Source organism: Acanthochromis polyacanthus, chromosome 17, assembly GCF_021347895.1.
Source record: "Acanthochromis polyacanthus isolate Apoly-LR-REF ecotype Palm Island chromosome 17, KAUST_Apoly_ChrSc, whole genome shotgun sequence".
Lineage (NCBI taxonomy): Eukaryota > Metazoa > Chordata > Actinopteri > Pomacentridae > Acanthochromis > Acanthochromis polyacanthus.
Genome location: NC_067129.1, coordinates 29073529 through 29361886, shown reverse-complemented (window position 1 = coordinate 29361886; position 288358 = coordinate 29073529). Strand labels below are relative to the sequence as shown.

At 38.9% G+C, this 288358-nt stretch overlaps 2 protein-coding genes and 2 long non-coding RNA genes across 5 annotated transcripts; all 4 read left to right on the top strand.

Moving 5' to 3' along the window:
- Positions 1-50005: 50005 nt before the first annotated feature.
- LOC127530652 (uncharacterized) lies at positions 50006-55360 on the top strand. The gene is made up of 3 exons (XM_051937933.1): positions 50006-50617; positions 50717-54100; positions 55321-55360. The coding sequence occupies exons 2-3, from the start codon at positions 51189-51191 to the stop codon at positions 55358-55360; spliced, it is 2952 nt and encodes a 983-aa protein (XP_051793893.1). The 5' UTR covers positions 50006-50617; positions 50717-51188.
- An 83446-nt stretch (positions 55361-138806) lies between these two features.
- LOC110958231 (polypeptide N-acetylgalactosaminyltransferase 10-like) lies at positions 138807-279266 on the top strand. 2 transcript variants are annotated; one of them, XM_051937988.1, is made up of 12 exons: positions 138807-139221; positions 187405-187507; positions 189254-189392; positions 204648-204814; positions 232798-232983; positions 234515-234698; positions 250099-250216; positions 257601-257708; positions 265041-265262; positions 266619-266735; positions 272950-273099; positions 273205-279266. In XM_051937988.1, the coding sequence occupies exons 1-12, from the start codon at positions 139063-139065 to the stop codon at positions 273367-273369; spliced, it is 1818 nt and encodes a 605-aa protein (XP_051793948.1). In that variant the 5' UTR covers positions 138807-139062; the 3' UTR covers positions 273370-279266. The 2 variants fall into 2 exon arrangements, with proteins under 2 accessions (XP_051793948.1, XP_051793947.1); XM_051937987.1 differs by having other exon boundaries at positions 272950-279266.
- LOC127530700 (uncharacterized) lies at positions 196075-202652 on the top strand. The gene is made up of 3 exons (XR_007937383.1): positions 196075-202146; positions 202210-202515; positions 202585-202652. It is a non-coding gene; the product is annotated as an uncharacterized LOC127530700 (long non-coding RNA).
- A 4002-nt stretch (positions 279267-283268) lies between the features above and the next one.
- On the top strand, positions 283269-286876 carry LOC127530698 (uncharacterized). The gene is made up of 2 exons (XR_007937381.1): positions 283269-283444; positions 283900-286876. It is a non-coding gene; the product is annotated as an uncharacterized LOC127530698 (long non-coding RNA).
- The last annotated feature ends 1482 nt before the right edge of the window (positions 286877-288358 follow it).

Here is a 288358-nt window from a genome sequence, read left to right as displayed (position 1 = left end):
GACTTTGTGGAACTTTCTCCTATCTCCCGACTGCATCTCTGGAGCTCAGCCACAGTGATCTTTGGCTTCTTCTTTACCTCTCTCACCAAGGCTCTTCTCCCACCATTGCTCAGTTTGGCTGGACGGCCAGGTCGAGGAAGAGTTGTGGTCGTCCCAAACTTCTTCCATTTGAGGATTATGGAGGCCACTGTGCTCTGAGGAACCTTGAGTGCTGCAGAAATTCTTTTGTAACCTTGTCCAGATCTGTGCCTTGCCACAATTCTGTCTCTGAGCTCCTTGGGCAGTTCCTTCCACCTCATGATTCTCATTTGCTCTGACATGCACTGTGAACTGTAAGGTCTTATATAGACAGGTGTGTGCCTTTCCTAATCAAGTCCAATCAGTTTAATTAAACACAGCTGGACTCCAATAAAGAAGCAGAACCATCTGGAGGAGGATCAGAAGAAATGGACAGCATGTGAGTTAAATATGAATGTCTGAGCACAGGGTCTGAATACTTCTGACCATGTGATATTTCAGTTTTTCTTTTTAATAAATTTGCAAAAATTTCTACATTTCTGTTTTTTTCTGTCAAGATGGGGTGCTGAGTGTATATTAATGACTAATAAAATGAACTTTTTTGATTTTGGCAAATGGCTGCAATGACACAGAGAGAGAAACATTTCAAGGGGTCTGAATACTTTCCGTACCTACTGTATATGGATCCTGTCTGTCTGAAGCTGCAGGTTTTTTTTTTTTTATTAAACTCAAAGGAAAGACTCCTACACAACTGGAAGCAACAAACTGAACTTCAGCTTCTTTTTGTTAAAACCTGGAATTACGTGAAATATTGATGAGTCTCATTGATCTGAGGTGTTTCAAACTTCATCACAGTCAAGTTCTCCACAAAATGATCTTACTATTCAACTAAACAGCAAGTCAAATTTAAAAAGAACCTGATCTAGCCCTGAAATAAACATAACGAGTTGTTGTGGCGAGGTTGGAATGGCAAGTTTGAAAAAAGACCTAAGTCTGCCTGAGGAATGAGTGGTGGACGCTGGTATAAACCATCGACTGGACTTTCACCCAGAAGACCAGAGTTCATGTCCTCTGATGGCGTCTCAGTTTGCTTTCAGTTTTTGACAGCTTTCTGGTTTAGACACAAAACTTATGTGCTTAGATTTAATAAAATATCACGCAATGTTAGAAACTTGGTTAGGCACCAAAATTACTTGTTAAGACTTGGGAAAAAGGGGTAAATATGACAGTTTTACTTTCTTTCCCGTCAACTGGTTGCCTGAAAAAGGAGCGATAATAAAGCAGTTAAATTGCAAAGATGAGTGAATTAGAAAATTATTTGAGATGTTACAAACAAATATAATCCAGCTGACCATATCTTTCCCTCAAAACATAAATGAGAATGAAGTTTAGTTGTGTTGAAACGCCATTTTATGGAGACTAGGTTGGGTTTAACGTATGTAGACATTTCAGTTGCTGAGTAAATAAGGTGATTTAGGCAGATTTTGAGTTTTTGGACCAATACTGGTGCTGAAATGTGGAAAAAACCTCCTTACATCTCTTGTGAGATTGCCATGGTGGCTTTTACATAAAAGTCCTTCAGACATCAAACTAACAGGAAGGACTGCATGTTTGTAAGGTGTTTACTCTCAGCAAGAGCAAGACACCAAAAAATGCTGCTCACTGTAGTTCACTTGTCCCTAAAAGACCAAAGAAAGTGTCCAGGAAGGTGTTTGCATTGCAAGAAAGTAGATAATGATGCCTATCTGAAGAATAAATTCTGATTTCTCCAGTATTTCCTTCATCTCAGTCCGTTCCTGTCATCATTAATCTCTGTAGTCCTTTACAAAGTTTCCATTTTCCCCTTCGGTCTTCCCTGTGGAGAACCAAAGAGCAAAATCTCAGACGATCATCGACATTGTCCTCGCTGTCCTGATCTGCTCGGTTTGTGTCGTTCAGAAGCTCCCACAGCTCTGCACCATTATCTAGTGTGGTTCTCGTCACAGCAGTCCGTGATGCAGGAGGGTTAATTGGTTCTCTACAAAGAACCTTCAGCTTCGAGGACAGAAAAAAAAGACAGAAAACCCTGAATGCAGCAAGATTCTGTCTCTTATTGTCCCCGTTATCAGATTTTATTCATGTAGAACTTTTCATACAGATGAAAAGTGACACAAAGTGAATAGAAAATGTGAGAAAACACAAACAACCCACAACATCATGTTATAAATGAAAGACTCCAAAACTCAGGGATTTAGGAAACAGCAGATGAGGGAATACGAAGTTAAATAAGACAGATTAAATAAGATTAAAACAGAATTACAATAAAATGAATAACAAAAATACAATACAATGAAATTAAATGATGAGGTAAAATAAACTGATATTTTACAAAAAAAAGTATGCATTATTTAAAAAAAATAAATAGATGGGCAAGAAAATAAAATGAGAATACAAAAAAATGAAAATGAAGTAAAAAAACATTATATAAATGGGTTCTAAGAAGAGCAATAAATAAATAATATTAAATCGAATTAATTAAACCAATGTGTTAATATAAAAATCGATAAATGAGGTAATTTCTAACAAGAGTAATGAACAGGGAAAAAAAATAAATCTAATCAATTTGTAAATAGAGAAATCAATCAATAAAATTAGATGTAAGAAGAATAAAAACTAAAAATACAATTATTAAATCAATAAATGTTTCGATAAAAAAATCAATTAATGACACTATTTCTTTGGAGACATAAATAAATAAAATTAATAAAATCATTAAATGTGTAAAGAAACCAACTAAACTAGATGTGAGAAGACGAATAAATGAGTAAAATTAAATTGAATTAATTTATTTCATCAATGTGTAGAGAAATCAAAAAATAAAATCATTTCTAAGAAGAGTAATAAATGAATGAAATGAAATAAATTTAATTAAGTCAATCAACAGTCTGACTAAAAAGATCTGGAGTTTGCTTTTGAAAAATTAAAAAAGTAAATTATTGTAAATATATTCAATCCATTTTCTCTCATCAGTCCGTCCACTAATTTAAATTTGAAGATTAGATCAGAGCAGGTAGAAAGTCAGAGCAGCGCCTCACATCCTGTTAATGAACTTGTTAAAAAGACGGAGAATCGATCGCCTTCATTTCCTCCAGACTGGACGTTCATGAGAAGACGCTTCTTCACATCTAACGAGCTCGATTTAAAGTCTAGATGGCAGAAAGACTGAAGCTCAGGAAGTAAAATGATTGATCTGCTGTAACTCTGCAGTGTGTGTGAATTAATTATTTATTTTACGTTTTAAGAATCTTTCATCATCTTTTCTTTAAGACAAACGAGAAGGTCAATCAGCTCTGACTGGCTGTTTAAACAACAAATTTCTCATTCAGTTGCGAAACCACTCTGGAGGCCGGCAGCGGCGGACGAGACGAGGACCCTGTGGCGGCCGGGCTGGAGGCCGGCAGTGGCGGGGCCTCCTTGTATACTCCGGAACAGGGGGAAGCCACTGGAGGATCGTCAGCAAGGCCAAGCTGGTTATAGGCGAAGGCGGCGTCCACCCGCTCTGGAACGTAGGCTGAAGCGGCAGCGAACACACTTTGAAAGCTGTCTGGGGCGGCGAACACACTCGGAGCTGCTGCTGCGGAGTCGTCCTCGACCCACTCTGGAGCGTAGGCATCGAAGGCGGTGTCGACCCGCTCTGGAGCGAAGGCTGAGGTGGCGGCGTCGACCCGCTCTAAGGCGAACCGAGTCTGAAACTGAAGGAATCCAAGACGATGAGCCAGCAACAACTGAGTGAAACGGCAGGGCTTAAATACAGAGGGGAGGACCAGGTGAAATGAGTCTGAGCTTGATTGCATCAGGTGACAACAATCAGAGGCCAGGTGCAGAGTAGGCAGGGAGCAGCAGACAGAGGGAGCCAAAGGGACAAAACAACAAAAGGGGAGGCTGGGGCAGAATCCTGACATTCATAAAACGTTTTCACAATGTTCCATGATGACAGAGGAAGGACGTTCTCAATGCAGTCTCTCACGTTATAAAGAAGCGTTTTTAGAACTTCTTTAGAGCATTATCGTGCCTTTGAGAAGAACATTCTAGGAATGTGAATAAACCTTCCCACTGAAAACTTTACGAAATCTCTGCAGAATGTTCTCAGAATGATTAAAGAATGTTTCTAAAAATATTCCAGTGAGGTTGAAAGTGAACTAAGACAGAACGTTTTAACATTCAGAGGACGTTTGGAGGACGCTGTCAGATTGCGTTTCATGATGACAGAGGAAGAACGTTCTCAAAGCAACACTGAAGGTGATTTTCTTCATAAAATGTTCTTGTAACATGAAACATTGACTGAGCTGGAACATTTGCCCTGTTGTGTTTTTAGAATGTTGAAATGAAATATGACGTTCTTCAATACAATGTTCCTCCAGTGTTCCAAGACACCACTGGTAGGATATTTGCAATTATTGGAACTTTCCAAGAATGTTCCTGTGAGATCAGCAGGAAATTAAAGAACATCTTAACATTGAAATGAGGTTTGAAGGATGCTGTTCCACGATGAACAGAGGAAGAACGTTCTCAAAGCTGCATTCAGAACATGTTTTCTGGACTCCATCGAGGACTTGGATGACAGAACCTTCATTTTAAAACATCCCGGTAAGATGGAACATTTGCCTGCAGTTTTTCCATAATGAACATTTGGAAAACATTTCAACAATAGTATGGCATAACAACTCAATAATGTCATCTTTAAGGAACGTTCTCCTGCTTTAAAGAGGAATGTTCTGGGATAAATAAGAAATGACCTCCAGTTCAACTTTGGCCCAAATCTGACTCTGCATTCCGGCCGTTAGAATGAATTTGTTGTAAAAGGAAATCGCTGCTCTGTTCGTACAGATAAAGTCTGGTGGAACAATTGATTGAAAGCAGGGTTTAACTGTGGCTCTTTGTGTGAGGAAGGATATACGATGCAGAAAGAACAGCACAGCATGTTGTCTCCATTCATGTTAAAAAAATCCATTCCACAAATGCAAAGAAACCATAGCAGGATCGCAGCAGGAAGCTAATGGGCCGACGTTAAAGATTCACTGAGTAAATGAAGCCTGATGGACACTCCTACAAAAATGCAAAATGTGGTGTTAGTTGAGGAAACGTCACAGCAACCAGCCACTGCCAACCACATTTTCTTTCTAAAAGGCGAATAGGTCAGAATAAGTGATGAGGAATCCACCAAAACAGATCGATATGAAAATAATAGCATATGAACTTTACTTTAATACTATAAATATTAGTGAGATGTTCATCACTGTTGCCCCTTTTCTTCAGATAGGAAAAAGTTTGTTTTCTAACGTACCTTCTAAGTTGTATATTTTGCCCAGAACCATAACCCTAAAGCTCTACAGTGAGTGGAAATGAGAAGGAACAACCGAATCTCAACCCTGAGCCACTGTACATACTGAATAACACATGGTGGTTTATAATAAATCCGAGAGATGCTGCACTTTCATCCAACTACACCATATTCTAGTATATGAGGCATCAATAACTCTGCATTTATTTATTGGCAGCAGAAATCTGGTTCACTTTAAAAATGCTTTCCTACATATGTCTTGGGTGTCCAATGACTAATAGAACTCTACATTTTCAATAATGGATTCATTGAAACTCTTTCTATATTTAACGAGTAATTTGATTCTTTCACGTAATAATTAAAGGTCTTCTAGAAACATGACAGAATCTGCTGTGTAAAAAGTGTACATACAAATGTTTTACCTCAACTAGGTTCTTTTGGTTTCCGTCTTCTGGTTTATTTATCTTTGACTCCTCTGGACAGAATAGGTTCAGTTCGACTAAAGTTGTTTTACTTGTTTCTTCATCAGTCCTCAGGTTCTTGATGGGGTTTAAGTCAGGACTTTGAGGAGACCGGTCTAGAACCTTTATTCCATCCTGATGGAACCATTTCTTTACCACGTCTGATGTGTGTTTGGCCTCATTGTCTGTTTAAAACATCCAACTGTGTCCAAGATCAACCTTCTGCTGATGGTTTTAGGTTTTCCTGAAGAATGTGGAGGTAATCCTCCTTCTTCATTATTCCATTTACTTTGTGTGAAGCTCCAGTGCCACAGAGCATGATACTGCCACCGCCATGCTGGATGGTAGTTGTGGTGTTCTTGGGGTTGAAAAACCCCCCGCCAAAGACGATCTGAAATTAGTCCTTAAGAGGTCTAAAACCAGGACCAAAATCAAACCTAAACCAGTCCAAAAAAGTTTCAAAACCAATCAGAACACAGTCTGAATCCAGTCCTAAAAAAGCCAAAAATCAGTACAACATCAGGACCAAAACCAAACTTCAACTACTTCTAAAAAAATGTCCAAGACCCACAGTCTGAAACCAGTCCTCATCCAGGACCAGATCCAGAATAAAATAAATCCTAAACCAACTGTAGCCCTTTATACTGCAGTCAATTCCGCCTGAAATTTCTACTGAAGTTCGCTAATATCCATTCATCCATTCTCTATACACCGCTTTATCCTCACTAGGGTTGCGGGGGGTGCTGTAGCCTATCCCAAATATGGGACGCGCAGCGCGAGGTGCACGTTCACGAAAATTAGCTATTTGTGGATTGTCTACTGATTTCAAGACATGTTTTGGACAAAATATTTTACTGGCTTGTTTTGTCTGGATGTCCAAGGTTGGATTATGGCCATTTTTGTGGAATATTTTCATCTGTGACTAGTTATGAGCCTTCAAAGGTGAGTTGTGCTGTTTACGTTATTTGTTGTTTGTTGGAGAAATGTGTTTATATTACCCGCTGTGGTAATCACATCTGAAAGTGGTTTATACCGGCGGATTCATGAGAAACTAAGCTTTCCACGGATGTATAGTGTTTGTATAATCGCGTTTGCAGCTTCAGGCATTTAAGGAAATGCTTATGCAGATCTCAAAGCGGGTTAAATCACATCCAAAACCAGGAGAACCAAGACTGGAACCAGACATAAACCTTCTTCCATCTAAGAACTTTCCTCCAGAAGGTCTTTTCTTTGTCCATGTGATCAGTGGAGCTTTAACCCTTTACGCTTCAGTGCGTCGTAGGTGTACCGCCGGCGGTACACCTACTAATTTGCATAGGAATTTCAAGAATGTCCGACGGCTGCAAACCCGATTATACAAACACTATACGCCGATGGAAAGCTTAGATTCTCATGAATCCGCCGGTATAAACCACTTTCAGATGTGATTACCACAGCGGGTGATAAAAACACATTTGTCCGACAAAAACGAATATTCATCCATCCGTTCAACGCACACAGCGCGACTCACATTTCCGGATTCATTATTACACACAGAAAAAAATATTCCACAAAAAAACGGCCATAATCCAACCTTTTACATCCAGATGACACAAGCCAGTAAACTATTTTGTCCAAAACATGTCCTGAAGTCGGTATAAAATCCACGAATCGGTCGTTTTCAAGGAAATGCACCTCGCGATGTGCGTCCAATACTCCCTGTATTTTTCGTCATTTTTTTAAATTTAAAAATAGAATATTAGCGATTTTTTGTACTGAAAACGGCTGGAATTGACTGAAGCTTAAAGGGTTAAGGTTCAGCTTCTAGAGGAAGAACTTCCTTCTTCATGGATCCTCTAGAACCCTGTGGACACTGACAGCTGTGTTCCAGCAGCTTCTCATTCATTCAGACCTGCTTTCTGATGATTCTTGGTTGACTCTTGACCATCCTGACCAATGGTCTCTCAGCAGCAGGTGATAGTTTGTGTTTTCTTCCTGATGGTGGCAGTAACACAACTGGACCATGAACTTTATTCTGACAAACAGATGATTTAGGATCTGAAGCTGCTTTGAAATGGCTGCAAGTGACTTTCTGACTTGTTCAAGTCAATGATTTGCTTTTTCAGGTCTTTGCTGAGCTCCTCAGAGTTTGTGTTTGAGTCCAATGAGTGGATCTAATGGGTTCTATTGAACTGGATCAGAGGAGTCAGCAGCTGTAGTCAACTGTAATCACTCAGGAGAAGCTATGAGGTTCTGAAAGTAAGAACATTTGATAAACACAGCTTTCTACATCTCCAAAACTGATCATTCAAATTGCTGTGTGTGTATTTTTGATCGATCAAATTTCCACAGAGCATGATACTGCCACCACCATGCTTGACAGTAGGTTTGTTGTTTTTGGGTTAAGGATGCAGGATAAAAGTGACTTTCTGATTTGTTAAACTCAGTGATTTGGGTTTTCAGATCTTTGCTGAGCTCCTCAGACTTTGTGTTTGAGTCTAATGAGTGGATCTATTGGGTTCTATTTAAACTGGATCAAAGGAGTCAGCAGCTGTAGTCAAACGTAAATACTCACAGGAAGTTAGGAGGCCATGAAACTCAGGAAATGTGATCAGCACAACTTTCTACGTCTCCAAAACTGATCATTAAGGTTGCTGTGTGTATATTTTTGATCAATCAAACTTCCACAGAGCATAATACTGCCACCAACATGCTTGACGGTAGGTTTGTTGTTGAGGATGTAGGATATAAATTACTTTCTGACTTGTTAAACTCAGTGATTTGCTTTTTCAGTGGTTTCTCAGCAGCAGGTGATAGTTTGTGTTGTTCCACAGAAGAACGTTCTCGATGCAACATTGGGTTTGAAGAACGTTAGGGCGTAACAGTCCGACAATATTAACATTAAACATTTACCTGTCTCTAAGAGGAACATTCTGGGAACTAAAAACAAGCAAACGTCCAGTTTAAAGCATTACTGTAACTATCTCAGAATGAAACTGTATTTCGGTACCCTCACACACACAGTTTACTGGCTGAGCTTTTACAGCATTTACGCAAATTTATGCAAATGGCTCATAAACGTAAGGGAACCCGGAGCTGCTTTTTTCAGTCGCAAGCATTTCAACAAAGACATCAACAAGCGTTGTCCTGTCACGCTTTGATTTCCTGACCCTTGGCTGAACCGCTGGCCCTTTATCGAGCGTGTTTCTGTACGTTAGCGACACTCCGGGATTGTTCCTCGCTGAGTGTTTGTGTTCGTGCCTCACACCTGTCTCTGCCAATACTGCGCCTCAAGTTGTAATGTATATTTCATGCTTTGTTGGCCCTCGCTGCACGTCGAGCTTCAGCAGCCATCAAACATTCATACTGCAGGAGCACATTTACATATCAAGGGACCCTGCTCGGCTAAATCTAGCTGGAGCAAGTACCTCTCCTTCTCCGTCCCGTTATCGCTCTCGCCGTATGTTTCATGTCTTAGTCGGTCTTTTCAGCTCCTCCGCCCTCCTCATGCGTGTTTTTTCCCCCCACTCTAAGCCTCTTTTGTTAAAAGCCTCTTTGTCTTTCCTTTCCGTGCTCATTATTCATTCCTTTTCTGATTGCTGTAAAACTTGGGGAGGAGCAAAAAAAAAAAGAACCTGGCAGAAATCTGCTTAATGTGAGAAGAATCTGCAGAAGCTGAGGAGTACTCGTAAAAAGGTGAAAACATTGCTACCACCAATGCGTTAGAGCAGCGTTTACAGGGTTTAGCTTTTGTTTGAGCAACAATAACTGGCTGTTGGATTGTGTGGATGCAGCGTTTTTCTTTCTTATCTTTCCTCTGCTGTGTTTCTCCATCTCTATATATATATATATATATATTCCACTCCACACTTTTCTGTCTCCCTTCGTGTCTCACTATTTTCCAGTTTCCTGCCTTTTTACACCTTGTCAGCACCTCGTACGCTCAGACTGCAGGTATGAAGACGCCAATGACACACCGCTCTGAGCACAGCGTTGCAGCAAACCTCTCCGGTGTCTCCCAGGTGTGGATGTCTTGTGGTTGGATGGAGGACATCACTTGCTTCGGGGTAGGAGGCATCGACAAGGAATGTGTTTTCTACAAGCTCCCCTGTGGCGTCCGGCTGTGGAGGACATTTCACTTTCACTGTACTGTTAAAAAAAGCATGAATCCTCGGTGTAGTAGCAGCAAAAACATCCAGCAGCTTCTCTGCGATGCTCGTATTTTGCCTCAATATTTCTGGACTAGTTTGTCTTTCTCTAAATAAATAAACATTTGGTTTGTCTGTCTGTCTGTCTGTCTGTTAGCAACATTAGTCAAAAACAGAGAAACCGATTTGGACTAAATTTTCAGTGAAGGTCAGAAATGACACAATGATCAAGTGATTAGATTTTGGCAGTGATGCGGCTTATAGTCTGGATCCATAGATTTGTTAAAAATGTCTGTATCATTGGGAGATAGCAGCACAGCGTCTGTAACCATGACAAGTGAACACTACATCAGCTGCCTGCTGACGATCATGATTGTGATCCTACTACAAATCCACTAATCACGACTTATCTGTCAGAAATGTTACAAGGAACAAGTGTCCCACCGCCCGCTACATATTTAGGTCACGCGATCCCGTGTCCGTACATAACGTGCACATGTAAAACACACGCCAGTGCTCAGCTCAAGGTCATTGTGTTTGTGGGTACATCCTTATTAAATGGTCACATTCTATGCTGCTGTGATTTCTGACAGTGCCATATGGGAGAATGAACAGGCTTGGTGAAGTACTGCTCTCTGAGTGCTTTTCTTGTTTTCATCAGATATCCTCTTGACAATGAGAGCTGGCAGCAGTGCAGGAGGTCGATGAGTTCCTCACAGCGCTGCTGTCTCTCTTTACTTCATGCATTAACATGTTGGTGCAAAGGTTTCTACTGGGCATGTTGATTTCCTATACATCACTTGTGACATGCAACCCATAATGACACGATAGAATCTTTGAAAGAAACTGCCTGATGACCTGAAAACACTCAATATTCTCAGGTCTTTGTCTGGTTTATCTGTGAAGTGGATGTGAGTGTGTCATGGTCACTAATATAAGTCTGTCATTTCCTGCCATGCACTTCAATAAACAACAGCCTCCAAGCAGCGACTGAAAACAGCAAGGTTTTGTGGGAGATTTGGTTCCTAGAATGAGGTCACCCTGGTCGTGTTTTTGGCTCGGTTTAGACATTTTAAATGTCACCATCCTGCATGAAACTGCCACCGAAACATTTCAAGTGTTTCTGTTTTGCAGGGGAACCATCACTACATCCTGGGCTCAGCACTGGACAAAGATTACTGCTTTCCAAAAAATGTTCTGGGAAAGTTCTGGAAAATTCTGCTAATATTTTCAGTGGAAAGTTTTCTTCAGGTTGCCAGAAGTTCTTCTTAAAGGTACGGTGACCAAGAACTAAAAAGTATTGTTACAAGCTATGCTCTAACATTCTCAAACATTTTAGAGAAACTAAAATGATTTTGGGGATGTTGTTCCCTCAATAACATCCTCAGAACATTGCAACAGAACAGACAATGTGCTGTCAAGAACATTCCGTCATCTGCGGCCTCAATAATGTCTTGATAATAAAATCAAAATCCTGCATTGAGAACATCGTACCTTTACTGTTCAGAAACATCTTAAAGAATAATGTTCTATTATGTGTTCCCTCAACAAAAAGGCCAAATGTTCCAAGTTTAATATATCACATTACAAGAACATTATAAGTCGTTCCGCATTCAAAAAAATATATTTGGCCATCTCAAATCTTGATAATGTCTGGAAAAAAGTTCATGACAAGATTCTTTCTTTTGTTATAGAACGTTCTGTAATGTATTTTCTCAGGAACATTTTATAAAGAACTTTATGTCATCTGACGTATCAATAGTATCTTAAAAACTTCCCAAATGTTGATCTGAGAAAGTTCACATTATGAGAATCTTTTTGAAAAACGTTCTTTGATGTGTTCCCTCAAGAAAAAGGCAAAATGTTCCATCCTGAATGCATCTCATTACAGTATAGTAGGTCATAAAATGTTACACCGAGTACATCCTTCTTTTTTATAACTGTGAAAACATTTTACAGCAGAACGTTCTGTAATGTTCTTCTATAATCATCAAAACATGCAGGTACAGTCCCACCTTTGTTAATACAGAGACACAAAACCGCAAAGAATAGACACAAAAACACAAAAATGAGACACAAAACCACAAAATGAGACACAAAACCACAAAAATAGACACAAAGCCACAAAAATGAGACACCAAAATGACAAAAATCGAGATAGAAAACGACAAAAATAAGACAAAACGACAAAAATGAGACATCAAACGACAAAAACAAAAAGTAAAACCACAGAAAAGCGATGCAAGATTACAAAAGAGAAACATAAAAAGACAAAACCAAGACACAAAACAACAAAAATGAGACGCAACATGACAAAAATCAGACATAAAGCCACAAAAATTAGACATAAAACAACAAAACGGGACACAAAACTGAGACACTAAAATGTCACTCATTTTTTTCTTTTTGGTCACGTTTTTAGAAAAAATTCTTTACATTGTAAATCTATTATCAGATATATGTACACACCCGCCCGTTGAAGGTTTTAAATATACGGATACAAGGAAACATACAAGCACTGGGATGACATTAAGCAGATAATTCTTAGGGAAATGTTTCTGTCCGTCAATCTTTGTCAGAAATCGAAGCCAGAAATCGTAATCTGGGCAAAGTGGTGGAGCTGAGGTGGAAGAACAGCAGCAATGAATTTAACTTCCTGGAGGGAAAATACAGCTAAAGATGACAGAAATCACATCATCTACATGCCACTAATTATGAAGTAGAACTGTAGTGTTTCCTGTTTCACAAAGACAGACGTGTATCATCTTTTTTTTATCTTTCACTGTAGCTATAATTTCATGATGTGGGATTTAAATCCTGCTTTCATTATGGATGCAGTGCACCGTGCTGAAATCAGATTTTTGCCTTCAGTGTCGGTACTTTTTCACTTCCGAGAGCCATTCCAGAGAATCAATTTTAAATTCTAAAGCAGATCTCGTAGCTTCCCAGCAGAGTGGTGCTTGTGAGGCTGAAGTTTGGTAGAAAAAGACGTCTACGTGGAATATTTAAATGTGAAGGTGGGACGGAGTGCTGGGTTTGAGAGTTTGTGTAAGAAAGTATACTGTGGAATGAGCTGAAGCTGTCAGACAGCGGGGAATAGCCTTATTTTAGCAACCTTAAAGCTGCTTAGAGGGGAAGTAAAAAGGCGTTATTTTTGTTCAACATTCGCAGCCTTTTCCTGAGTGGTTTCTTTCACCTGAGGGACCACCGTTAGCCACTTTGCGCCGTCTCGTTTTTCACAGTCAGGCTGTGTCGAGTGAATAGAGGCCGAGGGAGCTGGAGGAAATGCCCCAGGCTGAGCGATTTGCCCCCCTGAAGGCTGAACAATACTTAAAGGTAAGCGAGAGCGTGAAGGTAAAGCTGTTAAAGGCAGAAAAAACGCTCGAGAGCCACTTCGGCACATATATCTGATCCCACCGGTTGTAATACGCCTTCTGTGAGTGGCTCTGCGGGTTTAAAGGTGTCCGACGCAACCTTTAGTCAGCGGCGAACACGACAGCGAGCAGGAGGCTGAAAACAGGCGTATCTATCTATGGAGGGCTGGACCAGCAGCAGCTGAATTACCAACAGGGAGAGCGACATGCAGGGCAGCGGCTCAGCGGTGAGGAGCTGCAGGGCAACAGCCGGCGCCTGTCAAGGCCAAACGGAGGTGAAAAGAGAATTATTCAGTGTCGCCGTCTGAGCAGCTCATGGTGTGGCGACGACTGAAAGGAAACAGAGTAAAAAGCTTTACCGGCTGCAGGTGCACAGAAATTCAAGGTTAGAGGTAGTTTTTTAGTGGTGGGATTAAAAATTAATCTAATTAATTACAGGTTCTGTAATTAATCACTTTTATGCCAAATATCAGTTTTTGACACAAGAAGCAAAGTTTTCGATTCAAATAAATTGTGGTTGAATCGATGAACAGACATTTATGTGAACTCAAACAACAAAATGTTTTAGTTATATTTATCTGCATTTTTCATCTGTCTACTGCATTTACAGATTAATGCAAACATCCATCCATAATCTGTACACTGCTTAATCCTCATCAGAGTCATGGGAGTCTGTCCCCACTGACCCTACACACCAAGGGCGTAGGTTTGGTCTCAACATTGGTAGGGACGATATAACAGCATAACCTGCATGTACACTTTTTGCTGGGGACGGGACATTAATAAGACCAAACAGATTGGGTGAACGGGGGTCAGGGCTACATTTCTCACAAATATGAACCTAATTAATTGATAAGCTAAATGATCAATGCAAAATAAATCTGTATTGACTTATACTAACTTTCATGTGTATTGGTTCAGGTGATAGTAATTAAATACATTTTAATTAATAAATAAATGCACTAATAGATATTTGATTTCAAAAGTGTAAAGTCACAACATGCTCTAGCCTTCTTTCCTTCTAAACCAGGCCGTTTACAAGAAGAAAAGCAGCAGCATGTGTTTTTTTTTGACTGTCAACACTTTCCTGTGGAACACAGACTGGGACCTCTCTCTCTAAGCAGCTTCTTGCTCACGTTTTTCTGGTTCTATATTTTCCAGCAGAGTTCACTACATTTCTCACAGTTTAATTAACGTTAACAGTAGAAAACACATACAGGAGGACAATTCTCTCTAAGCAGCTTCCTACTCGAGTTTTGCAGGTTAGCAAGTTCACACAGTTTAATGTTACGCTAACTCTGATGCAGGTCGGACTTTCAGTAGCAGCATTAGTGGTGTGTTCCCCACGTCCACAACATTGATGTCTTTTTACATTACTTACAGTGTTGTCTGCTGCTGCTGGCCGAAAAAAAACTTCTAATATCCCTCCTCTTCGAAGGGGGCGGAGAAGGCGGCATGTTTATTTCTTCTGTATTTCTGTCGGGGCTGTGTGAATGTGCGTGTGAGTGGCGGGGGTGGGGGGGTCAAGTCATCAGCCAATCAAACGCACGTTTGATTGGACCGGCACATTCAGCAAATGAAAAGGGGTAAATGTAAGTCTGAACCTGGTCTGAACATAATGAAAATAATTCACTTAATAATGGTAGGGTCAATTCTATCCTTATAACATATGGGGAGACAATCAAAATTACCTATATAACTGAACTCATTATATAATGCAAATAAGGTTGCTTAAAAGTTGGTGGGGACAATCTGACCCTCTTGAAAAGTTGGTAGTGTTATGTCCCTACCGTCCCTATGCAAACCTACGCCCTTGCTGCACACTGTGTGATTTTAACAGTCTTGTAAGTTCCCAGCTTGCTACGCTGTACGACATAAATCTGAGAATCTTTGGCCATGATGCGATGTTTGCTCTGTGCAGATTGAACGATGAAAACGCAGCTGAATCTCAACCTACAATGTACACCCCCTGTCAAAATTTTTATGATGCTTTCTCATTCAAATGAATGAGAACGCGTCCTAAAACTTTTGACAGGGGGTGTACATGAGTGAATGAGCAGGTGTAAAACGTCATGAGCGTGTGTCGTCCATCCATGAAAAATAAACAACCAAAGCATAAATGGAGCTTATTTCAATATAAGGAATACAATACTCTAACTTATTTTGAATTTTATTTGAACACAGTTTGTTTAATAACATAAATTTAGTGCTGTGGTCACTATTTACAGCTGTGTTTGTGTGTTTGCTAGTCGCTAATGTTAGCTTGCTAACCTGGCAGCTCCAGTTCTGCCACTACACCCTTCCATGCTTCGTCATGTTTTGTCCGGTTGTGGTACGAGCTTGAGGACACGTCAAAAAGGCTTCTGCTTCCACAAAACTCTCTGTTTTCTTCATTTAAATCACTGCAGACTTGTTTTGATGTGTTTTGTCACCACAAATCATCTATGTGGGTTTATCTGCAGTGTGGCGCTGATCAGTACCTCATTCCATCCTGCGTTTCTATTGGTTAGTTGTCGTAGGTTGCAGCTGCAGTGACACTGTGAGACGATCACCCCAAATTTATGACAGTCGGATTTTAATCACAGCTTGTCTTTGGTCACCATGACAACGGCCGTCCTTGAACCTGTCTCACAGTGCGACGTAGGACCACCGATTTAGAGCCACGACCAAAGACATCGCCACGATTCTCTCACGAGTGTTATCTTTCATCTGGGATGGCCGAAAATCGCGCAGTGTGTAGAGGCCTGTAGGGTGAAGGCAGGGGACACCTGGACAGGTAACAGTCTGTCACAGGGCTGCATATAGAGACAGTCATACTCACATTTAGCATGTAGCATTGAGGGGATGCCATCAGCTTGAAGTGCTGCAGTGATCAGAAAACTCTTTGTTGCACAGTTTGCAAACAACCAGGCTTTTATCCACGCTGCCATGAGGAGGATTCTTAAAAGAAAACTTTCCGCCGAAAAGCTCAATGCGGTTTCATCTTTCTTCGCTGTTCAATAAACTTTCTTGCCACCAGCATCACTCACTGTGTCCTGTGCGTCTTCTTCACGGCTGGAGAACAGACTTTAGTCACCTGCTGGGCTGGAGTGTTCATCAGAGTTACTGGTGTGCCACAAATTAGGGAACTGACAAAGGTGCGTAAACGCGCTATTTTTTTAACCGTTATTTTTTCTGTTATAAATTCATTGAAGCTAAGGTGTTGAATTCCCAACCCCATTTTTTTCAAAACCTGTCCCATAATATTGATGCTCAGAGTGGGTTATAGAAAAACATTAACAGAACAGCAGATTTAGTGTTTAGATTGTGACACCTGGATGGACGTAAAACTGTCATTTTGCATCTCGTTTTTGATATTTTTTTGTCTCCATTCTGTGATTTTAGCTCAGTTTTGTGTTGTTCTGTTTGTCTTTGGGACAGTTTTTCTCACTCTGGTCATTTTACTTACATTTTGTGACTTGTTCTTCTGGTTTTATGTCACATTTTGATCATTTTAGGTGTCTTTTAGGACAGCTTTGTCTGATGGTGACATGAAACTAAGATGCATCTCTTAATATTGATGCTTGGTTATTGAAAAAACTTACAAAAAACATTATTTTGTCTTTACTTTGTGACACCTGGATGGATGTCAAACTGATCTGGTGTCAGTTTAACCAAAGCACAGATGTGTTTTTCTCCTAAAATTCTGCACTGAAGTTCCACAGAAATGATGGAAAAAGTCGCATGAATTGAACACTTCAGGACCTGCAACTCTGGAAATATTCACAGTATGAAGGTAGAACTTTGCATGACTTCTTTAAATATACCAAAGTTGTGCATAAAACATCAGCTGGTTCAGGTGGGAGGCACTGACTGATTTTCCATGAAATGACCCTCTTTGTGGCTCCTGCCCGGGTTGCTTCAGTCAGTAGGAGGATTGCAGTCGTGCACAATGCAAGAATCACCACCTCCACATGTGGGTGATCTGATCTTTTATGTGCATTTATTCCAATGAGTTCACATATCCTTTGCTGTACAGAATGCACAGATAAAGAGATGTTTAATCAACACAATCCACAGAGCCTAGTGCAAGGAATAGCTGCTGTACCCTTGAACTACGCTGCAAAGTTTCTTTAAGTTCAGGCAACTTGGGCTTGTGAAATATTTAGCAGATGGGTTATTCCCTCCAGTGTCTGTCACAGAAAACCTTGTCTAAACCTGTCTCATTTCTGCTCAGTTCTCCAGCTGCTCCATGGCTGCCTTTCTGCTGCACACTCCCTCCATCCACGCACTAATCCCCCCCATGAACACTTAAGGCGGCGCGTATGTGTGGCGCTGTGTCAGAATCAATACTCTTCCCACCGGGTTCTCGCTGAGGAGGATCTGAAGTGAGTGCTGAGTGTGTTCTTTAGCTGCCGTGGGAGCAAAGAGAACATCTTCACTCGGTGGGCAGGTTAAGCCTCAAGAACGAGGAAATCACAAATACGTACTCAAGTCTGAATGCCTTCCTACAGACAATGAAACTGGAAAAATATAGTGTTTTATAGTAGGACGTTCTTTAAGGGGTTCCCACAACAAAAAGGCCAAATGTTCTACCTTTAATTTATCACATTACAGGAACGTTTGGACCGTTCATTTAAAACAACATTTTGTCATCTCAGGCCTCGATCACATCTGGAAAACATTTTGTTAATGTTGGTATAAGGTCTTTTAAAGAACATTCTGAGGTCTCGTTCTATCACTTGTTCTCTCAACAGAAAGGCAGAATGTTCCACCTTTAAATATCTCACATACAGGAATGCATTATGAACTATTCTTTTAAAAAACTAAAACATTTTGTCATCTAGGACCTCAACAGCATCTGGAAAACACTGTTTAAAAGTTATTTTCACAACATTTGCTACAGAAGAACGTTCTTTAATGTGTTCCCTCAACAAAAAAAATGCAAAATAGTCCACCTTTAATTTATCGCATGACAGGAACATTATGAACCATTATTTATCCTAAAAAAAACATTTTGTCATCTCAGGCCTCGATAACATCTGGAGAACTTTTATTTATTGTTGGTATAACGTGTCCCTTCAGTGATGTCTTTTAAAGGACAATCTGCAATCTGAGGTCTACGTAACATCCTGAAGAACGTTCAATAACTTGTTCCACAAAACAAAAAGGCAAAATGTTCCGTCTTTAATATATCACATTACGAGAATGTTCTAAATTCTTCCTACAGAAGACTGTTCTATACTGTGTTCCCTCAACAAAAAAAATACAAAATGTTCCACCTTTAAATATCTCACATATGGAAATGAAAAGAACAAACATATTTAGTTCTCTGAGGCTTCAATAACATCCGCAGAACATTTTTTGACAGTTGGTTTCACAACAATTATTTTCAAAGAACGTTCTATAATATGTTTCCTCAACAACATTTTTCTTCTTGTTGCATTGAGAACATCTTCTCTTTGTTTTCATTGTGGAACCATCCAAGAGTAGAACGTTCTACTTCAGAAAAAAATGCAGAATGTTCCATCTTTGTTGTATCATATTACAGGAACATCTTTTAAAAGACACATTTAGCCGTCTGAGGCCTCAATAAGATCTGGAGAACATGTTAGTTTTCTCTTTGTTGTAGAAGAATGTTCTAGAATGCATCTGTTAAAGAATGCCTTCTGAGATCTCTCTTTTGTTTTAAATTGTGTATCGTGAACATCCTTCCTGTCATTGTGGAAATGTTCTATAGAAGAATTCTCCATGTGTTCCCTGAAAAGGCAAAATGTTCCACCTTTGATATTTCACATTACAAGAATGCTAGAAACCACTCTTTAAAAAACATTTGGTAATCTGAAGCCTTGAGAACATCTGGAGAACATTTATCAATGTTGGCTTTACGTTCGTTATAGAAGGGCCGTTCCTCAACATCGTCTTTAGCATATTTTGCACCTGATGCTTGTGAATGTTTTACCTTTTATTATCATGGAACACTGTAATAATGTTTCATAGAAGAAGGTTCTATGTGTCCCCTCAGCAAAACAACAAAATGTTCCACCTAGAATTTATCAGACTACAGGACAATGACAAACATCTGGAGAACCCTTTTTAAATGTTGGTTTTACAACATTTGTTTTAGAACGTTCTGTTTCTTCAAGAACATCTTATTTAGAAGGTTCTGTCATCTGAGCTCTCAAACACATCTTTAAAAAATGCTGTTTTAATGTTTTGAGAAGTCCTTCCTTTGTTCTCATTGCAGAAATGTCCAACAGAAGAACGTTCTATAATGTGTTCTCAACATCCCCAAAATGTCCTCAGAACATTGTAGGGAGAACGTTCCACTGCACAGGAATGTTTTCTGAGAACAATCTGAGGCCTCAATGACATCTGGAAAACATTTTTTTATTGTTTTTAGTTTGAGAACGTTCCTCAGTTGTTATCATGGAACATAATCTGTGTTTCTGAGAACATCTTCTGAAATATTACATTAACTTTACAGGAACATAACTGGAAATGTTTTCTTCAACTGGCAGCACTCAATGAATAGAAGAGACAGAATATATTGATCCACATGGAGTGCAGCTTCTATTTTTGGTTTAGGACTATTTTCATTCAGTCTGCAGACATCAGCAGCGGTGGATTTCTCCCAGTGAGGCTCTGAACTGCAGCCAGCTTCACTTCCTGCTTGTTCTCAGTTATTTTTTGTGTTCAGCAACATGAGTTGATTTCACTTACAAACATTACAGGCAGAAATGTTCTGCTGTCAGGAAGCAGAAGTCTGTCAGAGCTCCAGCAGGCTGTCTCAAGGTTGCATTCAAGGACTTCTTCTCTTTATAAATTTGCATTATTTCTCAAACCTGCCCACGCTTTCTGAAGATTATATTATGCTCTGACATAATTTAGAGTTCTAAACCACAGCAAACCAAGCTCTGGTAGAATATCCAGAATGTTTTAAAGGTGAATAAACAGTATTATTCAAAAGCTTGTAAGGAAGATCTGTTCAGTCAAAGTAATATAACATGTAAAATGCAGTTTTGAGGTGATTTTATCCAATTAAACCCAAATGCACAGGGTTAGAGTGTAGAGCTGATTATTTTTGTATTTGAACAACTTTGTTAGGATCAAACTTGCGCTTAACTATACCTTCACCTTTTATTCCTTCACCACAGTGAAGTATTAAGGGTAAGAAAGTCTTCATTTACAAACAATAATTTAACAAGACAAACTTATTTGTGTGCAAAATGCATAAAAGAAACCTAACGTTCCTTGGCACCATAAACAAAGGCATTCTGATGTAGAGGTGACTCTTTCTATATGAATAAATCAGCTCTGTTTAGCATTAATGCCCTGCATAGTTCAGCTAAAACTGTGTAATTGTCCTCATGGGCATGAGTTCCATTTGAATACTGGAGGACATGTTAAGCAAGGGTCTTCAGGAAAAAACATTTCTGGCATTCTGGTGAACTTTAAGCACCAGTTTGTGCCCTTTATAAATCAATTATTGATGGATCTGTCTTTGTTCATGTAAAGAAAAACAACAACTATTCAAAAGATAATTCAGATATGATGGACAGCAGTGTTCACAGGCATTCTGTACTGCTTTCAAGTACAGCCAGAGTGTTCACCCCCATTTGGAGGTTTTCTCTTTAATTGCTTTTCAGTACTGAATTATAGTGTTGTACAGAGTGGCTGCTATGTTTGGTGGACAAGAAACACTGTACATCATCACAAAGACATCATCCCCACTATGATGCATGGTGGTGGCATTATTATAACATGAAGCATGGTGGTGGCAGTATCATGGTGTGAAGCATGGTGGTGGCAGTATCATGATGTGAAGCACGGTGGTGGCAGCATCATGGTGTCACAGCTGCAGATTAATGCTGTATTTTTCCATATAAACTTTATAAGATGTTATCAGAGAACTTCACCTGCTTGTGATTAATGTTGTTATAATGTGAGCATCTTTCTTAGCGACAGCTTGTTTTCTTGCCTTTTGTCTTCTGTCGTTCACATTCTTGTCATAATTTTCAAAAATAAACTCTAATTTAAGGCTCACATTAATGCGTACCCATGTTCTGCCGCTGTTTGTACCACACTCTGCACCCTTTAATTTATCTATCTGTTGCTTTACTGGAGCTTATCTCTCCGTGCAGTCATCCTAAAGGACGTAACTAATACAGCTTTGACAAATCACTTTGTTTCCGCAGATGAAATACTGCAGGTCTGAGCGCCGACACTTCAGCTGCTGCAACATAAAGCAGTCCCATAGCTTAATCTCGCGGTTGTAATTTGCATTCACAGCTGGGAAAACTACTTCACTACAGATACAGCTCTTAGTTGTTGGCGTCAAAGAGCTTTTGATTTAAGAGCAAAGGAGATTTCGACTGCTCCTTTGCTTCCAAGAGCTCAGTAAAAAGCTCTTGGAGGGCCCTGGTGCTAACTGATATGTATTGTATCAAGCCCAGGCCTGTAATTTAAAATAACCTCAACTGTGTTGTGCTGCAGAAATGAATAAGTCAGTCAGTTTTTTTTCCACCTTATATTCCCATTCGTATCATTTTACAATGCTGTAGGTTTTCCCAGCTTCATTATTTCACCTCTGTGTGGAGTTAATCATGTTTTTTCCATCAGTTAGAATGCAGAAAATAGAATGATAAGAAGAATGAAGTCACGTACCACACTTTTTCTTCACCCAGAATTTTAAAATTTGCCAGGTTTTACCTCAACAATTGGATGTTTCTGATCAAAATGCATCTTGGGAGTCCACATAATACACAAACTTGTTTCTTTGATATTATCTGACATAGTCAACCTGGGGATTCCAAGGGGGCAATTATTCCATTCAGTGTTTGCTGCTACAAAGCCAACACTCCCCAAAATGCCAACTAAGGAAGCACAATATAACAGTTGTCTCCAATAATGTTCAAAATGAACTGCTCTTTAAAAAACAAACCATTTTATTAAAAAAATGTAAATCAAACCTTAATTACAATATAGTTTAGAAGAGAATTAAAAACATGCATTTGGTTATTTCAGATCAGTATATCTTTGCCACGTATTTATTGCTATGTTGTCGCTGGTTCTCCAGAAAATTCAAACGCATAGTAAAGTGGATGTAATTTAACCCAATCTGTGATATTTTCCCCAAACCTAAACAAGTAGTTTTGATATGAAAACTGAACCAAGCTTCAAACACTTAGTTTTTATAGCAGTAATGTCACAGAAAGCTGGATATTTTCCTAAAATTGACCACACAGTTCTTGTGCCTAAACTCAACAGAAAGTAAAAGCTGAAAGTGAAAATGAAACTTAAGAATAAGCTGCTGAGTAAGATCTATGCAGCCATCCCTTCAACCTTCCTCCTGAGGCAAAATGGAAGTCTTAGTGGTGGCAGCATCATGATGTGAGGCATGGTGGTGGCAGCATCATGACATGAATGACATGACATGACATTTCATGGAGTTCCTCAGGATTCTGTCTTAGGACCGATACTTTTCACATTATACATGCTTCCTTTAGGCAATATTATTAGAAAGCATTGTATTAGCTTCCATTGTTATGCAGATGACACACAATTGTATTTACCTATGAAGCCAGATGAAACTGAACAGCTAGCTAGACTGCAAGATTGTCTTAAGGACATTAAAACCTGGATGACTTTTAACTTCCTACTGCTAAATTCAGACAAAACTGAAGTTATTGTATTTGGCCCCCAAACATCTTAGAAACTCGCTTTCAAAGCAAATAGTTACTCTGGATGGCATCACGTTGGCCTCCAGTACCACTGTCCGGTTGACGGCGGGGGAAAAGAATAAGGCTGCTCCGTCGGGTCCGTCTTTCAGAGTGTCTCACCGTATGGAGACCAAGGAGAGAAATGATCCAGCGCTCCACAGCAAGCAGCGCTGGCCTGTATGGCAGAGGAGACGAGGCGCGGAGACTGTTCACATTGGTCAGTCCCTTAGCCAATCAGGATGCAGAACACAAAGCACTAAAAAAATCCGTGAAACAGCGAAGCCGTGAAAGGTGAACCGCGTTATAGCGAGGGTTCACTGTATACCATTATTGCAGTACATTCACTCTGTTTCCCCCTGTGCTATTTCTCCGAGTGTCCCTGGTCCCAGAGCTGGATGCTTCAGATCTGTGGTTGATGTTCCACCAACTGGTCTAGTCTCCACCATGTCCACTGTGGGATGCTGCTGCTGACCTTCCTCCAGCCCTCCGCTTCCAGCTCCCCTTTTCCACCAGTCAACTCTGCATCGCCTTCACTATACTTGTTATGCTAACTCACATACTGTTTGAATTTTACTGCTAGCTATATATGGAGTATGTTTAATGTCAGAGCCGTACATCATCAGAGTAAACTATGAGTCAGTTTTCAATGTTAGCTTATACTTTGTCTGTGTCACATATCTTGTCATACATGTATCCAAATGTGTGTTGTGTTTTCCTTGCTTTCCCACCCCTCCCTCTTCTCCCATCCCTCCCCCTTGCCCTCCTCTGTCCTTCTCAACCCGCCCGGCCAGCAGGCAGATGGGTCCCCCCTATATAGAGCCGGGTTCTGCTCGAGGTTTCTTCCCTGTTAAAAGGGTGTTTTCCTTGCCACTGTCGCCTTTGGGCTTGCTCTGAGGATCAGGCATATGGGTTCTGTAAAGCGTCTTGAGACAATTTGACTGTAATTGACGCTATATATATATATATATATATATATATATATATATATATATATATATATATATATATAAAATTGAATTGAATTGAATTGAATGAAGCACGGTGGTGGCAACATCATGATGTGAGGCATGGTGGTGGCAGTATCATGATGGCAAAGAGGCAATCACTCCTGGTCACTCTGACTCACAAAAGTCAGAATGAGGAAATAAAACCTGCATATGTTTTCATTTGTTCACTAAAAGTCAGGTCTGAACCAGGAGGATTTAAGTTAATGCAGAAGCTTAATAAACTTTAATTTTCCTCCTGGTAGAGCGGTTTGGGAGGATCTAATTAAACCACACTGACTGCTTTGGCTGCTGGTGAGACATAATGAAAACACATCTTCGTATTTCTTCCATTTCTTATATGTTGCATATCCCCTGGTGCACTGGACAAGTCTAGCATGGTGCTCTGCAAAATTCAGCTGTAAATAAATTATAAAGCAGCATGAAATGAAAACAGAATTGTCTTGTATTTTAATTAGAATATCCTCCCTCAGGTGCTTCGCCTCCAGCTATCCCCTACCGGTTACCAGCTCTGTTCTGCGGGAAACCACCAAAAATAAGGCAAGGTTTCTTCTAAGGCTTCCACAACACCCTCGGAGGGACGTTGTATTGAATTTGACTGATTCTTCATCAAAAACAAAAGAGAGTCAAACTTAATCTGAGCAGGGAGATGTTATTACATAACGACACAATCAAATTAACCTAAACATCAAATAGGAAACCTTTGTTTTACTTCTTAAAACTCCGCTCCAGCGTGGACACATTTGAACGTCTTGATAAAATCTTATTAGTAGTTGTTCTTTCTTTTTTCATTATATGCAACACAAGTAGCAGAAGTTAACAAGCTGTAAAGCGTAGGAGGGAGATGGGGGGAGACTGAACGCAATTAGCTGCTAAATGAAGGAAAAGAAACAAGAAATGTTCCACGCTGGTGAGGAACATGGTTGGATATGGGTTCTTCCCGAGTTTCTAAGTTTAAAGCATGACAGTTTTCCATATAACATAAGAAAAACTGAGTCCTACTGTGCAGAGATGAATAATTCCTATAGATGACGAAGGAAAACTGACCTATAAGGACCTGAGTCATCACACACACATTCAGACCTACTGCACCAAGCGTGGACCGCAGTTATACACCGACCAACAGTGGACCAGTCACCAAAAATGAAGTAAAATAAATGATTTGAAGTTTATTGTTCCCACAATATAACTACAATTATGCTCAATCAATCAATCAATCAATCAATCAATCAATTAATCAACAAAGCAGCACAAAAATATGGTTTTCAAGAGGTCCAGAGTGGAGGAGGGGCTTTGACACAGGTATGTCACTGATTATTTAAAATTTGTTTATTTACATTATTTATTTTCTATTTTGTTCATAAATATGTTCATATATAACTGTGGAAGTGGGGTACTGAGTGACGGACAGGTTAGGAGTAAATAAATACTCCTTTTCAGACAGGTTGGGGTATTATTTTTTGCTTTGTTTTGTTTTGTTTGTTTGTTTTGTGTTTTATTTTATGTCGTTGTTTTGAAGATTCTGATTTGTGTTTTTTTTTACTTTTTGTCACACATACGAAATAACCACATTGATTCATTGATTAATTGATAAATTGCTTAATTCATTCATTCACTTAATCAAAGAGTGGACCATCACAATAAACCAACCAAATAAAAATAAAGTAAAGAATTTTTTAAGCTTGTTTTTTTACATATGGAAATTATATAACTGCACATATGCTGAATATATAAATCCTTAAAAATAGATAAACACATCCATGAACATAACATTTCCCAATTTAGGTCTTTTTAAAAAAATATAATGTAGCTGCCAGTTTACTTAGGAAAAGCAAAAAACTAAACGATTCAAATCCCAGACTCGTGTTTCAGGTCATTTTGAAGAAACAAAAAGGAAGTCGAGAATTTTTTTAAAGATTTTTTTTGTAATATAACTGCAATGTAATGTACAACTACTGTAATAAACAATATGCAATGATTTTTTTTTTAAAAGGCAGATTCTGAATCAATGACAGGATGAGGAATCATGACGAATACATCATTTATATAACATAAATGCATGAAATAAGAGAATATATAGAAAATACTATGACTAGATAATATCATATTATTGACAGGGAAATCCTAAAGTGACCATTTGTATGTGCTAACTGTACTTTTCTTTATAAGAAATTTGTTATGTGGGCTTTAGAATTAAGACACAGTTTGAATTCTATTTATTTTAACTGTGAACTCACCATTTTATTTTTAAAAAAGCCACTGAATCTGCACACAGGAAGCACAGCAGAACCGAGGTGACCTGCATCACTCTCCTGTTGCTCAAACTCGTTTATCGCATTAACCTCCCTCACCTCGCTTTAATGACTCAGGCTGGTGGGGAAATGTTCTTTTAGGTGTTTTTGTGCAGGTCGATACAGACTCGGGAACAATGTCAACAGTGATTTTAGAATAACAACAATGTTCTGCTGGCAAAATCAACTAGAAACTGTTTTCAGACAAATTCATACAGTTAATAACGATGTTTCTGTTCACAGATGTTACTTCTTCTCTAAATTAATAATGAGTTATGGAAGACAACGTTAGAGAATACTTGGTAATGTGAATACACTGACAATGTTGTCATTCCCTGTTTGGGGTTTTTTGGTTCCAAAAACATTCTGAGAATGTTCTGCAAAGTTCTACTAAGAATAACGTTTTCCTTATCAAGCATTCGTTAGAACACTGCAGTCAGAATGTTCCACCTTTGCAAATACACCACAGTACAAGAACGTCTTATAAGGAACGTTGTGTCAGCTAAAGTCTCAGTGACATCAGATGACAGAATGTTTTTATATAAAACATTTTAGAACGTTCCTGTAATGAGATTATATTGAAGATGGAACATTTTTCCTTTTGGTTGAGAGAATGCATTAAAGAACGTTCTATAAGACGAAGAATGTTCTCAATGCAACATTTAAAAAATATTTTCAGGAAGTTATCAAGACCTCAGATAGGAAAACGTTGTTGAAAAAAACATTCCTGTATTGTGATAAAGGTGGAGCATTCTGGCTTAAATGTTCTAAGGATGTTGTTGAAGGAACAATATATAGATTCTACAGTATTTTCCTACAGTGTTCCACAATGTTAAATGATCACAAAGAAAGAAGGTTCTTCGTTTTGAGAACGATGACGTGTTCCCTCAACAACATCCTGACAATTATTAAAAACATCCTGGGAACTTTAATTAAATATTCTCTTAAGAACATCCTTCCTTTGTAATCACTGTGAAACATTATTCCTTCAACAGGAGGAAAAATGTTCTACCTTTAATGAATTACATTACAGGAATGTCACAGAACGTTTTGTCATCTGAGGCACTGGAAACATCTGGAAAATAATTTCTGAATGTTGAGTTGAGAATGTTGTTGCTTTGTTATCATGGATCACTGTGGGAATGTTTCATATATTTTACAATGTGTTCCCTCAACAACATCCAGAAAATCCTTTGTTATCCCAGAACATCATCCGTGTTCCTGAAAACATCCTCTGTATTAACTTCTTCAGAACATTTTCTTACCCTGTTTAGTGCCACCTTGTTCTGCCACGCTTTGACAGAACGAGGGAGAACGTTGATTATGAAGGCAAATCAATGCTAATTTGATTGTAAATAAAAATATGTATGAAAAGCACCAACAAACAGCAGGTTGATGGCGTAATCAGCGTTGATTATGTCGCATGTGGGAGGCTCCGTGTGGAGTGTGAACACAAAAGAACACCTGTAAATGAAAACAGAGGGGGCTGGAGAGGCAGCGGGGAAATGGTACGTTTGTTTTCATCTTAATCATCTCCTTGGATCATCAGTTTGTGTCTTTGAAGGATTTTCTTTGACATTTTCTCGCTGGCATTCAGATTATTGAAGATTTGAGATTGTTCCATCTTAGATGAAGTTTCCAGATTCGATGGTTTTACTTCATTCAAACACCACAATCACATCAATGCAATCAGGCCAGCGTGGACCTATGTTCTATTTTGGTTCTTTGAGGAGAACATCAGGTAAAAGAAGCTGTCAAGAGGTTTGTATCATGAAGCAGGAAATAATTTTGGGTATTTGACTTTGAGGATTTGTCTTGTATCTTCTGCGCACATCTGATCTGCTCTGGATGCACATAAAAACAAGATTTTTGTTCTAGAAACATTCAGAGAAAGTTCTGCAAAGTTTTTGTTGTATTTTCAGTTGGAAGTTTTCCCTTAGTTCCCACAATGTTCTTCTTGAAGGCAGGATGACTAAAGACGTTCCGTAAATGTTTGGTGACAACATTGCTGCACTGCTAAACTCTGATGTTTGTAAAACCGAGATCATCTGTGATCATGGAACTTGGTCAGGATGGTTTATAGAACGTCTTATAATGTATTTCCCCAGAACATCCTCAGAACACTGGAGGCTAAACGTTCCAACTTTGCTAATAGATCACAGTACAGGAACGTTTCACAGAGAATCATTTGAGGACTCATTAACATCTCAACCACATTTTTTGACAGTTGCTTGGAAAATGTTCCTCTTTTTTTAAATCATGGAACATCATCTGACAGCATCCTCCAAAAATGTTTGTTGGTAACATTGTTAGACTGTTCTGCCCCAGTGTTCTCAAAATTGAATGTTCTTACTTTATTATCCTGTAACATTGTGGAACGTCACGGGAAAGTTTTATATATTTTACAACGTTCTCTCAAAGGCATCCAGAAAACATTCCCTGAACTTTACAGCCAGAATGTTTCACCAGTGTTGATATTTAACAGTAGAGGAACATCTTATAAAAACGTTCTGTCATCTGAGGTCTCAACAGCACCTTGGAAACTTGTATTAAATGTTCTATTTAGAACATCCTTCCTTTAGAATCACCGTGAAACATCTTAGAGAAGAACATTCTGTAACACGTTCCTTCAATAAAAGGCAAAATGTTCTACCTTTAATATGTCACATTGCAGGAGCGTTCTACAACGTTCTGCAGCATTCTGAGGCATCGATAAAACTGGAGTAACAGTTTTTCTATTGTATGTGTTCCCTCAGTGACATCCAGAACACATCTTCAGAGCACTGCAGACAGAATGTTCCACCTTTGTTAATATATTGCAGTAGAGGAACATCTTATAAAGGACGTTCTGTCATCTGAGGTGTCAATAACATCCTGGAAACTTTTTTTGATTATTTGATTAAGAACATCGTTCATTTGTAGTCATTGTGAAACATCTCAGAGAAGAACATTCTGTGATGTTCTACATTTAAAATATGACATTACAGGAATATTATAAAAGGTTCTATACATAAAACATTCTGCTATCTGAGGCATCGATAACATCTGGAAATTACTGTTATAATTGACCATTGTGAGAATGTTTTATAGGAGAACGTTCTGTAATGTTCTCCCTCAACAAAAAGGCAAAATGCTCTACATTTAAAATGTGACATTACAGGAACAGCATGAGACATTCTTTAAATAAAAAAAATCGTAGGTCTCGATAACATCTGGAAAACAGTTTTTGAATGTTGCCTTGAGAACGCTGTTCCTTTGTTATCAGGGAACATTGTAGGAATGTTTTACATGTTCTATAACTGTTCCCCCAAGAACATCACCGTAACATTCCAGGCAGAATTTTCCACCTTTGTTGTTATATCGCAGTACAGGAACATCAACAACATCTGGAGAACATTTTTTAGAAGTTGTTCTGAGAATGTTCTTCCTTTGTTATCACAGAACAGAACCTGTGTTCCTGTATCATTCTCTAAACACATTAGAACACTATATTAACTTTATAGAAACATTATTGCAAATTTAAAAATCCTTTAAACATTTGATGAAAGGACTTTTTAAAAAGTTATTAGAACTTATCTGTAATGTTGTCCAATGTTGTGGGAATGTTCTTGGACAGTTGGGCTTTGGTTTACTTTATATATACTTATACTTTATATATACTTTATACTTTATACTTTTTCTCTGGAGCTGCTGTAACGGTGAACTTTCCCCACTGTGGGATCAATAAAGTTTATCCTTATCCTTTACAGGAAAAAAAGCAGATTTAAATTTACTTTAATGTTCACTTTTAGACTTTCTAATCCAGTGAATGTCATTTACACACAATCATCACTTCATTATATTAAACTGGAATCTTTTTAATCACTTCCTGTAACCAGCTGTTCAGAAAAATCATCTCTTGAAGACGTCCAGGTTCTCTCCAGAAGTGGTCTCCGCTGTCAGCAGTGGAACAAACCGCCTGTCACATCCCATAATGATGTGTCTGGACGCCAGTGGGAGTCTGCAGCAGGTCATCGGGGGAGCCTGACTTGTTGTGGCAGCTCTGCAGACTCTCTTTACTGTGCTGTCATTCAAAAGTGTCACTGCCACGGATCTCATGTGGAAATGAGACGTTCCTGACAGATGTGGACGGCCTCGACAGCAGCAGGAGCCACAGATGGAACCACGTCTAGGAAATTAACCCCTGAACCGTCACCGATCGATCCCCGATTACCACAAACTGCTGCTGCGCAAAAAACACAAAAATATGTGAAGAAGCTGTTGAATATTGTAATGTTTAAAAACTGTGAAAAGTGTGTGAGCAGCAAAAAAATATTTGTGAAAATACAAATATGTGTTTCTTTATTGTGTTTCATCATGATGTAGTTTAAGATTCTTTATGTTGCTTTACTGGATATGATTTTGTAATTTAAAAAAAGTCACTATAAATAATGTCACATTTCAGTAAAACAACTTATTTTTTCCAGAATTTACTAGATTAAGTACAGTATAAAAAAGGCAAAAAAGTGTAGCTTTCCATTTAGATATTGTAAATGAAAAAATGAGCATTCATAAAAATTTAAAAATAAATATTTTTGATGTGGACATTATTTACAGTTTTGGATTCTGTCTCTTTTAGTTTTTTGTCAAAATCAACATGTAAATTAATATTTTTCATGTCATTTCACTGGATATTATCTGTGTGAATTCAACAATAATTTGTAATTCAACTGTAATCTATAAAATCTATTTCGTTTTTCTGATTTAAATACAGTTAAAAATTGTGTAACTTTAGGTTGTGAAAGAACCAATTGCTATCCTTTAAAAATGTGTATTTAATATATTTGATTATGATATTATTTCTAGGTTTATTGTGTTATTTTCTGTGTGAAACATAAATTAATTCATTTTTCTCTAACACCTGTGGATACTTTGTTTCAAGTGGATTTCATCTGATGATGTTTTTATTTATCACAGTCATATCTGCTGTCTATAAAACCAGCTTAGTTTATTTACATTTTACTTTTTATCTGAAACCTACAAGGTGTTTGCCTCAGTTGTGAGCAATAATCTTCATTTCTGAATGAGAAAAAGTCAATAAATGAATAAAATGAAGCCTGAAACTGAAAGGATTTATGCGACATAAACAGGAACAAAAGGCTAGACGGTTCTTGTGAGAACTTCAAAAGAACAGAAGCAGTGAAAGGCAAAAGCAGTGTGAGTAGTTTTACAATTATAAGAGCCGTGTTCTGTTGATGGTCTGCATCGACTTCACCTGTTAAATCCATTTCATCCCTGAGAGGTTAATGAAGCCGAGACGAGAGAAAACGCCTGAAGGAAAGAAAGGAAAAGGTCTCTGGACACGGGTTGTTAATAAAAGATTTATTTTACGCTCAAGTGTGTGGAAATAAAAGCAAAACCAGGCTGGTCCTCTGATAAGATGCTGCCTGTCGCCGTGACTAATCTCCATGGCGACCAACTGCGGCTCCTGATTGGTCGGTTCAGGGTTCCAGGAGAGGTGTGACGGGTCGGTTCTGCCAGAAACTATCAGCTGAATAACTACCGCTAACGTTCCTCCCCACAGGGCCTCGTCTGGCACTAATGGAGAACCTCGGCCTCGGCGGCATCGGATCGGGTCACCGGGGAACCAGACGAACGGATTCAGGTCAGATATCGTCTGGAGAACCAGAGTGAGGCCCTCAGGTAAAGAACCAGGAACAGACGGAGAGCTGGTTCTGTTTATGCAGCCAAGTCTGCACAAAATCACTGTGTTCTACGTTTCTGACACCTCTCCTGTTTATTTTAACTGATCTTATATTAGACAGAACTTCAGAGAACGTTCCCACAACATTGGATAACGTTACCTGCAAGTCCTTATGATTTTTACTAAAGGAGGAACGTTCTCAAAACAACATGTAATAAATGTTCTCCAGATGTTATCAAGCCCTCAGATGGTTTTTATAAAAAGTTCCTGTAACATAAAGGTGGAACATTGTACCTGCAGAGCTCTGAGAATGTGGAACGTTCTTCTATAAAATGTTCTCACAAGTATAACAAGAATGTTCTCAAACCAACATTAAAAAATGTTTACTGTAGATCTTATTAAGGCCTCAGATGACAGAATGTTTTTATAGAGAACATTATAGAACGTTCCTGTAATGTGAAATGTTAAAAGTAGAACGTTTTTCCTTTTTGTTGAGGGAACACATTATAGGATGTTCTTCTATAAAACATTCTCACAATGTTCCATGATAGCAAATAAGGAACGTTCTCAAAGAAACAATTTTAAAAAATGTTTATCTGGTGGAGCATTCTTCCTGCAATGTTCTAAGGATGTTTTGCAGATGTTGTCAAGGGAACACGTTGTACAGTGTTCTTCTATAAAACAGTCTCACGATGTTCCATGATAAGGAACGTTCTCAAAGGAAGATTTCATAAATGTTTTCCAGATGTAATCGTAGCCTCAGATGGTTTTCATTCAATGTTCCTCCTTTGTGATAAATGAAAAACGTGGAACATTCTTGTTACAGTGTTCTGTGGATGTTTTGGGGATGTTGCTGAGAGAACACATGATGGAACATTCTGATGTTCGATGTTTCCACAATGATGAGAAAGGAGGATGTTCTCTGCAAAATGTTCTAAAGATGTCATTCAGATGAGAGAAGGTTTAATAATGTTCAACATTTGGCGTTTTTGTTGAGGGAACACATCGTAGAACGTTCTCCTGTGAAACATTCTCACAGTGTTCCATGATAACAAAGGAAGAACCTTCTTAAACCAACTTTCAAACAATGTTTTCCAGATGTTATCAAGGCCTCAGATGACAGAATGTTTTTATACAGAACATTTTACGACATTTCTGTTCTCAATACATCGTAAAAAATAAACGTTTTCAAGATTCTATCAAGACATTCGATGACAGAATGTTCTTTATAAAATGCTCCAGCGCTGTGATCCATCAACAAAGGTGGAACACTCTTACTGAAATGTTCTGTAGAACCTATCATTTGTTCCTTCAACGGTATCAACAAAACATCATCAGAACATTACAGCCAGAATGTTCCAACTTTGTTAGTATATCACAGCAGAGGAACGTCCCACAAAGACCATTCTATCATTTGAGGTCTTGATGACATCCTGAAAACATTTTTGGAACCTTGCATTGAGAACATCCTTCCTTTGTGAGCATTTTAAAAGCATCTTATAGTAGAACGTTCTCTGTGTTCCCTCTACAAAAAGGAAAAATGTTCCATCTTTAATTCATCATATTGGAGGAATGTTGTAAGATGTTCTATACAAGAAACATTCTGTCATCTGCAGACAAACATTTCTATATGTTGGTTTGAGAACATTCTTTGTTATAATGGTGAGAATGTTTTATAGAAGAACGTTCCACATTCTCAGAACATTGCAGGCAGAATGTTCCACCTTTACATCACGTCACAGGAACATCTCATAGCAATCATCTGATTCCTCGACAACATCTGGAAACCATTTTTCTCACGTTGGTTTGAGAACGTTCCTCGTTTGTTATCATGGAACATAATCTGTGTTCCTGACAACAACGCCTGAATGTTGACATCAAAACACTGTAGGAACTTTATGGGAACTTTTCCGGAGATCGACGTACTCTTTGAACATTTGATTAAAACATCTGGTTAATGACGTCATTAGAACCTGTGGGTGATGTTGTCCAGTGTCGTGGGAACGTTCTCTGCTGTGAGGAGGTTTGTTGACAGTTTTTTGTTCTGCATTTTGTAGATTTTTACATAAACTAGAGAGTGAGACGTACTAATTCGATGTCTTTAAAAGTGTTTTAAATACAGCCATAGCCATAAGTTTGGACACAAGTACCATGACGCTTGTGAATCTTAGAAAATACCACAAAATTGTCACTTACAATACAGTACACAACTCCTGAGAACTATATTAAGTTTCATATTTTAAAAAAAACATCAAAAGAGTTTGGTGTCATTTTGTTATTCTTACCAAATTTGGTTGTGAAAGTACTGCATTTTTTTGTTCTTCTAATATTATGTTTTGGGAACAAAGTTGTTCCAATTGTTGGAATTTATTGATAATATTATATCCCTTGTTGATTTGTTGACTAATTAAACTGGTGCTGTCAAAAAATATTAGTTATGTTCTGTAATAGACATCAAAACAGACATAGGAAGTCATGCTGTGTCCAAACTTATGGCCATGGCTGTATGTTCCTGAAAGCTCTAAAAGTGTTTTACCCTTCTATAGTGTTCATTTTAAGCCTTCACAGTATGGTCAAGATTCCCTCATAGTTCGTGTTTATTCCAACTTTTAAACTTCAGATCTGCTTAGAATGTCTAAATAGCTGATAGTCGACATTAATAGATGTATGATTAATCTTTAGTAAATGTTTCAGAGAGAAAGAAGACAGTCTGACTGATGTGTGACTAAGGTTTACTGATATCGAGCCTGTCCTCAAACCAAAAACGACCACATAGGTCGTCTGTACACGCCCGTATTACGACCCAGTGTTACGTTTTGACTATGCGACCTCTGGCGGTTGAGTAAATATCGACACTCTGGAGTCGCAGGTGAAACGTCATCATGAACAAACTTTTATCTAACACTATCCCTGTCCCTATCCCTAACCCTAACCTTAACCATAAGCCTAAAAACATGTTGGGAAAGTGAGAAAAAAGCCGTTTTGCGACGGAAAAGCCGTTTCGCGAATTAAATCCCGTAATGCGTTCGTTTTCCCCGTAGGGGCGCTAACGTTCATACGACCGCATAGGTCGTATTCCGGTGCATGGTGCAAACGACCGATGCGGTCGTATGAATTGGAGGACTTGTTGCTGATATCAGGAGAAGTGACTCCGACAGAGCAGCAGTTCATGCAGCAACACTAACTTTTCAGGTAGAGGAAGTACAACATGTGTCCTCCTGTTTTAAAGGTGTAGAACCTCATTTTGATGGACATGAACATCAATGTAATTCTGAGATATGATAAAGCAATCTCCTCTTCCAGAAAGGGTGTACTTCCACAACAGCTAGCATAATCATGTGTAGTTAGAAGCATGAATTCCTTTTGAAATAAATGTGGTTTCCTCTTCAATGGTCGGTAACTGTGAAACTATTCACAGTATGAAGGTAAAACTTTGTTTAATATACTAAAGTTACTGCAGACTAAAGAAAATAACTGATTCTGAGGAGGCTGGAAGTGAACTTTTTCAGTTTTTGTTGGTTTTATAATGAATTAACAACACGTAAATGGCTGATTTGCAGGAGAATGATGTTTGGAACACGTACGAATCTAAAAAAAACGATGAGAGATGATTGATTTTGTGACGTGGGACAAACAAATGAGGATCAGCATCGTTTGAGAGACTGATCAGTCAAAGAGTCTTCATTTTGTGTTTAGTTTTTGTCTCTCCAACCTTCTTAATGTCGAGTAAATTTGGTTTTTATGGTGCCAGAAACTCTTTTAATGTAGATCCAGTCGGCTGCTTCTCTAAAAACATCCAATTTGTACCAACTGAGTGACTTGGTAGCAGAAAATAGAGCCCTCGATAACTTCATTATTAAAGTCTTGCTTCCTGTTGATTGATCTCCTCCTGTTTCCATCCTGTCCAGAAGGCTCTCTTTGATCACTAGATTTACATATTTCACCCCATTTTTTAAATTAAAAATCTCACCCTGTTCCCTGTTTTTTCTCTTGCTTTGTGCTGCAACAACAATTCAAACATCTGCATTTTGATGTTTCCTTCGTTTTTTGTTTCGGTGAAAGTTGGAGGCCGTCCGTCGCAGCTCTTTTGTTGTTGACTGTGTAAAATCCATCAAAGGGTAATTTACAGAGTTAATTCGCCGACGTTCTCCGGCTGTTATCTGCTCCACGTTACCGTCGTCTGATGTTCTCAAAGACAGATTTCACACGGCAGCAGATAAGCTAACGAGATTGCGGCTTTTGTTGTTGTTTCACCGGCGGCCACAGCTTTTTAATCCCGACTGGAGGAGACACCGAGCTGGCAGCACGACTCATGTTTTATCTGGAAGGTGTGACACAGTTTTCCACCAGAATCCCTCCTTTGAATGAAGCGGAACAAGCAAACAGACCTCGTGGGCTTGAAACGCCGTCGTAGAGTTTTGTAGGTTTTTTTGTGTGTTTTACGGAGAAAAACGAATGTTCAGATTAAAGCACAAAAGGACAAAGAAAATTCAGTTTTTTTGGCTCGACATGATCCTCATAAATCCGTCTAAATCCACGTAAACTAATTTAATCCAGTGGAACTTAAACCACCATTTAAATCAGGGTGCCCAACATGAGGTCCGCGGGCCAAAAGCGGTCCTCCAGAGGGTCCAGAGGAAAAATTAAAGACAAGACATTAACTGCAGATTGTAAATTAGCAAGATTATAAATTTAAAATCATTTCTGGATCATAAAGTAAAATACTAGATTGCTCATTGTTCCTTTGTCGTTTTGTGTCTAATTTGTTGTAATATTTTGTCTTGTTTTTGTTGTTTTTTGTCTGACTTTAGTCATTTGTCTTCTGTTTTTATCATTTTGTTTCTCATTTTTGTCTTTTTGTGTTTCCTTTTTGTCTCGCTTGTGTCGCTTGTCTTATTTTTGTCATTTTGTGTTCTGCTTTATTTGTTGTTTTGTGTATCGTTTGTTGTTTTTTGTCTTGTGTTGCTTGTGTATTTTTCTGCCGCATTGTTCCTCGCTTTTGTCATTTTTTGTCATTTGTCGTTTGTCTCATTTTTTGTGATTTTGTGTGTCAGAGCTCCCGTCTCACCCCCCGTCCTCCCCATCTGGCGTCCAAATACCCTTTTCCCACCTGTCTCCCCCCTGTGTCTCTCCCTCTTTCTCCTCTCTCCCTCACTCCTGCTCCTGTCTCTCCTTCCCTCTCTCTCTCCCCAGTGCTGCACCAGGTGGAGCGTGGCCAGACGGCTGCCTCCCCACGGCTGCCTCCGCTCGGCTGCCTCCGCACGGCTTCCTCCGCACGGCTGCCTCCGCTCGGCCGCCTCCGCACGGCCGCCTCCGCACGGCCGCCTCCGCTCGGCCGCCTCCGCTCGGCCGCATCCACACGGCCGCATCCACACGGCCGCCTCCACTCGGCCGCCTCCACACGGCTGCATCCACACGGCTGCCTCCACACGGCTGCATCCACTCGGTAATCAGCCGCCTCCCTGGGATCCGCACAGCTGTGGCTTGTTTCTGATCACTCCACACCAGCAATAAAAGACCGGTTCATCCTCTCACACCCTGGCAGATTGTAAACTCCTGCCACGCAGTTAGTTTCCCTCTCACCGCTTCAGTTTATTCAACACCAGTTCTGTTTCTAACCCCACCTGTCCTCCTTTCCTCACAGATCGACCCAGCTGCTCTCCTGTCCTGTCCTCCCTCTCGTGCTCCCCTCTGGACTCCCTCCTCGTCTTCCCCTCCTGGACCTCTGGACCCCTCTGCAGCCTCCCCATCCAGGACCTTCTGTGTCTGGCTCTCCCCTGGCTCCCCTGCTTTCCGCCTGCCTGTGAGCTCTCATGCTCTCCTTGTCGCCTCGCTCTGCTACATCCAGACCGCTGACGGTCCACGGATCCCTGGCTCCCCGCTCCGCCCCCGGGCTCTTCCCCTCCATCTCACCCTGGACTCCTCTCTGACTCCACACCCCTCCACATTCTCCCCGTCTTCCCTCAATAAACCGGCGTTACATCCTGCCTCAGTGGTATGTTCTCTGCTCGGGTTCGTCAGTGAGAAACCGTGACATTGTGTCTTGCTTTTGTAATATTTTGTCTTGCTTGTGTTGTTCTATTTGTCTTTTATTGTCTGACTTTTGTCGTCTATCTCATGGTTTTGTGTTTCCTTTTTGTCTCGTTTGTTTTTTGTCTCATTTTTGTTGCTTTGTGTTTTGCTCTTTCATTGTTTTGTGTATGATTTTTGCTGTTTGTCCATTTCTTTGTTGCTTAGAATCTCTTTTGCTTTTAGTGTCTCTTCATTTTGTTTCTCGCTTTTGTTGCTTTGTGTCTCGTTTTTGAAATATTATGTCCTGTTTTTGGTTTTTTTTTTTGGCTGTTCTGTCTCTTGTTTTTGTCGTTTTGTGTTTCTCTTTATTTGTTGTTTTGTGTATTGTTTTGTTTCTCACTTTTGACATGGTTTGTCTCATTTGTGTTTGTCCATTTTTTTTTTTTTTTTTTGCTGCTTTGTAACTTTTTAGTCCATTTTTTTTCTGTTTTGTGTCATTTTTCTCATTTGTAATTTCGTTTCTCACTTCTGTGGTTTTGTGTCTCATTTTTGAAATATTTTGTCTTGTTTTTTGTTAGTAGTGGTAGTGTACTTATGCATCTCAAAAAAATTTTAATATTATGACCCTCTGGGGTCTAGGGGTGAACTGGCTTTTTTTTTTTTTTTTTTACCACTTTAGATTTAACCTATATTATATAATTTATTTATATTTCACCTTGTAAACTTCACTTTGCTTGCCGTGCTTGGGTTTTGTTTTGTTTTTTTCCAACACCTCACCTGCGTGATTCTCTAAATATTTTTTTTATTTTCAAATAATGTATGAACACACTGGACCTAACATTGCAAAAATAAATAATTTTTAAAAAAAGAGTGGGAGACAGATTTTTTTTTTTTTACTGTGGAAACTACAAACGTGTATGGAATCATTTTTATAACTTGGAATGCAAATTTTTTAAAAAACAAAACAATGTACACATTTAGCAAACAACACAGTTATACTACTATTTACACTGAAATACAGGCAGGCATTTTTGTATAGTTATTTCAAAACCATCAGGGCGCTGATTTCAGAGGGTGAATATATATTCTTGACTTGTAACTGAAGGAAAATGTGAAACTTTTTCATGATATTCTGATATTGTGAGCTGCACTAGCAGATTGAAAAACTGATTAAATATTGCAGTCATGCGTTGGGACAAAAACACAGTAAAACAAACTGCTTGAAGAACAAGACTGGACAGTTTTATTGCGTTAAATTGAAACAGCATCTGTGTACGATCACATCTGCAGAACATGGCAGTTACGTTTGAAAAAACATTCCCCGATTCTGGAAAGCTTCTCCTGTCCCTTCTGCGGATATTTCAGAGACGATGCAGAAAGTCGAGACTTCTCACCGCGACTACGTGACTCATTTCATTTGGGGAACATCTGGCGATCGCTGCGTTCTCTTTATGACGTTCCACTAAAAAACACTAACAAAGACGAGGTTCTCTCTCTATCACAGGAACAGCTTATGAAAAACGTTCTGTCATCTCAGGTCTGAATAACATGTAAAAAACATTTTTTGGAACGATGTTTTGAGAGCATCCTTTTTTGTTATTGTTGTACAAATGTTCTTTGAAGAACGTTCTGTCATCTGGAGCTTCGATAACACCTGGAAAACACTGATTCTACAGCGTTCTCTCATTTTGAGAATATTTTAAAGAAAAATGTTCCATCATGTGTTCCTCAACAACATCTCCAAAACATCCTCAGAACATTACAGCCACAATGTTCCACCTTTATCAATACACCTCAATACAGAAACGTCCTTTAAGGAACGTTCTTTTATCCAAGGTCTTGAGAACATCTTGAAAATGTTTGATTGAATTTTGCAAAAAAAAAAAAAGTTGTGTTATCTGAGGTCTCGACAACATCTGGAAAACAATGTTTGAATGTCAGTTCTAGAACATTCTTCCTTTGTTGTCATGGAACGTTTTTATATTGCAGTAAAGGAACACTTATAAAGAATGTTCCATCATCTGAGCACTTTATAAAACATTGAAAACTTTCATTGAATGATGCATTGAGAACAGTCTATTCTCTGAGGCTGTCGAGAACATGTTCCCTCAACAAAAACAAGACAAAATGTTCCACCTTTGTTGATATATTACTGTGCAGGAACGTCCTATGAAGAACGTTCTTTCATCTGAGGTCTACATAACATCTGTAAAACATTTTTTGGAATGTTGGTTCTACAGCCTTCTCTCATTGTGAGAATATTTTAAAGAAAATGTTCTAGAATGTGTTCCTCAACAACATCGTCAGAGCATTGCAGACAGAATGTTCCAACTTTTTTTTAAATATAGCGCAGTACAGGGACTTCATGTGAGGAACATTCTTTCATTTCAGGCATTCAGAACATATTGAAATTTTTTCAAATGTTGCAGATGTTCTATAATGTGTTCTCTCTCTAAAAAAGAAAAATGTTCCACCTTTTAAGTCAGATTAAAGGAACGTCAAAAAAGGAAAAAAAACATTCTGTCATCTGAGGCCTCGATAACATCAGGAAAACATTTTTAAAAGTTGGTTTGAAAACGTTCTTTTGTTTCAACAGAACATTTCTTTGTTCCTAACAACATCCTCTGAATGTTGATGTTTAGACATTATATGAACTTTATGGGAACATTACTGGAAATGAAAATATTCTTTCTTTAAACACTCAATTTAAAGCTTTTTCTTTAGGTAATTATTAGAACCTGTCGGTGTGAAGCAGCATTGTGGGAACGTTCCCTGCTGGTTCTGCCGTTTCCTCATCTGTGTAGAAAATAAGCAGAATAAAAACTGAGGACTTTGTGACGTTAGCATCTCTTCTGTTTACTGAATTAGTTTCTTTTATTTGCAGTGTCTTTGACAGACACCTAGTAATTATTCTGTTATTTTATGAAAAGGTTCCATCAGACTCTGGTTTCATTAATTGCAGCCTTCAGATGAAAAAAAGAACATTTTCTGTGACAATTGATTATAAACTGATGTTTCATCACATCAAATATTATTCATTTTGGTCATTTTCATCTTGTCAGAAAACTGCTGCTCAATTCAAGGACATTTGGATATTTAATAAGTAACATAAGGTGACTGGAAATCTTCCACATGTTCCTTCTCTGTTACAGATTCTTGAACAGAAACATGCAAAGAGATGAAATCACTCCAGCATAATGAGTCATATGATGCATGTCAGGTAGCGATGAAGTAAACCTTTAAAATAACACAGAGGATGCAGTTTTAAAGCAGCTCATGATGTTTATGTCATGTCAGCAGCACCACATTCCCTGCAGGTGAAACTTGATGGAAACCCAAAGCTACAAATATGCCAACACAGCATTTTGCTAATTTTTTTGTAACACTGTTTTTTTCTTACCTCAATTGCTGTATTTTTTATATACATGCACACAAATATGATCTTCTAGACATGAATGTGTTGAGACTCGTGCAAACAGCTTCCTGTTATCGGAGATAACAGTTTAAAAGTCTAATAAAAACAACAGACACAAAGTATGTATCTGGTGTTGTCAGAGGAAAAACCTTTAAAATACATGACAAGCAGCATCATTGTAGGAACAGTCATGAACTAAAGTTACCATCCACTTACAGAGACCGTGTTTATCATGTCAGTTTCCAATGACTCCATCATAGAACTCTGAATTTTCTATGATGCAGTCATTGAAACACAAAAACAATCATGAATTTGGCTCTTTCATAGATTTATTAAAAGTCTTCTGGAAACAGAACAAAAACTGCTGGATCAAAAATATACATACAGCAGCGCTAATGTTTGGTTAAACGTACTTTGGTCATTTCCACGTCAGTTTGGTTCTCTTGGTTTCTATCTACAAGCTTCTGATTTATCGTTGAGTCTTTGGGACAAAAGTGGTTCAGTTCAACTAAACTTGTTTGTCCAGTCAGGACCATTTCTTTACTATGTCTGATGTGTGTTTGGCCTCATTGTCTGGTTAAAACATCCAGCTGTGTCCAAGATCAACCTTCTGCTGATGGGTTTAGGTTTTCCTGAAGAACGTGGAGGTGATCCTCCTTCTTCATTATTCCATTTACTTTGTGTGAAGCTCCACATCCACAGAGCATGATACTGCCACCTCCATGCTGGATGGTAGGTTTGGTGTTCTTGGGGTGAAAAAAAGACCTGCCAAAGACAGTCTGAAACCAGTCCTCAAAAGGTCTAAATCCAGGACCAAAATCAAACCTGCATCAATCAGAATACAGTCTGAAACCTGTCCTTAAAAAGTCAAAAACCAGTACAAAATAGAGACAGAACCAAACCTAAACTACTCCTAATAAAGAAGTCCAAGACCTGTCCAAGACAGTCTGAAACCAGTTCTCAAAATGTCTAAAGCCAGGAGCAAAATGAAGTGTAAACCAGTTAAAAAAAATGTTCAACATCAGTCAGAATACAGTTAGAAACCAGTCCTTTAGCAGTCATAAAAACCAGTAGTAAACCAGTCCGAAAAAATGAAAAATCTGTGCAAAATCGGGACCAAAACCAAACCTAAACTACTCCTAAAAAGTCCAAAATGCGCCCAAGACAATCTAACACAGACCTAAAAAGGTCTAAAACCAGGACCAAAATCAAACTTAAATAAGTCCAAAAAAAATCTGAATGCAGTCTGAAACCAGCCCTAAACCAAAACTGAAACCAGTTTTAGAAACAGTCTGAAATCAGTCCTAATAAAAAAGTGTAAAACCAGTACAAAATTTCCAACCAAACCTAAACCTAAACTACTCCTTAAAAAAGTCCAAGACCCACCCTAGACAGTCTGAAACCAGTCCTCATCCAGGACCAGATCCAGAGTCAAATAAATCCTAAATTAACTTTAAATCACATCCAAAAACAGGAGAACCAAGAATGAAACCAGACATAAACCAGTCCCAAGAAAGTCCTGAACCAGTTCAACATCCAGAAACCAGTCCAGAAGCTCTTCTAGAAAACCACAGAGCATGATGCTGCCACCACCATGGTGGATGGTAGGTTTGGTGTTCTTGGGCTTAAAGGCCTCACCTTCAGTTTTTCTTCCATCTGACCACAGAACTTTCCTGCAGAAGGCCTTTTCTTTGTCCATGTGATCAGCAGCTTTAAGGTTCTGCTTCTAGAGGAAGAACTTCCTTCTTCATGGATCCTCTCAGCTCTTGTTGATGTAAAACCCTGTGGACACTGACAGCTGGTGGATTTAAATCTTGAAAATGAAATTAGGATTGTACTGGTGCTTCATTCTAAATCAAATGAGACTCCATGGATTATAATATCATCACAATACATCTAATTTAAAAATAGATTTTAAAAATTCCTCAAAACTGCCAAAAAATGTTAATATTTTAACAGTATATGAGACTTAAATTTACTTTAATATTGCAAACCTGGAACAATTCAGTGACATGTCGCCATCATTACTATAATTAAAAATGTATCGGAATAGTTTAAAATATTCCCCATGACTTTTAACCTCCTGACAGTTCTGGTTATTCTGCCGTGGACACACAGATTTTCTCCATTTCTAATTAAGATTCAGGTAACTTCTCCTTGAGGTTTTAAAACACAGAACAAAGCTGCAGTCCTCTAGCTCATCTTTTACCTTAATGTTTGTGCTTTGCTGTCAGGAAACGTTTCGGCGGATGCAGCCGCTAATGTCTCCGTCGGATGATTTGCATTCCAGACTTAGTTCTCATTTCACAAAGTGCTCAGCGGTGATTCTGAACATCGGAGACAGGTGTGGGAGGAAACAGAAGTTCAGATGGATTTTGGCAAGGACACGGCGATCGCTGCATCTGTCACAACTGCTTTGTTTAGTCATTTGGTCTGAGAGCTGAAGACAAATGCTGTTCATCCAGTGGAAAACTCACTCAGGATGCACAAAGAAAGTCTGATAGAAAAGATGCTTCCACTGAGAACTAAACATTTCTTATTAGTTATTTTACTTCTGTTTGAATCAACATTAAAATCACTGATAGCTGGAGTGAAAAACACATAATTAACATGTTACAGTGGGGTCTGTAAAGGATGGGAGATCTTGGGGAGCATGTAAGAGAACAGTTCTTTAAGTTGATGTACAGCCATGGTCATAAGTTTGGACACAGCATGACTTCCTATGTCTGTTTTGATGTCTATTACAGAACATAACTAATATTTTTTGACAGCACCAGTTTAATTAGTCAACAAATCAACAAGGGATATAATATTATCAATAAATTCCAACAATTGGAACAACTTTGTTCCCAAAACATAATATTAGAAGAAAATAAAACAATGCAGTACTTTCACAACCGAATTTGGTAAGAATAACAAAATGACACCAAACTCTTTTGATGTTTTTTTTAAATATGAAACTTAATATAGTTCTCAGGAGTTGTGTACTGTATTGTAAGTGACAATTTTGTGGTATTTTCTAAGATTCACAAGCGTCATGGTACTTGTGTCCAAACTTATGGCCATGGCTGTAGTAGGAACAGGACAACTCAGTCTAAACATCTCCTTCCCATGTTTCCAGCATGCAGCAGCTACCATCATAGTCCACAGGTTCTTGATGGTTTAAGTCAGGACATTGGGGAGACCAGTCTAGAACCTTCATTCTATCCTGATGGAACCGTTTCTTTACCACGTCTGATGTGTGTTTGGACTCATTGTCTCATTGAAACATCCAACTGTGTCCAAGATCAACCTTCTGCTGATGGTTTTAGGTTTTCCTGAAGAACGTGGAGGTGATCCTCCTTCTTCATTATTCCATTTACTTTGTGTAAAACTCCAGTTCCACAGAGCATGATACTGCCACCACCATGCTTGATGGTATGTTTGGTCTTCTTGGGTTAACATATTTCTGTTCAGTTCTTTCAGTGGATGTAGTCAGAACAGGAAAAATAGGAGACTTTGATAAACTGTTGGCTCGACAACCGGATCCAAACATCGACAACCGGATCCAAACATCTCCTCCCTGGGTTCCCAGTGGTTATCAAAAGTGGTCCAATATGGGAAAATCGATCCCACCTAGGAGCTAATGCAGCACGAACAGCTAAAAGCTTGATGCTGGCTTCAGAAGAAACAGAACATTGGTTCCCATGTTATGGCAGTGGCCTCTTTTAATGTTTTCAGTGTACTTTCATATTTCTTGCCTTGTTTCCTGATTTGCTTCATTTGTGCCGAGCTGCTGTAACATGAATTTTAGTGAAGAATCAATAAAGTTTGTCTGTTTGAAGAACGAGGAAGTCATATTCTGTTCACTAAACGAGTGTTTAGTTTCATATTTTGTCTTTTTTGTTTTCGCTGCGCTGAAAGACGTTTTTCGGTTGCAGATTTTCAGACCAAAATCTTTCACGCTGAGAAGAACCTGTGATCGTAATAACGCTGCTGCGGTGTTTTACTTTTTTGTTGGTCTTTCTGTATTCAGCAGGAGGACAACTCCTCCTGGGATTTTATGGAGCGGTTTCCAGAGTCTCCTGGCATAAATCAACATTAAAGCCTGCAGTTATTTATGTGTTTGTGACATTCTGACAGTCATATAAGAGTGAACTTTTGCTTGACTGACATCTTTTTTCACTTCACACGACCCACGTCGATAAATAATGCAGAAAAGAAAGAAAAACCTGACACCATGGAAACTTTTGTATTCTCTTTTCCCTCTTTACTTTCCCTCCAAACTTCTTCGCCTTTGTTCTTTCGTCTTCCATTTCCATCTCACCTTTCTCCTGCCTCTCAGCCTCTCGGTCGCCCTCCCCTCTCTTCTTCTTCTTCTTCTTCTTCACATCACTCTCCTCTCCGGCTTCTCCTCGGCTACAACGAGCGTCCCTCGGCACCACGGCTGCCGTCTCAGCTGAAGGATGAGGAAAGCTGAGCTGTTCATCATCTCAGCAGGGTTCACACGAGGTGTTTGTAGGATTATGGTTTGTGCATTTCAACGACACCGAACACAGCAGGTTCCGGCTCCACTGGTGTCCAAAAATCACCTTTAAAACAGCCTCTGCCATCAACAACAAGGCAATATTTCACAAAAAAATGTAAGCTGTGAAAACGCTTGTGTTGGATACTTTATGCGTATCTTTTTAACATCTTACGCCTCAAATAAAAACCCATTAAATCAATCATTCTAACTGGCAGCTCTTAGCATCACAATCAAAGCAAAAACAGGCTCATTAAGAACTAAAATACTCAGTCTAACAAATGCTCACGTCTCTTTGAGGAATTACAATTGATAGAAGTTCACTAATCACAGTCCAAAGTAGTCGAGCTGCTAATCTGGTTGCTGTCGAAATCGGCTAAAATGATTCAATCAGAGCAGGTAAAAGTGGGATTGTTGTGCAGCTTCTTTGTTGTGCAGTGTGTCGGATACAAGCAGAGACGGGAAAAGGCTTTTCAATTGTGTGGATGTTTTTATGATTGTTATCTCTGATGTCTCCTGCAATGACACATCCAGAACTGTTGGAAAATTGAGAAAACTCCAGAACTTTCCTCAGAAACACCAACTTTTTTCCTCACTTTCAAAGCAGTCGTCTGTAAATCCATGAAGTTATTGCAAACATGAAGTGTTTTTTCTACAAAATGAAATGATAGTTATCTATCACATGTAAAATGGTTGAAATTTGGGGGAAAAAACTAGACTATAAAAAGGTTGTCATGACTCCAACATAAAACAGGAATGGAGATACATTAACTGGTGAGAAATACAAGGAAGGTTTTCACCTACAGAGATCCTATGTTTGCTCTAGGTGTCAAACTCATCTTAGTTCATGTTCCACATTCAGCAAAATTAGATCCAAGCGGGCTGGACCAGTAAAATCACAGCATAATGACCTATAAATATGGACAACCCCAAACCTTTCCTTTGTTTTAATGCAAAAAAATACATTCTGAAAAGCTTACAACGTAGAGATCACAGTTTATCTACAAAAGCACAAAACATTTAGTCACAGGTATCTGGAATTGAGTGATATCCTATTTTACTTTCATAAAAAGACAGAAAAACAACCAAAATCCGACAAAATATTACAAAAATAAGACACACAACCACAAAAGTGAGAAACAGAACTACAGAAAATGAGACAAACAACATTAAACAAAACAAAAAAGAAACAAAAAAGTTACAAAGCGACCAAAAAATGGACAAACGAGACAAAAAAGGGACAAAAGCGTGAAAAAAATGACAAAAATGTTACACAAAACAATGAATAAAGCAAAACACAAAATGATAAAAACAAGACAAAAAGGAAATAGAAAATGACAAGAATGAGAAACAAAATGACAAAAACAGGAGACAAAAGATAAAATTCAAATAAAAACAGGCAAAAAACAACAAACAAGACAAACAAAATGACAAAAAATGAGACTAACGATACGAAACAAATCAAAAAAGAGACAAAAAATTTGACAAAAAAGTTACAAAGCAAGAAAACAATGGACAAACGAGAGAAAAACGACGAAAGCGTGAAACAAAATGATTGAAACATGAGGCAAACGATAAAAGTCACACAAAAAAGACAAAAAACAACAAAAAGAAGACAAAATGTTACAAACATGAGACACAAAATGAGAAAAACGAGAAACAAAATGACAAAAAATGAGACAAACAACAGAAAACTAAATCAAAACGAGACAAAAAAAGTTACAAAACAAGAAAATAATGGACAAAAAAATGACACAAGCGCGAAACAAAACAACAAAAACAAGAAACAAAATAAATGAAGCAAAACCCAAAATGATTTTTAAAAAATGAGACAAAAACACAAGTGAAACATAAAGGAAACACAAAATGACAAAAACATGAAACAAAAGATAAAAGTCACACAAAAAAGACAAAAACAACAACAAAAAAGACAAAATGTCACAAAAATGAGACACAAAATGACAAAACATGAAACAAAAATAAAAGACAGACAAATAAACACAAAAAAACAACAAAAAAAAGACAAAATGTCAGAAAAATGATCAAAACAACTTGTTAAAGTCTAGAAAAATTCTAAATGTATACTTTTACTAGTTTAAAATTTGCAGTTAATGTCTTCTGTGGAATTTTTACACTTTACAAAGTCGACGCTCGGCCCAGATCGGAGCCTCTGGAGGCCGCATGTTTGACAGCCCTGGTACAGAGCAACAGAAAATGTGTTTAAACCAAAGAAGCTTCACCAGTTTTAGACCTTCCTGCATCTTAAGCCGCTCTCAGACGTGCATTTCCTTCCATTAAACCGATAACGATGATTAATTTGAATAAAACTTTAGCAGAAGCTGAAGCTTAGCTCGTTGCTTTCGGCCGTCTGTGGAAGTTTCTCCTCTGAGTTAAATGAACACCGGCAGCATCAGGGATCCACATGAGCGTCTCCAAAACAAGCACATTTATTCACAGATTCACGGATCATCAGCTGTAGTTAAACGGTGAGTCACATGGTTGAGTCCTGAGCTCCATCACAGCTGTCAGGATATTTACATTTTACCGCTGGTGGGTGGAAGTTAAACTAATGTCACACAATTTTCTGTAATTAGTGAATCACAAACAAACTTGGTGGTAGGTTATGAACACGGTTTAATCAGCTGATACTGGTTTAGATTTGGTGTTTTGTTTTTTAGCACATTAATATACGATCATTAAAGGTTTGCACGTACATCATGGTGGTCTGGAGTTTCCAGTGACTCCCATCGTTGAAACACATGAATCTTTGTGACAAAAAAAACTATAAAAAACTATCATGCATTTTGGTCCTTTCACAGATTTATTGAAGGTCTTCTGGAAAAGTCAAAAATACACATACAGCAACTTAAATTATCAGTTTTGGTGATGTAGGAAGGTGTGTTAATTACATTTTCTTAGTTTCGTGGCCTCTTAATTTAAATGTTTGGTGAGATAAAATAATTGACTACAGCTACTGACTCGGCTAAAAAAGCTAATAAAGCTAAAATGCAACGACGCGACATGCAAACTGTGCATCATTTATCCTCAAACTCTTCAGCTCTTTCTTGCTTGTCTGATCTGTTAAAATTCTCTGTTGTGCATCAACAAACAGTAAAGAATCAATATTACACATAAAATGTAACATTCAGCGGCTTTAATTCAGCTGCGTGTGGTTTTATTCTCTAAACCAGAACCCTGAACCTCCTGCAGCTCCGTCTAACTTCCCGTCTTTGTGATTAATTTGTGCGGAGGTCAAACTCAGCTTGTCTTCTTGCTGCTCGGCTCCACCTCTGCTGCTGTTCTCTCCATGAATTATGAAGCGACATCAATCACCGTGAACGTGGAACGCAGCCACGTGTTCTCTCACATCTGCATTAGGACAATGAAACGTTCCGCTGTTCTGCTAACATTAGCCGAGTGCTGTTGACGTCTGAAGAGTGTTAGCTCATCGTTTGTGCTCCTTCGTTTACTGCAGCCATTAAACCAATAGTTCCACTAAAGCTTGAAGCGCTAAAGTTGCCATGGAGATGCTTTCAGGAAACACGTTTTCTGATTTGTGTTTAATATTAGCGGAGGAGGCGATTTACAGGAAAACAAGGATTAGCCTCATAATCATCAACTGAGAGAATCACTAAAAGGCCAGAAACACTTCAGACTGCACTTTACCTGCTTTCAGTCAGTAATAAACGCAGGCTGGATAATTATATTATATATATGTGACAGAAAAGACTCAATGAGGAAGCTTTAGCTCAACAGAAGAAGCTCTATTAACAGCGTAGTTAATTACTGAGACACACTGAACACAAGGTTAATGGAGAAATAAACAGTCAGGTTGGTGTGGATGACGTGTTCGTGTCTCATTTTTCTCTAAAATCTAAAGTGCTGCAGCTCTATGGAAAGAGAATAAAGAAGGAGAGAATTCAGAGAAGTCCTCTGTGCAAAATAATAAAGTTTTAAGACCATGAATACTAAAAAAAACAATAAATTTGAGTATTTATATCTAAGAAAACTGAAAAACCTGAACGAATCATGTACAAGATTTGTCCACAAAGTGTTTACAGGTTTTTATCAACAATGGTGAAAAAAGGTTGTAACGGCCAGGTATTTGTTAGCCCAGCCTCACTGTTTATTTCCCACATGCTCGAGTAATAATCATATGTGCGTCCTGCTCACGAGTGCACGCCCCGCTTTTCTTCATCTCTTACCTTATTCGTCTGTTGTTCGCGCCACCACTGAAATTGCCTCCTTCCTCCTTCCTGAAGAATGGCAGTTGTTTGCTGTCTACTGGGGTGAGCAGACGCCACTGTTGCGCGGCCAGTTGACCGAGCCATCTTGCCCAGGGAGCGATCTCGGGGACTAGGAGGGACTGATAACAGAGTGCGGTAGTGCGAGGATACGTGGAGTAGGAGAAGCTTGCAGAGAATCGGAGAAAGCCGGCAAGTAAACAAACAAACAGCCTGGTTCCTCTTCTGCTTCTGCGACGTCATAGCGCCTGATTGGCGTGTCGTAGTGACGTTCCAAACCCGATTAACGTGAGTTTATTTTTATATATACTCGACTATGTAGTCCGGCATTAGTGGCAATATATATAACGAGTACAAATAATTATGATAAAAGAGAATGTATTTGCTTTGCCCAGTGCCAGTGTGTAGCCTCTGTCGGGTCTGACTTCTGCGTAACGTGACACGGGTCACGTGATCAGTACCTGTGAGTTGTTCTTTTTTTTTCCTCTTTTCTCTTCTTTCTTTATAAAGACTAAAACATGTTGTCAATGCAATATTTTTATATTTATTTTTGTGTCTGCAGCTCCTTTACTGCTGTGGAGCTTTTTGTGTGTGGGCTGAAGGGCACCAAGGAAGAAAAGGACACTGGTGGTGGGGGGGGGAAACAGAAAAAATGTGTTGAAAGTATTGTCTGTGCCTATCAATGTATTCAATATATAATGCAAACTTGATTTCTGTCTTGTTGCTTGTTTTTTTTATTGTTTATTATTTTTGTGACACTCTCTAAGTAAAGGGCATGCATAGTGTTGGAAGTGTATGGTCCTTGTGTAACGGTGGGTAAAACAAACAATAGTGTAAATAAGATAGTAGCATATCCTATATGTTGGGAGGGATACCCAACTGGCACCCCAGTACAATAACTATAGAAGGGAAGATAAGGTCAAACTGTTACATAAAAAAGTGGCACCCCAGGTGGGACTTGAATAGAGTGTTGCACTGTATGGAAACTTACAACATCCATAGAGGGGAACAAGTAATATGATAAGAAGGAAAAAATGAGTACAGAAGATAAAACAATGGACGGTTTTATTGATGCATTAATTGAAAATGCATCCCCCCCCCAACCACAAAATGCACTACCACCTGTAACATGCTCCACAGCATATTCACTTTTGGACATGGAATTGACAGGAGAGGATCTACTGAAGTCTCCGTTGTCAGCTCAGTCTGTTACTCCCCAACCGAGTGAGTCTCTGGCCATATCTGGAGTTCAGTCCCAAATGGTGAACCTAAATCAAAAGGTGGACGGAATGAAAAATAACATGAAAAATGAGTTGGATAACATGAAAACCACTCTCATAGAGATAATGAATGAGAAACAGAAAGAGTATTTGGGACATATGGACGCTCAGATGGAGTACATTCTCACTCAGTTCAAAGCGACGTTGAGTTGGAGATTGAAACATCATCATACGGAGGTTCTCCAGGAAATCAGCACCCTGCTTGCCCCAGTGACTGGAAGTGTTGCCTGTTTATATGAGGAGTTCACCCGCTTGCAGGGGGAGCTCTCTCATTGTTCTAAATTAGTTAAAGACATGGCAGAGGAATTTATTGCAAGAAGTCAACCTAACCAGACAGATATGGTAGATCAATCCACTTCAATTGTTTTCCAAGACCTGCCACCTATAGTCACTTTTAGCAGGTCAAGACTTGAGTCTACAGCTCGTCATCCAGCAATTGGAGAACAAACGGCGCCAGTCCTTACCCCCTTGCCTTTAAAGAAAAGCAGAGAGACAGGGAAAAGCCCAATTAAGTTACAATTTCCTACATATGGGAAATTAGAGGATCCTTCAGACCCATTACAGTATTTAGAGCGCTGTGAAGACTATTTATCGCTTAACTCACTGTCCGATGAAGAGCTGATGGCCACACTACGTAACGTGCTACACGGTACAGCCAGAGATTGGTGGGATGTTGCAAGGCATAAAATTCACACTTGGACAGATTTCCAAGACCAGTTCCGAGCTGCGTTCCTCTCTGAGGACTATGAAGATGAGCTCGCTGAAAGGATACGAACTCGAGTTCAAGGAGAAAATGAAAGTATTAGAGACTTTGTATATATGTATCACTCACTGTGCAGACGCTGGAAATCGAATATTGAGGAGGAAGATATTATTAAGTTGATTCTAAAACATATCAATCCCTCCTTGGCCAGCCAACTGCGTAGTAGCCGAGTCACCACTGTGGACGAGCTTGTTCGTTTGGGCCAGCAGTTGGAACAAGATCGAGATAATCAACATCACTATGATCAACGGAGGCGTGAAGCTGCAACACCCAGGCCTGCTGAATCTCGACCACCAACCACTGAACAAACTGTGCGGCCGAAGACACAGAATTATAATCAAAAACGGCCACCTGAACCATTCTGTTGGCGATGTAAAGGGAACCATTTACCTGTCGTTTGTCCACATGGAGGCTCTAATCGGACCTCATCACCACAAGGTCCTTCTCAGCCGGTAGCTAGACCATCTCCGGTCCAAAACAATCCTGCCACCGTTGGGTCTCTTACTACTTCGGAACCCCAGAGTGAAGTTGGGGTTGCTTTTCCCACCTCGGGTCGATCTCTGCCAGTCCAGTTAAGAGTTCCTGTGACCCTTGGACCTTGGCAAGGAACTGCTATCCTGGACACAGGATCTTCATATACTCTGGTCAATGAAAGGGTGTGGTCAGAACTTAATGGAAATATTCAGCCCTGGGAGAGAGGGCCTTTGTATTTGGCTGATGGACAAGAAAGACAACCGTTTGGATGGAGCGAAATAATCATTACTGTACAATCCCGAGTCATTAGACTACCTTGTGTAATCCTGCCCGTTCAAAGCCTTGCTTTTTCTGTGGTGCTGGGTCTTGATTTCATATCCCTTTCCGGTCTACAATTTGATGTTTCGGAGCAGAGATACTGGTTTAAATTTAACCAGAGAAAACACTATCAGTTCCTGCAAGAGTCAGCCACATTGTCAAACTCACCCTCACATCAGGTTGCCTTCTTCTCTGCTGTTGCTCCAACCCAATTATTAACAACTCCATCATGCCTTGATCTCTTCCAGAACGCTGTCACCCAGGCTCACCTAGACGAATTTGGTAAAAGATTATTATATTGCCAACTTCAGGAAAACTCTGCTGTGTGTACTGACGTTTTGGGATGTACAGAGGTACTTACCCATAAAATTTACCTCTCGCATGATTTGCCCATTAAACAAAAACCTTACAGAGTTTCTCCGGCCAAACTCCAAGTAATTAAAGAACATGTGGATGACATGCTTAAAAGGAACATCATTGAGCCCTCATCCTCACCATATGCAGCTCCAGTTGTTCTGGTACCAAAAAAAAGTGACCCCAAACCTCGCTTTTGTGTTGATTTCAGGAAGGTCAATGCTGCTACTCAGACGGACTCATATCCTCTGCCCAACATCCAAGAGATCCTGGAATCACTGGCTGGAGCTAGGATTTTTACCACTCTAGACCTTAACAGTGGATACTGGCAGGTCAAAATGGATCCAGACAGTTGTGAGAAGACTGCCTTTGTATGTCCATATGGTTTATTTCAGTTTAAAGTGATGCCATTTGGATTAAAAAATGCCCCCGCTACTTTCCAGCGGTTGATGGAGATTGTCCTTGGAGAGCTGCGTGGAAATATCTGTTTTGTTTATCTTGATGACATTATCATCTACTCCCACTCTCATCTACAACATCAACAGGACATACAAAAGGTTTTGGATAAATTGCGTGAAGCTAACCTCACAGTCAACATGAAGAAAAGCCAGTTCTTCCGGACTTCACTTACATTTCTGGGACATGTTGTGTCATCTGACGGTGTAGCAGTGGACACCGAGAAGAGCAAAGCTGTGCAGGATTTTCCCGTCCCTCAGAACCTGAAACAGCTTCAGAGATTTTTGGGCATGGCTGGCTGGTATCATAGATTTGTACCAAACTTCTCTACACTTACAGAACCATTAAATGCACTAAAAAGGAAGGGAGCAAAGTATATTTGGACTCCTACATGCCAAACTTCATTTGAGAAATTAAAACAGCATTTGACCTCTCCGCCAATCCTTGGACATCCTGATTTTAACTTGCCCTTTGTGGTTTATACCGATGCCAGTGATGTTGGTTTAGGAGCTGTGCTGGCCCAACAAACTGGACTGGGGACAGAGCAAGTGCTCGCCTTTGCCAGCCGTACCCTAAACGCAGCAGAGCGAAATTACTCCACTACTGAGCAGGAGTGCCTAGCTGTAGTTTGGGCGATTGAAAAATGGCGTTATTACCTGGAGGGGCGTCACTTTACTGTGATTACGGACCATTCTTCTCTTGTCTGGGTTTTTAAAACACAGAAGCCAAGTACAAGGCTCATTCGTTGGGCCTTGCGCCTCCAAGAATTCTCATTTACGGTTGAGTATCGAAAAGGGAAATCCAATATTGTTCCTGATGCTCTATCACGAGCTCCATTGGAAATAGAGTTTCCCCGTGCCACCTGTGCTGCTGTGCTCCGTTCTAACAGAGACACTTTTAGTCCTCTTCATGTAACTGATGAAACTATTTGGAGAGCCCAACAACAGGATCCTTATGCTCAAGATTTATATAAAGAAATAATGGAAAAAGGAGAAGTGGCTGAAGATCTAACAACCCAGTACACAGTATTAGAAGATAAGATATACCGTGTGGTGAAGCTTCCCCATAAGACCATTTATCAAGTATACATTCCTCCTTCACTCCGTCCACAACTCCTCCATCATTATCATAATGATCCGCTCTCTGGACATTTTGGGCGATATAAGACCTATAAGAGATTACAAGCATTAGTGTATTGGCCACGAATGAGCCTGGATGTTCGTAATTATGTGCAACGTTGTCTCACCTGTCAGAAATATAAACCAGAGACGCGCAAACCTCCTGGAAAGCTGCAACAAACCAAAGTGCATGGTCCTTGGGAAATGTTAGGGGTAGATTTGATGGGCCCTTTTCCGCGTAGTTCCCATGGCAACATGTATCTTCTGGTCTTCGTTGACTATTACAGCCGTTGGGTGGAACTGTTTCCTCTACGTAAAGCTACAGCAGAGGTTGTTTCTCAGTATTTGGTTAAAGAAATTGTAACCCGATGGGGTGTCCCCACTTACCTCCTGTCTGACCAAGGTCCACAGTTCTTATCGTCTGTGTACGAGGAGACCTGTAAAAGGTGGAATATTTTCCAGAAGAAAACCTCTGCTTACCATCCTCAAACAAATCTGACAGAGAGAATCAATCGTAACATCAAAGCCCTGCTTGCTTCTTATGTAGAAAACAAACATACCTCCTGGGATAAGTTCCTGCCTGAATTTCGTTTTGCCCTCAACACAGTTGTACATGAGCCTACTGGGGTGACTCCCGCAGAGCTGAATATTGGTCGTGTTCTCAAAGGTCCATTGGATGCTGAGTTGAGCCCTCATCTGGGGAACCCCGATACTGCTGCTTATGCTACTGCTAAGCAAATGGAGGAGCTCAGAAGATTTGCCATGGAAAATCTGAAAAGAGCGAAACACAAGCAAAAACAACAATATGATAAAGGAAGGCGTGATGGTGAATTCAATGAAGAAGATCGTGTTTGGATCCGTACACACCCATTATCAAAAGGAGACAAGTCTTTCACCGCAAAGCTTGCTCCGAGGTGGAAGGGTCCTTACCGCGTTGTACGTAGAACCGGACCGGTGAATTTTGAAGTGGTCACTGAAGATACAGGAGAGGACCTTCGGGTGGTTCATTCTGCTCAAATGAAACCTTGCTATCCCTCAGCCAAGGAATGGGATAGAGCCCAGACAAGAAGGGTTCTTGAAATTTTTCGGGAAGAAAGTGATGATGAAGATTTTCCAGGGTTTGTATCTGATCTGGAAACGAGCTGCAGAAAACAATATCATGAGTGATACTACCTTTTTGGAATCATGGAAGAATTGTAACCCTCTCTGGCTCGGTCTTCACAAGGGGGGGGGAGTGTAACGGCCAGGTATTTGTTAGCCCAGCCTCACTGTTTATTTCCCACATGCTCGAGTAATAATCATATGTGCGTCCTGCTCACGAGTGCACGCCCCGCTTTTCTTCATCTCTTACCTTATTCGTCTGTTGTTCGCGCCACCACTGAAATTGCCTCCTTCCTCCTTCCTGAAGAATGGCAGTTGTTTGCTGTCTACTGGGGTGAGCAGACGCCACTGTTGCGCGGCCAGTTGACCGAGCCATCTTGCCCAGGGAGCGATCTCGGGGACTAGGAGGGACTGATAACAGAGTGCGGTAGTGCGAGGATACGTGGAGTAGGAGAAGCTTGCAGAGAATCGGAGAAAGCCGGCAAGTAAACAAACAAACAGCCTGGTTCCTCTTCTGCTTCTGCGACGTCATAGCGCCTGATTGGCGTGTCGTAGTGACGTTCCAAACCCGATTAACGTGAGTTTATTTTTATATATACTCGACTATGTAGTCCGGCATTAGTGGCAATATATATAACGAGTACAAATAATTATGATAAAAGAGAATGTATTTGCTTTGCCCAGTGCCAGTGTGTAGCCTCTGTCGGGTCTGACTTCTGCGTAACGTGACACGGGTCACGTGATCAGTACCTGTGAGTTGTTCTTTTTTTTCCTCTTTTCTCTTCTTTCTTTATAAAGACTAAAACATGTTGTCAATGCAATATTTTTATATTTATTTTTGTGTCTGCAGCTCCTTTACTGCTGTGGAGCTTTTTGTGTGTGGGCTGAAGGGCACCAAGGAAGAAAAGGACACTGGTGGTGGGGGGGGGGGAAACAGAAAAAATGTGTTGAAAGTATTGTCTGTGCCTATCAATGTATTCAATATATAATGCAAACTTGATTTCTGTCTTGTTGCTTGTTTTTTTTATTGTTTATTATTTTTGTGACACTCTCTAAGTAAAGGGCATGCATAGTGTTGGAAGTGTATGGTCCTTGTGTAACGGTGGGTAAAACAAACAATAGTGTAAATAAGATAGTAGCATATCCTATATGTTGGGAGGGATACCCAACTGGCACCCCAGTACAATAACTATAGAAGGGAAGATAAGGTCAAACTGTTACAAGGTGACTAAAAATAGCAGAGATGTGTGATATTATATGTTTATAATTTCTCTCAGCTCTGGATGAACACGGCCTGCAGTTCAGCCGAAAAGTTCCTGAATTTTTGCCACTTGACTGTTGGTCACCACCAGGTTTAACGAGTTTTTATTTTTTATGACAACAACAACGAAAAAATAACAAAATAACAATATCAACAGTAAAACAATAATAAACAACTGCAGTAAAAATAACAACAACATTTGAAAAATCTCAATAAAAACACCAACAACAATTAAAGCAAAAACAGCAACAAAAAACAACACCAAAATAATAACAACGATAATAATAAAAGAACGACAGTAAAAACAACAACAGCAGCAGTTAAAGCAACAACACTGAAAATATAACAACAATAAAAACAACAATAATGAACAGTGACAACAAAAATAATAACAGCAATTAAAGCAACAATAAAACAGCAATAAAATAAAAACAGTAAAAAACTTCATCAACAACAACAATAAAGACAGCAACAGTAATAAACAGCAACAACAATACATCAATGGCAATAAAAGCAACAACAAAAAACAAAAACAACAGTAACAAAAACAACAAAGAAACAACAACAATAAAAACATCAGCAACAAATAAACAACAGTAACAAAACAGTGACAATAAAAACATCAACGGCAATAAAGGCAACAACAAAAAACAACAATGAAATAACAACGACACAAATAACATCAACAACAATAAAAACAACAGTAGTTAAAGGAACAATAAAAACAATGACAAAAATATAACAATATAAAGCAACAACAACAATAAAAACAACAGTAGTTAAAGGAACAATAAAAACAATGACAAAAATATAACAATAAAAAGCAACAACAACAATAAAAACAACAGTGACAAAGGAGTGATAATAAACACATCAGCTGCAATAAAAGCAACAAAAAACAATACAAAACAACAAAAAACACAAAACTCCAGCTAAAGCAGCAACAAAAAAATAACTACAAAAACATAAGCAACAGCAAAGAATCAACAGCAGTAAAAGCAACAACAACAAACTATAAACCAACAACAATAAACAGTGGAAACAGAAACAACAACAGCAATGAAATAACAACAATAAAAACAACAACATTAACAATAAAGGCAAAATAATCAGAACTATAACAACAACAATATAAAAAAAATAAATAACCATAACTGATGCTTCACAAGGCAGAAAAGTAAAACAGACAAATCCTAAAAATCATCAGACTTCAGACTTTAGAAGATAAAAAACACAACATGGAGTTTAAAAACCGACACGATCTTAGAAAAGGTTGTAAATAAGACGACTGAAGGAAATGAAAGACAGTTTAAAGGAAGTTTAGGGTAAATGAAACAACAAATTTTAGCTGATTTTCACTTGACTTGATTTTTCTTTTTAAGAATTATCGATCAGAAATATATTTTTCTTTTAATGTCCATCGATTAGCTTTAGCTTTAGCTTGTAGAGGGTCAAAATGTCCTGGATGGATTTTCAATCCATCATACACTTAAAGGGGAACTTCGGTTGTTTTCAACCTGGGGTCTGTTTCCATATGTAGTTTCATACATGTGAGTGATGGAGAAATGAATTTTCGACATAGCTCCAGTATTTAGCCAGGCAGGCAGCTTAGCAGCTCAGCTAGCAGCTCAGCTAGCTGAGCTGCTAGCTGAGCTGCTAGCTCAGGACGCTAGAAAGCAAATCTTGTTCTGAAATCCAAAACCTATCGCGCGATTTCGGAACAAGATTTGCTTTCCAGCATCCTGAGATTTGGATACAGACCACAACAAAGAGCGATCACCAGGTAATGTGGAGGTTTTCGTTCACTTCTCATCTCTAGTATGTTGTGGGACACTCGTTGAGACTATCTGAGCCGGTCAGTGTGGGGGAAAAAAAGCACGTTAGGGCGGACTTTGATGCGGGGGGGCAAGTTGCCCCATACTTTTCGCTAGCTGAGCTGCTAGCTGAGCTGCTAAGCTGCCTGCATGGCTAAATACTGGAGCTATGTCGAAAATTCATTTCTCCATCACTCACATGTATGAAATGACATGAAAACAGACCCCAGGTTGAAAAAAAACGAAGTTCCTCTTTAAAGCAGACTTGCAATCACACACATGGTTAATTTAGAATCAGATGAATGTGTAACACGTTTTTGGACAGTGGGATGATAAAACTCATGGAACATGTAAATTCAACACAGGAAGGCCTCAGCAGACCTGCAGGGTCAAACCAAGAACCTCCTTCTGCAGGGCAACAACACAAACCACTGCACCACCTTTTATTCTTACTGTTTATTTCACAATTTAATCATTTTGTTTAGTGTTTCTGAGCAGCAGCAGATATTAATCCAGCAAATGTGACCCAAGAGAGATGACATCCAATTAAAATCCTCACAAGAGAAGAAAAAGGTTCTGTTTCTCAGTGTTTACAGAAAATGTGTAAAACTGCATTTTAAATACAGTCTAGTTTTGTTTTAAACCAGGACTGTCCTCAGGTCTCTTTTGGTTCTCAGTGCCCTCCTTAAACATCTGCATGTGGCGTCCAGATTTCACTTTGTCAAACATCCAAGGCAAAGTTTTAGTGATTTTTTTCTGCATTTGAAGCCTCAGAATTTCCATTTCTGTCTGAAAACAAAGCAGAACTTTCTCATGCATTTGGGGTTTGTACTGAGCCGCAGTGTGCAACTTTCAGTCTGTTTGCTAATTACTTGTCAGAACAATAAGAAGCTGCAGCACATCAGAACATCTCCAGATCCTCTCTATAAACTATGTACCAGATCATATCGACATCCCAGACGGTGGATTATTGAATTAATTATTTCCAGCATTAGCGGAGATAAAAATCGTGGTCGGTAAGGCTTTGAGGACCGGCGTCGTCGCTGTGTTTGTTCCGAGCAAACAAAGATGTATTTTAAGGGCTCAGAAAACACTCGACACAGAAGAATCTCTCAGAGGCAGGATGGAAACCAGGATTTCTCTGAGCTGAATCTGTTGCACGGAGGAGTTTTTAACTGTGAAAAAAACTTGGAAATATGTTAAATCCAGCGCACGTTTTTTAGCCCAAATCTCCAGCCTGGCACTTGAGTGATTATGAGTAAATACACACAAGTGTCAGATGCGTAATCCCCAAATCAAATTAGGGATAATTTCCGTCTCTCAAAATAAATGAGCTCTCATTTAAGGGGGATGTTTCATTTGATCATTTCAAGCACCATTAGGGCCGTGGAGAGGATCAAAAGTTACCTCCACTTCACCGCATGCATGCAAATGGATCCGGAGTCAGCGTGAGGCCAATCCCACGTTCATTCGATGTCTGCAACGGCCGACAATGCAGCCTGACCATCACGCTGTTGGACCTCCAACACGAGGCCTGATGGCTGAAGGTGCGATAAAACGAGGTACTTCCACTCCTCAGTAATCACAGGGGTCCCATCCAGGCGATAACGCCGTTTACAGCAAAATGTCTGAGGCCAATTTTCTCCACCGCCATCGCCGGGAACTCATTTTAGTCGGAGGGGGGAGAGAGAAAGCGGGGAATTGGAGCCAAATTTCCCAGGAGGGCCGGGGACATGTTGTGAAAATCACCGGTACTGGAATCCATCCAGCAGATCGTCACTCTGAGGAGGCCGAATTTGAGAACAATATCGTGTTCAGTCAAAGGAACCAATGCTGAGAGGAGGCGGCCGGGGTTTCTGGGTATTCGAAACTGTAAGTTAGTGACACAGCTTCACGTCGGTTTGGTTTTTATTCATCCAGGACAGAAACAACAGTTTTCCTGTTTGGTAAAAATGAAGCAGCAGGGATTCAAGTTCTATATCGACTCACGGATTTTGCAGCAAACACAGATTCACTGAACTGGCTGACCTGAGGCCTCATAAAAAGTGAACAACGCTGCGGTTTTTAGACCAAAACGAGACAAAAAGATGATTTTCTGAAACCTTAGAAACAAGAAGTCAAAAGTCAAAGACTGATTGATCTTTCTGACACGTCCCAACACTGAGTCTTCCACATTTTCATCTCAAAATCCTGCACAGATGCTTTATTTTACCACAATTACTGGTTTAAATGGGCTGTTTTGCTCTGAAAACTGACAAACTGCTGCCTTCAGGAAGAAACTCTCTCTGGATGGGAGATTCAGTGTCACTCACAGTTCATGGTAAACCCATCGATGGCAAATAAAGACTTTTAAATCATTCCTTACTATGTCTGTATATTTTAAACCTCTAACCCCAAAGACTATTTGTTCCCCCAATATAATGAAAAATATACATAGCCATCTAAAAACAACAGTATATTTATGGAAAACTATACAGAAATCTAATAATATTCTAATAAATGTGTGACTTTTTTTGCTTTTTTCCTTTAACAAATCAATAATTTCAGATTCACTGAACTGACAGACCTGAGGCCTGATAAAAAGTGAATATCGCTGCAGTTTTTAGACCAAAACAGAACAAAAAGATGATTTTCTGAAACAAGAAGTCAAAAGTCAAAGATTGATTGAACTTTCTCACACGTCCCAACATGGAGTCTTTTTCTTTTTCAGTTCAAAATCCTGCACGGATGCTTTATTTTGTCATTTTTTCTGGTTTAAATGGGCTGTTTGCTGTGAAAACTGCTGGCGTCCCCGCCTCCTTCAGGAAGAAAACTCTCTCTGAATCTGTAACTGAAACAAGTGGTGTCACTCTCAGTTCATGACATTTCTAAAAATAGATACAATCGGAGACAGAAAAAGATGTGTTGGTTCTGCAATTCTACTTAAATTAGTTTGTTAAATACCAAACATCTTGTATGATTACAAGAAGACTCTATTGTTCCAGTTATCAAAGTTTATTAGCCAAAGTATAAGTCCACAAGTTTTCCTATTCATTTTTTATTTATCTTGCAAAGTTTATTGGTTTTTACACATGCAAATATCCTTTAAAAAGTCAAAATTCCATCGATCTCAGGTCAAATTAAGGCTTCAACGTCTATTTTAATCCTGTTTATTTTCATGAGATGGTGTTTTACGGCTTCACAGTGGAAAATTTTATCACTGCAATGATGTAGAGACTCATGTTCCAACTGGAAACTGATTCTGAAGAAGAAAAATGAGGCAGAAAATCAGAACGGGTTCCTTTAGGTTTGTCACCTCACTTTCTAAATGTGTGTTTTTCGTGTTTTTAAGGTGGAAATGTTCCGTTAGAATGAATGTTAATGAAGTGAAATAGTTTGAATTTTGCCAGAGGGGCTCTTTAGGAGGTTCTACAGTAAAGATGAGGAGTTTCTGTGTCATTTAGGAGAGTTTTCTGTAAACTCGACTCTACTTGAGTCCTGCAGATTAAACCCTGAAGTCTTCATTATTTTCTTTAAAACTGGTTTCTTCTGTGTTCATATTTTCACAGTCAGCACTTAAAACCAGATACTGAGTCATTTTTGTCCCAAACCAAGCCTCCGTTCACTTCCTCCTTTTGATGCTTTGGTGCGACAGGCGGCTCATTTAGATGATAAGCGTTCCTCTCTCGGAGAATTAATTCTGATTTCTATCTGGCAGCCGGAGCCGAGCTATCGCTGCTGGCCTGCAGCCGAGCTAACGCACTCATTATTTTCCAATTAAACCCGGTGGTATCTGTCCAAACAGGAGCTAAAGGCAGTGTGAGGCCGTTTGATGAAGTTTAGATGTGAACTCAATTAAAATGTCGCCACAATGACTACAGGTGTTGTGTTGGCTGAGTTCAAAAAGCAACTAAAAACCCTGTTAAATAAACCGGTTCTGGGTCTAATGGAGGGAGTCCTGTGAGACCACAGGGCTTTATTCTTTAAGTTTTGACTCGCTTCTCATAAACCCTTCATCTGTGGTGATTTTTAAAGGTAATGATGAACTTTTTAGTGAATTACTGCAGCGCTAAACAGTAGAAAATGAGGTTTCCTGTGACTAGAATACTCAATAATATTCTGTATTTATGTAGAGTCGCCGCTATGATCAACATTAACTGTAGTCGCATGTAAAATTACAAATATTTTGCTTTTAAAAAGAACAAACTATGAGTTGCAGACAAAAAAAATGCAAAAATAGTAATTTATGGCATCTACAAATTCTGCTTATCATCCAAAAATGCATTTAGTGCTAAAACAAATTATTTTAAAACTAATTTACAAAAAATAATATTTACAAAATCTTATTCAAAAGGCACAAATGTGTGTGTTTTGGGTGTAAAACCCAAATATTTTCTCATGGTTGGCTCCACCTGTGTGTGCAGGTCAAAGGTCAATGAGTTTACCAAACACATTTTATGTTCCAGTAATTAGTGCTGAAGGTGTTCAAATCAGTAAAACAACAAGGCTGCCCACAGTTATGCACCTGTCTACTTTTATTTAAATAATTATTGCACACTTCCTGTAAATCCTATCAACTTCATTTCACCTCTCAAATCAGAATCAGAATCACAATTCGTTTTATTGCCAAGTAGGTTTTTACACTTACAAGGAATTTTCTCTGGTGCTCTTGGTGCAAGTACAATGAAATAGTAAGTAAAAGAGATGTAAGAAATATAGGATAAAATAGACAAATATACAAGGTATACACAGTTACTACACAGCAGTAATTAATGTAGTCAGCAGAGCTGATTTGCAGTGGGTTTACAGTGGGGGTTGGTGTCAGGTAGAGTGTGGGGGTAGGGGTGGGTCACAGACAGTGTTCTACAGCGATGCAGCAGAGGGGAAGAAGCTGTTGTTGTGACGAGAGGTTTTAGTGCTGATGGACCGCAGCCTCCTCCCTGAGGGGAGGGGTGTGTTCAATGTGTTCGTCTGCTACATGATATATTGAACTGAAACGTTACGCATGATAAAGAAATAATACAATTAAAAAACTAAATATTACACCTGAAACTGTTCTCCGACAAACCAAATTTGATGTTTTTTGTAGGTTATACAGGAACAAACACATGAAAACATTACAGCGAGAACGCTTTAATGCCTGGAAATGGGTTTAAATGTTATTTTTAGTGGAATTATGTCAAGTCTTTACCCTATGAAAATACTTCTTTACACTATAAAATACATCTGAACTCTATAAAATTTGCCTTCACTCGATAAAATATGTCTTAATACCATAAAATGTGTCTTAATACTACAAAAATACATCTTAACTGGATACAATATGTCTTAATACCATAAAAATATGTCTCAACTCTATAAAGTGCATCTTGAATCTATTGAAAAATATGTCTTAACTCTATAAAATGAATCTTAACTCTATAAAATATATTATATATATATAAATACATATTAAATCTATAAAATACATCTTAGCACAATAAAAAATATATCTCAACTCTATAAAATGTGTATAAACTCCATAAAAATGTCTTAAATCTACAAAAAATGTCTTAAATCTGTAAATTTTGCCTTAATTGTTTGAAAATACACCTTAGCTCTCTAAAAATACATCTTTACTCTGTAAAATATGTCGTTATCTCCAACGTGCTGCTGTGATTTGTTCTAGAAGACGTGGAACTAACTTCTTGAGGAAATTATTGACTGCTGGACTTGAGGAAACGTTTCCGGTTTGAGTTTCCTGAAGCCAGTAAAGACATTTAGGAACCTAAATCCTGGTTGGAGAAGAACGGATCTGAGGCGCTTCCATCAGAACTCAGGACGGTTCCTTCAGCTGCTAACACTGTGATCAGCTCAGTTTAATCAGCGGCTAGAAAACCGAAGCTGAAAGGTCAAATGAGAGGTTGTTTCTGTGAATGAAGCCCTGAAGCAGCAGCTGCCATCTGGCCTCCACCGCCGTCCACCGGCCATGACTCAGCGGGAAGGAGGTGAACAGGGGTCAGCCGGAGCTCTGGGCAAGGTCACCACAACCAGGAACAGACGAGCTCCTAGACCACACAATCACACAACCACACAACACAACCACACAACCACACAACCACACAACGCGAAAGACACACCGACAGCCCCTGAAGCTGCCGTCAGTCCGTCCATCGGATTCTTCTTATCGGCTCCAAAAAGGTGAAGGTATTGATCTTAGGATTTGGACTGATGCGTATCTCAGCGAGCAGCAGATCACAGGAGGAGGAAAATAAAAAGAAACCTGCAGAACTCACACATGGAAGCTTTCATATTTGTCACTTTTTTGCGTGGTTGCATGAAAAGGACGATCCTGTTGCTCTGAGCGGTAATTAGCAGCAGAAGAGCGGCCGGACGCGTCGCTTTTCAAAGCAGCCTGATGGTCTGTATGAGCTGCAGGAGTCAGACAAACGTTTGTGTGGAGGAGAACAGCCTGAAAACCAGCAGAGCGTCTGCCAAAAACACATGGAAATTATCAAATAAAAGAGAGAACAGCTCAGAACAGATTCCAGTCTGCCAGGACAAAAAAAAACAAAACACTAGAAACAAGCCGGAGGTTCAGAAAAACTGAAGAATAGAGTCGATATTTTAATATTCTGACAGAAAGAAACCAAGAAAATATGAGACTGAGACTCAGAAACACAGATTATCCTCCTGAAAATGATTCTAGCATCTTTTCAGGTCAAAATTAAACAAGACAGTCAGACTGGTGTTCCCTAAAATACTTCATAATACTGTAAAATACTTCTTAATGCCATAAAATACTTCTTCACAACATAAAATACTTCATAATACTGTAAAATACTTCTTAATGCCATAAAATACTTCTTCACAACATAAAATACTTACTTACTTAATATCAACATGAAAACCAAATAATGTCGGAAGCTGGATTTAATAGAAAAAAGGAAGAAAAAGAGGATAAATTTGACACAAATGAGCACAGTGGGCGTCAGACATGAGGCATGAGGGAAAGCGTTGGTCCGTTTGGTGGAATCAAGGCAAATACCTGCTTTTAAACTTTGTAAGCTGCTTCTTAGATGCTTCTTTGACTCAAAACTGCACATCTGTACTCACAAGTTTCTGCTTTTACACGAGAATAAAGCAAATAAAAACATTATACGGTAACAAGCAGCAGGCTTGTTGGTAAAAAACGATTGAAAATGTATTTAAATAGTCTTAAACATGCAAAATGACACCGATATGAAAGCACCTTTATCTATGAAACCAAACAAAATTATTACCAGTATTTGTATGTTTGCTGCTGATATTCAATGAAATTAGCCCATTTCATGATTCACGTTTAATAAAAGATCAATTTATTCATCAGGATGAGTCAAATGTGAGACTTTTTATTCACTTTATTGTATTTCTTGTGCATTTTTACAAACATTTATGCACATCCGAGCCTCATCTGTTGGTTTTCAGGCTGTTTATTCGTAAAAATCAACCTGATTTCTGTAGAAAACTCAATCTGAGGAAGAGAAAGTTCAGCTGAACCTGCACATCTGCCTGCTACAGTGAAGGAAAAAGACAAAAGAGCTGCAAAAGTTACAAAAATAAAGTGTTTTCCAGCAGAAACAGAAGCCTGGCAGAGTGAGATAGTGAATTTATAACACACTTGTATTAATAAACATCCAGTCTGTCGTTGGTTCTGCCTCACACCTGCCTCTCTGTGCTGCACCTCCACTAATTATTTGTTTTTAATTAGCGGGGTTGAATTTATCGTTGAGCGCATTTAAAGGCCGTCCAGACTTTTTGCTCTCCGTCTTCCTTCTTTGTTTTCCTCTGCCGTCCTATAAACCGTCCGACCTGACAGGAAAGACGTAACGCCTCCGTCTGATTTAGAGCCCAGTGAAGTACTGAACCTTGAGGCGCTGCTGGTTAACCTGCCTGATGAACGGCTTCAGCAGCAGAGTTTAGCTTCTGGAGGGAAGAAAAAAAAACCTGTGGATGGAACCGAACACTGCAGAAGGTCACTTTTACTTCAGACATACATCAAGATGAGCGGCAGCCAGCAGGAGAGTGGAGCTTCCACTCATTACTGCTCACAGTGGCTGAGATGTGTTAGCTAAAGGTTCTGGAGAACAGAATTCATGTTTTGGTTTTCACTGAGTCAACAAACACGACAGGAAATAACGGTCTTTGATTCCGGAGACGAAATGTCCATATTATCGTTCTTCCGTTTGGTTTTTCTTGGCTCCGTGTGGCATATTTTCCAAACTTAATGATTAAAACACCTTTTTTCTTTGTTGTTGTCTGTACAATAACAATACTTCTGAATTCTATAAAATACTTCTTCACACCATAAAAACTTCTTAATGCTTCTTAATTCTGGGAGCTAAAGGTTCTGGAGAACAGAATTAACGTCATACTTTTTGGTTTTCATTGAGTCAACAATGAAGAAGACTTAAAATCACAGACTGTGTGCGTTACGCAGGAGAAAATGTCGGTGTTTTAGTTCTTACGTTTGTTTTTTCTTAGCTCTCTGTGGTTGAGACCAAATGATGTGAAGACAGAACGTACGAGTGCAGTGTGTGACTAGATTTCTTTCATCAGATCTGTAGTCTGACAGCAGGTTTCATTCCCACATATGACTTTTTCTTGGCAAAATAAGACTTGATCTGATCTGAGGCGCTTCATGTCCAACAGTCAATCGAATGCATGAACTGAGGATTTAAAAGAAAGGGTTTAAATGTCATGCTGGTCACAGTGTCCTTGAATGAAGTCCAGGGTTTAAAAAAATGCCCACAAATTTTGTCAATGCAGTCTTCTAGTATATGTTCTTGGCTTCAATTTGAGCCCAAGATCTAAATCATCGGTTTGCAAAATGTTGCAAAAATTGAATTTTTCGATTTTGGTACATCACACTGCAGATTTATCACATTTCTCTAAGAAAAAGTCAGGTAATACTTCACATATATCTTTCCAAAAGTGATATAGTACTTTTAAAACTGAAAAAGGATACATCAGTAAATGGTCGTTGTTGATGACCCCATTGCACATTTGTGATAACTAAATCTGTGGCAAATTCAAATACTAGTAAATTTACTTATCACACCATAAACCCATTTCCCTCAAACAAGAACGGTTTGTTACTTATCCTTATACTTTTCTTTGCAAAGGTGCTTGCATTGGAATTATATTTAAGCAGCTAAAGCCTAAACTACCTTAATAATTATAACAATGTGTTACACACTTTCTTACCTGCCAGGTAATATATCTCTATATAGGCTTAAACTATACAAAAACTTCAGAACATACTTGCCTGAAAATCCTTAAACTAAAGCAACAATTCTTAAATGTGGTATGAGTTGAAATGCATTACTGCACAAAAAAGGTTGTGCATGTAGTTCAAAAGCTCTGTTTATTATCAAAGAGGAGTACCACGGTCAGTGCTTTGAGGGCAACAAATGCTCTAGACTCCTGCAAAACTTAGACATGCTGCAGAATATGTTACCAGAAGAGCTTCAGCCCTTTCACAAATGCTTTGTTGCATTGCAGGTAGGGCTGGACCCGCATATCCCGAATATCCGAATATTCGTTCGCTACGGCACTATCCAGATATTGCCCCCCCCCCCGTCGGACGTCACCGGGCAGAAAGAATATGCAGCATTTCTATCTTCCCTCCGCCTTCTGCCCACATCGGCTCATCTCGTCCTGTGATCACATAAACATATACACATATGTCGATGTGATCACCCCCTCCTCCCCCCAGACGAAAATATTCGGAGCTCGTCTCTTCCCTGCGCCTTCGGCCCATTTCGGCTCATCCCGCCGTGTTCTTCGGCTCAGTTTAACTAAAGACTAAACGAGGGCAAAATGTGGACCCGGGAGACCAGACGAACGGATCCGAATATTTGGCTGTCCCCCCCCGCCCCGGTCGTATGTTACAGGGCGGAACGAATATCCGGATGTTCGTCTTTAATAGGGCCCGAATATTCGGAGGCCAGAAACCACTATTTGGGCCGGCCCTAATTGCAGGAAGCAATGAATTCCTGTTTTGGGTACACCTTGGATGCGTCTTTCAAGGACAAGGTGGCAAACTTTGCAACTTGCTACCAAAGTCTCAATTTGTCCATCACAACAAAGGTACATGTGTTAACAAGACATGTGCCTGAATTCATCGATAGACACCAGAAGCGTCTGGGACATTTCTGTGAAAAAGTTGTGGAGCAATGTCATTCTAAATTTGAAAAATTATTCAGTCATTATGAAATCAAAGATATTAATCATCCAAACTACATGCACAACCTTTTTGGTGCAGTAATGCATTTCAACTCATACCTGACTTTTTCTTAGAGAAATGTGATAAATCTGCAGTGTGATGTACCAAAATCGAAAAATTCAATTTTTGCAACATTTTGCAAACCGATGATTTAGATCTTGGGCTCAAATTGAAGCCAAGAACATATACTAGAAGACTGCATTGACAGAATTTGTGGGCATTTTTTTTAACCCTGGACTTCATTCAAGGACACTGTGTGGTATGATGGAGATGTTGGAGAACAGTCAAGAATAAATCAGTTTACGAACAGTTAATTAATCTGGAAACGCTTCTGTGAGACCTTTGGTGCTTTGATTTTCTATTCTGAAGCTAGTGGAGTCATTTAGTATGACATTAACATCGTTAAAACCACCTGAATCCTGTCAGACAAAAGCTTCAGATACTGGACCTGTGGAGTTTAGCTGAGGATCCTTTGTGTCCAAACTCATCCAGCCACTCTCTGCTCCTTCTCGACAGACTTATATGTCATGAATTATGTAGGGAGCAGGATCAAATGTGGCATTCTGAACTTTACTTGACTCACACTGCTGTTATTAATAGCTTCATCAAAAGCTGTCAGGTGGATGTCAGCGACGGTGGTGAACCAACCAGTCATTCTGTGAGAAATTCATCTTATGCCAAGCATATTTTTCAAAATAAAGGGAAAAAAGACCTTTTTTTCTTTGTTGTTGTCTATAAGTCTTACCTCTATAGAAATATGTCTTAATGCTATAAAATACATCTTATCTCTATAAAATGCTTATTAACTCTATGAAATGTCTTAATTCCATAGAAGTACTTCTTAATGATAAGAAAAAATGTCTTTGAGGTCTTGAGAAATACGTCTCAGTTTTATAAAAATTATGTCTTAATACCACAAAATTTACACTATAAAAGTACATCTTCACTCCATAAAATACGTCTTAATGCTATAAAATACATCTTAATGATAATAAAATACATCTTGACTCCATAAAAGTACATCTTCACTCTATAAAATATGTCTTAATGCTATAAAATACGTCAAACAAACCTGATTTGAGCAAAGTCTTGAAACTTCTTAAGTGTCTTTTGAATCAGATTTGACTGTTTCTTCTATACATGCAGCTTTTACATGCTTTAAATTACAGTTTTGGTTCCGTTCCATGTTTACTTACAGATCTGGATATTTTAGCCTGAAAGCACTGACTGAGTTTCATCAAACTGACTCACCCAGAAGGACTTTATCCACAGGAAAGCTCAGGTTTACCAGGAAAACACTGGTGGGTTTTATTCACCCGTCAGTGTTTTAATGTTGTGGATTACCAGAATCTCGGGGCTCGTTGCTGCTTTAAAGTCGATTTACTGCCGTTCCTCTGATGGAGGGAAACTGATTCCTGGTTCAGGGGAAGCGGCCTGAGGAAGGTTCCTGCTAATAAACTGAACACGGTAAAACTACAGCTCGTTTCCTTTGACCTCCTTCATCAGTTTGATTGATTCGCTGCTACTTCAGGCAGACGGAGGAGAAACACTCGACCTGTTCTTCGCTGTTTTGAGCCTGAAAGAACGTCTCATTGGTTCTCCATTGTTCTGACAGGTGGTGGTTTCAAATAAAGCAGATTTTACACACAAACTGATTGATTTTCAGGTGTTACTCTATATTTCTTGTGTTTCTTCTTTAGCTGCTTTAACATTTGATTCCCTCCTGGGGATCAGTGAACTTTTATCGCACAGAAAAGCATTTTATCCATTACTTAACTCCATACAAAATAACCTAAATCTAATTTATGCCACCCATTTCATTTCATTAAAACTCTTATTTACTTTTAGGCACATGTTCCCTGTCACTGGTTTAGACGTATTTCAGAAAAACTACTATGGTTCTTAAATGGTTCCACCAGTTGCAGTTCATCTTTATTCAACTGATGGTTCTTTACATACGTCATGTGGTTCTTTAAAGTACTGAAAGGTTCTTCTTTTTGATAGGAGTTGTTTGATTTGGTGACAGGTAACAGCACAAGCCCAGATTATTTTCATTGTCTTTGTTCTTTTAAACGTCAGAAAACTGTGAAAAATGTCCATTATGGTTCCTCAAATCCCAACCTGGAATCTAGTAACATGTTCCGTCTGAGAAACAGTCGAGGACCTAAAATGCTAAATATACTAAACATAAATGTTGCATACTCTTAAATTTGTGGCTTTAAAAAATCCAGTTATCAAAATACAAGCAGATGATCCATAAAGACATCACAAATCTTTGCTAAAGGTCTTCAAAGTGCCATTTAAGAAGCATAAAGGAAACATTATTAGATTTCTTTTTTCTATGGCATCGTGACAAAGAACCATTTCTGGTGTGGTTCTTTAAAGAAATAAAATGTTCTTCATTGTTATTGGAACTGTTTTATTCAGTAGCAGGTAATGCCATAGAAAATGGTGCTACAACTAACAATTATATTAAACATCAGAAAACTGTGAAAATATCCATTATGCTTCCTCAAATCCCAGTAAAGAACCCAAAATACTAGATGTGTTATTAAGGAAGGAACCCAGAAATGCTAGCCTAGCCATGCTACACCCATGTTTCTGACGGCACAAGGGTCTAGGGAAGCTCGACATGGAGGGAGGCGGGCTAAAAGGTTGTCTATCAAATCCCTCTGCAGCAATTGGGTAGGTATACAACCAATCAACACAACGAATAGGCTGGCGTAGTTCCGAGAGCACCGGCGGACTGTGGCTAAGTCCCATTAGCTTCCCAACCAGCGGAGCCAACTGGTATATTAAGGATTTGCCATATCCCGTCGGCATAAGTCCAAATACGTCTTTCTTCTCAATGAAACACTTCAGTGCCGTCCTTTGTTTATCTTTCAAGTTGAATTTTAGCTTCAAATCTTTAAGGGCTGTGGCCAAAGCCGAGTCCAAAGATAACTGTTTATTGTGCGCCGGTTGTTTCTGTCAGAATCGTCGCGCCTCTGTCGTCACTTCGTTACGCCTGCCTTCTGACTCTACACTTCATGGTGATTGGTCCGGCCAGTTTTAGGAGAATCCAGCCTCGAGCCTTATGGAGGGTAACTAGACCCACCCTGGCAGAGAATTAAATTCGTTGCCGTGGGTTGTCTAGCGCGGCTAGGCTACAGAAATGCTGCAAAATTCTTACATTTGACTTTGTTGTTTACGAATTTTCAGCTCCAGTTATCAAAACAGAACCAGACAAATCCTTAAAGACGTTGCAAATGTTTGCTAAAGGTCTTCAAAGTGCCATTCAAGGAGCATAAAGGAACCATTTTTTGGAACTTCAGCTAATTTCTTCTATGGCGTCACTGTTGTTTTCTCCACTACCAAAAGGTTTTTCATGTTTATTGCAGTTAGCCCAAAAAGAACCAACATTTTTTGCCAATGGTCTTTGGAGCACAATTTATGGAATCTAAAGGAACCATTTGTTTTGGGACTAAAACCATTTTTTGGTTCCATTTAGCACCTTTATCTGACCATAAAATTGATATCATGCAGAATCAGATCTAGTAATTGCCTTCTATCAAAGGTTATAAATTGAATCCATTGTTAAGTTACAGGATGAGCATAAAAGGAAAAGTTGGGATAAACTTTGACAAACTTCAAATCGAGTCACTTTTTTTCTGCAGCGCATTATAAACAACAACTATTGCATCAAATAGCAATGGAACAATAACCCAGAAAGTTCAGATATCGGGGGTTAAGACCCTACAGTGTTATTTATGGTGTGACTTTACCTGATTAAGTAGCATATATGGGCTTTAAACCCAACAAAAAATATTTAAAATATTACTTTACCTGACTATAATACATAAAAAGACATTCTAGCATTAATACTTAAGGATAAGGACAATGTAAGACGGCATCTATAACTGCACAAGTCATGAAATAAACAAAAGAGCCTACAATAAACATAAGTTAAAATCATACATCTATAAAGAAAATATACATGGAGGCTGTCCAGATACACATTTTTAGATTCCAAATCAGATAAAACAGCTTTAACTGAACAGAAATATTACAAAAGGGCCAGTTAAAAGAAAACATTAGAGAAAATACTGCTAGTAATTTTAAAAAAAATGTGTCAAATAATAAAACAGGATTTAACAAAAACCTTCAGTTGGTTCATATTTTAGTTCTGTGTGTTTAACCTGAATAAAGTTGAGCTAAAGTTGTGATCCCACACAAACATAAAAACCCAACAAAAACAAAAATTTTTTTCTTGTTTTGTGTTTTACTTCAGATTATTCTCTCCTGTGTTTTTTGCAGACCAGATGTTGGTTTTTAAAGACGTTTTATTCTGGATGTTTCGTGTTTTAAACGGGTTTCTTTAGCTCTTTGCTGTGCTTTCTAAGGAGCTTTCAGAGTATTTTCTCTCTCCTTGACAACAGATCGAGGCGGCTGATTGGTCGATAATAACACTGCAGCAGCTACAGAAAGCAATCACTGGCTTTTAGTGCTTTAATGAGGAAAAAAATGTCACATAAATGTCCAGTTTTTGCAGAATTGCATGTTGCATGCGATGCATTTTTCTCATTTTTCAGACGAGGGAACTTATATCTGCAAAAATCACCCGCAGAAAATAACTCCAGGGGGAAAATACGCAAATATCTCTTCGGGCACAATTTGTCATTTAATTACGGAGCGCAGCAGCAGCAGGACGGGCACCTGCTGGCCATCCATCATGGAAACATGCCACCGGTATCTCTAATCATCCTCAGCAGACAGAAAACAATCCTGCCTCCACGCCACAGCCAGATAAAGGTTGGACTTCCTGTTTGCCATTTAGCGGGAGCGGAGACGTCAGGACTCCCAGCGAGGAGCTCCAGCAGGCGGACAGGAGTGAACTTTGTCGCCTCCCTCCATCCCTCTTGTCGCGCTCTGCCTTCCGATCTAATAGAGTGGAACTGACGTGAAAAACCTTTAATAACAGCGGTGACCTTTCAGCGGGCGGCGACTTGTCGGGATCATGAGCTCAAGTGCTCGTCCATTTGCCTGCAAAGAAGCATGAATCCATACACAGACTGAAGGGGAAAATCACAAAATACCAGCTTCTTTTCTGGATTTTGACCTTTTATCCAAATTCTGATTTTTGTCAGTGCTTTCAGAAAATACAAAGGCATTTTTGGAAAGTGTTGGAACTGAATTTTGCACCCTATAGCACCAATAGTCAACTAAAATCAACCAAGAAATCCCCCCTGACCTCTTCAGGAACAGCAGATTTTCTCTGTGCAGTAACTTCGGTGTATTCAATGAATCTTTTGTGATTTTTCCAGATTTAGCACTTTTTAGTGAACGTTTTCCATCATTCCTGAAAAACTACCACAAACAGAGACAAACTGATTACAAAAAGAGACCGAATTGCCAAGAAAAGGCCAAAATCACCACAAAAACAGGTGATTATACATAAAATTTCCCATGAAAAATGCAAAAATTACTGCAGAAAGACCAGAATTACCACAAACAATCACAAAGAAAAATCACAGACGAACAAAATCTCCACTAAATGATATAAAATTACCAAAAAAAGATGCAAAATTTCCACAAAAATAGGTAAACATACCAAAAAACAACAACAGTAAAGAAGCAAAATCTCCAGTAAAGAAGCAAACTCACCACAAAGACTCATCTGGACCAAATTGTCAAGAAAAGACCAAAATTACCACAAAGAAACCCAATTGCCACAGAAAGAGGTAGTTATACCACAAAACGACACAAACTTACCACAAACAGACGCAAAATCTACACAAAAAATGCAAAACCACCACACAAAAACACAAAAAATAACAACTAAAAGAGACAAAATCTCCACTAAAATATGTACAATTACTACAAAATTTCCAGAAAAATAGGTGAAAATACCACCAAAAACCACAAAATCTCCACCGAAGGAAGCAAACTAACCATAAAGACTCATCAGGTTCTTGATCTTCAGTAACTTTATTAATGATCAGAGTTCTACCTTCATCCTGTGAATATTTCCAGAGGTCCAGGTCCTTGAAGTCCATAGAGGTGGGTCCACATTTATCACTTTTAATGGACTTTTTCCATCATTTCTGAGCCTAAAAACCTCCTTTTAGGAAAAAAAACATATCTGAGATTGTGGTAGTTTTGGTCTTTTGGTAGCAAATTTGCATCTTTGAGTGGAGATTTTGTGTGGTTTTGTCGTATGATCCCCTCTTTTTGTGGTGATTTTGGGTTTCTTTGTGGTAATTTTGGCCTTTTCTTGGCAATTTGGTGTCTTTTTGGGGTTAACTTGGTCTGTTTTTGTGGTAATTTTTCAGAAATGATTTAAAAAGTGATAAATCTGGACCCACCTCTATGGACTTCAAGGACCTGGAAGTCCTGGAACTGAAGGTAGAACTCTGCGTTTGGGTTCTTTTAGCATACTAGAATTATTCTGCATGAAAAACGATGAGGTCAGCCAGCTCTGTCTGCAGTTATTTAGTGTTGTAGTAAAGCTGAGTGTGCATTCCAGATGTAAAAAGAGCTGTGTCATGCTGGCAAACAGCTGTCTGCTCATAGACTCGGTGATCGTCGTGTTTCCGTCCACCTGATGGATGTGAATCTGATTCTCGTCTCCTTTAACGTGTTTTCCGCTGCTCCAACCTCTCAGCTCTCTGCTGGAGGCTTGTTTTGCTTAAAACAGCTGCTGCTTAAAACCGAGCGGAGGTGAGACTGAATCATGCAGCAAATGAGCCAATAAAGCAAAAACAATGAAGTCTAAGAGGCAGAATGGTTCCGGCGGCCTGCAGATTAACTCCCCGTCATGCTGGAGAAATGTTTACTGCTACAGAGCAACAGCAGCACTTCAGAGCGATAATATGGTTTGAATCAGACGAACCACCAGATACAGCATGGAGGAAAAACAAAGCTAATAAATGAGTTCCTCCAACTGTAGCAGCATGCGCCCTCACCTTCTCTGTTTACCCAATGAATCAGATTTGGTTATTTCAGGCAGCTGCTACATGCTCGTCTGGCTCTGATGAAGCGATTAGCGCCACGCTGTTACCGCCGACTGACCGCCATCAAGAAGAGAAGCGACGGATATTAGAGAAGAGCGGCCGGATGGAGGCGGAGGTGGCAAATTGCAGATAATTTCAGGAGTCCGGCGTTCATGCAGAGGTGATGGAGTTTCCTCTTCATTAGCGGAGAGACGGACATGTTTGGAAAACAACGAGAACGCAGGAGTTTATATCAGGATTCAAACACTTTTACCAAACTTAATGCATCGGTCTCAGATTTAAAGCAGAGATGTGAAAGTCACTTTAGTTCGGGGGCAACATTCAGCCCAATCTGACCTGAAGTGGACCAGAACAGGTAAAATCACAGAATCATAACCCATAAAGTTCTTTTTACAAAACATTATGAACACTTTGAAATTTCTTAACAAAAATAAATTCAGTTTCATCAACATTCAGCCTCAGTTTATCATTTCCATATTACAGCTTCCAGAGTCTACAAAGGAACACAACATTTGGTCACATCTAGAACTGAATGATATAGTATTTTACTTTATGATCAAAATGACAAAAATCTCATAAAAAAGTCAAAAAACAACAAAAATGAGACAAAGTGACAAAAATGAAACACAAAATGATAAAAACGAGACATAATATGACAAAAATGAGACATAGAGTGATGAAAACGAGACGCAAAAGGACACAAATCTAACAAAATTACAGAAATGAGACACAAAATGACAAAAACAACACATAAAATGACAAAAACGAGACATAAAATGACAAAAACAAGACACAAAATGACAACAAGACATAAAATGACAAAAATGACACCAAATGACAAAAACTGAGACAAATGACAAAAGAAACAAAAAATGACAAAAATGAGACACAAAGTGACAAAAAAGGACAAACAAAAAAATGAGAGAAAAAATGACAAATGACCAAAAAAATGGACAAACAACACAAGCGAGATAAAAAAAATAACTCAAAGCTACAAAAACGCTACACAAAAGAACAAACAAAGCAAGTCACTGAATGACAAAATTAAGACAAAAAAGCACAAGTGAAACAAAAAAGGAAACACAAAACGACAAAAACGAGAAACAAAAACATCAGACAAACAACAATAGTCAGACAAAAAATGCCAAAATACAAACAACTACAAACAATACAAAATATTACAAAAGCGAGACACAAAGCAGCAAACACGAGAAATAAAATGACAAAAAATGATGTAAACAACACGAAAGAAAACAAAAAGAGACAAAAAATTTGATTAAAAATTTACAATGCGACAAAAAATGGACAAACAACAAAAACTAGACAAAAGCGAGAAACAAAACAACCAAAAAATAGACAAACAGCCTTTTTACAACAAGATTCATGGCCGTATACGTAACATTAGATGCACCTTTTTTTCTTTACACATTGCAGAGATGTTCAAGTATCAAGCAGAGACACTGGATTGATTTTCTACATGTTTAAGTACTTTCCATGTGTATTATTTAGGAAAATGGTATGGAAGTGAGGCTCAGTATCAGCAGATACTAAATAACTGATGATTCCGATCAGATTGGGAGCAAATAAACCTTGACTGGAACATCTATACAAGAATATATGATCGCTTCAGGTACTTAAAGTGTGTATCATCGAGGTAAGTAGTATTGAACTGGGGTTCAGCATTGGTAGATGCTGAATAAAAAATGACTTGGATCGCATCGAGGGCAAAAAAACCGACCATCTCTAGATGTTTGTTTGTGTTTTTGTGATGAAATCTTTTTCTAGTGCAGGTGTTCTTTAATCTTAAAATAGTTATTCTAATCAAAAACTGTCAATCATTAGATAATCCAAAAAGCACCAGTTCAGCACAGTGGATGTTTGTCCTGTGTTGATATGGGTCACAAAGACACACTTCTATTAAATATGCTACTAGGACATAAAAACACTGTCCTAGTTGATCCAGTGTTGTCGTAAACACATGAGCTCTTTTCGGAGGTCATTAAGCGTCGCATATGTCTTTGTCATGGTGCCTCTTGCTAGCTAAACCTTTTCAATGTGTGCCTGTGGCGTATTTTTTATGTTAGAAAGTAGGCATGCCCAGATCAATTCTCTGTGACACGTGTTACTAAATTCAAAATCATCGTCTTAGTTGACACGTTTGTCTTAAACACATGAATCCTAATTGGAGTTCATAAACTACCACAGAGGTCTTTGTTATGATGCCCTTTGCCAGCTAAACCCCCACCATGCTCTCTGCTTGCCAACATGACCTCCATGTATTCATCCATCCAAACCGCAACAACAGGCTTGATTTTATGTTTTAGTCACACTTTTAAACCACAGTTGAGGTGTTTAACCGACAATCAATAACTTTTAGAGAATAATAAAGTAAGTATCCACATCAACAAAGCTACAGCTGCTGTTGATTACAAGTTTTACAGAGTTACAGTGATGATATTTGTGTGACTTTTGATTAATTAACATAAGTTGGGCAACATAGGGCTTCATTACACGTGTCATTAGGTTGTAAAACACCGTCATAGTCAGTCCCAGTTGGCTGGATGCTAGTTGCAGATCATTGACCACCACAGAAGTCTTTGTCATGGTGCCCGTTCCTAGCTAAACTCCCAAAATGCTTTCTACTTGCCACTATATTTACCCTCCAACACTACATTTACATTGTAATGGTACTTGTTCCCATTATTGCTACATGTACCTTCAAATACTACATTTCCCCTCTATCACTACATTTACCCTCTATCACTACATTTACCCTCTATCACTACATTTACCCTCTATCACTACATTTACCCTCTAATACTACATTTACCCTCTAACACTACATTTACCCTCTAATGCTACATTTACCCTCTATCACTACATTTACCCTCTAACACTACATTTACCCTCTAATACTACATTTACCCTCTAATACTACATTTACCCTCTAATGCTACATTTACCCTCTATCACTACATTTACCCTCTATCACTACATTTACCCTCTAATACTACATTTACCCTCTACCACTACATTTACCCTCTAACACTACATTTACCCTCTATCACTACATTTACCCTCTAACACTACATTTACCCTCTAATGCTACATTTACCCTCTAGCACTACATTTACCCTCTAACACTACATTTACCCTCTAATGCTACATTTACCCTCTAACACGACATTTACCCTCTAACACTACATTTACCCTCTAATGCTACATTTCAATGTCTTACTAGAGCATTACAACGAGGTTCATACTAAATTTAAAATCATTGTCCTAGTTGTCTTAAACACATAAGTTCTGGTTGGAGGTCATTAACCACCACAGAAGTCTTTGTCATGGTGCCCTTTGCTAGCCAGACCCCCACAATGCTCTCTGTTTGCCAACATTAGCTGCCTGTAGATGCTCATTAATCTCAAAATACAGAATGAAAACCCCACAAATCTGTTCCACCTTTCAGCAGCATGTGAAGTGCATTGAGTTACGGTCGCTGCTGGAACGGAGAATGTAAGGCCATCACTCCAGGGCGACGGGCCGCCGTGTTCGCCTGTAAATAAGCTGATTTGTCGAAGGCAGCGAGTGTCATTAGAGAAAGCTGGCCTGAGAAACGCCTGCAGAGGTGACTTTAAATCTGCGGGAAATCTTCCTCTCTGGCAGCACCTGCCTCTGATGGAGTAAATATTGGACAGTGAATGAATCACGGTGGAGGCAGAGCGTCGTGTTGAATCAGAGCCCTCGGAGAGCAGCCGGCGCTCCTCCAGAACAATAACAAGCGAATGCAAATCACATGCCGAGGTAAACATATGACAGGACGGATAAGGGAGGTGGAGGGCTGCTTGGAAATGTCATTCCGGCGAAGGCGACTGTTCAGCTCCCCCTGCTTGTTTAAGTGCCATATCTGGAAGAGAAAGTGACAGCGGAGGGCTTCCCGCTGCAGCAAAGCAGCCGCTCGCTCTGCTGGAATCTGCAAACATAAAGGAATGGTAATGGCTCGGCAGCTCTTCCCCTGCAGCCTAATGGCTCGGCGTAATGACTCCGATGTAAAGGAACTGCCGACCACCCACCGCATGGAATGAGTCAAATGTGCTATCCTCCCATCAAAGTTCATTTGTTTCAAATGAGGGAATCCATTATGGCGACTTCTTAGCATTGCAAATGCATCACATGGCAAATATCACATGCAAACAGTTCACCGTGAAGGGAAATAGTCGAATACTTGTCGTGTCTAACTCTACATTTACCCTCTGATACTACATTTACCCTCTAACACTACATTTACCCTTTGATGCTACATTTACCCTCTAATGCTACATTTACCTTCTAACACTACATTTACCCTTTGATGCTACATTTACCCTCTAATGCTACATTTACCTTCTAACACTACATTTACCCTCTGATGCTACATTTACCCTCTGATACTACATTTACCCTCTAATGCTACATTTACCCTCTAACGCTACATTTACCCTCTAACACTACATTTACCCTCTGATACTACATTTACCCTCTAATGCTACATTTACCCTCTAATGCTACATTTACCCTCTAACACTACATTTACCCTCTAACACTACATTTACCCTCTAACGCAACATTTACCCTCTGATACTACATTTACCCTCTAATGCTACATTTACCCTCTAACACTACATTTACCCTCTAACACTACATTTACGCTCTAATACTACATTTACCCTCTAACACTACATTTACCCTCTAACACTACGTTTACCCTCTAATGCTACATTTACCCTCTAACGCTACATTTACCCTTTGATACTACATTTACCCTCTAATGCTACATTTACCCTCTAACACTACATTTACCCTCTAATGCTACATTTACCTTCTAATACTACATTTACCCTCTAATACTATATTTACCCTCTAACACTACATTTACCCTCTAACGCTACATTTACCCTCTAACACTACATTTACCCTCTAACACTATATTTACCCTCTAATACTACATTTACCCTCTAACGCTACATTTACCCTCTAACACTACATTTACCCTCTAATGCTACATTTACCCTCTAACACTACATTTACCCTCTAATACTACATTTACCCTCTAACACTATATTTACCCTCAAACACTATATTTACCCTCTAATACTACATTTACCCTCTAATACTACATTTACCCTCTAATGCTACATTTACCCTCTAATACTACATTTACCCTCTGATACTACATTTACCCTCTAACACTACATTTACCCTCTAATACTACATTTACCCTCTAATACTACATTTACCCTCTGATACTACATTTACCCTCTAACACTATATTTACCCTCTAATACTACATTTACCCTCTAATGCTACATTTACCCTCTAACACTACATTTAGCCTCTAATACTACATTTACCCTCTAATACTACATTTACCCTCTAATGCTACATTTACCCTCTAACACTACATTTACCCTCTAACACTACATTTACCCTCTAATGCTACATTTACCCTCTAACACTACATTTACCCTCTGATACTACATTTACCCTCTAACACTACATTTACCCTCTAACACTACATTTACCCTCTACTTCTTAGGGTTTATTTGGGTTCGTACGTGCTGCTTTGCTTCAGGTTTCACATTTAGTTTTCATCTTCAATGTCTTGCTAAAATAAATTTCTATTTTTCCTCATTAAACTTGATGAGGCAGTAATTAACCAGCTGATGTTCACATTCAGCAGGTGAAGGTAAGAGTTTCTGACGGCAGCAACATGTCAAAGATGAACTTTTCATCGTGACAGGCTGCTAATACAGATCTATTTATAAAGGGTTGCCGTGGAAACAACAAACCTCATTAGAAATGCTTTGTTTTTGTGTTAAACGTCGTTATCTTTGTCTCATCTGTCACACAAGTTGACTCTCAACTGTTGATTAAGGAACCGTTCGAGCTAAATGAGTAAGCGTTTTCCTGTTTAACCTTTAAATGGAGGTGCACAGTGATATTCAGCTTTAAAATTAAACTGAACACAACATCTTTTCTTTTAAAATATGACAAAATACGGCATGCTTTGCATCTAGGCTAAGCTAATACACGCTAACGTTGAATTTCATGCAACCCTGTCTCAACAAAACTCATTTAAATGTAAGCTAACTTGCCATTTCTTTATGAGAGAAACCAAAGGGTGATCTAGAAGGAAAGAACCATAAAGTCTGAATATGAAGGTCAATTTCAGCAACATGACTTTTACCAGAAAACTACATCTGTGTGGGTCAGTTTCTTTAAGTTTTAGTTTGGTTTAGGAGCCCAAAAAATGTCATTCTATGTGTTAAAATATGAAATACATGTTTGAAGCTTCTGTATGTTTCTGATCTCTGATCTCACAACCTTTCTGGTTCTTCTGTCCTGTTCTCCGACTCCAACCGATCGATGCAACCAGCCTGAACCTGGTTCTGCTAGACGTTTGTTTCTGGTAAAGGGGTGTTTTGTTTTGTTTTGTTTTTCCCAATGCAGGTACTGCTCAAGAAATTTCAGATTTTTTTTTTTTTTTCTGTCCAATTTTGTGAGATCTTTGCGTTACCTTAAGGGTCTCTTTAGACCAAGAACAGTAGCTGTCCAGTTAAAGTCTTCAATTAACAGCTTGGTTCCAAAGCAATGAAGGTGTTTGGGAGGGAAGAATGTCCAACTCTGCCCAGAGGAACCTGAAGGCAAGGCAAGCTTATTTGTATAGAACAATTAATACACAAGGCAATACACATAAATACATCACGAAACTTTAGAATAAATTATATAGATAATTTAAAAGTAGACGTTCAGACATTAAAATCATAGAAACTGTTATTAAAAGTCAAGAAAACAGATTGAAGTATCTGAGAGAAAGCTCCAGTAAACAGTCTGGTTTTAAAAGCACAGACAGTCTGAGCAGAACTCAGATGTTCAGGAAGTTTGTTCCACAGATGACGACCATCACAGCTGAATGCTGCTTCACTGGTCTTAGTTCTGGTTCTGGGAGCACTCAGTAAACCTGACCCTGATGACCTGAGGGCTCTGGACGCTTCATATGGAGAAAATAAGTCCAGGATGTGTTTTGGTCCAAGAACATTCAGTGCTTTGTAGACCAGGAGGAAGACTTTGAACTCCATCCTTTGACTAGCAGGAAGTCAGTGTAGTGGTTTGAGTTTCTTAGAGTTAGTTATTGTTGAATGATTTCTTATTAAGACCTATAAAGACACCACTATCACGGTCTTCTCCAAACAGGAAACCCTTGATTCTAACATGTTCTTCAGGTGCTAATAGGCAGATTTAGAAACATCTTTCAAGTGGTTGTTGAAGTTTAGGTCTTAGTCAATAATGACACCGAGGTTTCTGGCTTGATTTGTAACTCTTAATGGAGTGAAGGTCAACACTGATCCTTGACCTTTTGTTTCTGGGGCCAAATAAAATAACTTCAGTTTAATCTGCACTGAAGTTTATTTTCAGATGCTAACCTTTAGATGGATGCTGCAGAGCCTGAAAACTGTCTTTTATTCCCATTTCTATCAAACTGTTCAGCAAAAAAGTAAATAAAACAGCTCAATCTGAACTCTCGGCCATATATTTGATCCACAAGGTTCCTGTGTGGTTCTTCTGGCATCATGTATTTCTTATATGTCTGACTGTATCTGCAACATGTGCTTTAGACGCTAAGGTTTCCTGAAAGGTTCTTTTTGTTCCATTACTGTTCTGTGTTGTTGCACAAAGCTGTTAAAATCTGCAGCACTGCTCAGGGCAAATTTCCCTTTCAGGACAATAAAATGTATTTTATCTAACTATGTGAAGTCCCTTAAGACTTCTTATTTGTTATCAGGAAGGCTTCCTAACAAGATGTCAAACAGAAAATCTTGTATTAATGTAGACTGTGATGATGGATAACAGTTTGTATTTGTAGTGGTTTGTGTCTTTTTCTTTCCTCCATCTTCTGTAAAAAATTATATGTATTTTTTTGCGATAAACAATTATAATTTTTGCTGGTTTTAAATGGTGTAATTTTATTGTCACGCATTGTAAAAGAACAATTTACTATTTGTAAAAATATTTTTTAATGTGGATGTTTTATTCATTTTTTTTTACATTTTTTTCAATATTTTTTCTGGTTACTTTCTATAATTTATCAAAACGAGCAAAATCTGTAAAATGTTCTTAAATTACAGTCGTTTTACTCAGATTATGTTGGAAAAATAATGTGTTATTTAAGAAAAACAGGAAAAACAAAATCTGTAAAATAAAAGTTTTTAAAAAGAATTTACTGTTTTTAAAATCCTTTTTAATTGCAGTAAAAATAGTGCCATATTGTATAGATGTCTGTAAAATGATATGTTTTGCTGCTTTAAATACAATTTTAAAAATAATTAAACTTGACAGATTTACGGTTTTTAAAACTTCAGATTTAATGTGCAGTAAATATTTGGATTATTTTATGGTTAATGTGTAAATTAAAACCCTTTTTCTGTAATTTTATTAGATATTTTCTGCCATTTATCAAAAAAGAAAACACTGTAAATATTTAACATGCATTTTTTCCCCTAGAAAAACAGATATGCACAAATTATCGTTTTACTGATTTAAATACAATAAAAATGTTGCAATTTTATGGTCACACGTTAAAAAAAGCAATTTACTATTATTAAAAATACAGATTTTTGATGCATTTACAGTATTAGGACGTTTTAATCATGTAAACTGACAATTTTTGAGTGATATTTACAAGTTATTTTCACCAAAACAGGCAAAATCTGCAAAATATTACGAAATTGTTCAAAAAAAAAAACTGTTAAAATGCTTTTTTTAAGTGTAGCCTACATTCCTGCTCAAAAACTATAAAACTCCTACTTAGTTTTCCCAGAGGAGGTCTTTAACATTGATTTGATCACATATTCTTTATGTGCATAGTACCATTTAACTTCTTTTTAGATGACAGTATTAACACCTATTAAAGTGTCAGAGCAGCTTCAGAGCAACATTAGAATAACCTATAAGAAGCTGCAGAACATTACAGAGCCGTTAGAGCAGAGAAAGGTAAACCCTGAATCAAATATCAGGTCCTGCTGTGGAGTTTCTCTGTGTTGTTTAAAGGTCACATCGTTCCATCTTTATGAGTGAACGGACTGAAAGCCGTCTTTAGGCTGTCACCTCTCCGTCAGCTTCATCGCTTCTTAAAAATCACAGCTTTCCTTCTGTTTGTTTTACCTGCAGCGATGAGCTGAGCTGAGCGGATTTAAGAAAAGGTCACCTCAAGGTTTTTATCCACCAAACACTGAGTTATACAGCCTTTCTTATTGGCGTCACATTTAGTTAAATGTTAAATAAGTATTAAGGGAAGTTTGGAAGTTATTCAGTGATTTTTGACATTAAAGAAGCTGAAGATAAAATAAAGTCATGAACAAAAGTTTCCATCCACTTATGAAGACTACATCACCACAGTCTTGAGTTTCCAATGACTCCCAGATCTCTGAATGTTCTATGATGGAATCACCGAAATACATGAATCTTTGTCACAATAAATAATCATCAATTTTGTTTCTTGTGACAAAATCTGCTGGGTCATAAATATACATGCAGTTATTCTAGTATTTGGTCAAATGTTCATTTCCTCCTTAGTTTAGTTCTTCTGGTTTCCATCTTCTGGTTTATTTATCTTTGACTCCTCTGGACAGAACTGGTTCAGTTCAACTCAGTTTGTTTTATTTGTTTCTTCATCAGTCCACAGGACTTTGGAGAGACCAGTCTAGAACCTTCATTCTATCCTGATGGAACCATTTCTTTACCACGTCTGATGTGTGTTTGGGCTCATTGTCTTGTTGAAACATCCAACTGTGTCCAAGATCAACCTTCTGCTGATGGTTTTAGGTTCTCCTGAAGAATGTGAATGTAATCCTCCTTCTTCATTATTCCATTTACTTTGTGTAAAGCTCCAGTTCCACCGAGCATGATACTGCCACCACCATGCTGGATGGTAGTTGGGGTGTTCTTGGGGTTGGAACCCGCCGAGAAACTTCAGGGCCTTCTACGGGCCTTAAAAAAATCTGGACCAAAAAATATGAGTATTAAATTATATGTATATACATATATATATATAATCTGTCTAATTTAATACAATAAATTTTAATAGATTTTCTTTAATCTAAATTCTATAGTAAAGTTTACTGTCAAGTTCACATCAGCAATGAAAGGGTTACTGTCCTGAAACATGTTATACAATCAGAATCGTCCATCTCTATCTAAGTCCGGTGAGCTGGCTCATTAATTGGTTAGGACTTCACGAATCTTGGGGAAGGCCAAGCTATGTGTTTTGGTTTGGAGCTTGATGGGAAAATTGACCAGTCACGATTTGATTTTAAGTGGGCGGGACAAAAACAAAAGATCGTAGGCCTTCGTGAAGTCCGAAGAGCGGGCAGAGTGGACTCCAAGAAGCTTGCTTCACACAGAGAAAACTTCCCCAGCTCGGAGTTTCAGAGCCTCGCTGAAAACTATGGGCTGCACTTTGACATCCCCAGGCTCAAGACTGAACTGACAGTCATGTATAACATGGCAAACTTTGAGGCAAGGGGCCCATCAGACCTGCTGCACTTTCTGACACTTAAAGAGCTGACTGAGAGCATGCCGCAGCTGTATCTTCTCACCTGCCTGGTGCTGACCATTCCCATGTCCACTTCTTCCGTGGAGTAGTCTTTCTCGGCTCTGAAGCGCATCAAGACGCACGCCAGGAACAGTACTGGACAGGATCGCCTGGGAGCTTTGGCTCTGATGTCCATAGAAAAAGGACTTCTTTTGGAGCTCAAGTCAAAGGACAAAGTTTATGACGCTGCCATCAAGCACTTCACAAAGAAAGACAGACGAATGGATTTCGTTTTCATGTAAGGTAAGCATATGTTTCAGGCTACCTTGATTATTATTTCAAGTGATTAATTCGGGCCAAGTGGACATTCCGTAATTTGTATTTATTGCGGAGGTTGTCTGTAAAATTTCCAGCGCAAATTGCCTTTAATGCAATATGTATGCGGTTGGATTTTTGGTTTTAGAGGGTTTTTATTCCCCCCCCACACACACACACACACACACACACACACGCCCCCCTTTTCTGTCCCTTTCCACGAATTAAGGTGTTGTGGAACTTATGAAAATTGTGACGTGTATTTGACATCAGTATTCTTTGCGCCATGCGTAATTGCGCATGGAGAGGTTTTGCACTTCAATACAACTAAAAAAACTCTTTTTAATACCAGCCTTGTGTAACTTTTGCCATACTGTGCATTTGAAATTGTATAGTTTGATGATGCTCATGAATGTATTTGTCATTGTCTGTATGACTTGTGTGCCGTGATTTATAGTGCTGGTGATGAAATGAGCCTTGGTGTCGGTGTCAGTAGTGTCACGGGGTGACGTTCTGGGTGACTTCATTTTATATTTACAGATTTTTGCTCAAGAGTATGTCTATTTAATGTTGCCTAAACGATCTCCAGTTTTATGAAGTTACTGTTGAGAATGTTTCTTGTTGCGGAGAATGTTAATGATGTTACGGTCTATTTGTTTACATCCTTGTCATCGTTAATTAAAGGACTGTAGTTGTTAAATGCTTTCAATTCATCATACTGTTGCTTTTTTCCGCGATGATTTCTTGTCTTGGCAGTGAGGGCTGAAGTGAAGGCCCAGCTGTAGTGCTCACGGTTCGCCACTGAAAATCTGTACGACATCAGCACCAAAACCAAACCTCAACTACTCCTAAAAAATGTCCAAGACCCGCCTTATACAATCTGAAACCAGTCCTCATCCAGGACCAGATCCAGAATAGAATAAATCCTAAACCAACTTTAAATCCCATCCAAAACCAGGAGAACCAAGACTGAAACAGAAATAAACTAGTTCCAAGAAAGTCCAGAACCAGTCCAACATCCAGTCTGAAACCACTCTATAAACTCTTCTAGAAAGCCCCAGAGTATGATACTGCCACCTCCATGCTTGGTGGTAGGTTTGGTGTTCTTGGGGTTAAGGGTCTCACCTTCAGTTTTTCTTCCATCTAAGAACTTTCATCCAGAAGGTCTTTTCTTTGTCCATGTGATCAGCAGCAGACTTGAGTGGAGCTTTAAGGTTTTGCTTCTAGAGGAAGAACTTCATTCTTCATGGATCCTCTAGAACCCTGTGGACACTGACAGCTGTGTTCCAGCAGCTTCTCATTCATTCAGACCTGCTTTCTGATGGTTCCTGGTTGACTCTTGACCATCCTGACCAATGGTCTCTCAGCAGCAGGTGGTAGTTTGTGTTTTCTTCCTGATGGTGGCAGTAACACAACTGGACCATGAACTTTATTCTGACAAACAGATGATTTAGGATCTGAAGTTGGTTTGAAATGGCTCCAAGTGACTTTCTGATTTGTTAAACTCAGTGATTTGCTTTTTCAGGTCTTTGCTGAGCTCCTCAGACTTTGTGCTTGAGTCCAATGAGTGGATCTAATGGATTCTATTTAAATTGGATTAGAGGAGTCAGCAGCTGTAGTCAATCAGAATCACTAAGGAGAAGCCATGAAGGTTTGAAAGCAAGAAAATTTGATTAACACAACTTTCTACATCACCAAAATGGATAACTGAAGTTGCTGTGTGTTCATTTTTGATGGAGCAAATTCCCACAGACCATAATACTGCCACCACCATGCTTGACGGTAGGTTTGGTGCTCCTGGGGTTAAGGGTGCAGATACAAGTGACTTTCTGATTTGTTAACTCAGTGATTTGCTTTTTTGGATAATTTCTGAGCTCCTCAGACTTTCCCACTGTAGTGTTTAAATCTAATGAGTGGATCTAATGGGTTCTATTTAAATCGGCTCAGAGGAGTCACCAGCTGTAGTCGACTGTAATCACTCGTGACACGTTAAGAGGCTATGAAACTAAGAAAAATTGATTTAAACAACTTTGTACATCAACAAAAATGATAATTGCAATTGGATGTATATTTTTGACCCACAACATTTAGTCATATTTCCAGAAGACCTTTAAAATCTACAAAAGAACCAAAATTCATAATTGTTTTCATGGCAAAGATTCATGTGTTTCATTGATTCTTTAATAGAAAGTTCAGAGTTAAAGGAGTCATTGGAAATTAAAGACTGTCATGGTATATATGGTCTTAAATTTTAATTATTCCCACAGTTGTGAAGTTAACATCATTACAGCAGAAATCTGAAATGTGCAAACATTTAAGAAATATCATTAGAAAACTAAACCTGAGTACCAGTTCTTCCATATGTCCAAATTCCTCTGGATGTGAAAATGACAATATACGTAGCACAGATTCTTTCAGGAGCAGACAAGGAAGAACTAATCTTGCACAGATATGAGCAGCTTTAACCAAAATAAGAATTAGCATTTAAATTACATCATGACTAATTGAAATTTTGATCAATTTTCACCCTGCAATTTAATAAAAACACAAATAAAAATCAGGTTCACATGATGAGCATTGTCACAAACTCCCTGAAATGGAATGAAAAATGTCCCCATAATGAGTTTTTTATATTTATTAATTACCTAAAAAGCTTCACATTTCCATGAGAGCTCATGAATATTAAAATCCAGTGATGTCATTTAGCGGTTTATGTCTCAGACAGTGCAGTCATGTTGCATATAGGCATTTATTCAAGCCATTACTGCAGATAATTCAGTTCTCCTGAATGTTCTGCTCACAGAGATGATTGCGATCATCAGTTTCTTGTCTGGACTCCATCTTTGGCTTCACAGCAGTTCGGCTGCTCGGTAATCAAACCGCGATCTGCTGCTCCGACTCTCTGCAGTCTGCAGGGATTAACAGAGAAACTCTGCTGGAAGTGGAGCAGATAAAGCAGCGACGTCCAGTTCAAATGGCTGCAGGCGCATGTACGGTTTATTCTGCAATTAATCATCATCCAGATTGTAGAAATGGGTTCAGTTCATCTTCTGGTTTATTTTTGCCTACATAATGAAGAGGTGTACTGTCCATTAGACCTAATGTTTCACCTGTAGCTTCTTATAGTTCATTCTTTGAGACATTTTGTATGAAAACACCCATTTGACCTCCTCACAATCAGCTGATTCTTTATTTACAACAACTTCAGTGTGTTTAATGAATTCATGCAGAGTTCTACCTTCATACTGTAAATATTTCCATAGTTCCAGGTTCTTGATGTCCATAAACATGGGTTCAGATTTATCACTTTTTAATGGACTTTTCCCATCATTTCTGAGCCTCAGAACTTCATCAGTAATTAAAATAACTTTAAAAAGATGGAAAATTAACCACAAAGAGACCAAATCACCAAAATTACTATGAAGAAACACAAAATGAGCACAAAAAGGCCCAAAATCACCACAAAAAGAGGTGAACATGCCACAAAAAGACACAAAATCTCCACTTAAAGATGCAACATTACCACAAATACTCAAAATTCTCACAAAAAATATGCAAAATAACCACAAAAAGGCAAAAACTACCACAAACAGATGCAAAATCAACTCAAAAAGATATAAAATCTCCACTTAAAGAAGCAAACTCACCACAAAGAATCATCTGGTTCTTCATCTCCAATGATCAGAATTCTACCTTCATCCTGTGAATATTTCCAGAGTTCCAGGTCCTTGAAGTCCATAGAGGTGGGTCCACATTTATCACTTTTTAATGGACTTTTTCCATCATTTCTGAGCCTCAGAACTTCATCAGTCCAGCAGATAGAACCATGACATTTAGGAGGAAAAACTGACACCCGATCAGTTTACATCCATCCAACCAGTCTAAACACTAAATCTGTTTTTTGTTCATTTCTTCTATAACCAACTTTAGGCATCAATGTCACGGGTTTCATGTTGCAAAGAGACAAAACTGCTGCTGAAAATACCTAAAACAATGAAAACATGATACTAAATGATACTAAAAACACGCAAAACAACATATAACAAGACAAACAAGACACAAAATGCCTAAATCTAGACACAAAACAAGACACTAAAGAGAAATGAGACACAAAATGGCAAAAACCAGACACAAAACCAGAAAAACAAGATGCAAACCATCTAAAAAGAGAAGAAAAATGACCACAGTGAGGAAAAAAACTGTCCTAAAGGCTAAAACACTCAAAACGTCACACTAAATGACAACAAAAGACACAAAGTGCCCAGAGCTTGACACAAAACATGCAAATCCAAGACAACATCACAGCAATTAAGAAAAATATGACAGGAAACTCCAAAAACCAAACACAAAACAAGAAAAACAAGACAGAAAATGTCAAATGAGAGAAGCATAAAGACTAAAACAACAAACAAAATGACCACAGTGAGAAAAAACTGTCCCAAAGAGAAACAAAACTGATGAAAAAATCACAGAATGGAGACAACAAATGACAAAGATGAACACAAAACAGAACAAAACAACAAAAACAATAAAAATGAGACACAAAATGACCAAATCACTTTTAAAACACTAAATCTGTTTTTCTCTTTTCTGTTACCAACTTCGAGCATCAGTATTATGGGATGTATCACCGTTTCATGTCACAAACACACAAAACCATTCCAAAGATGCCTAAAATCATCAAAACATGACACTAAATGACAAAAACAAGACACAAAATGTCCAACAACAAACAAAACGAGGGACAAAATCACACAGAACAAGAAAAACTGAGACAAAACCACATTAATCAAGAAACTGTGACATGAAACGCCAAAAACAAGACACAAAACAGGGAAGCAAAAGGGAAAAAAAGGGGGGGGGGGGGTGTAACAAAGACAAATAAAACAACATAATTCTGATGTAAAATCACAGAATGGAGACAAAAAATGACAAAGATGAACAGAAAACAAGAAAAAAAACAGACAAACACAAGAAACATCAAGACTCAAAATGATCAAATCCAGAAGTATGTCACCATGCTGGAAGTTTCAGTTTTAGGTGCTGAAATCTTTTGATATTTATTTAAAAAATCAATATTTGTAGCAGCATAAACAGCTTGTATTGACTTGCATGTAGTGTTGTCATTTTGGGAAGAAATTAACACAAAATCTGGAAAATTAAAACCAAAATAAAAGCATGAGTCTGGATTTGTGTGGGTCTGAACACTCCTTTAACTTCTCGTCTGCTGATGTTGACGAGTTTTACCACAGAACACCAGTTATAGTGTGGCTTCAACCTCTGATACGTTCAGGAAAACTGTCTTCTGACGCACAAAACAGACTTTTTACAAGTTAACATTTCCAGACTTCCTTCCTCCACATCGGATCTTTTATCTCTAATCACATCTTTTATCTTCAGCGGAGCCAAAAATAGCCTAAAAACTCATCTTCCCCGGCCGAGGCGTCCTCTCCTCCCCGATAACGCCACTGTTCACCACCGCTTCTTCTTTTAATCAGATCTACCTTCCAGCTGCCTCATTAGCATTCAGAGCGTCACCTCGGCGCTCTGCTGGTTCCCTCCGTCCTCCTCACTCTGGGATATGATTCATAATGCATGTTCTCCAATGGCTCCTCTTTCTCCGGTTCCCCAGGTCCAAACAGAAGGACGGGATGAAGGATGTAGCATTAAAGCCACAATGAACCGACCTTAAACCCCAACGTTAGTAGAAAACGGCCTTCATGAAGGGGTTTATGTGAACACACTGAAGGTAGGACCCAACTGGAAGGGGACGTTCCTCAACTCCAAGTTCTAATGAAGTTCTAAAGTGATAATCTAACGCTCAAAGTACATTTTTAAGGACATTTATCTTTTTAAATAGTGTTCCATTGAGGCTAAAACTCTAGCAAGAAGGGAACGTTCCACAACTACAAGTTCTAATGAGGTTTTAAAGTTTGAATCTAACAAAGTGCACTTTAAGAACATTTATCACTTCAAATCCTGATACAATGAGGGTAAAAGTGAACTAAAGTTCGAGCAAGAAGGAAAAGTTTTAATAATTCTTTAAAGAAAACATTTTAACCTGATGTACAAAGAACGTTTTAAAGACATTTATCATTTCTAATCATGTTCCAGTGAGGCTAAAAGTAAACTAAGCAAGCAGGGAACGTCCCCTCAATATTATGTACAAGTTTTAATAATATTTTAAAGTTTTAACCCGTTAAACTTCAGTGTACCACCGGCGGTACACCTACTAATTTGCATAGGAATTTCAAGAATGTCCGACGGCTGCAAACGCGATTATACAAACACTATACGCCGATGGAAAGCTTAGATTCTCATGAATCCGCCGGTATAAACCACTTTCAGATGTGATTACCACAGCGGGTGAGAAAAACACATTTGTCCAACAAACAACGAATATTCATCCATCCGTTCTCTATACACGTCTTCAACGTACACAGCGCGACTCACATTTCCGGGTTCATTATTACACACAGATGAAAAGATTCCACAAAAAACGGCCATAATCCAACCTTTTACATCCAGACAACACAAGCCAGTAAACTATTTTGTCCAAAACATGTCCTGAAGTCGGTATAAAATTCATGAATCGGTCGTTTTCAAGGAAATGCACCTCGCGATGCGCGTCCAATATTCCCTGTATTTTTCGTCATTTTTTCAATTTAAAAATAGAATATTAGCGATTTTTTGTACTGAAAATGGCTGGAATTGACTGCAGCTTAAAGGGTTAATTCAATGCTTAATCACATTTTTAAGGACATTTATCACTTTAAATAGTGTTCCAATGAGGTCAAAAGTGAACTAAACCTCTGGAAAGCAGGGAACATTCCAACAACGTTGGCTAACATTACTTACATGTTTTAGCAATGCTGTCAAGAAAAGATGTTAATCTAATGTTTAAAGAACATTTTAAGGATATTTGTTATTTCCAGTAGAGTTCCCGTGAGGTTAAAAGTGAATTAAGACACTGTCAGGTGATGTTCCATGGTAACAAAAAGAACTTTCTAAAACCAGTGTTTTAAAAATGTTTTCCAGATCATAAAGACAGAAGACCGATTGTGTTTTCATTAAAGTGGAACATTCTGCCTGAAATGTTCTGAGGATGTTTTGGGAGAACATATTATGCAACATTCCTCCATAAAACATGAGGACCAACAATGTTGTTCTACAGCAGAAGAAGGAAGTAAAGTACCATTTTTCATTTCTTCATTAAATATCCAAAAGCTATTGTTGACACACACAAAAACATCCATCCATCCATCCATCCATCCATCCATTCATCCATCCTCCATCCATCTATTCATCCATCCATCATCCATCCACCCATCCATCCATCATCCATCCACCTATCCATCCATCATCCATCCATCCATCCACCTATCCATCCATCCATCATCCATCCATCCATCCACCTATCCATCCATCTATCCATCCATCCATCATCCATCCACCTATCCATCCATCCATCCATCATCCATCCATCTATCCATCCATCCATCATCCATCCACCTATCCATCCATCATCCATCCACCTATCCATCCATCATCCATCCATCATCCACCTATCCATCCATCCATCATCCATCCATCCATCCATCCATCCACCTATCCATCCATCCATCCATCCATCCATCCATCCATCCATCCATCATCCATCCATCCATCCATCCATCCATCTATCCATCCATCCATCCATCCATCCATCCACTTTGAGGAACTTTTTGCTCATTATTTGTTTTCTTTGTATTTATTCAGCACATTTTAAACAACAACCATGAATACTTGCAAAAGATCTCATTCTCTGACCTCTAAAAATGGATTTAAACATCAGGTTTACACCTGGCAGTGTGATTTCCCCACTGTGGGATTAATAGAGGCTTATATTATCTGATTTAAAATGTGAATTTATCTGTTTATATTGAATATTTCATGGAAAAACTGCACAAAATTACATTTAACACAGTTTTTCCTGACTAAATGAAACATGTACACTAGCAATAAGAAGTTTGGTGTCACTTAGAAAAGTCCTTATTTTTAAAATGAAGATAGCATTAAATGAATGATAAATCCAGTGTAGACATTGTTAATGTGGTAAATGACTGTTCTAGCTGGAAACAGCTGATGTTTACTGGAATACCTCCATAGGGGTACAGAGGAACATTTCCAGCAACCATCACTCCTGTGTTCTAATGCTACATTGTGTTAGCTAATGGTGTTGAAAGGCTCACTGAAGATTAGAAAGCCCTTGTGCAGTTATGTTAGCACATGGATAAAAGTGGGAGTTTTCATTGAAGACATGGAATTGTCTGGATGACCCTAAACTTTTGAACAGTAGTGTACATTAACATGCACCAGTTCTTGGTAAAACTGATCATTGATTCTACAGAAGCTGTTTTAGGGAGTAGATGTGTTTGCTTGTTGGTGTTTTAATGAACAATGTAAGTTTGGGAAAAAGAAGACAAAAGGAAACTGATGAAAGAACCTCTGAAAGCCTCTTTGATTTATTTTCCTTCCAGCCTCGATAATACGACTCGTCTCAAACAGTTGCTGACTGTTTGCTTTTGGCCGCTGACTGACAACCGCTAATGTCATTAGATCGGTTGCCTGGCAACAGTAAACGGACGCTGCAGCTTCTCAGAACGCAGGCGGAGTGCTGCTGCTCGTCTGATCTCCTTCCACCGAGGACGTCTCGAATGTAGCAGCTAATTCCCTTCAGATCGGGAATCCATTACCAGCCTCTACTCTCTGAGCTCCTCCGTTCTGCTTCTCTCTAAATAAACCTCATCAATCCACTGCAGCAACAAAACCTCCACGGTCTGCAGAGACGCCCCACATCACGCTCTGCTGCTCCCCAGAAGAAACAATCCTCTGACGGATCACAGTGGTTTCAGGCCAAGAAACCTGAAAACCAGCACAGGATGAAGAGCAGATGGTACATCACCAGTGGCAAGCTGGACTTTGGTTAGAAGCAACAAAAACAGCCTCAATCATTAAAAGACTGAGTCTTATTCTCAGACTTTAAGACTCCAATGTGTGAAGATAAAGGCACAGAACAGTGTTTAACACTTCATTCTGCAGCTGAGAAAACCTGCAGAACAACAGATTACAGCGACACCCCACATACAAGGACAACAACACGACTTCTACAAGAGTCTTTGCTTTCAAAATTCAACCAGTTCTCCAACCTGACCTCCTCAGAATCAGCAGATCTTCAGTGTGAAACAACTTTAGTGTATTTAGAGACTCCATGCAGAGTTCTTCCTTCATCCTGTGAATATTTCCAGAGTTCCAGGTCCTTGAAGTCCATAGAGGTGGGTCCAGATTTATCACTTTTAATGGACTTTTTCCATCATTTCTGAGCCTCAGAACTTCATCAGTCCAGCAGATAGAACCATGACATTTAGGAGGAAAAACATCTGAGTTCTGGTAAAAATTACAACTAAATTAACTAAAAAAGATTGAAAATGACCACAAAAAATAGACAAATTAACCACAACAGGAGACCAAATTGAAAAAAAAAAGGGTCTAAATTACCACAAAGAAACACAAAATCAACACAACAGACCCAAAATCACTGCAAAAAGAGGTAAATATACCATTAAAAGAGACCAAATTTCCTCTGAAACGTGAAGAATTACCACAAAAATTCCAAAACTATCACAAACAGACACAAAAACAACAAAAATAACCACTAACAGGATCCAAATTACCACAAAAATAAGTGAATATACCACAGAAAGACACAAAATCTCCACTAAAAGATGCAAAATTACCCCAAAGACTGATCTGGTTCTTCATCTCCAGTAACTTTATTAATGATCAGAGTTCTTCCTTCATCCTGTGAATATTTCCAGAGTTCCAGGTCCTTGAAGTCCATAGAGGAAGGTCCAGATTTATCACGTTTAATGGACTTTTTCCATCATTACTGAGCCTCAGAACTTCATCAGTCCAGCCATTAAAATGACAAATTCACCAAAAATAGCAAGCAGAAATGCCTGAAGAGTTCCCATTTTCAGCATATTGACTGCAACTTTTGTTTTGTTTCGTGAAAGGAACTCAAAAAATGGGAACCTGCAGCATGACAGTTGAATTAGAGGATAAAAGGGCATGAAAAGGGTCAGATCAGGTTTAGGTTTGGGGTCAGAATACTTTGTCAGCATGTTTGAAGTTTCTCCTCCATTTTCTGGGTCACCACATCTAACAAATGGTTGATACCTGACAAGGAGGAAGCAGTCAGTAAATGGTAAACAGATGTAACTCTGGAGGAGCTAAATTTGCCTCAAAAAGCACTCAGGAATCAACAGCAATCCTTCCAGGTTGAGAGAAAAAAGACAGGAGGTGCTAATGGGTGCAGCTTCGTCCTCCGTTATTTCAAAGCTGCGATTGTTTCCCTGACATGTATTTTCTCTGGTGACTGACTGGAAGCAAACAGCGGGATCCCGGGAGGCCGACGGCAGCCTTCTGACGGCTGAAACTCTCATTGTCAGCTCATTTGCTAAACCATTCTGCTTCCAATTTGCCCGTTCACTCAGTCTTTGTTTGTGCTCTCTGCCTCTGCCTTCCTCTCTTTATCTCGCTTTCATTGGTGCATGAAGCGAATGCTAATGAGCGCCACAGAAGCCATTTTCAAATATTATAGGGCTCTGTGAGTGGGCAGCGTCGCCTCCATTAGTGGCATTTGCAGCGACTCGACCAGAAGAACAGATCATTTTAGGTTGGCTAATAATTATTCATGCATGTTGTGGTTTTAGTTGTAAATAATGGTTCACAAACAAAGGAAATCACAAAACAACGGCACGCGAGGCAGATACAGTTGGTTTCTTATTAAAAGAGGCTACATATTTCAATCAAAGGTTTGCATTAAGACCAGTTTCATCTTCGTTCAAACTTCTGATGGATACAAAACTGAAGAGATAAGAACTGTGCATCTTGGTCAAAGTTCTGCAATAAAATCCCAGCATTTTGCAGAGCGACTGCTGGGAGGCTGGTGGCAGCGAAAGCAGCCAAAATTCTGATTGTCCTGGAAGACAACAGAGGAGTCGGTGCCAGAGTCTGAGTACAAGAACAGCAGAGCAGAAAGAAACAAAGATTCAGATGCTGCACCCATTCCAGGAGAGTTAGGCAAGACGTGGTGTTTAGAGGAAAACAAATCTGAAAAAGGTTTCCGCCTGATAACGTCACGATTCACAGATTTTCTGTTTTTCTGCAACAACTTTAGCGCATTAAATGAAGCCAAGCAGAGTTTCACCTTCATACACTGCAAAAACTCAATATCTTATCAAGTCTCTTTGCCTTATTTTTAGTCAAAATGTCTCTTCCCACTTGATTTAAGATAAATTCACTTAATCCTTTAAGCTGCAGTCAATTCCAGCCGTTTTCAGTTCAAAAAATCGCTAATATTCTATTTTTAAATAAAAAAAATGACGAAAAATACAGGGAATATTGGACGCACATCGCGAGGTGCATTTCCTTGAAAACGATCGATTCGTGGATTTTATACCGACTTCAGGACATGTTTTGGACAAAATAGTTTACTGGCTTGTGTCATCTGAATGTAAAAGGTTGGATTATGGCCGTTTTTTGTGGAATCTTTTTTTCTGTGTGTAATAATGAACCCTGAAATGTGAGTCGCGCTGTGTGTGTTGAAGCCGTGTATAGAGAACGGATGGATGAATATTTGTTTTTGTCGGACAAATGTGTTTTTCTCACCCGCTGTGGTAATCGCATCTGAAAGTGGTTTATACCGGCGGATTCATGAGAATCTAAGCTTTCCATCGGCGTATAGTGTTTGTATAATCGCGTTTGCAGCCGTCGGACATTCTTTAAATTCCTATGCAAATTAGTAAACTGAAGTTTAAGGGGTTAACTTTCACACTGATCTTAGATGGAGTTTAGCCCGGGATGCAGCAGTGGTGCCCCTTCAGCATAGTGCTGTGGGGATGTATTGTTTGGACATTTGCATGCAGGGAGGTCAGTACAGTCAATATTTAAAGTTTTGTTTTATATTTTGGACCAAAATGCCAGAACCACATTTTTACCTCTGAACTTTTGTGCCAAAGAGTTGGTTTAAAGTAACTCATGAGAGACACACAGGTTTTTTCTTTCTTTATGGTGTAAAGTGCACTTCATTATCATGCTGCTATAAGGGGTGAAAAAGCTTGTTTGTTTTCTTTAAACCAACTGCGACTTGATCAGGTGGAGCTTAGCCCAGGATGCTACAATGGTGACCCTTCAACATCGCGATGGGGGAAAATCCAGGGAGGAAATGTTCTGTTTTACACCTTGGACCAAAACGCCAGGGCTGATTGTTCACCGCTGGATTTTTGGGAGAAAGGGAATGTTTTGTTTTGTTGTGGAAGTTAAGTGAGGATGAGAGAGGATTTAGAAGGCAGACACAGAGAGACACACTGGAGACTCAGACGGTTCAGGTGGAGAATAATGTTTACTGATATCAGGAGAAGTGACACCAACAGAGCAGCAGTTCATGGAAGCAACGCCAGCGTCAGTTCTGAGGATTCTCTCTGATCTTTGGGTAAATATTGTAGCTGGGGGAAGGTCAGATTTAGATTACAGACCAATATGGAGACAACTAGTCTGCTTCGTCACATCAGAATAACCTAGACCAGAGCAGAGAGTCCTGACGTATCTTCCTCCTACAGCGTCTGCCTGTCAGGAGATAACCCGGTATGACGTCAGCTAACAGCTGTAAAGAAACACCTTAGAAAGGACAGAGTCATTTTTCCCTCAGTTTTTTTTCTCCTTCTATGGTATAAAGTAACCTTGCATAGTGCAGCTCATTCTCATTCTGCTGTGGGGAAAAATGTGTCGTTTTGTTTGTTTTTCTTTAAGCCAATCATATTTGTCTTGGAGGCTGCTCAGTGGGCTAGTGGTTAGCACTTTCACCTTGCAGCAAGAAGGTCCCCGGTTCAAATCCCGGGGTGGGCCTGGCATCTTTCTGCATGGAGTTTACATGTTCTCCCTGTGCATGCGTGGGTTTTCTCCGGGTACTCCGGCTTCCTCCCACAGTCCAAAAACATGCTGAGGTTAATTGGTTACTCGAAATTGTCCGTAGGTGTGAGTGTGATTGTTTGTCTGTATATGTAGCCCTGTGACAGACTGGTGACCTGTCCAGGGTGTCCCCTGCCTTCACCTGAGCCAGCTGGGATAGACTCCAGCACCCCCCATGACCCTAGTGAGGATAAAGCAGTGTATAGAGAATGGATGGATGGATGTTTGTCTTGGATGGAGCTAAACCCAGGTTACAGCAGTGATGCCCCCTTTCATATGTTTTGGTGGAACATTTGCGTGCAGAAAATGCATGAAAAACTAGATTTTTTTTAGCCTACTAGGTTAAGGCCAAGAGGTTGTTGTTCCCACAGTGAAGGGGATCTTGAAAACATAGATAACAGCTATGCTATGTGAAACAGCAACAGCAGGCTAGTAATGAAGACTGCAAATCAGAGGTTGATGCAAAACATTAAAAAAATATCATTACAGGAGGAAAATTTGCTCATTTAAATGATTCCAGGGCCACAAACAGTTTAACTCTCAGCTCTGGACATTCTGACAGGAGAGCTGGTTCCACTGCAGCTGCTCGAGCATCTTCTGAGGTTCAGATGTCGACTTCTCTGGACAACTTCAGGGACTCGGTTCTGCTGGAACCCCGGAGGCTGCATCTCTGCCTGATCGAATCTTTGGTGTAATCCACAGGACGACTGCTCTCCCAGAACCACCATCTGTAGCCACCAACACCAGCCATTTGACAGAAAAAAAACAGACAAGTGGTCAGAGCAGCTCGTTCTCATCACTTATTCAGCCTGAATTTTCACTGGATTCGTCTTTCTTAACGTCAGGTCCAGTTGGAGACGGATCAACACACAGTTTGTCATCATCCGAGTAAAAAAAAAAGACTTGAAAACTTCAAAAATACTCTTAAAGTCTTGTTTTTTATGAAAAGTCATAACTCATGAGGAAAACCAACGAGCAGAAGCTCCATCACAGTGGATTTGTTGGTGTTGTGATGTTGCAGACCAGTTTTTACTCGTCCTGAGTGTTGCTCTGTAGACACTCGACAACACTAGAACGTTCTGATGTTCTGCTGTATTAGAACCAAAACAGTCATGTAAAGTATAATAATGTGCATCATGTGGTGGATGTACAGAACGACACACTTCTAGTATTTATTCAAGAATTCTATCTTTAAATCAACACTTTATATAATGTGTTCCTAGGGCTGAAAGCAGTTTTAAATTCTTGCTGGTACTATCACCAAAACCGTCGTCTCACTTTAACTTCATGCATTTTTAAAATAGCAAAGTTAAAACACAAACAAATAAAAACATATTCATATTTTACTGTAGGCCAATGGAATAGGTAGGAATTAATAACACTTGAAAATACGGTAAACTTTTTTCTTTAATTGAAACACTGATAAACATCCAGAATACAGGCTCTAAGAACAGACATGAGGTCATGAGCAAACACTCAGAATGGAACTAAACATCAAAACACATCACCTAAAATATTTCCACAGAGGCCTAAAGTCGTTCTAGTAGTAGTTAGTTTCTGATTTTCTGTGGTAACCCTTCTTCACTGTCCCTGTCTTTTCTTTTAATCAAAGAGGTTGTTTCCCTCTGCATTATTACTTTGACATAAAGAAACTCTTGACTGTTTTGTAGCGTTTCTCTCCATTTTTATTTAAAATATCTGTCGATGATAACCGCTGTAAATACAGTTTAAAGTTTTTCCGCCAATCACAAGAACGTGTGGAATTTCAGGTTTAATTTATTGCTCGCCCCGTCCCGGCATAGGTGGCGCTTGTTGACGTCTATTGAGTAGTTGTGGGAAATGTCCCAGTGCAATAAATCAAGCCCACCTACTTGCTATTGGCTGCTATTGGCCATAGCAGTCGCTGTGTTATGGAAAGTAGACACACATGCGCACGCACGTACTGCTGAGTCGATAGCACCCTGTGTGTTCCCCCAACAACAACCCAGAACATCCTCAAAATGTTCCACTTTTGTTTATATTTCTCAGCACAAGAACATTTTATAAACAACATTCTGTCATCTAAGGTCTTGATAATATCTAGAAAATGTCTTTTAATGTTGTATCTAGAACATCCTTTTGTTATGATTGCGAGAGCATCTTGTAGAAGAACATTCTATGTGATCTCTCAAAAAAGGCAAAATGTTCCACCTTTACTTGTTCTAAAATCTTCTGTATAAATAACATTCTTTCTAAGGCCACCATAACATCTGAAAAACCTTTTTGAATGTTGGTTCGAGAACGTTCTTTCTCTGTTAACATGGAACATTGTGGGAATGTTTTGCAGAAGAACGCTGGATGTTGTGTTCCTTCGAGAACATCCTCAGAACATTTCAGGCAGAATGTTCCACCTTTGTTAATGTATCTCATTAGCGAACGTCTATGAAGAACGTTTGGCCGTTGGTGTCTTAATAACATCTGGAAAACAGTTTTGAATGTTGGTTTGAGAACATCCTTTCTTTGTTATCATGGAACATTATGGGAATGTTCTGTAGAAGAAGGTTCTGTAATGTCTTCCCTCGACAACCTCTCAAATCATCCTAAGAACATTGCAGGCAGAATGTTCCACTTTTGTTGATATATCACTGTACAGGAACAAGTTGTAAAGAACGTTCTGCTATGTGAGCTCTCAATAAAGTCCAGAAAATCTTTTTAGAATGTTGTATCTAGAACATCCTTTTGTTATCATTGTGGGAATATTTTATAGAGCATTCCAAGTGTTCCCTCAACAAAAAGGCAAAATGTTCTGTTTTACCTGTTCTAGAACGTTCTTTATCAAAACATTCTGTCATCTGATAACATCCATGACATTTAAAAAGCATTTTTGAATGTTGGTTCGAGAACTTGAACGGAACATTATTGGAATAAATATTGTTCTTTGAACATTTGATGAAACTATTTCTTTAAAACTTTTCAGAACTTGTAAGAAATGTTCCGATCCAATGTTGTGAGAACGTTCCCTGCCAGTTGGACTTATATTTTGTCGTTTCCTTTCGGTCTTTCTGACTTTTATTTTTGCAGATTTTCCATTTAATGGATGTTCTGAGCCCACAGAGGAGAAAGAGGTTGAAGGATGGATCCAGTCAAACATCTGTCATGGAAACGGTTACGTCCAGGTTCTCCGTCAGAAGGTTCCAAGAGAACATATGACCCCAGACCAAGGCCTGGGATGGTGTCTGGTCTGGTCCCGCCCTGATGAGGGGAACTCAGAGCTGAAATGACTCCACAGCAGCGATATTTTCATTTGCAGAAGCAGCTCAAGGTTTATTAGCACCTTGAAGCCTTAATGGATGGGCCGTTATCACCAGGATACATGTTTATCTTTGGAACAGGAAGAGAAGGTTATCAAGCTGCGGGTAAATAATTCTACCTGCCGCTTTATGGCGCTGTTCAAGGTGAGGGGAAGATTGAAATTTTAATGAACTAGCGCTGCATGCGGCGGTTTGGGCTCATCGTCGGGTCGGGTGGAGGTCATCAGGATGAATCAGCTGAAGGTGAGGCAAGAAGAGCCATCCTCCGGGAAGACCAAGCCCAAACTTTGCTTTTAAAACCTCACAACATCGCCCTGCACCCCCACCGGGACGGACCAGTGAATGGATGGAACAAGTAAGCGGAAGAGACGTTTTTTTAGTTAACGTTTGGCGTCTGGAGGAGCTGCAGAAACTCAGAAAGTGAGAAGATTTATTTGTTAAAGGCAGAAACACAACAAGCTGCTCCTTGGGGATTTGAAGGTCAGACGCTCTTTGCTTTTTACGCGTCCATCACCTAAATCCTTGTTTTTACACATCAGTTAGCGTCACTCAGAAAGCAGAGTGCCGTCAATCCTCCCATCCCAAGACTGGAAGCTTCAGTCAACCACAGCAGCTCCACACGTCTTCATACAGCCGGACCTTAAAACAACATGGCAGTAAACGTCTTGATCCGCTAAACGCTGAGCGATGAACTGCTTTAATCGATCTCTAGCCGGATGCCACAAATTGATGTCCAGTTTGAGCAACATTTGCTTACTTACACATACTGCAGCTAGTTTGGAGTCGTGTTTGTGTCCACATTGATAAATTAAAGTCTCCTTTCAGCTCTGATTTGGTCTCCAGAGCTGGAAACATTGAACCAAACAGTGGCTGACATGAGCCCAAATGATGAGACTAAAGGAGGATAAAAGGCTCAAAAAGCAGCAGATTTGTGGATAATTGATTGATTTCACTATGAAAATAGACATTTTGTCTCCATTCTGTGATTTTACATCAGTTTTGTGTTGTTTTGTTCGTCTTTGGGACGTTTTTTTTTCTCACTGTGGTCATTTTGTTTGTCGTTTCAGTCATTGTGCTATTCTCTGTTGACTTTTTTCCCTTGTTTTGTGTTTGGTTTTTGCCGTTTCGTGTCTTCTCTTTTGGCATTTTGTCTTTCGTTTGTCTTGTTTTTATCATTTAGTGGCATGGTTTTAGGTGTCTCTGGGATAGTTTTGTCTCTTTGTGACATGAAAATGTGATACATCCCATAAAATTGCTTTCAAAGTTGACTGTAGAAAAAATGAATTTAAAAACAGATTCAGGGTTTTGACTGTGACACCTGGATGGATGTAAACTGATCTGGTGTCAGTTTTAATCAGAACTCAGATGTGTTTCTCCTCCTAAATGTCATCGTTCTATCTGCTGGACTGATGAAGTTCTGAGGCTCAGAAATGATGGAAAAAGTTCATTAAAAAGTGATAAATCTGGACCCACCCCTATGGACTTCAAGGACCTGGAACTGTGGAAATATTCACAGGATGAAGGTAGAACTCTGCAAGATTTCACTAAATGTACATAAAACAACATTGGGCCTTTTAAATCTGCTCTCAAACGTCTGGAGAAACCAAAGAGTGAGCTGCAGTCTGGAAGCTTCATTGACCTCCTCCTCCTCCTCCTCCTTTTTCTTCTTCTTCTTGCGATTGAAACATCACCTCGGCTGCTCTGCGCCTCGCCTCGATTTCGCCCTGCGGCTAGTGATTAGCATAAGCCTCGGAGCCATGTTCCTGGAGCTGAGTGGAGGCGAGTATCTCCACCACCTTCAAAACCCTCAGAATTATTCCCACTTTCATTGTCTTTCTAAGCGATGAATCATTTCAGTTCTCCGTGACAGATGACGTGAGGTTTCAGATTGGCCTCCTCGGGGGCAGAAGTGTGCTGTCTGGTCCTGACTGACCCCCCCGTATTCATGTCATTCTGATTATTTCCCCAGACGCCCTGCAGCCAAACGCCACCACAGGGCTGGAGAATGAAGCAATATATTCACCTGGGCTGCAGGGAATCATGATGGGCAGGTTTTTATACCCTCTTCTGACAATTTAAAGCATAAGCTGATGATTAAATGTGTCTGTGCTAAAAGACATTGGTCATAAAACTCAAGATACAATCAAACAAGTTGGGTCTTAAACTTAAATTATGACAGAAAACACTTAAAAAAGCATAAAAATAGCAACAGTTTATATCAATCTTCATGATTCGTGACAACTTCTAATGAAATTATGCTAAACCAAACTAGCAAACCAGCGTTTCGTCTGCAGTGAGAAGTACTTTTAATTCCTTTAATCTTTGGAAGCACAAGTTTTTTAAGTTCATGCATACCAATTAAGTTGTTCCACCTGTAATTTCCACATTAGTTAAGGAGAATTTTTAGGTTACTTATTTAGCATAATTATGAACACAAGTTGGCAAATTAAGGGAAAATTACTGTTAAGTAAGTAGAAAACTGGAAGTAAAATTAAGTTATCGAGTCAAATTTATTGTGTTTTGTTGGCACACTTCAGCTTTTGTGACATCACGTCAACTTTTGGGACTGAACTTTCCATTTCTTCTTCTTCTTCTTCTATTATTATTATTATTATTATTATTATGCAAAGGCCTGCAAATGAAAATAGAAAGGAAAATCTTAGTTATTGTTTTTTTCTACCATATTTTGTCCTAAACTTTCTCTAAAAATAACCTTAAAGTTCTGAAACTGTTCCCATGTCTGACTGTAAGAAGAAAGAAGTTCAGTTTTGTGTTTCTTCTCAAATGTTAAAAAAAATTACAAGAAAATGAGTTTGACAAGTCATAAAACAATTTTTTTAACATTTCTACACTATCAAACAATTTTCATTCAGTTCAATTCAGCCTTAAATTAACTAATGCAGAAATTTATCACAAAAATACATTAAAAAGAACATATTATCTCAACTCAGCTCATTAAAATGATGTCTGCAATTAAGAAAGGTTTATTGAACTCATTAAATTAGAGTTTGATCTTGCAGCCAGGCATTTAAATGAGTGGAGGGAAACATCTTTTCAATTAGAGCAGAATAAAAGCATGAAGAACTCATTCTAGTTGGTATTTTACTGCTGTGGTGCTGCAGACGTCCGACAAATAAGCGATAAAAGGCTCCATTCCACTGAAAAAATGAAGCTTTTTAAGTTGATAACATGCTTCATATTGTGTTTTCTACACACATAATTGCCATGTCTAAGAATTCCCACCTTAAAACTGCAGCGTGGTACCGACATCTTTAACAATAGAGTTAATTCAAAACCTTTTAAAGATGGAATTGCATTATTTCAATGTTAAAACTATCAAAAAATGTAACTTTGATGTGCATACATGAGACTTTAGGGGTTCAATCAACAGTTTCAATGCAAATTTTAGAACTTTATTAACAATTCTAGACGAAATAGTTTCCAAAAAAATGTAATAAACTGGGTCAAATGGTTTTAAAGTGATGCAAGTGACAAAAATTATGGGACATTTAGCCTTTGGTTGAAAATAAAAATCATAAACACGCCAATAAAAGGCTCCACTCCACTAAAAATGAAGCTTTTTAAGTTGATAACATGTTCCATATTGTGTTTTTTAGATGTTGGAAGACACATCATTGCCATGACTAAAAACAGAGTTAATTCAAAGCTGTTTCAAGGTAGACTTCCATTATTTTAATGCGAAAAACAATGAAAGATGTCACTTTTATACACATACATGAGGTCTCAGAGGTTAAATCAACAGTTTAAACCCAAAAACTTTATTTACAATCTAGAGGAAGTAGTTTCCAAAAAGAATTGGATCAAAACATTTAATCTTTGGGCTGAAAATTGAAACTGTAAACACATCAATAAAAGCCTCCATTTCCACTGACAAATGAAGCTTTTTAAGTTAATAACATTTTCCATATTGTGTTCGTTTAGATGCTGAAAGACACATTATTGCCACTACTGAGTATTTCCACCTTAAAACCAGAGCGTGGCAATGACACCTTACAAACAGAGTTAATTCAAAGCTATTTCAGGGCACATTTACACAATAAACAAGGTTTTTAGAGGTTAAATCAACAGTTTATACCCAAATATTAGAACTTTATTAACAATTCTTTGGAGATAGATTCCAAAAAGAGTTTATAAATTGGAACAAAATTGATTAAAAAGTGATGCAAGTGACAAGACTTATGGACATTTAGTCTTTGGTTTGAAAATTCAAAACAAGAAGTTTTCACCTTTAAAACTGCAGTGTAGCAACAACATCTTTAAAATAGAGTTGATTCAAAGCTATTTTAAGGTAGAATTACATTACAGGGGGTCCTTGGTTTACGGACGTCCTCGACTTACGGCGTTTTGTCACTACGAGGTGGTTACGTGGAACTAGTTGAGGAGCAGAGTGGATGAATACGTCGTCACCTGGCACCACTTTGGATTGTGCTCCATTCATGAACTCTTTGTCGTTTATTTTGGCTCCCAAGGCATGATCAAGTAAATCAGCTTGTAAAAACAGTGCAGCATGCTCTGTTATCTTCGTGTAAAATGACTCAATATTGCATTAAAATCGTTAGTATTCATGATTTTTATAAGGAACTAATCGAATCGTGATGCACCTCATGGCTCATTTAAATTCCACTCAAGGCAAAAATCAAGTCAATCCATAGGAACAGAACAGTGATGTAAGGCTACGATCAGACTGCAGGGCTTAATGCTCAATTCCGATTTTTTTGGTGAAATCTGATTTTTTTGCGAGTCCGTTTACATTTCCAATTAAATGCGACTTGTATGTGATCTCCTGTGTGAACCTCACACGACCCAAAAGTGTCCCGCATGTGCAGAAGAGGACACAACAACGACACACAGAGAGCGTGTTCAGTGTTTACGAAAGTAAACATGGACGCTAACAGTAGAGCATGTCTGGTCATTTTAAAGTTGTTGTCCAGCCGGAGGCCAGCATATTTATAACTTATTTGTTTTAAGGAGAAGGTCAAGAAGGAAGAGAGCCAGGATTTTGGCCCTGGAGTTTTGTGGGCCAGTGGCAGCAACGTCTGTCCAGAGAACTGTGAGGGTGCGGAGTCGCAGCCAGGAGTGGTGGGATAGTGATGTGAGAGGCTTCACAGATGCAGACTTCATTCAGAATTTTCGAAAAACATCTTTGGCAGCCTGAAGACGTGTTTTGCTTGAACACAGAATAGTGACGTTTGTCATCTACCAATGACATACAGGTCGGATAAATGTGACCTGGCTGTTCAGACTGAAGTCGCATGGCAAATATGATACGTATCGAAATTAGGACCACATATCCAAGTGGCCTGGGTCTCATTTTGAAAAAATCGGATCTGTGTCGTTCAGAATGTCATGAAAAGATCAGATACAGTCGCATAGGGGCAAAAAAATCGGATTTGGGTCACTTGAGCCTGCAGTGTGAACGTAGCCTTAGTGGAGGACCCCCTGTGTTTTGATGGGAAAACAATTAAAATGTAACTGTTATACACATACATGAGGTTTCGGGTTTAATCAACAGTTTAGACCCAAATATTAGAACTTTTATTTACAATTTCTAAAGGACGTGGTTTCCAAAACAGGTGTTTGTAAAGTGATGCAAGTACAAGACATTTAGTCTTTGGGTTGGAAATTGAAAACTCTAAACACGTCAATAAAAGTCTAACAATACAGAATACAGATGTAATATATAGAGTTAAAATATTATTCTTCCTTTAACTGGACAAATATTGGCAGCAGTGTTATATCTCCTCGTATTAGATCTGCTGAAAATAATGAGAAGGAGTCGAGCCTTCAAGTCTATTTTCTCTTTCTTTACATCGTCTCACTATTGATTTTAAGAACAAAGTAGTTTTTTTCCCCTCTTGGTTTAAACTTCAAAGTACAAAAAAACACAATGAGTTCACAGCGAGGAACGTATTTCTTAATATTGTTTCTTAACTGGAGCGACTTTTCACTTCTAATCGAAAACAACAACAAAAAGAGAAAACCAGCGTCAACTCCTTCCATCCCTTCGTTCTGCAGTTCCAGGAGGTTGTGATGTTTCCCTCTGAGGCCCTCCAGCTTTCAGTTATCACTCATTATTCTCTAATCTCTGCGTCCAGGAGCAGAAGTTGGTCTGGATCCACGTGGCATCGAGCTGAAGGTGGCAGCCGGCCTTTAATCAGAGCTGCTCAACACTGTAAAAACACAGAAAACCCAACATGGACACGATCAGAGGTGGAAAAACCAACGACGGGGAGAAATTCTGCTGTTTTACAGTTCCACAGCTCATTCGGCCTGCAGGCGGTTTGTTAAATATTTACAAATGAAGCATCCAGTTCTGCTGGAGATAAACAGAGTGGATCTGGTTCTGGGTGAAGGTTTTTCAAAGTACAGTTAATCACCTTAGAAATCCGGTTTCAGCATAAAAAGACGAGAATAATATTAAGACTATAACCTAAAGACAGCTGTCAAAAATGTGATTTGATGACTTAATAAATGAAATATATCAACAAACCTGTCAATGAACAACACTGAGTCACTTTATAACAAGTTAAATCTTTGGATTCCCCCTAGAATGTACACACTTAAAGTACATTAACATTATTAAAGCAGTACAATGTAGATGTTTTGCACTGGAGAAGTTCTGCTGAGGCTTAAGATGGTAAATGTGTAGTATTAGAGGATAAATGTAGTGTTTGAGGGTAAATGTAGCGTTAGAGGGTAAATGTAGCAATAGAGGGTAAATGTAGCGTTAGAGGGTAAATGTAGTGTTAGAGGGTAAATGTAGTATTAGAGGGTAAATGTAGCGTTAGAGGATAAATGTAGCGTTAGAGGATAAATGTAGCATTAGAGGGTAAATGTAGCATTAGAGGATAAATGTAGCATTAGAGGGTAAATGTAGCATTAGAGGGTAAATGTAGCATTAGAGGGTAAATGTAGCATTAGAGGGTAAATGTAGTATTAGAGGGTAAATGTAGTATTAGAGGGTAAATGTAGCGTTAGAGGATAAATGTAGCATTAGAGGGTAAATGTAGCATTAGAGGGTAAATGTAGCATTAGAGGGTAAATGTAGTATTAGAGGGTAAATGTAATGTTAGAGGGTAAATGTAGCGTTAGAGGATAAATGTAGTATTAGAGGGTAAATGTAGCATTAGAGGGTAAATGTAGTGTTAGAGGATTAATGTAGTATTAGAGGGTAAATATAGTGTTTGAGGGTAAATGTAGTGCTAGAGGGTAAATGTAGTATTAGAGGGTAAATGTAGCATTAGAGGGTAAATGTAGTATTAGAGAGTAAATGTAATGTTAGAGGGTTAATGTAGTATTAGAGGGTAAATGTAGTATTAGAGGGTAAATGTAATGTTAGAGGGTTAATGTAGTATTAGAGGGTAATGTAGTATTAGAGGGTAAATGTAGTGTTAGAGGGTAAATGTAGCATTAGAGGGTAATGTAATGTTAGAGGGTTAATGTAGTATTAGAGGGTAATGTAGCGTTAGAAGGTAAATGTAGTGTTAGAGGGTAAATGTAGCATTAGAGGGTAAATGTAGCGTTAGAAGGTAAATGTAGTATTAGAGGGTAAATGTAGTATTAGAGGGTAAATGTAGCATTAGAGGGTTAATGTAGTATGAGAGGGTAAATGTAGTATTAGAGGGTAATGTAGTATTAGAGGGTAAATGTAGCATTAGAGGGTAATGTAGTATTAGAGGGTAAATGTAGTATTAGAGGGTAAATGTAGTGTTAGAGGGTTAATGTAGTATTAGAGGGTAAATATAGTGTTTGAGGGTAAATGTAGCGTTAGAGGGTAAATGTAGCAATAGAGGGTAAATGTAGCGTTAGAGGGTAAATGTAGTGTTAGAGGGTAAATGTAGTATTAGAGGGTAAATGTAGTATTAGAGGGTAAATGTAGCGTTAGAGGATAAATGTAGCGTTAGAGGATAAATGTAGCGTTAGAGGGTAAATGTAGCATTAGAGGGTAAATGTAGCATTAGAGGGTAAATGTAGTGTTAGAGGATAAATGTAGCGTTAGAGGATAAATGTAGCATTAGAGGGTAAATGTAGCGTTAGAGGATAAATGTAGCATTAGAGGGTAAATGTAGCGTTAGAGGATAAATGTAGCATTAGAGGGTAAATGTAGCATTAGAGGGTAAATGTAGCGTTGAGGGTAATGTAGTATTAGAGGGTAAATATAGTGTTTGAGGGTAAATGTAGTGTTAGAGGGTAAATGTAGTATTAGAGGGTAAATGTAGCATTAGAGGGTAAATGTAGTATTAGAGGGTAAATGTAATGTTAGAGGGTAAATGTAGTGTTAGAGGATTAATGTAGTATCTAGAGGGTAAATATAGTGTTTGAGGGTAAATGTAGTGCTAGAGGGTAAATGTAGTATTAGAGGGTAAATGTAGCATTAGAGGGTAAATGTAGTATTAGGGGTAAATGTAATGTTAGAGGGTTAATGTAGTATTAGAGGGTAAATGTAGCATTAGAGGGTAAATGTAGTATTAGAGGGTAAATGTAATGTTAGAGGGTTAATGTAGTATTAGAGGGTAAATGTAGCGTTAGAAGGTAAATGTAGTGTTAGAGGGTAAATGTAGCATTAGAGGGTAAATGTAGTATTAGAGGGTAAATGTAGTATTAGAGGGTAAATGTAGCATTAGAGGGTTAATGTAGTATGAGAGGGTAAATGTAGTATTAGAGGGTAAATGTAGTATTAGAGGGTAAATGTAGCATTAGAGGGTAAATGTAGTATTAGAGGGTAAATGTAGTATTAGAGGGTAAATGTAGCATTTAAAGGGTAAATGTAGTATTAGAGGGTAAATGTAGTATTAGAGGGTAAATGTAGCATTAGAGGGTTAATGTAGTATGAGAGGGTAAATGTAGTATTAGAGGGTAAATGTAGTATTAGAGGGTAAATGTAGCATTAGAGGGTAAATGTAGTATTAGAGGGTAAATGTAGTATTAGAGGGTAAATGTAATGTTAGAGGGTTAATGTAGTATTAGAGGGTAAATGTAGCGTTAGAAGGTAAATGTAGTGTTAGAGGGTAAATGTAGCATTAGAGGGTAAATGTAGTATTAGAGGGTAAATGTAGCATTAGAGGGTTAATGTAGTATGAGAGGGTAAATGTAGTATTAGAGGGTAAATGTAGTATTAGAGGGTAAATGTAGCATTAGAGGGTAAATGTAGTATTAGAGGGTAAATGTAGTATTAGAGGGTAAATGTAGCATTAAAGGGTAAATGTAGTATTAGAGGGTAAATGTAGTATTAGAGGGTAAATGTAGCATTAGAGGGTTAATGTAGTATGAGAGGGTAAATGTAGTATTAGAGGGTAAATGTAGTATTAGAGGGTAAATGTAGCATTAGAGGGTAAATGTAGCATCAGAGGGTAAATGTAATGTTTGAGGGTAAATGTAGCGTTAGAGGGTAAAAAAAATATCTACATGCATGTCAGTAAATGTATTGTACATCAGCTGTAGTACCTGGTTGTTCCACTGTTTAAAACTGTAGAGACCAATACATGCTGGAAAGCATGAGAGCATTGTGGGAGTTTATCTCGTAAAGGGACGCCATGACAAAGGCTGTGTCCGAAATCACATACTAACATACTACATACTACATACTCAATGAGTATATACTGTATACTACGTACTATAAGTATGATTAGAATGCCAACCGTTCACACTGTAGTATACTACTACGTTTCCCATAATGCATTTCAAACCTCCGACAACAAAAAACGGAAGTACGGCTATCAAATATCTCGGCTGAATGCCGGCTTCAGGTCGATTTTACGCTAACAAACAGTCGCATAATTAATGTGGCAATTTCAAGCCGGCACTCCTCATGCAGTTATTAGCCAGATTATGTGAATCGTTTCAGTTGTAGCTGCAGGCTACTGGAGGTAGCTGCTACTTGTTCTGTATGCAAAGCGAGCTGCTGCACCTAGCTGCTAGCATTCAGTAGCATGTTGTGAAGCGTCTGACAAATTTAAAACGTTGATCAGAAAACGCCTATTTCTCAAATCTGTGGGGTGATTAGGATGACTACTTAACCACATAAAATAAAATAAAAATCGCCCCGGTCCGGCCACAGATCCCGCGGAGGATTCCATTTCGGTGGGTAGCTCACAAAGCATTATGGGGCGGTTGAGTATGACTAGTGTGGTCACCGTGCAAACTTAAATATTTTTCCAGATATAGTATACATCCGGGTATTTCTCGCGTACTCAATCTTTTCATACTATCTAATGTGAACGCACTACATACTTATTTTGACGTCACACTTAGTATGAGTAGTACGTTAGTATGCGATTTTGGACACAGCCAAAGACTTCTGTGGTTGATAATGACCTCCAACTCGACTTCATGTGTTTAAGACAAACTGGAATCAAGTGTTTATATATCTTATACTCTATTTTCTTGCTATTCACTACTATTTTTAACTCGAAAAACATCTAATAACTCACAAACATAAGCATTGTTATTGGATATTTATATTTTATTTTCTATCTAAAGCAGCAATAACCACACAGACCACATGTCCACTGTGTCCATATGTCCATGTGTGTTGTCAATTAATCCATTATTGGTAAGGAAAACTAATTACCGTTCGCATCCCTTAATGTCCTGCTACTTGTTGTACTTTCTCTTTATGACATCTGTGTGACAACAGATCTAAACGAAGAATCAGATTTAGGTTCATGTTCACCAGCATTAAAACACCATCATGAGTTCATGTCACCGAGGTAAATCCTCACTAATCCGTTGACGCGTTGTGAAACTTTTAGAAGGGTCACCCCGGTACACTGGATGAATACCGCTGGAGAACGCCCACACAGGCACATTAACCCGTTTAATCACTGAAATAACGGAGCTCTGCGACTCTCCCGGGGAACATGGTGGCATTATTGACGAGAATGATTGAACTAATTTCAGGGGAAAATTGCAGGTTTGATACAGACAACACTTTGAGGCATTTAATTTGGTGTTTAGATTTTCCAGCGGCTCCCTTTATGCTCCCTCCAGACTTCCCACCACGCAGCTTTTTGTAATCAAATCCCTTCTACTCCGCCATCTATTGTGTCTCAGTCCTATTGTCAGAGTGATGAAATGAGTCATTCTAGCAGAGAAAGGAGGAGAACCTCTGTGGAAGGAACATCGCCGCTGGTCCGTGGCTATAATGAGGGATAATGGACAGAACCAGTCGTCCGGCCTGCTGTGTCCTGGCAGCGACTGTGAGGAACAAAAACCAAAAACCATGACGGGAAACAGAATCCCTAATAACTGTTAATGCGGTTCCCCGTTCTGTACAGATTAGCAGACGGCTGGAGTCCAGTCCGGTTATAGATTTTAGAGGAACCACACAGCAAAGCCAAAACACTGGAGATACAGATGTAACTTCTCTTTTTGTTCTGACAAAGTTCTGCAAAGTTCTACGAATGTTTTCTTATTTAGAGGTAGGAGAGCTTAGAACATTCTAAAATGTTCTCAAAAGTGAATGTTGCTCTGATAATGTTCTTCTGCTGTCTTGATAACATCTTGAAAAGGTTTTCTGAATGTTGCATTGAGAACATCCTTTCTTTGTTAACATTGGGGAAACACCTCATAGAAGACTGTTCTATATTGTGTTCACTCACGAACATCCTCAGAGCATCCTTAGAACCTTACAAGTTGAATGTTCCACCTTTGTTATTGTATCACAGTACAGGTATATCTTATAGAGAACGTTCCATCAGCATTAAGAACATCCTTTCTTTGTTGTCATCATGGAATCATCTTAAAGAACATTGAGCCTCATTCATGAACGCGTTCGTAGAAAAGCGTTCGTAAGAACGGCTTTAAGAACTCCCAAGAGAAAAGTACGTTGGATTCACGAAGCGTTGTTGACAAGCCAAATCTGTTCTTAGGAGGGAGATGCGCCGGATTCAAGAACAGTCTCTACGAACACCCTCCCCTCTCATTAACACGACATTTACATTGTATTGACTTGTAAATGTAAAAGGTACACCCTCTAAACTTCCTTATAAGGCAGCAGCAAGAGAGTGTTTGAGACACGTGAGCACTGGAGTGCAGGTGAAACTCCGCCCACCAGAGTGATGGTCATTTCTGCAGGTGACAGAGCTTCAAACAGCCAATAAAGTCTGACCTGAGACAGCTAAACTTTTATACTCAGAAAGGGTGTGTGTCCTAATAAAACACCCTCTGCCTCTGCTGCAGTGACAGGTTAAACTGCCCAGGCCATGTCCGCCTTGTCTCCCCGGTCAGCGCGCGCGTGCACACCGGGGCGCGTGCACGTGGCGGCGGTCATCGCGCGTGCACGTCGTAATGGTCATTGCGCTTGTACCTCCCACAGACCTCCAAACACGTTAATGTGACCAAGTGCAGCTTCAGATCTAAAATCTGATTTTGAGTTTAACTGGCACTGAACTATAAAACCATTGATCACTAAAATTCACTTGAAGAAATCTAGTTTTAAATTAAATAATTTTTGGTAATATTTGAATCATTTTAAGAAAGAAATTTAAATTTTTGGATCACTTTTGACTAACAAAATTCTAAAAGAACAGATTTTTGTGTGTAAGAGTCCTCCTGAGTGTTCTTAGAATTTGTTCTTACTTTTAAGAACAGGTCAGTTAAGAACACGTTTGTGAATCCCAAAAATCAGAACAGATTTGTTCTTAAGAACGCTTCATGAATGAGGCCCAATGTTCTATAATGTGTTCCTTCTGTACGGATTAGCCGGAGTACCAGTCTGGTTATAGACATCAGAGGTCTTCCACTTTGATCAAACATTTCAGAACACAGTAGAACTGTTTTAGAGATTCTACAATGTGTTCCTTCAACAGCATCCTCAAAACATTACAGCCAGAATGTTCCACCTTTCTTAATTTATTATTGAAAGTCTTATAAAGAAAGTTCTGAATCCTCAGGTCTTAAATTGGGTTTTTTGCTACTTTGTGCAAATCAAAGATGGTTTTCCCTTCAGCTTTCTAATTTTTATTTCCAGTAATGTATCATACTTAGATCTGTTGCTTTGATATATAATTGTGTTTTCTGAGCGAAATTCAGTGAATTTCCTTTGAGATTAATGAAGTTTTAGCAGCAGACAGTGTTTGTGTTAGCCTAGCCGCGCTAGACAACCCACGGCAACGAATTTAATTCTCTGCCAGGGTGGGTCTAGTTACCCTCCATAAGGCTCGAGGCTGGATTCTCCTAAAACTGGCCGGACCAATCACCATGAAGTGTAGAGTCAGAAGGCGGGCGTAACGAAGTGACGACAGAGGCGTGACGATTCTGACAGAAACAACCAGCGCACAATAAACAGTTATCTTTGGACTCGGCTTTGGCCACAGCCCTTAAAGATTTGAAGCTAAAATTCAACTTGAAAGATAAACAAAGGACGGCACTGAAGTGTTACATTGAGAAGAAAGACGTATTTGGACTTATGCCGACGGGATATGGCAAATCCTTAATATACCAGTTGGCTCCGCTGGTTGGGAAGCTAATGAGACTTAGCCACAATCCGCCGGCGCTCTAGGAACTACGTCAGCCTATTCGTTGCACTGATTGGTTGTATACCTACCCAATTGCTGCAGAGTGATTTGATAGACAACCTTTTAGCCCGCCTCCCTCCCTGTCGAGCGGTCCTAGACCCTTGTGTCTTCAGAAACATGGGGCTAGCGCGGCTAGGCTATGTTTGTGTGGCTGTCAGAGCAGAATGTTGAAGAGTACCGGACAGTTATTTATCTAGATGCTACCTGCTCATACGCTAGTGCTATCAGCGCTAACAGGATAGCAATGCATAATTTATAAGAACAGAACCACTTCAGTGTGTGCACACAGCAGGAGTTGGCCCTTAAGTAGATAATTTCATGCATACATTTGTATATATTATAAATACTACTTCTCAATTGTTTGTGCAACATCAGTTTCCACATCGTGTGCAGCGATGTGTGCAACATGAAATATGCAATACTTACATTTGTTTCATTTGTGATATTTCATGTAATTGTAAATATGTAACATTTCACTTTCATGTACAACATTGTCAATGTAATGTGTAATATTTTGTTATAATTTTCATCTCCTTTTCAGATGCAGTATCATATATTTATATCATATATGTGTGATATTACTAATTACCTTGGTATAATTTCCAGCATTAGCTTATACTGTTTTCCTAGCATGTTTTAGCTTATTATCTTTCATCAACGTATCGTACTTGACTCTTATTGCTTTTCTACTTTTAAGATACACAGTTTCTGGTGTTTTGTCGTTTTGTTACAGACAAATATCTGGCACAAGAATTTCCTTGAGATTAATACAATTTTTTCTGATCTTATCTGATCTTATGTTACGTTTCAGGTCCTTTAGATGTTTACAAACAGGCCGAGATTCATTCTGCAGCAGGAAATTGACCCCGAACATCCAGCAGAGTCATAAAGAACCAACTTTAGTCACAAAAAGAACAAAGATCACAGATGTTTTGGACCTGCATGTTCCTCAATGTGGGTTTAAATCAAGTTACAGAAGTCTGAATCCACTGAAGAACTTTAGTGAAAGCTCCATGTTTCCTGGAACATCCTCAACAATGAGGCTAATCGTTAAAACATTCCATCCATAACATTTATTTGCAGCCCAAAACATCTGCACAGGTACTAAATCATCACCGTACTTCACTCTGCAAAAGAGCAGCAGAGTTACGTTTGTTTGTCTGTCTGTCTGTTAGCAACATTTCTTAAAAATGGACAAACAGATTTGGATGAAATTTTCAGGAAAGGTCAGAAATGACACAAGGACCAAGTGATTAGATTCTGGCAGTGATGCAGCTCATAGTCTGGATCCATGGATTTGTTAAAGATTTTTGTTTCATTGCCAGATAGTGACACAGCGTCACTGTAACCATGACAACAAGTGAACACTACATCATCACATCCTCCTACAAATCCACTGCTGAGGACTTATCAGGACTTATCCACCAGAAATGATCCAAGGAAGAACTGATTAAACTGTGGGGGTGTTTCTGAGTCCCATCAATTCCCGCTACATATTTAGGTCACATGATTCAGTATCTGTGGTAGCAGAAAAGGAAAGTTATGTACAGTATTTATGAACAATTATGACTAAAAGTGACTCAAAACAATCAAAAATGTGAAACAAAATGACCAAAATTTGATGCAAAATGACCAAAAGTGATGAAAAAATGACCACACAGCTATCAAAAACTACTTCATCCATTCAGGTGTGTCCATGAAATGTACAGTATTTATGGTTTTTGATTTTAGCGCCTTCTTTTATAGCACTTAATTTATAGAAGATGTAGCTTTCACTTTTTCTTTTTTATAACTGAAGAACAAGGAGGCCTTGGCTTGATTACCACTAATCCATTGATGCGTTCATAACATACACATGCATAACACACACCTGGACTCAGCGCAAGGTCATTTTGTTTGTAGGTACAAAACTTCTGGCATAAAGTTTTTCAAGATTTCTTCTGCTGGAAACGATGCATCGACTGAGCAGCGTGGGAGGAGTACTGAGCTCTCTGAGTGCTGTTCTTGTTTAAAATACGACTTTGTTTCTCCAAAACTGGGCAGACAGACAAGAGAAAACAAATTTAAAGATCCTTTTTCTGTCTGGATCTGCAGCTTTAATCATGTGTTGCATGTAAACATATAATATACGGAAAACAAACTCATGAATAAGACCATTTTTTCCTGTCTTTCTTCTTCTTTGTTTTTATTTTGCTGCTCAGTAATCAGATATCCGCTGCAAGCGTTTGACATTCAAGTGTAATCACGGCAAACAGAGCACTGCTCCTCGGAAGAGCTTCATTTCACAGCGAGATATTCGCCGTGTGAAAATGAGACGCCTGTTCCAACAAAATGATTTCTGGCATGAAGACGGAGCTCTCTGTGGCGGAGGTATTGAAGTGATTTGCAAAGTGGGACGCTTTAGTCACAAAGTAGTAACATTTTCAAAGACACAACCCTCTGCTGTGCTGAACTGTTGAGTCTCGAGCGGTGTTTCCACATAAATTGAAGTGCAGAGGAACCCATCAGTGGTTATCTGGAGCGCTGCAGGAACACCCCAGGTTTTTTGGGAGGAATGTAGTTTGTGTTTGAGAGGAAATTCTAATGACCTGTTCGGGTTTGACTTCAAGCTGCCGTCTGCACTTTTTGCATCACAAGAACCTTTAAAGAACAAGTTTCAGGACGTTTTAGGAGAAGCTACTCATATTTTAGCTGCAGGGAAGTTCTGGTTCCATAAAACATCAGTGTTTGGGGAAAGTATTGAGGTGAATGATGCTAAATGTCAAGTGTTGTCTAGCTTCATCTGTGATGTTCTCATTCCAGTTAGAATATTTTGGTATCAAAAGCATTCTGAAGAACTTTTGCAAAGTTCTACTAATGTTTTCTTTTAGTTCTCAGGATGTTCTTCTAAAGACAGGCTTAGAAAAATGTTCGGTGATAAAATTGTTGGATCGTTACGCTCTATTATTCTCAAAACCGAATGTTGTTGTTAGCATAGAACCTAGTGGAACATTTTAAAGATGCTATGATGTTAATGTTCCCTCAAGAACATCCCCAGAACACTGCTGCCAAAAAGCTTCAGAATTATTTTTATATCGCAGTAAAGGAACGTCTCATAAAGAAAGTCATCTGATGTCTTAATGACATCTTAAAAACATGTTTTGAGAACATTCTTCCTTCATTATCCTTGTGAAAACATCTAAAAGAACGTTCTATAATGTGTTCCCTCAACTAAAAGATAAAATGTTCCACCTTTAATATATGACGTTACAGGAACCTTATAAAGTGTCCTGTATAAAAACATCCTGTCATCTGGAAAACATTTGTTGAATGTCGGTTTGAGAATGTTCCTTTTTTGTTATCATAGAACGTCATCTGTGTTCCTGACAAACATTATATTAACTTTATAGCAATGTTATTGACCCTTCGCTAAGCCCCTCCCACAAATGACGACTGTCCAATCCTACCTTAGCAACTGTAACTAGGCACGAGAGGTCTGTCAAGCTTTCAGCAGAAGACAATGGCTGTGTCTGAAATCGCATACTAACGTATTACATACTACATTCTCAATGAGTATATACTGTATACTACGTACTATAAGTATGATTAGAATGCCGACCGTTGACACTGTAGTATACTACTACGTTTCCCATAATGCATTTCAAACCTCCGATGACAAAAACCGGAAGTACGGCTGTCAAATATCTTGGCTGAATGCCGGCTTCAGGTCGATTTTACGCTAACAAACAGTCGCATAATTAATGTGGCAATTTCAAGTCGGCACTCCTCATGCAGTTATTAGCCAGATTATGTGAATCGTTTCAGTTGTAGCTGCAGGCTACTGGAGGTAGCTGCTACTTGTTCTGTATGCAAAGCGAGCTGCTGCAACTAGCTGCTAGCATTCAGTAGCACGTTGTGAGGCGTCTGACAAATTTAAAACGTTGGTCAGAAAACGCCTATTTCTCAAATCTGTGGGGTGATTAGGATGACTACTTAACCACATAAAATAAAATAAAAATCGCCCCAGTCCGGCCACATATCCCGCAGAGGCTTGCATTTCGGTGGATAGCTCGCAAAGCATTATGGGGCGGTTGAGTATGACTAGTGTGGTCACCGCGCATACTTAAATATTTTTCCAGATATAGTATACATCCGGGTATTTCTCGCGTACTCAATCTTTTCATACTATCTAATGTGAACGGACTACATACTTATTTTGACGTCACACTTAATATGAGTAGTACGTTAGTATGCCATTTCGGACACAAACAATATGCCGAACCGGTGTGTGTACGGTACTTGCAAGTCTGACACTCGTTATCCACAAAGCTTGGAGGGTAGTGGTGATTTTTGTTTTGCATTCCCCAAGCCAAAGACACAAGAAGAAGGTGCCGCGTGTGGATTAAGCAGTGTGGGAGACCTCATGATCAGCTGAATCCCTCCAAAACCAATAAGAACACCTACGTCTGTTCTAAGGTAAGTTGCTAGCTAACATTAGCTAACCGTAGCTCTGTGTGTTAGGTCAGATAACATTAGCAAAGAAAGACGTCTCAATGGAAGGTTACTTCTCTTAAAACTTGAGCTACTGTGTATTATTTGAGCAAAATAAATACTGGTGATATATAGAGACAACTTCTGACATACTGGTATAGCATATATATACTAGCAATCTACGGGTGTCCGCCTACGCTCACGTCTGGCTTTGGCGACAACAACACATGAGATCTGTACTGCATTAATGTTGTAACCCCTTGGTTCGTGCCACTGTTGTGGCAAACTTGTGCAAGATACTGCTGGGTTTTGCTGTGCCTTAATGAGATCAAGTGTATAGATCAGCCCCACTATAAGTGAGCAATATCCTGGCGCGCTGTAAACAAACACAAACTTAGTGTAGCAAGAAATGGGCAGACACATGATAATGACAGTTGACATAACATTAATTTAAATGTATATAATACATATCGGCTTACACTGCTGTACAAGAACATTGCTGTTCTTGTATATGATTATTTTTGACGTGAAGTGACAATACATGGGGTGTTTGGCGCTTACACTGAGATCTGTGCGCTTTTCCCTCTATTTTAACATCCTCTTTATTTGCACTCTGCCAACATTTAATTTGGTGAATGTAGTTCTCAAAAGCATATTGGAGACCCTTCTGTCTGCTTCTCTCTGATATCGCTGTAGAATATGTCCAGAAATTTGCACATATCTCCTGAGAAATATCACTCACTGGTACCGCTAAAAACTCCATATTTCATGCTCGGAGGGAAAGCTTGACAGGCGTAGCAACAGTAACCAAGGGGGGCGGGGCTTAGCGAAGGGTCAATTGGAAATGAAGATTTTCTCAACGAGGTAGCAAATGAGGAACATTCTCACAAAGTTTTCCAGATGTTATCGAGGCCTCAGAGGATTTTTATATAACGTTCTTTTAATGCGACGTATTAACAAAGGTGGAACATTCTGCCTGCAATGTTGTGAGAACGTTTAATAGAAGAACGTTCTATTATGTGTTCCATTGAGAACATCCCTAAAGCATCCTTAGTTTACAGAACATTTTTCTATAAAATATTCTTACAATGTTAACAAAGGAAAAACGTTCTCAAAGCAACATTCAAAGCGTTTTCACGATGATTTATTTATTATTATTATATGCGGAATGTTTACATTTTGGATTTTTGTTGAGGGAACACGTTATAGAAGGTTCTTCTGTAAGACGTTTCCACGATGACAACAAAGAAAAGATTTGTTCAATGACCTCAGATGACAGAACGTTCTTGATAAAACATTCCCATACTGCAGTATATTCAACCTTTTATGTTCTAAAGCTGTTCTGAGAATGTTCCTGAATGAACCCATTATAAACGTCTTCCCTGTAAATCATTCTCACACGGAAAATGAGGGAAGAACGTTCTCAAACCAATATACATTTTATAATGTTCCTGTAATGTGATGTTCTACAGGTGGAACATTTAGTCTTTTTGTGGAGGGAACACATTATAGAACGTTCTTCTCTTAGATGTTTACATGATGACGACAAAGAAAGGATGTTCTCAATGCGACATTCAGAAATCATTTTCAAGATGGTATCAACATCCCTCGTATGGAAGACAGAAAAGCACTCTGCACCTGTGGATGTTTCTATGATAGTATTTACAGGATATCGCAGCAGGTTCCAGTTAAGCCAGGTTTAATGGATGGACACAGCACGGGATATCTGGAGGTTTCACAACTTTACACTGTATTTTGGATATGTTAAAGGAAATGATGTACAAATCAAATATCCTCCAAAGCCTGGTGTAGCTGGCATCCACAGCATGGGATATCTGGAGATTTTAGAAAATGAAAATCATGTAGAAATCAAATGTCAGGGCCTCATTACAACTCAGGAGTTGCAAACTTTGGGTTCCATGCGGTTGTTGACTTGTGCAGATTTGGTTGGATGTTGAAATTTACGTGTATTATGATGGATGAAACCATGAACAGACAGTTATATTTGACTATCTTTCTTAGAATGTGTTCATGTTTTGAGCTGGAGTAGGACCTGTTGTATGTTCTACTCACACTTTCTTCACGTTCCTTAATTCTCTTAAACTTCAGAAATATGGTTTTCTTTGGTCAAAACAATACAAAAAAAAGCTAGATTTCCACATTTCTGCTGTTATTCTACCAATGAGTCCACCAGGACGCCTTAATGTTTGGGTTTTTTAGCCACATTTTCTTTGCTGTATCAGATTTACAGTTTTTCTCAAACGCTAAAACACATTTCACAAATGTTTCCTCCATTTTCCTCAATGTCTAAACACAACACACTTTTCTGAAGCTACATAAACACAACCACACCTTCTCACTTCAAAACTTAAACTTTCACACCAAAGGAGCAGCTCGAAGCTTTCAAAAATGTAAACACTACACACATCATTACACACTACAGCAAAACAACTGAAAACACAATGTTCAGTTTGTGAGAAGGCTCTTTGTTTCATAACTGCCAATGCATATTTTTAGAAGCTTTAACGGATCTTCTTAGAATAGATCTCTGTAGAGGATTGGGCATTTAGGTTTGTGAGTTTCATATGAAGAGTCTAAATCTATAGATAATACTGTATGTACACTACTGTACTGTAACAAGTTACAACTCAATGCAAAAACAGAATCTATTGCACACAACAGTACTCATTGAAAACATGTTCAGGGTGTGAAGTTTTTTTATTTACTTTATTCACACCACGATCACTGTGTGGCATCATGTCTCTGAGCTGCATCGGGCCACATCACCTCATCCACATCACAGACTATATTCTCTCTATAGACCCTATAGACCTGTTTCACCCGCATCTTTTGGCGCCGGAGAACTCTGTCCATTGTGGCCAAGCTGACATCAATGTTCTCAAAGTTGACATTATCAGCAATGCCTCTCTGATCTCCCAGAGTGTGATGAGGTTGTTCTCACAAACCATAACCACAATGAGGGTTTCTTTTGCCGCTGTAAATATGGCAACCCTCCCACCTCTCTGTAGCATTCTGTCAACTCTAAAGAAAGAAACATGTTGTCAATTGACATGTTTTGCAATAGCAACTGAGATGAAACCAATAGAGCTCCGGGAGATGATGTCACACAATCCCAGCATGCAACAGTCGACATCAAAACACCGCCATATTGGCAGGAAGGCGCGCTGTTTAAACTACAGCCAGCTAACTCCTAAACGTTCTTCAGCGTCGACATCAGAGATATGGTGGACAGTTGTTGCGCCCCGGGATGCCAGAACAGCCGAGGACGAGCAAAGGGGAGAGCATTTTATCGGTTTCCCAAAGATCCTGAAAGACGACAGAGGTGGATCACTGCCGTAAAACGCGCAAGAAGCGAGCAGAAGAAAACGGAGCGGTGGGAACCCGCAGGCAACGGATTCTGCTTATGTAGCGACCACTTTATCAGGTACAGAATCCGTTTCTTAAGCTTTATATCTGATCGCGTAATTTCTAGCAATATGATGCTGATATGTTTCATGTTAAGTCAACTAAGAGATTTTGAAACATCTAACATCTAACCGCAGGTCCAGTAAAAGGTCCGCTCCGACCGCCTCAAGATTCTTAAATAAGATACCGGGGGCATGATATGAATCGGATATGTTTAGTTTGTTTGTATATTTTATAATATCGTCTGATTTAAAATGAAAAGTAAACTCAGACGGCGTAAATTTTCTACCAGCGCCATTCATTTTGAAGCAGAGTTTCCTGCCAACATGGCAGCGTAAACAAACGGAGTCACATGACGTCCGGAGCTCTATAGACTACTTTCACAGGCTTGTAAAACTGTATTGTGACAAAGAAAGCAATAGAGTACAATACCTGTTGTGTTGTCTGCACGCCCTGATAATGGTGGCCACTGTGAAGCTACTCAGGTTTGGACGGACTCTTAGTCCTGCTTCAGTCATCGTCATGCCATGGACAATGACATGGTCAATGACTGTTGCTCACATCTCGTCCGTAATGATGGTACGAGGTTGTCTTGCTCTTCCTCCTGGACCTTCTCCTCTTCCTCCGTGGCCTGCTCCTCTCTCTCCTCTGACTCGAACTCCTCTTCCCCCGACTCTGCCTTCATCCATTGTGTTTGTTTGGAATCTTCAGCAAACTCTGCACTCTGAACTTGCTTTTATAGGTGTGGTCACATCATTAGCAACAAGTGTCTTCAATTTTGAGTCGTTGTGTGTAATGAATGACGCCAGGTGTGTTCATTGTGCTCAAATATTGCTGACTGTGGCAAGCATTTTGGATCACATGAGCTTTCATTTGAGAATATGAGCAGAGTTCTTTTGCAACTTGTGTTTTAGCAAGGCAAAATGTGCTGAGATTTATGAGAACCGAGCATTGTGTTTTGTGAATTGTGTCTTCATGTGAAATGTGTTTATGATATTGGCAAATGAGGGCTAGATTTATTAAATGTGTTTAGACAACTGCTCATGTCATTTAGAGGACTGGCTTTTGTGTTTCAGCATTTGAGAAAAACTGTAATGACATTTCAGGGTTTAAATGCTCTGTTCAGAAGTGATGCTGAAACCTTTAACTGATGCTGATCTGTTCTTCAATGAGTCACCAAGACTCTTGAAATTTCCTGTAAGATTTAATTTCCTGACCTGAACGCATTTGTGTTTCTCTGCCTCTGATAAATAAAAGGCAGATAAAAGAGTCTGAATTTCAAACACTGAGCGTTTGGCTTTGAAATATTTGGACCATTTTCCACGAGAAGATGAAGACGTGAACGGGTTTTATCGTATCTTTATTTCAGGCCCTTCCCTCTTCCTCTGTGTCTCTACCAGGCATAATTAATCGCCCACAGACTGCTGTTTACACAGTCGGATGGTTTGAACAGAAGGAAGCGTCTCTGAGGCAAAACTTAAAGTCCCTGCATCAGCAGAATCCCAAAAATACTCCCCGAACAGAGATGAGAGGAAGAGTTTAACTCCTGGAGAGTCCTGCAGGGGGTAAAACTCACTTTTCTTTATTTTCTGTGAAGCGATTGCAGTTAATTGGCTTGTTTCCATATTTTTGAAAGAATTCCTCATTTAAAGTTAATTGAAGTGAAGGTATTTCTTGGTGGTTTTGGCAAAGATTCTTTTCTAAAATTGGTGGAAAATAAGAAAAAAGAATAAAAGGGCATGATAGGGGGTTTAAAATCGTGACTTTTCAAGTTTTCTTGATAGATATAGGCCTCAGTAAAACACATCACTTCTTTATTATGTTTAATCTGAACACTTCTGGTCATATCCTGAGATTTAAGAACACTGCGCTCATCAGCAGTTAAGGAAAATATGCGGATTCATCGCAGATCTTCCACCTTATAGGAACAAATTCGACATTTGGTGCCAATATGGCTGAAATGTCACGAATTGTGACGCCAAGTCTGGTGCAAAAAATGAGTCAAATTAAAGTGAAAATAAATCAAAACCGAGTAAATTCCTGCAATTTTACATTCAGAGCAGCTCACACTATGTGACATTAAGCCTTGTAAACTTTGTAAACAGATAGCAGCCGTCACAATCTGCAAATAATAGCAAGAAAAATCAACCAGAGAGTCCTCCCAGATGATATTTTATATGTTTAATGAAGTCATGCGGAGTTCTACCTTCATCCTGTGAATATTTCCAGAGTCCATAGAGGTGGGTCCACATTTATCAAATTTTAATGGACTTTTTCCATCATTTCTGAGCCTCAGAACTTCATGAGTCCAGCAGATAGAACCATGACATTTAGGAGAAGAAACACATCTGAGGTCTGCTAAAAACTGACACCAGATCAGTTTAAATCCATCCAGGTTTCACAATCTATAATCAACTTTGAGCAGCAATATTATGGGTTGTATAATTGTTTCATGTCACAAAGATTGAAAACTGTCCCAAAGACAATCAAAATGTGATGCTAAATGAGAAAAATGAGACACAAAAAGTCCAAATCTACACACTAAACAAGAAAAACAAGACCGTAAACGTCAAAAGAGAGAAGGAAAATGACAAAAATGGCAAACAAAACAGCACAAAACTGATGTGAAACCGTGAAATAGAGACAAAAAAATGAGAAAGATGAACACAAAACAACAAAAACCAGACAAAAAAAAAGAGGAAAAACAAGGTGAAAAATGACCAGATCAGTTTTACATCCATCCAGGTGTCTCAGTCTAAACACTAAATCTGGTTTCTGTTCATTTTCTCTGTAACCAGCTGTGATCATCAGTATTATGGGATGGATCCTAGTCTGGCAGCTGTTTAAGTGACGTAGAATGAACACAAAAAGATGCAAAACAATTAAAATGTGACAGAAAACAGCCAAAATTTTATGCAAAACAATAAAAACTTCATGAAAAATGACAAAATGTGAACAAAAATTATTAAAAGTGACTCAAAATGATAAAAAAACAACCAAAAATTTTAAACAAAATGACCAAAATCTGATGCAAAATGACCAAAAGTGATGAAAAAATGACCACATAGCAATCACAAACAACTTCATCCATTCAGGTGTCTCCATGAAATGAAAAAAAAATTCAAAATTTAAAATAAAATTTTTAAAAAATCATTTTAAATGGAGTTCTTTACAATGTACATTAAAAAAAGAAGTTTTAACGTGTTTTAACAAATGAATCCTTCTCATTGATCCATCATCTATGAGAGGTAAAGAACACGTAGTGGAGTTAATACTGTGATATAACCAATGCTTGTTGGGATTTTTGTTGTTTTTTTGGGTTATTAGACATGACTGAGCAGCGTCTAAACTCTGCACTGCGGCGATCGATAGCGTCTGATTTCCTCCATGAGCTGCATCAACCCGCCCAGTGTTTGTGTGTTCCTGAAATGTGGCTGCATGAGAGGGAATTATTAATCACACGCTCGTTCCTCTGACTGCTTCCTGCTGTCGTACATTAACTGTTGCATCACGGAGCTGTTTGTTCCTCTGAGGTTTGCTTCGACGTGCGGGAGGAGGAGAGTTCCTTCCCTTCAAACCGGAAAAAAAGCCCACGAGGAATGACCTTTCCTTCTCTTTGTAGTGTTTTGTAAACAGCCGCTGCACACAAGTTAGATTTGTTTTTTGGTTTTTTTTTGCCTCGAAATAAGATGAAAATATTCACGAGTTAAAGGAGGGCAGAATCTGGTTTTCTTTTCAGGAACGTTTTGGATTAATGATGGGATTTATAGCACAGGGAAAAAACGTTTGTCTGTTTGGTGCATCACCTGGTTACCATGGTAACACATGAGCACAGGTATGTTTCCCTAAGGTGCTTCACACATAAACATAATATTAGCGCATACATTCAGCTTTGTTGTCCCAGTTTATCCACTCAGTTGACGATCAATAGACTTTAAAGCTCAGAAAGCTCAGGTTTTATTCCCTCCATGCTTCTTTTTTCCAGTTAGTGCTGATAAAAGCAGGATAAAGTCATTTCATTGTCCAATGATGAGTTAAAGACGAGGTTATGTCACTTTTTTTTAGATGTTTGAGGCATTTTGACTTCAGTTATTGTGGTCTAAAAGGGACTGGACTGCAGGTAACCAGGCTTTCACAGACTGGTTTTGATTATTTTTGTACATTTTGTGTCGCTTTTATTCTGTTTTAATCTGTTTCTGATTTTTTCGTCTCTCTCTTGTTGACTTGCCCCTTTTTCTGATCTTTTGATCTGAATCATTTTTCTGCAGATAGCCTTCAGATTCCTGTCCTTTACAGCTGGAAACACAGAATCACATTCATATCTGTGCAGCCAGGAGGATAAATATGATCATGGTAAATACTTCAGACGATCCAGACCGCAGATTTCGATGCTGAATCATGCGGTCGGTGGTGAAATCTGAAATGATGAGAAGATTTGCAGCAGCAGGAGGAGGAGGAGGAGGAACAGGAGCGGCTTAACCTTTTGATTATTGCATATCCAGTGTTCTGTCAGAGATCTTCCTCCCTCAGCAGCTTCGGCTTTAAAAGCTGGAGTGAAGCATCGTTTCCATCGACATGAAGCTCATCGATTCCTGCTGGTCTGCTCCCTGGTGGCCGCTTGTCAGAGTTCGTCTCTCCTCCTGCGACAGTAATGTCTGAAAATACTGGAAAAAAGCTTTTAGGAGGCAGAAATGTGATCTTTGAAACTGTGACATTAATTCTGGAAACTCCCAGAGAGCTTCATCGTTCTTTAAAATGACTGTTTTCTAAGAACCTTCTGGGATGAAAGATGTTATTTTTACTGTTTGCACGTCAGCTAAACATATTTACTGACTGAATAACTTCATAAAACACCCCACGGAGAATAAAACAAAAACTCTTTCAAAAAGATCTGCAGGTTTAACGGTTGAAGCATATTTTAACATTTGCTTCCTGGTGGATTCATGCAAGAAAAACAACCCAGTTTTGGGATTTAGATCAACTTTTTTCAGCTGCAAACATTATTTTGAAGAATCCCTGTAAATTATTTGATTTTAAACTAATCTGAAGTTATACTAACATAATAAAATTGGCTTGTTAACTTGATTTTTCTTCACTTTTCTTTAAGATTTCCCCTCTCTGAGCTACAAAACATGCTGTAGTATGAATAAATATGATAGAAAAGACATTTTAAGGTCATATTTCCTGAATAAATGTCTGAGTAAATTCATTTATTTTTCTTTAAAATAAGGGAAAAACTATTTTACGGTCAATGCTTAAAAAAACACACATTTTGCGTTATTTTCAGATTTGTGTTGTTGTTTTAAGGCTGACATGATGTAAACTAACTGATTAACATTTTCAGCTCTTTCCTGATATTTTACAGTCAAAACAGTTAAAGACATTCATTATTCCAGCATAAGAGTTCACAAGAGGCGTCATTCAGCAGCAAACAGCCGGAGAGTCCAGCTTTTACCAGGAACAAATCAAACCTTTCACCTCGGCTCAGAGTGGATTTTTATGTGCTGAATAAAAGCTGAAGCACTCCTCTGAAGGTGACCTGGATGTTTGCTGTGACTAAACGCAGGGTTTTTCTTTATTTGTTTCAGAAGAGGAATAAAAGCAGCTGATTGTCTGACAGAAGCTCTACAGGTGACCGTCTTTCATCCACCTCTGCTCTCATTAAAGCTCCATCTTTTATTTCCCCACAGCTCCGGTCAGACGCCGGCTGAATTGATTGACTTCTGACGGTTTGTTTTGAGGAGTTTAGCAGGAGGTCTGTGTTTTCCAGGAGTCACGTCTAAACCCCTTCAGCTGGAGCCTCCTCTGGTTCACAGAATGGAGAGTTTTGCTCTGGATTCCTGCAGAGACTCAACTTTAAAGCAAACAGACAGGAGATCTGAGGCTGATCTCTGCACATTTCTGTTCACACCGACCGATGAGTTCAGTCTTAAAGTTGGTAAAGTCTTCGAGTTTCAATTTTTTGCTGCATAAAACTTGAGGCAGAGGAGATTTATTAGAAGATGAAGTGTTGATCAGTAAAACTTTTCATCTGTTGGTGATATTAATGCTCATTGTTCATATTTTAGGACCTATTTTCTTAAAAAAAACATGGAGGTAAAAGGTTAGTATTAATTTAACTACTCAAGCCAATATATCAAGGCACACAGGGAATGGAAAAATACACAACATTTTCAATGAGGAGTCCCAGAAAGTTCTTGTAAGTGTTTATATATATGGATGGATCCATGCTTCTACTAAAAATATCGTCTTGACTTCTTTACTGTAGCTGTTGGTACACATTACAGAGTGAAAACTGCAACAAAAACAGAATAAAACAACATAAATACATGTAAATAAATCCTCTTAGCTGAACCAGTCAGTCCAATAATGGAATTAATGACTTACCACATTGACTGTGTGGTGTTTTCATTCAGAAAAGAACCTACATGTGTAAACACCAAAATAGCAGACAGGAAGTAACAACTGTCAGCAGACAACTTCAAAATAAAAGCTTTCTCAGAATAAAAGCACATCGACGATTCTGCTTTAAGGGTAACACACAATGGAAGTGAAATTAGATTTAACTAAGTGCTCAGAACAACATCGGCACTATTAGATTAGGTTGTAAAATCGGTGCAACATGTTCCGTTATCTTCCTGTAAAATGATTCATACGTGCATGAAAGTCGTTGGTGTTCATGACTTTAAGAACTGATCGGTATCTTGATGCGCCTCACGGTTTGGTTGCATTTTCTCCAGACTTACAGTGGAAATGGACTTACATCAATCTGTGGGAACGGAGCTCTGCTGTAAGTCGAGGACCTGCTGTAAGTTGAGGACCTGCTGTATCTGAATGTCAAGATGTTCTAGAGATCTCTGACGGCAGGACATTCTTTCCAGATGTTCCTGTACTGTGATGTATGAAAAAGCTGGAACATTCTGGCTGAAATGTTCTGAGGATGTTTTGATGGTGTTGATGAGGGAACATGACACGGAATCTATAAAACGTTCCCACAACGTTCCACGACAACAAAGGAAGAACGTTCTCAGTGTGATACTCAGTTTGGAGAATGTTGGAACGTAACAGTCTGACAATGTCATCACCAAACATTTTTAGACCGTCTTTAGTTCTTCAACACTCTAAGAACTGAAAGAAAACCTCCAGCTGAAAACATTGGTAGAACTTTGTCAGAACATTAGTGGAACAAGTAACAGAGGATTCCATGAAAATCTAAATCTGACGTGTGAAACGATGAAAATATAACTCATAAAACAGCAGGTTCCTGCCTGCTGTTGTATTAAGTAACAGAACATATCCTGATCAAACGTGATGAGCTCATTTCTGAATCCTCTGGAGTCCGTCCAGAACCGTCCTCCTCATAAACCTCCACTCGTTCACATGCCAGCTGTAAATCTCTTTTGCATTCTGAGCGCCTCGCTGCAGAGCCGGGTTCCACCGCGGTGGACAGAAGCCCCACAGATGTTCTAATCGAATCAGACGCTGCTGCCGAGGCCGTTTTATTGCATCAGTATCCAGCAGATTATACGGCTTTAATGGACAGGTGGCCACAGGAGGAGGCTCAGGAAGTCACTGTTTCAAAGCAGCTCCACTCCATCCTGTTACTGCTCTTTAATCACTTTATTCATTCAATGCTCTTTAATCTGAAGCTTCTTTCATGTTGTCTCTGATATTCTGTGTTTTGTATTTTGCAGAAAAAACTCTGTAAAATAAAAAGGAAAAAAATCCTGAAATATTACACATTTATTTATTTATGTTCATTCTTTTTATTGCATTTTATTTTGTTGCATAATATACATCAGACATCAGACTACTTTGTGATTTTGGATCTCAAAAACACAGAAAAAAAATCTGTAAAATAAAAAGGAAAAAATCCTGAAGAAAATCTATAAAAATTACAGATTTATTAAATTAAATTATATTTATTTTTTTATTCTTTTTCATTGATTGCATTCTTTGTTAATTTTAAATTCAAAATCAATCTATTTTGTGAATTTAAAATATTTTTTGTATTTCAAAAACACAGAAAAATAATTTGTAAAATAGGAAGGAGAAAAACTGAAAAATATCTATTAAAAGTTACAGATTTATTTAATTAAATAGTATTTATGTATTTATTTATTTATTTATTTATTTATTGTTTTTCATTGATAGCATTTTTTGCATATTTTACATTAAACATCAGTCTATTTTGTGAATTTAAAATATTTTTGTATTTCAAAAACACAGAAAAAAATCTGTAAAATTAAAAGAAAATCATGTAAGAAATTACAGATTTTTTTAACAGATTTTATTTGTTTATGTTTAATCTATTTTTATTGTATCATTTTTTGTATATTTTACATTAGATAGTTTACATTTTTAAAGTGGTTTTATTTTTTGTATTGTATTGTAAAAGAAAAAGGGAATTCTGAAAAATTACTGATTTATTTATGTATTTATTTATTTATATTCATTATTTTTTTATTCTATTTGATTTTTCATATTTTACATTAGACATCACTCAATTTTGTGAATTTAAAATATTTTTTGTTTTTCAAAAACACATAAAAATCTGTAAAATAAAAAAGAAATCGTGTGAAAATTACAATTTTTTCTGATATATTTTATGTACACACGTGGACAAAATTGTTGGTACCCCTCAGTTAAAGAAGAAAAAACCCACAATTCTCACTGAAATCACTTGAAACTCACAAAAGTAACAATAAATAAAAATTTATTGAAAATTAAATAATCAAAAACAGCCATTACTTTTGAATTGTTGATTAACATAATTATTTAAAAAAACAAACTAATGAAACAGGCCTGGACAAAAATGATGGTACCTCTATAAAAGATTGAAAACTATTTGACCAGAGTGACATGATTAACTCAGGTGTGTCATTTAATTGACATCACAGGTGTTTCCAAACTCATAATCAGTCAGTCTGCCTATTTAAAGGGAGACAAGTAGTCACCCTGCTGTTTGGTGAAAAGGTGTGTACCACACTGAACATGGACAACAGAAAGCGAAGGAGAGAATTGTCCCAGGACATCCGAAAAAAAATGATAGACAAACATCTTAAAGGTAAAGGCTATAAGACCATCTCTAAACAGCTTGAAGTTCCTGTGACAACAGTGGCTCATATTATTCAGAAGTTCAAGACCCACGGGACAGTAGCCAACCTCCCTGGACGTGGCCGCAAGAGGAAAATTGATGACAAATTGAAGAGACGGATCGTTGGAATTGTATCCAAAGAGCCCAGAGCAACCTCCAAAGAAATTAAAGGTGAACTCCAAGGCCAAGGTACATCAGTGTCAGATCGCACCATTCGTCGTTGTTTGAGCCAAAGTGGACTTCATGGGAGACGACCAAGGAGGACACCACTGCTGAAAAAAACTCATAAAAAAGCCAGACTGGAATTTGCAAAAATGCATGTTGACAAGCCACAAAGCTTCTGGGAGAATGTCCTTTGGACAGATGAGACCAAACTGGAGCTTTTTGGTAAGGCACATCAACTCTATGTTCATAGACTCAAAAAGCAAGCATATGAAGAAAAGAACACTGTCCCTACGGTGAAACATGGAGGAGGCTCAGTAATGTTTTGGGGCTGCTTTGCTGCATCTGGCACAGGGTGTCTTGAAAGTGTGCAAGGTACGATGAAATCTGAAGACTATCAAGGCATTCTGGAGAGAAATGTGCTGCCTAGTGTCAGAAAGCTTGGTCTCAGTCGCAGGTCATGGGTCTTCCAACAGGACAACGATCCAAAACACACAGCCAAAAACACCCAAGAATGGCTGAGAGAAAAGCGTTGGACTATTCTAAAGTGGCCTTCTATGAGCCCAGATCTGAATCCCATTGAACATATGTGGAAGGAGCTGAAACATGCCATTTGGAGAAGACACCCATCAAACCTGAGACAACTGGAGCTGTTTGCTCATGAGGAGTGGGCCAAAATACCTGTTGACAGCTGCAGAACGCTCATTGACAAATACAGAAATCGTTTAATTGCAGTGATTGCCTCAAAAGGTTGTGCAACAAAATATTAAGTTATGGGTACCATCATTTTTGTCCAGCCCTATTTCATTAGTTTGTTTTTTTTAAATAATTATGTTAATCAACAATTCAAAAGTGATGGCTGATTTTGATTATTAAATTTTTATTTATTGTTACTTTTGTGAGTTTCAAGTGATTTCAGTGAGAATTGTGGGTTTTTCCTTCTTTAACTGAGGGGTACCAACAATTTTGTCCACGTGTGTATTTATGTATTTATTTATTTTAAATTTATGTTTCATATTTTTATTGCATTTTATTCTTGTATATTTTACATTAGACAGTTCATATTTTGTATTTCAAAAATAGAAATAAAAATCTGTAAAAGAAAACAGGAAAAGTCCTGAAAAATGACAGATTTATGTATTTATTTATTTGTTTTATTTTTTGTTTATTCATTTATTTATATTTATATAATCATTACTCTTTATTGTAAAGCCAAAAAAATCCGTAAAACAAAAAGTAAAAACTCCAGAACCATTGCAGATTTATTTATTTATTATTCATTCTTTTTATTGCTTTGTATATTTTAAATTAGACACCAGTCTACTTTTATTAATTTAAGATATTATTTTTTGGATTTCAAGAACAGAAAAAAAACACCAAAATGACAAATTTATTTTATTTTATTGTGTTTATTTATTTGTTAGTCATCTGTGCAGGAAAATATCACATCAGGAAGCCGGTAAAACTCATTTCTGAGGCCGCCAGATGAAGCAGCACTGACTGATTTAAACACAGACTCTGAACATCGTGGACGAGGAGACGAGCTGAAACCTGGAATCATTTCTGCGTTTGCTTCTATTTCAGGGCGGCGTTGAGTCACCCAAGACGAAGTGATCCAGATGTGTTCAGACGTCGCTGCAGAAGAAGAGTTTGTCCTGCAGGACGCCGGCGGCTGCAGGACGGATTCATGCTGACAAATCTGTCACCGAACGTCACCGAACGTCTCCGCCGAGGACCGGAGATGCCGGGGTCGGTACAGGACACGTTAATTCCAGCTTTATTTATTCAGTTTACATCTAAAAAAAACCCACACACACACATTTAAAGACATAATTAAGAAATACATATGAGCTGCATTGCTTAAAAAAATTATTAAATTCATATTTTCTTCTGTATTTTTTGATAACATGCGTAAAATATCAGTTTAGAATATTTTCTTCCAAATAACAGAAAATATTTGTAAAATAAATTCATTTTTTGCTCTGTATTTTTCAGAAGTTTAAATCAAATGACACACATAAATAAACACAATTAATAAATAAGAGCTGCATTGTTTCAAAAAATAAATTAATTGTTTTTTGTGATTTTGCTACATATTATCTGTATTTTGATGATAATATGTATAAAATATCAGTATAAAAATATTTAGTGTACATAAATTTTCTTCCAAATAACAGCAAATATTTGTAAAATAAATGTATTTTTTGCTCAGTATTTTTCTGCAGTTTAAAAATAAAAAAAAACACGTTAAAAAACACAATTAAGAAATAAATATGAGCTGCATTGTTTAAAAAATTAATTAAATGAATATTTTCTCTGTATTTTTTAATAATAATATCCTTTAAATTATCAGTTTAAAAATATTTAGGATACTTATTTTTTTCCGAATAGCAGAAAATATTTGTAAAATAAATGTATTTGTTACTCTGTATTTTTCAGCAGTTTGCAAATGAAAAAACACACATTAACTAAAAAAACACAATATAAAAATAATATCAGGTCCACTGTTAAAAAATAAAAGTTAAACAATTTGTTAATTAATACTTCTTAATGTGACTTTACTACATATTATGTGTAATTTTTTTAATGGTTAAATCAGTAAAATATTAATTTGAAAAAAATATTTAGCATATAAAATAAATAAAAAATAATAATTAAAAGGATTTCATATTCATAGATTTGAAGAAAAAAATAAAAATGATGTGGACATCATTGATAGTCAGCTACATTTTTTTCTTGACATAAAAAACATGAAAAATTTGTCAAAAACACAAAAACTTAATTTCAGATCTGCTGCAGAATTTTACTGATCACAAAATACACACTATAAAAAACAATAAAATAAAAATAGATAAGCTACACGGTTTTTAAAAAGGAAATTCATACTTTTTCTGTGATTTTAATACATATTATTTATATTTCATATCATGAAATCTGTAAAATATCACTAAACAATTATTTAATTAACACAAATTTTCTCCCAAATAACAGCAAATATTTGTAAAATAAAATAACTTTATTTTTTTCTCATTTAAACACAGTAAGAACTTCTCGGGTTGAACATTTCAAAAGGACAAACTAATATTTATAAAACTACAGATTTTATTTAATGTTTGTACAAAAAAACATTAAAAATCTGTAAAAACAACAACAAAAAAACCCACAAAATTAAAAATCAAAAGCACAAAGAACAACTTTTTTTACAAGATGTAAATTAATGCAGTTGTTTCTTTGATTTTACAAAATATTATCTGTATTATTTTATGGTAAAATCAGTCTAAAAATATATAATATACATAAATAAATAAAATAAAAAACTTTTGATTTATGACTTTTTTAAACATAGAAAACAAACATAGAAAATCTGCTCAATAAAAAAATAATTAAAGCTTAAATGCAGGTTTGTAGCAGAACTTTAGTGATCATAAAACATTCACATAAAAACACAATAAAATATATATAAGCTACATTATTAAAAAAGAAAAGAAAAAGAAAAGCAACAATTTTTTCTTCAATATGTACATTTTTTCTTTTTTCTGTGACTTTACTTAATATTATCTACATTTCGGTTTATGGTAAAATCAGTGAAATATCAGTTTGAAAAATGATTTAATATCTTTATCTATAATCTTCTTCAAAATAACATAAAATAGTTGTAAAATAGCTTTCATTTTTGCTCATTTAAACACAGTAACAGTGTGTGTGCTTTTAGGGCTGAATGTTTAAAAAGCACAAAGTAATATTTTTAAAACCAGAGATGTTTGATGTGGATATTATTTACAGTTTTGTTTCACTAAAAGCAAACATGGAAAATCTGCAAAAAGAAGCGTTCAATTTATTGTCATAAAGGAGGAAATAAACCAGAAATATTCACATTTATAATCACAGAATTTCAGCTGTTCGGTTTCTAAAATGGTTCAAAAAAGTCGATCAACCGACCGAAAAATCCTAAAATATTCAGTTTACCGCCATAGAGGAGGAAATAAACCAGAAATGATCCCATTTTTAAAAACTGGATTTAAAGAATTTCAGCTGTTTGGCCTCTAAAACGTAAAAAACCCCAAATCATACCAAATGTCAATTAGCAAAGTCCAAACTTGAGCCAAAAAAACAAAAGTCTTCAGTTTTCTGTCATAAAGGAGGAAATACACAAATATTCACATTTAAGAAATTATAATCATAGAATTTCAGTTGTGTTGTCCCTAAAATGTCAGAAAAAGCTGAATAACATCCACCAGTAAAGTCCAAGTTGATGTAAAATCCCAAAAATATCCAGTTTACTGCCATAAAGGAGGAGATGAACCAGAAAAATTCACATTTAAGAAGCTAAAATCACAGAATTTCAGTTGTTTTAACTCTAGAATGTTAGAAAATGCTGAAAAAAGTCAACCAGTTTTACCCCAAACACAGCAGCTGCTCAGTAAAAACTAAACTATTTAAACTGTATCATCTATATTTTGTCCTGTTTTAATCTAAATGATTCCAGACTTTGTTTAAACTCCTAAATGTTCTGTTTATGTTCTGCAGGAAACCTCCCTGTAGCTCCGCCCCCTCTGCTCTCAGGTGAGCTCTTACAGGTGGATTTCCTGCAGCTCTGTTATTTCCGAGGCTTCCCTGAAAGCAGCCTGTGTTCGGTCCGTCGGTTCTCCCGGTTTCCTCCGGTGTTTCCTCCGGTGTTTCCTCCGCCGTCCGGGCTCCTTTAAGCTCGGGCTCCCGCCGGTGAACCGCCTCCTCTGCGCCCTCCAGCGGCAGCAGCAGCAGCCGCCGCGGAGCGTCACAGCTCCGGTGTCCGTCCCCTCCGCCGCACAGAAGTTGTCTCCTCCCGGTAAACGGCGGCCAGTCGGTGGGACTGAGAGCTCGTGTTGGTCCCGGAGCCATGAGGCGGAAGGAGAAGCGGCTGCTGCAGCTGGCCGGGCTGCTCATCGCGGCTCTGCTCTTCCTGCCCAACGTCGGTCTGTGGTCCCTGTACCGGGACCGGGTCTTCGACAACTCGCCGGACGCCGCGGACGCTCCGGACGGCATCCCCCCGGTGCAGGTAAGAGGATCCGGGCTGCGTGGCGGCGCCGCGCTCGGTGCGTCGGAGGCGGCGGGGAGGAGAGTTCGGTGCTCGGTATGCTCGCCTGAACGCACCAACCTTCAGCCACATTCCCTCAGTGCGTGTGCGTGCGCGCGTGTCTGTATGTGTGCGTGCGTATTGTCGCGTGCACGCCGGGCCGCTCCGTCGGTTTGGCACCGACGGCGCGTCTCCGGTTGGAGCCACGTAGCTGAAGTTCCGATAACAAGGACTTCAGGAAGTTGTCAAAAATGTGCTGCGTTCAGGGGCTGGCAGGAGGTGCTGCGTTCAGGGGCTGGCAGGAGGTGCTGCGTTCAGGGGCTGGCAAGAGGTGCTGCGTTCAGGGGCTGGCAGGAGGTGCTGCGTTCAGGGCCTCATGGTCAGACTGAAGATGTTCAGAACCAGACGGTGCAGATCAGCTGACGGTCTCTAAAATGTGAGAAAATGGTGCAAAAAGTCCATTAGCTAAATCCAGGATGATCCAAGAACTCAAAAATATTGAGATTGCTGTCGTAAAAGAGTAGATAAATCAGAAATATTCACATCTAAGAAGCTGAAATCACATAATTTCAGTTGTTTGGACTCTAAAATTTCAGAAAATTATAAAAAAAAAAAAGTGGCCCAAAAATCTAAAAATCTTCAGTTTACGGCCATAATGGAGGCAATGGCCTACACCAAAAATACTCACATTTATGAAGCGGAAATCCAAGAATTTCAGTTGTGTGATCTCTAAAGTGGACGTAAAACTCTAAAATATTCAATTTATTGCAATAAAGGAGGAAATCCAGCAGAAGTATTCACATTTAAGAAGCTGAAATCAAAGATTGTCAGTTGTTTTTGGTCTCTAAAATGTCAGACAATGGTGAAAGAAGTCGATCAATCGGCACATAAATTCAAAAATATTCATTTTGTTACCATTAAAGAGGAAATATTCAGATTTAAGAAGATGAAATCACAGAGTTTTGGTGATGTAATCTCTGAAATGTCAGAAAATGATGAAGAAAGTCCATCAGCCAAATCCAGGATGATCTAAAAATCCAGAAATGGTTTCCTGTCATGAATGAGGAATTTTAGAAGCTGAAATAAAAGAATGTAATTTGTTTTATTGTCGACAATGTTAGCAAATTGTGAAAAAAAGTCGATCAGCAAAGTCCAGAGTTGACTCAAAAAACCTAAAATATTCAATTCACTGTCAAAAAGGAGGAAATAAACCGGAAAAATTCACATTTCAGAAGCTGGAATCAAAGAATTCCAGTTGTTTGGTCTCTAAAGTGTCAGAAAATGTTTTTTTTTTTTTTTTTTAAAGTCCATCAGCCAAATCCAGTATGATCCAAGAACCCGAAAATAATTAGTTTGGAGGAATTTAAGAAGCTGAAAAAAAAAAAAAAGTCAGTTGTTTGGTCTCTAAAGTGTCAGAAAATGGTGCAAAAAGTCGATCAACTGGCCCAAAAATCCCCAAATATTCAGCATGCTGTTATAAAAGAGGAAGTAAACCAAAAGTAATGACATGTAAGAAGCTGGAATCACTGTAGGAAGTTTATTTTTAATGACATAACAGTAAAATCCTGCAGAGAGTTCTTTATATTTAAGTTATGTCACCAAATCCAACATCTCAGTTTACTGTTTGAATGTCTGCTGATGAGCTGCAGATTGTTGCATTTCAGAAGCAACCAGAGATGATTGAGTTTGACCACATTTATACACTCGCATAGCTGCAGGTACGACTGATTTCTGATCACCTGATTGGTTGTTTGGTCTAAAAAATGCTAGAAAATGGTGCAAAAAGCCCAAAATAACACAAAACCCTAAAAAAAAATCAGATGTAAGGAGCTTCAAACACAGAATTTTGACTTTTTTAGCTTAAAAATGACAAATCAGTTGTTGAAATAATTGAAGAACTGTTTAATAATCAATAAATAATCAATTAATTGGTTGATTTTTGCAGTTTTAAGACATTAAAACCACAGCAGCCTCACAAGAGCCACAGTAGAGCGTTTCTGTTATCAGGAATCCATTTAAACAATGAGAATGATCCAGATAGTCATAAAAATGCTGCATGTTGGAGCTGATATTCGATCGATCGCTACAACTGACAACCTAAAACCCAAAGATGACTGAATTTAGAGTGATAGCTGCAGATTCTTGTGTTTCAGATGCAACCAGAGATCAATCGATCGGTTGTTTCATCTAAAAATTGTCTGAAAATTGTGCAAAAAATCAATCAGCGAAGTCCAAAATGAAATGAAAACCTTAAAATATTCAGTTTTCTGTCACAGAGGTGGAAAACGTTCAAATTTAAGAAGCTTCAGACAGAGAAATTAGACTTTTTTAGCTTAAAAATGTCCTAACGGTTGTTAAAATAGTAGAAAAATGGTTTAATAGTTGATAAGTGATACAGAAAACCACAAAAATGCTGAATATCTGAGCTGATGATCGATCGCTATCAGTTGCAGATTCTTGTTTGAGAAGCTAAAAAGCTGGTTGAACTTCAGTATTTCGCTTCTTCTGAGTGATTCCTGCTGCAGGTTTTCTTCTGCTGCTGCTTCCAAACTCCTGAACCTTTAAATCCTGCAGTTTGTTCTCTGAACATTGGAGAAGCTTCCTGCAGGCGCAGCTCAAACCGTTTGGACAGAAACTGAGCAACAGGTTGTGGTCTGAGTGTTTTTCCTGCAGCTAAACTGAAACATCTGACGGCAGAGTTTTAGTTCCACGTTTCTTTATCGATCTGGAATCTTCCTGCTTTGGTTTGGTTTGAAATCGTCTGAACAGCAGCAGCAGCGGGATGGAAAGCGTTTGGTTTGTTTCTTTGTTTGTCACCGCAAGAAGTCTGAAAAGTTGAAAAGAAAAGATGAAGCTGCTTCTTCTTGTTGTTTTGGTCCAAATTAAATCGTTTTCTCTCTTTTTTTTTTCTTCCCCCACCAAAACGGAGGCGGTTTGGCAGACAATAGCAGCTTCTCTCATTCAAATGAGGCGAAGACCTGCTGAATGGAGGCTTTCATGGGCGCTGTGTGTGTTTGTGTGCGGTTGTGTGTGTTTGTGAGTGTTTGTGTGCGTTTGTGTTCGTGTCAGCGGCGTTTCGGCCAAATCCAGCAAAGTTTGCATGACTGGAGCGATTGTGGAAGCAGCCGGGGTTCAGTGTCGCTGCTTTTAGCTGCAGCTTCTTCAGTAAACTGCTGGTTTTGTGGAGAACAGGAAGTGGAATGATGTTTGGAGAACTCCGTAAACAGTTGTCTTTGCCATCAGGCCATCGTTTGGTCGCTGGTCGTGTTGTTGTCAGCTGATGAATCCAGTTTGTTCTGCACAGATCTGCTCCAGTCTGAACTCTAAACAGTTTCTGGGTTTTGTTTATCAGCTCTGTCATTTTTTAACTCAACATAAAGGAAACCGTGGCCAGAAGACGAGGATTTAGACGTTAAAATGTCAAAAATCATTGGAATCAAAGTAGGCTTGGGCGGTATCCAAATTTTGATACCGTCAAACGTCCTCCACATTTTACCGGGGTATACCGTATTACCGTGACTATTACTGTTACTGGCTTGCGCTTTCACGTTTCGAAATTGAATACTGGCAGCAGTGAGTGGGTGGTTGATTCGGAGATGCGTCCTTAGGTTAGAGGTTTTCCGTCTCTCGCGATCACCTTTTGATTGCAGAATTTACAAATTGCTTCATCAGTATTTACCGGCTCTCCTTTCTTGTTTGCCTGGAACCCAAAATACTCCCAAGCTGCAGAAGTTGTGTTCTTTTTTGACACCAAGTCACACAGTAAGGGATCTTTTTTTGATTATTTACAAAAATGGTATCAAGACTTTTCCATGAGTCCACAGGAAAAACCAGGACTGGACAGACGGTGACTCCACTTAAATATTTCACATTTTTCCATCTGCTTTGTGTGAACACGTCCTGCAGTTCAACCAAAAAGTTTCAGACTTTTCATCGAGTGACTCCTAGTGACAACTGAGTCATTAATGGCTTCATAACCCTAACCCTAACCCTGAACAATGCAGAGTTTTTAGTTTTTAACCGAATCTTGCTGGTGCAGATGGTTTATTTTTGGCGAGTGAGACTTACAGAATGAAGTGATTTAAATGGAATATTGTGACTTTGGTTCAGTTTCCCAACAGAAATGTGATCTGAAAGTTGGAAATCCAAGTTTTCTGTCTCTTTCTATAGTTTCCTTCTCTGATAAGTGGTGTACTTTTGATATTTTGTTTTAGTGGCTTCACTGTTAAATTAATCAGGACTGCATCATTTTCATTTTTTTTACAAAATGTTGTGAGCGGAAGCAGTTTGTTTTTGGAAGTTAATTAAATGAGTAAATGTAGAACAAAGTGATTCGGATCAAATATTAAACTTGAAGCCAACTTCTCCAACAGGAATGTCCGTCACTTCAATTGGAAAGTCGCAAACTCAAGTTTTCTTTCCCGTTTTAAAGATTTTTGCTCTTGTGAGGATTGCAGAGTTTTTGGGTTTTTACCAACTTTTGTTAGATCAAAATGAAGAATGAAGTGATTTTGATGAAATAGAAACATTTTAATCTGAGATTTGGTGAAATTAAATGACAGAAATGTGCATCACCTGGATTGGAAAGTTGGAAATTCAAGTGTTCTTTCTCTTTTTCACCGTTTCTTGCTCCGATAGGTGGCTTAGTTTGAGTGCTTTGTGTTGTTAAAGTCACTAATGGGTTCACCGTTATGATAAGTGCAGAATTTCTTGTTTCTTCCCTGAAACTTGTTGGTGCAGATTGTTTATTTTTTGCCAGTTTGCATGTAGAATGAAATGATTTAGACGAAATATCAAGACTTGAAGCCGAGTTTCCAAACAGAAATGTGTGTCATTAGGACTATCCATCCATCCATCCATCCATCCATTCTCTATACACCGCTTTATCCTCACTAGGGTCATGGGGGGTGCTGGAGTCTATCCCAGCTGACTCGGGTGAAGGCAGGGGACACCCTGGACAGGTCACCAGTCTGTCACAGGGCTACATATACAGACACACAATCACACTCACATTCACACTTACGGACAATTTAGAGTAACCAATTAACTTCAGCATACTTTTGGACTGTGGGAGGAAGCCGGAGTACCCGGAGAAAACCCACGCATGCACAGGGAGAACATGCAAACTCCATGCAGAAAGATCCCAGGCCGGGATTTGAACCGGGGATCTTCTTGCTGCAAGGCAAAAGTGCTAACCACTACCCCACTGTGCAGCCCTCATTAGGACTGGAAGGTTGCAAATTCCAGTTTTCTTTCTGCTTTTAGAGCTTTGTGCTCTGATAAATGGTGTAACTTTGTTAAAGTCACTGGTGGCTTCACTGTTTTTGTTTTTAACTGAATGTTGTTTGTGCAAACGGTATATCTTTGGCCAGTTTTTAAATGAGACATGCAGAATTAAGTGATTTAGATGAAATATTCAGAGTTTAACAACAGATCATTTATCACCTGGATTGGAAAGTTTTAAATCCAAGTTTGTAGCTCTGAAAAAGGGTGGGAATTTTGGTGATTTATTTTATAAAGGCAGTGTTTGTTTTTGACAGAATCTTGTAGTAATTGAGGCAAAATATCCAAACTTTACGTTAAGGTTTGGTTTAGTTTGTTGATGGAACGTCGCTGAACAGACGATCAGTTCAAAGATGTCACAGATTCTGATAAATGGCGGACTAAAGGACGTCAGCCTGTTACATATTAGCAGAGCCGTGATAACAGCCTCCAGAGCAGTCTGATAAGAAACCCGCTGATGCTTTCCTCAGTAACACGTCAGCATTTAAAGCAACCGCAAAGTCCTAACTAGTCCAACAAGTTTAAACAAAAGATGACAGATAATGACTTTTCACCAAACATCCTGGAGCTCCACCCGGCTCAGGCAGCCGGTGTTGGTCCAGGGCGGTGGAGTTCTCTGCATAAAGTCCCTGAGTGACTGTCTGAAGCTGCTGCAGCAAACACCAGCAGAGCTTCCCCACCGTGACAGTGACAGAAAGGTAATTTGCACATTTCCTGCCTCTTATTAAGGAGCGGCGGTCGGAGCGATGGCGGCGGCTCGGCCTCCTCCTGCCTGCTCCAGCAGCTCGGGTTAAGTGGAGGTTAGAGAAGATGAGAGCAGCAGGTGGAATTAAAAAGAGGCTTCGCTGTCTGACCTGCCGCCTGCTGAGCCGCCCAGCTAACCGTCTGACTCACCGGACGGCCCGACAAAGGCATTTATGTTAAGCTGTCAGAGCTTTCAGGTTATCTGAACAGGCCGGGCGGGTTTGTAGTTTCTACTGTTGTCTCAACACTTTGTAGAAATGTTCCACCACGAAGAACCAGAGAGTCCACCATCAGCAGACGTCAACTGACCGGAACTGTTGAACAAATGGTGTCATACATGAAGTGATCAGAAACTAAAAGTCACTGAAGAGCTAATGGAGTCCAGTTAAATCTGACTAGAGCAGGATGTCCTTAAGAACTAAGAGACCAGTGAGTTATTATACTAAGGGAGGCCACCAAGACACCTATGACTCCTCTGAAGAGACTGTTCATCCAACAACTGTTGTCTGTTCTTCACCAGTCAAAGCTTTATGGAGACATAGAGAAAGACTCTGATGGAAAAAGCTCCAATTAAATCTGGACTAGAGTTCACCAGAAGACATGTGGAGACTCTGAAGTCACCTGAAGAAGGTTCTTTGGTCTGAGGAGAGCAGGATGGAGCTTTATGTCCATTAAAGTAGACACTATGTTCATTGGACAACAAACACTGAACACCATCACAGACACCATCTCCACTGTGAAACATGGTGGAGGCAGCATCATGATGTGAAGCACGGTGGAGGCGGCATCATGATGTGAAGCACGGTGGAGGCGGCATCATGATGTGAAGCACGGTGGTGGCGGCATCATGATGTGAAGCACGGTGGAGGCGGCATCATGATGTGAAGCACGGTGGAGGCGGCATCATGATGTGAAGCTCGGTGGAGGCGGCATCATGATGTGAAGCTCGGTGGAGGCGGCATCATGATGTGAAGCACGGTGGAGGCGGCATCATGATGTGAAGCACGGTGGAGGCGGCATCATGATGTGAAGGACGGTGGTGGCAGCATCATGATGTGAAGCACGGTGGTGGCGCCATCATGATGTGAAGCACGGTGGTGGCGCCATCATGATGTGAAGCACGGTGGTGGCGCCATCATGATGTGAAGCACGGTGGAGGCAGCATCATGATGTGAATCATGGTGGAGGCAGCATCATGATGTGAAGCATGAAATGGTTTAAGAACATGTTGAACGTTCTGGAAGCCGTTTCCAGACCTCAGTCCTTCTCAGAATTAGTGTCTGGACTTTAAAAAGAAAGTACACGTAGGATATCCTGTTTAACCCGACAGAAGTTGAGCACTTTTTGTAGGATCAATGAGGTAAAATTGCAGCGTCCAGATGTTGATCATCTGCCCTTATCTGGCTTGGTCAGTTTGAGATGTTGTTTTTTTTGTGTATTTGTTTCAGTTTGGAGTGAACAGAACTGATTGTTGGAACTTTATGTTCGATTACTGGGATAAGTCCTTTCCCAGTTATGCAACAAACCACAAACTCATGATGAAGAAAGTTTCTGGCTGACTGGACAGAAGGTGATGATATTATGTAGAACTTTAAAGTAAATGGTTTTCGTTTTCGTTTTTCAACAACTATAGATTAAAGTTTTAAACTATCCATCCATCCATCCATTCTCTATACACCGCTTTATCCTCACTACGGTCGCGGGGGGTGCTGGAGTCTATCCCAGCTGACTTGGGTGAAGGCATAGTCGGCCTCATTAACAGTAAAACATCCAATCATCAGTAAATCTGAATGAAATGAAGTTTTTTCCACTGTTGTCATGAATCTGAATAACAGATGAATTAAACACCTGAGGGATGTATTATGGAGAAAATCAGTAGCATCTCTTGGTTTTTACACGTTTTCTCTGATAAAATCCAAATCAAGCATTGCGAGTTAAAGACAGACGACAGCTGCTCGACTTCCAGACTTCATCGACCGACATAAATGAGGCCAGACTGGATGCGTTGGACACAAATATAACAATGTCTGACCCACTTTTCATTCAGCAGCAGTCACCTGTAACACCATTATCCACCCAGCAGGCCTTCATCTTACTGCTTCGAACTCGTTTAAATGAATAGACGGATTTTATGCCATGATGGGAATGACTTGTGACTTTTTCCTCAAATCCTGTCAGTATTTACTGCCACCAGTGAAATATATAACAGCTGGTTTAACTGGGTTTCATGGAGAATCTTCTTCAAATTATGATCTACAATACGACTTCTAATGCTGAGTGTGATGATATTTGTCAAAAAACATAATTAAACCGCCGACGCACCTTATAGACATGTGGAGTCAAATTAGTAAAAGTAGTCTAATGTCCAGCAAAGTTTGTGTGTTTTTGTTGGATTTTTTTATCCAACACTAAACTTAAAAGGAGAAAAGAAACAAAATAAAACGCAATACAGCAGTCTTCATCTGTGTGTTATATAGAGTTATGAACTTTTGTGGCGGAGATGGCCTGAATGTTCGGATCCGTTCGTCTGGTCTCCCAGGTCGGCAGCCACCTGGTCATTCGGGTGGTGTTTACAAATGCGAATGGAGGAGCCGAGATGAGCCAAAGAACACGGCGGGATGAGCCGAAATGGGCCGAAGGCACAGGGAAGAGACGAGCTCTGAATATTTTCATCTGGAGGGTGGAGGGCGTGATCACATAGATATATGTGTGTATGTTTATGTGATCACAGGACGAGATGAGCCGACATTTGCCGATGTGGGCGGAGGGAAGACAGTAACGCCACATATTCTTTCCGCCCGGTAACATCTGACCGGGCAGGGCGAATATTCGGATTCCAAAATTAATATCCGGATACCGCCGTAGCGAATGAATATTTGGGTCCAGCCCTAGTGATGTCATCTTTACTTCTTTAATTCTCTCTTTTATTTTAATTTTTAACTTCTTTAATTTTTAAATCGCTCATCTCCTTTGTTTGACATGTGTGCTAATCGAGCTAATTATTCATCTTTTTTTACTATTTATATCTCCTAAGGTCTTCCCTGATTGACTGTTTGCATGTTTCGACTGTCAAAGCACCTCATGAACGCTGTTCTCACAAATGCTATATAAATACATTTATTACTGTTGCTATTATTATTTAAAATTCCCCAAAAAGCACAAATATGAAGCCTCATGCTGTTTCTGCTGTTCGTCTTAGTCACAGAATCCAACCTTTGGCCTGTTTTCTTCTCTCTTTCATCATGACGTGGTTGCCATATTTGACAGTTTGTGTTCCAGACTACACGTTCCGGTGAAGAACTTCTGGTTTTTTGTCTTCATATGAACCTGCAGACTGAGTAGTTTTCACCCTAAAGTCTCATTTTTGCTTCTTTTGCTCGTGTCAGACTGTGCCGGGCGCTCAGATGCGATTTCTTTGAGCTCTTTTTACACAGACACATATTTCTCTGTTCAAAGCTCAGGTATTTCTGACTGCTGTGCTTTTGGGAATCCTGTGTGCTGGCATATTTGTTGCGTTGCCTTGGCAACTGGCATCATCACCAGCATGACTGTATACCCAACGAGGTTTTTACACTGCGATGGTTGCAAATGTAAATGTCTCATTTTCTGGGCACGTTGTGGAGAACGTACACCTACTGGAGGAGGATTTGGAGATGCAGATCTCTGGATCCTGCAGTGTTTGTGTTTCCACTCAGCTCCGAGCTGCGGCTCCGAAAGTTCATTTTGCAAAGGTGACTCACGTTTTGCAGCAGTTGTAGAAAGGGAACGTCTTAATTTCTGTCTCTGAAAGCACTGACTTGTAAACACGGCATGTACGAAGACTCTTCCATATTCAGTTCAGCCAGAAATGGAACAGAAGTGTTTGCAGATCGTCATTTAGCTTCTGCTGCTTGACTTAAAGGATCGTTACGGAATTAACATTAGCCACGGGAGGTGCAGATTTTGAAATAAATATCAGTTGAGACGACGACATGATTGAACTTTTATTTGTTTCATCCACACATGAAAATAGAACTATTCTCTTTCTTTCAGAAAATTCTTTTGTAAGTTGTGCAACTGTTGTAATATCACATATGTCAGGGTGCAATTTGCAAATATTACTGATCATACACAGGCCTCGAATGTACGGAAATAAGATTTATTGAATCAGAAATTCTTCCCACAAAGAGGAATTTTTGGCGCCTTCAGAAAAAAATTAGAAAATTTAGATTTTTAAAAAGAAGCTGATATTTTCAAGCAGTTTTGCTCATTTGTGTTTCATTTACTCGAGGAAAATAGTTCCGTGATCTAATAAAACTAAACTGGAGCATTTTAGCCATCGGTTAGACCCTATGGTTGGCACACATCAGGATGTGAAGCACGGTGGTGGCAGCATCATTATCTGAATGTTTTGATCAATCAAATGGGCAGAAATGACTAGAGAATGCGTTGACTTCTGCCTAGTGAGGTTTCTTTGTGTGAACTGATCAAGCCGTTGAGTGTAGTCATCCTCCAAAAAACTGTTCTGAGCAGCACAAACTCTAAATATGGTGTTTTAGTCTCAGATTAGTTTATTTGTAGCAGTCAGAATGATGCAGCCAATCTTCAAAATACCAGGTTTCAAAACTAAATTTAAACATTTCTCAAACTAGCTTTAGGGTTCAGTTTCGGTTTGGGTTTAGAGTTGGGCTCCAAGACGAGACCAAACCTCATGTCTTTGCATCTCCACATATTTATTTTCAGTATATTCACAGGTTAGACTCTCTCTGGTGGGTTTTCCTGCCGCTAACTGGACGTGATAACGGTCCAGAAGATAAAGTGTTCTCTTGAGGAGAAAGTTGGCCGGGATTCATGGACCCGTCGCAGAGGAATGAGAATCCTACTGGCTCCTGTACACCGGAGGCGACGTTTACGAACCGCACACACTGTAGGCTGAATTACCGCTCATTCATCACCACGGGACCTTGTGGGTTTCGCCTCCGACACGCCAACAGAACACGCCGTGACGCGCACACGCTTCCACGGCCTGCAGTTGGAGCCGGCAGAAGGTCAGCCGGCGACAGTCTGCTCCTATTAATGAGCAGGACTCAAAGTAAACAAGGACGTGTATGGAGAACATCCCAGGGAAAAAAAAAGGCAGAAATCCCAACATCTTTGAGTTTGGAAACCAGAGCTTAGCGGTACAAATTACTGCACAACAAACTGGTTTTCTGAATAAATCCCTGCAGCACCTCGCCTGATTTGCAATTCCTCAGCTGTCTGCTTATGATGTATTCCTGCCCCACAGTCACAATGCAAATCAGTTATCTGCTGACCCCTGTGTCCTCCAGGACTCCCACCGGCCTTTAAAAAAACATTGAAAGTCTGACATCTGTCCTTTTGGGGAGAATAAACAAACCTCTGATGCTTTATTCATCCATTTTTTTTTTTTCTGTTCAGAGCCTTTTGAAGAACTTATGTTTGCTGTAATTGAGCTGCAGCTGTTTGGAGAACAGAGGTGCTAATGATCAGTAGACTAAGTGGTGGTAATGATTTAACCTTTAAAATATTTTAACCAACAAGGATAGAAGTGAAGATTGAGCATGTCAGAGAATGTATCAGATCAGCTGTGATACTTTTGCAGTTCGTTTGCTGCCCAGAAGGAACCATGAGAGTATTAATGTAAATCGAAGCTGTTAAATCAGTAGTAACGTGTCCTTACGTTTTTCTTTTTCTCTTGGCCCGAAATTTTGCTTGATAAATTAGAAGCATTTTTTGGAGAGACCGTGCATTGGTTGTGGTTTAACAGTGGTTTGTATGTCTTATAACGCAATATTTCACTAAACTGACTCCGATATTTTCACAAACAAGGATGGAGTCGAGGGCCATGCATGTCGGAAAATGCATTGTAGATCAGCTGTAGTACCCAAATGTTCCACCAGGTGGAGCTTCTTGCTGTTTATTGAGATGAAAGATTGCAGTTTGTTTGCTGCATTTAATACTTTAGAAACAAGGCGGTTACGTGTTTGCATCATGAATTATGGGAATGTTAATGTTCAAATCCAAATTGTCAAATGAGTCCTAACGTACGCCCCCTGTCAAAAGTTTTCAGACACTTTCTCATTCAAATAAATTAGAACCCGTCTCAAAACTTTTGACAGGGGGTGTATCTTGTGACGAAAATACTTACAGTAGGTTCTCGGTTTACGATGTCCTCAACCTGGTTACGTCACTATGTCCCATACATTTATTCAGAAAGTCTTGTTCCATCATTCCGATGTACGGCGTTAAAACAAATTTCATGCGAGAGCTAGTTGGCGAGTGGAGCGATGGAATACGTCTTCACACGGCGCCATAAGAGGAAGACGGCTTTGTTTACATTCGCTGGTTGTACGCCATATTGGATTGTGTTGCATTCACTTTCTTTCATTTATGTTGTTTTTTTGGAAACGTTTTGCCCTTCACTATGGCTCCCAAGTGTAAGTCAGACTATTCTGATGCTTCGAAGAAAAGGAAAGCCGTCTCCATGGAAGTGAAATTAAATGGAAAAACACTTGATAAAGGGCATAGGCACTTCTGTACATATGTGACTTCTGACTTATGGCGAAAATTACGTTGCGTTGCGCTTTAGGAACGGAATTCTGACGTAAGTTGAGACCTCTCTGTTTAAGGAGGTTTGGTGTTGGCGAGGAATCTTGGGAATATTATTATTCAAATCCATATTATTAAGTAAGTAGTCAGGATGAAGATGAGGGACGTACGTGTCAGAAAACGCATTATGGATTAGCTGTAGTGCCTCCTTCCACCACTAGGCTTTTAATATTTATTCAGATTTCTGACTGGAGTTCATTTGCTGCATTTGACACTACAGAAACAAGGAGGTGGTTTTATGTTACTTCATTCATAATTAAACTGTCTAATGTTGGAGATTTTGTGGAGAAAAGTAAGTAAATGGCTAAAAAAAAGGTCTTTAATTCATTTCAGTGGTTTATCAGTTATTAACGTTAGCTGTTAAGAAAACCTGCACCCCTAAAGGAGACTTGATTAGATGGAATGAAATCATGCAGTTAAATGATTTTAGATATTTTTCATAATAAGACAGGTTAATGTTTTCAGAGCAGCGTATAGTGAGGGGATAAAAACCCTCTTTCTGTACATATTAACATAAGGTTGGTGCTAATTATGCAGCCACTTGCCAAACAATATAACTTGTCAAATGAGTAATTTGTCTTTTGGCAGCTGAATGTGCAGCAGAAGATGCTTTTCTCATCTCTAACACTAAATTTCCTGAAAGTGGGCCAAGCAGTCACACAAAGTGGCCTCAACGAAACGACGCCTCGGTACGTCGGAGCGTTCGGCCCGATCCCGGCTTTCCCTGTTTGACCTGCAGCTCTCTGTCTGCTCCCTCTCTGCTGCCGTTCTGATAAACATTAAAGTTGAATGCGGGTTTAGCCGGTGGTCCTGTGAAAAATCTCTCCTTTCTGCTCTATTGACATCATGTGGGAGAGAGAGGGAATGGTGTTTCATGCCAACAGCGAGCAGCGATTTTCTGAAGCTCCCGGCTGCACCGACAGGAGAAATGAACCTAAAGTGCACGGAAACTAAATTGAAATTGAATGGATTTAGGCTGCCAAAGAAAAGAAAACGGTCTCTTTTGCGGATTGCGCCACACGGAGCTTCGACCTCCTCGAGGCGTGATTTTTTATTTTTATTTTTTTGGAACTGGGAGTAATTTCAGGCTGCACTGAATCTGCTCATGTGACGGCAAACAAGAGCAGGAAATGGAGCCTCGCTGCAATTAAGCAAAATCACATCAGCTCGATGAATCCTGTGAGGTTAAGAGCAATTAGAGAGGCTGTGAGAGTGGGATTAAGACAATTTACCATGGTTTATGATAACCGCTGTGAGAGTTCATTACTCTGCACGCAGCTGGATGTTGGGTTTCAGTAAAAATAACCGTTTATTAATGTATTAAACCAGTTAATTACTGAGATTCTCACCCTGGTAATTGCTAATATTCAACTTTAACCTGCAGCACTTCTCACAGTTGCAGTACTTTTGCACATTTACACACATTTTAGGTGCGTTCGCGTTCAGTGTTCCGTCTAAATAAAGGGTTTCACATAATCTGATCTGGTGCATTTTGAACTTAAAAGATTTTTTTAAAGATCAGAGACGATACTTCAGGGAGTGCAGTGTCTTCAGAAGAGTAAAAGTAGATTCAAGTCCCAGTAAATGTGAACTATCCTTTAACACGACTAGAAATATACCACACCGAGGCTGGAATTTGCTTCTAACAGGTAGAAATCTCAAGGATTTAACAAAAAGACGAGTAAAACTAGTTTCTTTCTTTGCTTTGAGCTGCAACACATTGTTAAATAATTAATAACAAAGTCAAACATTAAAGGTTTCAGCTGTTCTTTGTCAACATAAGTTAAGTTTTGGACATTTTTAAGACAACTCAGTGAATCTGAGAAATTATTTGAGAGATTTTAGCAGCTGGGCTTCTCTGTTTGGTTCTTAAAGATGCTTCACCTCCAGTTCTAGTTGATTTTTTTTTTTACTTTACTGAACTTCCTGGGATTTTCATGACCTGGAAGACTGAGGTTCTAGATGGAGATAATTGGAATATGTATTTATCCAGTGACTGCAATCATTAGATTCACATGCAGACGTAATCACTGCTGATCATGGAACAGCAGGAAACATGGAAGAAGTTAGTGTTGTGTTAGTTGAGCTGAATCTTAGCTTTATCCAAACTGATGACACTGTATTATGTTACCTGTGGCTGCAGACACATTGTTGTGAATTTTATAATTAGAGAACCAGTGTGGGACCTTCGTCAAAATCCTTGGTCGTCCGTACAGCAAATTACGGACGACCAACTCCTGCCAAATCCAAATTTTTGGTAGTCCGTACAAATTTCTGGTCGTCTGTAATTCGCGACTTTTTTTTTTAGTTGAAGCAAAAAATAAAATTGATTAAAAAGTCACTTTTTTAAAAATCTTTAATTATATCTTGTGTAACTTTAATACTACACTCCAGTAAGATTTAGATCATCATCCTGAGATCATTATGATCACTTTTAATATGGCAACTCTACAGAAATAACATTGAAAATTTAAATGTAGCATCAAGTCCTCCAGTAGCACTGAGATCATCATCCTGAGATAATTTTTAACATAACTATGCACATTTTTACTAGTATCATCTATCTAACATTGAAATAAACTTATCTCTGATAAGCAAATATGAGATATTATAATATCATCATCATCATACCAAGTCTATATATCTTCATATCCAATAGTAATATCTTCATATTATCATTAAATAGTCTCTCTGACCAACAAGAACAAATATGACTTAGACAAAAAAAAAATCACAATCATTTGATCACAAACTATATCAATTCACTGTCATTCAATGATCGAAGCGAGACCCCTAAGGAAAGTTGGGAACCGAAGCTATAAATATAAATAAATGATTAGAGTCGGAATCGACATCGCTCAACATCCACACGAACCCCAACCGGAAACTGAAACCTGCGCGAAAGCGATGCGCAATGACACAAGATGGCGGCCTCCTGCAGGTTGAGAACCGAGAAGTTATTCGTTGTTTTAAATTGGTAAGAAATCATTTAATATGTCTTTCTGAGCGGCGGTCGTCCGGGCGGACGAGCAAGAATGTAGATATCGTAATGACGAGTTGTCCGGCCGAGTTTCAGGTCGCTGCGGACGAGCGCGAAGGTCCCACACTGGAGAACAATCAAACACGCACGGAGCAGATGATGTGATTGGATTTTGCTCTGCAGTACACATTTGTATATTGATGAATTTATGTTTTAAGTGTATTTTTGTTAAATTTTTTGCCTTTAGGGTGTTATTTTAAGGATTATTTCAATGCAAGATTGCAGTTTAAATATAAAAATGTTCCTGAAATAAAGAATAATCATGATGTGAAGCACGGCGGTGGCAGCATCATGATGTGAAGCACGGCGGTAGCATCATCATGAAGCTAAGCATGGAGGTGGTATTATCATGAAGCAAAGCATGGTGGTGGCATCATCATGAAGCTAAGCATGGAGGTGGCATTATCATGGAGCAAAGCATGGTGGTGGCAGCATCATGATGTGAATGTTTTACTACAGTCCATATAAAATGTGAAACTACACTCACTCTAGTCTCTGAGAATCCTCCGTCGTTGGATTTGACCAGATTTTTTTGCACCAAAAGTCTAAAACCTGAGCGCTTAGTTTCATATTTTGTTTGAGAAAGTTGAGGTTTGATGCATTCAGACATTCTGCTCTCCAGAAATTCTCTAATAAATGTAAAAAAAAAAAAAAAAAGAGAGACTCCGATTAATGAATTCCTGTGTGAGCTTTTGTCACGGTGAGATTATTGGGAGAGACGATAAATCTCTGGGCTCCAGGATTTGGTGATCGGGGGGGGGGGGCTGCAGCAGCTGTTAACATCAGTACCTGCTGCAGCCTGGCTGAGCTGTGCTGCTAGACTGGGAAATGAGATTTTATCTTTAATGTGTTAAGCCTCTGGAAACGAGGGAGACTGAGGGGTGAAAGTCATTTGCAAAGACAAGTGGAGTTACTCGCTGCAGACTTAAGTCGCTGCACTTTATCACTGGGAGCTAAGAGGAGTTGGGGAGGAGGAGGAGGATGAAACACCTCAGGAGGAACAAAGAGGCAGAGCGAGCGGGTAAAAGAAGTGTTTGTTCGCGGGTTGACTTTGTTGGAGAGCGTTTCCTCCCCAGATTCCTTACACAAGGCAGACGTTGAGTCGCTGCTGGCTGCGGCACCGACTGAGCGCGTGCAGAACTGCTCAGTATGCCCGTCAGGGATGTGCTGGCCCAGATCGGCCCGATGAGGGACAGGTGCAGCCGACAGCCGGTGGATCCAGAGGAGAAGTCAGCCTTTTAATTACAGCCACGTGGGTTATGAAGCCACACTTTTTTCTCTGTGTTCGCATGATTAAGCTAATCCCTGGATGCTAATTTAAGGCCGGCTCTGTACTGCACTGTGCTCAGCCTGACGGAGAATAAGATGCTCTCTAATGTTTTACGGCGAGTATTTTAAGTTATGTTGCTTCGAATGTGGGAGATGTCGAGTCATTCTAGTTCAGGAGCCTCATGCAGCCCAATCTGACCTCAAGTGACGGGTAAAATCAGAGCCTATATATAACCTATAAATCACCACAAGTCCAAATGTTTCCTATGTTTTTGTTCAAAAAAGTACAACCTGAAATTTCTTAAGGAAAATAAGTGCAATTTCAAAGAAGAAAAGCACTCAGAGAGCACAGTCCTCCTCCAAGGCTGCTCATTCCCCCATATGTCAGAAATGCAGCATTTTTTAAAATTAGTTATTGATGATCAGTAATCACGGCACCGTAGAGTGTGTACATTTAATATAGATGTACCCACAAACACTGAGCACAGGCATGTGTTATTCATGTGTACATTATGTATGGATACCGAATCACGTGACCTAAATATGGAGTGGACGGCTGGAATTAATGGCACTCAGAAACATCCTCACAGTTTAATCAGTTGTTCCTTGGATCATTTCTGATGGATAAGTCCTGATAAGTCCTCAGAGGTGGATTTGTAGTTGGATCACAATCAGCTGATGTAGTGTTCATGTGTTGTCATGGTTACAGTGACGCCGTGCTGCTATCTCGCAATGATGCAGAAATCTTTAACAAATCTCCTCATTTGTCCAAAATGTTTAGAAATTAGTCCAGAACTCGCTCAAAAAAATCCTCTTTTCCTGTTCAAGGTCTGTCCAAAATGAGTTAAACATGTAGGATGGCTGAGAAGGGTTCCAGAAATGACTAAAAACTATAAAAATACATCCAAAATGACTGATTTAATCTTATAAAATGTGTCCTCAAAATGTTATTTGTCAAAAATCACTGTATTTATGTGCAAAATGACTAGAAATTACTCAAATTTGTCCAGAACGTGTTAAAAAAAATCCTCTTTTGCTGTTCAAAATCTGTCCAAAATGAATTAATGGTCTAGGATGTCTGAGAGGGGTTAAAAAATGACTAAAAATGGGTCCAAAATGACTTTAAAGTGTCTACAATTGATTAAATTTTCTTTAAAAAGTAGGAATTATCCTGGTCCTCAGAGGTGGATTTGTAGTAGGATCACAATCAGCTGATGTAGCGTTCATGTGTTGTCATGGTTACAGTGACGCCGTGCCACTATCTGGCAATAATACAGAAATCTTTAACAAAGCCGTGAATCCACATTATAAGCCGCATCACTGCCAAAGTCTAATCACTTTGTCCTTGTGTCATTTCTGACCTTCACTGAAAATTCCATCCAAATCCGTGAACCTGTTTTTTGAGTAAGGTTGCTGACAGACAGACTCTGATCGTCACATGCCTGCACCACATTCCTTGGCGGAGTAATAACCTATAAATAACCACAACACCAATTGTTTCCTTTGTGCATTACAACTTAGAGATGACGGAATATCTACAAAGACACAAAACACAATCTAGTATTTCACTTTGTGATCAAAACAACTTATCAAGATCTACAGATTATTTGTAATTGACATTAATTTCGACATCTTTGCGCTAATCCTAACCATGACACCACACAAACTAAAGTGGGAACTGTTAAGGAAAAAAGCAAGCTTATCCCCGGATTTGTAAATTGAATTAACTTGTACATAAAAAACACATAAGTTGTCTCAATGCATCAACAACAGGGTTCTGCTAAACCTGACTGACATCGTATTGCGTAACGTTCATTGTTCTTTAAATGTTTCCACAGTAAGGACATTCCTGCCACACCCCAACATACCATTCAGCGCCGCTTGCAGCTTTAATTAGTTGTTGTTTTCCAGACTCAGTTTCAAGTTCATCTGTCGCTGTCTTGTGTTTTAGCTGTTAGCCTAGCATTAATTTCCTAGTTTTCCAATTTGGTGTACCTAATAAAGTGACCGGTGATTGTATATAGCTCATCTTGAAGCCTTCCTCCTGTGGTTGTTGTTGAATCTGTTTTGTTTGCTAAAATAGATCTACACATGAAGCTGGGTAGGCCATGAATAAAGAAAACTCCCACCCCAAAAAACAATTTACTATTCAGAACTAAATTAATCCACTTTTTGTGGACTCAGTCTATCCTGGTCCCAACTTTGACTTCTACATGCTCCGGCCTTCGTCTCACAGATATGATGGGCATTTTTCATTACGCTTTCCATCGGGGTAATTAACGCTAACGAGCACAGAGATGTATCCTGCCTCTTTATGCTTGTTTGCACAGCCATGAGATTTCTGAGACCAAAGAGTGACAATAGAGTAGTGATAATCTGAAAAATGCCGTTGCTCAGTCTATTCGTGATACTTTCTTTACGCTAGTTTTATAAAACCGTAACTATGCGCCAGTTACCATCTGGTTTTCCCTTTTTTCTGTCTCTCTGATTTCATTCTTTCAGTTTTTACCCAGAACTCATAGCAGTTGAGGGTTGGAGTCGAGGCTTTTAACTTCAAATCTCAGCCTTAGAGATTAAAAGTTGAAGAACTCAGACGTCCAAGACTCGCTCCTTCTTTAGAAGATCCAGCTGAGGTGGTTGGGGTCTGATTTAGATGCCAACAGGGCGTCTTTAATGGTAAAAATGACAGACTGTTGTCACTTTTTCAGATTTAACAGGTTTAAACTAACTGTCAGACTGCTTTCACCGACTTTGACGCCACAAACACACATGAAACATTTACAGTAAAATAACAAGCAGCAATGATCGTTTGTACTTCAGGGTTTCCTGTCGTCACCTTTACAGACGGGGAAAATATTTTGTCTTTTTTTTTTTGCATTTGTTCTCTTCTGCTCCGAATGATTGCTCTGCTTTCCCTCTTTATTTTAACCACTGAACCTCCTCATCATCAAACGCTGCTTATTGTGACAAAAGCAGGAATTAAAGGTCGTCGACTGTCAGCTGCACTTTGTGTTACTCATCGTCTCAGTTCCTGAACTGTAAAATCCACCTGATTAATCTGTTATTACCCATTAAAAGGACCCGAGCTCGTCTTTGCATCGTGTTGTTGTGTGCTTTCCTTCATGTTGAGGGCGTTCTTGACCAGAGTGCCTGACCTAAAAGACAAAAGAAGTGTTTCTTCCTCCTCTCCTGTCTGGATTAGCAGCATTTAGAGCAGCCCAGCGTCATGTGTTAGCTTAGCATCTCGTAGCGCCGTGGCGTTGGTCTCCTCTGTTGGCTGGAACATGAATCTGTAGGGCTGGACCCGAATATCCTGAATATTTGTTCGCTACGGCGGTATCCGGATATTAATTTTGGTATCCGAATATTCGCCCTACCTCCCCTCCGTTCGGACATTACGGGGCGGAACGAATATTCGGATATTCGTCTTTAATAGGGCTCGAATATCCGGAGGCCAGAAACCAGTATTCGGGCCAGCCCTGTGAATCAGAAATGTCAGCGCTCGAGGAAAACCCGGTTTCCTCTTTCTGGTTCCAGGATTAAGGCTAAGTCAGTGAAATAAATCTGGATCTCAGCTGGAGGAACATTACTCAGACCTCCTGACTGGATTTATTAAAGCCTTCGCTTTAATTTCTTTTATTAAATCTTCATGAAAAGGTCTCGGAGCAGCGGCAGCAACATGGTGGAATCATATAAAAAGTACAGAAGACTATTAAAAAGGAAACTAATTTAACCCTCAGAGCCTCAAAACCTGCCGGTGAGTTTGAAAGGCATGCTGTTGTTAAACAAAAGCACCAAAATGACCCGAAACTAAAGAGCTAGAAACTTAAAAATGGAAAAATTATGTCACTGGATCGGTATATATTCCAAATATGTCCACCGAGGAGTTTTAGTAAAGAAAAAAACAGCTTGAAATAGAGGCGAAGAGTCTGCAAGAACCAAACAGAAAAGTCCAGTTGGGGAAATCTTCCAAAAACTGTCCAACAGTCTTTGTTTTATTGTTTATACCAGCACCATTTTGCACCTTTTTCCTTCTACTAGCATGATTTATGCGTTACTACTATATATGTCCATACCCCTGCATTATACTACACACTGGAAAAATGCCCCTCTCCAAACAAGGAAAAATAAACTTATTTCAAGCAACTTTTACCTTGAAATAAGTGAAAAAATCTGATAGTAGAACAAGTGAAAAATGGCTTGGTCAGATTTCTTGAAATAATGTATGGTATTTAGAATATTGAGATGTTAAAATTAGCTGGAAAAGTTTATTTTAAGTTTTATTTTACCAGAACTGTCAAGCTTAGGTGTCTTAACCCTCCTGCTATCCTCATTTATGGCACCAAAACATATTGTTTACTTGGCTGAAAAAAATCCAAAAATTCAGCAAAAACAAATCCCCCAATTTGTAAAAATTTGCAAAAACATTCAGAAAGAAAATTCCTTAAAAGTTTTATTTTAAAAAAGTCCCCAAATTTAGCAAGAAATAAATTTTTTTTTAAGTAAATATTTTCAAAAAATGAATAAAAATCTTCTCAAAAATCCTAAAAATATCTAAAGTGATTACATGTATAACAGTAAAACTTCTAAAAATTTCTGTAAGAACATTCAGAAAAAAAATCCAGCAAATTTCGCTGGATTCTGGTTGATTTTTTTCTGAATGTTCTCAAAGAAACATTTTTTTTCAACATTTCTTTTTTTCATCAAAAAAGTTCAAAAAATTTCCCCCAAAATTTTGAAAATGTGGAAGTTTTCACAATGAAAATATACTTTTTTCCTACATTTTCAAACTTTTAAACGGGTCAATTTGACCCGCAGGACTTAACAAGATATTTAAGATGCTTTGTCTTAACACAAGTCCCTCCATCTGATGAAATGTCACTTGTTAAGTGAATTTATGTTAAATCAGGTGGGATGAGAATTTTGACTAACAATACGACAAATAGACTTTGTAAGATTTTGAGTTTTTGCAGTGCATATGTACAACACACCACAGATGTCGACCTGTGTTCCACCAGGACGGTTATTTCTGTTGCACAGCGGGCTCACTTCCTGTTTCGATGCTGTAACGACAAGTTAGGAATCCAGTTAATCCATGGAATACTAGATTGCTACAATAGTCGATGGCTGCAGCTCGACTCTACTGTAGTTTTCTGCGTCTGTTTTTAGTATCTTGACCAGAAGAAGTCCATGAAACAACCAAAACCTTCAGTCATCTCTTGTTTTTGCGTTGGGAGTGAACGTAAACGTCGCCGCTCTACTTTCCAGAGTTTCCGGAGTCGAACCTTCCTCCTCCGTCCATTAGGCGTCTTCGGTCCCGTTCCTGTCTGAAGTGTGACGACCTCGTTTGGTTTCTGACAGATCTAACCCAACAGACGTCTCCTTCGGCTCCGGCGGCTTCAGAGGAAACGGTTTGAACTCTCGTTTTCTAGTCTTCAAGCGCTTTTCAGCAACAAGAAAAAAGGTCGTGAACAGCTGTTTGAAGGTTGATGCGCCGTCTCCGGGAGAAATTGCTGCATTTTTTGCTCTGCTAGACCGCGGCCTTCCTTCCTTGCTTCTTTCCTCGCTTCCTTCCTCGTTAGGTGATGTCATCGTAAAAAAAACTAAAAAATTAAACGTGGTCAAGAGGAAACTCGGTCCTTTTCCCTCTTGTCTTGTAAAATCTTCTCATCGACATTGATTAGGGAAACAAAGCGAGGCATGAAAATCTAAGCTGTGGAGGGAAAAGAAGTCATAATGGCTGTTTCTTTTTTTTAAGTTGAGGAGCTGGAGGATGATGCAATGCGGGAAAAGTCGAGTCTATTGTCGGCTCAAATACACACTGGATGGATTTTATTTCTTTCTGCAGAGTTTCACTGGATGACAAGTTGAGGAACTCACATTTCAGTTAGAGCTGCAGCGATTAATCAGTCAGTTGTCGATTATTTGAGCTGTTTTGATGCTACATAAAGTCGATTTTAAATGATGATCTTCCTTAAATAATTCAATTTCAGTGCTTTAATATTTAGTTCCTGTCGATACTGAATCACAATCTGACACCATGTTCCTGATAACACACATTTGAAGTACATTGAAGTTATTAAAATCAGTGTTATTGTACTGTTAGAAGGTACATGTAGTGTTAGAGGGAGAAAGACGTGTTGAAATCAAGAAACCTTGCAAAAAATGGTGAAAATGATGCAAAATCACTGAGATGCCAATTCATAGGAGAGTAGCTTCATTTATTCATTCAGTTTTTTTAGACTCCAAATGTAATTAGATCTTTTTGTAAGTTATTTTAGTTGATACTGTCTGCACTTTAACAAAGCTCTCTAAGACAAGGTAAATATTTGCCTTTTTTTGATCACTGACGTGCAAAATTTTTCTTTTAAATGATGGAAAATGCATCTAAATGTGCAAGAGAAGAAAGAAAGGTGCAGAGAAAGCAAGAATAACTTACAAAGAAATCCAAAAACCTCTGTGTTTGGTGAAATACTGAAGGTAACGTTTGTATTTTACTAGTTAAGGATGTGGCTCAGACGATATCTGCAGTTCTCACCAATTACTAGAGGTCTGCAGGTAAAACTGGTTTTATGTGAATTCTGCTTTTTAATGTGTTTTTTCTTTGTTTATCCACTCAAAGCTGAGCTCTCCACTTCCCCTCATGTTACTCAGCGTCTCTCTGGTGTTTCAGGTCAGAACGGTATTTATTGATGAACAAAGACAGAATAATATTTTATTTATTGAACCGAACTTCTGTTTTTTGTTCTGGAAGACGTTTGGCCTCTCGTCCAACAGGGTTCTTCACTTCTGTTTCTCTGTTTCACCTCCGATGTCTCTGGAGGTCAACAGCTCCAGTTGAACCTGTATGGATTTATTCTCTGTTTTTTCCCTGGATATTCAGCCTTCAGCAGCTTTAAGGATCGTTGTGGAGGAAACTGGACTCCTCAGTTTAAGCAGAATAAAAACCGACTGGGAACGAACAGTCAGCAAATAGTTGAAGGCTATGATTGAAATATTATATTTAAAAATTATGGAATTAACAGTGAAAATCTGGCAGAAGTAAAGACACCAGAAAAAAATCTTAAAATAATGTACAAACAAGAAAAAAAAATGTTGAGGCGCGATTAAAATAGTGGTGTTTTTAGCACATGTGAGTAGAAAGTAGTTAAGGAGAAAAATACAGAATTTTAATGTTTGAAAATTTTGTATTTTATTTTATTTGTTTTTTATATTATTTTATTCATTTCATTTCATTTAAATTTATTTATTGGTTTATTTATTAATCTTTTTCTTACAAAACAGTCCAAATAAATCAATGCTTCATTCCGTGATTTTTCCACTCACTATATATTATGTATTTTCTGCAATTTAAGAAAAATCTGTAACAGTTTAAAAAAATAGTCTGACTTTTCTTATAGAATTTCCTTTAATTAAACTAACAAAAAAAACCTGTGAAAGCGTCATTTAAATAATTATATTTTTAGCATATTAAAATAAAATAAAATTTATTATTAAGGTTGTACACTGCAGGAGAAAAATACGCTAATGTTTGCATTGTTTTATTTTATTTGCTTTGATTTATTTTATTTTGCTTTTTTTATTTATTGATTTATTTCTTACAATGCAGTCCTTAAAAATCAATACTTCCTTCCATGATTTTTCAGCTGTATTTAATAAATATTATCTGTAATTTAGGAAAAATCTGTCAAATAACAATTTAGAAAAATAATCTGTCATTTCTTAATAATATGCAGAATTTCTCTTTCAAAGAATGGCAAATATGTGTAAAATAATTAGTGTTTTCATGATTTAATTTCAATCAAATATAGTGTGATTTTACTGTCACACGTTTAAAAAAAATAGTATTTGTAGAATTACAGACAATTTTTTCTTGTGGGCATTATTTACAGTTTTGATCTTTAAAAACAGTCAGTGTATAAATAAACACTTTTTCTGTGAACAAAACAGGAAGAATCTGTACATCGCTTTTTAAAACCTAAATGGTAATATTTTTTTCTCTAAAATACCAGCTAGCATGAGTAAAATAATGATATTTTTGCTGATTAAAATGACTGTAATTTAATGTCAAATATGGTAAAAGAATGAATCACTGTTTACAGAAATAAAAAACTAAAGAATAGGGACTTTATTTAAATGTTTTTTCTTTTACGTGTCAATTTGTCCTGCTTTTTTCCCCCAGTAAATTTACTAATTTTCATGTGTAATTTAACAAAATCTGTAGAGTAACATTGAATTGTTGGAATTGTTCATGTTTTGAACCACAAAATGACCCAAATCTGAACGTTAAATCGTGATATTTCATCAAAATCTCTTTATTTATTTATTTCAATTTCTATTCAGTTAAAAAATCCTCCAAAAATATATATTTTTTTCCTAAAGCAGACTCTCAAAACCAAAAATTCAGTGCTTTTTTCTACAACTGTGGAGCTTTTAATGACTCAACTACAATCAAACGTCAGGTGACAAAAATTCAGTGAGTTTTTCAGCTTAACTGTAAAATATCTCTGACATGTACAGGCATCGTTATTTTTAAACAGTATTGTTGACAGCAGAACGTTTCCAAGTGGGGAAAGAAACCCTAAAAATAAATTTCTTTTGCACACTTCATAACTTTTCCAAACATATTTCTGTGTGTTGCTTTGAGCAGCTGCAGAAACGTCAGAAACACCAAAACCTGCTCGACTAAAATCCATCGTTTGTGGAAATCTGAGCTGATCTCTGCTTCTTTCTGCTGCTGCTGTTGTTGGTGTTTATTAGCATCTGTATGAATGAATCTGCAGCTCGTTCTTCTGTTGTGAAGCAGTTTTGTTTCTCTGGTGTTGGACGTGTCTTCTGGTAGATAATTGCCCTCCAGTGGGGCAGTAAAAGCTCTCATCGACCCGCTGTTTGTCCGGCCGGCGGTGGGAACGAGGCGCCTCTAGGCCCTCTGGCTCGGCGGTGAGGGATGTTAGTGGGATTACAGATGTGCTGGTCGTTGTGTAACGCCAACATCTGTCCTCCGTCCGGCCGGCAGCAGCACAAAGACATGAAGCTCCGAAATAAACGATGTTTATGTAGCGACAGAAACCGCTGCTTTCAGTTCCTCTACAACAGGAAATCATGTTCCTGGATGAGAACCTGCACTAAGAGTTGATTTTATCATCAGGTAGTCTGGAAATTAGTCAAAAATGTCCAAATCTGAGGCTCATATTGAGCAATTTAGCTCAATTAATGACTCATGTTTCAATAGTTTGTACGGAATAATCTGGATCCTCTCTTTTAAACTCCTGCCAAGAGGCTGAAAGGCTCGTTAGCTTTGGAAAAATCACCAAAATGACTCCATTTATCAGCACAATAAACTGTAAAAACAGAAAGAATTGTTCAATTTTCAGGGTTTAAATAGTTTCGAACCATTTTTTTTTAGCAAAATGATCCAAATCTGAGCTTAAAATCACTTTATTCTGCAGGTTTCAGTTAAAGATTCTTCAAAAACTGATAAAGTGACTGCAGATGTAAACGGTAAACCATGTTTTTGGGCTTTTTCATCATCATTTAGTCTGAAAATTTGCAGAAATTAGTTAAAAATGTCCAAATCTGACATTCATATTTAGCAATTTAGCTAAATAGCTGTTTTCAATAGTTTGTGAGGAATAATCGGGATCCTGTCTTTTAAACTCCTGCTAAGAGGCTGAAACGCTCGTTAGCCTTGGAAAAATCACCAAAACTGCTCCATTTATCAGCACCATAAATGGTAAAAACAGAATTAATTGTTGAATTTTCAGCATTTGAATGGTTTGGAACCACTTATCTGTGATTTAGTTTCAGCAAAATGATCCAAATCTGAGTTAAAAATCAGTTTATTCTGCAGGTTTCAGTTAAAGAGTCTTCAAAAATAGGACAAGTGACCCACCAGCTGCTTTCAGTTCCACTAGAAAATCCTGCAGACGGATGCAGTAAACTGAAAGCTGCACTAAGAGTGGGCTTTATTCATCAGTTAGTCTGGAAATTTGCAGAAATCAGTCAAAAATGACAAATCTGAGGCTCCTATTTAGTAATTTAGCAGAGGTTTTTTCCTCGGTCTCTTCTGAGGAAGGACATGCAGCTCCAGAGCGGCGTCCCTCAGGGTTTCATCGGGCTGAAGGACGCCACATCAGTGCACATGGCTGGTCGTCGACCCGGCTCCGGCCTGAAGGGCAGCTCCGCTCGGCTGCATCAGATACGAGGATCACAGGACGTCTGGCAGCGTCACGGCTCAGCGCCTGATGGCCACCGAGCAGAGATTCAGCACTTCCTCACCCTCAGAGGTGATAATGTGGAGCTGATCTGGAGGACGGTTTGCTCAGACGGGTCTGGAGGCGTCCAGAGCTGCACGATTAATCAGAACATCAGTGAAAACGCAAGAAATAGCAGCTTCTGGGATTAAAAAAATGCACCGCGGAATGCACAAATTCTGCAGAAACAGGAAACGTTCTCACTAAAATTGAGTTTTCTGTCTAAATATTAGCAATATGGTTTTAATTTTGCATGTCGTTCTCCTAAAATTGAGTTTTATCCCAGAGAGTGTTGGCGAGTCTCTCTTGGCTGAGTTGCCTCCAGCAGTTTAACATCTGTTCTGAGATCCACATCTGTCCAGTTGTTGTTTTCTGCTGTTTTGATTGAACCTTCATGTTTATGGATGAGATTAGCGTCTGAACAAAGTCTCCTGCAGAGACGTGTGATGGATGCTGCCAGGCGTGAAACTGTCCACACGACATAGTCTTTAAACTGCCTCCTCTTTTTCCTTTAATGCGTCTGTAAGTCATGCATCCAGACTGGGCGGCGGAGCGGCCATCTGTGGTGGCCTCGGTCCAGAGCTCTGCTGTATCTGTGGCTGCAGCTCAGCTCTGGATAATGACTCCTGCTGGGATGAGCTGTGTGGCGTTCCTCTTCGAGGGGGGTCGAGGAGCCTCCATCTCTGACCCGGAGCCCAGGAGACGAACATTTCCAAACCCACTTCTCCAGAACTCGCTGCTCCCCTTTAGATGGAGAAAACAGCAAATAAAGAAATGAGTTCGGCCCTGCAGTCGACTTTTTAATGGTGGCGAAGGGTTGGGGTTTTTTTTGGAAGATTTTCAGTTTTCTTCAAGTCGTTTTCCTCTTTCCTGCCTCGTGTTCTATGTCGCCTGAATCATTAAACCTGAGGGATGTTAATTTGTCTGAAAACAAGGTTTCTGTTTCCTCTTTTGAAGGGACACAATGACAGGAAGTCCAAACTTTGTGGATGAAGATGGTGGTAATGAATCCAACTTCTGTGGATGTCTGGATCCAGTTTTTGTTGGGTTTTTTTGTTTTTTTTGCTCCACATCCAATCTTCCAAAGCTATTTAAGTCCCAATCTGATACCGTTTTAGTCAACAGTACACATCTCAAGTACACTGAGGTTATGAAAATCAATCCAGTGTATGCTTGCCTACTAAACACAGTTCTGATCCAAACTGTTCCCTAATGTTCCGTTGTTGGTCTGTAACCTCGTTGTAAAGCTCTGGTTGAGTGCACTGCGACTCAACAAGCTCCAAAAGACGAAGAAAACCTGACTTTGACCAGACTTTGGAGAATAACTTGATAAAGACGTAATGACAAAAAAGTGAGACCATATTAAACAAGCCGTACAGAATAACACAAAAATAAATCTAATTAGTTTTAAATTTAGGAATAATATTTAGTGATATCAAGTCTCAGTCTTTTACTGTTTTACTATGCAAGTGTAAATGTAGTGTTAGAGGGTAAATGTGGTGTTAGAGGGTAAATGTAGTATTAGGCAGTCACTCAGACAGTCCATATTTTCAAGCAGAGAGCATTGTTGGAGTTTAGCTAGCAACAGGCACCATGACAAAGACCTCTGTGGTTGTTAATGTCCTCCAACCAGACATGCCATCTTTAAAACAAGAAGGGATCAACGAGGACAGACGCTCTTCACGTGGTATCATGCAATAGTAGTCCTACTGGCACATTTTGAGTGGTATTTCTATGAATTTATATTTTTATTTGCTTGGCTTATGAGATGATTCAAGTTAAACTAGGGGGGAACGGACATAATTTATTGCAGGTACATGGTGTGTAGTGAAACGCCAAATGCAAAACATGCATTCTGCTAACAGACAGTGAATTGACGTGCAAAAAATCTTGTCTTTTTATGTTTTTGGGTTGTGGTTCTGTAACCCTCTGACATACTGCATGCAGGATTAGTTAGTTGTGGCCAAGATAAATATCCGCGGTGCTTAATTTGTGTTGTATGTTAGTCAACTATTGAATGATTATGCTGCTCATCATTGAAAGTTATTCGTAATTTGCTCCCCTGACGTCCTACTATTATGTACTACTGATCAGATACTGAAGTGTTTGAGATCAGATCAGTAAATCTGCCGATCTCTCTGCTGATGATTCACTCGTCGTAGGCTGGAAGGTGGGTTCAGCGGTTCGGCGTCCTATTTTCGGAAGCTGCAGATCGGTAGCTTTTGTTTCCGTGTGATGAGGCGGGACAGGCGGAGCAAATTGACTGGGCTGTGAAGTGGTTGAGGAGCAGCAGCAGGTGAAGGCGGGTAATTGTGTCTCTGGAGGTTGAGGTGGGTCCGGCTGTGATCCGACAGAATGCCGAGGAGAAGAAAGAGGAAAGTTTCCTTCTCCGACTCCCGGGCCTGCCGGAGGAAGCGTTGACCCGTCGGTGGTCGGATTCGTCATCCTCGGAGAATAAATGTTCTTATCGCTTCTCTGCTGGTAACGCCAGACTTTGCTCTGCTTAAACAAAGTCAGTCCACCAGAAACCTTTGTTTCTTTTTATGCCATTGAAATGCAGCGCCCCAAGAAATAGTTTTGTTTTTTTTTTTCCCATGAATCCCGAAGGACTTTTTTTTACAGCCTGAGAATATCTTTCTGCCTTTCAGCTGTTGTATTTGCCTCACTTTTTGTCCATGTCATGTTGCAGGCTTCATCTTAAAATGATGAAACTGGTGGCATTTTGCCCCACATCAGTCTATAGTGCAACCTGAGCACTTCTATGTCAGGGTCATTCCAGAATTCGAGGACATTTGGACTTCAACATTTTCAGACTTTTCCAGTTTTCTGCTCCATATTCATCAATAATAGCTAATAAACTATCAAAGGCTTGATTGGCTCAGCTTCCACATCAATGGTACCATTTTTATTCCATGTTTTATGTGTTGTTTGCTAGCCTTCTGTAATCACAGTAACAGGGTTGCTAATCCATGCTAATGTTAGCTTTTTCTCAGCAGTAGAAGCTAGATATTTAGCTAGCTGTTAATGCTGACCAAGAGGACAAACTGACTGATGGAAAACAGTAACAATGAAGCCAAGACCTGCATTATTTCTAACAGCCAGCAGGGGGCGACGTCAGATTGATAGAATTCTATGAGAAAATGAGCCAACTTCATGCTTCATTTGTCACCTCAGCAAACATTTTCCAAAAGAGTTTACGGTCTCAATTTGTAGTTTAAAGTCTTCTTTAATGCAATGTGGTGATGATTTAGTAAATTATGCTCCCATTTAGAAGAAAATAAACAATAAAGAAGGGTCTGTTGTAGCTGACGGTGTCCTTCAGTCCTGTCTTGCTGTAATCTAGGCATTTGCTTTCAATAGATAAAGTTCATCCCAGAATTGGAGGACATTTGGCTTTCAGATTTTTTAAAAAAATGAACCTTCTCTTCTCCACATTCATCAGTAATAGGTAATAAACTATCAAAAGCTTGATTGGCTCAGCTTATACATCAATGGTACCATTTTTGTTTGAAGTTTATTTCTTTATTGTGCATTTATTTCTTCAGTCAGCTAAAAAAGTTATGCTAACAGGGTTGCGTGCATAATAATTATTTAAAATATGTTGATTTAAAAAAAATAAAAATTTTCCCACGATGACAAGAGACATCAATGGAAAAAAAGATTTTAAAAAAAGGAGATTTTAACTGTTTTATTTTAGATTGAGTATGGTCATCAGAGGGGTGGGACAAGAGAAAAATAGCATTTATGGGGAACTCCAGACTTATTTGATAATTGAAAAAATATATTCAAACATTCTTTTCTCCAAGTTTTTTAGATTTAGTCTCGGGAGAGGAGCATTTACACAACTGCATGATTTAGTATTTTGTTCATGGATTATTTGAAATTTGATGTAAAATGTCCTCCAATTCTGGGAAGACCCACAACTAAACTGCAGTTTCACAATTTTGTTTTGTAATAAATGTAATTTGTCACTTGTGACATCTGAGGAAAAGCCAAAAGATCCATCTGGATGTTAGAGACATAAACAAGAGACTGGACTTTCACCTGAAGAGCATCAATTGCAGTTTTAAGTTTCACTTTCTCTCGATAACTTTTAGCTTTTCATTTCCTTTCTGGTTTGGTTTATACACCATATCTTCTTGGTTTCTGTTATATTCTTGTAGTTTAAAAGTTTTGTTAGCTTAGTCACCATAATGATTTTGTTGTGGTTAGAAAACGTATCTTGGTGCAGCTTTTCTGTCATTTTCAAACATCTTCTGACCCATTTTTCCATTGTCCTCACTGTATAAGGTGTATTTAATGGCAAAGCAGTGTTTCTAAATGGGATGTGTCATCCAATTTTAACCTAAAATCACTGAGCTTATATGTGGTTAGATGTTGTGGAAATGGACAACTGAAGGCATGAAGGGCTCCAGAACTCCAAAGAAAGATTTGTGTGATCGACATTAGTTGAAGAGAAGTGAAAAATGTGAACATCAGGGTGTGTTTCAGGCGTCCACTTCACACCTCAGGGCTTTAGACTAGCCTAAATGCTAAACGTGTCGGGCTGCAGCAAGAGAATGAATTTGTAGATGAGAGGAAGAGGGGGAAAAAAAATCCTCGTTCTGCTCTCTGGGGTTCTTATTTTGCTCCTTTGTTTCAGCAGAACCTTTAAGGTGATCATTCATGGCTGACAGCAGAGTTAGCTGGTAGCTCTAAAAATGAAGGACCGCTCTGGAAACATTGAGTTTCTGCTGCTGATTCCTGCCTCGGGCGACACCGCGACCTTTTAGCACGGCGGACCTGAATGCAGCTGACGCGAAGCTAAAGATGGAGCTTTGTTAGCTTTCCAACCAGATGATGATGAAACTTCTGTGTAGAAAAAAAAAACGATTCCTCTTTGACTTACAGACACTGTACATCTGATGGATATTGAAGTAAAAACTGAGAAACAGTAGGAGCCAAAGTGAATGTCGGCTAGCCATCTGTTCCTGTACAGAACCAAACAACCTTTGAGACGTTCTTTAACTGAGAGAATCAAAGAAGCTGTAGTTTGCTGGAGCGTCTCTGGCATGTTGATGCTGTATTACCGTGTAAAAACCCCACAACAGCTGCCGAGAGTCTAAACCCACAGCAGCGGCATCAATCCACCGCTGTCTGCCCGAACAGCAAACATAATCTGCCGCTGGGCAGATTAGCAGAAGACCACAGCAGCATGGAAATGAGGTTATGCAGCCAGCGTTTCAGAGAGACTCGCCCTAATCTGCAAATCCCTCCATCGAGGTCAGCGGGAGGAAAAGTGATTTCATTTCCCTCCACTACGTCCTGATGCAGCTGGTGGACAAACTTCAAGGTGTGAATGTCACAATGACCCAACAAGGACGTCCAATCCAGCTTCCTGATGTTCATGGAGAGCACTTATTTTACTTTGTAGGAGACAGAATCAGAGGAAGTGTTGAAGCTTAGACTCCGGATGCATGGAGTTGAGTAACCCAGTTCTCCCAGATATCCCATTTGACAAAGCTAGCTGGAGAACTCAGAGATAGTATCCTGGAGAACACCAGGATACTGTTGCATGTATGGATGTTAAAAATGTATTGATTGCTGTTAATATTTTATCCAATAAGACAAAGGATGAGGAACATTTATATCAGAAATTGCGGATTGTAAATTTAATGTAATACCTCCAACAGTGTCCAACAGTCTAATGTGACTGAAGACTGCAATTAACCTGATTAAGCTAGCTGGAGAACTCAGAAAGAAACCAAACTGTTGCATGTACAGATGCTAATGATTAATCGTTTAATTGCCAATAATAATTTGATAATTAAGGCAGTGGATGAGGGGGATTCCTGCCAGTAAACGTGTTGTGGATTTGCTGTAGTACTGGGTTTCACCACCAAGTGGAGACTCTAACAGCATGAAAAGACTGCTGCTTGTTTTCCCATGCTGAATACTAAAGGTGTTTATTTATCCAAAGTTTTTGACTTTTCCTGTCGAGAGCGTTGTGGTGGTTTAGCTAGCAGAGGGCACCATGACGGAGACTTCTGTTGCGGTTAATGTCTTGAGAAAAAGCAGCTTTGATCCTGATGCAGATGAGGTAACGCTGCAGCAAACATTGTTTGTAGCTAAAAATGGCTCTTTCATAACAGGCAGAAACAGACGGTGTACTTGATTCGTTCTTTGATTATTGATTGACAGCATGGTCGGCTATCGCTTTATACTACTTCCTGTTTTCAGCACGTCTTTTATTTTTTGATTCATATCGGTTTTATTGGACAGAACCTCGGTCAGACCCTTCATTTTCATCTTCAGTCACACAGATGTCATGAAGTGAAGCACAGTTTGTGGCAGGATGTGGCTAAGAAGTCAACTTGGAAACTCCAGTTGTTTTGGACATTGTTTCATGTCATTGTGGTCAGATTTTGACTAATGCTGGACAAGTTTCAAGTCACTTAAAGCTGCTGTCCGGAGTTTGAATCGCAGCGTCTCCCAAAACGCTGTTGGTCCCTCCCTCTGATTTCGCCCCTTTATTTGTGCACGCGCGCAGTACATGAGAGGAGTGCCCGGAGTGCTGCAGCATCTCGCCTGTTTTGCTGTTTTCCCCTCTTCTGCATTTAGTACATTTAGTAAATAATAAAGGAATTACGTTAGAATGCTGTATTGAGTCTAACTTGTCCTAATACCAAAATAACATGAATCTGCTAGGACGAACGAGTAAAGTTTCAATATGTGATTACACTCGTGTATCCCTCTCGATGACGTTGTTTATCAAACTTAGTGCATTTACGCGTGTATATGTGTTAGATTGTTTATTTATTTCTATCTAGAGTTCAGAATTGCATGACTCCTCTGACGAAGAGTATGTCCCAGACGCCCCAACATCTTCCTCCAGAGGTCGGGCATCTAAACGAAGCCGTCAGGCGGGCTATGGAGGCCGTGGTCGGGGAGCGACGCGAGCACCCCGAGCCAAAAAACGTCCTGCAGTCTCTTGGCCTGACAAGCCGTGGGATTGGTAACTTTTCTGGAAGTTGCTGAGCCCTGATGCTCTCTCCTCCACAAGCAAAACAAATGTGCGCGCGGTTGCGTAGTGCGTAGCTCGCCCACCTCTGCATGGGCTTGCTTGCTGTGCGCGTAACCGTTGATTGACAGCATGACAAAGCTGAAGCTCGAACTTGATTGGTCGGCAGCGACCGGCGCTTTTTGGAATAACATGGGGGTCTATGAGAGGAAGGCGGAGCTCAGGAATAAATTTTCATATCGCGTTATACTAACTTTATATTATAGTATCGAACTAGACTAACACATTTAAGCTTTGTTAAAAAATGATACATAAATTGAAAACAAACGGAAACTCCGGACAGCAGCTTTAAGACAACTTTTACTCACGTTAGAAGATTTCATGGCAGACATACAGTAGTACCATCCTTAATTGTGAACTTTGAACTTTCTTCCGTTTTCTAGGGCCACTAATTAATAGATTTGTCCTGTACTGGATCCAATCAATCCCTATCATCTGCTGGAAACTATTCTGTGTTCTCACCACATTTAGTGGCAGTTGGAGTTTTATTCCAGGAGATACTGAAGCATTAAACTGGCTTCAAAAGTCGTTTTTGTGAGGGTGAAAACATAAATTGCAAGATGATGTGAAATTGTCAAACCTCAACTGAATTACTTCACAGAATTTATATTTTTTTTATCCCAAACAGCAGCAGGTTTTGAATGGAAGCCAAAGCTCAGGTTGTGTGTTTTTCATGTATTTTTTGCAGCACCTGAGCTTTAAAAGGAGCTTCTTCTGGAGCTGCGAGGTCTTTTATTGACGTGACTTTGTAATCCTGAAACTGAAATTTCTGTTCCTCATTTTTTGTATATTATATTATATTATATTATATTATATTATATTATATTATATTATATTATATTATATTATATTATTGTATGTTAGTTTTGCTGCTCTTCTGCTCTGAGTAGAATTGTCATTTTCACGTTCTTTCACGTCTGTGACACCGCTTTGAAGTAGAACTGAGATCGTGTTGCTGTGAATTATGGTGGGAACTTTGAATGAAGACATATTTTAGTTTGTTTATGGAGGTATTTTGTTCTAAAATAAAACATAAACCAATGCGGCACCAAGTAGAACTGTGATAAGTTTGCTTACTTTGGTGTTTTGTTGAATCAAAATGACATTAAGGAGCAGCTTGGATGCAGAAATGCAGATATATTTGTCTCGACTCTTGTTGAGCATAAACTCTGATTGGTTTTGACAACTTTTAATATGTTTGAAGTGTGCAGCTGGTTGCGGTTCAGGACTCTGCATCTGCAGATATTTGATATTTAATGACTCTGGATGTCTCTGCAAACCACCATCTCTGCATTAGTCTTAAAAAAATGTGATCATTTTATCTTTTCATGTGATTCCTGAGCGGGAATCATGTGGTTTACGAGTTTATTCATATCTTTGGAAAGCAGAAGTTGCAGTGAATCTAAAAATATGAGAATCATGTCGATGCGTTTGGATCTGACTCTCAGAAAAATGACTTTCTCGTTCCTTCCAGTTTCCTCTTAGTCTTCATTAAAGAGACGACAAACAAACTTGAGAGAATTGATGATGATTTGAGCTCAGACGGGTTTGTTTCCTGCAGTAAACGATCGAGGTGTGAGCATCATAATAGACTCCAATATGTCATAATCCAGTCAATAATGGATCTGTTTGGGATGTAAATAATGGAAAGCAGCTGCACGCGCCACTTTATCTCCAGCTTTGTGTGTTTTTGACAACTTGTAGTCTTTTCTTTGCCACTTTGGGCCTTTTCAGGGCGACTTATCTGCTGGATAAACCTGGAAATAATGTTTTCTATGAGTTTATTAGCAGCATGCTTTGATTTTTAAAGGACTATGGGTAGTATTTAGGAGGATTCACGTCCTTTTTAGGTGGATTTAGTTCTCTTCTGCAAGCACACATTAGCTAGCCAACACTCTCTGTCTGTCTTTAATGTGCTAACACTGACTGACATGTGGCCTTTTGTCATCGGATAATAGAGCACTTAAAGGCTGCATTAAATTTAATGAGGGATCAGACTGCCAGGTGACGAGACTCTCGGCTTCCTTTACGGCTTTCCTCCTTTTTAGATGAGCTCTTCTGTGGAGACGGTGCTTCTTTAGGACGTCTGTCAGTTGATGTTGGAGTTTAGTTTGACTCTTGCTCCATCGAGTATTTTAGCAGAATTTTGACAATTTTGGCACAGCCTTGGAACCCATTTTTTAAAGGTTCAATATATCCAGAAATAAAACTCCAGCAGGCATTAAATGTGGTGAGAACACTGACAGAATACTTTTCAGCAGATAAAAATGATTGAGTGGATCCAGTAGAGGACACTTTTATTAATTTTTGGCCCTAGAAGGTGGAAGAAAGCACAAAGTTCTAAACTGAGGATGGTTTTGTGTCCCCAGAATTTGATATTTTGAATTGAAACCTTCTAAAATTATTAAAAATGTCCCAAGTGACTTGAACTCATCCAACATTGCTCAGAATCTACCATGATGATATAAATCAATGTCCAAAAATACTTTAAATGACAATAATGAATAATGAAAGTCATTGCATTTGTCTTTGAAAATGGAAAAATATGCTATTTTTTTTTTAATGAGGATGGTATCATGTCCCCTGCAAGTTCCTGTAAGTGTATATATAAATAAATGGATCCATGTTTCCTACCAAAAATACAGCCTTTGGTTGACATTTCACCAACTTTTGAGGCAGTAGAATCTGATTTGTGGAAAGGTTGACAAGACAAGGTTCCAGTTTGTTGCTTCTTTGATTGAAAAATGAGTTTAAAAATGTCCAACATGACTTAAAACTCGTCCACACTTCCTCAAAATTAGTCAGAAATTAAACTAAAATGGTCCAAAATGACAAATTCAATCATTATTGGCCCTTGAAAGTGGAAAAATATGCAAATTTCTCCAATGATGTTGGTATTGTGGCCCCAGAAAGTTCCCCTAAGTGTATATACCGGGCTTTGCAAAAGTTCTGTTACACTCAGTTTCATGATACAAATTTGTTCTCCGGTAAAGTTGTATCAAGATGGAAGTCAAAAGAGTTGAGATATCTGCTCTCCTTCGTGCTGGCCATAACAAGTCTGACAGAGCCAAGCAGCTGAACGTCAGCCGGATGACCGTCCACAGAGTCGCGGAGAGGTTCAAGAATGGTGGAGATCGAAGAGCAAATTTGTATTAATGACACCTGTCTATAAGGTAGAACTTTCAGTTTGTTTAATGGAATTTTTCACGCCAACATGTAAACGTCTCTAAATATGAAACCAAGTGTAACAGAACTTTTGCAAAGCCCGGTATATGGATGGATCCATGTTTCCTACTCAAAATCCAGTCTTTGGTCGACATTTCACCAACTTCCGAGACTCTAACATCAGTACCTTCTGATATGTGGAAAGTTTAACAAGTTAAGGTTCCAGTCTGTTGACATGGTGACTCAAAACCTGCCCAGAGCTACTCAGAATTTGTCAGAAATTAAATGGAAATGGTCCAAAACTACTTGAAACTCATCCAAAATTAATTGAAAACTTGTCCAGAATAAAATAAAAATGTCCCAGATTGCTCATAATGGTCAAAAATTACAGCAATGAATAATTATGGCCCCTTGAAATTGAAAAAAAAAACAACAAAACAAAACAATTGTGCTGTGTCCCCATAAAGTTCCTGTAAGTCTATATAAATGGATGGATCCATATTTCTACTAAAATCCAGTCTTTGGTCGACATTTTACCAACTTTTGAGGCTCTAACATCAGTAGAATCTGATGTGTGGAAAGACAGTGTTCTAGTTTGTTGATATTTTGACAAAATGCTGATTGTTAGAAGCATAAAACCTGGTGTCCATCGGGGTCTATATGTTCTTATTTCATGTGCTGCTTCCATGGATGCTGGTGTCGCTTCTTCAGCGTCCGATTTGAGCCGTGACTTGAATGTTAATGGAGCGAGAAAGTGCTGGGAGTGGGACGAGTGTGGAGCCTCTTTGTGATGACGGTGATTAGTGGAGAGGAGGAAGGCGACGCTCTGCCGTCCTGCAGCTCAGAAACAGACGAGTGTTTGCTGCCGACTCGTTTTCATCTGGGCTGCTTGTTTGGCAGTGAGTTTGCATTCTTATGAGCTGGCGGAGATGAAGCTGAAGTCATCTCGCAAATAGTTTCTGCATTACGTCGGCTGCACTCGCATTAAATAAATCTAAAGGCACCCGCTGGAGTTTTATTGTAAACAAATTGGTTTTATTACGTCCGACATGCAGCATCTCAGCAGAACAAACTGTGAGTCGCTGTAATAAATAAGCCGACATCCTTCTGAATGAGACACGACCACCTGCTGGTTTTTATTGATTTCTCATGGTCTGAAAAGTCTGTTGCATAACCAACGAAGCTTTGCATCATTTATCAGAAGGATTTCAACCCTCTGAAGGTCTTTGAACACATCGTGTGTGAAAATGAGTCAAATCTAAGCTCAAAATCTGGACATTTATTTAAAATCGCTTTATTTTACATGCTTTATTTAAAAAAAACTCACCAAAAATAAACAATGTCGGCTGAACTGCAGGCAGTGTTTAAACAGAGCAGACTGGAGATAATCATGGAAATAAAGTGAGATATTGAGTGCAAAATAAGACATTACTGATCTAGGGATGCAAAATATCGAGTAATTCCTTAATCGATAGTAGTTTCATCTTATCGATCGATGATCAATTAATTGATAAGCGGCAATTTTTCTGAGAAGCTGAATTTCCCTCTGAAGCAATAGGTTCCTTTCTACAAAAATGCTATCTTTCTTATGAAAGAGAAAATGCAAATCATATTCCTTAATAAAAGATTTATTCTTAACAGCAGGGAACAACACATTCAATGGAGCAGTCCGTTGTGAGGGCCACATTCGTGGTTGCAAGTTGTGTTTTTAACTCTGCCTTCTTCCTCGCGTAGCTTGCTTCCATGGTGGTGGTTATTGTTGTTCTAGAGGGAACATTGTATCCTGGCTCGATGTACTTTATTACCTCTCTAAACCTCTGTCCTTCAACGACATTTATTGGCAGCATGTCTGTCGTAACCGTGTCACATATCCGCTGGGTAATGCCCTCTGCCTTCATGGAGTCACATACTCATCGTCCCAATGCTGCGGTGATTGTAGGCTAAGAGCTACTCCCTCCTTGCAGCACGGCTGAATGTGATGTATTGAGGTGATAATTTAGCGAAGTTGTGGAGGGGCTGTACTTTAAAATACTTCCACAGATTGTGCATTTGGCGTCTTTGTCATCATTAACCAACTTAAAGTGGTTCCATACCGACCTCCGTCTTGTCCTCTTCATCCTGCCAGCTTACCGCCTCTCGTTTGTCTTGTTGTTGTTCTCTTGTGTTCCCGCGTGTGCGTCAAGGGCATCTGGCGTCAAGTGCGCCCTCATGTGGACTGGCGGGGAATTACAAGTGCAAAATGCAATTAATTGCAATTATCATCTTTTAATCGAGTAATTTCTTATCGACAATTAATCGATAATCGATTAATTGTTTGCATCCATATACTGATCAATAAAATTCAAGCTGAATTATTTAAAAACAGTGAACAGAGGAGCAAGTTATTGGAAGATCCATCCATCATGGTGAAACCACTACAGCTGTAATTATTCATATTGAAAGTTACTCAAAAATGTGTCCGAAATGTCCTAAACTTGTGCAAAATCAGTAAAAATGATCAAAAATGACTCAATAACGGTCTAAAATGACATAAACGTATCTGCAGTTATTTTAAAAAAGCATTCAAAATGCTTCAAAATTTGCCCAAAATGACATAAACTTGTGCTAAAGTAAGTTTAAAACCATTTATAAAATGGCATAAAGCTGTGCAGAGTTGTTGAAAAATTATTCTAAATGCACTAAAACTTGTTAAAAAATGAATCAGAGGACAGTAAAGACCTACTGGATGAATAAATAAAAGCAGCATGGCTCAGAAACGGTGAACAGAGGAGTTAGTCGTTGGAATCCATTCAGCATGGTGAAACATCTTCTACAGATGATGAGCTGAGAACCAAAATCAGACTAAAAATTCTCAAAACATAACTTGAAATTAGTTTAAATGACCATTTTTGAGTCATTACAAACAATCTAAGGCAATGTTTTTATTTTTCTTTCTAACATTTAAATGATCAAGTATCCAGTGACTGTTGAAGTTCAAAATCAGTCGTGAAAATTTAACTACAAGAGCCAAATTAGTCCTAAATGTAATAAAGAAATCAGCTCATAAGGTTATAGTTGTGTTGACGAGGTTTGTGTCACCGTAACTAACTGCATCGCCTTATTTCCACCACATTTAGCAGATACTTCTTTGTTCTGAGTGTTTCTGCAGCGACTGATGAAACTACGAAACTGATTCCTAAAGTTTCTGAGGTGTTTAAAACTCTGGAAAGTCAAACTGTGGTAAACCTCTGACTTCTCTGTCCTTTTCAGGGTTCTTCTGTTTCCGTAGAGGTGCAGGATTTTAAACTGCAGTGAAAAATGAACCACAGAACAGTTGAAACAGTTCAAAACTCTGGAATCACACATTGAACTGCAGAAATACGACGTCCTCACTACGAGGCGGTTTACCAGGAATGTGTGTGACTGCATCCGCCTTCTTTCACAGATCTCTGGGGTCATTCTGGATTTATCAGCTGCTATAAATCTATAAATCTGCTCTATTATGTAATATTTAACTGATGACTGTGGGTGTGTCATGCTTCTTCACGGGAACTTTATGGACTTTGGTGTCTGATTTCTGTCAAACCTTTTGGTTGTCGTCTGTCAGGAGCATTCTGCAGTTTTTTAGGAATAAGATGCACCTTTTATTAACTGAGTTTTTCCCTCAGGATGAACTTTTCATCTTTAACTTAGACTTAGTCGCCTGCAAAACTGACATTTCCACCAAACAGCAGCTAAAATAAGAACTAAACTGTTGCGCTTTAAGCCTCACTGAATGTATGCAGGTGAATTTAGGGGGTTCTAAGGAAATGTGCATTGTGAATTTCCAGTAAAAGGGTTGTTCTGTTTTCCTGCATTGGTCTGAAGTCGACCAACGCAGAGTCTTGCTGGTTTGGTCCCTTCTGCTCTGAACTGTTGGAGACCAGAGTGCATTCTCAGAGCTCTCAGCACTTTTGCAACTTTGCCACTAAAATGTGGTTTGGAGTTTTCTGAGCAGGCGTTTCTACACATCTTCCAACAAGCTGAATCATGCCGGTCTCCTCGCCATCGGAGCTGGGTTGGAGATTATCTGTTTGAGTGAAGCTCTCAGCGCTTTTCTAACTTCTGCCTCAATCTCTAGAACCACAACAAAGGCTCTGTGTGCAGCTGAATCAGCTGGAGGAGCTTCAGGACGACTGAAGGGGAGTGAAGCTCACCGGTTAATTCAACCTCAAACAGTTTCCACACCACGGTGTTGTGAAAATGTTCGTCTGGTTGCACAATTAAAGTCTGTGAATGTTTTCTTAGGCGCTGGTGTTGAAACATTAATTTGTTTGCACAGAAATAACGTCTGTGAATGAATCGGTGAGCTCCACTCCTGTCTGTCGTCTGCTGGTTTGGAGTGTAGTTTGTCAGACAGAATTTAGGAAACATGTTGTTCCACTGAGTTGCTGTTTGGGACAAAATGACAATACAAGGTTCCAATTTTTGATATTTTCACTTGAAACCTGTTCAAAATGAGTAAAACACCATCTGAAATTGCTCAAAATATGACCATAAGAAGCTAAAAATTCTAAAATGACGGTAATTAGTAATTAGAAGCCCTTGAAAATGGAAAACAGCATGCTTTTTCTTTTTCAAACCTGCAAAGTGTTTGGCCTGCCTATATATGGATAGATCCATATTTCGACTAAAATCCAGTCTTTGGTTGAAATTTCACCAACTTTTGAGACTAACATCAGTAGTCTCTGATATGTGGAAAGTTTGAAAAGACAAAGTTCCAGTTTGTAGGTGTTTTGACCTTAATCATATCTAAAATTACTTAAAAATGAACTGTGATGAGATAGAAATTGTCAGAAACACAACTGTTAGCCCTTGAAAGCAAAACAAAGAGGAAAAAAAAAGTACGAACAAGGCTAGTATTGTCTCCATAAAGTTCCAGTAAGGGTATATATATGGATGGATTCATATTAATTGCACATATATTTATGTTGTAGGTTTCTATATATTACTGTGTCTCTTTATACTTATATTGTCTTTTATGAATGTGTTTTTACATTGTCTTATCGCTGAAACCGGGACCAGGGTCCAATTTTGTATTGTTTTATGTGCAAATGTGGAATGATATGACAATAAAGAACCTTTGACCTTTGATATTTCCACTAAAATACAGATAAAAATTCTTCCAAGGGACTTGAAACTTGTCTAAAATTACTAAAAATGACGAATTATGAAAGTCATTATATTTGCACTTGAAAATGGAAAAATGTGCAACGTTTTTTTAATGATGGTGGTATTGTGTCCCCAGAAAGTTCCTCTAAGTGTATATTTATGGATGGATCCATAGTTCTACTAAAATCCAGTCTTTGGTCGACATTTCACCAACTTTTGAGACTAACATTAGTAGAATTTGATGTGAGGAAAGTTTGACAAGACGAGATTCCAGTTTGTGGCTACTTTGACCACATATTGATGTGGATTCATCGGTAGAACCATAAAAACTGGTGTTCACTGGCATCTATATGTTGGTTTTATATGTGCAGTTACAAGCTGCTTCCATGTTGTCTTCATTTTAAACTTTAACTACATATACGTAAGACTGATTTTGCCTCACTAAATGTGTTTATTTACATTAAATTTGTTTGCAGCGTGAGTTTCTTGTGTCTTTACCTCTTCATAGTTTCTCCTCATCAGGAGTTGAGTCGCTGCTGAAGTCAAACTTTCTTGCTGCTCTCTAGAAGTTGTAAACTGTCGAGCCGTCTGCTGGTGCTTTTATGTGCAGCACTTCTATTCGATGCAGGGCGTTTAGCACAAAGTTATTAGTGTTTCAGGTAGACTACTTTATTCCTCGGTGTGCTGCGGTAGTGAAACTCTATCATGGATCCAGAAGCACTTGACCGATTGCTGCTATTCACAGCAGGACTTGTCGTGACTAATCCCCCACACAGCAGAAAACCCCCATAAGGCTTCAGACTCCTCTTACTTGTCTTATCCCGCTTTCATTACACTCGTGTGATCGCTTCCTCCATCTGTTCCTCAAGATTATTCTTCTTCATACTCGTCCTTTTGCTGTCTGTCTCGATTACCTTCCTGCGTCTCAGCGTCCGCCCACGTTCTGCCTTCACAAAACTAAACGTGTGCACGCATTAGCCGGAAAAGTTTCCCTCTCTCCTTGTCTTGTTTTTCAAGGTCTTGTTGAGCAGCGTGAAATGCCCCAGAGGAATATCGCCGAGACGTGCACTGAAATTTTAATCGGGAGGAAATGGGGCGGCACAATCCGGCGTCTTTTTACTATAAATTTGCACAGATGGACTGTTGATGCTTGTCAGGTCCTCGTGTGATGCACTGGAGGTGAAGAAGAATGGATTTTTACATTGGGCACCACTTCTGTCCAGGCAGATTCCACTAATTCATCACCCAAACAGGCTGAAGGTTTTCTGTGTCCAGTTGACCTAGATATGTGGATGTTGCATGCAGGGATGATGCAGGCATGCACAGGGGGAAAAAATCATGTGAAAAGTCAAGATTTAGAACTCTGATGATGTAAATATGTCTTTTAAAGTAAAGGTGCAACAGCTGGACATCAACACTACTGTTGTAAAGTTTGGGGTCACTTGGAAATGTTATTTTTTTTCAGTGAAGATAGCATTAAATGAATGATGAATCCAGTGTAGACATAGTTAAAGGGGAACTTCGGTTTTTTTCAACCTGGGGTCTGTTTTCATGTCATTTCATACAAGTGAGTGATGGAGAAATGAATTTTCGACATAGCTCCAGTATTTAGCCAGGCAGGCAGCTTAGCAGCTCAGCTAACAGCTCAGCTAGCGAAAAGTATAGGGCAACTTGCCCCCCCGCGTCAAAGTCCGCCCTAACGTGCTTTTTTCCCCACACTGACCGGCTCAGATAGTCTCAATGAGTGTCCCACAACATACTAGAGATGAGAAGTGAGCGAAAACCTCCACATTACCTGGCGATCGCTCTTTGTTGTGGTCTGTATCCAAATCTCAGGACGCTAGAAACCAAATCTCATTCCGAAATCACACGTTTTGGTTTCAGGCTGTGTTCTGACTGGTTCTGAATATTTTTTGGACTGATTTAAGGTTTGATTTTGGTCCTGGTTTTAGACCTTTTTAGGACTGGTTTCAGGCTGTTTTGGGCAGGTAGCAAACCTACCGTCAAGCATGGAGGTGGCAGTATCATGCTCTGTGGAACTGGAGCTTTACTTAAAGTAAATGGAAGAATGAAGAAGGAGGATTAAAACCTAAAACCATCAGCAGAAGGTTGATTTCTTGTGTCTATTTCCTGTACTTATGAGTTACGAGACTCAAAAATGCCTAAAAAAGTAATGTAAATTAAAAGCACAAAATTTGTGCTTGAATTGCCTCTAACTTTGAAAATATTCATCATATGAAGATAAAATAAATAAATCAACAAAAATGAGCAGTAAATAAAATAAACAATAGGAAAAATATAAAATGCAACATGTCCGATGTAAAAAGTGTACAAATGTTAGTGTTTTATGTGTTGTAGACAAGAGTAAACAGAAAAAAGTGTGCAATTTGAAATGAAAGAACCAGATTTGATGGATTTTTCACTCTTAATTATCAGATTAAAGGAAGTAATTAAAACGTCTTCACTGCCTGGGTCTAAAATACAGAAAAAAAAACCCAAACAAAAACCCAGTAAAGACTCTCTGATTTAAATCAAGAGTCCTCAAAGCAAACGCGTGCTTCCATACTCTACATGAGTTTGTTATTTAGGGTCATATCCCTCCAAGCCAGCGGTCTGCTTAATAATTCATGCTGTTCCATGCAGTCGGTGGTGCCATTTGTTTTTAAAATGTTTCGCTAATTGCCTCCTCCCATCGAGCTAATTATTTCTCCATTGTGCTGTGATCCTGTAATTCTCGATGCAGAGTCACTGGAAGTCGCTGGCTGTGCAGAATGACTAAGGAGGAGAAGCCGTGTGGTCGGAAGCCTCTGCAGAGTTGTGTCGCTGCATTGATATTCTCCTCACAGGGTTGTCAAGCATGAAATAGAAGAGTACACTTTTCTCTGGATAAACTCTCGGCAGAGCTCCGTTAGATAGTGAGAGCTGATGCTCTGGAGAAATCTCTTAGCCGACACGGAAGGAAAATAAATAAAAAAAAGCCCTCATTGTGTGTGCTGCACTGTTGTGTAACATCCAAACACACTCTGAAGGTGCACCCTGCTGCCTCGGTGTCTTTTCCATCTGTTTCTCGGTTTTCGTACGAAACGAACCTGAACTGCTTTTAAATTCAGCTGCAGCCTTTTCTCCAATTAATCGAGCAAATATTACGCAAATTCTGGCTTTTTAATCAATCAGAAGTTTCATAATCGCAACCAAATCTCTTCCTGACGGGATTAATACGTGTTTTCAGTGATAACTCGTCATAATTACCAGATAATCTTGTTTCTTTAACACCATATAATCCCATAAAAAGCAGCAGGGGGTTTAGTTGATCTGTATCCTCCTGCAAAAGTCATCAGCAACTATTTTCATCATGAATGAATCAGTCTGAGTGAGTTTTCTAGAAAAACAGTCAAAATCCTTGGATTGCAGCTTCTTAAATGTGAATATTTTCTGGTTTATTTGCATCTTTCTGACTGTAAACTGAATATACTTGTATTTTTGACATTTGACGTCATCTTTGGGACACACTGGTCGACGTTTTTCACCAAATTTCTCAAATTTTATCCAACAGACAAGTAAAATGATTAATCATGAATGGAAATAATCAGTAGTTGCAGCTCAACTGTGTTTCTGAGACACATTGGAGATGAATAATTTGAAGAAACTGAATTTCTTTGTGTTGTGGAAAAAACCAAACGCCTTTGATGTCAAACGGGAAACACTGGTCGATGGGTTTTACTATTTTTTATGCATTTAAGATGAATAATTTGATGCCAAACACGACTTTTCTCAATTCAAAACTTGCATCAAAACTTAGATGATCCATTGAACGGAGTTGATTTGTGCTAATTGTTTGCACTGTATTGCTCAATTAATTAGGTTTTCATCGATAAGCAGCTCTTAATTCTCAGATACCTGAACGTCCTTAAAGAGTTTCTAGCTAACTCTGACATGCAAAGGATCCTGCTGATGGGATTAATAGATGTTTTTAGTGACTAGGATGTTAAAATTTTGAGTTGGATCTGCGTAGATACTGTTCCTTATGGGGTATTTTAGAGTAGGAACCAATATTCAGTTGTTTGATTGATTAGTTGTCAGTTCTTAATAATCAGTTGGAGTCATTTTTCAAGAAAATAGTGATATTTTCTGATTGTGGCTTCTTAAACGTGAATATTTTCTGGTTTATTTACATCTTTCTGACAGTAAACTGAACATATTTGGGTCGTTGCTGAAACCAGACATTTGGCATCATCTTTGTGAAACACTGGTCGATGGTTTTCACCATTTTCTGACATTTAATGGACCAAACAAGTAAAGCGATTAATCAAGCATGGAAATAATCAGTAATTGCAGCTGTATTGTATCTATCAGATACATTCCAGATGATTAATTTGAACCAAACATGACTTTTCTCAGTTGAAGACCTGACAAAACTCAGATATGGATCATTTCTGTTGTGATGTTTCAAGAAAAAAGTGCATTTTCTGGTGGTATCTTTACATCAGAAGGAAAGAAGTCTTATTTTTCATCACAGCTTCTTAAATGTGAATATTTTCTGGTTTCTTTCCTCCTTTCTGAGTAACTATCTCATACAAGACGTCATCTTGGCAAACACTAATCAACAGTTTTTCTATTTTCAGACATTTTATTCCCCAGATAACAAACCGTTGAATCGAGAGAGAAAAAAACAAACCAATTAATCAGCAATGGAAATAATCAAGAGCTGTTGTTGAAGTCAGAGTTCTGCTATTTTTTGTGTTTTTGCAACATTTCTCATTAATGTGTTTTTTTATTAATAACCAACCCATGAGTCTTGGACGTCTTTAAAAGCATCAGCAGCTCCAGTTTCTACCAGATCCTGACATCCAAACGACTCCTGCTGATGGAATTAATAGATTTTCTCTTAATGATTTGCAAGTTTGCCTCTGAAAATCAATCATAATTATCAAACATCTAACAGGGACGGTGCTAAAACTCTTCCTAGTGTTGCCTTTTTGAGTTTAACAGGTTGTTAAATTGAAATAGTTTCTGGTTTCGTCCCATTTTTCTGACAAATCTTTTGTTTTCCCGGCCTTGTTGATGACTTTAGGCCTCATTATTGACCAGTTTTTAAACCTCCAATGCCTAAATGTCTTTTAAAGCGTCGGTGTGTTGCAGGAATTTGCCATCAGAAAACACGTGGAACCTCAAAATATGAAAATACACATGAGGAATCAGTCTGAACTAGAGGATTGTGACGTACATCTACTTTGATTTCAGGTTCTTTAAAGTAGAACCACAGCAGCTGTGGGCGGTTGTGGCTCAGGTGGAAGAGCGGGTCGTCCAATGATCGAAGGGTCGGCGGTTCGATTCCCGCTCTCGCCTAGTCATGTGCTGCATGCCGAAGTTTCCTTGGGCAAGATTCTGAACCCTGAATTGCCTACCAGTGACTGTTCCACTGGTGTATGAATGTATACTGACTGATGTTGCAGGTTGATTAGCAAGCTGCACATTAGTGTGTGAATGTGTGTGTGTCTGGGTGAATGGGAGCAATTGTTGTAAAGTGCTTTGAGTACTCTGATGAGTAGAAAAGCGCTTTATAACAGCAAGGCCATTTACCATTACCATTCATGTTTCTGTGTGTTCTCCAGGGGTTCAACCGGATCGGAAAAGACGCTCCAGTTGGACGAGACGGCATCCGGAGGAAAGACTGGCACGATTATGAGGCGATCAAAAGAGATGCTTCTCGATCCGGTAGGTCCAGACCTCCTCTAAATGTTCTTACATACTTTAAAATATACCCCAAAAAAAGCCAGATCTGTCGATGTAGTGTGTTTTTCTCTCCGGATGTGCAGCAGTGGAGCCTTAAAATGCAGTTCTGCTGTTGTAAATCTGGTTTCTACCTTCTAGAATCATCACCGACTGACTTTCATTTTGCATTCGGCTTTTATTCGCAGTTAGAAACCAGTTTATGACTGAAATGAGCCGAAAAAGGCCAAAGTTATTTCCACTCATGTTTCCTTCAGGAGGAAAACAGGCTGATTTGTGTTAAATGGAACGTGTGTGAGGTGATGATTGCAGTTGTCTCTGTTCTCCTTTAATGATTCTTTAAAAACGTGTTTCCATCAGGAGGACCAGCTTTGATTTTACTCGACGGTAATGTTGTGTTTTTGATCTCTTCTTGTTTTTTCTGTTTGGGTTTTAGTCCAATTAAAGTGCAGAAAATGAAGGTCTGCTTGTTAACTTGCTGCATTTTGAGCCCAGATAGTTTAAAACGAGGATCAGAAGGTGTAATAAGTTCCATTCTAACCATAAAATGTTCACAGAAATCCGTCAGAACTCCTCCTGCTCCTCATTGTCTTTTTTCAGTAATAAAATTGTCTTCAACACGTCTCTGCATAATCTGCTCTGTCCTGTTTAGTGTGCTACAGGGTGTAACTGAAGCCTCTGAGTCAACCACTTATTATGGGATGTCTGTACAATACAATAAAATACAATAAAGTGAAATAAAATAAAATACTGACAATAAGATAGAACTAATAATTTAAATAAAATCCCTAAGTACAAATGAAATATGACATGATACACTGATATAATGAAAATAAAATTTTTATTCAATAAAATAATAATAAAAATATAAAATCATTTTTAAAAATAAAATAAATATAGATTAAACAAAATAATTAATAGTAAATAAATAAATAAATTATGAAGTCAGAGTTACAAAACAAAATAAATAAGAAAAAATATAAAAATAATATTTAAATTAGCTAAGAATTAAAATGACATAAAATACACATGAATAACAAAAACAATTAAAATAAACATAAAATAGTTTATTGAAGTGAAAATTTAAATTAAATTTTAAAAATATATACACGGTACAATGATTTAAACAAATACCTGCAGTGAAATTACATTTGAAATTTAAAATGAAATAATTCTGGAACAAAAACTTTTAAAATAATTTATCAAATAATTTGATTAAAATTTAAAAAAAATCTACTAAATAAAATTGAGTCAAGCAAATGATTTGAAATAAAATAATGGAAAATAAATCAAACAAAATGAACAAAACACACAAACCAGCTGATGTGAAATCAAACCAATAAAACTTTTCTTGGTGTTGACAGAACTTTGCACGTTTATAGTTCTGAATAAATTTCAGTGTTTTATTTCTTATATTTTTTATTGAATTCATTTTATTACCTGACAGTTAACAGCTGATGGACTTTTCACACTTTGCAGTATTTTTATCTTTCATATTTATTTCTAAGCAGGTTCTTTTTGAGTATGTTTATTAGTTAAACTGAAACATGTTTTAAATTTTGGCTTGTTTTTGTTGGGACTTTACTTCAGTGTTGGAATAAAAAGCAACTCGTCCTCTTTCAGGGAACCACATCCAGAACCTGATTTTCTATTTAAGTCATGAGAAAACTTTAATTTTCTCTGCAGCAGCGACACACGGCCACTGAACCAATGTGTTTTTTTTCCTTTCAGGTAACGGTGAACAGGGGAAGCCGTTTCCTCTGACCGACGCTGACCGGGTGGATCAGGCCTACAGAGAAAACGGATTCAACATCTACGTCAGCGACCGGATCTCTCTGAACCGATCCGTCCCTGATATCCGCCACCCAAAGTGAGTCCGGCTGGTTTTTGTGTTTGTTTCTACTTAAACTGGACCAGGAAGGTTGTTGTTCTTCTTTAAGGTTCCTTTAGCTGCTGCTGGTTCACTTCTGGAGGAATCTTCAAGCACTAGTTCATTTTCACCGTTACTACAAATGCATCACAGAATTATGCAGGTTTAATTTTGCAAATTAATTTAAATTAATAAAATTGGACTGAAATAAAATTAAATATTTAAAATAAAGTACAAGGGAAAATGTAACTAAAAGAACATTAGATCATAAACAGAAAAATCTGATCAAATGAAATGAAAAATAATATTTAAAAAATGTATGCAATTAAACTAAACAATTAATTCAGAAAAAAGTGGAAGTTAAAATTTTATGTAAAATAAATATGAAACCAAAGTAAAATGTCAATAAAATTATATAAACAAATATACAAAATAAAATAAAACATTTAATATAAAGTATGACTAAACAAATAATTTAAAGTAAATTAATTATGAAAGCAAAATAACTTAAATAAAAATATTATGATAATTATAGATAACATAAATGATTGAATAATATAAATATTTTGTAAAAATATATGAGCAAATAATTTAAAACAGAATAAAATACATAATGTATAACAAAATGGAAATCAAATGAAATAAAACATTTAATGTAGGATATCATTAATCAAATAATTTAAATGAAATGATTTATGTAAACATAAATTACAATTAAATAAACAAAATCATTTCAAACTAAATGAAATATTCAATTTAAAATACAATTGCAAATTAAACATTTAATATAAAATAGAACCAAACAAATAATTTCTAAATAAATTAAATATAAAACAAAGACAGCTTAAATTAAATGCTTCAAAATATTTTTTAAAAAAGGTTTAATAACATACATATTAAATTAAAAAAAATAAACAAATAAAAACTGAATGAGATACATAATGTATAATAAAATGGAAATAAAACAAAATATAAAATTTGTTGAAGAATGTAATTAAACAAATAATTTAAATAAAATGTATTTATAAATAATGTGAATATAAATTACAATTAAAATACAAATAGTTTAAAATATGAAATATTTAATTTAAAATCACACAGAAAATAAAACATTTAATATAAAATATTACAAAACAAAGTATTTAAAAAATAAATTAACTATAAAACAAAAATAACTTGAATTAAATGATGTAAACAATAAAAAATAAAATAAATGATTTAATAATATGAATATTGAATAAAAAATAGATAAGCAAGTAATCTCACTGAATTAGATACATAATGTATAGAAACTAGCAATAAAATAAAAAATAATTTAGAATGTAATTAAACAAATAAGTTAAATAAAATAAATCGATCAATAATGTAAATATAAATCACAATTAATTAAAAAAATAATTCCAACGTAAATAAAATATTTAATTTTAAACAGAAGAGAATATTAAACAAAATAGAAAATAAATAAAATACAATTTAACAAGTAATTTAAAAAAAACAGACAAAATGAACAAAAACCACAGTAGGATCCACTTAAAATTGCTTTTAAAAATACCTAAAAATAAACAAAAGGACAATTAATGATGTGACTCCACAGATTGATGATAATCTATAAAATAGTCATGAAACACATTACATTTATCTACAAAATCAAAAGCCTTGACCTGTTGGTTTGCCTCATTTATAACTACGACTCTATTTTGAATCAATAAGATAATTTATTTTCTCTTTTTTTTTCATCTCATTTCCATCGAGCACATCTGTCATTTTTATCGACTGTACAACAGAAACCAGAGGCTTCTTTTAGAATTTCCACCAAAAGGTTCGGCCACAGCTGCCCAGAAAGAAATCATCATCATCAGTCCTGTGTGGTTTGAGTGTGAAAAGGTTGAGGAGTGGAGGTGTGCAGCTTTTCATTCCAGCCAAACACTGCAGTAGCTTATTTCACAGATTGGCACTCCATCAGGCGGAGAGGAAAAATGAATCACCTGCTGCAGCCTTTAGTCCGATTGGAAACCTGCAGCCTCTCTGGCCTCAGCGGCAGATGGTCTCTGTTCCCAAAAAAAATAAAGACGAGTGTCTGGAGTGCAGGTGCAACGCGGGAAATATGTCTCAGAAAACAGAGATCCAATCAGCTGGTAGATTTCTGCAGGATTTAAAGAACGATTTTAAACATGTGGACGGTACAATTAAATAGAAATGTCATTAGTTTACACTCATGAATCCCCACGAGTTTGAAATGTTTCAACGCTGATCTGTTGCTGGCTAGCTTACTGCTATCACTAGTGCATTAGCTGTTAGCATTGTTAGCATTGTTTCACAGCATCAATTCTTAATTTGTCATTCAAATTTTGTCATGATTTCCCTCTAAACTCTCTCCAGTAGCCCCTGCTTGATGCAAATCTGCTCAGAACTGAAATTTGTGATGCAAATTTGGTTCAATTCTGACTGTTTCACTGATTTTGTCTTGAAACCATTCTGTGTTTTCTACAGCTAAGAAAGATTTAAACAATATTAAGATGTGTATGGTAAAATCCTCATAGAAATGTTTTTTTTAATTGTCATCAGTTTAGAGGCATGAATCCCCACAAGTTTAAAATATTTCAAAATAGTGCAGTCAGTGTTGCTAGCTAGCTAGCTTACGACTGTCAACAGTGCGTTAGCCGTTAGCAGGAAATTACACTGTTATCTTTGATCAAGAACGTTTCAGAGCATCAATTCTTCATCTTTCTTTCAGATTTTGTCATAGTTTCCCTCTAAACTCTCTCCAGTAGCTGCTGCTCGGTGCAAATCTGCTCAAAGTTGAAGTTTATGATGCAAAATTGTTTAAATTCTGACCGTTTTAACTGATTTTAATCCTTAAACCATTCTATGTTTCCACAGCTAAGAAAGACTTCTTTTAAGACTTAGTTAAACATTCACACTGTGTTCCTGTGTGATGTCTTCCTGTTGCCGTCTTCTTTTTTTTCTGTTGCTCTTGGATTTCATCAGGTCAAAATGTGAGACTTAAATGTTTTTGCTTTCAACTCAAGATCACATCAAAGCCTCCACCAGGTTCCTCTTCAGAAAAAAAAAAAAAAAAAAAGCCAAACATATCGAGTTACTTTATCTTTATTCCGTAGAGTCAAACTGGTCTTTCAATTTGAGAACATCCATCCATCTATCCATTCTCTATACACCGCTTTATCCTCACTAGGGTCATGGGGGGTGCTGGAGTCTATCCCAGCTGACAGGTCGCCAGTCTGCCACAGGGCTACATATACAGACACACAATCACACTCACATTCACACCTACGGGCAATTTAGAGTAACCAATTAACCTCAGCATGTTTTTGGACTGTGGGAGGAAGCCGGAGTACCCGGAGAAAACCCACGCATGTACAGGGAGAACATGCAAACTCCATGCAGAAAGATCCCAGGCTGGGATTTGAACCGGAGATCTTCTTGCTGCAAGGCCAAAGTGCTAACCACTACTGCACTGTACAGCCCCAATTTGAGAACATTATTTCTTTATTTCAGGTTCAGATTTTTAATGCTTCCTTCTTTCTCAGATGACTCCTCTTCAGGTGAAAATCTACTCTGGTTCTTACTGTTTGTCTGCTGAAATGTTCAGTTCTTCAGTACAATCTCTATCCTAAAAACTTCCCTTTAAATTCTAAATTGCACGACGACTTTACTTCCAAACTTGTCCAGCATCTTCCATCCATCTTGGAAGGACTGAGCTACTTCATCTGGCTGCCATAGACTTTGGTTTTCTATCAGATCTTTGCAGAACATTTTTTTTCCCCCAAATTTACCAGCCGATCAGTCACCAGATTTGATGCTAAACAGTAAATCCTAACTGTCGTTTGGCAGATGTTTGTTTTTTTTACAGCGTCTGTTAAAGGTTACCGTCATCCACTACCGCCTTTATTCAATATTATTATTTCTCTTCTTAACATTCTTATTAATGAATCTGTGCAATATTATTACCATCCAGAGGAATCTGGACAATCAGAACCAGTACTTAAGAAGATTAGCTTAGTATTTTCTTTTATTTTTCTGCTGATATTCCTGAAATGTTTTCTCTTTAGCCTTTGCTGCTGCATCATCCCCACTGAAGGATTAATGAGGACTTTTCTGATCTTCAAATGTTTGTTTTCTTGTAGTACTTTTAATACGATATCATTAACTGTCCCAGAAGTCTTTGTCATGGTGACCGTTGCTAGCTAAACTCCCACAATGGTCTCTGCTCACCAACGGTAAACAAACCACAGTCAAAGTGACGTTCTGTCTGGTCTCTACACTAAATATTTCAGTATTGCAGTGTCCACATTGTTTCACTTTAACAGCTTCATTTCTAAGTAGAACCGCAGCTTGTTAAATTCCTGTTGGTTTGTTGCAGTAGAAATTTGGTCTTTTAAGTGTTTGTACAAGGTGTCTTATGAACATCATCGAGTTCAGCTGCCAACATGAGTCAACCAAATCATCAAGAACCTCAACCATGGGTTTTACTGTAATGGTGTCCTTCTTCTTCTTCTTCTTCTTCTTCTTCTTCTTCTTTTCCTTTCGGCTTTTCCCTTCAGGGGTCGCCACAGTGAATCAATTGCCTCCATCTAACCCTGTCTGCTGCATCCTCTTCTCTCACACCAACTACCTTCATGTCCTCTTTAACCACATCCATAAACCTCCTCTTTGGTCTTCCTCTAGGCCTCCTGCCTGGCAGTGGGAAACTCAGCATCCTTCTACCAATATATTCACTCTCTCTCCTCTGGACATGTCTGAACCATCTCAGTCTGGCCTCTCTGACTTTATCTCCAAAGCCTCTAACATGTGCTGTCCCTCTGATGTACTCATTCCTGATCCTGTCCATCCTGGTCACTCCCAAAGAGAACCTCAGCATCTTCAGTTCTGCTACCTCCAGCTCTGCCTCCTGTCTTTCCCTCAGGGACACTGTCTCCAGACCAAACAACATGGCTGGTCTCACCACAGTTTTGTAAACCTTTCCTTTCATTTTAGCTGAAACTCTTCTATCACACATCACACCTGACACTTTTCTCCGGCCGTTCCAGCCTGCCTGTACACGCTTCTTCACCTCTTTTCCACACTCTCCATTGCTCTGGACTGTTGACCCTAAGTACTTAAAATCCTCCACCTTCTTGATCTCTTCTCCCTGTAACCTCACTCTTCCACTTGGGTCCCTCTCATTCACACAGATACTCCGTCTTGCTGCGGCTAACCTTCATTCCTCTCCTTTCCAGGGCAAACCTCCACGCCTCTAGCTTCTCCTCCACCTGTTCCCTGCTCTCACTACAGATCACAATGTCATCTGCAAACATCATAGTCCATGGAGACTCCTGTCTAACCTCGTCTGTCATCCTGTCCATCACCATAGCAAACAAGAAGTTGCTCAGAGCTGATCCCTGATGTAGTCCCACCTCCACCTTGAACTCCTCTGTCACTCCTACAGCGCACCTCACTACTGTCTTATAGTCCTCATACATGTCTTGCATCACTCTAACATACTTCTCTGCCACTCCAGACTTTCTCATACAAAACCACAGTTCCTCTCTGGGCACCCAGTCATAAGCTTTCTCCATATCTGCAAAGACACAATGCAGCTCCTTCTGACCTTCTCTGTACTTCTCTATCAACATCCTCAAAGCAAATATTGTACATCTGTTGGCATGAAACCATACTGCTGCTCACAGATGTTCACCTCTGCCCTTAGTCTAGCTTCAACTACTCTTTCCCATAGCTTCATCGTGTGGCTCATCAGCTTTATTCCTCTGTAGTTGCCACAAGTCTGCACATCTCCCTTGTTCTTAAAGATGGGCACCAGCACACTTCTCCTCCATTCCTCGGGCATCTTCTCACTATCTAAGATCCTGTTGAACAACCCAGTCAGAAACTCTACTGCTACATCTCCGAGACACTTCCATACCTCCACAGGTATATCATCAGGACCAAGTGCCTTTCCACTCTTCATCCTCTTCAATGCCCTCCTCACTTCATCCTTACTAATCTTTGCTACTTCCTGGTCCACAACAGTCACCTCTTCTACTCTTCGTTCTCTCTCATTTTCCTCATTCATCAACTCTTCAAAGTACTCTTTCCATCTTCCCATCACACTATTGGCACCTGTCAGCACACTTCCATCCTTATCCTTTATCACCCTAACCTGCTGCACGTCCTTCCCATCTCTGTCTCTCTGCCTTGCCAACCTGTACAGATCAGTCTCTCCCTTCTTACTGTCCAACCCAGCATACAAGTCATCGTAAGCCCCTTGTTTGGCCTTTGCCACCTCTACTTTCACCTTATGCTGCATCTCCCTGTACTCCTGTCTACTCTCTTCAGTCCTCTCAGTGTCCCACTTCTTCTTAGCTAACCTCTTTCTCTGGATCCACTCCTGCACCTCCTCATTCCACCACCAAGTCTCCTTATCTCCTTTCCTTCCAGATGACACACCAAGTACTCTCCGACCTGTCTCTCTGATCACATTTGCTGTAGTTGTCCAGTCATCTGGAAGCACCTCCTGACCATCCAAAGCCTGTCTCAACTCTTTCCTGAAAGTCATACAACACTCTTCCTTTTTCAGCTTCCACCATTTGGTCCTCTGCTCTGCCTTTTCCCTCTTCATCTTCTTCACCACCAGGGTCATCCTACACACCACCATCCTATACTGTCTGGCTGCACTCTCACCACTACTTTGCAGTCACTGATCTCCTTCAGATTACACCATCTACACAAGATGTAGTCTACCTGTGTGCTCCTACCTCCACTCTTATAGGTCACCCTATGTTCCTGCCTCTTCTGGAAGAAAGTATTCACTACAGCCATTTCCATCCTTTTTGCAAAGTCAACCACCATCTGTCCTTCTGCGTTCCTCTCCTGGATACCAAACCTGCCCATGACCTCCTCATCATCTCTGTTTCCTGCACCAACATGTCCATTGAAGTCTGCACCAATGACAACTCTCTCACTTCTAGGGATGCTCTGCATCACTTCATCAAGGTCCAACCAGAATTTCTCCTTCTCCTCCAGCTCACATCCTACCTGTGGAGCCTACCCACTAACAACACTGAACATCACACCTTCGATTTCTAGCTTCAGGCTCATCACTCGATCTGACGCTCTTTTTACCTCCAGGACATTCCTAACAAACTCTTCCTTCAAGATAACTCCTACTCCATTTCTCTTCCTATCTACACAATGATAGAACAACTTGAACCCTGCTCCTAAACTTCTAGCTTTACTACCTTTCCACCTGGTCTCCTGGACACACAGTATGTCCACCTTCCTCCTCTGTATCATGTCAACCAGCTCTCTACCTTTTCTTGTCATAGTTCCAACATTCAAAGTCCCTACTCTCAGTCCTAGACTCTTGGTGTTCCTCTTCTCTCTCTTCCTACGAGCACCCCTTCCTCCTCTCCTTCTTCGACCAACAGTAGTCCATTTTCCACCGGCACCCTGTAGGTCAACAGCACCGATGGCGGTCATTGTTAACCCGGGTCTCGACCGATCCGGTATGGAAGTCATACATTTGATTTGCATATTTGATTTGGCCAAAGTTTTACGTCAGATGCCCTTCCTGCCACAACCCTCTGTATTTATCCGGGCTTGAGACCGGCACAATAAGGCACTGGCTTGTGTCCCCTTGCGGCTACATTACTGTAATGGTGTCCACTTCGTGTAAATTTAATCAGTAGAGACTTATTTATGACACAAGGCTTTCAAGTGTTGATAAGACTTGCAGTGGATGAACTAAATGGTAACTGCTCATAAGGGACAATATAAGAAGTAAAAACAAACATACCTGCAACGACACAGCAACAGTTTTATTGATCAGCATCAACCTGACAATCTGTTGGTTCGTGAATTTTTCACAAAGTTGTTCAACAAAGATCTGAGAGCTGAAGTTTGGAGGATAGAAGCCAAGTATCAAACTAAGGCTTAAATCTGAGTTCAAACAGTCATGAGCAGCATCAGGAACTCCAAAACCACAGAGAATCATCACATTTTGAACATGATCTGACATGAAACTTAACCAGGTTTGTAGTTTATTAAGAGGTTATTTAAGAATGAGGCAGAGTTTGGAGAGAAAGTGTTTGAAATCTGAAGGTAAAATGAAGAAATAATGTTTTCTACTGATGAAAGACAAGAAAGTAACTCGATATGTTTGGCATTTTTTCTGAAGAGGAACCTGGCAGAGGCTTTGACGTGATCTTGAGTTGAAAGCAAAAACATTTAAGTCTCACATTTTGACCTGATGAAATCCAAGAGCAACAGAAAAAAAAGAAGACGGCAACAGGAAGACATCACACAGGAACACAGTGTGAATGTTTAACTAATAAGTCTGAAAAGAAGTCATTCTTAGCTGTGGAAAACACAGAATGGTTTAAAGACCAAATATCCAAAAGCTACATCGCTGAAAAGAATTGAACTGAACTTCAGTTTTGAGATTTACATCAAGCAGGAGCTACTGGAGAGATTTTAGAGGGAAATTATGACATCTGAAAGAAAAATGATCCTCTCAGACACTCTAAATCAAAGGTAATAGTGTAATTCAATGCTAACAGCTAACACACCGATGATAGCAGTAAGCTAGCTAGCAACAGATCTGTGCTGAAACAACTCGTGAGGATTCATGCATGTAAACTGACATTTCTACTGGATCTAAATCAGTATCCAGATCATTTCAGGACTGAAGGACATTTGGGTTTCAAAAGTTTTGAAAAATAAACTCTCTTTTCCAGTTTTCAGCTCCATGTTGATCAATAATAGGTAATAAGCTATCAAAGGCTTGATCAGCTCAGCTTACACATCAATGGTACCATTTTTATTCCATGTTTTCTGTGTTGTTTGCTAACCCTACTCTGATTACAGTAACAGAGTTGCTAATCCATGCTAATGTTAGCTTTTTCTCAGCAGTAGAAGCTAGATATTTAGCTAGCTGTTACTGCTGACCAAAAGGACAAACTGACTGATGGAAAACAGTAAAAAGAATGAGTCTGATCCTGATAATATGAGGTAGAGTGAGACATTCATTCAAAGCTGTCAATGGGATGAAAATAAGAAGAATAGAAGAGAGGATGTAGCTTTGCTCTACCCATTCTTTAGGAACACTGTTTGATGATGGAAACAACAAAAACAAAACACAAAAGACAAAAAGACACAAAACGACTGAAATTAAACACAAAAAGACAAACGTAAGATTTAAAATGACAAAAACAAAACACAAAAACTCGACACAAAATGAAAAAAACAAGACATAAACTGACAAAATCAAGACAACAAAACGACTAAAACGAGACATAAAATGACAAAACCAAGACACAAAACGACAAAAACTACAGGTTATGCTAACATATTGTGGGGCACACGTTCCATTCATAATAACTGTTATTTAAAATATTAAGCTCATTGAAAAAGAGACCTCAATGAAAGGAAATAATACTAAAAAGAGCAGATTTAAATTTAATTTGAACAGTTTTATTAGAGATTCAGTTTGGTCATCAGGGGGTGGAACAAAAGGAAAACTACATTTTAGATGTAACTCCAGACTTATTTGGTATTTTAAAAACATTTTCAAACATTCTTTTCTCCTAGTTTTCTTTACATTTGATCACAAGACAAGAACATTTCCACAACAACTGCATGTTGGTATTTTTTACATGGATTATTTGGGATTTGATGAGTGGGACGTAAATGTCCTCCAGTTCTGCATAAATTCTCTTTTTTTCTAGCGTTGAGTGTTGACGGTGACCAACAGGACAGGTCGACTCTAACAGGGCTCCACTTCTAGCGTGTTGTTTACACCTTTGTTTTGCAGCCTGGTTCTGTCCCAGCTCATTACAGAAAGCGCCTTTAGGAACAGTTGTTCTAATTATCAACCTGCCTGGCCAATTCACAGGAGACGTGTAGCGTTACGCCGTGCAGCCGCCACGTTGTCCACAGCAATTATCAGTGTCAGGGACGTCCATGTCTGTGAACAAAGTGTGAACGAGAAGAAGAGACGGAGCAGCTTCTAGTGTGGCTGGTGGGCAGCCATTGCTTTTTAATGAGAAAACAGGAACAGTTTAGAGATTAGAGGGTGTTTGGTTGTTCCCCAAAAGTCAAAAACAAGTTCTTAATTTCTCTGGATGGGATGATTTTTCCAGTCTGTGGCGGTGGAAGGTCATTCAGATCTCCTCAAGAGCATGGATGTAATTAGAGGCTTTTAAGACACCTTTAGGGCAACATCTGGCTTCAGCTGTGGTACAAATGTTCAGAAAGTTTCATAAAGGTGTTGAATCGGGTCAGTAAACTTCATCACAAAGTTAATTTGGACCTTCCGTGGTCTTAGGTGGCAGGTTTACTTGGTATAAAAGGATTCATCCTCTGAGGAAAAAGTCATTTTCAGGGAAATTCTTGGAGATACAATACTACTAATTTGGGATCACCTACACAATTTCATGTTTTCCATGAAAACTCCCACTTTTATCCATGTGCTAACATAACTGTACAAGGGTTTTCTAATCATCAATGAGCCTTTCAACACCATTAGCTAACCCAATGTAGCATTAGAACTCAGGAAATGTTCCTCTGTACCCCTATGGAGATATTCCATTAAAAATCAGCCGTTTACAGTTATTATAGTCATTTACCACATTAACAATGTCTACACTGGACTTATCATTCATTTAATGTTACCGTCATTGAAAAAAAATGCTTTTCTTTCAACAATATGGATATTTCTAAATGACCTCAAACTTTAAATGGTACTGTATAATAATTATTCAGTGAATGCTGCTAATAATTTAACCAATTAAAAACAAATGAATCGATAAGGCAGAAGAAGAAGGTTGTGCATGTCAGTAAATGTGTTGTAAATCGGATGTAGTACATCTTACTGTTTAATTAGGTGTCTTTTTGACTGTTGTTTGTTTAGCATGTAGCATTTTGTGGGAGTTTACCTAGCAACGGGCACCATGACAGTCACCTCTGAGACGGTTAATGACCTCTAAACCAAACTCACAGGTTCAAGATGAGCTCAGATTTCCAGGGAATGCAGCCACTAATCTGAATACAGATGCTCTTCACTGGTTTTCATTGGTGTTAACTACTATTTGATGGATTGCTTGATAATGCTGTGAAATTTGCACATCTAGTATGAAAATCTTAGAATTCAGGCAAAATATTTTACAGAACTTTATTTGGGGTCCCAAATAGAGATGTCAGCAAATTGATTTTTATTAAGTAATCAAATTAAAACTTGTTTTTGATTGAATTTTTCAGTGTTCTTTGTCTCAAACTGTTCAGGCCCTAAGATACGTGACATTTGTACATTTCTTGTTAAATTGCAAATAAATATTAGTAGAAACAACCTATTTTTTTATGTATAATCAACTTAAAAACTGTTTTTCGATTAAACTTCAGCATTTTTTATTTTTTTTAGCTTTTAGTGTTGATTTCAAACAACATGAAGACACACAGGGAAACAGTGTGGTTCTTAGTGGACGATGGTGCAGAAGACCTTAACTGAGTAAAAACTTGTTTTGTGAACATTGGTATCTTTGTTTACAGCCATCTGTGGTCCTCTGGAGGTGCTGAGGAGAGAAACGTTCAGCTCTTATTTATCAGAATCCAGATTTAAAAGCAGATACTGCAGGAACTTTCAGGTTCAGTGGCTGCAGACAAACTGCTGGCTTCCTTCGAGCTCCTCTGACTCATTACCGAACAAAACGCTGAAAATAAACACACCAGCGACACTATAAATATCAGCTAAACAGCTCCGGACCTGCTGACCTCATTCGTCACAGATCAGCCTCCAGCGTTCTTCCACCTGAACACAATCTTTTTCTGACCGGCCGTCGCTTCCATGACGAGAGAAGCTTCCAGATCCAGAGGTCTCTCTCCATCAGAGTCATAAAAACCTCCTCTGCCCTCAGGAGGTTTCGACCATCAGACGTGTTTTTTCCTTTACATGGTCAACTTTGTCAACTGAAAGAACGTTGGAAACAGCAGATTAGTAAGGACTTGAGTCAGAAAGAGTTTGACATCGATCTTCTTTGTGCACAAATTTGCAAAACTTTCAAGTTTGATGATAAAATAAGATCAGATCAGCCCCAATTGATGCCGTAGTGGGAGGTTTACAGAGCTGCAAAAATGAAGAAATGTTGCACAAAAATAAGAATGAACCAAAATATACATAATATATGTATATGTCTTCGTTCCTTCCTTTTCTTTCTTCCTTCCTTTGATCCTTCCTTCCTTTGATCGTTTCTTCCTTCCTTCCATCCTTCTTTTGTTTGTTCAATCCTTCTTTCCTTCCTTCCTTCCTTCAGTCCTTCTTTCCTTTCTTCCTTCCTTCCTTCCTTCAGTCCTTCTTTCCTTCCTTCCTTCAGTCCTTCCTTCCTTGAGTCCTTCTTTAGTTCTTTCCTTCATTATTTCTTTCCTTTCTTCCTTTATACGTTTGTTCATTCGTTTGATCCTTTCTTTCTTCCTTCATTCCTTTGTTTATTCCTTCCTATGTTAGCTCCTTCCTTCCTTCCTTCCTTCCTTTGTTAATTCATTCGTTCAGATGTGACGTTCAGGCGTCCTGAAGTTTAGGCACCCTGATGTGAAGTTCAGGCATCCTGACGTGACGTTCAGGGACCTGACGTGATGTTCAGATTTCCCGACGTGCCGTTGAGATGTCCTGACGTGATGTTCAGGGACCTGATGTGATGTTCAGGCGTCCTGACGTGATGTTCAGGTGTCCTGATGTAACGTTCAGGCGCCCTGATGTAACGTTCAGGTGTCCTGATGTGACGTTCAGGCGACCTGATGTGACATTCAGGTGCCCTGATGTGACGTTCAGGTGCCCTGATGTGACGTTCAGGCGACCTGATGTGACGTTCAGGTGTCCTGATGTGACGTTCAGGTGCCCTGATGTGACGTTCAGGTGCCCTGATGTGACGTTCAGGTGCCCTGATGTGACGTTCAGGTGTCCCGATGTGACGTTCAGGCGACCTGATGTGACGTTCAGGCGACCTGACGTGATGTTCAGGGACCTGATGTGACATTCAGGCTCCCTGATGTGATGTTCAGGGACCTGACATGATGTTCAGGCGTCCCAATTTGATGTTGAGGCATCCTGACGTGACGTTCAGGGACCTGATATGACGTTGAGGCATCCTGATATGACGTTCAGGATGCCTCAACGTCATATCAGGATGCCTCAACGTCATATCAGGTTGAGGCATCCTGATATGACGTTCAGGCGCTCTGACGTGACGTTCAGGCGCTCTGATGTGACGTTCAGGTGTCCTGATGTGACGTTCAGGCGTCCTGACGTGACGTTCAGGCGCTCTGATGTGACGTTCAGGTGTCCTGACGTGACGTTCAGGCGCTCTGATGTGACGTTCAGGTGTCCTGATGTGACGTTCAGGCGTCCTGATGTGACGTTCAGGCGTCCTGATGTGACGTTCAGGCGTCCTGATCTAACGTTCAGGCGCCCTTATGTGAAGTTCAGGCGCTCTTATGTGACGTTCAGGTGCCCTGATGTGACGTTCAGGCGACCTGATGTGACGTTCAGGTGTCCTGATGTGACGTTCAGGTGCCCTGATGTGACGTTCAGGTGCCCTGATGTGACGTTCAGGTGCCCTGATGTTCCGTTCAGCTGTCCTGATGTTACGTTCAGGTGACCTGACGTGACGTTCAGGCGACCTGTCGTGATGTTCAGGCGCCCTGATGTGACGTTCAGGCGACCTGATGTTATGTTCAGGTGACCTGACGTGACGTTCAGACGTCCCAATGTGACGTTGAGGCATCCTGACTTTACGTTCAGGTGACCTGACGTGACGTTCAGGTGACCTGACGTGATGTTCAGGCACCATGATGTGACGTTCAGGCGTCTTGACATCCAGAGCTACTCAGAGATAATTACGTCTCTGCAGATTGTTCTGCTGATCTCTCAGAAGCAGAAGGAGGACCGGAGGGCCGGCACGTGGTTCGCTTCATTACGTCTTATTAAAAGAGCAGCTCATTGTTCAGGTCGGCAGCACAGCCAGCTAAAGGGCTTCTTCCCTGCTGTCGGTTAGCATTTAAAGCCCCGAAACAATAACCAGAAAGCAGAAACCACAGAGATCGTCTTTGCAGGCAGGTGGAGGGAAGATTTGGGCTTTTATTCTGAAAAGAAAGCAGCCAAACCCAGATGAATGTGAAGTTTATCTAAAGAAAACACAGCAGAATAAACAGCTAGTGTCAGCTAACACAATGATTTATTATCATTATTCTGGTTTATGGTGTATGTACAAACCTGTTGAACACGTCAAACACACACCTGCTGCTGTTTTTTTATTATTACTACACAACAAAGACAGGAAGTACAAGAGAAGGAGAGGTTTTCTAAAGCAAACACGCCTGTTTCTGGAATACAGTGATGCTGCAATATTTAATTTAGCAAAAATAATGCAAGAAATTTAAGCAAATAAGTTGAATGTCTCTGTTTGAACAAAATTAATCACGCTGTAGTGAATGGGGTGTCTTTATAAGAAAATGTATCTGCAGAGAAAATAAAAAAGCTTTGTGAGGTGGTGTAACGCTGATAAAATTGTTCATTCAGATGTTTTATTCTGAGCTTCAAATTAAACTCAGACAGAAAACCAGATTTATCTTTTCTGAAGCTGAAATATTTCCACATTACTGATGTTTTTTTTTCTTTTTGCAACCCTAAATGAGTTTTTCTCTGTTTTTGATGAACACATCTCGTAAATAAACCAAATAAAAACTCCAGAAATCTTAAGTCTGTTAAGTCTGAATTATTTTGGATTTCAATCATGGAAAATGAGACAAAAAACAACAAAAGATTGAAAATGACAAAGAAAAAATGAGACAAAACAAGAAGAGACTGAAAATTATTTTAAAAAAGACAAAAGCAGCAAAAAGATTGAAAATCTTCAGAACAACAGAATATACAAGAGTGACAGTATTTAATATATTTATTTAATAAAAAGGTAAACAGTAAGACAGCACAGAATATTGGGTACAAAGTGAATGTAAAATGAAATGAAAATGAAGTGAAATAAGATAGAAATGTCTAAAATATTGTACAGTATAAATCAACAGAATGTACCACAGTGATACAGAAATATGCAAATATAAAACTGTTCACAGCTGTTTGATTTTTTTGATATATTTTATTAGTTTATTTTATTAAACCATCTTCCAGTTCTGTTGGTCCAACAGCTGTCGAGATGTGATTTTCTCTACTTCCTGTTCTGACTTTCTGCTTCGTTGTCGTGTTTTTCCGTGCAGCTGTAAACAGAAGTTGTACTCGGAGAAGCTTCCCAACACCAGCATCATCATCCCGTTCCACAACGAGGGCTGGTCGTCGCTGCTCCGGACCGTCCACAGCATCCTGAACCGCTCGCCTCCACAGCTCATCGCCGAGGTCATCCTGGTGGACGACTTCAGCGACAAAGGTACAGTAGATTCTCACAAACCTCCCAGTCCATTGTAACCCTAACCCTTCAACCGTGAATCAGAGTCTCAGAGTTTTAGAGAGTAGATGATCACTTTTTACACATCCAGATGTTGGCGTCATGCAACAGAAGTTTATTCTGGAAACAGGTTTGTTAAATCTGCAGGTTTAGTCTAAAAGCACGAAATGAATCCTCTGAATCCCCAAACCAACCAGCAGGTTTGAAACAAATCACCAAAATTAGACTAATTATCAGAACGACAAACTGTAAAAACAGAAAAATCACAGAATTTAAAACTTTCCAACAATCTGTGAACTAATCATGTGTGAAGTACAGGATTAATCGGGAAAATTAACCAAATCTAGACTAACAAAAATCATTATTCCATGAAAAATACTTTATTCTACGTATGTGACTTAAAAATTCACCAAAAATAAATGTTTTTTGGGCGATATTTGCTGATATTGTCATCATTCAATTTTTTTTTCCCTTTTTTGCCTCCGTTGCTGTTGTCCTACACAGAAGACATTTTATTTGTTGTGTTCTCTTTACATTATTTGTTTCTTAACAGTTTTTAATGGCCAGAAACTGTAATTTCTTATATATGTATATATATGTTTCCCCTTTTTTGTTAACTTACAGATAATAACAAATAAAATCACAGAAAATGCAAAAACAAAAAAAATAGCCCCCAACAAAAACTGTAAATAATGTCCACATAAAAATCTGTATTTTCACAAATAATATTTAAATCTACTGAGAATATTCTTGTTTGCTGATATTTTAATGTCCAGAAACTGTAATTTCTTATACATATATTTTCTTTTTTTTTTGGTTAAATTCCAGATAACAAATAAAATCACAAAAAGTAAAACAACAAAAAAACAGGCCAAAACTGTAAATGTCTGCATCAAAATCAGTATTTTCACAAGTAGCATTGGAATCTACTGAATACATATTACATCTAATAATGATATTAATATTTGCCGACATTTCCATCATTTTTTAAACAATATTTTTAGATATTTTAAGAATATTATTGCAGTTTCAGAAGCTACTTGGGGTCCAGAGGGTTAAAACCAATCCGTCATCATTCAGATTATCATCAGGAGAAGCTTTTCTTGCTCCTCTGGTTGTAAAAATGGAAGTTTTCTTCCCTCTAGGAGTCTTTTTGAATCACATTTTTGCTTCTGTGAGTCGGTTTTTCCTCGCGGCGCTGCTCTGACCTGCGATCAGACGCCGATGATGAGGTCAGCGCCGCCATAATCCGGTTTCTGCCGCCACCAGCAGCTTAATCAGGTCGAAGCTCTGGAGCTGAGGCTTTGCTCTGAACTCTAGCTTCATAAATCAGGGGACAAGTGTGGAGTTATCGGCCGAGATATTCATCACAAACCTGCTGCATCACTTCCTGCTCACTGTCCCATTTCCTGAGATGTTAAATAATACAGAGGAGCAGGAATGATGCTGCTGCTGCTGCTGCTTGTTTTTGGGTTTAAGTCGCTCATCTGTCGTGTTAATCGACGATGTTTTGTGTTTTCTGAGGTGCTAATTAGCAGCTGGTCTGTGTGAGGGGTAATTATAGCCTCACTCTCTGGTTTTAATGTCATAATTACTGCAACTGCTGGAGGAAACCCGAGGATTTCTGCGTTTGTGTGTGGTTAAGGTAGAAAGCTGCTGATGTTGTGGCTGTTTGGAGGATCGTCTGAGGATCGTTGGACTTCATGCTTTCTATCAGGAGTCTCTATTCATTCCCTGCAGCTTTCTGCATCCCCTCAGAACCTTTATTTGCTGTTTTTGTTCAGGTTCCACAATCAGAAGTGGCTCCAATGTGAAACTAAATATGAGAAACTGTCTTTAAGATGCTGGAAAAGTTTGTTCATTTGTTCAGTTCGCTCTCAGTCCACAGCTGCTTTATTGCTCTGAACACGTTTGATTCTGAGGCTGCTCCTTAATGGCAAAACAAAAAAAAACATGACCTTTGGTTTATTCTGCTGGAAATATTGCAGCGTGATAAATACCAGCTGAGTAAACATGAGGTGGTTTAAGGTGGGAGTCGCAGGATGCAGTTTGATGCTCTACAAACTCTCACTGCTGGTCGTCTGTGAAACGTTTGGCGACTTTCCAGATGTTTATTCTCATTAATGAAGCGCAGTGACACTAACACTGAGCTCTGCTGTCCGGATGAACCACAGGATTAGATTAGATTACGCTTTACTGTCATTGTGCAGAGTAGGAGATGAAGAAGAGCACTTTAGCATCGGTCCAGCAGCAGTAAAGGGCATTAAATGTACAGTATACTGGAGCATACAGTGCTGTTTAGTAGACCCTGGCTGATATGGATTCTGATGTTTGGCAGAAAAAAATACAGATAATCGATTTATCGGCCGATTAATTTAGAAAATATATGATGAATAAAATAACTTACAACGCGTACAACAACAAAGATGTGAATTACAGGCAGAACATTTGACTGTTTTGGAATACTTTGTCCTTTACTATTTGTTGAACTTTACAACAGAGAGGAATTTTACAATACAAAAATGCAACAAAGCATTAAAGCTCTGGGAAATTATATAACCTTAAAAAGAGTCAATCTACAAATCAGTTATGAAATACATCTTGTCTGGTACTTCCTGTTGCTGCAGATTAGAGGTAGGTTTTATATGTATATGTGCTGTATATACGCAACATAATGAGTGAAGTTACTGTAAAACATTATTTCTGCAGCCCTCTCATGCCCTTTAACGTTAAATCACATTTATTCTACTGCAGTATTTTCTTTGCCATGAAGTCAGGACTCATATGAACCAAAATAAAACCCCGAGACGCCTTTCTCAGATGTAAAACATGTCATCTTTAAACATGTAATGGTCACAAACAGTCTGACACTAATGTTCCTCCTTAACAACACACAGTGAGTTTCTGTTCCAGCCTCAGTCACGTTCTAGTATTTTCTGACAAAATAAAACTAAGAGTGACTTCATGACAGTAGCTGAAGACAAACAGTAATGTTCATCATTTGAACCTCCTTAAATGAGCCTCAACACGCAACTGACGAGTGATGAACGCTCGTTCTGTACTCCCTAATATTTGGTCCACTTACAGTAATTCTGCAGTTATTTATTGGCTTTAAGCTGTTAGCTAACGTTGCGCCAGGCTGGCATAACTACAGCGATGTTATTGCTAACATAAACAGACACTGAGTAATTAGGTTAGCACAACTTTAGCATTAATAAAAAATACATGACCGACGCAACGAAGCACGCATCACTCGTCATGACACACGGCAAAGAGAGGACAGAACACGTGTGTTCTGGTCCGAGCCAAGAAATGGTACTGACAAGTCTGGAGATGCTAGGGACTAGCCTAAGAAGGCCAGTCTTTATAATTCCAGTTGCTAGTTCAGGACTGCTAGTGGCTAGCCTAGGAATGACAGCTGTTAGCCCATTAATGCTACTTCCTGGTCACAGACTGACAGTAGCTAGCCATGGTATGCTTGTGACTAGCCTAGGAATGCCAGTTATTAGCTTATGAATGCTAATTGTTAGCCTAAAAATGCCATCTGTGAGCTTAGGAATTCCAGTTGCTAGTCCAGGAATGCTAGTTGCTAACCTTGTTATTATGGAATTCCAGTTGCCAGCACAGGACTGCTAGTCAATTAATGCTACTTGCTGGCCACAGACTGCAAGTAGCAAGCCCTAGAATGCCAATTGTTTCCCCATGAAGGCTAGTTGTTAGCCTAAAAATGCCATTTGCTAGCCTAGAAATGCCAATTGCTAGCACAGGAATGCTAGTTGCTAGCCTTAAATTGCGAGAAGTCTTTGTGATGATGCAAATACAATTTTAGATAAAACATCTAGATGTTCAGGTAGAGAAACTATCTATCTCAGCAGAATACACAGCAGGACGTTGACTACAGCTGCGGATTTTTCCACTTGTGACTTGTTTCTTGCCTATAGTCGACCATTACTGCTCACTAAAGAACACTGACATAAGAAATAAGGACATTTCTTTGTAGATAGATGTCTTCAGCAGAGCCAAGACCTCCACAGCTGTAATTATAGAGATATTTATAATAGTCAGCTTGTTAGAAGGAAGGATCCTGTTCCTCTGTTTAAACTGCACCATACGGAAAAATATTTGGATAAAATCTCACCTGTGAACATTGCGACTTCCTCTCCTGCCCACGTATGTGCAACAGAACCCACCATCTAGCAATATTTACATCCATATTCATCTGTTTTTCAATGCCTCGTCAGGCTAAAGTGATGTGAATCCGCCCACGTTCACCTCCGTTCATTCAGGCTGCCTCACAGACAACATGCAAACACTGAGACCTGCTGTTTTTATCTCCCGTCGGCCGTAAAGTCTTTCCTCCTCTTCCCTTCACGCCTGTAATCTCTTCCTTTCGCTGTTTTTCTTTCTTGTCATTTCCTGACGTCTCTTATCTTTGGCAGCTTCTCTCTGTCTGAACCCCGTTTCATCTCTTTGACATCTCTTCTTGTTTGTGCTTCTCTTTCCTCACCTTTGACTGAGTTTGTTACGAGTCCATTGTAGTTTCAGATTTCTACACTTCGTAATGGAAAAGTTCTGATCCCATCGAGGCGCTTTTTTAACCTCAGTCTGATGCTTTGTTTACGTCTGCAGTCACGCACGTTTTTTTAAAAGCAGAGCAAGACGAAGGATGCACATTCTGAATAATTTCCTTAATCAGTAATTAGCAGCGTTACCAATCAACAATGGACTAATTGAACATGTGTATGTACTAATGCTTTTTTTTAGTTCAGACCAATGATTTCACCTGTAAATGCAGCTCTGTTACATAAACCAATGAGGGGAAAGAACAAGCCAAGAAATGGTAGTGACAAGCCTGGAGATGCTAGGGCCGAGCCTAGGAAGGCTAGTTGTTAACTTTAGAATTCCACTTGCTAGTCCAGGAATGCTTGTTGCTAGTCTAAGAATGACAGTTGTTAGCTCATTAATTGCTGGCCATGGACTGCTAGTAGCTAGCCTTGGAATGCTTGTGACTACCCTAGGAATGCCAGTTGTTAGCCTATGATGGCTAGTTGTTAGCCTAAAAATGACATTTATGAGCCTAGGAATTGTAGTTGCTAGTCCAGGAAGGCTAGCTACTAGCCTAGTAAATGTGGAATTCCAGTTGCCAACCCAGGACTGCTAGTAGCTAGCCTTGGATTGCTTGTGACTAGCCTAGGAATGTCAGTTGTTATCATGTGAAGGTGCGTTGCTAGCCTAATAATGCCACTGGACTTAAATGGACTTAAAGCTGTGCTACCAGTATTGCACAAAAAACACGTAAAAACAATGTTGTGCATAAAAACACATAAAAGCAATATTGCACATAAAACACATTATTAAAAAAAAACAAAAAACAGTATTGCACATAAAACAGTATTGCACATGTCCCAAGGTCACACGACACAAACATACGCTATAGAAAATTAAAAGTAATCCTTGCTAGAACACCTTCATTTTTATAAGTAGTCCACTTTAAAAACTTGTGTTCATAAATATGGTAATTAACACTAAAAAATTTGTTTAAAAGCCATCAAAATACCAGTTGAACCAACTTATTTTATATATTAAATGGCATAAAAACTTGTGTTCGTGCTGCCAATCATTAAATAACTAAAGCACCTTTCATTTTAGAGTAAAAGCTGATTCCTGTAACTCAACATAGTTTCATCAGAAGTGGCTAAAACTCTCAGATATCGATGCTAGCTGTGTTTCTGTTCATCACTTTGGCCAACGTTTCCTTCGTACTGCTGCCAGATGTGATATCTGAGGGTGTGATGTCCGTCTCCAGCTTGGATCAGACCAACAGATCTCATAAATCTGACTCTGGATCAGTCCGAGAAGCTGCCGGCTGTCGCCTTCTGACCTCTCTTCTGCTAATCTCTGCTGCTGTTCACTCGGAAAGCTTTACTTAGTGGAAGACGGTCGGTGACAGTAAATGTCAGCTTTCAGCGTCTGTCGCTCAATCACAGAGGAAGTGTTGCTGCTTCTTCTCTTTTTTTTCTTTCTTTTTTATTCCTGCTGACATTCAACAGTCGTAAAGGGAGAAATCCATCACAGAAAAAAGCCACTGGGACCCATTTTTCCTGCCTCAATAAAGAATAATATGATGGAGCCGCAGCAGCTGCACCTGGATTTTGATTAAGGGAAGGACGGAAAAATAGAAAATCCGGATTTCTGCTGCTCCTGAAATGAAACCTGTCTTCTCTGGGTACAAGGAAAAATCATCCGATGAGGCGTCACTGCAGGCCTGAGGTTGAGCGTGTTGTTGGGACGTGTTGTTGGGATTGTGTTAAAATAACACACTAAGATTTTTTTATTCGGCGCGTCACGCTGGGAACAATAAGTGGTTCATAGATTGAAAAACTACTTAAAAACATGCTAAATGAGTGAAAACACCGCTATATAGCCTCTTTAAAGATGCATGAATCAATACTTCTGTGTTAGCAATGGATGATTTGCGATGTTAAACACATTATTACGATTGGATTTGTAGTTTTTCTGAGATACCTGGATCATTTTAGCATCTTTTAGCTTCGCAGTTTTTCTTTTTTGCTTCTTTTTTGCCACTTCTACCATCTAAATCCACAAAACCTTCGATAAAGCAGCTGTAAACTAGACACTAAACAACAGACAACGTTAGCATTTAGCAGCAAAGCGTCTTTTTTGTCTCTTTGGGGAGTTTGTGATTCAGAATTATGAATTAGGTTCATAACCCTTAAAAAATCTTTTAAATAACACTTAAAGGCATTATGGAGGATGTTTTTTTGTTGTTTAATTTGTCTGATTCACATAAAATGAATACACTGACCTTTAGTGGACTTGTATGTATGGTTTATAAAAGAATAAAAAATAAATAAAAATAACTGTGGACATGGCAGGACCTGAAAAACATCAGCCAATCAAAGCGCTCGGACCGAGGCGTTTGGTTTGCCCCCTTTCCTGTCAATCAAAAATCTTCCGGCTCAGGCCTAGTTACGTAGATTACGTACGCCTTGGACTTACGTGTTTTGTGTGTGTTGCTTTGGTATAGCTTCGTAGTTAGCTGGAGACTTGTTTTGCTCATCTTTTTTTACATAATGGCAGATAAAGATACAGGAGGACCCAGCCGTAAAAGACAGGCATTTTTTGAGGTCAGAGAAAATAAAAGACGACTGGATCGCGAGAATGCAAAAACAAAAGTGGTTATTGGCGAGTCATTTGGGCGATGGCGTCAGCTCAAGCAACAAATGGACCTAAAGACAGATGCCTTGGTTGCTAAATTCCTTCTGGACAGGTAAAATGTATTATTGTATTATACTGCGGCTGTAGGCAACTTCACGAGTCCTACGCAAGTTTCTGGAGGGGGGCGTTTCTTCGTAAATGTTAAGAGGGGGGGAGGTTAGAGGGGGGTGAGGGAGAGGTTGTATGTGCGCATGCTACGTTCAAAGTCGTAGGAAATTAAATCTCCTCTAATGCCTTTAAATAGTGGTTGGAACAAGTTAATATTTTAAACTTTATGACTTGTGTTCATAAATAAATGGGAATAAATTACATAACACTTAAAAATTTACTTATTGGAATAACTTTTTTTTTTCTAAATTTGCCAACTTAAAAAAAAATCATATTTATGATAATTTACATTTAAAAATTCTGTTAAATACAACTTCATGTACTGAAATGTGCCACATGTACGTAATACCCTGACATAAGCAGAAATACTTAATACAGCATGTTTTTATTTTCTTAATCTGCAGCTTAATAACTTGTGCTCATAAAAATGGAATCCAATCGTGTAATACTTAATAATATGGAAAATCTAAAACTACTCCAACTTAAAATCTTGGGAATAAATCACATAACACTTAAAAAATGTTTTTATTTTATTTTCTTCTAAATTTGCAAACCTGAAAAATATTTATATTTATGGTAATTAACATTTCAAAATCAGTTACATGCAGTGGGAATATAAATTGGAACAACTTAATGTTTTAAAATTCACCAACATCATAACTTGTGTTTGTACTTATGGTAAATAAAAACATAATGCCTGAATATTTCTTTTCCTTCTTTATAATGTGGGAATACAAGTTTAAACAACTTACTTTCTTAATAATTGTTTAATAAATTAACTTGTGTTCATAAAAACAATCATATAACAGCTAAGAATATTAAAATTATAAACTTGTGTTCCCTAATATGATACTTAGGTTCATAACACTTTTAAATAACTGGTTGGAACAAGCTCTTTATTTATGAATAATCAACTTCAAACTCATATTTCTGCTGCCAGTGATTAAATAATTAGTAAGACCTTTTATTTTATAGGAAAAACTAATTGTTGAGTGAACATTGTTCCATTAGAAGTTGTCGTAACTCTAAAAAATGAGTGAAAATGAGTGTTTTTATTGAAGCCAAACATAGTTTTTTCCTGTTCTGGAGCTCTCGGATTCTAAATGTGTGTCATTAAGACCTCTGCTGTTATTAAAGATCCCCAAAAGCAGACAACAGATTCTGTCAGACAAACGGTGTTTTTCTTTTCCTTCATATCTCGTCTTATTGCTCTTCCTCAGAGTTTCATTAAAGCCGCCGGTCGACTCGTATCCATCACGGTTTATTGACGGGATCAATCAGGAGCAGGAAGAGTCCATTCAGGAGTTTTAACACCAACCTTGATCGTGTGTTTAAAGTCGTCTTTCATCAGTTTATTAGTGAATCAGGTCAATGTCAGCCGATCTGTGACTCCTCTGAAGGTGGAAATAAAAGAAACCTCTAAGATGGAAACAGATAATTATAGAAACGTGATGAAGAGGCTTTTATCAGCCTTTTAGTTCAACTTCCAGGAACTTTCTCTGCGTCTGAGAGCTTTGAAATGTAGAGTTTCCAATGCAGAGTTTGGAAACCGGAAAGTTTTTGATCTACACAGCCTGCAGTTCAGTCCAGCTCAGACAAAAATCTCTGAGTTTTCACGAGATCAATGTTGGTCTCAGCTGAGTCATTATTAGCTTTTTGGTTGGGTTGAGGGTTACAGAATTTTCTTTTTTTTTTTTACAGAATCTGCTGAAAGCAAGCATTCATTTTTTACAGATTTTTCTGTAGGAAACATGTCCAATACATTTTGGTGATTTTTATTTTTTTTTTAAATGAACATTCTTTTTGTGTCCAGAAGGTTCAAATGTGGAAGTTTACCAGCAGCAAAATGATAAGAATTTAAAATGAAACTGACTTTTGCTTACATTTTTTCAGTGAATCAGGTCAAAATGAGCAGATCTTAGACGAAGGATTTCGAATGAAGAATTTCAAAAGAAGAAAAAAAATTCGAATGAACAAAATTTCGAACGAAGACAAAAAAAACAAACTGTTTAGAGAATGTAGTCTCGAGGAAGTTTCATAATCAAACCCTGGAATAGCTGCTAATAGAGCTCTGGACGTCACGTGACTCTGTTTGTTTACGCCGCCATGTTGGCAGGAAACTCCGCTTCAAAATGAATGGCGCTGGTAGAAAATTTGCCCTAGAGGGAGTCCCAGAAGAATCAGAAGAAGAGGAGCAGCCCAGCAACTCTAATATTGAAAGCGCCAACAACCTTGATGACAAAACTAGTGATGACTGCCTCCTTCGCCGCCTCCTTTGCTGTCTAACAGCTACTTATATACTGTTAGACACCTGAACAATCGTTCACACTCATCCACGAAGGTAGATTTAGACCCAGATTTAAAGCTCCTATGGCCCGCCAAAACTAAAAGCAAAAATCAGGCTTGTGATATACTGGGAATCCCCCTCTTGAATCGGGACACTGTATGTGCACGGTGAGCATCTGTGAAGTGTGTTTTTAGACTTAACCAAGCCAAAGAGGAAACATTAGAAGAAGCTTCAGAGCTGCCTGATCTTCTGCTGCTCATTTTTGGCTTCAAAGAGTGTAGTCAGTTCCTTCATTTTGATGCATGAAGTGGTATCATAAACAGTTTTTTCCATCAAATATCCTTTTATTTTTGCTAAATGAAGTTGTCACTAGGTCTGATTTTACTTTTCACATCTACAATTACCTGATAAATTTTCCTTCATCCTACTTCGGTGAATCTCTTAATCCTTTAAGCTGCAGTCAATTCCAGCCATTTTCAGTACAAAAAATCGCTAATATTCTATTTGTAAATAAAAATATGACGAGAAATACAGGGAATATTGGACACATCGCGAGGTGCATTTCCTCGAAAACGACCTATTCGTGGATAATATGCCGACTTCAAGACATGTTTTGGAAAAAATAGTTTACAGGCTTGTTTCGTCTGGATGTCCAAGGTTGGATTATGGCTGTTTTTTGTGGAATATTTTCATCTGTGTGTAATAATGAACCCGGAAATGTGAGTCGCGCTGTGTACGTTGAAGCCGTGTATAGAGAACGGATGGATGGATATTTGTTGTTTGTCGGACAAATGTGTTTATATTACCCGCTGTGGTAATCACATCTGAAAGTGGTTTATACCGGTGGATTCATGAGAATCTAAGCTTTCCATCGGCGTATAGTGTTTGTATAATCGCGTTTGCGGTTTCAGACATTTAGCAAATTGCTTATGCAGATCTCAAAGTGTACCGCGGGCGGGACACTGAAGCACAACTGAAGCGGAACAGCGTATAAAAGCCTTGAGGGGTAAGAGAAATTACACGATCAGATATAAAGCTTAGGAAACGGATTCTGTACCTGATACAAAGTGGTCGCTACATAAGCAGAATCCGTTGCCTGCGGGTTTCCACCGCTCCGTTTTCTTCTGCTCGCTTCTTGCGCGTTTTACGGCAGTGATCCACCTCTGTCGTCTTTCAGGATCTTTGGGAAACCGATAAAATGCTCTCCCCTTTGCTCGTCCTTGGCTGTTCTGGCATCCCGGGGCGCAACAACTGTCCACCATATCTCTGATGTCGACGCTGAAGAACGTTTAGGAGTTAGCTGGCAGTAGTTTAAACAGCGCGCCTTCCTGCCAATATGGCGGTGTTTTGATTTCGACTGTTGCATGCCGGGATTGTGTGACATCATCTCCCGGAGCTCTATAGAGCTAAAAAAAATCCAATTAATTAATCAAGTTGAATTAATCACAAAGCCTCTAATTAATTAGATTTTTTTTTTGGGGGGGGGGGTTGTGTTGATATTGTCTGTTTAATTTGCAGAAAGTCTTTGCCTGAGGTGCAGCTCTGACCTCTGAGGAATCCTCTCGTGAAGCTTCAGGGATTCTTTCTGGTTATTTTTGGGATTCTTTCCACTGAAGGAGCCCAGAGGATCCGTAGAGTTTCTACATTTAGCAGGTTTTCCAGCGGGGAGCTTTAAGGACGCTGCAGCAGATGAAGGGAGGTCGACTCACTGCTCATTAGGCTCTGATTGAATTTCCATCGGGGAGGATGTCCGACTCTCCCAGCAGGAGGGAGTCGGCCTCCCAGCCTCCCCCGAACCGTCAAGGTCGGATAAGTTCCTCTGCAGATGCTCAGTCTGAAGCCGATGGTTAAAAAATATCACTTAAAAAACAGTTTATAAACGGAAATCATTAGATATGTTCAATTCGTCCTGGAATCTGAAAGTTAATGTTTGGGATTCACAGTTTACATCAGATTTTACTTTTTGTGTGTGTGTGTGTGTGTTTTTAAATTTGCAAATACTTCTAATCAAATTTGGTCCAACCAACAAACCACAGAGTCACAGGAAGCAGCTTTTAACTGCATTTAAAGAAGATTTTTTTATTATATTTTCTAGATAACAACGTTTTTGAGTTAATTACTCATTAAAAGTAATTTGTTCCAACTCGTATTTCCACCTTTATAAAGGAATTATTAAGTGTTATGAACTGTATTACTATAATTCTGAATGCACACGTTTTTATGATGACAAATGTTTGAAAAACAAACAACAAAAAGATTATTACAACTAGTATATTTATGTACATACATATACTTGTAAACAAACCTTTAAGTAGACAATTTTCAAAAATGGCGACAGAAACAATAATAATAATGTTTGCAGCTTAAATCACAGTTTTCATCTTTCATACATGAATTTAATGATGAACTGGTGTGAAAAGGTGTCTTGAATCTGCTTTAGGTTTAATTTCAGTGTTTGTCTGCGTGAAGCTGGTGTCTGTAGAAGCAGGTCATTGAACGCCTCCTGAAGTGAACCTTTACTTTTATCTTCCATATATTTTCTGTCTCTCCATATGCATGAACACATGTTGCTCTGACGGCCTTCTCCTCTAAATCCTCGTCCGTCTCGCTCTCTAGTCGCGTTCTGCTTCCACGTCCATTACATAATTTAGTTTCTCTAATGAAACGGTGTTTTCAGGGCCGCTGGGGTTGTTTTCTGTAGTTTTCTTTTCAATGAGAGGCAGCTCGAAGCATCTTATCACATTTTAGTAAGTGTTTATTTATTTTCCTCCGTTTTAATTGGAGTGTATTTTAAAGACGAGATGTTCTCTGGGGAGGAACTTCATCAACACCTGAAGTCCAGACGAGTGGTTGAGGCAGAAACGTTGATTGTGGGATGTTTTTATCCTGTAAATACTCCCCTGTAAATAAGATGTTAAAACAAAGGGGCAAACAATAAGACAATAACAGAGTAAATAAAGTAAGTAGGTAAATAAAATTCAATTGAATTACATGAAATTAAGTGAAATAGCAATTTAATTAAAGTGAAATAAAAACAAAATGAAATGAGATACAAATTTGAAAAATATAATATAGAAATAAATGACCAGAATATACAAGAGCGACATAATTTGGTCTTTATTTATTTATTTTTTAAATTTATTTATTTATTCAAGCAATCAATAATGGGATGAACAATAAGGCAGCACAGAATATTTGGGCATAAAGTGAAGGGAAAATAAAATAAAATTAAATTAAATGAAGTAAAATGAAAAAATAAAATAGAAGTAAAATAAAATTAAATAGGATAAAAATATACAAAATATAATATAGAAAGAAATAAACTGAATGTATAAGAGTGACAGTATTTTATTTATTTATTTGTTTGTTTATTCAATAAATAATGGGAAAAACAAGACAACACAGTATATTAGGGTATAAAGTGAAGGTTAAATTAAATTACAATTGAATAAAATATAATAGCATAAAAGTAAATTAAACTGCATTAAGTGAAATTAACAATAAGTTAAATTAATAAAATAAAATGAAATAAAGTAAAATCTAGAAAAAAAATAATAGAATACACGAGTGCCATTATTTTTTTTAATTATTATTTAAAGACTACACAGAAATGTGCTTGGACGTGCCAATACCATAAGAAGGTGCTGATGAATTTACAGATATAGTGAAAGATGTTTAGAATGGGAAACGTCCAGGATGTTACGATCTGCCAGACGCACTGGAAAGTCTGATTGTTGTTATTATTGTCCCCTTTTAGGACACTTATTATTATTGCTATTATTATTACCGTAGTGTTTAATTGAAGTTTAAACTGAGGACTGGAGCTGGTCCCCACAGCGCCGTCATTAGCGTCCATGTTAGCGTAAATAACCAACGTTCCTCCAGCTCAATGATCTGAAGAGCAAAGCAATCGTAAATTCAACATAAGCATTAAGGAAAGAGTGGAGCAGGAACCAGGGACAGAAAACTGCTGCTGTTAGTGTGCTTTAATGTCCGTCCCCAGAGAGCTGAGAGGACGTTCTGCCTCTTCAGCAAATTAAAAAGAGGAGCAGTAAAGAATGTTAGGTAACGGCAGTAGGTTCACTCGATGTAAAAATTTCAGACGAATGTTTGATTAATCATGATGTCGGCTGTTTGGTTCAGCTGATCTGCAGAACGCCCACAATAAATGAGAGTTCACCTTTTCTGATCTTTATTCATATCTTGTGCTTCACATCATGATGCTGCCACCACCGTGCTTCACATCATGATGCTGCCACCACCGTGCTTCACATCATGACGCTGCCACCACCGTGCTCCACATCATGATGCTGCCACCACCGTGCTTCACATCATGATGCTGCCACCACCGTGCTTCACATCATGATACTGCCACCACCGTGCTTCACATCATGATGCTGCCACCACCGTGCTTCACGTCATGATGCTGCCACCACCGTGCTTCACATCATGATACTGCCACCACGTGCTTCACATCATGATGCTGCCACCACCGTGCTTCACATCATGATGCTGCCACCACCGTGCTTCACATCATGATGTTGCCACCACCGTGCTTCACATCATGATGCTGCCACCACTGTGCTTCACATCATGATGCTGCCACCACCGTGCTTCACATCATGATACTGCCTCCACCGTGCTTCACATCATGATGCTGCCACCACCGTGCTTCACATCATGATACTGCCACCACCGTGCTTCACATCATAATGCTGCCACCACCGTGCTTCACATCATGATGCTGCCACCACCGTGCTTCACATAATGATGCTGCTACCACCGTGCTTCACATCATGATGCTGCCACCACCATGCTTCACATCATGATGCTGCCACCACCGTGCTTCACATCATAATGCTGCCACCACCGTGCTTCACATCATGATGCTGCCACCACCGTGCTTCACATCATGATGCTGCCACCACCGTGCTTCACATAATGATGCTGCCACCACCGTGCTTCACATAATGATGCTGCCACCACCGTGCTTCACATCATGATGCTGCCACCACCGTGCTTCACATAATGATGCTGCTACCACCGTGCTTCACATCATGATGCTGCCACCACTGTGCTTCACATCATGATGCTGCCACCACCGTGCTTCACATCATGATGCTGCCTCCACCGTGCTTCACATCATGATGCTGCCACCACCGTGCTTTACATCATAATGCTGCCACCACCGTGCTTCACATCATGATGCTGAAACCACGTGCTTCACATCATGATACTGCCACCACCGTGCTTCACATCATGATGCTGAAACCACGTGCTTCACATCATGATACTGCCACCTCCATGCTTCACATCATGATGCTGCCACCACCATGCTTCACATCATAATGCTGCCACCACCGTGCTTCACATAATGATGCTGCTACCACTGTGTTTCACCAAATGATGCTGCCACCACCATGCTTCACATCATGATGCTGCCACCTGTTTGTCTTCTTTTTTGGTCTAAACATGCAGCAATAGCAACTTTTCCTGCACGATTTCCCATCCCTGAATCAGAAAGTTTACATGCATCTACATTAGAAAATCAAATATATTTAAAATATATTATATGTGTTTTCTTTTGGTAATTTGCCCCATGAAGGCATTAATAATACGTACATGAAGCCAGCCGCCTTCAGTCTACTGCTATCAACTATCAAGGTGAACATCAGGTCACTGTTTCTATGACTTTGTGTTGCTTCATGATATTTTAAGGAATGCATTTCTGCTTTCAGACCAGAAGGAAGGCTGCCTCTGGGCTATGTGTCAAACTGATGTGTTAAAGTCTGCACCTGCTTCAAAACACTCTGTCGGAGCGTCTGAATAGGAATCTATTAGAAGTGAGATACGAGTGGCGCGTATGCTCTACAGACCGGTTCAGTTTGCTGCCTTTAAAACGATCTGAAAGGCGAGCAGCTGGACAAACTGAGCTTGGCAGGCAGACCAACACCAGGAACCGGATAAAACAAAGAAAGGTTTCATGTTGGCTCGCAAGAAAGAAATCAGCGACGTTTTCATGCGTGCATTCACTGATTTCACGCCCCAGCTCGCTACACAAGGCAATCAGAGAGTTAAAAAGTTGACACCATATGAAGAGCTTTTTGTGGTTTTAGCATGAGAAACAGGGTGGCTTGACTCCGTCACTTCAGGCTGAAAACACGTTCTATGTGGGCTGGCCTCTCATTCATCAAGCTGTGATCAAATATGTAAAGAAACAAAATTGATTCTGCACCTTTACTTTCACCTGATGTGGTGACTGCAAAGAAAATACAACCTGATCCTGGCGAATTATCCAGTGAAATCAATACAAGAAATCGCTAGCATAAAAGGCGACAGGACTAGTGTGGAAGTGGACGCAGCCGTCTGAGCTGAGCGTCCAGCCTGACTCCATAAAGACAGAAGAGTAGCAGCAGCAGAGTCACTCTGAGTCACCGCTAACAGCACTGATGTTGTGTTCGCTCTAAATCTCCAAACCTCCTCCTGTCGAGCGGCTCTTGTGCTGCTGCTGTCGACTGCTGTAAAAATATCCCTGTGGGGATTGTTAGTCCTTGAGAGTCATTGTCAGTGTCTGAACAGCAGTTTGCAGCTCGGACCCGAGAGTTTAAGTATTTTTCTGATGCCGCCGTCTACCTGCTGTTAACAGCCACCGAGGAGGCGCTTTGAGCAGCTTTTCAGGACCATTATTGTGTTTTCAGGTTAGAAAAAATACTTGTGACCCCAGAAAAATAAGAGCTGTTAAACTGACGCAGCCACCTGCATGTGAGTAATAGATGCTCATTCATGCCGTCACTGCTGCAGGTTCGTCTGTTGAATCTCTGTAGGAGGTGCTTTGCTCTTCACACCACCCACTTTTTCTTATACATGCTTTTAAAACAAAACAGAAATTAATGATAAATGCATTTAGCAACACTGTGGCTTACATTATGCAGCTTACATCAACATAAACGACCTACAAGTCCAGGATGATGGAATCTATCATGATAAAATGTTGAATTCCATCGATATCAGTAGTTTTAATGACATATTTTTATTGGAGAATGAAGGTTTAATTTGAACTTTTATCGCAAAAGCCATGGACAGAAAGGACAAGAAAGCTTTTTTATTATGAAGGGCTATAATGGACTGTTTATGACGGAGGGAGCATGCTGGAGATTTGTTCACACAATCAAACTGATTGATAATGGACTTTCATCTGATGCACTTAGGTGAAACTGTCTATTGCCAGGACATATCGCAATGTTTTTGTCACCAGAGTCTACAGATGAGTCAAGCATGACAGCTAGGAATGGTAGGTCATGACTAAGAAAAGAACTAGAACGAGGTTCTTTGGTCTGATGTGGCCTAAATTGAGCTATTTTCCGTCAGAATAAACTTGGACCAAAACAATCACAAACACACCGTCCCCACTGTGAAGCATGGTGGTGGCAGTATCATGATTTAAAACATGGTGGTGGCAGCATCATGATATGAAGCACGGTGGTGGCAGCATCATGATGTGAAGCACGGTGGTGGCAGCATCATGATATGAAGCACGGTGGTGGCAGCATCATGATGTGAAGCACGGTGGAGGCAGCATCATGATATGAAGCACGGTGGTGGCAGCATCATGATGTGAAGCACGGTGGAGGCATCATCATGGTGTGAAGCACGGTGGAGGCAGCATCATGATGTGAAGCACGGTGGAGGCATCATCATGGTGTGAAGCACGGTGGTGGCAGCATCATGATGTGAAGCACGGTGGTGGCAGCATCATGATGTGAAGCATGGTGGTGGCAGCATCATGGTGTGAAATCTGTTTCCATTTTGACGTGTAAATTCTTTTCTAACAAGCCAGCTTATGTTGATGAGTCAGTGTTGAAATCAGACAACATGGGAACTGTTCCAGTGGAGGTCGATATTTTTTTTTTTAGGCACCGTACACGTAGAAAAACATTCTAATTCTAACGTCCCAGAAAAATGGAAAATCTTCAGTGTAGGAGTTGAGAGTTTAAGTCTGGCTGATGGAGATGTTGTGTGTCTCAGCTGTAGAAGTGTGAAATTGTCCTTCGTCTCCTCTTGATTATCAAAATGCTGTCTTCATCATTTTGTGAAGTGACGTTAAAGACGTGTCTTATCGCCGGCTCAGTGGCGGTTTCAGCTGTGTGTGTTGTGTGTGCGCTTTAAAAAATAAGTAAAACCCTCAAACTGGCTTATATCATCACAGCCTCTCCCTCAGCAGCCTTCTCTGTTTTTAATGACGGCTGCAGAAAAGCGGCTTCAGATGTTCCCGGTCTGGCGCTCGGCTGAAAGGGGAGGATGTGTGATGGAGTTCACAGGAGCCGCCGAATATTTTGGAGGAATAAATTAGCAGCTTGGCGCTTTGGTGCCACGCCAAGACTTCTGGGAAGTAATCCAGCACCTTGGAAAGACAAGATTTGGATGCCATATTGGATCCACTGTAATTTGAGGTTAATTGAATTGAAAATCCCCTTCGCATCGACTGAAAACAGAAAAAAATAAAGTCTGCAGCAGGGAACGAGGAGCTGTATTTATGAAAACATATGCAGCAGATTCCTGAACCGAAATGAACCAGTTAAAGGAGAATTATCAACAAATATGTGACGTTGCCTTGGTTACTCAAAAGGAGTAACGATGGAATTTTAATTTTGGTTTAGGTTTTAAACCAACTTAAAGCATGTGTACAACTTTAGGGACGTTTTTTTTCCACATTTTAGTGCCAGTATTGGTCCAAAAACATGACAGAGACCAGAATAGACAAACAGTTCTACTTCAGTTTGGATGAGAACACTGTGTAACTTGAACAAGGATCAGATTTATTCATGTTTATGATTGTAGAACATTTAAGACAACCTGAGTTGACCAAAATACTCAAAACTACATGAAAGGGTAAAAAACTATAAAATGAGGAAAAAAAGGAGGACAGCAAATCAACTGCTAAGTTAAATAAAGATAAAATATTAAATGTCTGTGTAGATTCTCAGTCACCCAGGAGTAGGAAAGGAACTAGACTTCACTTTTAGGTCTCCAAAGATGCCACGAACCATTCATTGTTGTCCAGATATCTTGCTTTTTCTGAAGCTTTGACGCTAAAACACCAACAATCAGGAACTTTACAAAGTATTAAAAGCTACTAAAACACAATCATTGTGAGATTTTTCTGGATTACTTCATCAGGCTCTGTGTTTCTGCCACTAAAACTCTTCCAAGTAACCAGAATGCACAAGAACATGGATCAAATTTAATAAAGTTTTGAGCTGTAGAACATTTAGAACAACCTGAGTTGACCCAAATACTCAACATGTTGTCACTCTGACAGTAACTGAAGTATGTGCAGAAAGACAGGAAAAAGTCTATTTTTAACCGAAATTAAATGGTATAAAACACTGAAATGAGCCAAAACAGGATACCAAATCAACTGCTAAGTTAAATAAATATAAAATAGTAAGTGTCTGTGTAGATCCAGGTCATGGTAAGCCAAAGAGCTTTAGTAGACAGAAACTAGCTTTCACTTTTATGTCTCCAAAGATGCCGTGAACCATCAATGAATGTCCAAATATGTTCCTTTTTTTGAAGCTTAAATGATAAAACACCAACAATTAGGAACTTTACGAGGTACTAAAATCGACTAAAAACGCGTAGGTTGTGAGATTTTTCTTAAAATTGTTAGCTCTCGGAACAGCTAAAGGTTCTGAGGTCTAGAGTTGGACAGAGAAGTCCCATGACTGACTTTGTAAGGCAATAAAAGAACCTTAGAATCAGTTCTGTGTTTAGCAGGTAGACGGTTCAGGGGAAATTCTTTCCATTTTTCTGGTAGCAGTGACTGAACAGACTGATCAATACCAGCTACACAGGTCCAGGGATCCGGCCTTGAAGCAATGAATGCTGTGAAACTCAGGTTTTCAGTGAAAAGCAGCAGCAGCTTCACTGTTTGTTTGTTTGTTAGATTCCAGCTGAGAGTCGTGAAGGTTTTCTGTCAAGGTGGCCGATGGTGGCGGAGACCAGACAGAATCACTTCTGTCCTGGTTTTAATTCAGGTGTAAACACTGTTCGGTCGTCCAACACCTAACCTCAACAGAGATTCTTTGTTTCTTTTTGTTGACAGCAAACAAAACCTTAGTAGCTGACAGCTACTAGTCCAAGTCGCTGCCTTCTTTAAAGAGGATGTCCAATCAGGCGATAACTTCAGTGGTTCAAAAATATCTTCATTCTACTAGTTCATATCAATATTAAGTATCAGTAGGTGGATAAAAATGAAAAATGACGGACAAAGTGGACTCAGACGAGAGAAAGTGCCAATAAAACACAGTAAACATCCTCCAATGAGAGTGTTGTTTAGCTTAAAAATGTCTCCAGGGCTGATATATCTGTGATATAATTAGGTTATTATTGCTCATGTTAGAGGAACCTGAACATCCAGAAACCTAAAGAATCACAAAGAGCCAGAATTAACAGATCTGCTTTTTCTCCGTCAACACGTGTGTGATGTTTTCCTCAGTTACATACTTCTGATTCCATAAGAATAGTGATAAAGTTTTCATTTTGATTTTGCTTATCGGGTTTCAGACTAACTTCAGTCGTGAGAGATTAAAAAAACTGAGTGTGGTTTCTGGCCTCCAAATATTTGGGCCCTATTAAAGACGAATATCCGGATATTCGTTCCGCCCTGTAACGTCCGACCGGGGGTGGGGGGCCGAATATTCGGATCCATTCGTGTGGTTCGTGAGGTGGCGCGGCAGCGGCGGCGGAGACGGCCCGAATAGTCGGATCCGTTCGTCTGGTCTCCTGGGTCCACATTTTGCCCTCATTTAGTCTTCAGTTAAACTAAAGAATTCCCAAACACCGGTCTTCAGCATCTTGTCTTGTGTTTATGCAACGAAGTGTAGCGTGACTTCAGAGTCGGCAGCCACCCGGCCATTCGGGTGGTGTTTACAAACACGAGTGGAGGAGCCGCAATGAGCCGAAGAACACGGCGGGATGAGCCGAAGTGGGCCGAAGGCGCAGGGAAGAGACGAGCTCCGAATATTTTTGTCTGGGGGGAGGAGGGGGCGATCGCATTGACATATGTGTATATGTCCTAGACATATGTGTCTGTGTTTATCACAGGACGAGATGAGCCGATGTGGGCAGAAGGCGGAGGGAAGACAGTAACGCTGTATATTCTTTCCGCCTGGTGACATCCAACGGCGGCGGCGGTGGGGGCGAATATTCGGATACCAAAATTAATATCTGGATAGTGCCGTAGCGAACGAATATTTGGATATTCGAGATATTCGGGTCCAGCCCTAAGTTCTACAAACATCTTTGAGTTGTTTTTTCCATATTTCAGCACCAATATTGGTCCAAAAACATGACAGAGGCCTCAAACGACAAACATTTCTGCTTCATTTTGCTTTTGAAGATGCATTTCTGCTGCAGAAACAACAAATGTCTGTTTTTTTCTGGTAAACGTGGGTTTACGTCTATGATGACTAAGACCTCGTCATGTCCCGGCTCTTATGTCATAATTCCGGTGATTTATGGCCTCAGCAGTTTTCAGTAAACCGTAGACGTTGTGTTTTGTTTCAGATTAGCTCCGTAGAAACACTGACTGCAGTTCAGTCAAGCTTTTTTGAATTTTCCACGCATGGCTGTTGCTCGGAATCATATTTGAAGCATCGTGATTTAAAGTATGGTGGTGGAAGTATCATGACATGAAACACGGTGGTGGCAGCTTCATGATGTGGAATGTGATAGATATATATTTGGTTAAGTCTTTGGATCCCATCGCTAACATTCCAAGGTTTTTGGTGTTCTGATGGTTTTCATATCATTGAAAAAATTATGATAAAAGATAAAATTTTACACCATTTGTTGAAGTTTTTTCCACATTTTAGTGCCAAAAACATGACAGAGGCCTCTAAAGACAAACATTTCTGCTTCGTTTTGTTTTTGAAGATGCATTTCTGCAACAGAAGCAACAATTGTGTGTTTTTCCTGGTAATCGTGGGTTTACGATGTCCGAGACCTGTCGCTGATCTAATGGTGACTAATTGGTCCGCCGCTCTCATTACGCTGATTTATAGCCACAGCCAAACCGGAGACGCCGTTTTCCAGTTTATCCGGGTCAAATTAACCATTCATAATTAGACGCCGTAACCTTTTCCCTCTCTGAATGCGGCGTACAAGCCGATGCAAATGTTCATTGTTTAATCTCTTTGCCCGTCATTAGGGGGTTGTGTAAGAGGCGCCTCGTGCCGGGCCAAAGTTCGTCCTGAATCAATCTCCCGGCGGTTCACAGCTAATGGGCTGATTTATTGCAGTGTTATGAAGGTGAGGGCTTGCATTTTGCCTCTGACCTGTGGAGCTCCTCGGCTATTATTCCACCGTCGGAAGCCTGGCGGCGTATTTTAATGCCGCGGCGACTCATTATCATACAGAATAATTAGAGATTAGCCGGTTTGGTTTTCCTATTATCTGAGCAGGGTTCAGAGTCGGTGCAAACTCTGACAGAAGCTCAAAAACGTAAAGTCAGAATGTCAAGAGCGGCCGAGGAGTGATGCTGATGGTATCGAAGTCTCTGGGGACTGAAGAAAAGACCTTAAACCTTTTATTTTATGTTGGTTTTTGCTTTAACTCTGAGAGAGAATCAGTTTTTTCATTGTGTTGCAGCCATTGGTAGGATGTAGACACGTACCAGTGGTGCTTTGTTGAGGTTGAGCAATAAAATAAATTAAGAATTCAAATTATCTAACCTACTAGAACCTCCAAAAACACTGAAAATGCAGTCGTGCTACCTCTGGAATTAGGTTTGCCTTAATTAGAATGTAACTGTACTCTTGCTTTGGGTTTAAAAAGTCGTAATTCTTAAAGTTTCTTCAGTTGGATGTTTGTTAGAAAAAAGTGGAAATTTGACCAAACTAATCAGCACTTCTCAGACTAAAATGGGGTCATTTTGTGTCTCGTTTTATCTTGTTTTGTGTTCATCTTTGTCATTTTTTGTCTCTCTTCTGTGATTTTTAGATCAGTTTTCTGTTGTTTTGTTTGTCTTCAGAACAGTTTTTTTTGTCACTGTGGTCATTTTGTTTGTCATTTTGCTTCTCTCTTTTGACATTTAGTTCCTGTTTTCAGCATTTTGACCCTAATTTTTTCTTGTTTTTTGTGATCTTCTCTCTCGTTTTGCTTGGTTTGTGTCTAGACTTGTACAATTTGTATTTTGTTTTTCTTGTTTGTCTCGTTTTTTTCATTTAGTGTCACATTCTGATCGTTTTAGGGACAGTTTTGTTTCTTTGTGAAACATCTCATAATATTCATAATAAATATACTTAATAATAAAATTGGTTGTAGAGACAATGAACAAAGAACAGATTTAGTGTTTAGACTGGATTAGTTTTGCATCATTTTTGATTGCTCTGAATCAAATTTTGGTTGTTTTCTGTCACATTTTAGTTGTTTTGCATCTTTTTGTGTTCATTCTGCGTCACTTAAACTGCTGTCAGACTATAATCAGCCCATAATACTGAAGCTTAAAGTTCACAAAATGAACAGAAAACAGGTTTAGTGTTTAGATTGTGACACCTGGATGGATGGAGTCTCGTTTTTCTTATTTTTGTCTGTTTTTTTTTTGTTGTTTTGTGCTCATCTTTGTCATTTTTCATCTCCATTCTATGATTTTACTTCAGTTTTGTGTTGTTTTGTTTGTCTTTTGGACAGTTTTTTTCTCACTGTGGTCATTTTGCTTCTCTCTTTGGACATTTAGTGTTGCGTTTTGATCATTTTAAGTGTCTTTGGGACAGTTTTGTCTTTTTCTGACATAAAACTGTGATACATCCCACAATACTGAAGCTCAAAGTTGATTAAAGACTGAGACACCTGGATGGATTTAAAATGATCTGGTGTCAGTTTTTCCTCCTAAATGTCATGGTTCTATCTGCTGGACGGATGAAGTTCTGAGGCTCAGAAATGATGGAAAAAGTCCATTAAAATTTGATAGATCTGGACTTCACGGATCTGGAACTCTGGAAACATTCACAGGATGAAGGTAGAACTCTGCAACTTAAGTTTACACAAAAAATCTTGTAATTTTGTGTGGGCCAGGTCATATCTGGTAAACGGCGCTGATCTAATCCCTTTCTTGCCCTAAACCTATCGACAGCTTCAGCCTCATCTGTTTGGTTTCTCTTGTTTTGCAGTAATACCCACAGACGGCGCTGCGTTTTAACCAGGTGTAAACTAACCGTGACATCACCCGTTGGTTTTAACGCCGAGAAAATGAAGCCCGGATTTTGCTACTTCCTGGTCGCCGTTTTGGATTTTTTGGAGCCAGTGACATAAAAAGCGTCATCAAACAGACTGGACCGGAGAGCAACTAGGGCCAGGATTGGCTGAGGACTCTCTTATCCCGCCCACATTTTACCGCAGAGGCTTCTGTTGCTGTCTATCAAGTATAGCCACGCCCCCTGGCTCCGCCAACTTTAACGATTTATTTAAAATTCAGTATTGATTTATTTTAAGATCGGCCACCTGATCTCTGATTTTGACCATGAAAACTAACGGGAAAAAATCCTGAGCTGTAGAACATCAGTCTATCAAATTTTATTTTTTCCAAAAATGAATTGGGGTCTATGGAGAAAAAGCTTTTTGGAGCCAACCCTAGCGGACGGCGTGATATTGCAAGTTTTTGACACTTCCGGGTTGGCTTCAATTCTGGAGCCAGATGCTACGTCCACTATATATACAGTCTATGGTTTTAACGTCACCCTCAGTTTAAATGGTCAGTCTGATAAATGATCGGTCTCTCAGCTTTAAGGCCAGACTCTCATGTTCCTCTTTATCGCGGCTGATTTGAGGCAGAGTGGTGCATTCAGGTCCAGGCCTTCAGACCTGAATGACAGTCTGATGGACAGCAGGCCTCACTCTGCTCTGGATTACCGCTCCCTTCTAATTCACTCTGTTCAGCTGTGATAACGTCTGACCAGACCTGCTCTCGTCCAAACACTCGGGTCTGGACCAGCAGCAGCGGTGTTTGGATGCCGTTTGACTTGATGAGACCAGCCTAAAGAGACGCTAAATGACTATAAAGAGACGCAAAAAGACTTGAAAGGGGCAAAAAATGACTTGAAAGGGGCAAAATGTCGATAAAACAACACAAAATGACTATAAAGTGACACAAAAAATTACTTAAAGAAGCCACAAAAAGACTTGAAAATGACACAAAAAGCCCTGAAAGTGACAGAAAAAATGACTGTGAAGAGACACAATGACTATAAAGTGAAGCAAAATGACTATAGACACAAAATGACCCTAAAGTCACACAAAAAGACTTGAAGGTGACGCAAAAATGACTAAAGAGACACAAAAAGACTTAAAAATGACACAAAACATGACTGAAAAAGTCATAAAATGACTGTGAAGTGAAACAAAAAGACACTTCCTGCAGTTCAGTCGAAAACGTTTTGTGTTTTTCTTGCATGACTTTTTATCAGAGGTGAGTCATGAGGAGCTTCTCGGTTGCGTTTAGGTCTGCAGAATTTATATATTTATTTTGTTACAGAATCAGTTTAGATCAAGAGGTTTATTTTTGGTAAATTTTGAAATGAGGCGTGTAAAATAAAGTGATTTAGACGAAATATGAGGACTTTAAGCTCAGATTTGATGTCGTATTCAGACAGTAAATCACAGGTGAGGAGTTCAAGGACTCCTCGAATGTCGTAAATGCAACAAGTCAGACTTCAGGTTTGTTGGTTTTGTTGGTTCTACTGGATCAGGAGAACCTCGGCTTCAGAACAGAAAGACGAGCTGGAAGCGGACAGAAAAGACGAAGAGCAGGAACAAAGGAGGGAGCAGAGGTAAAACTAAACACTAATAATGAAACAGGAAGATAAAGAGCGTCCGTCTGTGAAGGCGTGAAAAGAAGCAGCGCTGCCTTTTTCCTGCTCCTCTGATATTCAGAATCCAATCAGTGGTTGTTCTGGGCCAGTTCTTTGTGACGGCGGACCGTTTGTAAGAAGCGTTATCAATGAAGAGCACAGACGGAGAAATGTTTTATTAATGTGACGCCTGTCGGCCGCTTTCTGCGAATAATGGCTCCTTCATTCACACCGGGAAACTTTTCTTCTTCACAGACGTACGAGCAGAGAAGACGAGGAAACTAAACATTCATTCATCCTTCTTCATGTTAATGTTTACAGTAAAGCACCAAAACTCAGCCTGATTTGTTGAACTTCAACTGTAGTTGTTGGTGTTTCAACTTAACAGAAAATACTCCTGCAGTTAAAGAATACTTTCTGAATTTTCTTCATGTGACTGCCGGTTGTAGCCGTGTCACCAGTGGCTTCACTATTTTACTTTGCGATGAAAACGAAAAAAATAAGACAAAAAACAAACAAAATGTTACAAAAGCGAGACACAAAGTGGCAAAAAATTAGAGAAACCACAATAAACCAAACAAAAAAGAGACAAAAACTGAACAAAAAGTTACAAAGCAACAAAAAAAGACAACCAAGAAAAGTCAGACAAAAAGTACACAAACGACACAAACGAGACCAAAAAGGACAAAAGCAAGAAACAAAAAGACGAAAAGTAGACAAACAACACAAGCGAGACAAAAAACAAAACAACGAAAAAAGGAAAACACAAAATGACAAAAACAAAACAAAAAACACAAGCGAGACAAAAAGGAAACACAAAACGAGAAACAAAATGACAAACACATGAGACAAACAACACAAGTCAGATAAAAACAAAACAATCAAAAAACAAGACAAAATATTACAAAAATGAGACACAAAATAAAAGAAATGAGACAAACGGCACGAAACAAAATGAAAAACAGACAAAAAATTGGACAGACCATAAAAACTAGACAAAAAAAGACAAAAGCAAAAAATAAAATGACAAAAGCATGAGACAAACAATAAAAGTCAGACGAAAAAGACAAAAAAACACAAAAACCTGACAAAAATGAGACCCAAAACGACAAAAGAACAATGAACAATCTAGTATTTTACCTTATGATCAAAACAACTTGTCCTGGTCTAGAAATTATTTTAAATTTATAGTTTACTTATTTACAATCTGCAGTTCATGTCTTCTCTGTAATTTTACGCTTTGAGGACTGGACCCTGTGCAGGACCGGTTTTGGCCCACGGGCCTCATGTTGGACAGCCTTGAATTAGACGATGGGCGGAGTCACGTTTTCTTGATGTTTCTTTGAGATTTTTGACACCGTTTAGAACCGCAGACAGGAACTCCGCTGCACTGGCCTCCATGTTTCACTTATTTATTTAGTTTTTTATTTTATTGACCCGTCAGAACCGACTGGACGTTTGAGCTGAAAGATTTACAGGCTCCATTTAGGGCGGGATTGATTCCCGTCCAGGGCAGCTGTGATGAAGGATGGACGTAGAACCCTCTCCTTTGATTGATTGATGCTTTCTTTCAGGTTGTCTTCATGCCCCTCTGTTCTTCTTCACCTCTTCGTTTCGTTCTAGTGGATGTAACTCGGCCCGTTTGGCTGAAGTCCGACCCCGAGTTGAGATTTATTGCAGCCGGAGGAAGAACTGGCCTGAGATCTGCTGCTGTCACGTTACAGAACCGGACTTTTTCCTCCTGATTTATTTAAACTGAGCAGGTTCACGGAGGCTGTAGCTGGAACTCCCTTGTCAGGCGTTCTACGTTTTGATAAAATGACGAGCTTTATCACAGATTTTAGAGGAAGCACCGTTTTTTTTGCCAGAAGACTTTATGACCACACATGTTGGCAGGAGCTGATTTAATTCCTTTTTCATTCCTCACTGTTGGGTTCTTTCTCTGGAGGGGAACATTCTGGCTAATGACTGCAGTAAAGACATAAAACACGTCCATGAAGTGAAAGTTTTCCCTCAGTGTGGGGGATGGAGATGATGTAGAGGCCTGAAGGGGAACATTTCGGCGGGAACATGTGGCAGCGACAGATGTGTTGTTTGATGGCAGTGGCTAATGGCTGGGTTCCTTTTGATCTGTTCTAGTGAGGGTTTGTCATTTGTGGGGAACTTTGAGAAGCCCTTATTTACCTGAAGTCTGCACACGGTGAAGGAGGTCCTTCATCTCCTTTCATTGTTTGTTTTTCTGCAGAGACAAAGTTAGCAAGAAGCTAATTTGCATCTGCTGTCCCTTATGTACATAAAAAACAACAAACAAATAGTTTTTATCATATTTAAATCTGCTAAACGTGCCTGTTTCACTCTTATTTTCCATTCACAGCTGCCGGTTTGCAGCGGTGATGATCTCTTGTCTTTTTATCTTCCATCCTGACTCCACTCTGATGTTTCTATGTTTCTAAATCCCGCCGTCTCTTTCGTTTTCCTTCCAGAACACCTGAAGGCGGCGCTGGAGGAGTACATGGTCCGGCTGCCGAAGGTTCGCATCCTGAGGACCAAGAAGAGGGAAGGTCTGATCAGGACTCGCCTGCTGGGAGCTGCTGCTGCTAAAGGAGAAGTCATCACCTTCCTGGACTCCCACTGTGAAGCTAACGTCAACTGGCTGCCTCCACTGCTGGGTGAGGAACCGACGGTTCTCCACAGGAACCTTCAGCTCTGCTCTCTAGCATGAACTCAGACCCGGTTCTAACAGGCCAGTTTAACACTCCAGGCCAGATACCCCGGGGTATTAGCCAAGACCAGTTTATACCTGTTGACATGAAGATGACATAAATATTAAGCATGTTAAACTCTTAATTGTTTTTTGTTTGCTTTTTTTGTATTGTTTTTACAAAGGACATTCCAGTTATGTTCTTTCATTATGATTTTCTCTTTGTCAAAAAAGAAAAAACAAATCCTAAATAACCTAACCTAAAATTACACTAAATTAAGAGTTTAACGTGCTAAATCTTTGTGTGTCAACAGATATGAACTGGCCTAGCCCAGAGTTTACCCTAAAAAATAACTAAATAAATCATTATTATTTTAAAGATGTTTGCTATTACGTGCATTTTCAGAACTAAACGATGGTAAATCATTTTCAACTGTAATTTTACAGATTTTTCCCATTTTGTTAAATTAAAGATTATATCTAAAAGTCACTAAATTGTCTTAATTTACATTATAACAAGAAAAAAGTTCAAAATTAATAAATAGTCGTAAATAATGTCCATATCAAATACCACTGTTTTTATGAATATTTTTTTATTTAGTGTGTGACTGTAACATTACAGGTTTACTGTGTTTAAATTTTTTTTAAATGTTATTTTAAAGATATTTGCTATAGAAATATGGATTTTAAGAACTGAACAACAGGAAATCACTTTTAAACTGTAATTTTACAGATTTTTCCTGTCTTCTTAATTTAAAGACAATATCTACAAAAGGTATTAATTTACATTATAATAATTATTAAATAATTGTAAATAATGTCCACATTAGTTATCAGTATTTTGTTCGTTTTACAGTCTGTGACCTTAAAATTATACTGTTTGACTGTATTTAAGTCAGCAACAAACAAATATTTTTAGAAGGGCTGACCTAGTCCGAGTCTTTTACATTTCATCCTAATCTGGTTCCATTTGCTTAGATAACACACACCAGGTACATTTAGGTTTAGCTAAGAACGGGCACCATGACAGAGACTGATGTGGTGTTTAATGAGCTCTGATCAGAGATAATGAGTTTAACACAAACAGGGAACATTTCTTACATTCCAGCGTGCTTCATAACAGACTTTAAACATAAATATGAGGATAAATGTCCAATTTGTGCTCTCATTTTAATGATTTTTGATTCGGAAAGTTGTTGAAACTTTGCACACTTAGATGTCCGACCATAAACTTTGCTCTCCCTAGTGACAGACATCTTTACTTCTCAGTTTACCACAGTCAGGATAAAAGATGCAGCAGTTGATGAGATGTTGAACTGACCTTTTTTTACACAAATATGTGCATTTTCTTTCAAATGTAAAACATGTCCTTCCACGCTTCGTTTGAAGAGGCAGCAGTCTGTGGGTAGGAGTCGCTGTAGAAGGTCTAAAAGCCAGAATGACTTCTTCTCCGCACCATCTGCTGTCGTCTAAACTTTCCACCGATCCTTCTGTTTCAGACCGAATCGCCCAGAACAGGAAGACCATCGTGTGTCCGATGATCGACGTCATCGACCACGACAACTTCGGCTACGAGACGCAGGCGGGCGACGCCATGCGAGGGGCGTTCGACTGGGAGATGTACTACAAACGGATCCCCATCCCCACCGAGCTGCAGAAGGGCGACTCCAGCGAACCCTTCGAGTAAGAGCCGATGTTTTGGAGAAATTTCACCCTGTTGATTGTTTGATTGAGTGGAAACCTTTTATTCAGTTAGCAGGGACCTTGTAATCCCGCCGACAGTCTGAAGGACGGTTACCTAAGCAGCAGTTTACCTGCTAAATCTGAAAATGAATCCTTTTCATTACTCTCTGGCCTTCTGTTCCCTCTAGCAGAAAGGATTTTTACATGCAAAAATAATTTCTCAGAGAGGATAAATGCTAAAATGCCGGTGTGACACCAGAGAAAAAGAAGCTTTTTCAGGTAAAGTAAAGAAGTAAAATGTCATCTTTTAACGCCAGTAATGTTTCTGCTGCAGCACAAAGCTGTGAATTAGTTCTTTCTTTTTTTTACGAGGAAAAGATTCGGTCGTGGCATTTACGTGTGGACAGAAGCTCTCAAAGAAATTACCTGGAAACACTGGGATTCTTCCACCTCAGTGCAGCTGTAATGTAAATGTCATTATACCTTCATGTTCATGCAGCAAAAATAAGACCTAAATGTAGAAAATCCAGCCCCAAACGCACTAGTAGACGTGACTAGAGGCGTTTTGGGTGAAGATTTAGTTTGTTTCTAGAATTAACCATCTGAATTTTAAGCAGTTTTTTAAAATATTTATTGCTCCTGTTACAGTTTTAAGGCTAATTTTTCGCTTTAACATAACTGCGTATTTTACTGTTTACATTTTTGCAACCTCTTTAATTAGATGTTTTTCACACTATCCTCATCATCTCAGGGATGTTTCACCATGCTGAATGTTTCTTCTTCGGTTTGCACTTTCTGGGCCATGCCGCATTTATTTTATCGATCCAGTATGTTATATACTTTAGATTTAATCAGTTTACTATTATAAATCATGGAAAATAGTCACATTTGAGAAGCCATGGCTAGCTCTAGAAGGCACAGTTGCACCATGCTGAATGTATCTTCCAACAACGTGCTGCTCTGTTCACTGTTTCTGAGCCATGCTGCATTTATTTTTTTGATCAAAAATATTATGTAAGTTAGATTTAAACAATTTACTATTATAAAACATGGAAAATTAGTCACATTCAAGAAGGTACGGTTATCTCTAGAAGGTCTGGACGCACTGTGCTGAATGTATCTTCCTCTGTTTACTATTTCTGAGCCATGCCACATTTACTTTACTCATCAAGTATGTTATGTAAGTCAGATGTAAACAGTTTGCTATTAGAAAACATGGAAAACAGTCACATTTTAGAAGTCATGGCTAGCTCTAGAAGGCACAGTTACATCATGCTGAATGTATCTTCCTCTGTTTGCTGTTTTTGAGCCATGCCACATTTATTTTAGAGATCAAACATGTGATGTAAGTCAGATCTAAACAGTTTACAATTATAAAACATGGAAAAATAGTCACATTTGAGAAGCTATGGCTAGCTCTGGAAGGCACAGTTAGTTGCACCATGCTGAATGTGTCTTCCAACAACATGCTCCTCTGTTCACTGTTTGAGCCATGCTGCTCAAAAACAGTGCATGTATGTTTATTTCTGTGTAAAAAGCACATTTTTTGTGTCTATTTTGACTGTTGGCTTCTCGAACGCACTAATGAACGCAGAATTTTATAGAATCTGGAGCAAATGGTGCAAATTTTAGGCAAAACTTTAATTGAAACATGTCGAGTTTAGTGATGTTTGATCAAATATCCTGATTTTCTGTAAAAATTTGGACAATGATGAGTTCAAGGTCCATTGGAAAATTGATTTTCCAGCTTGTTTTTGCAAGTTTTTTTTTTTTTTTTGCCTTTTTAAAAGTTAACTTGCATACAAACCTGCCAGTTTAAGGGGTATAAATTCACAAATATTGATAAATGATTCATTTACCAGGCAGTTAGTTTCTTAGATTCTTGCTTTTTTAATGTCTTCTACTGATTTTTAAGTCAGTATTTTGGATTGTTAATTGGTCAGAATGAGCCGTTTAGGGCACAAGTTCAAGGAGTCACTTGGATTTTATAATGAAAAAAAACGGCTAGTTGCACTTTAAATGCAAATATTGTCTTTGTTTCCTAGAGAGCAGCCTTTAAATTGAGCTAAAACGAAGGGAAACCACAGATAATGGAGTTTATTGCTGTTTGACATGAGATCTCGGGGTAATGCGGCTGCAGTGTAAACAGCTCTTCACATATCGGTAACCTTTAAGTAGCGGAGGCCAGAATAAATAACACACTCTGCTTTGTGTGATGCTCCGTTTGTGAGGCCTGAAGGATTACCGGGACAACGTTTGTAATGTGTGGATGCTGCAGGCGGCGTTCGTGTCGGGGGGCAAATACAGTAGCACTGCAACAAAGAGGAAAGGAGCTGCAGAACAATCCGAATCAATCCTCGTTTGGTGAATTAGTCTGCTCTTCTTGTCCAATGAGATGACCTTCATCAGTGCAAATCCAATTTGAGTCGCAAAGATTTTCATTTTCATTCTGATTGACATTGAGGGTGAAGCACTGTGGGACAGCAGAATCATCTCAGAGGTGTGTGTGTGTGTGTGTGTGTGTGTGTGTGTGTGTGTGTGTGTGTGTGTGTGTGTGTGTGTGTGTGTGTGTGTGTGTGTGTGTGTGTGTGTGTGTGTGTGTGTGTGTGTGTGTGTGTGTGTGTGTGTGTGATTTTATCCCTGTTCTCATGCCGTCGCTCTCTTCTGTCGATGCCGTCACCTCTCTCCTTCCCTTTTCCGTCTTTCCGCCTCGTTCTCGTCCCTCCTTCGGCGTTTCGTTCAGCGATGAGCTCAGGCTTTGACTCGCTTCCCTCAAGGTCGATGGACTGAAATGGAGAATATCAACTTGAGCATTTCTAATTAAATCTGAATAGTGAGCTGGAATATTCATGGACCGTCAAGTGAAAGACCGGCAGAAGCTTTTGTCCACGTGAAGGAACAGACACCTCGTCCTAGAACATGATCTAAAAATAACCACATGTGATATTTAGACTTGAAACCTTCCAAAATAAGCAAAAAGTGTTGAAATTGCCATGAAATTTCCCCAACTTTATCCAAAATACGCTAAAATAGGCGTCCAAACTGACAATAATGAGTAAATACTGAGCTGTGAAAATGCAAAAACATGCAAAATTATCAAACTAAGTGTGTTTTGTGTCTCCAAAAAGTTCCTGAAAGTGTACATGTATGGACGAATCCATGTTTGTACTGAAATCCAGTCTTTGGTCGACATTTCACCAACTTTTGAGACTCTAACATCAGTAGAATCTGATGAAAGTTTGACCAGACAACGTTCCAGCTTGTTGATATTTAGACTTGAAATCTTCCAAAATAAGTAAAAATCATCCAAAACTGCTCAAGCTTTATCCAAAATATGATTAAAAATATGTCTAAAATGGCAATAATGAACAAATACTGAGCCTTGAAAATAGAAAAAACATGCAACAAATTAAAAACCAAGGTGGTATTGTGATCCCAGAACGTTCCTGTAAGTTTGTATAAATGGATTGATCCATGTTTCTACTAAAACACAGTCTTTAGTTGACATTTCACCAACTTTTGAGGCTCTAACATCAGTAGAATCTGATGTGTGGAAAGTTTGACAAGACAAGGTTCCAGTATTGGAATATTCTGGCTTGAAACCAGTTTAAAATTACTCAGAATTGTCCAAAATGTTTCATTTTTGTCCTAAATGTGTCAAGAATGGCTTAAAATTCTTAAATGACTCAAAATGCTACAAAGTCATTCAAAATGTGTCCAAAATTGAGGCAAAAATGTCCCAAATCAGTCCAAAAATGACTTCAGATTGTTGTTCAGAATGACTCAAAAGAGGCCCGGAGTGACTTAAAACTTGTTTAAAATGACTGTAAATGTGATATTATGTCCTCATAAAGTTCCTGTAAATGTGTACATATGGATAGATCCATATTTTCTGCTAAAAATGCAGTCTTTAATGGACATCTCACCAACTTTTGAGGCTCTAACATCAGTAAAATCTGATGTGTGGAAAATTTGATGAAACAAGGTTCCAGGTTTTAGATATTTTGATAAAATAGTGATGTGGACTCAATGGTAGGAGGAATTATAAGTGCTGTCAGATTAGTGGAAAACTAACATTGGCCTCATAACGTGAGGCTAACGTGGAAAGAGAAAGTATGACAAACTCTCTAGTTGTTTCTGAGGTCCGTCCAGTCGATGCCGGTCAATATTAATTCAGTGGAGCTTCACACTGGCTGAAAGTCTGCATTTGTTCGCTGGAAATCCAATTTGACATTGTACTTCCAACGTAGTTTTCTTCTTTGAAAAGAAACTGGAGGTAAAGTCAAAATGCTGAAGGAGGTAATGACAGCCGTTGGCAAGACAAGGTTCCTCTTTGTTAATATTTAGACTTGAAACCTTCCCCAAAAAAAGTATAAGATATATTACTCAATTTTTATCCAATATATGACAAAAATATGTTCAAAATGACAATAATAAATAAATATTGAGCCTTGAAAATTAAAAAGACATTCAACATTTTCAAACAAAAGTGGTGCTGAGGCCCCAGAAAGTTCCTGTAAGTGTATTTATATGGATGGATCCATATTTCTACTAAAAATACGGTCTTTGGTCGACATTTCACCAACTTTTGAGGCTCTAACATCAGTAGAATCTAAGGGTGCTTTCACACCTACGCCTTTTGGTCCGCTTAAAGCGGACTGGAGTCCGCAACACCTGCAAGTACGGTTTGTTTGGGCTGGACTAAAGAACCGGACCGTGACCACCTTCGGGAGCGGTCTCGGTCCGCTTCTATGTGAACTCCAGTTCGGTTCGCTCCTGGTGAGAACACAAACCTGTCTCCATTCGGACCGGCTTGATGGTGCAGCAGACTTTTTGGTCTACAGGAGCTTCCGTAGCAACCTGCACAGGTTGTGGAGCATCGCCCGCTTTCTCCGATAACGTCTTGCAATGCAACATTGTAACAACTTTTGGGTCCAAACGAACCACTCTAACGGACTAACAGGTGTGAAAGCACCCTAATTGTGGAAAGTTTAATAAGACAAAATTCGAGCTTTTCAAATATTTTGATAAAATAGTGATGTGGACTCAGTGGTAGGAGGAAATAAAAGTGATGTCAGATTAGTGGAAAACTGTAACATTAGCCACATAAGTTGGGCTAACGTGGAAAGAGAAAGTATGACAAACTCTCTAGTTGTTTCTGAGGTCCGTCCAGTCGATACCGGTCAATATTAATTCAGTGGAGCTTCACACTGGCTGAAAGTCTGCATTTGTTTGCTGGAAATCCAATTTGACATTGTACTTCTAATGTTTTTTTCTTCTTTGAAAAGAAACTGGAGGTAAAGTCAAAATGCTGAAGGAGTAATGACAGCCGTTCAGAGCTGCACTGTTGAAAGACTTCAGCTATAAATGCTTCAGAAGCCGCTGGACGTTTTTATGGCTGGCGTGGTTCAGGTCGATGTCCGGCTTGTAGCTCACAGTGTGTGTGAGCAGGTCATCAGAAAGAGCCAGTATGGGGTCCTGATATTACCAGATGGGCTGCTGGTGCAGATTTTCTCTCTGTTTGTGACTGTCCAGAGTAAAAGGAATGTCTTCTTAAAAGTGACTGGAGTCTTCAGTCAGTTTATAGACTCAGGAATGAAGTGAATGCCAATGTGAGTTGATGAGGTATTTGATCGTTTTTGTTGCACAACTGTTCATCAAGATATTTCATAAACAAGAAAAAGTCAAGGTTTTACTGAAGTCATTTGAAAGCGTTATCTGGGAGCCACAAATGTCCGAACAAACTTGTTTGTCAATCTTTAGATTTTGAGATTTTTTTTTTTTCAGACTCAGTGAATTACAGCAAAGAACCAGGGGTCAGCAAAGTTTAGTAAACTTAAATTGAAGCACATCCAGTTGGTGAGTTATTTCAGTCTCTACTAGGGACTTTATGTTTTAATGAATCAATAAGACCAAAGAGGAAGGCAATGCATGTAAAGAACTGTGTTGTTGGTCAGTTGTCGTACCTGGTTCTTCCACCAGGTGGAGATTCTCAGTGTTTAAAGAGCTGGCAGACTGCAATTAATTTGTGTTTATTACAGGAGGAGGTCATTTGGACTACAAATAGTTTCGTGTTGACAAGCAGAGAGCATTGTGGAGATTTAGGAACAGTGGGCACCATGACAAAGACTCTTGGGGTAGTTAGTGACCTCTGAGCAGAGCTTACATATGCAAGATGAGCCAAAATCTTCTTGAAAAGCCTATAAGTTGCTGAGTAGCCAATGAAACTGAGCCATTTTTGAAGTAAAAATCATTCATCCATGATAAAAAAATTGTCCATATGTGAATGATTAGTTGATTATTGATTAGCAACGCTGCATGTGAACATGTTTACTGTCATGCTAGTTGTTGCCAGTTAGCAGTAAACAAAAGCTTTGTCTTTGTTTGAAAAGAGTTGACGAGGTGTTTGATCGTTTTTGCTGTCCGCCTGTTAGTCAAGACATTTCGTATATCAACTCATATATCAGCCTCATGTTTGCAACAAAGGAGAAGTCAAGGGTGATTTGAAAACATCATCTGGGAGCTACAAATATCTGAACAGAATTGTTTACCAATCTTTGAATTTTGAGACTTTTTAAAAAAAAAAATTTAGAATCAGTGAATTATAGCAAAGAACCAGTGATCGGTAAAGTTTAATAAAATTAAAGTGAAGCACATTTTGTTGTTGAGTTGTTTCAGTCTATACTAGCAATGTTACTGTATGTTTTACAGAATCTATAAGGAAGAAGCCAAAGTAAATGCATGGAAAGAACTGTGTTGTTGGAGCTCCTCATTGTTTAAAGTGCTGGAAAATTGCAGCTTTTTAAACATTGTTTTAATGTACTATTTTTTAGGGCTGGACCCGAATATCTGAATATTCTGATGATGTCACACAATTGGTATTCTTCTGGTCAATCGCCTGACGTTGGACGTTACGATATGACCCAAGCGTAATATTCAAATAGTCCCTGCCTGCTTCAAATGGCGTAAAGGTAGCCCTAGAATACCCAGATGTTTGTCTCCATCCACCCCTCAGTTCTGCCCAAACACTGTAAAACTGCGTTACACTGCTCAATGGAAAGTTGAATTGTTGGAGTAATTCAGACTCATTTTCAAACTGGAAACTGATTCTGAAGAATATTTATGATCTAGAAAGTCACACTCAGGATTGTTTCCTGGGGGTTGTAGCATCACAGAAGTCTGAATTAATATTTTTCAGACTGACGTGGGAATTCAAGCACATAAAAAACACCAAATGGACGTGTCAAACGAGGTAAAAAAATGTGACTTTCACCAGAGGGGAGCTTTTTGAAGAAATACCGTACACTGTACCATCGTTTTAACTATATTTTGAATGAAATATCCTCCATCAAAACAGCTGTTGACCAGAATTCTGCTCCTGTACAGCAGCAAAACAAAGCAGTTGCTAAGCAACACGGGAGCAGCGGTGTCCGTGGTGACTTTGGTTTGACTCATTATCCTTCCTAATTAAGAGTTGTACAGCTGCAGGTGTTTTTGTCTGGGTGTGACTGGTGGTTCACTGTGGAACAGAAAAGAGACAATAATTACTGTTGTACTTTCTTCACTCGCTGCTCGAGCTTTTGTCCAGAAAAAAAACATGTCTCAAAAGTCTGGAAATGAAAAATCATTTTTGGTCCATGGAGTCACATGTTTGAGTATTTTTACTGGATCTCAACAAGAACTGAAACAGTTCTACGAAATATTAGGGCTGAATTTTGAGAATTTCACATTTTCAGACCGGGAAGTTTTCACCCTCATAAAAGGCTGTGAAGTCATGTTAAAGGTTCAGTATCTCCAGAAATAAAACTACTGTGAACATGGAATGTGGTGAGGACGCAGGCAGAATAGTTTCCATCAGATTCAAATGATTGAATGCATCCAGCAAAGGCCACATTTTGAATTAGTGGTCCTTGAAAACACAAAAAATATGCAAAATTTTCATATGACCATGGTATCGTGACCTCAGAAGAGGTTATATATACATATGTATATGTGTGTATCAAATTATACTGATGTTAAAGTTTCAACATTTTGAAACTTTAACATCAGTATAATTTGATATATGGCAAGACAATGTGCCAATTTGTTGATAATCATGCTTGAAAACTGTCAAAAATGACAAAATTTGTGCAATGTGATTTGAAATTCGTTCAGAGTTCTTAAAAATTAAGATTAAAATATGTCTAAAATAACACAAAAACTGCCCAGAATGACTCAAAGTTGCCTAAACTGACAAGTGACCATTGATATTGGTAAAAAGTGCACATTTTTTAAACAAGAGTGGTTTAGTGTCCCCATAAAGTTCTTGTAAGTGTATATCTATGGATGGATCCATATTTCTACTGAAATGCAGTCATTTCACCAACTTTTGAGGCTCAAACATCAGTAGAAGTTGATTTGTGGAAATTTTGACAAGACAAGGTTCCAGTTTGTTGATATTTAAATTTTGGAATTGTCCAAAATGGTTTGAAATCACTTGAAATGTGACTTGGAACCTTCCAAAATAAGTAAAAATTGCCATGGCATTTGTCTAAAATTATTCAAATTTTGTGTAAAGTAACGTACAATGTATCCAAAATGACAGTAATGGATAAAGATTGACCCTTTGAAATTGGGGGTAATGGATGGATCCATATTTCTACTTAAATACAGTCTTTGGTTGACATTCCACCAATATTTTGTTGATATTTTGACAAAATAGTGATGTGGACCTAATGGTAGGAGCACAAGAAGTGATGCCAAATTAGTGGAAAGGTGTGATGTTAGCCTCAAAAGTTGGTGAAATGTCAACCAAAGTCTGTATTTTCAGTAGGAAATATGGAAACATCCAGATTTACACATTTACAGGAACTTTCTGACAACAAATCATTTTCAAAATGTATTCATTTTTGCCATTTTGCATAAATTTTGACAAATCTTAGGCAGTTATAATCAATCAGAAGTCAGCAAAATGTCAACCAACGACATGTACATTATATACAGAGAGGGAAATACGATCTAATTGCTGTTTTTTCTGACAGACAGTGCTTGCTTGGGTTACATATTTGCTTCAAAGTAGATGTAAAACATGATGAAAAACCTTCAAAAGTCCAAAAGTAAGCAGCTTTAATTGTGAAGAAGTAAAATGAAATATCATTTGCAAGTGCAAGCTCGCAGTTAGCGGAGCTACTGTCTAATAAAACAAGTCTAACCAACCAGAAATGGACATTTCCTGAGCTATTTGTTCAGCAAATTAGTTTTTAAATCTCACAGTGGGAAGTAATGCTGACATAAACTGCCTGTTTTTATAGGTTATTTTCAGGTAAACAGCTTCATTTTGCTTCGGTGCCACAATGGAAAACCTCCAATAACGTCCTCTTTTGTTCAGTTTAAGGCGATGGATCTAATATTTGTTGGAACACGGCGGCTCCAGAGGACAGGCTGCAGCTTACTGTGGTTGTAATCCTGCTAAATTAAACCCAAACCTGTTGCGTCTTCATGTTCTCCAGCTTTGAGAGCTGTCAGCGCCGTCTGTCTGATTGTTATTCAGCTCCGGGGAGGTGAAATGTGTTTGTGTTTTCTGAGCTAACAACCTCCAGCCCACAAATCAGCGTCCACATGCAGCAGCTCAACACACTCTGTGGACTCCAGACTCATTATTCCTCCACCGTGGTCCATCCTTTGTCTGTCCGGTTCATCCAGCGCTCCAACACCAACCGGCTCTGGACAAAACAGCGTTCAGTCGAGTCGGTCTGTGTGGGGAGAAAAAATATTTTAAAAGCTTCAGAGAGACAAGAGAACAGTGGGATTTGATTTGCAAATTTTCTGACCTTTTCTCTTGTTTTTGGAGTCTGAGAGGTTTAATGTGTGACTCATGCTTCCACATCCGTTGGCTTAATGAAGGTGATTCTCAGAATACATGCAAAAATAAAATGCTTCTAGAAAGCAGTGAATTTGGTGTCGTTGGTTCTGAGACGTTCCAGAAGACGACTCAGTTCTTTATTGTTGTTGTTTTGGAGATCCATAGCACCGTTGGCCTGTAGCTAGCTTGGGAAACTTGTAAATCGGCAAGAATGAATTTCAGCAAAAAAACATCCATATTTCCAGTTTCTTTCACTTTTTGGTGTTCAGGCTGCATTTATTTTGCTGCTGCAATATTATTTCTTGTGTATTTGTCGTGAAAAACCTACTGTTCACATATACAAGTTATTAGTTGGAGTGAAGATAAATGTAGCATTACAGGGTAAATGTAGTGTCAGAGGGTAAACGTAGCATTAGAGGGGAAACATGGTATCAGAGGGTAAATGTAGCATTAAAGGGTAAATGTAGCATTAGAGGGTAAATGTAGTGTCAGAGGGTAAATGTAGCATTAGAGGGTAAATGTAGTGTCAGAGGGTAAATGTAGTGTCAGAGGGTAAATGTAGCATTAGAGGGTAAATGTAGTGTCAGAGGGTAAATGTAGCGTTAGAGGGTAAATGTAGCATTAGAGGGTAAATGTAGTGTCAGAGGGTAAATGTAGCGTTAAAGGGTAAATGTAGCGTTAAAGGGTAAATGTAGCGTTAAAGGGTAAATGTAGCGTTAGAGGGTAAATGTAGCGTTAGAGGGTAAATGTAGTGTCAGAGGGTAAATGTAGCATTAGAGGGTAAATGTAGCGTCAGAGGGTAAATGTAGCGTTAGAGGGTAAATGTAGCATTAGAGGGTAAATGTAGCGTTAGAGGGTAAATGTAGCGTTAAAGGGTAAATGTAGCGTTAGAGGGTAAATGTAGCGTTAAAAGGTAAATGTAGCGTTAGAGGGTAAATGTAGCATTAGGGGTTAAATGTAGCGTTAAAGGGTAAATGTAGCGTTAGAGGGTAAATGTAGCGTTAAAGGGTAAATGTAGCGTTAGAGGGTAAATGTAGCGTTAAAAGGTAAATGTAGTGTTAGAGGGTAAATGTAGTGTTAGAGGGTAAATGTAGCATTAGGGGGTAAATGTAGCGTTAAAGGGTAAATATAGCGTTAGAGGGTAAATGTAGCGTTAAAGGGTAAATGTAGCGTTAGAGGGTAAATGTAGCGTTAAAGGGTAAATGTAGCGTTAGAGGGTAAATGTAGCGTTAAAAGGTAAATGTAGCGTTAGAGGGTAAATGTAGCATTAGGGGTTAAATGTAGCGTTAAAGGGTAAATGTAGCGTTAGAGGGTAAATGTAGCGTTAAAGGGTAAATGTAGCGTTAGAGGGTAAATGTAGCGTTAAAGGGTAAATGTAGCGTTAGAGGGTAAATGTAGAGTTAAAAGGTAAATATAGCGTTAAAAGGTAAATGTAGTGTTAGAGGGTAAATGTAGCGTTAGAGGGTAAATGTAACATTAGGGGGTAAATGTAGCATTAGAGGGTAAATGTAGCGTTAAAAGGTAAATGTAGCGTTAAAAGGTAAATGTAGTGTCAGAGTTTAATACTGTAGAGACTAGAGGAGACATTTCTCAGACTACAGGAAGTTCAGGTTGGCAAGCAGAGAGCATTGTGGGGCTTTATTTTGTAAAGGGGCACCATGACAAAGACTCCTGTGTTAATTAATGACCTCCAAACAGAACTGGTACTTTCCCACTGACATATAATAATGTTTTAGGCCGTCTATCATGTATCTGCTCAATTAACTGATTCCTGACTAATAAGCTGACAATTCTTAATGAGGGAATTAAAAACAATTATCTTCTCTAGCATCAAAAGTTGGTGAAATGTCGACCACAGACTGTATTTTTACTCAGAAATCTGGATCCATCCATATATATTCTCTGACAGGAACTTTCTGAGGCCACAGTACCACCCTTATTTAAAAATGTTGCACATTTTTCCATTTTCAAGGACGAATATTTTAAAATTTGGCCTCTGCTGGAGCCGTTTAATTATTTAAATCTATTCAGAACTATTTTGTCTCTTTAAAAGGTGAGATGTTTGTTGAAGGTGAAGCTACAAAAGCTTCCAGAATTCCCAAAATTAAGACTTTTTTTTCTGCAGAACTTAGTTTCTGTTTATGACCCCTGTGTGACAGTGGTTGTAAACAAGGGATGTTTTTCTGGTTCTTGACAGATTTCCATATTATTAATCGTACAAGTGTGTGCTTTCTAGAAACAGACTAATGAATTGAAGTTGTTTTTAACGTGTAGTTTTAATTTATTTATTCATTTATTCCTCATGAACCTGCTTCCTGTTAGACTAGAAATGCTAAAGGTACCATTGACAAACACCAGACTGAGCATTTATCAACTGAAACTTGTATATTTGAACCATAATTCCAGCCTGACACTCTTCTCCTCTCTTTATACCTTTGTTTGTTTGAATCTGGCACACCGGATTGTGAAAATAAATCCACTTGATTCTGGTGCATCTCCAGACATTAACTCGGGGGATAGAAATACGAAGAAGCTCTTTCTTCCCAGAGTTCTCGTAGTGTTGGGTAGTTGGGTACCCAGAACCTAACCTCTGGACAGAAACTTTCTTTCTGCTCATCCTGATTTCTTCGGAGTCCTGATGAGAAGCCGTTCGATACGTTTCCATCGGTTTCCCTGCAGGGACGAGCTCCCGCTGCACTCTGAGCCCGGCAGCCATTATGTTGTTTGGCACCGCTGAGCTTGTCAAACCAGTCAGCGGTTCAGATGGGTTAATTGGTTTTTTCACTGCAGAGTGTCGGCGGGTTTCTAAACGCTCGGGAACATGAAAAACACACTTCTGGGCCAGAATATGGACTCAGATCTACTCCTCTTGATTCAATCCTGCGTCCTGGTTCCTTTGATTTGTCAGATTTGTAGAGGTTAGAACGTGTTTAAATACTGGCGGCTGTAGATGGAAGCATTTTTACAGTTTCAGCTCGATTTTTCACCTTTTTTCTTCCACCAGCACAATTTACATGTTATTTTTCCATGAATTTCCCCAAAAAGATGAATAAAGTGTCCATCATTCTATCTCTACTAGGACTAGATTTTCTAATAATGTGCTTTATCTCCAGAAATAAAACTCCCATAGCTGTGAAATGTGATAAGAACTCAGAGTAGTTTCCAACAGATCTGAATGATTGAATGGATCCAACAGAGGACACATTTTTAATTATTAGCTCTTGAAATGGAAGAAATTGCAAAGTTCTCAACTGTGGCTGGTGTTGTCTACAGAAAGTTCATGGATGGATGGATGGATGGATGGATGGATGGATGGATACAGTAGATAGATATGGATGGATCCATATTTCGACTAAAATACTGACTTTGGGCGACATTTCACCAACTGTTGAGGCTCCAACATCAATAGAATCTGATGGTTAAAGTTTGACCAGACAATGTTCCGTTTTGTTGGTATTTAGACTTAAATATTTTGATGTGGAATTTGTCCCAAATTGTGGAAAACTCTCCGAAATGACTAAATTTGCCCTACGCGACTTGGAACTCATTCAAAGCTAATCAAAATTTGTCAAAAATAAGATGAAAAAATGTCTAAAAGGACACAACTTCCTGAAATGACAACAGTCAGTCGTTATTGTCCCTGGGTATTGGAAAAAGTGCAATTTTTAAAAAAAAAACAAGGGAGTTATTGGGGCCTGAGAAAGTTCCTGTAAATGTATATATGGATGGATCCGTATTTCCACTAAAAATCCAGTTTCAGTGGACGTTTCACCAACTTTTGAGGCTCAAACATCAATAAAATTTGATATGTGCAAAGTTTGACAGGACAAAGTTGCAGTTAGTTGATATTTAGAATCCTCCAAAGTAAATAAAAATGTTCCAAATTACTGTGAAATGTGTCCAAAATTAGTCCAGATTTGTGCAAAATGACAAAAAAATGTATCCAAAATGACAATAATGAATAAATATTGACAGTTGAAATTGGAAAAATTGTGCACAATTTTCTAATGAGGGTGACCCTAGAAAATTGTGTGTATAAATGGATGGATCCATATTTTCTACTAAAATACTGACTTTGGGCAACATTTCGCCAACTTCTGAGACTTTAACATCAGTAGAAATTAATGTGTGGTCACATAAAGTTCCAGTTTGTTGATATTTTGACTTTGAAACCCCCAAAATGCCCAAAATTATTAAAAACAGCTTGAAAATCACATTTTCTCTTGTTTAAACGTATAAGCTGTGCAGTGCAAACAAATACCACAGCTTAAAGTGTCTTTAATATTTATGATCCACACCTGAGATCTGGAAAATGTTTCAAAATGCACCTCAAACTACAAAGGATAAAGGAAAAAGCAGGTTACATTCTTGGAAATTGGGTGCATTTATTGCAAAGTCAGCAAGTTTCGACTAATTAGAGTGTATTTGATGTAGTTTAGAAACCATGAAACATAGAATTAATAATTAAAAATACCTTATCTCAATCATATTCCTCTCAGCTGTGTTTGAATGGCATTAAACTTGTATTTTATTGCAAACCATTGTCCAAATTCACACCATTTCTTCTCCGTTTAATTGCTCTCTTAGAGTTTTTTTGCAGCACATATCAAAAAAAACTGTGACCTTTCACCAAATAACTTCACATTCAGTCATAGTTAGAGCCTCCATGCAGCTCCACACACAATAATCAGGTTTAAAAGACTCAGGAACTTGTTACATCATAGATATGTTCACATGTAGATATTAATGCCATGCAGTCATTGTGTAGATTTTAACACAATACAAGAATGAAACGAGAGCGTTGTCACTGAGCTTGTTCTGTTCCATATTTGTACATTATAAAGACAACAAACTTCATTCTCCTGCTTTTGTCTTTTCATGAGCCTCATACAGAAATAAAGAGCAGAACTTTAACGTGAAACTAGTTTCTCTGTGAGCCAAAGTTTAATCCAGTTTCCACTTTACCGTGAAAGTCTTGTCCCTTCTACAAGCAGCTAGTATATATGAATAAAATGAACTTTTTATTCATGTTCAGCTCTTATTTTCCCCAATTTCTAAGACATATTTTTGACCTATTCTCAAGAAAATGTGTACCACCAGGATACGCAGCATTTTATTCATATTTCAGCCCTTTGAAATGAAGGGAAAATGAAAAATCAGGATGTTTTATCATCATGTAATGGAAGATCTGGATAGTTCCAGCATAAATGGGATCTATTTAAGTAACTAAGATGAAGTAAAGGTAGTGAAATTACCCCAAAAATGCCCTCATGGGGTTAAATCAGAGACACAAGGATGGATTTAAAGTTGCTGCTTTTGACGTGAAATCTATGTGAAGGTAAATCTGTCACTATAAGATAGAATAAATGTCTGTTATAGAACAGAATCAACTTGTCTCGTCTTGTTCTTGTTTTAAAGTTGTCACACTCTGATTACACTCTCTGATGTCTCTTGAAGGTTGATTTCACTCGCTGGTGTGTGATGACAAGAAGAAAACAGGTTTCAAATCGTTATTTTGTTCCTGTTTTCGTCACATTTTCCGTCCTCTGCCTCCTGCAGGTCTCCAGTGATGGCTGGTGGACTGTTTGCCGTGGACAGGAAGTGGTTCTGGGAGCTGGGAGGATACGACACGGGTCTGGAGATCTGGGGAGGAGAGCAGTACGAGATCTCCTTCAAGGTAAAAAAAACAAAAAAAACACATAAAATACAACACAAAGACTGAGTGTGGAAAATAATCAATGCCGTTTCTTTGGTCTGTGAAGAAAAGCTGACTGGAATCCTAAGAAGAGAGTTTTTATTTCCATGTTTTATGTTGTTTGTCCCGACTTTTAGTGCATTTTGTCCTGAATTTATCAAAGGTTACCGGACACCACACACAATGAACAATGCAAATAAATTAATGCGAATTTAAACATTTTCCAAAAACAATTTTAGACCAAAATTACTAAAATAATCTTTTCTTGGTAACAAACTTGTTTCTGTGATTTGATCCCTGACTGATATAAAAATCCTGAAATTAAGCCACAGCAAAACCCTGAAACATCAAGAATAATAATATCACAGCAGATTATGTTGTGTTTTTATGTATTAAGGTTCAATCTTTGCAGAGATCAGTGCAGCAGAACTTTAGTGCACATTTTAATCTCCCACTTTCACTATTTCTGCAGGAAGTCAGTTGATTTTGTCTGCTGTTGATGTTGATCTGCCTCATTTTTTTATTTCACGGTTATAGTTTCATCCCATAATGTGGCCACATCACCAATATTATGACTAAACCTAAAGCTTCAGGGAGAGTAATGGAATAGCAGATGACAGAACGTGGAACTTAACATTTTTCTGTTTTTTTAAGTTAATTAAGCAGGAAAACTAAAATATATTTTAACAATCTCCGTGCAAGGCAGTGCAGGGTGTGAAAAGAAGCTGCAGTTTTTGCAGCTTTAGTGCACATTTTAATCTCCCAAACTGCAAAGACTGATTGTCTAGAAGCCGATGAGAAACTCAGTTCTCAGCTGATTCGTGACCTCAGCAAACATTCGATCCCTGCAGAGATCAGTGCAGAAGGAATTGAGCGCATATTTTAATCTCTGTTTGACCGTTTCTGCAGAAATTTATAACTTTTATAAATTTAGTTACCGCACTGTAATTCTCTGAAGATATTTATATGGTCGTTCCCACTGTGCAGTTTGATTCATCGGGACTTACTGGATCTTCGTCCACATGATAAATGTTCAAGTTTCCCCCAGAGATCCATCCGGTTACCAGCAGAACGTCATATCATTAAACCGTTTCTAAACAGTTTGGTTCCACATGTTCCTCTGTTGTTCCTCATCATGGTTTCACGTCTTGTTCCAGATCCGTTGTATCATCGACCGTCCACATTAATCACATTCATCCTACATTAGATTCTGTTTTTGTTGGAGCTTCAGCGTCAGTTCCTCCTCAGCTGGTCCTGAGCTGCTGTCGTCTCGGCTCCGGACGGACAGAACCCCCCGTCGCTGTAATTGAATTCAGCTTTGAATGACGACTTTTGTCGTCTCACTCAATTAAGCACAAAGAGCAGAGCTGGCCGGTCTGATCTGATTGGACACATGCTGCAGTGTGTTGTTTACACAAAATGAATCTAATTTACCAGAGAAATTGTTTTACTTCTTGCTTCTGCTTCATATTAATGCAGAAACTCTCCGTTGCTTGTAGCTCAGTGTGGTGCATCGGATCTTTTATATTATTTTGACCAGAATAAAATCATTTACTGCGTCATCCAGCAACGAGGAGCTGCATGTTTTTATTAAATTCAAAGTTGTTGTTTTTTCAAAATCACCACAGTTCCTGCATTTATCAGAGCCTGAAACAGAAAACACAAAGACTGTCCTTTCGTCAGGAAAATTAGAAAATCTGAGCTTAAAAATCACTTTTCTTCTACGTGTCTCATTTAAAAATTTGCAAACAATGAAGCTCTAAACACATTCTGCAATAAACTCAAAAATCAGGAATCCTTGAGTGACCCACTGAGACCAACAATCACACGACAAAAGTTCAGAGGGCAGTGTTTACGGATTGTATGGAAACAAATAAAAATACTAACAGTTAAATATCTGTAGTTTCTATTGTTATCTACATTACCTGTCAAAGTTTGGACACACCTTCTCTTTTCATGGTTTTTCTTTATTTTCATTACTATTTACATTGTAGATTCTCACTGAAAAAATTTATTTGCTGCTGTATTACCGAGATTTTCCTATCTTTCTATCTATCTATCTTTATCTGTCTGTCTGTGTGTCTGTGAAATAAGTCAAAACATGTTTTCTATTTTAGAATTTTTCCTTTGATTACTGCTTTGCACACTCTTGGCTTTCTCTGGATGGTCTTCATGAGGTAGTGTCCTGAAATGGTTTTCACTTCACAGGTGTGCCTCTTCAAGGTTCATTTGTTGAATTTCTTGCCTTCTTAATGGGGTTGGGACCATCAGTTCCTTCCTTCCTTCCTTCCCTCCTTCCTTCCTTCTTTCCTTCCTTCCTTGCTTCGCTTCGCTTCGCTTCACTTCCTCCCTACCTCGTGAAGCTCATCCACAGAATGCCAGTAGTGTGCAAAGCAGGAATCAAAGCAAAGAATCTAAAATATAAAACATGTTTTTTACTTATTTCACACTTTTTTGTTCACTACATAATATCCAAGTGTCTTCATTCATCGTTTTGATTCCTTCAGTGACAATCTGTAATGTAAATAGTCATGAAAATGAAGAAAAACCATTAAATGAGAAGGTGTGTCCAAACTTTTGGCTGGTAGTGTGAACAGAAAATAATTGGGTTTAGTCAGAATCTGTGCAGCCTCTGAGCAGCTTTGGTTTGTTTTCCGTTTAAGTGGAGACGTAAAAACAAAGCTAGAGGACGAATATTTGAACTCTTTCATCCACCTTTAAGTTTTCTAAACCTCGGATGTCAGATGTCAAGCTTCAACTTCTGTGCTCGTTAAAATTCCTCCTGCAGAAAAAGATGTTTTTCTTCAGAATGACTGCGGCGTTCATCCGTTTTTGGGTAATTATTCAAGTCCGACGTGCGTCAGAAAGGAAACCGTGAAACTTTTCTTGCATCGTATGATCCTTAAACAACATAAAAGGGCATCAAGTGTGAGAAGCGTGAGCGTAATCCTGTTGGTTAATATGTGCAAAACAATAAGTTCCAGTGTCTTGCTGTGTCGCTGCTGCTGCTGCGTTTCTTCCTCCGTTCACTTTGTCCTTTAAATGAAAAGACTTCAAAGCTCTTTAAGGAACATTTGCAATGCTGATTTGTTAAAATAAGTTCAGAGCTGCTTTGCTTTCATCCAGGTTTGCTTGTTTGCCTTCTTTATTCCTGCTTTTTTTGGGCATTTTCCCATAAAAACATGGATTCATAGCTGCACTAGTGGATGCAGAGTTGAGACATAAACCTGCACTGAAGACGCTACAACATGTCAAATCATAGAACCGATAATAAAGTTAAGTTTACTCAACATTATCTGCACAGAAGGGGCTTTTCGTTTGGACTTTTGAAGCCCTAAGAATACTTAAAAACGCATGAAATTTTGAGGAATTGCACACGTGTTCCCAAATGGCTCAATAGCGCCACCTGGAAAATTTCAACCAGGAACTACGGCCAATAAGTGTCACCTCCAGCTATGAAATTTGGCAGGCATAAGTAACTCATTAAGACGCACAAAAATGTAATTGTCAACCATACTTAAAGAACAACAGGAAGTCAGTCATTTTGAATTGCGTGTCATATTTTGGATGATTTTGGACCAATTTTTGCACATTTTCAAAAGCTATAAACACAAACATCGTAACCCCGACAGAGCCTCAACATGCTCCAATCTACCTCAAATTTTACATGTGTGATCATCATGTCCGTAGGCTGAAATACAGTCTCAGTCACAGCGCCACCTGGTAGACATGTTTGGATTTGCAGACTAGCAAGGATTTGAGGAACCGACCAAAGCAGCTTGCAGCTTTAATAGGTAATGCAATCGAAAAGATAAGGCAAATTAATGGTTTGCATCGATCTTTTGACAACTTGTAATGAAATTAAGTCCAATCAGCAAACACAACTGAGTGAGGAGGATTATTTCACTCAAATCTGTTTTTAATTCATTCAGTGGAAGTTAAGTTAGAGGAGAAACCTGAACTCAAGGTGAAGAAAATGAAGCTATGAAGCCAACTTCATGAAGTTTACTAAACTAATGCTGACATTTGACTTTAAACTACACACATTAGATGGATGCAACATTATTATATTAACACAACCTATTAGAATAATGTTTGCAACCTATAACATGTTTTTGTAAATAAGAAAATCAGATTTTTTTTCTCTATCGTCTGGATTATTTCATGACTTTCCAGAACATAACTCCACATTAAATGTTCCTCTACTTGATCCAGTAAAATCTGCAACATCAGAGCTGCAGATCTGAACCCAAAACATGAACTTTTTTGGTTTATATGATGAGGAGGAGCTCTAAAGCAGGCTGTGGTTTCAGTGTTCTGGGGTGAGCAGATTGCAGAGGTTGTACATTGGAGGTGAGCGATAAGACTTTTAATTTAATCTGACGGACACCGAGCCGGAGCTCCTGATCCTCCTGCTGCTGTTATTAAGCTCGAGTGCTTCGGTGCAGGGATGAAGAGGATGGAAGGGATCGGAGCAGCAGTTCAGAGCTTCCCCACAGCGCCACATCGAGAGCCTCCATTCAATCTCTATTTCCCACGATTCTGTTTGTCTAAGCCAGAGTGCTGCAACAAACTTGACAAGCAGTAATTGAATTGAAATAGCAGCCAGCTGATGTTCAGGCTGGAAAGTCGGGAAGAGGAACGACACAGAATACCAACAAACCCACTGGAAATTAGCATTTCATTCTTATTATTACCTGGTTGACATCATCGGGCAGAAAACAAACCCCTGAAATCCAACCTGTTAAGAGTCTGCAGGCTATTCTTGATGGAAATATTTCACTGGGAAGCTTGTTTGGATAAAAACAGCTTTCTGTAGCTCTAATAATGTTGGTTATATCATAGATGTTCTTCAGAAAAGAGCTCAGAGGTTCTGGTCACGATAGAAGTAGGAGTAAATGGAAGGTTTTGGGAGGATCTGGAGGATGTTGAGCTGAGAGGTTTCAGAAGAGGTCAAGACAAGTTTGACTTGGTTTGGATCAAATCATGGAGTCATAAGAACAATCAATCAATCAACCAATCAATCAAAATTTATTTACAGAGCACTTTACAACACTCAAGGAGACCAACGTGCTTTCCAGTAAAAAACAAATCAATCCTCTGTCAGGTATAAAGTTGTGAACTAGAGTTTCTATCTGGGTCAAAAATGTACAGATAGAAATGCTAATATTTGGTTAAATATCTGTTTTCACCTCAGTTTAGTTCTTCTGGTTTCCATTTTCTGGTTTCTCTTTGACTCCTCTGGACAAAATTGGTTCAGTTCAACTAAAGTTGTTTTACTTGTTTCTTCATCAGTCCACAGGTTCTTGATGGGTTTAAATCAGGACTTTGGGGAGACCAGTCTAGAACCTTCATTCTATCCTGATGGAACCATTTCTTTACCACGTCTGATGTGTGTTTGGACTCATTGTCTTGTTGAAACATCCAACTGTGTCCAAGATCAACCTTCTGGTGATGGTTTTAGGTTTTAATCCTCCTTCTTCATTTGTACATACAGTCTGAAACCAATTCTGAAAAAGTTGAAAAAAAGACCAAAATCGAGACCAAAACCAACCCTAAGCTACTATTTAAACTGCCCTAGACAGTCTGAAACCAGTCCTCATCCAGGACCAGATCCAGAGTAAAATAAATCCTAAACCAACTTTAAATCACATCCAAAACCAGGAGAACCAATACTGAAACCAAACATAAACCAGTCCCAAGAAAGTCCAGAACCAGTCCAGCATACAGTCTGAAACCAGTTCAGAAGCTCTTCTAGAAAGCCCCAGAGTATGATACTGCCACCACCATGCTTGATGGTAGGTTTGATGTTCTTGGGGTTAAAGGCCTCACCTTCAGTTTTTCTTCCATCTTTCCTCCAGAAGGTCTTTTCTTTGTCCATGTGATCAGCAGCAGACTTGAGTGGAGCTTTAAGGTTCTGCTTCGAGAGGAAGAACTTCCTTCTTCGTGGATCCTCTCAGCTCTTGTTGATGTAAAGCACACTTGATTGTGACTTCAACGAAAGTAGAACTAAATTGGAAGATTTGGAAGGATTCAGTGACAGTGAGCTGTGAGGTTTCAGGTAAGATCAAGGGAAGTGTGGAAAGGGAGAAATAACTGGAGAAACTGGTCTTGAAGATCAGTTCTTCAAACATTTATCTCCACCTTTGCACATGACAGCTAGAAAACATTTAGTCCTTGCAAAGATCAGTGTGAGCACAACTTTAGTGCACATTTTAAAATCTAACCTTTCACATTTCTCCATTTTGACTTCTGATAAATTTGCCAGAGGTTAAGTGCACTTTTAATATCCTTTCTCTCTATCTGCAGGACTTTAAGTGAATATTAGTGTTATTGATACTTGTAGACACTTGATTTTCAGCAGCTCATGGTGAAGTTACTAGTGTGAATGCTGTGTTTGTATGTAGAGATGTTTTCCATATTGGCGAGTTATTTAAAAAAAGGCAAAACAGAGCGGCATTGTGTGCACAGTGGTTATCAATGATGTTTTACTAAAAGGGCTTAAAGTTCAGGCAGATGGACACAGTGAGCAACTCATACAGCAAAACTCATCTAAGTCACACTTTCAAAGATTTCTGCTGCTGGAAAGTGGGTCCATGTCAACAGAGCACAGAAGAGTGCAGCTTCAGGTCCTGGAAGAAAGAATGAACTCTGAATACGCAGCGTAGAATAAAACCTCAACCATAATCCAACAGTGTCGACCTTTTCACCTCGGACTCTTCTCATTAAGTTTAAAGTGACGCATCATCCAAACTCCAGCTTTAGATTTTCCAAACACACCAGCTCATAGACTTGAAAGGTGGCTCTGCTCCCCCTAAGCAGCGTAACAAATCCAATTCCAGTCTTTGTCATTTAGCTAAGCATGATTGACTCGTCCTGTTCCCGTCGGTGTAATTTTCTCCCTGCAATCTAGAAACACATGAACTTTTCCAACGGTGTTATCGCCCCTGCAGACTTCACAGAATGGGATTAATATCTGCAATTTTGGGAAGCTTAAGCCTAATCTGAGATAATGTTAATCTCTCTGACCGTAAACATGACTCCGACTGAGCAGATCCGCTCTGAATGATTTTTCCTTTATTTCTTTTTGCCGTGTTTTGTTCCTCCTTCCTCGGAGTCATGACCCGGTCTGCAACACTGTACAAAACCTCATGTCCATCTAAAACTCATCCTCCCACTGCCTCCATCTTTTCTTTAAATGTTAACCTCGTCTGCTCTCGATTGCTTCGCACGTTTTGTCTTTTCCTGCATTGGGTTTGTTCATCTCTGATTTGTTGACCTCATCTGACGTTCACAGTCTTTATTTGCACAAAAGCTTTGATGAAACCTGACATGATTTTCATCACCGTGGATTGTATTTCTGCAGGTGTGGATGTGCGGCGGTCGGATGGAGGACATCCCCTGCTCCAGAGTCGGACACATCTACAGGAAGTACGTCCCTTATAAAGTTCCTGGTGGAGTCAGCCTGGCCAGGGTGAGTTTGGATGAAAAGATCAGACTTTTTGTTGCAGAAAGTCTCTTTGGTGTTGTAAGAAAGCGTCATTTTTTAAAGATTTAAATTTTTGCCGTGTGGCCTCGGATGCTGTTATGGTAGACAAGATCTAATGGATCATTTAAGAATTGGACGACATTCTATGTCTCACTCATCAAATTTCAAATAATCCATGTAAAAAACACTAAAATGTGCAGTTGTTGTGTAAATGTTCTTGTCCAGAGACCAAATCTAAAAAAAACTAGGAGAAAAGAATGATTGAAAATATTATTAAAAATACCAAATCCATCTGGTGTCCCACCTCCCTGATGACCAAATTGAATCTCAAGTAAAGTAGTAAAGATGAAATTGAAGCCCAAATGCCCTCCATTTCGGGAAAGACCCATATCTATTTAAAGAAAATGCCAAAATTACAACCAGACAGAATTGAAGGACACTGGCAGCTACAACAGACCCTTCTTTATCATTTATTTTCTTCTAAATGGGAGCATAATTTATTAAATCATCACCACATTGCATCGAAGGAGACCTTAAACTACAAATTGAGACCATAAACTCTTTTGGAAAATGTTTACTGAGGTGACAAATGAAGCGTGATCTCAGCTCATTTTCTCAGACTTCTATACGATCTGATGTCGCCCCCTGATGGCTGTTAGAAATAATGCAGGTCCTGGTTTCACTGTTGATGTTTGTCCTCTTGGTCAGCAGTAGCAGCTAGCTAAATATGTAGCTTCTGCTGCTGAGAAAACGCTAACGTTAGCATGGATTAGCAACCCTGTTACTGTGATTAGAGTAGGGTTAGCAAACAATAAATAAAACATGGAATAAAAATGGTACCATTGATGTGTAAGCTGAACCAGTCAAGCTGCTGATAGTTTATTAGCTATTATTGATCAGTATGGAGCAAAAAAAACTTGAAAAGAGAAGGTTTATTTTTCAAAAATGTTGAAGCCCAAATGCCCTCCAGTTCTGAAATGACCTATATATCTAATATCTTCTATTGAACATGTGGATGTTTGATTTTTTTTTTTTCAAATTCCAAAACTTTACCTTTGCAGAACTTGTAAGAGCTTCCTCTCCTTCTGCTACCAAGACAACAAAATTTTCTTTTGCTATCTAAAGACTTTTATTGAAGAATACTTTTTCTGACTTATCAATAGAAGATCTGGGTGAAAAATGAATGCATCTCTGGACAGAAATAAATGCTGTGACATTGCAGAAGTTTATCAAAACGATACCACAGTGAACATGTGTCATTCTCAGAGCTTAGAGGCGGTCCAATGAAATATTAGAATGTGAAACTTTTTTTGGACGATCAGTGTATTTATTCCATCTAAAACCGCAGATAAAATCCCAAAAGATTCGCCCTGAACTGGACGCCAGAGCAACATCCTTCATCACCTCTCATGTCCCTCAGCTCTCAGTTCTTAAAGTGTCCATCCACAACTTCCAGTTTCCTGATAATTAGCTCACATTTCTTCTTGTCCACGGGAGCTTTAACACTTGACCACAGCATGAGAAGTGTTTAAAAAAAAGCTCATCTGGCCTGTAGCTGAATTATGCATGAGTCGGCCTCGGTCTGACACCTGGCTCTGTTTGGCTCAGCTGAATATGTAATTAAACCTCTTGGCCTCTGTTTTCGCCTCCTCGGTCTGACCATTAGCCCCTCGGTGAGGCCGCATTGAATACTGATATCAAACGGCAGCAGATTTAACAATTCACAAACGCTTACTGTACCTCAGGCTGCTCAGAAGTCGGTTCTGTCCCGAGTGTCTTCCTCTGTGTTGGAGTTTAAAAAGAATCAAATGTGAAAACAAACCTTTCTTTTACTACTGGTTTGTTTCCTTTGACTGGATAACTGGTGGAGCTGTTTGCTGTATGAACTGTAGTCAAGATAACTGTATATATAGCCTCAAAATGCAGTTATTATTGATATAATAAGCTTATTTAGCTCTGACCTGCTGGTGAATCTGTGTTTTAGCTGCACTGATGGTAGAGGAACCAGAGATTTTACTGCAAAAACATGAAAATACACAAACAGAAGATGCTCTGAAATGGAAAAAACTTCATTTAAATGGGTTTTCTCATGATGCAGAGATAAAACAGTTTGAAGTGTTTGTTTTGAAAATGTTTTAAAAGAACGTCAGCCGAAAGAAGCAGCGGAACAGATCTGACACTCAATGGGAGCAGATACAGAATATTCTCTGCAGAAAGGTTTTGTAGTTTGTTGACTGCAAGAAGAGAAGGAAGGAGAGGTGTGGATGTTGGTTTGGTTTGGTTTGTGTGCATGAATAAAGGTCATGAAAAGGACACTGGGTTTAACTGTCTTACTGACATCATCACTGTAGGACGTTACAGTCCAAAGAGTCCATGAGGGCACCAATTTAGGGCTTCATGTTGTGGAATTTATTTATTTATTAGTAGGTTGAAGCCAGCTGCAGCAGCTTTGCATAGTTTTGAAAGAAAAACAACCATAGTCTGTTCAGTAAACCAAGTTGTGTGGGTTTAGCTAGCAGTGGGCACCATGACAAAGACTTCCATGAAGCTTAATGACCCCCAACCACAGTTTAGTTGGGAAAAAGGGAACAAGCAGTTTAATGTATTGTATTTCTTGTTTTTTCAGAACAAGAAACATACAGAACTGTGTGTTTTTGTTGTGTACTTTACTGTGTGAAAGATGGAATATCTCCTCGCTCAGCTTCTTCTCCAAACAACTTTTCGTTTGAATGATGACATGTTTGCCGTCCAAAGAGTCCACGAGGGCACAAATTTAGGGCTTCATTTTGTGGATTTTCCTTATTTATTAGTGGGTTGAAGCCAGTTACAGCAGTTTTGCATATTTTTTTTAAAGAAAAACACTACCATAGTTAATCTCTGTGGCGCATGCGATGACTATGTGCTTTCAGTCCAAAGAGTCTATATGGGTACAAATTTAGGGCTTTATTTTGTGGGTTTTATTTATTTATTAGTAGGTTGAACCCAGATCCAGCAGAAAAACAACCATAGTCTGTTCAGTAAACCAAATTGTGTTGGTGTAGCTAGCAACGGGCACCATGACAAAGACTTCTATGAAGCTTAATGACCTCCAACCAGAGTTTAGTTGGGGGGGAAAAGGGAAAAAGCAGTTTCATGTTTTCTGTTTCTTGTTTTTACTGCACAAGAAACATACAGAGGGGCTGGTGCAGACACTCTCAGGCTTGTGTAGATAGCAAAATGTATGTTATGCATTTCCCTGTAGACTCATTCATGCAGGAAGCATAAATTTGCCTTAAAGGCGCTTCCACAATTGTTATTCCAAACCATGCTGTGCTACTTTGAAACAGAAAGTCTGTCAGAATCCTAAAAGTCAAAGTCTCTTGACCACTGCTCTACTGATTTTTACTTTTTTGTGGAAATGTAGCACAAACTTGCTGGAGTCCTCTTTTAAAGAAAGTCAATAAAGAGTTTGGTCAGGATTTAGTTGTGCTTCGTCCAGAGATGCTTCGGTCATGGTCTAAAGGCTCTCCGCCTGAGGTGAGAATTAAAGTCTTTCTTTTTCCCCGATACAGCTTCACTTGTTGAATTTGTCGGCGTTTTCTCGAGCAAAACATTTTTCTCTCACTTAACGCACAGAGGGGAAAGAAAAAAGAAGAATCGGGTACACATGCCGAGAACAAAGGCCCTGCAGACAGAGTTTGTGTGCAACCTCCGACCTCTAAAACCCTCTGAGTCCAGCCGACATGCAGCAGATAGAAGCTGAACTCCACTTCACCCGGAGAGCTGCTTCTGCAGGGACACTGTGTGTGGCTGGAAGCTTTTTTCCACCACATCTGCACCTCCGAGGGCGGCAGGGTTTGTGTTTGGAGTTCCCTGGGAGGCTCAGTGAAGCTGCATTCATTTCACCGTCCACACGTCAGAGGAAGCTGCCATCCGTATTCCCAGACATCCGCCTCAGACGCTGCTGTTTAGGCCTGAACACCTCTGAGGCTGTTCCATTACTGAGGCATAAATCTGTACTGCCCACAGTAGAAAGGAACTTTAGAGAACCTTAAAGCTGCTGTCCGGAGTTTGAATCGCGTCTCCCAAAACACTGTTGGTCCCATCCTCCCTCTGATTTCGCCCCTTTATTTGTGCGCGTGCAGTACATGAGAGAAGTGCCCGGAGTGCTGCAGCATCTCGCCTGTTTTGCTGTTTTCCACTCTTCTACATTTAGTACATTTAGTAAATAATAAAGGAATTACGTTAGAATGCTGTATTGAGTCTAACTTGTCCTAATACCAAAATAACATGAATCTGCTAGGACGAACGAGTAAAGTTTCAATATGTGATTACACTCGTGTATCCCTCTGGATGACGTTGTTTATCAAACTTAGTGCATTTACGCGTGTATTTGTGTTGCATTGTTTATGTTATTTCTATCTAGAGTTCAGAATTGCATGACTCCTCTGACGAAGAGTATGTCCCAGACGCCCCAACATCTTCCTCCAGAGGTCGGGCATCTAAACGAAGCCGTCAGGCGGGCTATGGAGGCCGTGGTCGGGGAGCGACGCGAGCACCCCGAGCCAAAAAACGTCCTGCAGTCTCTTGGCCTGACAAGCCGTGGGATTGGTAACTTTTCTGGAAGTTGCTGAGCCCTGATGCTCTCTCCTCCTCTACGCGCGCGGTTGCGTAGTGCGTAGCTCGCCCACCTCTGCATGGGCTTGCTTGCTGTGCGCGTAACCGTTGATTGACAGCATGACAAAGCTGAAGCTCGAACTTGATTGGTCGGCAGCGACCGGCGCTTTTTGGAATAACATGGGGGTCTATGAGAGGAAGGCGGAGCTCAGGAATAAATTTTCATATCGCGTTATACTAACATTATATTATAGTATCGAACTAGACTAACACGTTTAAGCTTTGTTAAACAATGATACATAAATTGAAAACAAACGGAAACTCCGGACAGCAGCTTTAGTGAACATTTCACTTGCTCTTCTGACCTTCTGAACCCCGAGCATGGTGGCAGTGTACGTACCTAAGAATACCTTTTTATTTGGTGGTTTAGTTAAGCTTCTGAAAACCAACTGTTTTTTACTCAATGTGGCTCATTTTTCACTGCAGTAAAAAATTATCAGAATTGTTTTGTTTTTCACAGATTCTGGTTAGAGGATATGTGTGTGTATATGTATATATATATATATATATATATATATATATATATATTAGGTAATTACATTTTTATTGTATTTTAATCATCAAAAACTGTGAGATATTTGCCTTTTTACATGTATATTAACAATTGAAAATTGGTAAATAATTTATTAAAAGGCTATTTTGCAGATTTTCCCTGTTTTGCTAAATTACACATAGTACGTCGTAAAATCACAGAAGTAAACCATAAATGTTTATTTTATTGGTTTTGTTAAAATACACGTAATGTGTCATAAAATCCAAGAAATAAAGTATTAATTTACATGCTCAGCATAAAATTAAGACCAAAAATAAGTGATGTCAACGTCAAAAAAATTTATTTTTAATAAATTTAGTTTGTTCTTTTGATTAACTCTAAAATTACACAATTTTCCACTGTTTTTAAAAAATCAAAAATGTTATCATTTTACAGATACTTGTTTTTCTATCTGTATTAACGGCTGAAAATTGGTAAATAAGATATGAATTTTCTCATTAAGCGTAAAAGCAAATCAAAGAACATAAATATGTACCATCAAGAATCTGTGTTTATGTTGAAGGTAGTCTGTTCTTCAGTTAAACCAGTTTAACACTATATTTTACTGTATTTAAGTCATCAGCATGTATATATTTACAGATATTTAATGTTAGTTTTACTCTTTTTACAGCAGCTAAATTTCTCATGTTCATTCAGATTTTCTTCCATGAAGCCTCAGTGAATGTTTCAGAGAAATGTATAAAACCATGAGAGACCTAATTAAGCATCAGAGCTTCCAAAGAGCAAACATGTGAGCTAGAGACGGAGGAAAAGGAACGTTTTGCTCTTTTGTAAATGAACTCCAGTCCGTCCGCTTCATGACTGCTGACGAGTCGCTGCTACGTTCATCAGTCGCCTCCCGGGAAGCACCGACGGCTCTCGTGTGATGACTGGCCTCCTTTCCGCTCGCCGCCTTTTGATCATTTTGTCACGTCAAATCAATCAAAACACGGAGGACGGCGGGACGCACAAATGAAGGCTCGGTCGGCGTTTCAGTGGGGACACGATGCCCAGACAGCCGCTAACAAACCGCTCCACTGTTGCTCGGCTTTCAAGTGGATTTAACTCTCAGACAGAAGATTCAACGGCCGCTGACACTTACACAGAAATAATAACAGACAGAAAACGCTTTACTCGTTCTGGATGATGCTTTTCTCTTACTTTTTTTTCTTCATACTGTAGAAACCCGAAGCTAACACAAAATACTGAATATCATCAGCTGAGAATCAGATTAAATATGTTGAACCGAAATTAAACCTCGACTCATCCACCGGCAGCGTATGTTTGCAGGAATAGAGCACTGTGAGGGTTTAGCTAGCAGTGGGCACCATGACAAAGACTTCTGTGTCAGTTAATGACCTCTGACCAGAGCTCATTTAACTGGAATCAAGTTGGATAAGTCCTGATAAGTCCTCAGTGGTGGATTTGTAGTAGGATCACAATCAGCTGATGTAGTCTTCACTTGTTGTCATGGTTACAGTGACGCCATGCTGCTATCTGGCAATGATACAGAAATCTTTAACAAATCCGTGGATCCAGACTATAAGCTGCATCACTGATAAAATCTGATCACTTGGTCCTTGTTTCATTTCTGACCTTCACTGAAAATTTCATCCAAATCTGTTTGTCTGTTTTTGAGTAATGTTGCTAACAGACAGACGGACAGACAAACATACGCCGATCATTACATACAGCCTGATTGGCTTTTTTGCAAATGTAGCCCATGTTGGCCTCAAAAGACAGTTTGTCATGGGAGATGATGCCTGAGTCCTTGTACTGGCTTACAGTCTCCACAGCTGCACCATTAATGAGCCATTAATGTACCATTGTGGGGGTTTTGCTAGTAAAGGGGCACCATGACAAAGACTCATGAGGTTGATAATGACCTCCGACCAGAGTTAATGTGTTTTAAGCAAATTAAAGTAGTCTGTTATATCTCAGGTCAATATGTAACAGACTTACTTTTGCTAAAACAGCAATATAGGTTTAAAATTTGGCAAAAAAAATATGATCTGTTGGAACCAGAGAGCACTGTGGGGGGTTACTTTATTGTTCCCTAAAAATTATTGTCAGACATCTAAACTGTGGTATAGAACTGTGACTAAAACATAAAATCTCTGTGATTCCAGAACCTGAAGCGCGTTGCAGAGGTTTGGATGGACGAATACGCCGAGTACGTCTACCAGCGTCGGCCCGAGTACCGCCACCTGTCGGCCGGAGACATGACGGTCCAGAAGGAACTGAGGAACCGACTCAACTGCAAGAGCTTCAAGTGGTTCATGAGCGAGGTGGCCTGGGATCTGCCCAAACACTACCCACCGGTGGAACCTCCGGCTGCTGCCTGGGGAGAGGTGAAGGCAGCTCATGATCCTTAGCGTGGCTTCAGACCTGCTGTTTAGGGTTCAGAGGGTTCAGAGCCAGAAACGGGAAAATCAGAGATAGATGCTGGACTTGCAGCTTTTTGAGCTGCTGTTCTGTCAGGAAAGGAAATCTGAGCTGGAAACCAGGACACTGAAACAAAGTCACTTCATTCTACATAACCTGTGTAAAATTTGGCAAAAATAAAGGGTTTGTTTGAACCAGGTGAAGGATTATTTAACCCTCTGAACCCCAAAACCCACCAAACTGGTTTGACAGACATTATTGTATATTATATATTTATATATGAACTGCCAAAAAAGGCACCATTTATCAAGCAGAAAACACAAAAACAGAAACCTCAAATTATCAACTTTCTGATGTGATTTTAGTCAAAAAAAGGGTCAAATCCAAGCTTATCAGCAGGATATTTCATCAAACACACTCTATGCTCCATGTCTTATTTTGTAATTTGCAGAAAGATAAATGGTTTGTTTGATCAGGTGAAGGATTATTGAACCCTCTGAACTCCCAAACCGCACTGACAAGTTTGAAAGACGTTTTATTTTCTTCATGAATCATCAAAATACCATTTATTCATCATAAAGCACAAAAACAGAAAGAACTGTCAGATTCTAAACCTTCTAGTGCGTCTTTTGTTCAAAAAACAATCATATCCAAGCTTAAAGTCTGGATCATTTATTAAAAATACTTTACTGTTGATGTTTGATTTTAAAATTTGACCAAATTAAAAGATTTGTTCAAACCAAATGAAGGATTATTTACACCTCTGAACCCCAAAACCTGTTGACTGGTTTAAAAAACCTGTTATTGCATCCATAAATGGCACCATTTATCAGTCAGAAAGTACAAAAACAGAAAGAAATGTCACATTTTTAAATTTCTGGTGTGATTTTTATCTACAAAAACGATCAAATCAAAGCTAAAAAAATGCGATATTTAATCAAAATCACTTTATTCTAGATTAGTTTTTTTACATTTTCCATTTATAAATTGCCAAAAATGTCGCCATGTATTGGTCATAAAGCAAAAAGAAAAGTCAGATTTTTAACTTTCTGATTTAATTTTATTCATAAAACATGATCAAATCCAAGCTAAAAAAATGGGATGTTTCATCACAATCACTTTATTCTACATGTCATATGCTAAAAAAAATACAGTTTGCAATAATAGGATTCTACAAAAACTAAAAAATTCTGCGCTCCTCGATGCAACTAAAAAGCCGTGATTGACTCGGCTACAACAACGAGTTGCTTGAGAAGAATTCTGTGAGTTTTCTGCTGAGCTGCAGGCTGTTTCCTGCTTCTGACTTGACTTTATGTTTGCAGATCCGTAACGCCGGCAGCGGCATGTGCATGGAGAGCAAACACTTCGTATCCGGGAGTCCGATTCGCCTGGAGAGCTGCACGAAGGGAAGAGGAGAGGTGAGCTGGAGCCACGGACAGGTGAGCAAATACATCCCATAATACAGGTATAAAAGGACTGGAACAGGAGCTGGAAGGAAAAAAGAAAAGACTGAAGAATAAACTAAGAAACTGTAGCGGCAGACGACGATCAGAAAAACAAACTGACATGAGGAAGGGTGTAGAAAGTAGAAAAATGCGCCTAAAACAGTTCTGAAGTCAAGTAAATAAACTGAAATAAGACTTGAATAGAACACAGTGAAGTACTGAGGAATGATATTAGAAAATTGCACCTAAAAATGAAATGTTACACGTGATACCGAAGCTGATTTCTATTTTGTTCAGATCTATGCGTCCAGTGGAGGAAAATAAATAAACTAAGAACAGAAAAGTATAAAGTAACGCTGGCAGTTACAGTGAGTTAACGAGTAAAGTCACACGTGGTAATAAAATGTTGCACTTGAAAAGGAAATATCTGCTGAAAACAAACCGTTTTCTAACAAAGTGTTGAAAATGTGAAACAATACCGTAAACAGATGCTGAACAGACAGAAAAGCAGTAAGATGGAAGTCAGTGCTTCACTAAAATACAACAAATCAGCAAAAATAAGATGAGATAAAACAGCAAAGTAAAATAATACTGTCAGTTATAAAGAATATCACAGCTGAAAAATGAGATATTGGACGTTATATTGACAAAACTGCACATTTAATTCAAATTTGAAATGTTGCAGATGATGCTGTAAATAGTTTTCCACAAACTGTTAAAAAAAGTGAAACTGATAAATTATATTGTTGTTTAGATCCAAGTGACTGCTGTTTCAGCTGTTAACTCTGAAAGTGACAAAAAACATGAAACAAACGTAGTTTTTTACTTTGATTAACAGATAAAGTGCGGAAAATGTGAAATGCAATAAGACAGAAATCAGAACATCAGTGAAATAAAATAAATCAGCTCAAATAAGACCAGAACAGTAAGAAGTGATTAAACTGAAGCAATAAGGAAAGTCACAGCTGAAAATGAAATGTTGCGCATTAGATTGACTATCTTTCTCATTATAATTAAATGATAACAGTTTGTTTCACGTCAGTTTCACTGAGTAGAATAATCTTGAAAATTAATATTATTATTATCGCTCAGATGGTGACAAAAAACATGAAACAAACGTAGTTTTCTGCTCTGGTTAACAGATAAAGTGCAGGAGAAAGTTTTCTTTTTTAAAGGGAAAAGACAAAAACCGTTGAACGCCTCCGACTGGCCGCCAGCCGAGCAGAAAATGAATATGAAGTTGGTAGATCAACAGCAAAATTCACTTTTTTCTGCTTGATTCAGGCGTTTTTTTTGAAAACTTTTTTTAAAATTGGGTTTTTTTTCTGCTTTTTTTCTCATTTCCATGAACTCCTCTCAAAACAAACTCTAAACTGTGTGTCGACATTCACGTAAAGCCGGTTAATCTGGGTGTTTTCAATCTATTTAGCTTTTTAAAATCAGCTCTAATTAGCTTCATGTTTAGTCTGAACTGGTTTTAACGTCCTCGGGTCCTTTTACAGAGTTTTCGCTTCAAACTATATAAGTTCCACTTCAGGTTTGTTTTCCGTTGCTGGTGTTAAATCAAACAGAAAAGACCTTTAATTTGTAGAAAAAAGCCTTGAGGATCCCTAAAACTAACGCTTTAGATCTTCTAAGCTGTTTATATTTGTGGCTTTGCAGAACAATTCCACTTGATGAAGGACTTGTTGAATTGATTTCTCGTTTCCAGGGAAACGCTCTGACTGACTGGATAAAGAACAGGAGATTTCTTTATTTCTTATTCTGTCTTTAAGCTGTAGAATAAAAGAATAATGTGGAGGAAAATCCTGGAGAGTTTATTCATAGATGTGCGACGTAGCCGATGAAAAGTTGTGTAGATGTGAGCGGCACCGAGGCGGCTGCTGCTGCTGCAAACAATGTGAAATATGGCTCACTGATGATAAACTCATCGGTTCAAAGGGAGAAAAGTGCAGCAGGAAGAAGAAACTTGTGGGCAGAACGACCTTCTGTGGGCGGAAAGAAAGAAAATCTGTGAAACCAGAGAACGAAAACGCCGTCAAAGTCTAGATCTGTGAGAAAACCAGTCTTAAAGTCCCCATGTGGAACCCTCTAGGACACATTTTCTGACTGTTTAAGAGCAAAAAACTCTCCTCACATGACCCAACATGGAGGTTTAGGTCTAGAAGTTATTCCACATGCAAAAGCAAAGTGTCAAGGTTACACATCGTCTATTCTGACGTTACTGAGCAGACTAGTCGTCTCCATATTGGTCTGTAATCTAAATCTGACCTTCTCCCAGCGACAATACAAACCCAAAGATCAGAGAGAATCCTCAGAAGTGATGCTGGCGTTGCTGACATGTACTGCTGCTCTGTCGGTGTCACTTCTGCTGACATCACTAAACCTTCCTCTGAAGTCATCGGAGTCTCCAGAGTGTCCGACCTCGCTCAGCTTCCACAATCAGATTCAGATTCTTGTCAAAACAGCTGTTTCTTTACAAGACGACTTTTCCTAGGTTTCCTCATTTAGCAAAAATAAAAGGATATTTGATGGAAAAAACTGTTTATGATACCACTTCATGCATCAAAATGACTCTTTGACTCTTTTCAACTCGCACTAGTTCTGACGTCTTGTGGGTCTTTGCTCCATCATAAAAGCAGACTTCCAGGTCTGCACTGGGAGTGTTTTCCATCAGCATGAGTTTGGCATGCTTGGTGTATAGGATCACTTTAGGAGTCTTAGATTTGACGAGCTGCACAAACCTGGAGGCATATTGGTACCTTTTCCAGTATTTCTCTGGAAGGTCCTCATAGCTACAGATGAGAATATCTTCTGGAGGAACCTGCAAAACTTGGACTCGTACTTGTACTTCCTGTTAATATTTTAAAATTTTTTCCAAAAAGCATCTTTCAATAAATGAAAGTCTGCCTTAAATGACTGGAAATCAATCAAAGAATTTGCCCAAATTTTCTTAAGATATATAAAATAATCAAGTTTAGAATGATTTATTTATTTAGAATAATCCAAAATGTCCTACATGACTCAAATTTAGTGGAAAATAATAAAAATGTGTCCAAGATGTGTTTTAGCTTTTGTTTTTCATTATTTAATTGTGTTTTTTTTATTAAAATGTGTCTTTTAGTTGTTGGATTTTGTTGCGTCTGACGGGTTGCTTTAAATTTCGGTCCGACTCCTGATGTTTGAAATGTGTTTTAGAAACCAGTTTGACTCGACACTCGTAAACATTGTTGTACAGTTGTTGTTGTTTTTTTATCACCGCCTAATGCTAGAAAATGCCGTTCAAAACCAGCTTTTTTTGGATGAATTTGCAGAATTTTTGCAGCTCTTTTCTTCTTAGTCCAAAGTTGAAACACAGACAGCGTACGGTGCGACTAAACCTTTTGGTTCCTTGGACAAAGTTTCGTGGACTTCTGGTACTTTGGGGAGAAAAGCAGCTAAAATAAGAATTACAGCGATAAAACTGGATCTAAAATGGTCTGAAGCAAACCTTTAGAGGCTTGAAGTCCAACTTTCTCCCAACTTTTTTGGCTGTGATGCAGGTTTTCAGGAGGAAATCTAAAGATTTGGTGTCCTCCATCGTTGTTTACACTCTTTGCTTCACACCGAGGCCTCCTCAGCTCCTTCGTTGTTTTAAAGGACGCCGTTTGTCTTTAAACCGAGCTCATAACACGACCTTAATGGATCGAACGTCCCTCTTTTTGTTTCTGCAGCCGAGCGCGGCGCCCAGCAGCTCTGACAGTTTAATTGCTTTAATCTGAAGATGCATTGTCGTTTAATTTGTGTCACAGTCGCGATCTGCGTTCGGAGCCGGCAAGAAATGGATTCTCTGCAAATCACAGGAGGCCTCTGGCAGCCGTCGAGTGTCTGAGAGCCAGATTTATACGCTTATTTTTGGTTTCAGATCGCAGGAAGATCACACGCCAGAGTTTTAGAGAAATAATGATGATGAAGCGTAAACACAAATATCACTCAGGTTTCATCTGCCAAAAGAAAAACTGGCTCAACTTTAGCGTACTGAGTAGAAAAGCTCATTTTAACTGTCAGTGATGCCTTTTCAAACAGCAAAAATTAGTCTAATTATTAAATTAATGGTTGTTATTTAAATTGCAGATGTGAGATCAAACGGTATCAATGAAAATCTGATCAGTTTTCAAACAAATCGACTTCAATCGAGCTGCTTTAGTTCATAACTGTCACTGAAAAGCAATAAATCACATCTGTTAAAGTAAATTCAGTGTTTTACAATAATGTATTAGAGTATTTTATGCAGCACCACCTGCACTGCGTTTATTTTAGCGTTTGAAAACATGGATTAAAAACTGTCCACTCAGTACTGATGAATCTGATTTCCTTTCTAAAACCAGCGCAATGCAAACGTGAGAGTTTAAATTACAAATATGAACTCTTCAGTCTGTGATCAAAACTCAAACATTAGATTTAGATTCAACTTTACTGTCCTGGTACAAAGAAATGACGCTTAGAATCGAATCAGAAGAGCAAAAGAGGCAGAAAAAGTGCAGAGAAATGGAAAATGTCTAAGCTGGAGAAGCTGTAAGGGCAGCGAGAAAGGTGTAAGATTCATGCAGTATTTGTACCTTTAATACTGCAAATACTGGAAGCATGCGAGGTGTATGAATATACAAGATGGCATCATTATAGTCGTAAAATGATTCAACCTCGGGGTCCACTTTTTATCATTCTTTTATTATTTAAAGTACAAAAAAAAAATTTAAAAAAAGTACAGTATTAAAAATATGGTATGAATCCAGTATTAACATAGTAAAACAGTCCTAATGCAGAAATGACTGCAAACAACCAAAATAACACCAAATAAACACAAAAATAAAAACACAATTTTAGGGTTTTTGGAAACCTGATATGATGTTAGCAAAACATCTCCTTCTTTAACATCTATTTTCCTCTAAATGGGACTAAAATTTACCAACTTAACAAGATTCTGTATTGAAGGAAGCTTCAAACTAACAATCGAGGCCAAAGATAATATACAGTCAGACCAGCCCCCTGCTGGCCGCTAGACAGAATGCAGGTTTAAGACTTCACTTTTCAGGCTGTTTTTATTAACAGTCCACCATGAGGACACAAATTATTAAAAATGGAGACCGCGTTTAGAGATTTACAGTGAGCTTTGGCCGAAAAGTAACAAAATGTGTCCAAAGTGACTAAAGATTTGAGTGAAATTACAAAAAGTTGTCCAAAACAATCTTTCGAAACTTAAAGCCTTAAATGACTCAAAATCCGCTCAAAGTTTTATTTAAGCTGCATAAGGAAATCCAAAATGTCCTAAAAGTTGCACAAAATTACACAAATTTTGTCAAAACTTACAAAAACGTGTTGAAAACGACTCAACAAAATGTTGTCCAAAATTATTCTAGATTTGTCCAAAACCGTCTTTAAAAAGACTTAAATGACTAAAAATCAACTAAAAATTTCCCTTAAGTAAGGTACATGAAATGATCAAAAATGTCCTAAATGACTCGAAAATTGTGCAACATTATTGAACTTTGTTGAAAATCACAAAAATGTGTCGAAAATGACTGAAAATCTGCCTGAAAATTGCAAAAAGTTATTCAAGAATTATTAGAGAATTGTCCAGAACCACCAAAACCATCTTTCAAAAAATTAAAGCCCGTCTTAATTTACTTGAAATTCAAAATTTGCCCAAAATTACTTATTTATATACAAAAACAATCAAAGATGTCCTAAATGACTCGAAAATTGTGCAAAATTACTCAAAATGTGCGTCCAAACTGACTGAAATTACAAAAAATTGAAAATGATTCCAGAATTGTCCAAACCACCAAAACAGTCTTTCAAAAGATTTGAATGACTAAATGGGTAAACATCGACTCCAAATTAGTCCAAAATGATTTATCGAGATGTAAAAAAAAAAAAAAAAAAAGTGTCCTAAATGACTGGAAAATTGAGCAAAATCAACTCAAAATTAATCGAAAATTTGTCAGAAATGGAAAATGAAAAAAGAAAAGAGTGAGAGATTAAAAGTTAAACTGCAGTTGAACTTTAAAAACGGAACCGATCATATTTTGGTACTTCGTGATCGACTCAGACTTCCAGACTTTTAAAGACCAAATTGTTGAACCTCCGTCTCGTCAGTTTTTCTGTAATTGAAGGTTTCATTGCTGAGGAATTCTTTCTGAAGGTCTTACACACCTTTATTTCTCTGCAGGTTTTCACGTTCGGCTGGAGAGAAGACGTCCGGGTGGGCGACCCCATGCACACCAAGAAGGTTTGCTTCGATGCCGTTTCCCACAGCAGCCCGGTGACGCTGTACGACTGCCACGGCATGAGAGGAAACCAGCTGTGGCGCTACAGGAAGGTAGGGACAAGTTGGCTTAATTTGCATTTTTTTAATCTCGTTCAGCGCACAAACAACAAAGCTGTTGATGTGGATGACGTGTCGTTCTCTGCCTTCGTCCTGCAGGATAAGAGCTTGTACCATCCGGTCAGTAACAGCTGCATCGACAGCAGCCCCAACGAGCGACGGGTCTTCATGAACACCTGCGATCCTTCGTCTCCGAGCCAACAGTGGCTGTTTGAGCGAACCAACGCCACCGTGCTGGACCACTTCAACCGCAGAACCAACTGAGGATTCGGCCGAGGCCTCTGCAGCAAGGAGGAGATAAAGACAGACGAGGATCTGCTGCTGCTGAGATGGGAGGAGGTCCAGGTTTACTTGGCTCTGATTAGTGACCTCCTCCTCTGGTTTTTGATTGTTAATCCAACATTCCTCTTCATTGTCCTTCATCTGTTTCTCTCCATCCTTTTCCATCCGAGCTCCCTGAAGGCTTGAAGGAGTGAATCCACTCTGAGAACCTTTCCCAACCCTCCCGGTCTGCAGGCACAAGCGAATGTAGCTGCAGATCTTCTCTATTTTTCCCTTTTTTATTCCTCGACGGATTCATCGATGAGTCATCCGCAGATTTGTCACTGTGCCACGTTCTTCTTAGACTCCTCGGAGGCGAGTGTTATCTAACGACGGTACGGTCAGGCCCAGTGTTTTGTGTCTTTCGAAATCACAAAAAATAAAGAATCTCCGAGACGTTCGCCGGCGTCTCGTTCAGGAATCCTCGTCTGTGGTCTGGTCTCACCGTCGGGTTTATCAGCCGCCTCATCCGGCCTCCCGTCGCTGCTCCCCGGCCTCGTCACGGTCGGCCGGTCGGGGGTCGCGTCACGGCCGGCCGGATGACTGCCGGAGCCGCCTGATTGGCCGGCTGCCGAGCTGACACATCGCTTTAGCGGGAGGAGAGACGAATGAGGGGGATTACTGTGGATAGGCTCGCCGAGGTAGCTCCAGGATTGAGACGAATGTGGGCGTTTAAAATGCATAAAGCACTTACGGAATGATAAACTTGAATGAAATCTCAGTGCCTTGTCGGAAAGGAGGGGGGAGCTGCGTGTTTATAGGGAACAACTCACTGCAAATCCATCCTCAGTCTGTGGGAATCCGGTGCAGGACACTGAATGCACCGCCGGCTCTGGGACTCCCATGAGGCTTTTCAAAGCAAATGCTGGCTGTGAATAGAGCTAAAGAGAACCTTTGTTTCCACCGTAGTCGCTCCCGCCTTCGAAGGTTTGTTTTAATCACGATGCTGTTATGTTGTTGTTGTTTTTTTCTAAGCATTCAATCCAAAGTAAGGGGACAGGGAAGCGCTGTTGCTGTTTACTGATTGTTTTTGTTGCCATCCCCCTTTAGAAATCCTCTTTTTTTGCCTTTTTTGTTTTGGTTCTTTGATCTTCGCTTTCGATGTTCCGCTCCGTCGCCTGCACTCCTTCTATAATCTGATTTCTGTGAAGCAGAAAGACGTACGGTTTGGTTCGTTCCGATCATCAGATCCAGGTTTTGTGCACCGGTTCGAGACAAAGAGAAACAATTTGGACCTTTTTCCAAATTCCACATCTGCAAACATCCATTTCTCGCTTGTACCATAAATAGTTTACACAGATGTTAATCCAGCACTGAGGACAGGAAGCACTAAGTGATGTTAGTTTATCAGACGAGTCCAAATACTTATTCAGTGGTTTGTAGGTTCGATGTCTGTAATGTAGACAGAAAAATCCACCAGCAAATCACTGTTTTCTGAACTTGGAAACTGTGTTGTGACGTATCCGAAGCCCCTTTCAGACGTGGGATGTGACGTATCAAACAGAACGATGCACTAAAAAACTGCATCTAAATGATGGACATCTTCCCAACTTAGCCAGAAAACAAACAGCCTGGTTTATTTAGGAATCCCTAAACATCAAAAAGTATGCAAATTCAGTAAAATACAAATCTTCCAACAGCTGTAAAGAAGCTCAGGACTCCACCTGGGATCATTTATGATCACAATTAATGAAGCTATGTTGTTCCACATGTGTAAATGCAGCTGGATCCTGCTGCTGTTTGATGCTTCAGGTACTTAATAAACTCCTGCAAACAGCTGGAAGCAACAAGCTAAACTTCAACGCTTGTTATGTCAGTTATTGGTGAGCGTGATTAGTTTTTGAAATATCCATAAAAATGAACCTGAGACCAACAATGTCACATCTAAAGCAGTCAATGGTAGCGAGCCGTAATGTTTCAGACCCAGTATTTGTGTTAAAAAGCTTTTCCCAAAACTATTTACACAACTTTATGTGTTATGAGTTGAGATGCAAAATTTTGATAATTTGTTTACTGATAACTGGCGTTGTTATTGGTGAGTAAAAGATTAATTATGACATAAATGTGGCATACTTTAAGCAATAGAAACTTCAGCTAAAGTCAACAGACACATAGCAAGAGTCCTGACATATAAGAACATTGTCCTAGTTGATTCTGGCTCGTCTAAAACACGGGATCTATCATCAGAGGTTATTAATCACCACAGAAGTCTTTGTCGTGGTGCCCGTTCCTCGCTAAACTCTTACAGTCTTTGTTTGCCATGTCAGGGATGCAAATTTGGAATGCTTTTTTTTTTTTTATCTTCGAGTCCTAGTTAATCCCAGATTCGGTCTGTTTGAAGATCATTAAGTATGATAGAAAACTTAGTCATGGTGCCCGTTGCTAGCTAAACTCCCACAGTGCTTACCAAGTTAATCCCAGCTTGTCTCAAACACATTATATCTGTTCAAAGGTCATTAAGTGCCACAGAAGTCTTTGTCACGGTGCCCATTGCCACCTAAACTCCCACAATGTTCTCTGCTTGCCAACAACAGCTGTCCACAGTTGTCGTTTTTTTTTCCAGCTTGTCTCAAACACATTAGCTGTGTTTGAAGGTCATTAAGCGCCACAGAAGTCTTTGTCATGGTGCCCATTGCTAGCTAAACTCCCACAGTCTTTGCCATGTTGGGATGTAAATTTGGAATACTTTTTTTTTAGTCCTAGTTAATCCCAGATTAGGTCTGTTTGAGGGTCATTAAGCATGACAGAAGATGTAGTCATGGTGCCCGTTTCACGCTAAACTCAGACAATGTTCTCTGCTTGCCAACAAGAACTGTCCACAGTTCGAGTGACTGGTTCCTCTGGTCGCTACAGTTTTAAACAGTAAGAGGCTCCACCTGGTGGAACAACCAGGTACTACAGCTGATCTACGATACATTTTCTGACATGCACGACCTTCTTTTGCTTCATCGGTTAATATATCAGTTAATATAGTTTTAGGCAGTTCAATTATGAACAGCAAATTAATCGGTTAAAACCAGGTTACTAGGTCGTCACACTGACATGTTTAGATGCCGTCGGATTAACGGGAATGTCTGAAAGGGGCTTCAGATGTTTTAGTAGGAAACTGAAGTTGCATATTGTAGTGAAAAAGGCAATTTGGTGCAACTTTTACCCCCACGTTCTCATTAATTCCTTTAAACTGTGATTTGTCCAATCAATAAGACAGTCTCACACTTTATGTTGTGCAGTTGTACAATCAGTAGGCACTCGTGGAACAAAACCCCGACTTCTACCCTCCTAACAACAGAGCCTGTAGTTTTACATTTAGTTTAGGTGCGTCTTTCCTCCTGACCTTGCAGCTTGGGCATTGTCAGATTGTTAAGAGGTGACAGGAAATGCTGCTTCAGATCGCTGAGTCACTGCTGTAGTCAGGTTAGCGCTACGCGACCCAACAGGACCAAACCCAACCAAACTTATTTAAGACCTGATTCCAGACTGGTTTCCTACTTTCCTTCTTTTCTTTGACCTACAATCACTCCAAAAAATACAGATGAAATCCTGTTTGGATCCATAGTGTGATCTGGCTGTTTGTGTCGCGTTATTGTGAAGGATCTTTAATGTAAACACTGTATTTGTGGGTTTGTCAAGGGGCGGATACACGAGGCAACATTCTGGGGTGAAACTAACCACTGGTTGAAGAGTTATATTGTGTTACCTGCAGGAACGTCCACAGTTTAGACGTCTTAGTGGACATCTTAGCATCCTGTAGAACAATGAATAGTCAGAGGGGTCAGAATCGAGTAAATAACTGGCGAAAAGTTAACAAATCAGGCTAAAAGTTAGTCAATCATTTTTTTATCCACTGGTGTTCAAAGAAAGCGCATTACACATTTCTCATGATGGTTTGAGTAGATTTCCAGAGAGAAATATAAAGTAAGTATTTGCTTTGACCACCGTTCATTGACAATCACCTGAAAGGTCAAGAGGCTTACTGACGGTGACAAAAATCGCAAATTGATCATCATTTTAGCCTTTTTTCAGGACTGAATTTTGGCTTAACAGCATGTTTATCAAATTGTTTAGCACCTGTAATCTCCAAAACCCTGTTGACGTTTTGGTAAATTATGAAGCAAACAGGCAAAATCAGCCGGTGAAGATGGTGGAACAAGAACAACTTCTCAGGTGTTGGATGGAGACCAAAGCAGAGCTAAAAGCAATGACTCAAATTTTTTCCTGAAATTCCAGAAAGTTGTCCAAAATTATTGCAGATTTGTCCAAAACTGTCTTTAAAAAGACTCAAATGACTCAAAATCTGCTCAAAATTTGCCCAAAATTACTTAAGATGTGTAAAATAATCAAAAATGTCCTAAATGACTTGAAACTTGTGCAAAATGACTCAAATTATGTTGAAAATTATTTTTAAAAAATGTCCAAAATTACTGATTTTTCCTGAAATTACAGAAAGTTGTTCAAAATTATTCCAGAACTGTTCAAAACATCTTTCAAAAAATTAAATCTTGTCTTAAAGGACAAAAAGATTGACTCAAAATTTGACCAAATTTACTTAAGATGTATAAAATAATCAAAAATGTCCTAAATGACTGGAAAGTTGTGCAAAATTACTCAAACTGTGTTGAAAATGAAAAAAAAAAAAAACAGATCCAAAACTGTTCTAGAATTGTCCATCCCAAAAACTTAAAATCTGTCTGTTCGTTGACTGTCACCTGAAAGGTTAAAGGGCTTACTGACGGTGACAAACATCACAAGGTGATCAGCATTTTAGCCTATTTTCAGACCTGAATTTTGGTTTAACAGCATATTTACCAAATTGTTTAGTCTTTCTAATCTCCAAAACCCCGATCAAGCTTTGGTAAATTATGAAGCAAATGGGCAAAATCAGCCGGTGAAGACGGTGGAACAAGAAAAACTTCTCCGGTGTTGGGTGGAGACCAAAGCAGAGCTAAAAGCAAACAAACAGAGACTTGTTTGCTGATGGTTTCACAAGCTTGTTTTCCAACTTTCACCCAAGAAGTGGTGAAAAAACCATCAGTTTGTGCAACTTGAAGTTGCATTTTTCCAAACTATGGGCCATGACTTCTTGAGCCACCTCTTTAGTTTCAGTTAATCCCCAAGAAACCGCAGTCACTTTATTCTGAACTGATTTGAGGATAAAATAAAGAAATAAAACTGTTCTTCAGGGGGAAAAGAAATCAGTCACTAAATCATCTTTTTGGGGACGTTTCCCAGCATGTTGCCGACGGTATCCTTGAATCATTGTCGATTAAACTGAATAAGCTTGTGAAGTATGTTTTATTTTTCCTTTCTCTCATATCAGAGGACATTGTACCTTTCTGTTGCACATGTTAAGTACGTTTTATGACGTGAAACAGCAGCTTGGGTGGAGTTAAAAACCTCCTGGGTGACGGTTTACATTTGCTTTATTCCAGCTTTGGTCCACTGTGGTAAAGAATTAAAAAAATGATAAAATTCTCCAACTTAAAGCTAAAGTTTAGAAGAATATTATTCCTTTGTTATACATAAATACATTTTTAAGTGACCCCATGGTGTTATGGTCGGACTACAATCTGCAGAGCAATGTGACTAAATCTTATTTTATAAGAGCAAAAGGTTTCTACCGTCAGCGTCCAGCGTCGGCCCGTCACACAGCGGTGTGTGAATTTTGATGTGTAGGAAAGTGTACATTTTGTATCTCAAAAAAAAGATCCGATATTTTTTTCTACTGACATTGCAACTGTAAAAGTGTATTTAGGTATTTAACAAACTGTACAATTAAACTGGAATTGTATGATATTTTTGCTGAAATTGTAAAATAAAAGGTTTCTATATTTGGAGGAAAAGGTGTGTCTGTGGTGGTGAAATAAACAAACTTAAATCAAATCAAATCAAACTTTATTTATATAGCACCTTTCATCCATTTAAAATGCAACACAAAGTGCTTCACAAAATAAAAGAATAAAACAACAGAGAGAATAAAAAACATAGTGTAACAACAATATATATACATATATATACACACACACATATATACATACACACATACATACATATATATATATATATATACATACACATACACAACATACAATGTATATACACATGCGCTCACACACACACAGTCACACACACATACACACAACACGGTGCTGAGACACGGCAGGGCACTGAGGAACCATGTGGGGAAACACCTATGGGAGCCCTCCACACCGAGATGCGCCACAGCCCACAGAGAGCGCCGCCACAGAGACCACCCAGACGCCGATGGGCAGGGGCAGACCCCGCACTAAATGCAGAGCTGCCCCAGCCCCTCGGGCCCAGGAGGCCTCCAGGGCAACGCCCCCCGCGGGCAGACCGGGCATACATCCCATTGTGGAGGCCTCCCACGAGGAAACACTGAAGCTAAGAACTAAAAGACTAACGGGAAAAAAAGCAGGTATAATGCATAAAAATTAAAAGCTTTAAGAAAGTTAAAAATGTAGAGATAAAATAGACAAATACATAAATAATAAATAGTAGATAATAAATAAATAGTAAATAAATAATAAAAATAATAATAATAAGGTTTTAAGATATAATACTGATAAAATGCAGAAGAGCTATAAGAATATAAGAAGTAAAAATAACATAATAGAAGAATTAAAAGTTTAAAAGAAATCAGTTAAAAGCCAAACCAAAAAGATGAGTCTTGAGCCTCCTTTTAAAAACATCAACAGTCTCTGCAGTCCTGATGCTCTCCGGCAGGCTATTCCATAGTCGAGGGCCATAATGGCTGAAAGCAGCCTCCCCGTGGGTTTTTGTATTGACTCTAGGAATAATTAAAAGTCCAGTGCCAGAGGACCTCAGGACCCGCAAGGGTTGATATGATAAAAGCAGGTCAGATAAATAAGAGGGCCCAAGACCAATAAGACATTTAAAAACTAATAAAAGAACCTTAAAATCGATCCTGAAGCACACGGGGAGCCAATGCAGCGATTTTAAAATCGGTGTAATGTGTTCCCGCCCTCTGGTCTTCGTCAGCACGCGTGCGGCTGACTTCTGTAGTAACTGCAGATTAGAGATGGTCTTTTTGGGGAGACCAGAGAGCAGGGCATTACAGTAGTCTAAACGACAGGAGATAAAAGCATGCATCAGCACCTCCGTGTTAGCTTGAGAGAGAAATGGGCGGACTCTGGCTATATTCTTAAGATGATAAAAACCTATTTTTGTTACATTTTTAATATGTGGAATAAAATTCAGCTCAGAGTCAAAAATGACGCCCAGGTTCTTTACACATTGTGTAAACTTAATGACTGACTTAATGACTGAACTTAACTTAACTTAATGACTGACGGTAAACATTAACTCAACCGGAAAAAGTGAGTAGAAACACAAAGTGGCAGAACACAGAGACTGAAAACTGAAAGTCACATAACAGCGACTGAAAACATGAACTGAAAGCTGACAGTGTTGACTTGGAGACAAACAGAAGAACAGCAGTTGGAAATGACAGAAAACAGCGACTGACAGCAGAGAGAAAACTGAAAGTAACAAAAAAGAGTGACAAAAAGAGAAAATAGTGACTTAATATGACAAAACTGAAAACAGCGACTGTACAGAGTGATGTTAAAAAACGGTGACTGAAAGTGACTGAAAACTGTTAGTAAAAATAGCTACTCAAAACAGTGACATAAAATGGGGACTGAAAACTGAAAGTGTCTGAAAACAGCGACTACGACTAATAGAAAAACGGCTGTTTTCAGTCCCTGTTTTTAGCTACCGTTTTCAGTCAGAAAACAGAGGCTGAAAGTGAAGTCTTGTGTCCACTAGATGCATTTTTGCTGCATCTGAAATCTCCGGCATGGTGGGCGGTAGCTAGTGGGCGCTATGTGGTCACATGACAGCTTTCAGCTTCAGAGAAATATCTCTGAACTGATTTGAGGTGATAAATACCCAGATAGCAAACTATGGGTGAATCAATGTTGAATCTATGTTGAGACCTAACGTCGAAATTATACAGAAAGCGCAAGGTTGATAAAATGTTGAGTCAACGTTTGCTTTTCAACCATAAATCACACTTTACCCAGATAGCAAAAGATGTTAAATCAATGTTGAATTAGGATTAAGAAGGTTGAATTGTGGTTACGGTTGAAGACTGATGGTTGGATCAACGTTGATTCAACAACATTTTGTCAACATTGAAGTTTGTGTTTAAAAGATGCCATTGAATCTACATTGTATTTTGGTTTAATTAAAATGTTTGACAGGTCAATGTTTAATTAATGCTGAATCTTTGTTTGCAAACATGTAATCTATGTAAGCAAACGTTGACTCAACATTTTATCAACCTTGCGCTTTCTGTATAATTTCTACGTTAGGTCTCAGCATAGATTCAACGTTGACTCACCCATAGTTTGCTATCTGGGTAAGCTGTGCAGCAGCTCAATCTGTCCTCGTTTTAGGTCACTCTTTCATTATGTTTTCTTAAAAAAACTAGAATCTATCAATCAACTCTTCTCGTGTCGAACACTCTGATTGGCTGTTTAAACGACAAATTTCTATTCTTTTTTCCTGTATCCTTTACATATAAATATAAGTCTGACAAAAAAATGGAATCAAGCGTTTTTAAAAGTGTGATTTTGTAGTCGAGCCCGTGGCCGTTTGAAATGATTGGAATTCTTCATCGAGTCCTTTGGCTTCAGTCAGGAAGAGAAGGAAATCAAAAAAAGGAGGAGAAGGAAGGCGTTGCAGCTACAGGCGGTCTGAAGTTTGTTCTCTGTGTGGTCGGTCAGCGAGCTGCTCATCCACACACAAAATGCTTTGTATTGACGTCTTTGACGAAACTTTCGCGATGAGTCGGATCTCCGAATGCTGCATCTAATTTGCATAAAGCAGAAGTCATGTCTACTTTATGCAAATGAGCTGAAGGTAAACACACTGGATCACAGCTCGAAACGCACCGCAACTGGACCAGCATGCAGCATATCGTTGAACTAAAACGAGGACAGATTCAGCTGCTGCACAGCTTATTTCTCACCTCAGATGCTTTCAGAAATACTTTTCGCTGAAGTGTTTTCAAAATAAAAGAGCCGCTATGTTGTTCTGACACTATTTGCTGGACTGTCAGGCTGAAAACTGTCATGTGCCCACTAGTGGCCTGCTAGAGAGCGCCCACCATCTGTGATGTGTGTTTACATGCAGGAAAAACGCCTCTAGCGGACAGACGGCTCGATGCGGTTTTTCTTTCGTTTTCAGTCATTGTCTGTGACTGAAATCTAAAAGTCACATAACTGTGAATGAAAACCAGAGAACAGCAACTGAAATTTACAGAAAATGGCAACGGAAAACAGCTAGATGAAAACACTGACAGAAAACACGAACTTCCAAAAGAGTAACTGAAAACAGCGACTGAAAGTGTTTTCGGTCAGTCTTCAGTCGCTGTTTTCAGTTATTTTAAACGGTGAATGAAAACTAAAAGTCACACAACAGCGACTGAAAGGAGCAGATACTGGCAACCATACAATTGTGACGTATAGGTTCCTGATGTAGCAATGAATGATGGCGTAGCCAGAATAAAGTTTTGCAATTTATTTACAAAGCAAAAAAACACAACGTTCCCAACAGCAAGTGCACTAAAACAAAAGAAAAAATGGTGTCAATATATATACATAATATTTACAAATTTGTAGAAAAATATAATCAACAAAATAATTCAACTCCCGTGTTCCAAAACTGCCTCTGAAAAATAATAAAATATGTTTTGTGCAAAAAACGGCACTTTGCGGGGACGTCACCACGACGTCACACGCCAGCGTTTTGCGCGTGACACAACATAAACAGGAAGTCCGCTGCGGCGCTCTGTTTGTCAGTCTGAAATGGGAACCGGTGTGTGTATGAATGCATACTGGTGAAAAGTTTGTTGGAAGGAGATTATGGCGTGGAAGTTGGTTCAACGGCGCCCTAGTGTGCACCCAAGACTACCGTGGTGGAGTACAGATGTGAATTAACCGGAGAAATGGACGGATGGACAGAGGGAAAAGGGGTAAGTGAGCATTGTGTGTGGCGATGTGTGTGCGTCCGTGTGCTTAGGCTGGCGTTGGAGTTTTACCTGCGGTTTCAGATGGGCCTGCTCCGTCACAACAACACAATAGAATAATAGTAGTGTCTGCAAAAGAGAGAAAAACAGCAGCTAAAAAGTACTGTTGTTAGTCACTGTTATGTAATTGTTTGTATGTAAATCACTTTTCAGTTTTTGTCTCATTTTTACTCACTTTCAGTTTTCAGTCACTGTTTCTGAGGCTTTGTAGGACTTATAATCTGTGATTACTTACATATTTGTGTTTATTGTTGTTCCCTAAAAGACCAAATTAATTTCTTTTAATCTGAAACCGACCTGCTAATAAAACAGATTGTGATTGGCCGGTTGATTGCTGCTCCTCAGCACCGCACAAACCTCATGAATCTGTAAAACTGCATTCAGGTTTCTTGTCTTTTCAGATGAAACCGGAGCAGCAGGTGGACCGCCGGCTTTCTAATTCCAGCCGCCTAAATAACTTCAGCGTGGACGCCGGCCGCCCAGAGCTTTCTAATTTCCTCCCCTTGTCGCTTCTCGTTGTGGGTTTTCGTGTCGCCTTAATCGCCTCTGTGACTGATGGTGCAAAAACACACTTTCCACAAGCGTTAATCCCATAATCATCTCCCCGGCGGCCCGCTAGCGCTGATAGCTTTCAGGTTCTGCTGATTTATTCGTGGACGGAGCGATATTGCTTTTGGCCCATTTCTGGGACTCTCCCAGGACGTCGCTTGTCACGGCAGAGGGGAACGTTTGGAGAACGTTTTACAGCCTCCGTATCGCTGCAAACACAGCAGTAAAGCGCTAATTAAATCGTATTTTTAAAGTTTTTTTAATTTACTGTATTATCACCGGAGTCCGTTTCCTTATCAGCCGCGGTTTTACGTCTGCTAATGGTGTTCCCGTTCAGATTTACTCCCAGGTAATTAGCAAATAATCAGCGTTCCTTCGACTCGTGAGCTGGAACCGGGACAGAGACCAGGCTGTTATATGAGACCAGCGTTCCACTAAACACATCCATTAAGTTCCTTTATTGGACTCGGCTCCGTTATTAAAAAGAAGAAAGACGATGATTCACTGTCGGCCAGCAGCAGGAAGACGGTCCGACAGAACGGACTGCTGGGTTCTGTTTGAGGTTTTTAAACACTTTCAGAACATCTTTTACAGAACGTTTTCCTGCCATTGAGAAGAACATTCTAGGAGTTAAAAAAAAAACAACACTGATAGAACTCTGCAGAACATCTTGAGAATATTTTCAAAAATGCCACATCCTGCCAGTCTCTGGTGTTTATTTGTTTATTTGTTCATGGAACCCCATTAGCTTCCACCGAGGGGGTCGCTAGTCTTCCTGGGGTCCAACCAAGAAAACATTAAAATACATATATACAAGAAACATTACTAAGACACTTAAAAAACATTTAAAAGGTGTACAAAAACGTTAAAACATCATGGCAACATTACGGCAGAGATCTCAACATTTTTTTAAAAGCCTGCAGGGTTGGCACATTCCTTAGCTTTGAAGGCGTTCCACTGCTGACGTGATCCTGTTGTTCACAAGCATTTTAGAACGTCTTTATAGAACATTATCCCACCTTTGAAAAGAACATTTTGGGAACTGAAAACATTACTAGAACGCTGCAGAATGTTCTCGAAACATTTTAAGAACGCTTCCAAAAACGTTCCTGTGAGGTTAAAAATGAACTGAGACAGAACGTTTTAGATTCCGAGGATGTTTGGAGGACCATGTCAGATAATGTTCCATGATAAAGTTCTCAAAACAACATTTTAGAACATTTTTAGAGAACATTATCCCACCAGTATAAAGAACATTCTGGGAGCTAAAAAATGCTGCTGGAACTCTGTAGAATGTTTTGAGAATATTTTCAGAAATGCAACGAACAGCCAGTCTCTCGTGTTATCACAAACATTTTTAGAACGTCTTTAGAGAACGCTGAAAAAAAATCCTGCTGTAGAAACCAAATGTGACGACCAAAAGTAGAACAATCTCTGAGGTTCTGAATCATTGGGTTAAACTCGCCTTTATGGAGGAACAAATGTTTGTTAATTTCCTTGTTGTCTATAAAAGATGCTGCAGTTGTTTCCCTTTGTGACAGATTCATAAAAAGCAGAAGAACATTTGTTTGTTATTTCTTCACAGAACACTGCTGGTTGGTTTTTGTGTTCTTTCAGTTCCGTGTCTGCAGTGAGGTTATTTTCACTGAAACTCAACAGTTCAGCAGAAAACTCCTAAGCTCTTTGGTTCTCGCTGTCGAGGGAGATCCTTCGGTCACGTCTGAATTTCACATCGGCGGTTCCCTGCAGCCAAGCGTGAAGGGAGAACAGAGAGATTAAATAATGCAGCAGACGAGACAACAGCACAAACAAATATCATGAAAAGAGCGCAATAACTCCGTCTGGTTCTCTCGGTTCTCGTTCTTCGCTCCAGTCTTGTTATCGTGGGCCAGTAAAAGGAAAATAGAAGCTGAGAGATGAAACGTTTCCAGAACGAACTAACAAGCAGCAACAGACAGACGGTTCTGTGAGATTCAAACTGAATCCAAAGAAAAAACTACTTCACTGTTCAGGAACATCAAGAACAAGAGAACCTTTTCATTTTGTTGTTCTTTTCAGATTCATTCGAGTGTTTGTGTCTGCACCTCAAACATCGATTAACAAGAAAGAGAATTAAGCTGCTGAGTGAGTTTGTTCCTTTGTTAGAATGTTCTAGTAGAAGAACGTTCTCCAATGGGTTCCCTCAACAACATCCCCAAAACGTCATCAGAGCATTTCAGCCAGAACGTTCCACCTTTATAAGATGTTCCTGTGCTGCAGTATATTAACAGAAAGTGTTTGGTCATCTGAGGTGAAAATGTTTTCAGAATGTTGCATTGAGAATGTCCCTTTTTGAGAACGTTCCATCACGTGTTCATTCAACAACAAGGCAAAGTGTTCTACCTTTAGTGGTCATATTAAAGGAACACGATAAAATGTCATTCCATTGGCCCATTGCATTCCAAAGGATGTTTTACAACTGTTACTGTTCAAGAGGGTTCTTCCATTGTTATCAAGGAACATTGTGAGAATGTTTTGCAGAAGAACGTTCTTGAAAGGGTTCTTTCCACAACGTCCTCAAAACGTCATCAGAACACTGCAGCCAGAATGTTCCACCTTTGTAAGATGTTCTCGTGCTGCAGTATATTAACAAAGAACGTTTTGTCACGTGAGGTCTTCATAACATTGTGAAAATGTTTTCAGAATGTTGCACTGAGAACATCCTTTTACTAGAATGTTCCATCACATTCCCTGAACAAGACAAAATGTTCTACTCTACTGCTAAAAGTGTCACATTAAGCAAACATGATAAAATGTTCTGTCTAACAAAGAAAACTATTTCCAAGTGTTCTTGTTGAAGAGCGTTCTTCCACTGTTGTCATGGAACATTGTGAAAAGGTTTTATAGAAGAACGTTCTCTAATCGCTTCTCTCAAAAATATCCCCAGAACATCATCAGAACACTGCAGGAAAGAGCGTTCTGTCATCTGAGGTCCTGATAACATCTTGAAAATGTTTTTTTTTTTTTAATGTCGCATTGAGAATATCCTTTTGGTAGAATGTTCTACAACATGTTCCCTCAACAACAAGATAAAATGTTCTACCTTTAGTATGTCATGTTAAAGAAACACGATTAAACGTTCCGTATACGAAACATTCGGTCACCTGAGGCCTGATAACATTGGAAAACATTTTTTCAATGTTGGTTTGAGAACGTTTTCTTGTTGTGGAACATAAGAGAACATTCTGCTATGTGTTCTCTCAACAGCATCGTCAGAACGTCTTCAGAACATTGCAGCCAGAATGTTCCACCTTTACAGGAACATCTTATAAAGAACATTCAGTCATCTGAGGTCTGGAACTCTTTTTGAATGTTGGTTTGAGATCATTTTGTCAGAATGTTCTGTGCTGTTTCCTCAACAAAAAAGGGGAAATGTTGTAGCTTTAACATGTCACTTTAACAGAACATTATAAAAGGCTCCGTATAAATAACATTCTGTCACCTGAGACTTTGGTAACATCTAGGAAACATTCTGAATGTTGGTTTGAGAGCGTTCCTCCTTCGTTATCATGGAACGTTGTGAGAATGCTGCCGAGAAAAACATCATCAGCAACGTTCTTCAAACATCCTCAGAACCTTGTAGCCAGAATTTTCTCCATTTGTCAGCATATCGTAGTACAGGAACGCCTATAAAAATCATCTCAGGCCTTGCAAACATCTGGAAACATTTCTGAATACTGACTTAGAACGTTCTTTAATTGTTATCTTAGAACAACATCTGTGTTCCTGACAACATCTTCTGAATGTCGCAACTAAAAATTCACATTTAACATCATGGAAACATGGAAATTAAAGCGACAAATGCTATTAAAACATTATTTGAACATTAGACTAGAACATATTATAATAGGTTGGTAATATTCTTAGAACTTGTGGGAACGTTCTCTGCTTTCTGGAAATGCTGACACCAAATGAAGCATGTGTTCTGATGTCTCTTTCTTTACATAAAACCAGCCTGAATGAAAAACTGAATTCTCCACAAGAACATTAAACCACAAAGTTCCTCGAAATGATCTCCGTCACTGCAGTTTGGGTTCCGAGCTCCAAGGAGAGAACGTCAGGAAAAGTGAGTTTTATGTCTCTGCATTGATTAAATAGAAGGTCAGAACATTTATTTTTAGAATCATTGCACACTCTGAAATACTGATGCTGGATTGATTTTTCTGATTGATGAATGGGCTCCATTGTGATTCTCCTGCTGCTGTGTCTGAAGTACAAAGACGTTCCGCCGGTTCTGCATCGATTCCTCCGCTCTAGAACCGCAGCCATGCG

Coding starts and splice junctions, on each gene's coding strand:
- LOC110958231 (XM_051937987.1), top strand. CDS start 139,063: ATGAGGCGGAAGGAGAAGCGGCTGCTGCAGCTGGCCGGGCTGCTCATC. Junction 232,984..234,514: donor CTGGCTGCCTCCACTGCTGG/GTGAGGAACCGA, acceptor CTTCTGTTTCAG/ACCGAATCGCCCAGAACAGG. Junction 265,263..266,618: donor CGGCTGCTGCCTGGGGAGAG/GTGAAGGCAGCT, acceptor TTATGTTTGCAG/ATCCGTAACGCCGGCAGCGG.
- LOC127530652 (XM_051937933.1), top strand. CDS start 51,189: ATGAGTACAGAAGATAAAACAATGGACGGTTTTATTGATGCATTAATT. Junction 54,101..55,320: donor TTTTTGGGCATGGCTGGCTG/GTATCATAGATT, acceptor TGTCTGACCAAG/GTCCACAGTTCTTATCGTCT.